The sequence below is a fragment of the Hermetia illucens genome, chromosome 4 (genome assembly GCF_905115235.1).
Source record: "Hermetia illucens chromosome 4, iHerIll2.2.curated.20191125, whole genome shotgun sequence".
In the NCBI taxonomy this organism is placed as follows: domain Eukaryota; kingdom Metazoa; phylum Arthropoda; class Insecta; order Diptera; family Stratiomyidae; genus Hermetia; species Hermetia illucens.
Window position 1 is genome coordinate 172,494,465 of NC_051852.1, and position 286,807 is coordinate 172,781,271.

The window sequence follows — 286,807 nt, forward strand, 5'->3', positions numbered from 1 at the left end:
TGGGAACCGCTAGGTTTTTCCTTGACACAATTTAGTGAGACGTAGGCCCAGATCAATACTTACGATCGCGAGTTGCAAGCAATTTAGAGCAGCTTGAAATATTTTCGAGACTTGGTAGAAGGTAAAAAGCTGATAATAAAGACAGACCATAAACCACTAACTTATGAACTTGGGCGGAAATCGAAGAAAACTTCACCTAGACAGTTGCGTCAATTGAACTCCATAGGTCAATTTACAACGGAAAATCGTTGCGTTGCTAGTGACGATAATGTCGTGGCAGATCCCTTGTCTCATATTGCTAGCATCAACATGCCAGTCTCAATCACCATTGAAGAAACTGCCGCTGCCCAGCGAGTAGATGAAGAATTACCAAAGATTCTAGAATCTAGAGAGCATCAGCTGCATAAATTCCAGTTAGACAGCGGAATCTCTGTGTACTGTGATACACAAACCGAAATTCGCGCATATATTCTAGCTGGTTTAAGAATTCACATTTTTCATATGACCCACAGTATCGCGAAACCAAGTGGTCGTTCTACAAGTAAACACATCTAGAAAAAATACACCTGACCATCTATGCAGAAGGACATAAACCAATGGGCTCGCTGCTGCAACCCGAACAGACCAGGCTTCCGGATACTAAGCTCCATATTGACATAGTCGATCTCATAATGAATTCGCAAGGTTACACCTATGCCCTGATGATGATAGAGGTATACCCGTTGGACGGAGGCAGTGCCAATTAATGGCAAGACATCTGAAGCAGTCGCAGACACGTTTTTCTCTACTTGGGTCGCGCTCTGTTGAATTTCCAGCGATAATCATCAGTAATCAAGGATCACAATTTGAAGCGTCGCCTCTCAAAGCTCTTACACGATTAATTGGTTGTGAAAAGAATAGAACGACACCGTACCATCCTCCTTCAAATGGGATCCTTCAGCGATGGCATCGATCGCTCAAAGCAGCAATAATATGTCATAATAGAAGCCACGACTTGGTCAGCATCCTTCCAACTATACTCTCAGGCCTCTATAACACTCTCCGCTTCGATTACGCGGAGAATTTTTCGTAACATAGCATCATCCTGGAAAAATTTAGGAAGCAGATGAGATGTTTATGTCCGACAGCAACAGCGTACCACTACCGCGAAAAGATCTTCATCCACAAAGAACTAGCAACGTGCTCACATGTGCTCATCAGGATTGACCGTGTAGAGAATCTAGCGAATCCCTATAAGGGACCATTCAGAATTAATTCAAGGTTGCTGAATCGAGTTTTCTATGTGGACGTGAATGGACGAAAAGCAAATGTCAGTATCGAACAGTTAAAGCCCGCATTTTTCGAAGCACCCTTCCATCTGGAGCCTGGACAGCAGAGTTGACCGCTACATGAAACAACAATCAAAGCATATCCTGGCCGCAAGCCGAAAAGAGTTACGTTCACAACAGAACCGCCAAAGTAGCGAATCGTCATCACCAGCAATACTGGATTTTCGAGCTTCCTCACTCGGAGAGAGAAATCAACATTACATAACAAACTTTATTTTGAGCTGATGATTTTAGAGGCGTGGAAACAATCTTTGTAAGCCACATTGTATACCTTTAATATATCAAAAATTAGTAAATTGCACACGTGGAAAATAAAAATGAACTGCTAGTTGAAAGCACAAGGCCTCACTGTCAGCTCGTCAAAACCAAGTGATGAAAGTGATGAAAGCCGGTTCAAAATATGGATTTCCGACTGAAATTCAGTTAATGAGATAAGTGACCGCTGGACGGAAACATCATGATATAAAACTCCACGGGAAGGACCCTACCTAAATAGCTTGCACAACTTCAATTTAGCATCACGAGATAGGGTTCCAAATGAAATTAGGGAAATGTTAATACACCCGGTCCTCACCAGAACACTGGATTACCGCTGGGCAATACCATCTGGTTGGTGGTCAAAGGGTAGTATAGGTCCCGGGGCGAAACGTGGACTGGTACCCACGATGGAGCATAAAACCTGGGAAATGCCTGCTGAACCAACACCAACAGCTCTACTACCAAACCCTATCTCCACCTCCACGTGGTGACCGCTGGGAGCTCTTTCTTGACGAAAAGCTGCAGACGGAGAAGGATGAAGGCGAGTCTCCCGCGCCTAAAAACGGGACAAATTGTACCAACTGGTCCTCCAGGTTGGGGGTTGGGTAGGGCTGACAACCCTACACGGAAAAAAAACCTGTTACGAAGCCACAACAGGAGCCTCGGATAGGACGGATTTTAAAACGACGGACCCGGCAACGACAAAGGAACAACGATTTGCGCATTTTCTCATGGAACGTGCGCTCCCTGTACAGAGATGAAGCTGATAAGCAGCTAGCCGATACCCTGTCCCAATATAGGGCTGATGTAACAGCGTTGCAAGAGATGCGATGGACAGGGACCGGTTTCCTGGAGAAGAGCCACTACACCATATATTATAGCGATCATCCAGTAAACCATGTGCTCGGAGTAGGTTTCTTAGTCAGCCAAAAAATGAAACCTGCTGTTATCGGCTTTGAAAACATAAGCGAACGGCTATGCACTCTGCGCTTGCGAGGCAAGTTTAGAAATATAAGCCTCATAAACGTTCACGCCCCTACAGAGGAGACTGCAGAGTCGGAGAAGGATACCTTCTACGAGGCAGTAGAAAGAGCCCTCGAAGCCTGTCCCAGATATGATATCAAAATCATACTTGGGGATTTTAACAGCCAAGTAGGGAAGGAGCCCGTATTTAGGCGATACGTTGGCTCCCATAGCTTACACGAAAAAACAAATGATAACGGACTGCGGAGTATTCAATTAGCAGGGTCACACGAAATGGTTGTTAGAAGTACCTGGTTTGCGCGGAAAGCGGTCCACAAACATACGTGGGCCTCTCCAGACGGGACCACTTTCAACCAAATTGACCACGTGTTGATCGAACGCCACCACCTCTCAGCCTTGATGAATGTCAGAACATATAGGGGGGCCAATATAGACTCGGATCACTATCTCGTTGGCATGGTGCTCCGAGCTCGAATAACAATACCACCTAGAATCCCCTCTGACAATCAGGTGAGAGTGAACACTGAAGCCATCCACAACACAACCCTCCGCGACATCTATAAGAGGGAAATGGATGCCGCAATAACCGCAGTCAACAGAGGACCTGGAGATGAAGCATCAACTAATGATCTTCACAACCACCTGAAGAACGTTATCATGGATACGGCCACAAATATACTTGGCCCCAGCCACAAAAGGAGTCGAAACGGCTGGTTTGACGATGAATGTAAGCTAGCAACGGAACGGAAGAATGCCGCATACCGAGTAATGTTGCATTCTCAAAGAACGCGGGCACGCGCAGAGACTTATCATGAACTCCGTCCTGCGGAGAGGCGACTTCACAGACGGAAAAAGGAAGCCTGGGAGAACCAACAAGTCTGTGAACTAGAAAAGTACAGGGAGCAACCGCACCAGGCGCGCAAGTTTTACCAGCAAGTCAGCAGGATGAAGCCTTATACACCTCGATGCTCATCCTGCCGAGACAAAGAGGGAAATCTGATTTCCGACAGAATGGGAATATTAGAGCGATGGGTTGAGTACTTTGATGAGCTGCTGAACAACCAGAACATCGGCGAGTTGGAGGTCCTGCCAACTGAAGACAACGGGCAAATACTGCCACCACCAAATTTAGGAGAAACAGTCCGTGCAATTCATCGGCTAAAAAATCATAAGACGCCAGCAGCCGATGGAATTACTGCCGAATTGGTTAAATATGGAGGCGACCAGTTACACCAAGTGGTTCATCAACTTGTGCTCAAGGTATGGGACAGCGAATCAATGCCTGACGATCGACAACGAGGCATAATCTGTCTCATACATAAAAAGGGAGATATCACACAGTGCAGCAATTATAGATGTATCACGTTGCTGAGTACCATCTATAAGATATTCTCCACTATCTTGCTAGGCCGGATAGCCCCATATGCCCAGAACATCATTGGCCCATACCAAAGAGGCTTCACTCCAGGCAAATCAGCAATAGATCAGATTTTCTCTCTGCGGCAAGCGATGGAAAAACTGTTGGAATATGGACAATAGTTGCACCATCTGTTCATCGACTTTAAAGCCGCCTATGATAGCATAGCCAGGGTAAAACTGTACACGGCCATGAGAGAATTCGGTATCCCGACGAAATTAATAAGACTGACTAGGCTGACCCTGACCAATGTGCGAGGTCAGATAAAAGCAGCAGGATCACTCTCAAGACCATTCGATATCAACAACGATCTACGACAAGGGGATGCGCTATCATGTGTCCTCTTTAACCTGGCCCTCGAGAAAGTGATCCGTGATGCCGAGGTGAATGCAGGAGGTACGATCCTCTTCAAGTCCACCCAACTACTGGCCTATGCTGACGATATCGACATCATGGGAAGAACCACCCGAGACGTACAAACTGCCTTCATCCAGATCGAACAGGCGGCGATTGGCGCGAGATCTTGGGCTGCACATCAATGAAGGCAAGACAAAATATATGGTAACAACGTCAGCACCGAGGACGAATCAACCAACAACATCAAACCGCACTAGTCAAACACAAACACGAACGAGAATAAGGATAGGAGAATACAACTTTGAGACCGTTGACAATTTCTCCTATCTAGGGTCGAAAATCACAACCGATAACAACTACGATGATGAAATCCGCGCACGGTTGTTGTCAGCCAACATAGCCTATTTCAGCTTACAAAAACTGTTCCGCTCGAAACGTCTCACCATAAGGTCAAAGCTCTTACTGTACAAGACTATGATCTTGCCAGTCCTCATGTATTCCTCGGGAACTGGGGTTCTTAGCAAGAAAAATTGCGAACTCTTGGCCGCGTTCGAGAGAAGAATCCTCCGAAGAATTTTTGGTCCCCTACATGAGGATGGACAATTCCGTAGCCTACACAATGACGAAATCTATGAGCGATACCGTGACCGTCTGGTTGTGGATAAAATCCGGCTGAATAGGTTACGGTGGGCGGGTCACTTAATCCGTATGGATGAGGATGATCCCACCCGGAAAGTCTATAAGGGCAATATCTATGGTGAAAAAGGAAAACGAAGCAGACCCTGCCTGAGATGGAGTGATGGCGTAGGCCAGGACGCCAGACAGCTTTTAGGGATATCGAATTGGTGGACCTCGGCGCAAAACCGGGATGTCTGGAGTTCCTTATTAAGGCAAGCCTAGACCGGATACCGGTTGTTGCGCCGTTGATGATGATGATGATACCATCTGGGTAAAAAATTATATCACGCTGCTATTGTACCCGGCAAATAAGAGGAATGGAAACGAATCAACATCGATATGTAAAAATTAAACTGAAATAATGCGGATGAATACATGAAGACTTGTAAGATGATTGCCTTATACAGTAAAACCTTTGAATCTATGGTGAAAAGTTTTTATGGACTCCGCTAGCTGCCTACTGTACGCCAATTTCGTCATTAAAGTCGTTATCGCTTATGATTTTCAACCCCAAATAAGAAAAATTTTGAAGTTATAATCTCCTGTCTTATTGTTTGTTTAAATGGCAGTGCTTTCGCTTTGATTCTGACCATGTCATCATCAACTTGCCTTTCTTCATATGCAATCGGAGATCTTGACCCACCTGCCATATCTGGATAGAAGCATTTCGTACATATTATGTTATTCTTCCCATTATGCCGATATCGTCAGCATAAGCTGATACTCAGTGTCACTTTGCTGATTACTGCACGACGAGGCAATCTGTAATGCTAAGGCAAGTAATTACACAAGTGGACTATTTCTAGGCCCAGCTTAATAAAAATACATGACACAACTTTCCTGGCTGAAATAAATACTTTTACAATCAAGGTATGACCGCATCTATGCTACGCGACACCACACTACATTCAGCACAACTGCCGCGACATTTCGACTTTTTAACAAGCGGATACAAACCAAAATTGACAAAATCACAATAGTCCACTAAATCCACTATATAAAAATTACATGCAACCCTACAAAATATAAGATCTACAAATAAGTTCTGTCGGTTTTCACAATAGATGGCGTAGCTTGTTTTTTATTCCATTGATCCACGTTTCCAAACATTCATCGGAAAGCTACTGTCAATAGGCACAAACGTCAGTATAAATTATTTAATTGAAGTGTAAACAACAATACTTTTTTCATCATCGAAAATGGCCAATTTTGTGTCAAATAATGTGTTTTTGCGGGGAGACATTGCTCCTTCTGATTACTGTTTGTTCCGGTCGATGCAGGATGGCCTGGCTAACCAGCACTTCTCAAATTACGACGAACTCAAAAAATGGCTCGATCAGTGGATAGCGGTCAAGCCGGCCAATTTTTGGCGCGATGGTATCTATGAATGAATGGAAGAAAGTTGTGGCTAGCGATGGGCAATATTTTGAGCAATGAATGTACAACCAATTTTTCACAATAAAGCTTCAAATTTAAAAAAAAAACCGACAGAACTTATTTGTAGGCCTTATATATAGCCAAACAACTCGGCGGCGCCGCGACACTCGCCTCAAAGTCGCGTCACTTAAGTGTGTATTGCTACCTAAGTATAGGTTTTGGAAGTCTAATTCAGAATTCTTCAAATCAAATTCTGAAATTTCCAAATCAAATTCTGAATTTTCCAAAGAATTTCAGATTATTCTAAACTTCAAAGTTTTCCAAATCAGTTTCAGAATTCTTCATTTCAAATTCAGACTTTTCCATTTCAAAATCAGAATCCTCCATTTAAAATTCGGTATATTTTCAATATTCTACTATAAGGTTTTATACCATCATTTGATATAGAAATGCTTCTGTTAGCGTGGTGCCAAAATCAATCGTAGAAGGTGGCGATTTGCTTGATTACATAGATTCTGCTACAATGCGCACTAGGATTTTGACTCGAGCTCATCCTAGAATCATCAAATGTGGTAGTAATATTGGCTATAACCCAACACATTGAATGTCAATGTCAAATTAAGTGAGTAGTCTAGCATGCTAAATGCATATAGCTACCTGCAAATGGAAGAGTTCTGCATTCAACTATTCAACCTCCTTCTACTTTTGAGTTCCACCTACTGTGTATAGGATTCTTGCATAAAAGTCGATGTTCCTTTTGCACCACCGTAGTACTAATTTAACCCAAATTCGATTACTTGTCTGCAGGAGGCACAGAATTAAAGGTCTTAAACTTATTTTCGCAAGCTTACCTCAATATGAAAGCCAAATGATTTTATTGGTATTTCTTAAAGTTCCATCGGAAATGTTCCAAATTTTAAAGGCGATATACTCTCTGATCCAGCTTCCCAGAAACACACAAAATATCTTATTGGGTAACCACCGATTTTTATGTGAAAAATTAATATTAGAATAATCACAACCACCGATTTCCAACGAAGACAATTAATAACCAAGAATCCTATCGTCTATAAATCAGCAAACTGATAAAAGGTACATTAAAAAACTCCATTTTAATCAGATCGCGGGAACTAGCAAAGCCCACACTGAACATCAAAGGGATCATTCCGCTCTCACCCGAAACCACGATAGACGATGCGAACAAATCAAAGACCCTACAGACAATTTTATAGAATTTAGCGTCTCCTCTTCAAACCCCTTAAGACCTCATGTTCCCACCTCCGTCCTAAATTTGATTTAGATCTGACGACTCCCCAACTTGTTGACCCACGAATACACTCACCGTCCACGACTATGCTTTCTGAACCAGCAACTAATCTTAGCTAATCGAAATTGAAAAGAAGTCTTCCATATCCCAGAAGAAATATCTATTGAGATCGAGCTGACCTCTAATAAAGCAACCTTACTTACTCTTATAGGCATATTGCTGTGATGCTGGGTCTTTTTAGCTATGCAGATTCTAGACAAAGCCCCAGAATTGAATGAAGTTCTAATCTAATAGTTAAACGTTGTCAAATTCAAACAAATTGTTATTTTTAATATAGTGTATTGGATGATTAATTATCTGTGGATGGTATGTGTGTGGATTAAACTGAAATTGAGATAAAATACGGAACAAGTGCAGTTTCAGAAATAATAATGCCCCAATGTGTAGATTGCCGTGGCTTCTGGTGGATTTGAACGAACAAGAAGATTCTCCTTAAACTCTCCAATATCCAATAATAAGATAAGCCCTGCAATGAATATGATTGGCACAACAATTTGTTTCCAGCACAGAATCCACCTAAATCTAATCAATACTCATGCTTCTCACGAAAGCCTCAAAAGCAGTCGCAGTATCGACAAAAAACGTTATTGCCCAACATAAACTTTTTCTCGGCTGCCAACTTTCCAAACGTTCTATTATCGGAGAAAACGAATCCCATTAAAATCGTTCTCATCAACCCTCCTCTCCTCTCATCAACCCCAAGTTACAGCTCCCAGACGACGGACACAGCCACCTTCGACAATAAAACTTTATTTACCTGTATCGGGGTCGGGACTAAGAAGCCATGTGTACATTTCTTAAGACGTAGGTAAGGAAATTGCCAATGTCCTGTCCTGCTTGGAAGCGAGATGGACTCAAGCGAAAACCACGCAACAGAAATTTGTTTATGGTATATCGAAAATAGCGAAATTGATGCTGGCTTCATGTCGAAAATTTTCGCCTTAATTGAACGGACACCACTGAAGTAGAACGCAATGGCTAGTTTTCTACTCTTAACATATTTGAAGAAACTCAAGAACATTTATTCATAATGTTAGCCAGATTATTCACAAATCCAGCACATTAATGCTGGTTCTTTCATTAAAGTAGGATTGATACACTTATCATCATCATCATCATCAACGACGCAACAACCGGTATCCGGTCTAGGCCTGCCTTAATAAGGAACTCCAGACATCCCGGTTTTGCGCTGAGGTCCACCAATTCGATAACCCTAAGAGCTGTCTGGCATCCTGACCTAAGCCATCGCTCCATCTTAGGCAGGGTCTGCCTCGTCTTCTTTTTCTACCATACATATTGCCCTTATAGACTTTCCGGGTGGGGTCATCCTCATCCATACGGATTAAGTGACCCGCCCACCGTAACCTATTCAGCCGGATTTTATCCACAACCGGACGGTCACGGTATCGCTCATAGATTTCGTCATTGTGTAGGCTACGGAATCGTCCATCCTCATGTAGGGGGCCAAAAATTCTTTGGAGGATTCTTCTCTCGAATGCGGCCAAGAGTTCGCAATTCTTCTTGCTAAGAACCCAAGTTTCCGAGGAATACATGAGGACTGGCAAGACAATTGTACAGTAAGAGCCTTGACCCTATGGGTTTCGAGCGCAACAGTTTTCGTAAGCTGAAATGGGCTCTGTTGGCTGACAACAACCGTGCGCGGATTTTACCATCGTAGCTCGGTTGTGATTTTCGACCCTAGATAGGAGAAATTGTCAACGGTCTCAAAGTTGTATTCTCCTATTCTTATTCTTCCTGTTTGACCAGTGCGGTTTGATGTTGTTGGTTGGTTCGTCTTCGGTACTGACGTTGCCACCATATATTTTGTCTTGCCTTCATTGATGTGCAGCCCAAGATCTCGCCCCGAATGCCGCCTGCTCGATCTGGATGAAGGCAGTTTGTACGTCTCGGGTGGTTCTCCCATGATGTCGATATCGTCAGCATAGGCCCGTAGTTGGGTGGACTTGAAGAGGATCGTACCTCTTGCATTTACCCCAGCATCACGGATCACTTTCTCGAGGGCCAGGTTAAAGAGGACGCATGATAGGGCATCCCCTTGTCGTAGACCGTAGTTGATCTCGAATGGTGTTGAGAGTGATCCTGCTGCTTTTATCTGGCCTGGCACATTGGTCAGGGTCAGCCTAGCCAGTCTTATTAGTTTCGTCAGGATACCGAATTCTCCCATGGCCGTGTACAGTTTTACCCTGGCTATGCTATCATAGGCGGCTTGATACGCTTATGGATAGTTAAAAAAACTATCCACAGAAACGGTGATAGTTTCGTATTTCAAAAAGAAAGTAAATGCCATCCCCATAAAACCAATTATTTAGTTTGCGAAACATAGGTCTACTTACTAACACATCCACTACTGCTTGAAAAGCGAGGTGTCCTTTATTGCTACTCCACATACCTGATAAAAACTATCTCAAGGAACGATGCAATCCAGAACTGATATTAAAGTTAGCATGAAAAGTGTACACCTGCAAAGAACACGCCTCTTTTGCCGAGCAATACCAAAAATAATTTTCAGGAAAAACACAGAATACAGAAAAAAGATACATAGTAGTGCCACCTTTCCGTGATGCTGTGAATACTGTAGCCCTAGGCAGCTGATATGTAGGGAAGCCGCCTCGATCCATTAAATGCATGACGCTTGCCATCTCCATAAATTGCACTGGTAAATATTGTTTTTGTCACAAAAACTTAGCAAGATATGGTTGCCATGAACACCTTGGTGGGGTATATCGCGTCAACTATATCTACGCGCCATCGTTTATGTTCAGTAACAAGGGGTCAATTCCTATGAGCTACCACCATTTAGCAATAGATGAGGAACACTGGCATAATCTCAACTTGTTCTTGGTATTGAGATAACTGCCTTTCCAGTTTTTAGACAAGGCAGTGAAAGCGGACCTAGCGCTGTTAATGTGTCGGGTGTTGATGCGACCTCCGGATTGAACCGAAAACCAATCTGCAATCTATCGACCAAGTTTTCGAGATATTGTTTGATGTGCTCCAGGATTATTTTAATTATTAATTTCGCGACGGCAGGGAGCACGCAGATACGCTCCAATTTTCACACTCAAAGCGGATGCCCTTCCTAGACCTCATAACGTTTATTTCCTTCTTTCAATCTAGAGGAAAGGTCTAAGATTCCGAAGATTAACTTAACTTCTTTCACAGGACCATCAAAAGATTTGCGACCACCACAAGTTCTTTCGTGGTAGGATATACACTTCTGAAATCATCCCGTTCTACGGTATCTTCCGCTTCCCTGACCAACGCAATGGCAAATTCTATTTGTTGTCGTTGATCTTCCCGGAATTTCGCCCGGTATCGGAGTTCGAACGCCTCCCGTTCACATCACTCACAGCAGTCAATAGAGCCTTCCATTCATAAGTCCGCTTCTACGATTCCGCAGTCCCCGAGAAATGAGCGAGAAAAGGGGAGAGAAAGAGGGTTATTCAGTATATATGCCGCTCGATCAGCAATAGAGTTCTCCCACTGTTGAGCGGCAGCTGGGTCATACAAGTGGTCGATAGTGAACTTGGAGGATCGTAGTTCCTCAACGCTGGTAGAAATGGCAGACAAAACACGCAAACGGCGGTGGGGAACCCACAAATTTCTAGTCCTTGTAGTCGCATTTTACGACAGGCAAGGAAGACTTTGAGTGTATTGTCGTAAACACGCTAAACACGCGAAGGAGAAAGAACAAGCACTGAACTGACAAATCGAATTGACACTGACAAGTTTGACAAGTTCCAAATTCCAAGATGGCTGAGGCTGGACGACGTAAACACAGCGAAGGTTCCACCGACTGCGAGAAAATCCGGCGAATATTCGAGACCACAGTATACACGGTGATGTAAGTGTTCTCGCAAAGCGGAGGACATTCTCGCACACATTCGGCGAAGTACAACAAGCCGGACGCGAGCCTGCGGAAAAAGAAAATAAAAAACGAAATCGTGAGCGAGAGTATGAAATGTGCGAAAAGCGTTGCCGAGAGTGCGAAATTAGTATAACCGCGACTAAATTGAATTAGTAAAATAAAGTGTGTGTGTAAATAAAACGGAAAATAGTGTTTTTAATCAAAATGAACCCAGAACGCATATAACAGTATTCTTAAGGCCCAACTCACAATTTATTTTTCATATCACTTGCGTTATTATTCGACTAATTCAAATTTAAATTGTGTCCGAATAGCTGACTGGTTAGTACATAAACCTGTCATACAGAAGGCCGCGGTGCAAATCTCACTGGTAACAGCAGGATTTGTATCGTAATTTGATGTCGGATACCAGTTGACTAAAAAACCCCGCTAACTTATTCACACAATGATCTAAACAGTTTAGTATGTGACTTACATTTGTCACAAAACCAAGCTGAGTTTGAGGGGTCTGGATTAAAAGGTTGAAATTTATTTCACCCCGAAGCGTTAACTCCTTATTTTCGACAGTGTCACGGGTAATTGGAACCTCACTCTTCTGAAACAGATGATTGAGTGCATTGCAATAATATTTCTGCCGTAATGAATCTATAAAAAAGTGAATGATCCAAGGCAGTAGTTGTTCTTCACAAACTAATTTGAAAGAAGATTTCATGGATGACGTAAACGAAATTCCTTTAGAGTATGGAACGCGCTGGCCCGCCGCGAATTAGGCCCATCTAATTGAAAAATAAATTATCTCACTTACATGATTGCTAACCATTACAAATGCCGAAGAATCGAAGAATCAAGTTAAAAACACGATCCTCCAAGCAGCCTGTACAATTATCGAGGTCACCAAGTCTGGTAATCGGTTCTTGGTTTTGAAATGGCGATGTCTCACCAATGCCGGAAGCACCATAAGAAGAAACGCCTCTCAACGATAAAGCATTGCCAATCATCAAATTTACAAGAATGTCAACCGGGCAGCAAAGCAAACCATCGTTGTCTTCCGGCGGGTTCTTTACAAAGACCCTTACGATAAACTTTATACAAAGGATGGCGAGAATTTTCTCTATCGACCTGTCACAAGCCGACATCAATATACACAAGATAACGAACCTTTCTGCTGCGGTTATGACAAGAACGCTTACTGGACGACGAGACGCGATGGACAGATGGCGTGAATTCTTTGAGCAAATTTCAACAGAAGAATTTAATTGTCCTCCACTTCCAAAATTGCTGCCGACATTTAGAGCAATCCAACCTGTCAGCGTCACTGAATAGCGGGGAAACAACAAAACCTGACGACATCGCAGCTGAATTCTTGATAGGGGAGACCCAACACTGCAGCTCAGTGAGTTCTTCAATCGCGTGTCAAGAAAACACCATCTTTCCAATATGGAAAAAGAAAGGTAGTCCAACGGAATATTCAAATTACCGTCCGATTCAGCTGCTGTCCCATACCATGAAGATTTTTGAATGCATTCTTTGCAAACACATTCATCATTGAAATAATAGTGAACCAGGCCGGGTTTACCAAGGACTGCGGAACAACTGACACAATGCACTCTGCACGGTTACTTATGGACAAATCCCATTGGAACCGTCGACTTCTTTGGATTCCATTTTTGTATCTAAAGACGACTTTTAATCGTGTGCCACCCCCTAGTATGTTTTACAGCAACACCTAATACCAGAGGAGGTCATTCGCTGAGCTAAATTTATCTACCGCGCTCCGAAAAGTAAAATTCGAAATGTGTCGGGTATCAAAACCGCTTCGTGAACCTGTCGATATTCGAAAACATCCTTTCACCACTCCTTTTTAAGGTTCTGTTTGTAAAACAAAACCTTATTAAAATCGGTTTACTGTCTGTCTGTCTGTCCGTCTGTCTGTCTGTCTGTCTGTCCGTCACACGCATTTTTCTCGGAGACTGTTATAGCGATTGACACCAAATTTGGTAGAAAGGTGGGAACTGTGAACGCTCACGCATATAGTGAGTTACATCCTCTTACGACGAATTTAAGGGGGGGGTCCCCATACATGCAAAAGGGGGGTGTAAATTTTTTTTTCATCAAATATAGTCATGTGGGGTATCAAATTAAAGGTAAAGGTACTTTTCGAAACCGGTATTAGTTTTGACTTTTGCTGAAAAGGTGGGGAGTGCGGGGGGTTAAAAGTGGTCATTTTTTTAACGAACCCATTCTCAGGAACTACCCAACCGACAAATCTGGAAAAAATCACGGGGCTACCACTATATGGTGCCTAGGCTCCGAAATACCCTCCATATCGATACCTGTTCAAATAAAGTTAATAATAGTATATTACTATAATTTTTAGTAATTGACAGGAAAACCCCCCTTAGGTTCACCCTAGAATCACAACATTTTGCAGCAATGTAGGCTACAGTATAGATCATGACCCTGCCAAATTTGGTGAAAATCGCACTATTACTAACAAAGTTATACTAGGTCAAATCTGCGCTCCTCTGCAAATTCAAGACTATGAATGTCAATATCACTTGAAAGTGGCTTTTTTCACATAATATATGCATATTTTACGTGCTACATGCTAATGGGACAAATGCACGCCCAAATCTCCTTATAAACGAAATACACAAAACCTTTCATACCTGAAGCGTCTAGCTTCCGGTTTCCCGACTTGTTTTCCTTGCAGAGCATGCATTCAGGCTCAGCCTTGCATTCCCTGAACATATGGCCTTCTCCCCCACACTTTCTGCAACATTTTGACCTGTCACAGTCACCGATGCATTTCGCCGCTATGTGGCCGAATTCCAGGCATCTAAAGCAGCGCTTAAGGGATACCTGCTCCCTGAGTCGGCAAACGACCCAACCTATTTTTACTTTCCCAGCCACCAGCAGTTTGAACGCTGCTTCAGTTGGTAAGCTTATAGTTGCCGTTTGCGTGCCTCCGTATGCCTTCCTCAGTCCCCTGATTGCGGAATCTTGCAAGCCAAGTGGTCCGAACTGCTTTTCTAGGGCGTCACGGATATCCTCCTTGGTCGTGATTTCGTCGATGTCCTTACATTCTATGACAAGCTCCTGCTTTCTGGCCCGCACTTGAGCTTCTTCTCCTAAGGACTTCTCCACCTTGCCGAAGAAATTTTCCACCGTTTTGCCCGGAGACTTCTCCAGCTCCAGCATCAAGTCTCCTTTCTGGGAGCGTCTGATTCGGCTGACGTTTTCTCCAAGGTCCATCAGCTCAGGATCGGATTTGACCTTCCTAAGGATATCGGCGTAAGTCATATCCCCTTTTTTGGAGATGATGATTCATTCGGGCCGTAATCTTCTTTTCTGCGTCGTATTTTTCCTTCCGCCAACCTTGGTCCATGCTTCCTTGGTCCCTTTTGAAGGCTTTGCCTCCCTTGGGTCAATTGGAGCCGGCGCCGCAGTTTCCACGATGTTGGTAACTTTGTTTCCCTTGCCTTTTGCCGGTGAGAGGCCTTTTTGCCTTTTCGCGTCCTGTGAGGATCAGAAAGAATCGCTCGCGCACTCTCTACTCCTCTTTTCAAGTTTATCCCCTTTTAGATTTTGAGGGGGTGTCACTTGTGTTGCCTGGGTGACGCTTGATTTCTTCGAGGCGTTATTTTCTTCCTTGGCACCATTGTATAGTACCCGAATGGTACGGACCATGTTTTTGATGGCCTGGTGCACGTTGTGTTTGTCCTTAATAAATTCAGACAACTCTACTATTTTACCCCCGAGTAGGGCAAACGATGATTCTTCCGGACTCTGACATAGCTCCTCCGCTTGGTTTTCACATTGGGCGCTTACGTACTTATTAGCCTTCCGAATGCTTCCCTGATTTCCTTCCTTCATCAAGGTTGATTTCGGAGGAGATCGCGCTATCATCGAGCTTCTCTTAAATGGATCAACCACTAAATCCTGCGACATATTTCGACCCCGCTATGGGCTAATAACTGACCAGTTTGTGCCCCATCTTTCCTTGGGTTTTGAACAGGCGTTCTCGGGAGTGATGTACTCCTTTTAAATGCCTCTCTCTCCAGGCTACTTGTAGTATTTGATGCAACGGTGGCCAAGTAATCCACCACCGAGGCACTGCAGTCGAGGGATATCGACGGCCGGGAGCCTGCTTGCCCACTCCCAAAAGCCGCCGGTACTGGGTTTCCGAAGCCCTGCACCGTGACTTTATTCTCCTTCTGTTCCTCCATGTTTGGTTTTATTTCTGGGTACCCTTCCCATAGCCAATTTTTATCCACGGGCGGGCGTTTACTTCCCACCTACCCGGCCTGCGCATAAGCATGCCCATACACGCACACCTCCAAATGCGTATATGTGCATATTCCTACGCATCCGCCGAGCATTTCCTTATCCGCACGAAGGGACGCGCCTGATGGGAGATTTGGCAACTCCGCACAGGTCTGTCTGTCTGTCTGTCTGTCTATCTAAAAACCACCTCCTTCCTCTTCCACTCTCCCCACGGGACTGCTATAAGCATTGCATCGTGGGGCTGGATCAGTTCTTAACTGCGGCGCATTATTGTTCGCTCCCTTTCTTGCTTTCTTCGCAGTTCTTCATGCCTTAGCTGTTCATGAATCATTTTCAGCTCAATTACCACTTGATTCCAAGCCTCCGTTGATTCCAACATAAACTCCACTATATTTCCAGGTGTTAAGCGCCTGTCTGCGATCGCCTCCAGCCTAGTTCGCTGTGCTGTGAACCTTGGGCACTCAAACACAACATGCTCCGCATTCTCAGCGACGTTACCACATCTTGGGCACCATGGTGACTCGTCGTGTCCAAATCGATAAAGATAAGCCCGATAACCTCCATGTCCACTTAAAAACTGTGTCAGTTCGTAGCTTAGTTCCCCGTGATTCCTTTCCATCCATCTTCGAATGTGTGGAATGATACGGTAGATCCAACGGCCAGTTTGTGCCTCGTTCCACCTCTTTTGCCATTTTGCGATGGATTCTCGCCGTGCTAGTTGCCGTCGAAGTACAATAGACTCACCGATTGCATACATATTGTCGTAGAGACGCCGACCTTCATCCGCCAAGATGTCTATGGGGATTGTCCCTGCCAGTACATATGCTGCTTCTCCTGATGTCGTTCGATAAGCACTGCATACCCGGAGTGCACTTAGTCGATACGCCATTCCTAGTTTTCCGCAGTTTGATTTGTTTTCCAGAACGGTTGCCCAAACTGGAGCTGCGTAGAGTAGCACGGAACTAACTACCCTTGAAATAAGACGACGTCGACTTTGTCTTGGTCCACCAATGTTCGGTAGTATCCTCGAGATCGTTACAGCGATGGAAGATGCTTTAGTTGCAGCGCACTCAATGTGTTTTTTAAAGTTGAGTCTTTTGTCAATCATTACTCCCAAATATTTAAGCGACTTTTGGGAGTAAAGGCTGTCTGTCTGTCTGTCTGTCTGTCCGTCTGTCTGTCTGTCTGTCTGTCCGTCACACGCATTTTTCTCGGAGACGGTTATAGCGATTGACACCAAATTTGGTAGAAAGGTGGGAACTGTGAACGCTCACGCATACAGTGAATTACATCCTTTTACGTCGAATTTAAGGGGGGGTCCCCATACATGCAAAAGGGGGGTGTAAAATTTTTTTTCACCAAATATAGTCATGTGGGGTATCAAATTAAAGGTCTCGATTAGTACTTTTCAAAGCCAATGTTAGTTTTGACATTCGTTGGAAGGGTGGGGAGCGCGGGGAGTTGAAAGTGATCACTTCTTTAAAGGGGCCATTCTCAGAAACTACCCAACCCAAAAATCTGAAAAAAATCAAGAGGCTGCCACTATATGGTGCCTTGGCTCCGAAATACCTTCCATGCCGATATCTGTTTAAATAAAGTTAATAATAGTATATTACTACAATTTTTTGTAATTGGTTAGAAACCCCCCTCAAGTTCATCCTAATACCATGAAATTTTGTAGTGATATAGGCTATAATATAGATCATGATCTTACCAAATCTTACCAATACGGAAATCGCACTATTACTAACAAAGTTATAATACCTCAAATTTGTTGCTTCTTTGAAAATTGAAGACTTCATAGTCAATATCACCCGAAAGTGGATACTCTCACATAATATATGGATATATTACGTGCTACGTACTAAGAAATACACAAAACCTTTCGTACCTGAAGCGTCCAGCTTCCGGTTTCCCGGCTTGTTGTTCTTATTATGGACACTGTCACACGAGACATCCAACATACACTACTCTATACAAAGCTAATCTCAAAAAACTTACTCAAAAATATAGTGATCGCCTCATGCAACTTGGTCTGTATTTAAATCTGAATAAAAGGGAATTTTTGATTGATAACCGATTCCAATCAAACAAGTATTATCACTTTCATTGACAGTGACACAATTTGGATGAAGTTGCACAACTAGCGTCCTTTATGATCGACGCATCAACGAACGTCTCAAAACGAAAATTTGCCGCAATGTCGGCTACCCTGTCGCTCTCTGTGGTTCTGAGTGTTGGCCGACTATAAAAGGCAACATAATCACGTCCGAAATGAGGACATCCGCCATCGATAGAGGTAAAGTCAATCATTGAAAAATTGCGAGAGGGACGTCTTCGATGGTATGATCATGTAATTCGCGCTGACGAGAATTCACTTGCCAAGATGGGTTTGAACATTGAAATTGATGAATGTGATCATCAGATTCAATGGTAACCGATCGAAAGGCTGGTCAAGACAACTCCATCCAGATCAGAACTTTGACCGAGCAAAACTGTGCAATCGATAAAGACGAGCTGACCCCGCTTTTGAAAGGGGCAAAACCTGAAGAAGAAGAACTAATGGTTCTGTTATGGACGAGGCCAATGTAAATATCCGTTCTAGGACAATAAAGTACGGTAAACAGCCTTGGAAAATTTCTGCAGCGATTGCTCTTCTACTTGATTAAACTTGGTTATACAAAATATTGATTTTTCTTGTAAATAGAACCGTAATATTCATCCTGAATACATAAATTAAAATCCAAAACGACCATTAACCTTGAATTTCTAACGGCTAACGGCTCGATCTGAAACATTAGGAAAATATTGCCTATGTACGACCGTAAGTTGATTTGAATTTGGTGCAATAAAACGAAGATTACTCCAAGGATAATGGGGCTAGATTTGAGCCAGTCTCACCTCCTGTATATAGTCTTCTTGTCTGAACCATACAATTGACTGACATTAACATTCTTCTCTTCTATTTTCTTTCGGCGTGATAATTGATAAAAATCGTTTGTTTTAGAAGCAAGCGGAAATGTCCATTGCTTTGATATTCCACGGCATTGCAATACCAAATGGTTTATTTTGTAAACAACAACGTCGGCAGTTTCGTCCATTATGTCATATTTTATGTTTTTCGCTGACATGCTGATATTCAAACAATCGAATAGAAATTATCCCTTGGAAAGGATCAAAACATTTTTTCCTTAAGTTAGTCTTCCTAGTGACAGTTTTGCCTCCTATCGTTCAGCACAACTGCAATATGCGTGACAGTAAAATCATAAGCATATAATTTAATAAATTAATCTCAAATATATTTTGCCATTACGTTTATCCCATTATTAACTAAAAGGAAATTGAAATTTAATAGAACTTAGCACAAAATTTCCAGGAGTTTCTCCTTGATGATCTCCATGTTTTAGCTTCATGTTCTTTTGGTTGTTTTCCGCGCTGGATACGGAAGGTTGGGAGGAAAACCTGGCGGAATTAGTTTTCTGTTCCCATGGTTGGAAGTGGTGATGCCTCCAATCAGTGGCAACTCAATTTTCATCTTCATTGGCCCCATTTTTTTCCGTGGAGAGACCTTAACAGGTAACTTGATTACTCTTTGCCTGTACATCTTGCCACGGACGTTCACGAATCCTGCGGGAGGACTATGATGTAAATATTCCACAAAGTGGTGACCCCCGAGCGTTACTATCCCTCCTACTAGAGAACGGGTTCGCAGTAAGAGGCGTGTATTGCTGATAATGGTATGCTGGATCATCACTACTTCGAAATTCAATTTGGAATGCCAAGTTCTTTAGTACTTTTCATCCAACATCGGTTTTAAAACAGCCAATTTGTGAGAAACCTTTTGACAACTGCCTTTGTTGCACGGGTTACGTTGTCATTTTTCCCATTCTCAGCACCCGGGCAAAGTAGTATCATGCAATATTTTTTTTAACCTTTCTGAATATATTCTTCCTGCCTTGTATGTATGGCTGTTATATATAATATAGGCTATGCAGTACAGAATTTTTAAGCAAGTTTTATCTGAATTTCATACCAAAGCGTTCCCATAAGCGCCGATTTAGGTTTTTCCTTTATTGAAATGTTCGTATCAACCCTGAAAGCATAAGAGCATCCACTTGATACTTCATTTTGTCTATTTATTTAAGTAAATTCCAGTGATATTTGCTCACTTCAGCTAACATATATGATGAATACGTCTGAACTGCTTAGCTACCGAGTGCTGAGATGCTGGTTGAATAGGATGAAATTTTGTTAAGGCTGATGACAGTCCTCTCCACGTTATTCGAAGTTGATGAATACCATACCTCTAAGCACCATTTTTTTCAGGTATGTCTCTGCTCAGTATGTTTTCACAAAACTTGTCAACATGTTATTCAAGTGTTTGCTACCAAGTAAAGTTAGCATTCGACAAACACTTGATTGCAAAAGTTCATCCGTAGGAGCCGCGAGAATAGTGACGCATACGGTAATTACTAGCGCTTCCCTACATACGAAGACTCACAAAACTAATTTCGGAGCACAGGTTATGCATGCACCTAAGTGGGCATGAGTTTCAGGTTCGAGTGTTTATTCTCATGTAATAGATAGGCCCTCATGGATTACTCGTCAAAATGTTATCCGATCGCTACTCTTCACTGGGTAATAAGTCTCATCAAAGATCACGAGTTCCGCGTTTCTTGTAATATGATACCAAGTGCAGGTGAACAGAAAATACAACAAAATACAATCATGGACACATATATATGTATGCAGAGCATGCAAACTAATCGTTTCAGATTTTCGTCGCTTCAGTTTACCTATTGATCGATGCGAATCGCTGGACATGCTTTTATGTGTACATATGTTGTTTGTGGCACAATATTGAAAGGTTTCTCCGTGCAAATTGCTGGCGCACTCTCTAGAATATTCAAAAAAAAATTATTTCAATAAAGTTATAAATAAGAGCTATCAGTTTATGATAAATGTAGAACTCCTTAGAAATAATTACGGATTAATACACGAATTCACTCCGCAAATATTCATCAACTACCAACCCATCTCATTCATGATCGGAAGCTCGTTTCCTTCATCATCATCATCATCAACGGCGCAACAACCGGTATCCGGTCTAGGCCTGCCTCAATAAGGAACTCCAGATATCCCGGTTTTGCGCCGAGGTCCACCAATTCGATATCCCTAAAAGCTGTCTGGCGTCCTGACTCACGCCATCGCTCCATCTTAGGCAGGGTCTGCCTCGTCTTATTTTTCTACCATAGATATTGCCCTTATAGACTTTCCGGGTCGGATCATCCTCATCCATACTGATTAAGTGACCCGCCCACCGTAACCTATTGAGCCGGATTTTATCCACAACCGGACGGTCATGGTATCGCTCCTAGATTTCGTCATTGTGTAGGCTACGGAATCGTCCATCCTCATGTAGGGGGTCAAAAATTCTTCGGAGGATTCTTCTCTCGAACGCGGCCAAGAGTTCGCAATTTTTCTTGCTAAGAACCCAAGTTTCCGAGGAATACATGAGGACTGACAAGATCATAGTCTTGTACAGTAAGAGCTTTGACCCTATGGTGAGACGTTTCGAGCGGAACAGTCTTTGTAAGCTGAAATAGGCTCTGTTGGCTGACAAAAACCGTGCGCGGATTTCATCATCGTAGTTGTTATCGGTTGTGATTTTCGACCCTAGATAGGAGAAATTGTCAACGGTCTCAAAGTTGTATTCTCCTATCCTTATTCTTCTTCGTGTTTGTATTTGACCAGTGCGGTTTGATGTTGTTGGTTGGTTCGTCTTCGGTGCTGACGTTGCCACCATATATTTTGTCTTGCCTTCATTGATGTGCTCGCGCCGATAGCCGCCTGCTCGATCTGGATGAAGGCAGATGATGTCGATATCGTCGGCATAGGCCAGTAGTTGGGTGGACTTAAAGAGGATCGTACCTCTTGCATTTACCTCGGCATCACGGATCACTTTCTCGAGAGCCAGGTTAAACAGGACGCATGATAGAGCATCCCCTTCTCGTAGACCGTTGTTGATGTCGAATGGTCTTAAGAGTCATCCTGCTGCTTTTATCTGGCCTCGCACATTGGTCAGGGTCAGCCTAGTCAGTCTTATTAATTTCATCGGGATACCGGATTCTCTCACGGTCGTGTACCCTGGCTATGCTATCATAGGCGACTTTAAAGTCGATGAATAGATGGTGCAACTGTTGTCCAAATTCCAACAGTTTTTCCATCGCTTTCCGCAGAGAGAAAATCTGATATATTGCTGATTTGCCTGGAGTGAAGCCTCTTTGCTATGGGCCAATGATGTTCTGGGCGTATGGGGCTATCCGGCCTAGTAAGATAGTGGAGAATATCTTATAGATGGTACTCAGCAACGTGATACCTCTATAATTGCTGCACTGTGTGATATCTCCCTTTTTATGTATGAGACAGATAATGCCTCGTTGCCAATCGTCAGGCATTGATTCGCTGTCCCATACCTTGCGCACAAGTTGATGAACCACTTGGTGTAACTGGCCGCCTCCATATTTAACCAATTCGGCTGTAATTCCATCGGCTCCTGGCGACTTATGATTTTTTAGCCGATGAATTGCACGGACTGTTTCTCCTAAACTTGGTGGTGGCAGTATTTGTCCGTCGTCTTCAGTTGGCGGGACCTCCAACTCGCCGATGTTCTGGTTGTTCAGTAGCTCATCAAAGTACTCAACCCATCGCTCTAATATGCCCATTCTGTCGGAAATCAGATTTCCCTCTTTGTCTCGGCAGGATGAGCATCGAGGTGTATAAGGCTTCATCCTCCTGACTTGTTGGTAAAACTTGCGCGCCTGGTGTGGTTGCTCCCTGTACTTTTCTAGTTCACCGACTCGTTGGTTCTCCTAGGCTTCCTTTTTCCGTCTGTGAAGTCGCTTCTTCGCTCAACGGAGAGATAAGTCTCTGCGCGTGCCCGCGTTCTTTGGGAATGCAACATTACTCGGTATGCGGCATTCTTCCGTTCCGTTGCTAGCTTACATTCATCGTCAAACCAGCCGTTCCGACTCCTTTTGCGACTGGGCCCAAGTATGTTTGTGGCCGTATCCATGATAACGTTCTTCAGGTGATTGTGAAGATCATTTGTTGATGCTTCATCTCTAGGTCCTCTGTTCGTTTCCTTACAGACTTAAAACAGAATGTCATATGCAAAGGTCCATTTTCGAACTCAACCTACTCATATATAAATTGCAACGTAGATACTGGAAGGACAAGGTTTTGAGCAAATTATAGCAGAACGATAAGGGATGTATGGAAGAAGATTAGACTGGCAAAGACATAATTATAACCTTAAATTAAAATGTTTCCATTCGAGCAGGTACCTTGCGTCGCTTTCTTTACAACAGTCCCCTTTTCCACTCATTGGAAAAGATCTCAAATTCCTAAGATTTACGATTGAATGGAAGTAACAAGTCGACTGAAGCCGCAGAAGCTACAAGGTACAATTCCTTGGGGAGTTAGTCAAGCCCGCTAGCTTTACTCTGCTGGGCAGCCTTCATAACGAAAATTATATGCTTTCCGTTTGGACGAACAGTCAGTGACCGCTTGTTATGGTTGTCTGTAATATCATCGACAAGATGTGCAACTTACCCGGATGTGATTCTAAAACGCAGTGAAATGCTCCTGTTATCTCTTCAACTATTCAATATGGTAGATGAGAAGCCCACCATCAACGCCCAATGCGGATCGGTGACTCATGTAAACCAAGGAAATATACAAGTTCTCTGCCCTCGCCTGCTCCAATTTGACCATGACTAAGTCGTTGGAACTCAGGTCCGGACACAGAAAAGTGTGCAGACCCTTCCTAGAGAGGATATATGATCTAGGTCCGTCCTAACCAACGTCTCCTGTTTTGTGGAATAAATTATAATAGTTGCTTTGGAGCCCTTTGGTGGTTCGGTCGGCTCCGAACCTGGGATCCTGTGCTAGCGCGATGTCGATGCAAAGGTCCACGGATTAGTCGAGGCGCACTTTGAGTGCTGCAGATTTATTTGCGTTACCCTCAGCACAATCTGCTTGTCTGAAGGATTCGTCTATCCCCGTCGGATTGTCGGTCCTCATCTCCGGGTCGTCGTCCGGTTTTGCTGAGCAGAACATTTTCACCTTTGCATTCCTGAGTCCGAATCGCATTTTATACATTTTCCAGCCCATCCAGGCGCTCCATTTATACGGAGCAGGAAAGGTTGGCTGTTCATTTCGGGTTCCTCCTCCTTGATAAGCACCCAATCGCCCATCCGAATCCTAGAGTTATTAAGGCACAAAAATTGGACGAGCTTGTCATTATCAATGCGGATCTTCGGGAAACGGATACGAGCTTCCGGTTTCCAAGTAATCTCGCCGTAGGGGATAACTTTGAGCTTTATGCCCTCCTAGGCGACGTTGATCTTAGCGACGCACGAACCGAGAAAGTCCCTGGAGAGTTGGTCCCCGCAAGCTATAACGTGGAACCTATGGACCACCTGAGATGAATCAAAGTAAGGGATGGAATTCAATATATAGTATTTCATTTTTAAGTGTTTATTTAATTATCTATTTTTGTAGAGAATTTTATCTGGATTAATTTAACAAATGGATATTTTTCTAATAGAGACAGCATTTTTGAATTTTTCAGGAAAAACTGGAAACAGCGACCCTAGAAACCCCTACCCATCAGTATTTTTAGTGCATTTTTCTCCTTAAGTGTGCTGAAATTGGTTAGTGCATGAATTACTTCAGTTACAATATTTTTCATTTGTTGTCTAAACGAATGTTAGTCATTTTTAGTATATGTGCATATGTATGTGCAGTTGTTTTGCGTAGAACGTTTCTGTCATTGATTCGGTTTGATTACAGGTATTAGATCTTCTATTCTTAGGCCACCGAAACTATCTAATTTGAAAATTAAGGTAAACAAGGAAACAAGGAAAATGGAAGCCATACATGAGACTGCAAATTCGTTGGGAGAAACTCCTGGCCATAGATGAAAACTATCTAGTCTTCTGGAAACTGCATAATCTAATTGCTGTCATCATCTTTATTCCGGAACCCCACAATAACCGCAGCCAAAATCACCTCTTTACTTGGAGGATAACATTTCTGTTTGATTGTTAAATTAAAAGTGTAAATTGGCAGTCGTTGAAGTCATCAAACCAACGTATATAGAAGCTATGAATCTCTTGATGACTTATCAAATCACCTGACTACCCGCCAGAAACAGTGACTAAATAATTGGCACACAACTAAAAGAACATAAATCTTTTAAAATTTTTAAATCTTTAAAAAATATGATCCGAAATTGGTAATCAAATTAAATATGAAAAATGCATCCAACGTAACAACTTAAAACTTAAAAATTGCGGAATAAAAACAGGAATATTTATCCCTACCAATACTTGCACATATGTAGAATGAAAGGACTTTTGAGAAATTTTTGATTTTTACGCTCCTCCAATAAAAAAAAAACAAAAGCAAGTACACTTCCCTTCCTTCATTATGAAAACGTGAATGCTCAACACCGAAAAGGTTCCGCCATCTCAACCTAATTGTTGCATCAACATCGCATAGGCACTGCTATCGATTCTAATGTTGCTCTTGAAAACGGGGAATTCCCCTCAAGGCTTACCGGCAGCATTTGAAGGGACAATTCAATTCTAACATTCAACTTCCGTCGCTTACTACCAAGCAATGACTAGAGCGAACGTAAAACTCCTACATGGAGAAAATATCTAATTGTCTTCTACGAAAACCGGTACAGATTCGAAAACCGGTGTCGCGCCTGTGCGCAAGACAATCTTTTGGAAATGCTGCAAACAAGCGTACGCAAGATACAAATGACTACTCAATCCAGTACTCGCGGAACATTCAGAGAAATTGGTTGTTCGTTTTCCCGTGTAGGGTTTTCCGCGTTCGCGAGCGATTCAGTTTTGAACATTCCCTAGCAAGGAACTATAGATACGTGCGTCCTTGCCATTCACACTGGGCAGCGATTTTCGGTAGCTCGTTAGTGACGAAGCCAAGATACAAGATAGTGTATCAAAAAGGAGAACAATGTATTATTAAAATTAAATGGAAGTGTTATTCGTGGGTTCCATGCATCAGAAAGGATTGCATATAGGAATACGGAAAAGAGTATATGCTTTATCTTTAAAAAAAATATTCATCGAGCCACCAAAGGCAAAAAGTTGAATTAGGCAAAAACGGATTAACGACGACGGCCCCTGACTCTCCCCAAGGAAACTGGATTACCTTGCTTTCGCTGAATTTCCGTTCGGTTTTTAGTTTTAGCTTGTAGTCAATACCCTTTCTAGTTAATCCGCAAGCATTCACTACCGTTACTTTTACAAAATAACTACTATCGAAAAAATTGTCGCGTCTAAAATATGTTGTTCAAATAATAAGGGAGGCAGAGTCTCTTCCATGATGTGAATTTCCTAGGCCGTCAATTTTCAAACAGGAAGCCTCTCCAGAGGATAACGGGCGACTTGATGCAAATTTAATCTTCCTGTGAAGTTTCATCACCGATATCAGTTCGTTATCGTGCGTACATTCTTTGTGTTGTCCCATCAAACAGATCCGCGACAGAAGGCTAAAATGATTTCGAGTTGATCCTAGCTAGTCAAAACTGTTGCATCTACACAGTTCCAATCCCAGTTCCAGTGAAAACCAATTAGTAGTGATGACTGTTTCAGTGAACAATTGTATTTGTGATGAATTTCGTGGATGGTGTGTGTGATATTATAGTAAAAAGTTTATAGAAATTCAGTCGGCCAAAGCCCGAGTGCGGCATTAGATTAAGCTTGTATATCCACCGAAAGTTTTTTTTGCGACAAGAAGTTCTCTACGTGGTGAAAATGTCACGCAGAAGAACAAGCGGATTGTCATTGTTCTTTGCGTGCAATGATTCAAAATATCAGAGGTCCTGGCACTGGTACTATCGCTGGATACAGACAATCTTCCTTTACGGAATATTAACACAAAGTTGGATAGCAGGATTGATTGTACCGGATGAGAATGGTAGGCGATAATAGATTATACTGTTTAGTTGTAAAAATTGGTTTAATCATTGCATAGATATCATTTCATTACACAGCTTTTCCTAATTTATATAAGGTTGTACCACCTGAAATGCTTTCAACTGAAATACATATATCACTTTCGATAAGCCATTGAATGCTAATAACGACCGAATATTTTCTGATATGTATGTTCCATTCAGAGATAAATGCATCCAAGTGTAATTAGTCAGGTGCATGGTGCAAGTTGCAGAAATTCAAAGCAGCTCTTTGACTACACAGGAAAATCGTGTATCTGTTGCTGCATCGTCCGTGATGGAGATTCCCTTCCCTATACCGATCAATCGATAGAACGGGAGACGATCTCCCAATCACATCACCTTGCATATTTAAATAGACTAAATCGAACTCTGTCCAATTTAGCTCGAATAAGGAATTTTTGTTGATTATTAAAAAAATCAGAGTGAAATTATGCGGTGTTTCCAACGATTAATTAATTGAAATAATAAAAACTTGTTGTTTCTTTTTCGTTGGTGTGGGTATTTATTCTTGCAAATACCGATATTTCGGGAACCACTTGTTCCCTTCATCAGTGCAAACAAGTTTGCTAAATATATAGTATACTGCCATTTTTTGGGGGAAATTGAGTGAAAACACCAACTTGTTTGCACTGATGAAGGGAACAAGTGGTTCCCGGAATATCGGTATTTGCAAGAATAAATACCCACACCAACGAAAAAGAAACAACAAGTTTTTATTATTTCAATTTATTAAAAAAATGTTTGAAGCTTCACTTTAGATTTTAAGAGAATCGCACTTTTCGAATAAAGGATAGTAAAGGGTATGCAGGTAACGTTAACACACCAAATCGGAACAAAGATTGTGATGCCCCAGAAGTAAAAGGGACTGCTTTGGTATGGCAAATATTAAGAGCAAATGCCTACAACTTTTAGTGTTTATTTCTGTGATAGTGAATATGTAAACGATGGAACAATAGTTTTAACAAATATATTCCCCCTCTTCCGACAATGCAGAAAGTCATTTGGGTAAACATTTCGATTTGTGTGTTCCTGAACAGAAAATCACTGCGAAAAGTCCGAGCAGACTTTCATATGTCAATAAGGCTATCAAAATACATCATCAACGACGCAACAACCGATATCCGGTCTAGGCCTGCCTTAATAAGGAACTCCAAACATATCGGTTTTGCGCCGAGCTCCACCAATTCGATATCCCTAAAAGCTGCCTGGCGTCCTGGTCTACGCCACCGCTCCATCTCAGGCAGGGTCTGCCTCGTCTTTTTTTCTATCATAGATATTACCCTTATAGACTTTTCGGATGGGATCATGCACATCCATACGGATTAAGTGGCCCGCCCATCGTAACCTATTGAGCCGGACTTTATTCACAACCTGACGGTCATGGTATCGCCCATAGATTTCGTCATAATATAGGCTACGGAATCAAGATACATAATATTTTTTTTTCTTCGGTTCGGCTTTATTCATGATCTTAACCTTCTATACAATAGCAGAACTTATGGCTGTAGATACCAGACTCATCTTTACTCTACAAAATTAAAATTTGCATCGCAACTAAATAAATTCGTTCTATGGTATGAATTACCCAAGGAAAAGTGCAAAAAACCTTGTTCAAAATTACTAGATCTACTTAACCTACTTAACTTAACTTGAACTACCTTAACCTAGAATTTATGACGAGCATAGGATATGATAGGATAGGGTTGCCAACAGTTCTACAGTTGTTCATAAATCTGACGGAGTTCGATAAGCATAAATCTTCAACATATTTGACTTTTGCCTCATTGTGCAGTTTTTCAGTTGAAAAGTCAAACGATTTGTTTAAAATTACTTTGAGGATTTTATTTTGCGCACGCTGAACTTTAAGTTTATGTGTTCTTGCACATTGAGACCAAACCGGAGCACAGTATGAAATAATTGGTTGAATAACCATTCTAAACATAATCAATTTATTGTCTACCGATAGTTTAGAATTTCTGTGTAGCAGCGAGTAAAGCGAGCAAAATGATTTAGATATCTTCGAACAAATTGAATCAGTATGATCTTTAAATGTAAGTTTTTTATCCAAAACGACTCCTAAATATGTTAAGCTATTACACCACTTAATACTCTCCCCAAGAAAATTTATGTCTCTGCTTGGCAGCTTAGCTTTACATCTCTTTTTCGTAAAGAACAGAGCTTGTGTTTTAGAAGGGTTCACTTTAATCTTCCACCTAAAATAAAATTGATACAGAGAATCCAGCTGGTTCTCAAGAGATGACATAATTGTTGAAGGATCGTTAGAGGAAGAAATAATGCCAACATCATCGGCAAATGCAGCTAGTTTGAACCCTGGGGCAGTTGGAATGTCCGAGGTGTAGATATTAAACAGTGTAGGGCTTAGTGGAGAACCTTGAGGAACCCCCGCTGGGATCGATCGATCTGAGGATTGTTTGCTACCTACTTTTACTGTAAACCTTCTTCCAGTTAAAAATGATAGTAAAAGCTTGACCAGATATATTGGAAACCTGAACAGTAATAGCTTGTATACCAACCCATAGTGCCAAAAAGAGTCGAACGCTTTGTAAATATCTAAAGTAAGAAATCCTAAGGACTCTTTATCTTTGAAAATTTTTTGGATTTCGCTGGTCACCCGAAACACCTGATGTGAAGTTGAATGTTTAGGTCTGAAGCCAAACTGAAAATCAGGTAATAAATTCGTTTGATTTAGAATCTTATTAACACGAGCTAGAATAACTCTCTCAAAAATTTTGCTGAAACTAGAAATTAAACTAACAGGCCTGTAACTGTCAGCCAGTTTTGGGTCTTTACCTGGTTTAACAATGGGTACTACCGTAGCCTCCTTCCAAACTTTTGGAAAATAAGAGAGCTTTAAGCAGCTGTTCACGATGAAATTATAGTATACAATCGCCTTTCTAGGAAAGTTCTTAACCATTGAGTTCGTTACCCGATCTGAACCTGGAGCCTTTTTTACCTTTAAGTGCTTTGATTTCTCTAGGGGAACAAAGTTCACGAGCATCGAAATCACAGAGTGAAGTACGCAGTTTTTTCACCCTCTCCTGAACGGTTTTGTTGAACAAAACCGATCCTAAGTGGTCTGACGCTAAACGGGCTTTTTGGAACTGATTTGCTAGAAGTTCCGCTTTAGACTCATCATCGTAAATAATATCACCGGCGTTCCGCATGGGCGGAATAATTTTCTTCTTCTTTAATAATTTATTTAATTTCCATAATTTATCACCGTTTTTAGGAATTTCTTGAAGCATTCTACCCCATCGCTTGTTTTTAGCACCGAAGATTCGACTTTGAATGGCTTTAGTAAGCTTATTAACCACGGTTTTTGTGCTTCTGCTTCGAGTTTTCTGCCATTGACGCCGTACGTAGTTTCTTGAAGAAATTAGGAATTTGGTTCCCTCATCAATGACTTGGTTTGGAAATAAATCGGCTTGCTCAGGATAGGATGCGAATTTTATGGCACTATTAATATGGCAATAAAAGGTACTAATTAGGGAGTCAATTTGGTCGGTAGAGCTGATCTTTGCTAAATTTAAATTTTTAAGCTGTATAATATCATTCAAGTATTTCTTAAATTTCAACCAGTTTATTCTAATTCTATCCACTGATTCGTCTGAATTTGATAGTGAAGTCTCAGAAGTTAGTTGAAAGGCTACTGGTAAATGAGGCGAAGATAGTTTGTCCCCTGTTACAGGTTGGTCGATGTTGATTCGGCCGTTTGAAATTACAAGATCTAATGTAGAGTCGTATCCCCTAGGGTTCAAAAAGGTGGGTCTTGTGGGAGTGTGAATAAAAAGGTTTCTTTCACAAACAAGATCAAAAAGTATTTTGCCAGCCTTGTTCGCTTTTACACAGTTCCAATGACGGTGTCGTGCATTTAAATCACCACAAAGGAGTAATTTTTCATTTTTACTAATCAGTAATTTAAGGTCGTTTTCAAACGCTTTTAGTTTCTGCACATTAAGCTTCGTGCCTGGAAAGTAAGCAACGACAATATTCAAATCCAACTCCTCTAGTCTTAAAGCAATAGTCTCAAGAATTTCAGTTTTGAACGCGGGTAGTATTTTATGCTTGATGTTATTTCTTAAACTTATGGCAACCCCCCCCCCGCCTACTACATCTTGCCTATCATTCCTATAAGTCTTAAAACTAGGATGAAAGAACTTATCTTTACTCTTAAGCCAAGTTTCTGTTAATAACAAAATATCAATATGATCACTTATTGCAAAGTCAAAAAGCTCATCGGACTTATTTTTAACGCTTTGTGCGTTCCATAGAACTACTTTAAGTTTATGGACCGTAAAGGAACTTAACAGCTAAGTTTACAATGACATTAAATTGGTCTGTTCTAGACTTGCAGTCTGAAAGATTTGTGATAAGCTCGGCTGACAGTTCTATCATTTGCTCTGGAGAAAACAGGTTACTCGCATTATTAATTGTATTTCTACTATTGGTCGTAGGCAGTCCGTTCCTGACTGCATGACTAAACGATATTCGTGAGGGTTAAAAGTTCGACTTCGAAGCACTCTGCTGCAAATTCGAATTACCATGTAACTTTAAAGGAGGAAAGCTTTCATTGTTGAAATGATTGACGGCTGCGGTTTTGGTCGGCTGACGGTAACTTGAATGATTTCGTCTAGATGCGGCTCCCCTGACAGCATTTAAATACTCTTGACGCTTTGGGCAAGTAGGATCACTTGCTAAATGCTGAAGATTACAGTTAGCACACTTTAGAAATGATCTAATTAGATCAGGTTGGAGTTTTGCATACTGGCAATCAGTTGTTTTGTGCGAAATGCTGCAAATTTGACATTTAGTAGACAGATTACAGTTAGAGCTGCCGTGGCCGTACAGCTGGCAGTTGTGACATTGAGTGGGGCCACTTCGTGCATTACTATAATAACTCCAAGTGATAATTGTACGCTGAATTGGTTTTATTCGACGGAGCTCCGCTAGCTTGATCGTACCTTTTTCAAAATATAAAATGTAAAACGTTTGCTCGGTGTAGCGGGATTTCGATGGTTCAAACTTTTTTACATCTAGACAGGTAATGCCATGTTCGATTTTAAGCAGCTCAGCCAGTTTGTTATTATCCATGCTGTGCAGGCCCGATAACAAAATTTTGATCTGCCTTTTGTCTGGTCGACAATAAGTAAAGAATTCAGTCTTATTTACTTTGAAGTGTTTAATAACTCGGTCAAAGTCTTCGATAGTGTCAGTGAAAAGTTTCCGTCCGATGCCTGAATACTTGACATAGTATACAGTAACATTGAGTTTATCCATCGCCTCGTCAATTTCAGTTTTCTGTAGTTTCGGAAAGACAATAGGTGGAATTTTTACCTTCTTTTGAGTGGCGGTGACCACATTAACTGTATCGCTATCCACTGCCATTTCATTTTCATCTACTTCTAAAATGCTAAACCGGTTGGATGCGCCCGCCATTTCAGATGGTAATGATGGTGGTCTTCGCAGAACTCTCAGTTTACTTCGAAGATTATCATCTGGGGATTCATTCCCCCTTGTTCGCTTTCTGCCACTTTCAGACAACTTTAATATTTGAGCACAAAACTAATTAGGTATATTAGCAAAACCAATACTAGTTATAAAATTTATAAAGTTAAAAAAGAAATTCGTCTAAAACCTTGAAAACTTTAAACACTTCAGAGTACGTCTGTACTGCTTGCACCCAAAGTAAAAACTCAAGATACATAATAATGCAAAAAGAGAAATAAGAAATAACTCACATTAAAATCCTTATCGTGCATATTTTAGAATTTGACATGGTTTCGTGATTTACTGAATTTGAGTATTCTCTATTTTTTAAAAATTCTACTAGTTCTCGAGCTAGTCTCCACACCTGGAGTGGTATAGCGGTATACCCAAGGTGGTAATCCCCTGTGGTAAAATATCACATTCAAGGCTTGTCTTGGTCTTTGGTCAATCACCACTAAAGGTATGTGAGCGTACCACGTCAGATAACTCCTCTACGTTATACAGAGCGCCTGGCTATTGAAGTACTATTCATGGGGATTACGGTTGGTGTCCAAGTAGATGCGTGCTGTTGTGTATTCGAACATTGTTGAAGATTAGATAGACTTCGTTTCCAGCAGTAATAATAATAGCAAATTCTGTGGAGGCACTTACCTTTGCCCATAATATAGTGACCTTTTTGAGGGTCTTCCGGCTTAGGACTCTACACTAGTTATTAGATGTAAAACCAATATTCAAAAAACAAAATTTACTAAGTTGTCGCAACTAGAGTGGAATATTATGTACCTTTTACAAAATACTGAAAAAAATACTTAAAAGAAAACTAAAGGTTGATAATATCACTAGGGAATGCCAAAGGGGTTTCATTGCAAAAAACTGAGTGTGGAACAGATAGCAGCTTTTCGTGAATTTTCTCCTAGCTTACGATATTGTCGATAATATCGCTCCCTACAAGTCTCTAATTCAGTTACAAGTCTAACTGAGCTGATAAGGTTGATGAGAGCCACAAGCACTGAATATCATTTTTAAATAATTAAACCTTGCTTTTTTCTATTCACTAGTGTTATTTATTGGTCTTCCAAATACCGATATTTCGGGAACCACTTGTTCCCTACATCAGTGCTAACAAGTCGAGTAGTCCAAGTAGAGACTTGTTAGCACTGATGAAGGAAACAGGTGGTTCCCGAAATATCGGTATTTGCAAGACGTTTAAATAACACGTGAATACAAAAAAGCAAATTTTAATTATTTCAAATAATTTAATCCCTAGAAATACTGCGTAATTACACTCAGACTGAATATCAAATCCAGTCAGTGGTTGCTAAAAATTTCAATTTGAAGGTAGGACTGAAACGAAGACGTGGGATTGGCTTTGAAATATGTTAGTTTGACCATCAAGTCTTTTCGCCGAATTTTAGTGCGGACAATGTTAAATTATTTATTCCAGAAAATTTGAAATGAAGACCAATGAAAGCTAGATCAAATTTTTCCACTGGATACCCAGAAATATCCTAGTTCGGAAGAACGTCATCTTAGGTAAATTCAACTTCGAACAAGTGCACCGTTCTGTGTTCCTCTAGTTCCAACTTCCTAATGACGCAAATGAAAAACTTAAAATTCTAAGGCGAATAACAGCAGCAAACAAAACTATTAATTCAGTCTAGCATACATTACGTATTAACCAAGAAACTTAAACGGTGACAAAACTAACTCAAATTGATTTGATTTGTTCGAGCGATACGTACAACGGAAAACATTTGGATGCAAGGAAGTGAAAAATGCCAACCATATTAAGTTCAGTGTCAAAGTGCATCAGCTTTTGAAGAGGCTACCTAAATGGTCTCCAAAAAGCAAATTAATAGCAATCGTCCATTAGAGAAACTATGATAAGGATGGACTTTTTCTCAAGCTGGACGAAGCAAATAGGCAAAGCATCAAAGAAAGATGTTTCGATAGCCTCCAAGAAGATACTCCTTCGGTCACTTGCCCTTTAAAGCGCTATCAATGATTCTACCCTGAAAGCTGTCCAGTGGTTCTTTGCAATCTTAAGTACTGGACAGTAATATATCCCCTCCTTCCCGGATAGTCCTCTAAAAGTCACTCGGTGATTTAAATTTTACAGATGATTCGTTGCATCCGAATATAGGAAAGTGCTCCAGCTGACATTAGAAGTTTCGATGGGATTCTTTCGAGAATATACGGTTTATGTGGATTCATAATAAACAGTGCTGCTTCCACCTTTATAAGGATTTGTAAAACACAAAATTAGATATTCTTTTCTTTAATAATTTTTTTTTACCTTTTATGTCTTTGTACCATGCCACGATTACAATCTTTTCATTGTCCGATTTACATCATTTTCATCTGCAGACTATTTTGCACCGCGACATACCTGCTTGCCTGAGGGTACTTTCCTTGCTCGTTGGAAGGTGGCGAGGCTTGCGCTGATCCACAAAAGGAAAAGTGACCTCAAGTTGCCGTCTTCATACTACCCCCCTTCATGTGTGCTTGACACTCCTGGAAAAGTGCTCGAAAAGCTCATCAGAAGTAGACTCGCTGAAGCGATACGCGCTGCCGGAGATTTATCTCCCCGACAGTTTGGTTTTAGAGCAAGATGATCCACAGTTGATGCTGTCATGCATGTCGTGGATGCCGTTGGACGAATAGAGGCGCACCGCCGCCGAACTTGATGGGGGGCGGTCCTCGTAACGCTTGACGTCAGAAACACCTTTAATTCCGCAAGATAGAAAGATATTCTAGGCTCACTAGACAATACTTTCGACGGGCTGAACTATCTCTTACGGATATTGAAGGACTATCTGAGGAATCGCTCCCAGCTCTATGAAACCCTAGAGGGTCGGAAGAGGATGGATGTCACGTCGGGGGTAGCACATCCATCCTAGGGCCGGACCTCTGGAACGCTACTTAAAACTTAAAACTTAAACTTAAACTTAAACTCGACATGTCAGAAGAGTCGCGCTTGGTCGGCTATGTAGATGATGTCGCGACGCTAGTTGCCGGACGCACTGTCAAATAGGACAAAGCAGACTCGGCATATTGATGCGACGGGTAAGCGGATGGGTGACTACTAATGATAACCTTGCACTGGAAAAAACCAAAGCAATCATCCTGACTAAAAAGAGAATTCCGACCCGGTGTCCCATATCGTTCGGCGAGTCGATAACCAAGTTAAAACCAGCAGTAAAGTACCTCGGGCTGACTCAAAGATGAGATTTTTTGAGCAACTCAAAGCAGCAGCAAATAAGGCTGCAGCTGGAGTTTCGGCATTAAGTAGGCTAATGGCAAATATTGGCGGTCGTACGTTTAGAAGGCGATGTCTTCTGATGAGTTCAACGCAGTCTGTCCTGCTTTACGGCGCAGAGGTATGGGCTCACGCTCTTGTCAGAAACGGGGAGTTTTGCGGGTGGCGTCCGCGTACCCAACTGTCTCTAAACCGCCCGTAATGGTGATCGCTGGAGTGATCCCCGCTGCCCTTCGGGCTAAGGAGCGTCAAGCCATATACAAGTGCAAGGGCGAAGAGCCAAGGGAAGTGGAAAAATTAAACTAAAGACCGATTTTCAGAGGTTTTCAGTCTTACCTGCCCAAGATTGGAAAGGCACGATCTCCGGATCGTGCGTTTTGCAACGGAGTTGTGGACGACGCTCATCACACCTTTTTTTCTAGTGGAAGGTGTAATGGGATTTGTCAGCAACTCTATTTAGACACAGGGTATCTCTCACCCAGACAATATTGTCGAGGAGATGGTGAGGAGCGCTGCCAAGTAGAGCCTTATTGCACATTATGTTTGTGTTATTCTCGTTGCAAAGAAGAAATTGAATTGACAGTTTCCTTCCCTTCTCTGCCCTCCCGCTGGAGAAAGGAATTCCCAAATTTTAAAGCTCCGCAAAACGGAAGAATTCAGGGGCTAGCCCGAAAGTGTTTAATTGGTAGTCCGACGAAGTACCGTTACAGGAGTTCAGCACTCTGCGCGTAAATGCATTCACCTACCCTACCATAAAAAACTATCTCAGAACCGACTTTGATGGCGCCCGCAGGAGAGATCCCTTTTGTCCTCCTCGCTAAGGGACGTAAAGCCATCTACAGTCGCAAGGACAGAGACGTTGGAGAGGTAGTGCTCGTGAAGAACTAAACCGCTCACTAACTTAGTGGCATCTATTTTGATAGATAGAGATAGTCAAGAGGCAGATGAATTGCGCAGCTCAATGGCAATTTGAATCTATGGCTGAATCGAAAGCATGATTGACTATTTCCTTACCCAACTTCTAAGTGGGAATGGAGGTTTTCAATCTTACCTGCACGAAATTGGGAAAGCACGATCTCCTGACTGTGTGCTCTGCAATGGAACGGCGGACCACGGCGATCGCATCTTTTTCTCTTATAAAAGGGGATGCTGAGGAGCGCTGGCAGATGGAGTCGTGTTGAGTATAACGTTCGGGCGACTAAGATTAGGATACTATATTTATTATTCTTCAGGTATGTTATGCCTTTCGAGAAAAAGGTTGCAAACTTTAACGTCAAACCCAGCATATATGTATTCATCAATTTCTTGATCTTATTTAATTTTCCTGTGCCATGTTATCTATAACTTCCCTAGGGATCGCCTCAATGTGCTTTACGGGCTTCATTTGGTATTTTGTGCGAATCGAGCCTTCGTTTTAACTTTTCCTCGTTGAATTGTAGAGTTCTTATCCGATACGACTGAAAATGCGACATCTGCATTTTGGAAAATCTTCACCTTTCCAATTTTGGCATTAAAAGTTTGAATCAACATTTTAACATCATTGGGTGTAAATCGTCTAAAGCTACATCCTGAATAACATTCTCTTCAACTGATGCATGATAATTAATAAGCGAAACATTGTCAAATTTCATTCAATCTTTCGTTTTCGGTGATGGAGTGCTTGGTATGTTAGTAAGCTGACTTCTGCCATAAATATACTCGTCGTCCAAATATCTATTTAACTACAATCTGTAAAAAACTCCAAACCAATCTAAGCAGTCTACATTACTAATTGTAAAACCTCAAATCTTTTTAACATGAAACAATTCGAAAACCGGAAACTAGCCGCATAAGATATAAAAAGTTCAGTCGATTTTTTTTGTAAGAATATTTGGCTTATTTGGTTCCACTTATATATGTATAATTCGTAGTGAAAATACGTCGAATATACCCGATATTCAATTCGATGTGGTACTGACATTTCATCTCGAAGGGAGTAGAATTTTGATGCGAGGAGGACCTATTATAACTTTGTTAATAATAGTAGAATGTCTACCAAACTTTCCACTATAATGCCTCCTATTAAAATCTATCTTACTGCAAACGCACGTACCTATTATGATGGGTTCAGAGCAAATTTACAAAATATAACAATAAACTATTATTTATTTTATTTAAGCGATATCGTAATGTACTTTATTTAAGCAAATGTCGTAACGTTGAGGTCTAGATACCATGTACACGGACCACACCTTTTTCAAATTTATAGGTTGAGTAGTTCTAAGAATGGGCTCTTGAAATAATTTTTCAGACCTTCGCGCTCATCTTTTCAACCAATGTCGGAACTCATATCTGCTTCGAAAGTTACTAATCGAGACCTTTCATTTCATACCCCACAAGACCATATTCGGTAAAAAATGAGTAATGAATTCATATATGAGGACACCTCTCCCCGCTCCTTAAACTGAACGTGGATCGATGTTACTCGCTGCATGCGAGAGGATTCACAGGAATGACGTTTTCTGGGGAAATGGGCGTAACAGGAAGACAAACAGACAGGCGGACAAATAGACAGTAGACTGATTTTAATAAGGTTTATTTCTTAGGAAAACCTCATAAAACAGAAAATAAACAAATTTTTCCTTTTAAGAAGTGATAATTTCTAAGGCTTTGTGCGAACCAAAACCTTATTAAAGTCGATTCAATGTCTGTCTGTCTGACGAAAGGAGGGTGAAAATGTTGTTTTCTACAAAATTTGGCCGCATGCGGTATCAAATAAAAGGGTCAATTAGTGCTTTTTGGAACTGGTCCTATTTTTGATATTGGTTGAAACACAGGGGAGTGAGGACTCAAAATATGAGCTGAATGAAATTTGCGGGTAGTGCCCACCAGCGGTATTCAATTTACCTACATATAAGTATTATATTATATATGCATTGAGTAAAGTATAATATATATGCGTTGAGTAAAGTAGAACTCTTGGCCGCGTTCGAGAGAAGAATCCTCCGAAGAATTTTTGGCCTCCTACACGAGGATGGACGATTCCGTAGCCTACATAATGACGAAATCTATGAATGATACGATGACCGTCAGGTTGTGGATAAAATCCGGCTCAATAGGTTACGGTGGGCGGGCCACTTAATCCGTATGGATGAGGATGGTCCAGCCCGGAAAGTCTATAAGGGCAATATCTATGGTAGAAAAAGAAGACGAGGCAGACCCTGCCTAAGATGAAGCGATGGGGTAGGTCAGGACGCCAGACAGCTTTTAGGGATATCGAATTGGTGGACCTCGGCGCAAAACCGGGATGTCTGAAGTTCCTTATTAAGGCAGGCCTAGACCAGATACCGGTTGTTCCGCCGTTGATGATGATGATGAAAGTATAATATAAATATTCTGAACAATATATAAGTATGTACTGCACATACTAGCAAGGGGTAATGGGCTATGTCTATTTGTTTAGGATGAGCAGAGTAATTATAATATGTTGGTATGTCTCGGAGTTTGGAAATGAATGAAGAAATATTTTGAATTTTTAGCTATATAAGTGTCGAAAAAAGTGGATTGAAAGTTTGTCACATAAGATGAACACAAGACTCCTACACCCGAACCCTCTCGCTTTCAGTATTCCGACTCGTTATTAAATCGAATTGGCAAGAATATGGTCACAAGTGAATTATCAAAAGAGAAACTAACTTGAAAGAAAAGAAGAGGCGTTTTAAGGCTCAGTTAACGATTTACTAGACTATGGACCCACATAAATATGTTAAATAGATCAGGCTACCAATCCAAAGTGCAGTTCCATAGGTAGGTAGGTGGAGACCGAAAGGAAAATACCATCTGCTGCCATTATTGTTGAAAGGTTAAGCTCACATCCTAGAACTTCAACAATAAAAACATAATTCTCTTTTCTCGAACTTTTCAACTTCTTTCATGGTTTAATGAAAACACTCCGCAATGTATCCATGATGGTATACTGTTTCTTCTCCTTTGATTATCTACTCGCCAGCAAGGAGATAAATCTGTGCTTGGTGGTTGGTAAGGAGAAACTTTTTGTAATATTTATAGCATAATGATGTCTTGTAAGAGTTACAGATTCATGATTATGGAAAAGGGTCATCTTAAAGGTGTTAAATGTTAGCAGGGAGGGTTATGAAAATTACGTTTGCACTTACAGGGAAGAGGTCGTAAGAAAAATTAGCTTCTTTATATTGTAAGTATAAGCAATTTGACGATATCGCGCAAATAAAGGTTTTAGGAGATGATTAGAGGCTACTGACAGAATACATTCAAAGGTTTCAATCTGACAAATAAATAAGAGAATTTTAGAAATTTAGTCCATATATAGACAAGGAAGTATCCTACGAAGAGAATACCAAAATCAGTTTGCTAAGAACAAATTTCACTTGAAGGTACAGCCATAAAGGCCAATTGATATTTTGTTATTCATGACACTTTTTAGAATACCTCGGGAAGGTAGGTAAAGTGATTTTCCCCATTTCCTTTTGAATGAAATTAATTCGACAGACAAAAGTAGTCACTTCTGGCGTTTTCCTTTAAAAATGTTATATTCTTGCTACCTTCTCGATCCTCAAGTCTTGAAAATTAATACCAGCCGGCCACCAATAAATTATAATACATACCAAAAGAATTATATTCTTTTACTTATTCTCAGAATCAATTTAAGATTCTTCGGTCGACTTCCATCTTATCTTGGCAAATTATTTCTTTTTACTTTTATTGATAATAATGCTCACTATATTTGCTTCCCTATTTAAACAGTATTCTACGCTAACTTCTTTGAGCTCTTCCATCGAAGAAAAAATGGTAAAACAACCATTATGATTACATCAATACATTTTAAATTCCGATCAGCGTAGGTGCGTATATCCGTTAGAATATTTTACTCCTGCCATAAAGCCACCCAAATTACGTAATAACTAAAACGATTAGCCAGTTTTTGTTCAGTTTCTATTCATCCCAACGTTATTCATCGCCATTGTTGTTTATTCCTAGAAGCATGGATCCTTGTGCTACCCCCAGTGGGACTTCCATCCTCGTCTGATCCTCTAGCGTTTCATAGAGCAGAGAGCATTTCCTCAAGTATCCTGACGAGATAATTCGTGGAAAGTACTGCCTAGTGTGCGTAGAATATCTTTCCATCTTACAGAATTAAAAACGTTTCTAACATCAAGCGTGTAGAGGAGCACCAGAGCAAGCACCGAGCAGTGCCCCGATTTATTGCCCTTCGGAGTCTCCTTTGGGCTGATCTATACTCTATCATTATGGTACTTGCCTCCTCTCGGTCGTTCAAATGTTGTGTCAAGCGGCGGAGTTTGTGACACTTCTTCCGGAGCTCTGCAATATCCGCCGTCAACCAATACATAGAAGGTTTGCCACGTTTCGAAACCCTCCTGGGAATGGAAACTCCGCAGGCCGTCGTTATCCGATTCATAACTGGATTTATGACAGTGTCAGCTCCAGCCCCATCACCCGCCGGTGTACTATCCATCGCGACCTCACCTTTTTCAAAAGTTTCGACAAACGCCGGGGAGGCACAGATAGAGAGTTTGTGTCATCCACTACGAAGACAATGTGTTGTTAGTCGCCTGCCGAGAAGTCTTCCCAAACTCGTCATTCACCCACAAGCTCCAACTCGAAAATTATGTCCGGAGTGCTTCCCTCGCAGCCTGCGCGTTATTTCAGCACTGTTGATTGATGAGCACTAGATCAACTTTAGTCTCGCAGCGAAGTGCGCCAACAAGTGCAGCGTGCGCAACATTCTGATCAGACACGCCACATTCCCTGCATAGGACGCAATTACCCTTTTCATTGCAGGTGCAGGATGCAGACCCATAATCCAAACATCAGCAACATTTGTTGGGGCAGCCCGGATTTGTATCCTACACACTACCTAACCAATTCTGATTTCCTCGCTATTTAGAAGTATCCTCGCGTATTGCTCCGCAACTTACACCACAGCGAGTTTTTGACCGCGCCAGTTCACAGAGGTGATCCCAATCCAGACATTGGTTACCTCCGGATATTCGCGTTTGATGGCCTCCTGTACCTCGTTCTTTTCTGTGAGGCAGTCGAGGTCTCAGATTTCCAGAGAGCACATGGGTTCCAGGCTAGAAATCAAAGTTTCCTCTCCCAGAAGCCCCTTGTTGGCCTCGCGTTGAATTTGACTAAGACCCCCCAATCGACATCATTCGCTTTCCGAATGAAAGACACTTCCGCTCTGCTATCTTCGGGCTTCATCTTATAACGGATTTCGCCGAGAACTTCAATAAAGGTCTCGCTTTCCGTCACCTTAATAAGCAGAGCTGGCGGTCTAGTCCCCCTTCGTTTCCCCACCTTTTATGTTGCTAAGCTGAGGTTTTTCTGATAACGCGTTGTTAACTCCTGTCCCTCTGCGCCTTCTTCTTTTGAGCCATGGAGAGTCCTTGAGTGAAGTGTCCTCCAGATGTCCCGTCCTCCTTTCGTTTTTTCCCAAGTTCGCCCTGCAACAGGTTGTCTGCAATTCGTTTAGCCCTCGCGGTGTTCTCAGCGGGAGGCTTTTTACGCATTTTCTGTTTCTCTACTCGTCCGCCTGTAGTACGAAATTCAGTTCAGAAGCTCCTACAGCTCCATCAGCCTATTTTTCAAGCCTTGCTGACGTTTTTCTGGGGGAACATCGCGCATGCACTCACAACTGCCTCGCATTTCTTGATAAGCCTTTCCTCTTCAGCTTTCGCAAGAGCAGTCGACAGCGCTTCCACGCGACTAATATTCGAAACCATCTGGTCACTTTCAGCAGCTTCCACTGTGCCTCTTTCCGCAACAGCAGTACCGCTTGGTGGGTTGCCGTCTCCATCTCAGATGCCGCATCACTTTGCAAGTCTTCTTCTCTGTTTGCGCATCCCAATGTTCCATCAGATATTTCAGCCCTTGGTGCGTGCCTCGCTAGGCGATGATGCGAACGATGCATTTTCGTGCTGCATACAAACTCATTCTCCATTCCCACTATCTCCTCCTTTGTACTGTCTGTATTCGCCATTTAAACTGTTCCCAGTACATCGTGTGCAAGGAAGTGGGCCGCAATAATCAGGAACGGATATGCAAGGGTGGTCTGAACGTCTCAACGCGAAGATGGTAGCACTCGTCAATAAAAGCTAGGGAATATATATATATATTTTGACAGATACTCACCAAAATTTCAGTCATTTTGAACGCGCAGTTGTTGTTTGTGTCCGGATAGCTGAGTGGTTAGAGCGCAAGGCTGTCGTACGGAAGGTCGCGGTTCAAATCTGACTGATGGCAATGGAATTTGTATCGTGATTTAACGTCGGATACCAGTCGACTCAGCTGTGAATGAGTACCTGAGTCAAATCAGGGTAATAATCTCGATCGAGCGCAATGCTGACCACATTGCCCCCTAGTGCACGGTTACGGTCGTGAATGAAGTGCTCTAACACACTTCAAGGCCCTGATCCAACATGGATTGTTGCGCCAACGATTATTATTATTAGTTGTTGTTTGACAATCGTGTGAGTGAGTCGCTGTTAGTGTTTTCGTGAAAATGGAAAAAAAATCGAGTATGGAGCTGTTATTAAATATTCGTTTTTGAAAGACAACACGCCTAAGCAATTAAAAGCTGATTTGGACGCTGTGGGGAGACTCTGCACCATCATTTATCACCGTGAAATTTTGAGCAGCTGAATTCAAACGTGGCCGTACAAGCATGGGAGACGGTGAACGTTCGGGACGACCAAAAGTTGCAACAACTGACGATAACATCGCTAAAGTTCACCAAATCGTGCTAAACGGCCATTAAATTAAAGTTAGAGAGATTGCAGAGGCAATGAATGTTGATAGGTTATCATTATCGTTTTTCGGTACTTCAGCGATGATAAAATAAAGGATGCTAACCTTCACAAATGCTTCCCAATATAGCATCCATGCACGTTAATTATAGACTGAATATAGAAGTAAGAAGATTAAGATTAGGACTCAGCGCAAATGTGGTAAAAACGTATCGTATAACAGTTTCAAATATTTTCCAAATTACTACTGCTAATGAACATTTTTTTCTTACTTTTCATCAAATAACATGATGGCCTAAATCAATAGCGACACTCTCCTATTCCTTTTCACACTTCTGCGTAGGAATTTTTTGAGTACATAAGATTTCAGTAAAGAAAACAATTCGTAAACCGGAAGTTCGGCGCCTACGCTATGAAAGATTTTGTGTATGTTTCATTACAAGACGTAATTTTACTTGCATGTAGCTCGTAGATAACAAAAATCTAATACATCAAGCTTCTTCCTGGTAGCACTATAACTTGTTTCGGATCTTGGTTTTTCGAATGCATGAGTTTCAGTCCTCTCAATTCAATGACGTCTACCAGTTCCTTATACTTAATAATGATAATGTCGGTGTCGAATGAGTCCTCATATCGTTTTCTCAGCTTCCCAACCAATCTGGGAACATCGTCATTCTCTTTGAATGCTCTTTTACGTATTCTCGAATCATCCATTCGTTGAATGTAACCAGCCCATTGGTGCTTTCGCAAATCCATCACTTCACCTGATTCGCCGTCTGTCAACCTGCTTCAAAGAGCTTTTCAACATGTTCCTATCAAAGGCGTTTAGTAATTTTTCGAAGGTCTGAGTCAAAATTCAAATTTTGCATCAGTGGCATAACCCAGGTCTGATATTTGTTTTATAAACGCGGAGCGTCATTTTCTATTTGGTGCATTTCGACTTCATGATGGAAAGGACCGAATAATGCAGGGTGCGGCAGCATAACTTCCTTTTTTCAAAACTCAATAAAAACTATTGTATGCATCAGAAAATATTTATTTATTTTTTATAATGTAGGTACATGCCTAAAGTTTTTATTTACATTGTTTTGAAGATCAAATCTGTCAGGTGACGTCCCCCATTCTCCATACATTGCGTAAACCGATTTCTGGCGTTTGTCATGACTCTTGTTAGCATAGCAGGTGTTATGTTGGCAATTTCTTCTTGGATGTTGGTCTTCAAATCTTGTAGGGTTCTTGGACGGTTCACATAAACACAGGATTTCAAAAAACCCCATAGAAAAAAATCACAAGGGGACAGATCGAGAGAGCGTGCCGGCCTGGAATTGCCTCTAATTGAGATGAGGCGCTCTGGAAAGTGTTCCCTCAAAACAGCCATTGATGCTCTTGAAGTGTGTGCTGTTGCACCGTCTTGTTGGAACCCAGTCTCCCCCAAATCCAAATTTTCTAGCCGTGGGAAAAAAAAATTCTGTAGCATGTTTACATACCGGTCCGAATTCACTGTCACTGTAACCTCATTTTCCTCAAAAAACCAGGGACCAATAATTCCAGCTGAGGAAATTGCACACCACACTGTGACTTTGGGTGAATGCAAAGGCTTTTGATGCAATTCTCGAGGGTTGGTGTCAGCCCAGTAGCGCATGTTTTGTTTGTTAACCGACCCACACAAATGAAAATGGGCTTCATCGCTAAAAGAAACAATAGCACCCTCGGGAACGACATCAAGAAGAAGCTCACACGCGTTCATCCGAGAATTGAAGTCACGTTCTGAAAGTTCCTGCACTATCGCCATCTTATAGGGATGAAAATGAAGATCATCACGAAGAATTCTTCTCACAGAACGATCGGATAGTCCAAGGGCAGATGCGTGTTTGCGCGCAGAACGCCGTGGCGATCGCAACATTGACGCTCTCACTGCTTCAATGTTCTCAGGTGATCTAACGGGCCGAAGGACTCCAGTTCTTCCTTTTGTCGCACTTGCAGTTTGTCTGAATGTAGTGACCCATGTAACAATTGATTTGCGGTCTGGGACGGGAGCCAACGGAGCTAAATTAAAGCGATTCCGAAATGCACGGTGTGTTGCAATAACCGAACATCCGCTTGAAAAGTAAACCTCAACGGCAAAAGCACGCTCCTCACTATTCCAACGCATGATGGCGACTGAACCATGTCAGGACAAAACTTTACAGTATCCCCTCTTGAACGAGACCACTAGCGCTCCGCTATGACATCAACCAACTGAGTGGCGCGCATTTTAAAAAAGGAAGTTATGCTGCGGCACCCTGTATTATTGGCTTCCTGTTGTTCCTCGATGCACGCCATCATTCCAAATTTGGGTATTAATATCATCAAGGAATTTTGCGGTTCGATATGAAACACACAATTTTATGGTTTGAGATACATTTTATTATTCAGTATAATCTCCGTGAACATTAAAACACTTGTTCGAACGAGATTCCAATTAATGAACTCCATCCCTGAGGTGAGAATCTGGAAGGGCTGCAAAATACGATTCCACAGTTGTTATGACCTCTTCATGAAAAACACTTTCCACGCTTGATTTTTTTAGGCCTGCAAATAGGTGGGAGTCGTTAGGGGCCAAATCTGATGAATACGGTGGATACTCCAACAACTCGAACTTTAATTCATGCATTTTAGCCATTATCAAAATGCTCTTGTGCCACGGTGCATTGTCCTGATGAAAAAGAATTTTTTTCTTCTCCAAACCGGATCTTTTTTCACAATTTTTTTCCTTCAGCTGGTCTAAAAGGTTTCAATAATATTCATAATTTATTGTTTAACCAGTTTGCAAGTAACCTATTATACAAACAAAATTCCTTTCCCATCCCAAAATACGATTCTAACACTTTCTTGGCAGATTTCTGGACACGAACTCCTTTCGGAGCCTCCTGTTTTGACTCAGGACCATTGTGATACACCCAAGTCTCCTCCATAGTGACGAATCGACGCACAAAATCCACTTTATCCTTTGAAAATACTGAGAAAATCGCATTCGAATGTGTTCTATTGTTAGCGAATACGGCATCCATTGTCTTCACAGCTTTCTGAAACCCAATACTTCAGTAAAAATATTGCTTACACTGCCCAATGAGATGCCTAGGGCTTCTAGTAAATCTTTTTCAGTCACTCGACGTTTTTTCAATACGTTATCCTGCATTTTTTCTACGATTGCTGGTGTTGTTACTGTATTTGGACGTCCTTGACGTGACTCGCCTTGAAGGCTTGTACAATCACATTTAAATTCAACAACAGATCTTTCGACTGTACTAATTGAAGGCGCAGAGTCCTTATATACTTTCAACGTTCGTTCATAAATTTTCTTTGCTTTTAAACTTTTCAAAAATAAAAATTCCATCACTCCAGGATATTTGATTTTCTTCATTGTAAAAAATACTCTGACGTCGATACTAAATGCTTCGTAAACAGAGAATGAATTGACAGATTGAAATGAAACTTCACATACGTTCATATGACGAGCGTACCAACATAACAAAAAACAAGTCGGGAAACCGGAAGCTTGACGCTTCAGGTATAAAAGGTTTTGTGTTTCCCTATGTGAGGAGCATAACGTAGTTCCCCATTGGCTTATAGCATTGACCCGAGATATTGAAATCGTTCAGTTCTGGGCAGGTTACTGCCATTGCCAGAACTCAGCGATTTAAATACCGCGAGGGGCCAGTTACTGCCATTGCCAGAACTCAGCGATGTAAATATCTCGCGTCAACGCTGTCAACCAATGGAGAACTGCGTAATGAAATTGTTTCACGCATTAATGCAACCTGGATGAAGTGGCATTCCCCAACTGGTGTTCTTTGTGATCGACGTATCAGCGCACGTCCCAATTCTAAAATTTACTGCAATGTCGTCCGTCTGCCACTCTCTATAGTTCTGAGTGTTGGCCGACTATAAAGGACAATGAACGGCGTTTTGCGGTAATGGGGACGAAGATGTTGCATTGCACTGGTGGCGTGACACGTTTTGATTACATCTAAAAAGAGAATATCCGCGATCGATATGGGTTTGCATCGATCGTGGAAAAACTGGGAGAGAGGCGTTTTCGATGGTGTGGTCACGTAATTCACGCTAACGAGAATTCAACAACCAGTATTGATCAGAACATCGAAAGCAATGGTAAGCAACCAAAAAGCCGGCCAAAACAATGGTGGCTTGATACGCTGGATGGGGATTTAAAGGTCTCGCGATTACATCCTGATCAGGCATTTGATAAAATAAAATGACGAAACCGATCATCACGAGCCGACCCCGCTTGTGAACTGAAGGCTGAAGAAAAAGAAAAAGATGTGAAGAGCGACGAGTGCACGACAGCTCCGTGTAATATAGCTAAAAATTCCATTGCCCTCTATTTTCTAGAAAGTGATTCAAATAAATCATTTGATGGAAAGCCCTATGTTGATAATGGTCAACCTCACACGCTTCACGTTCTCAGTTTAATATTTTTAGTGAATGAAAACTATTTAACCAACATCAAATATAAAAAAGGGCTAGGGAGAATTAGATTCTTCTTGAATGGAATTTTAATATTTCACTCGAATTTCAATTATTCTCGTTAATTATGACGTCAGCATCTTATTTGTATGGCTTAGGCTGCTGTTAATTAGCACGAAATTGATAAGTTTGAACTGCTATAACTTTCCCACTAATAGTTGGATTTTCATAAAACCTGGCATGTGTATGCACAAGGGTGTCCTCTATGTCGGTGCAAAATTTAATACACTTAGGATGAACTTAAGGGGAGTTTTTTAGTCTATTTCTAAAAGTTGATAATATACTATTAGTAAATTTTTTTTTTTTTTATTTTAGATTTCACATAAGTATTTTACACAAAATCTTAAAAAGGGCTGCAGATAAATAGATTCTTCATAAATGTGACTTTAATATTCCACGCGAATGTCAATTATTCCGGGTAATTATGACGTCAGCATCTGATTTGCATGGCTTTGGAAGCAGTAAACTCGCGCGAAATTGAACTGCTGCTGCTGCTGCTGTTTGAACTGCTATAACTTTGGCGTTAATTGGCTGATTTCCATGAAATTTAGCACATATATACGAAATATTGTCCCCTATGCTGGTACAAAATTCGAAGGTCCTAGGATGAATCTAAGGGGGTTTTTCAGTAAATTTCTAAAAAGTAGTAATATACTATTAGTAAGTTTATTTGAGCAGATATCGAAATGGGACATATTTTGAGGCCTAGATTTCATCTAGGCGCACCACCCTGATTTTTTTCGGATTTTTGGGTTGGGTATCCGTATATTTCCGAAAATGAGTCCTGTCTCACTTCAAATGCGTACATTTTGTCTCCTTACTCACGCATTTTGCAATTTTGCAACTAATGTCAGTTTCGGAAAGTACAAATCGAGACCTTTCATTTGATACCCTACACAACTATATCCGGTGAAAAAAATTTTTGAATCCCCCTTTTGCATGTATGAGGAGCCCCCCTTTAATAATAATCGTTGGCACAACAATCCATATTGGATCAGGGCCTTGAAGTGTGTTAAAGCACTTCATTCAAGACCGTAACGGTACACTAGGAGGCAATGTGGTCAGCATTGCGCTCGCCCGAGATTATTACCCTGATTCGACTCAGGTACTCATTCACAGCTGAGTCGACTGGTATCCGAGATCAAATCACGATACAAATCCCACTGCCGCCAGCGAGATTTGAACCGCGACCTTCCGTACGACAGCCTTGTGCTCTAACCACTCAGCTATCCGGACACTACCCCCTTTAAACTCCACCTAAATTTATGCCACTCGCTGTATGCGTAGGATTTCATAGTTCCCATCTGTCCACCAAATTTCGTTCGGATCGGTTTAGCCGTTTTGGAGAAAAATGCGTGTGACAGACAGACAGACATTGAATCGATTTTAATAAGGTTTTGTTTTACACAAAACCTTAAAAATGTAGTCTAGTAGCAACGCCTTCTCTTATCGAACCACAAAACTTATTGAACAACCTGGTGTTTTAACGTTGTTGTGAAGTAGTGAATTGTATAAACATTTAAGGCAACTGTATAAAGCATCTGTAATTACCTCATCCTTCTTTTCATGAGGAGTATGCACATTCCAGGATCCAACAAAGTAGTTCAGTATCGGTTGGCACTTTCGTTTCCGTTCATTCAATTCGCCCATAAGAATGGGTTTCGTGGTTATAGGGTAATGCCAGGAAAGGTTGCCTACGCTTCACTGATAGGCGAGAATATACCATCTTGCCCCTGCTCTATCATCTTTAGCATTATCCAACCGGCCCCTGCCTGTCAACATATCTGCATAGAAAATTATTGCGTGTGGATGATCTTAGTAAAGTCGGAAATCTGAACCGGAATCTCGCCGCTGCTAGAATACTTCGTTACACAACGACTCTATTTGTTTCTCGCTATTAGGCCATATGTTAATGTATACTTATTATATAGACTATTCACTTTAGCGTGATACTAGTATTCTATGCTGCTTTTAAGGTACAATAAATTTACAGGAAAAATCAATTTCGACCTACTGAAACTTTGTTTATGCTGGTACAATAGTCTTTAAATTTCCATGCCTGGTATTTTCCAGAAAAAAATCGATCTGTTAAGGTCTCTTCATTCTTATAGTAACTGCGGGAAATGTTGAAATGTTACCAATGAGGACTCTGTTTTCAAATTTTAAGAGAAGTACACAATTTAGATAAAAATCCTACAATTCATTGTTGATATATATTGCAAATACTCTAATTATGAAAAAAAGGCAGCATCATGCAACTATCCGTCACGACGATCGTTTTATCAAAATCATTCATCCATCCATTTCAGTTTTTAAAGGTTTTGAGTGAAACAAAATCTTTTTAAAATCAATTCAATTTCTGTCTGTCTGTCACACCTAACTTCCACGAAAACATCTGAAATTCGGTGCAAACGCGTGATCTGTGAATCCTTTTACATGCAACTGGAGGAACTCTAATTCGCGGAATAAATTTACAATTTGCAGTTTCAAATGGACAACCCCCCACCAAAAAATTGATTATGAAACCTTCAAACTAAACTAGAATAAGAAATGGTAAAGCTCTATAAAGAGACGAATTGAGGATAACATTGGGGATCATCTAGATTTTTGAACACATTTTTAACAAGCGCGTTCGCGGCATCGTTCACATTAGGACGAATCATAATCAAGAACTATGGAACTACTACCGCAATACACACTGGAAAAATATCATGAAAAAAATCGCCCTCCAAAATCTATCACAGTTTCATCTCCCCTGATTCCCCTGCCCTCTATGATTCTTCAACCGTCCAGACAATGAACGGCGCTTCACAGTAATGGAAACGAAATTGTTGGTCTGGATCTGTTGCATCCATCGTGGAAATATTGCAACAGGGACATCTTGGATGTTATTGTCATGTAATTGCGCTGACGAGAACTGAATAGTTAAATGGGATGGGAAACGGAGAAAAGGGTAACCGAAATCGGAACCGATATATAGATACACTTCCTAGCAGGGCAAAAATTAAAAAAGTCAAAAATCTCAATCGGGACAATGCTAAAATAATGAAATAAATGATGGTATAAATTATTAGAAGAAATTATAAACTCTTATGTCTGACCGTTTCTGGTTAAGATGAGGATAATTTGGGGTCCCCTTGAAACATGGGGGTTGTTCTATTACTAGCTTTTAATATCATAAAATAGTTAAAGAATAGATTATTTTTTATAACTATCTGTGCAAATATAATATAAGCCCATTGGAAAACATGTCTAAACCAATGGTGCTATTTTCTGCTTGATGATATAATCGCATCATATTTCATCAAAAAGAAACCGAAAAGACGGCGCTTCATTTTCTTTGTGGTCTAAACTAAATCATCAATTAGTTACTTTTTAATTCACTAATTTTTCTTGGAATAAATTCTAATTTTCCTCAATAATCCAGTCAATATCTATTGGCGCAACAGTCTAACTCATTCATGATTCAGGTGTTCATTCACAGCAGAATCGATTCATAACCGACATCAATGTTTCGATACAAACCACCCTGCCACCAAGAGATTTGAACCGCGACCGTCTATTACGACAACCTAATAACTAAGCAAACCGGAAACCAAAACCAACCCAATTTTCCATACATTTATCTTGTATCTACATACTTATGTTGATTAAGGTGATGGGCAGAATTCATTCAACTCAAAACAGCACAACTAACTTTTTATCGTTACTATAAGACAGTTATATTCCCTCTCATCATACCCTTCGTAACCAAAAGTACGTGATAAACATTTTCCGATGACAGCTACCAGTTAGTTTTTAGTTCTATTTTACACCAAAGTTATTAGATGCAATTATCTAATTGAATTTTAGGACTTTGAATACATACCTATAGGTACGCTCATGTAGTAAAAACTTATCTGAAATCAAATTGACTAACAGGATAAATATCTAAATACATTCACTTTAATTCGATGAGTTGTTAGAAATTGTAGTAATTCAAGTTGCTGAAACCTGTATATGCTCTTCACTCTAAATGCTCCTATGATGAGCATGAAATCATGTGAGACCACATATGTAGGAGAACAAAAGTCCACATATGTGTACATGCGGAGCCGAATGGTTTTAAATATTTATTCATATCGATTCCAAATAATTTCACCAGAAGGACGGGGAAACACTAGCAGATACTTCTGAGAGAAAGGGGTATGACCTATATTCTATGTAGTAGCAATTTTACTTCATTTATGATATATAGCTAGAAAGCGTCTGGTAAGTTGACTCCTCCTTTATATCATATTCTTTATAGTGGGAACTTATGCAATATGCAGGGTTTGCTTGAAAGAAACTCATTATTTATACTCCAACTGCTCCTTGTTTATTGATTGTGAGGTCAATCGAAAATTTATTGGGTCAAAGAGTCATTATATGTTATAAGTGTGTATTTATATGACGTTGACTTCATAAAGTACATGTTTATAAACAGAGCAAAGCAACAGGGATAATGGACTAAGTCAATTAGGATACTACGTATTCCTCTCAACTCATGAAGATTTAATTCTTCAAACTAAAAATTTGCAGCCATCCTCAGCGTCGTAATTTGATGTTACTTATTATTATTCTGTTAAGGAAAAGTCGCACCGCGTCCTTGAAGAACTATTGTGCCCCTTTTACTGGTTATAGTGTACCTGTTGATCATAGTATCTCAAGCAGGCCTGTAACCGTTAGGAACTTTAGTATGTTCCCCACTTCCAGAATTTTCAGCTTTGCATCTGGTATTAAGTGTTCTCCCAGATGTATCGACCTACTTTGCACAAGTCCCGGACACTGTCCCAGGACGTGTATAGAGGTTTCGTCCTCCTCCTCACAGAACCTGCAGGCAGTATCCGTAGATATCCCTAGCTTCCCTAGGTGATAGTTCAGCCGACAATGACCAGTGAGAATTCCCACTATGATTCGGGGGTTCTTTTTGGTGAGGTTTAAGCAATCCTTTGTGCGCATGGGTTCGTATCCCCCAATAAGCACCCTGGACTGCTCCATCCCTGGTAGGCCCGCCCAATATAGTTCCCTCAACCTTACTTATGGAAGTTTTGAAACGGAAGCAGAGTCAATGAATGATTCGGCAATTAGGAGGTAGGCACCTTTAATATGAAAATTTTCTAATATGAAAAGCGAGAATTTGAATTGGAAACCATTTATTATATATTTATTTATTTCAATTAGATACTGTCATTGTACCATGCTTTAAAATTGAATTAAGTGACACAAAAATATGGGTCATGTGTCTCAAGTACGGATTTCAACACCGGGCATAGATACTTGGGTCTTGAGTGGATAGTGCAATATGCCTGCTGAAGGAGTAAGTGCTAGACCTACGGGTGTTGGATTTTTGCTCGACCGCACGTCGAGAACTGATACGCTGAGCAGTCTCAGGTACTCCCCGTATACAAGTTCCCCCGGGTTTGCAGCAAACTCCTTGCGACTGACTGTAGGCCAAGTCTAACAAGTGGCAGGACTTGCGACCAAGAAGGATCGTATTGCACCATTACAGCGACCTTTAGCGTCCTGTACAATTGTTCGGGCATCCCCTTGGACAGAAGGTGCTGGCCAGTTGCCCGGTGGCGTTTGAAGCCTAGAAGTTTCCCTAACTCCGAGAAAAAAAGGATACATGCCCTGGCCAATCATCATTCGCGCCGACATACCAAAGCGTGAAATCCACACTGGACAGAGGGCCTCGGCACATGATAGTGCCATAATGTCTTTTAGGAGCATTGCTTTAGGGCACCGCGTGAAGCTACAGATGATTGTCAGGCTTTACCTGGAACCGTGCGTGTCTCACAATAGGCCAATGTTGTCGAGGTGAATAGTGTGGAAGCGCTTGATGGACCTGGGGAATGTATTTACTTGTTTTCTCACATGCTTCGAAGTTTTACTTTGTGACATGTGTTGTACTATCAGCATACTTGCTCATGGAGGGCCTGAAATATTTTGCAGTGACCAGCAGGTTCGTTGTCCGGATACCTGGGCGTGTCATATCGTGAGCGGCCTTAAATACTCGCTTGCGGATAGCGGCCGGAGTGTATGACCTTTTCTAAGATCGCGCAATACAATGTAAAGGCCGAACCGAAAATGAGGATCTCCCAAAAAGCGGATACCTGGGCGTGTCATATCGTGAGCGGCCTTAAATACTCGCTTGCGGAAAGCGGCCGGAGTGTATGGCCATTTCTAAGGTCGCGCAATATAATGTAAGGACGAACCGAAAATGAGGATCTCCCAAAAAGCGTACTTGGAGTTATTTCCCAAGCCCTGAAGGAATGCGTCGTCCTTCTGCGCCTCTGAAATTGCCGGAAAATCGCTACTCCCGAAGGGGGTCTTCACCTCATCAATGCGTCACAAAGCGTTAGCAACTACATTGTCTTTTCCAAACACTAGTCGGATGTCAGAGGTGAACTGGCTTATGGAGCTCAGATGCCTGAGTTGACGAGGCGACGTTTTGTCGGTTTTCTATTTTAAGGCAAATGCAAGAGCTTTGTGGTCCGTGAATGCTGTGATCGGTCTGCCTTTTGGGGAATAGGGAAAGTATTTTATTGCGAGGGACGTAGCTTACAATTCAGTAGCGTTGGTACTGTGGTTCCTTTGGGCGAGGATCAACTGTTTCGAAAAGAAGCTCAAGCTTTTATTCATCTTTTGGTGAAGAGCAACACCTATGGCGAAATCCGAGGAATCGACGAAACGGCGGTAAAAGCTTAGAATGCCCAAGGACTTTCTTATATCCTTAACACTTTTGGAAAGCGGGAAACTCGCGATTGCTTGCCCCTTGTCCGAGTCCGGCTGGATGTCATCAGGGGTTATATTGTTGCCGAAAAATCTCACCTACGGTTCGAGGAATTTGCACTTTTCAACGTTGAGGACACGACCGAAGGGAGGGAGGGTTAAAAAAACACTCGTGGTATGCTATATGCTCAACTCTGATCATCCACGTAAACAAAGCAAAAGTTTAGATTTCGTAAAACAGTGTAGATGAATCTCTGAAATGTTTGCTCCGCATTGCACAGTAATCCTGATGAACTCGAAGAGTCTGAAAGATATGCATAATGCCGTTTCGGAATGTTTTCAGGAGCTGCAGGGATTTGGTGGTAGGACTTGGTTAGATCTAAAGGAGAAAAAATACGGCTACCACCGAGAGAAAGATATGAGATATCGCTCCAGAGTAGTCTGAGCATTTACGCGTCTTTAGTTGCCACAAGGTCTCCGCAGTTTGGTTTAGGGACCTTGTGGAGGGGAGAAGACCAACAGCTGTCTGAAGGTCTGTATATACACCCTGCTTGAGAAACTTTTCAAACTCTTTCCGCACAATAGCGAGCTTCTGTCGTGGCAGTTGACTCGCCTTAGAGAAGATAGGAGAGCCGGTGGTGTTGATGTACGTTCCACTTACAAACCATAATGACGCAGCGCCCAAAATGAGAGTGCTAACGGTACGAATACGTGCGCGAAGTCCCACACTCAAACCTACTTGCCTGCGGCTATAAGTGCGAATCGACGATGAATATGCTGCCAATTTCAAAGTCTGAGGCTTTAATCGATGGTACTTGCATACAAGGAGAACCGAAGCCTCAGCACCTCAAATAGTTGTGGGAAACAGCAACGGTGCCAGCTAGTTTTGCTACAGTAGTTGCCAATGCGGACATTGATTGTTGTAGTTCTGCGAGTTTATCCGGCATGGCGACACCTCATCAAACATGGGCCACGAGTGCACTTCATGGATTTTGTCGGCGGTTACCGCCAACATGTCCAGCGAACCAGAGTGCGCGCACGCCAAAATGACACAAGTTCAAGATTGTAGCAGAGCCGGTCCCACCGCGTCCCCAGCCAGCTGCTTCATTTCCTTGGGTGTCCGTTCGCCCAGCTTAAATTCTGCCAGTAAGTGATTCAGCTTCGTTGTCTCACTCATTGACAGACACCGTATTAGGTGCTCCTTTAATATTTCGGGTTGTGCGGGTTCTGTTGCGCCCTTTTGTTCAGTGGCCATCGCTGTCCAAATACTTTTAAAGAATTAAATCTTTTCTATGAAAATATAATATAAAAGTGGTCGGATCGGATTAGGAAGCAAAAGGACCCATTAAAGGAGGAAGAAAAAATTGGAATATACAAAATCAACTGCAATGATTGCGAGATGTTCAAACAAAACAAAACGGCTCATGACGATGAGGTTCCAAGACCACATAAAGGAACTAGACAAGGGGAAAAGACGAGGAACCAACACTGTAGCTATGCACGTTATCGAGGGAAGTCATTCTGTGACGAGGCCAAATCTGGAGCTTGTACGACAAGTGAATAAGTCGCACACCATGGGAGAGCTTTAAAATATTGCGAAAGGATGCGACAAAATTGATGAACACAGATGAGGGGAACTGTGCATCGAGACTAATTAAAGAACTTGCCGACAAATATAGGGACCGCGCCACCCACTAATCACTAATAACAAAAATCATAAGATCATCATCTTCAGCTGTATGTGGACCTTCAATCAAGGTCAAGGAATCAAGGTCACACTTAATAAAAATACGTAAATGATAATAAGTTAAATTAATATATAATATGAATAAGATTTTTGAAACGATTATTACATGTCATTGTAGGAGGGATTTACATGATGTGAATTTGTCTAAACAGCGCCCTCCAAACCTATGCACATCTACACCAAAGTTGAGTAAATAATTACAATGTCCTATGTTGGGTGTATAAGTACCTCGTTTTTGTTATTTACGAGGCCAGGAAACGCGTGAATTGACGGGTAGGCGTAGACAGGTAACTTGATAATTACATTTTCCGTACAAATAAAAACATGTGCCCGCCCTCATGTAGAACCTTTGAGTCATTGTTAAATTGTATGGAAACGAAAACCAATTTATTAGGAAAATCCTGGCAGCTTTTCTTGTTATTTCTCCTTTTTCGACGCAAATAGAATAGGACAGGATCAGATGATAAAAGAACAACGTACGGATGATGGAGATATGTTAAAATTGCTTCCCTATTCTCTCATTTCAGGTACACATTCGAGAAAAGTAAAAATTTACAATTCCACCAATTTTATTAGAATCCTACATTCAGTGAATCGCAGTGGCGGAAAAACAAAATAATGTGAAAATGTTCCATAATTCTATTCTTTTCAAAATATTTCCGTGTTTAGGAAAGGTCACAATAATTGATCCCGTGCGATAAAACAACAAATTGGCCTGCAGTGTTTCAACTCCTTTTTTATTTATTTATATTAAAGATGGCCTGTGCGTCAGGTCTGGCATTCGTACGCACTGTGATCGTAGGGCGGAAGTGGCGGTGGATAGGTAACATATTCAGGAAGGGTGACAATTGCATTGCGGGCTACGGTATGCAGTCGAATCCACTTTCCTAAGATGACCGACTAGTGAGGGAGGGAGGGAGGTCGTATGGGGAGCTGAAACGCATTTCGGAGAACTGCGAAGGGTAGCGTGTAAGCGTGATTGATACGTTATGGCCCAGTGAAGGGTAAATGGCAACCATATATAATACAAAGCGTCTGGAATTTTTGGCCAACTAGACAAAGAATAACATCCAATATATGAAATTCACCTGAGTTGGTGTTCTCCCTCTATTAAATCGAGTCAAAAAAAAACCATTAGAGTGACCGCGTTTGAGCAATCGAGAGAAGATAATGGAAATATTGAAGATAGCCCTGATATTTAGAGGCTAGAATAAAGTACAATCGAGGGGAATTACTCTGAACTTTTCAGTATCGATTTTGATGAATGATTTTATAATTTAATTATTTATGGATGAATCCCGTGGAACTTTTTGATAGTTTTGAGTATGTTGAGAATTGAATGTAATAATCGTTTTAATGCTTACCGATCTAATAGAAGACGAGGCAGACCCTGCCTGAGCGATGGCGTAGGTCAGGATGCCAGACAGCTTTTAGGGATATCGAATTAGTGGACCTCGGCGCAAAACCAGGTTATCTGGAGTTCCTTATTAAGGGAGACCTAGACCGGATACCGATTGTTGCGCCGTTGATGATGATGATGATCTAATAGAATATGCTACTGTTTTCACAATTTGAATTATAATGACCGCCCTAGTAACTCTTAAATAACCATGAAATGAAATGAAAGCCGTCAGACACGTTGACTTCAGTTTTCTCATGATGTATGAGCTATATTTCACTCAAATCTTTGACTGACGGTTTCGTCCAGGGCAGAGGCAACTCATCAGACGCTGCCTCACCTCTGCCCTGGGAGTAGTGTGACCGAAAGTGCCAACAGGTGGAAAGACGCTCCCTTTTATCATCGCAAAAACACGACAAGGTTGCGAGTTATATTGGACTTAAAACACCAGTCGTTGTAGTCTAAGCTAGACTAAAGCTAAACAACAACCTATATTTCACTATTTAATGTCTTAATCCTATAATTCTTTTGAACTCCTCGTAAGTGAATGATCAGTCATCTAACTTTGTTCTTTTCCATGAAAATCAGAAAACCACTCGGCTATTCTCTGAAGGAGGTGACACTAGTAGAAGAGTTCTTCCAAATCTTTAAACTCCAACAATTACAAACTGCGTATTTCGGCAGTTAGAAATTGAATGTAACTGTAGGTGGCCAAAATAAACATCCAGACTGATTGGGGTCAACCACAAAGTGGCAAACAGAGGAAAACACTGAAGTGTCACATCGACATGCACTTGCACGCCTCTATGCTAACCAGGTACGCGAATTTTACATGTCTTGCACATGGTATATTGGGATCACACTAGAAACAATTCAATAGAAAACAAAAAGTAATTAAAGTATTTGAGGAGGTTGCCAACTTTCTTGTCAGACGCAAGGCTCTGTAATTAATTGACTGCCAGACATTCAGTGCAAAAAAATTATGATCGTTCAGCTGGGCGTATCATGACACTAGCTGTGATTTTGCGGTGTTATTATTTTTAAATTTCCGGTGAAAATCTAATTTGTCTGGGGGGTTTCCAATTGTACCAATTCCATTTGCTGAACAGAAGCTTGATCAATTTTTGAGATTACACTTCCGAGGAGGATCTTTGTCACGAAGGTTTCCTTGTGTCAGTCCGAGATCGAGTACCTTTCGACATCGTCGACCATCGCGGATTGAATACTAATAGGCGCTCTGGTCGTTGCCACGGGAGTACTATTTAAAAAATCCAAGCCAGGAGCATTCTTTGGAAGATTCTTTCATGCGTGTGTTAGTGAATTACTTACTGAAAGGTTGAGGTGACTACTTGCACCTGTTGGTCACTTAATTGGTCCGGAGTTGGCAACTGCTGCTGTTATTGATTGTGTGTGGCTGATTAGAAAACCTCTCGGAACTGTGTTTTCGTATTTTTGTCGGACATCAACAACCGTCGTTTTCCTCCTTCAAAGTTCAGTTACATGATTTCGTGCAGTAAAAGTTCAGAATGAAACCTGTATGGGTACCAACATATTCCCTAAGAACAAAAACTTTTGGACCTGAGCTTTGTAATCAACCGGTAACGAGAACGCTGACATTACTGCCCAAATGAATTTACCGAGTGATTCTGCTGTTTCATTGCGCGTATCTCCGCTAGAAGCTCTACGAATTGGGTTGAAAATTGTTGAACTTGATCTTCTAAGCGTACTCTGCTGTTAAAAGTGAGGATGTTCATATGGCTGACGTCAGGTTCTCGCTACTTCTTATCGAAGGAAGTAAGTCGTAGAACCTACCGATTAAGTCAACTATAATTTATAGTGGCTAGTCATCTAGTGTCGCCATTATCGACTGAAGAGCACGAGTTGTCTTACCTACAGATTTCGTATCAGAACTGCGGTAAGAAGAACTGAGAAGACTTTTCGTGACCCATTAAAGTAGTCTTCATAAGTTGTTTTCTTTTCTGTTCTTAGCTGGTGCCCAATCGCCTAATCAGTTGTTCGCGTAATCTGTCTGTCACTAACTCAGTAATTATGTCGCAGTTGTTACTTACATATATTGCTATTGTGGATCTAAAATATTATACCTCACGAAGCCTACTGCCACATTTTGAACCAAATTTGTGGGTCATGGTGATTGAAGTCCCGAGGGGACCGGGAAATCCCGGTGCGCAGTTCATCGCGGTATCAATCCTACTCATGTCTGAAGGCGTTTCACCTGTTCTCGACAGCCTCATTGCCGTTACTATTATATTCTGCTTGAACTCGCCAATTCTCTTGATGAACACCGGGTCACCACTTTGGTGATTATCAGATGAAGTGAATGAGCCCGAAGAAAAGGCTTCTTTTGATAAAGTTAATGTGTTTATTATGTACATGTAAAGCAATGAACGGCGCCTCGCAGTTATGAAGGCGAAGATGTTGCGTTGAACTTGTGGCATTACTTGCCATAATCACATCCGAAATGACATCCACAATTTATATGGGGTTTCGAGAGAAACGTCTTCGATGGTATGGACATGTGATCCACGCTGACGAGAACTCGCTTACTAGTTGCAGAAACCACTGTAATCGCAATTGGGAATCGTCCCATCGTTATCAACTACACTACAGTATTTCGGAAAAGTAGTCGCTATGAAGGACCACAAACAACTCAAAGTAGAATTAGTTGCACCTAGTTCTCGAAAACCAAAACCATATTCTTGACCTTCTAGTCTAATAGCTTTCATTCGATTAAGATGCCGGTTTTCCTAGATATAAAAAATATGTATATATTTCCCAAGTTCCAATTAAATGTTTCATTAATTAATATGATTCAGTAGTATTGATTAAATCTACTATTTAATCAATTGTTGCATGTTGCATTCCCCCGTCTACTGTTCTGATCTTCAACAATTTGATTAACGCATTCAAATTGCTCGCAACTGACACTATAATGTTGTCCTCCTTTAATCCTCCTAACTCTTATTTTACGTGATTTAATGGAGATTTTTAGTATGCCCAACCATCAATTACATCCAATGGCTATTGTCATATACGAGCGATTTTCCGAACCTCATCATGAATTATGAGTTGATAAGGCGCCAATAAAGTTGTGATGTTATATACCAATTGGATCTGGATGGCCATATTGCTCATTGATTTTTTATTGAGGAACACTAAAAGAGTGGAACTATCGTAAAGTGTACAGAATTTCTGTCGAATGCACCCCAGTCAATCTGAAAATAGAGTAATTTCACATATTGCTCTCAACTTGTAAATTTTATATTGAGTTTAATAAATTGTGGTATTCCCCAGACCAGCAGCAATGCCACTTGCAGGCATATCAACTCCGAATGGAAATTGAGTCAAGTGCATTACTATGATGACATGCTATACTCAGACATGATCCCACATATACTATGTACATGTTCAAATGTGTGCATATAAACCGAAAGTATGTACACTTGTGGATAAATTTGTGGTCATGTTAAAGTACTTTCTGTTCGCAGGCGCCCAAAAGGGAAGCAAATGTAGGCTGTAGGCTGATAGTAGAATAATTTTTCTTTCACTGCACCATAATCGTACAGTTGTCATAACTCTCTCATCCACAAGCCCCGGCGGCATCCAACACTTTGTCAACTGGGAATTTCAGCCAGGCATGGTAAAGTTTAGTTGATTTCCCATGGGTAAATTATGTTAAGAGGAATATCGCCCAAACTGGATACCATAACTTTTCGGCATGAAGTTCATTGCGGATTGGGTTATTTTAGAGGGAAAGTCTTTTTATAAATGACGGAAAATAAAAAAGCATGGGACGCACGCAATATCCATATAATACCATACCTCACTTTTAAGATTCTATGAACATACATACTATATTTATTGCAATCGCTACTTACTGCACTGAGAAGTTGAACCTCTCCTCAGCCCACACCTCATTTAATGAAAGGAACTTGTCGGTCATATTCAAAGATTAACTATATCGAAAGTAAAAAATGTTTCCCCTTTTTAGCTAAAATGTTATTTTATTTGGTATTTTCAATGTTTAATGTTTTTCAGTAGCAAATCGTGTGCCCAATCATCTACAGCCCTTTCCGAGAATGATACAAATTGGTTTGTTAGTAGAGGACGCTATCGTAAATGTTCTCATCCCGCCCTAAAGCTGAGCACAATTCTGAGAATTACAATGATCTTCAAGAGATTGAGATGATCAAACGATCATCCTGAGTGGCCGAAGACGACATGAGCTATCCCAAAAACCTAAAAATTTGACGAAATTGACCGTGAAGGTCCGCCCGCAAATACTGAAGCTTCATCGATGCGCGTACGCCACGCCATTTGTAATTAACTGAGCGGAATACGTCTGACAATCATTTTCCGCCTAGTTCATTACAAATGGCGCCCAACGTGGGATCCAAAGTTTCCTAGATTTTTTTTAGTTTCAGGTTCCTTGAATCCGTGGAAGATAAGCTATTCGGACTCACAACTTCGTTTTGTTGTGTCGGATAGAGAGTCAACAGATTCTCAACTTGATTCCCGAATAGGACCCACGTTGGGCGCCATTTGTAATGAACTAAGCGAAAAAACGATGGTCAAACGACCATCCTGAGTGGCCGAAGATGACCTAGAGAGAAGATCTATTCCAAAAACGTAAAAGGTGTCGAAATTGACCGTGAAGGTTTTTCTGCCTCAGATGTTTATTCAGGTGCAGAATCTGGGGTTCACTCCTTACCTCGGGACATTCTCCAGAATAATGGTCAAGGAAGGTAGGGAACCTGATAGGCTGCGCCTTAATAAACATCTGAGGCAGAAGAAACAGGGATCAAGACTGACATTGAATATTCCACGCTCACACTCTCACACTCCCATGTCATATAATAAATTCATCTTTAAATCATGCCACCCGGCATTAAAGTTGGCGCCTTTCCATAATGTGTGACCTATCCACAAATTTCTGATCAACACGGCCACGGGCAGCTAGTCTATACACCGACAAATTTCTCTGTTTGAAAGGTCAGAGTACCCTGCTAACATTTTAACGTAATAGTCACATTCTATGATGCCTTAGGGTACACTAAATTTACAAGAAAATGACAATGTTATGTAATGAACTATAGAGAATTCCGAGATTGCCAAACGACTATCCTGAGTAGCCGGAGACGACCTAGAGGGAAGGACTATCCCAAAAACCTAAAATTGGCGAAATTGACGGTGAAGCCCGCTCGCAAATATTAAAGCTCCATCGGAGCGATCGGTCGACACGTGCTTACACGCCTCTGTGCTAGCCAGACTCGAGAGTTTTGGAGAGGATCCTTTGAGCGCTACGATCCCTCACGTGTCATTATACAAAATTCACGTGTCTATACCAGTGCGTTTGTCCGCACCGGATCTGGAAAATACCCAGGCAAACATAAGGATTCGAGTATGCCTAACGAATTAAACCAAAACGCGAGATAAAACCTGAACAATTAAAATTAAAAAAATTTCCGGACCCAAGTGCCGCGATCGAGGGAGGAAGATCCACGACGGATCACAGTCTCGATCCTTGCTTCTGCTGCCTCCGATGGTTATTGAGGCGCGACCCCTGAGGTTTCATTCCTTCCCTGACATCCTCAGGTCATTATTCTGGAGGATGTCCCTAATTGTGAGAGCTTTGCAGGCACTAGGAAGGAGGAAAGAGGAATGGAATCCTGAAATTAAAGAAGGAAAGAATCAATTCAAAAGAAAACAAGAAAGCGAAAATCTAAAATCATTCTTAAGGAAAGAACTAAAATAAACATACTAGAATAACTAGAAAAATAATAAATAATAAAACCAATCTAATAAAGTTAATAAAATAGGAAATAAACTCAAAAAGAATAAAAGAATTCAAGTATGTAGTAAATATAAATAAATAAATAAAAAAAATTATTATAAAGAAATAGAAAAACTCACAATGGCACACCCAGAACTCTGCGTGACTATCGGGTACATTTTTACAAATAAAAATGAAAAAATTAGTTAACATAAGAATCTTTCAGTAATTTGCAACCTGCGGTCCGTGGATTTCTGGCGGTATCGGGAAACCTCTAGAGTATTCCAATAGATGTAGAAGCTCCCCGGAATTGTTCAGAAAGCATACACAACACTTTTATCCCAAACGGAAATTGGAAGGATGAACGACTCAAACACTGGGTCAATATTGGCGCAGATTCGAGGCCAAAATAACAAACACTGCGGAGAAACGCGACGGCTGCCCTGATGAACGGCGAGAACTGACGTTCATTGAACGCTACAGTCACAATGCCAAAAGAAAATTCCTTAATTTTCTCGAAATTCTGTTTACGCACGCGCTACTCGCGGGCAACTTGATTACCAAAAAAATTAACAAAAACACTTGGAGTCGAAAACTAGTATAGCGTCCCCTCTACGCCGAACGCAAAACTCTTCCCAAACTATGAGTAATTTCTCAAGTGCCCGAAAGAGGAAAATCATGGAAAAGCAATCCTTCCATTTGATGTGACTCCGTTAGGAAAAACTCACGTTTCCCCTCTGTTCCTTTGTTCCCCCTGCCCACCAGCTGTCTCTCGATCAGCCGGTCCCGCTAAACCTGGTCTTGAACTTCGAGAGTTCATGTGGCCAGCAACATACGCAGTAGTGTTGATGGATGCGGCAGATCGTTCTTCTCTGGCACGATCAATTCGCCCGAATGCATTCAATGATGTGCAATACGCGGCGAAATTGCACTTTATAAAATGCATTATTTGATCTAATTAATCCCGTCGCGAAGCCGCGGCCACTACACCTTCATTTTTTATAAATTCGTTAAGAATAATAAGATATATGTATACATATACTTCTACATCAATGGAAGTCCCACCTCATTTCAAGTTTGTACTTTTTGACTCCTCAGCCTCCATTTCACAACTCAAACTCACAACCCGCATTGTTTCGTAATCGCATTGAGGCCCTTCATTTGACATGCCGCAAAATATTTTAAGTATTTACACCACCTAAAACATGGCATTCACTGGATACGCGGGATTTCACATCGAATTTTGTCTCAATCAAACTAATTTTAATAAGTTTTTGTTTTGACACAAAAATCTTAAAAACTAAAGCGAGTCGACAGTTTTGAAATATTCACGGAAGTAATGAATCACCTCAATTAACGCCCTTCTAGCTTTAAGGATATTCTCTTTCAAAGTACTCTCTTCATCGTATGCATAACCTTAATCAATATTTCAATAGACGACACCGTGAAGAAACACATGTAAGGCCTTGGCTTCAATTGTTGTGATTTTAGTGAAGTCATTCGAAAGTCATTCGGACCGATAAATACGACCTTTATTACGGCGATCGACATAAATCTGGTATGTGACTTATCATGTGTTTAACACTATAATTTCCGAACAACTCCGAATATCAAACAAGTCGGGAAACCGGAAGCTAGACGCTTCAGGTACGAAAGGTTTTGTGTATTTCTTAGTACGTAGCACGTAATACATATATGCATATATTATGTGAGAATATCCACTTTCGGAAGATATTGACATTCTTAGTCTTGAATATGCGAAGAAGCTACAACTTTGACATATTATAACTTTGTTATTAATAGTGCGATTTCCACCAAACTTGGTGAGATTATGCTCTATGTTATACCCTATATTGTTGTTGTGTTTCGTCGTGCTAGCATAAACTTAAGGGGGGTTTTGCAGTCAATTACTGAAAATTATAGTAATATACTATTATTAACTTTATTTGTACAGATATCAGTATGGAAGGTATTTCGGAGCCCAGGCACCGTACAGTAGCAGCCTCCTGATTTTTTTCAGATTTTTCGGTTGGATAGTTTCTGAGAATAGCCTCCTTAAAGAAATGGTCACTTTCAACCCCCCACACTCCCCACCCTTCTAACAAATGTCAAAACTAAGATCGGCTTCGAATAGTACTAACCAAGACCTTTATTCTGCTACCCCACATGACTATATTTGATGAAAAAAAAATTTACACCCCCCTTTTGCATGTATGGGGACCCCCTCTTAAATTCGTTCCCGTTAAAAGGATGTAATTCACTGTATGCGTGAGCGTTCACAGTTCCCACCTTTCTATCAAATTTGGAGTCAATCGCTACAGCCGTCTCCGAGAAAAATGCGTGTGACGGACAGACAGACAGACAGACAGACGGACAGACAGCGCAGTAAAGCGCAGTCCACCCCGCGAAGTAATGCTTTGCGGCGGTCCCGCGGGAAGGAAAAAGGAGAAAGTGGGGGTGGTTTTAGTGGGTGAGAATCCCACACGCTGCTGCAACCTGGCGCGGCAGTGTCTTTCTAAGATTTCCACCTCCATCCATAAAAAAAAAGACAGACAGACAGACAGACAGACGGACAGACAGACAGACAGACAGTAAACCGATTTTAATAAGGTTTTGTTTTACACAAAGCCTTAAAAATCACTTTGCCCATATATTCTACACTATATCTAGATATAATTGATGTACAAAAAAATCGATTCGGCGGATCTAACACACGGGATGACCCTCTTAAACAAAGCACAGAATTATAGAGACAGTTACAATCGAGAGCAGCACCATTATAACCGGGTAACAATTTTATACACGCATCTCTGACTTATACGAGTATGCACGTATGTACAGTATTTCGAGAAATCGGAAATCCGTATCAATAAAAACACAAAATACGCCAATCCCATTGATGTGAAATTCGATGACCTTTTCCACTTGAATAATATCTGTACCGGCATTTCATTAAAATATTCCCCTGCCGCATCGCAATTCAATAAAAAAGTCAATCTTCGATTCCGATAACTATCAATCAATCACTTGACTAAGTTAGGAAATCATGTTGATGTCCAAACGTGCCACACGATAGAATGGCTGAATTGAACTTGGAAGATAGCTAAACGAATTCTTTTCTCTTTCGGACCGTTCGTCGCATAAGCACCAAGAGGGAATAATCGAAACCCTAAACCATTTTAAATAATCCACCAATTTGATTCAGAATCCAATTTCCAAATCGATAATCTCTTGAGCTGTACCTTCAATCAAGCCCTCCAAACCGGAATAGTCGTCACTTTCAATTGCTGAGCGACGGCAGGACATGCAGGGCATATGCCCCGTGTTTGTCTCGAATTCGGTGGGTGCACCAGAAATATTTTGATTTATGCGTGAACAATAACCATTGAAAGCGTCACGTCACGTCACAATTTCGGCATATCAGAAAAAAGTCAATAACAAAAAGAATTTGTAGATAAGAAGAGCCGCCAAATACGAATACATAGTCTACAGACAGCCTGACTCTGGCCTATTTCAATGCCCTTTTTCTGTTTTCGGCTATAAAACTTATCTGGGAGATAGATTGTCGCCGCTTATGCCCTTTGCTTGTATACTATATTATACGTGCGCGCCTTTGGTGTCCAAAATGACATGGTCATGCGTGCCCATTTATGGCCCCAACAGACGTTTCGTCCGAATGGTTTCTATTGTGTTTATGATTGATCCACACGATCTCTTCGAATCTTTTTTGGTGGACATTCCCGAAAAAGGAGCCATTAAAAGGAGAAACGATATTTCGGCCGTGATGCTGCACAGTCACCATAAAGCAATCTCCAGACATACAGAGAACAGAGATACTCATTCGGAATTGCGAGTGAACCCTCAACTCATACCATATACTTCCCATTTTGTGAACTATGCATGAGCGTTGATTGTTAATAATTCTGAAATCTGATATTGACTAAGACGTTGAGGAATCTTGTCAGCATAACGACAAGCTGTTAATATGCATTCCATCATGAAGCTGTTCGGAATGTTCGCGTCTTCATAAGTACACTCTTGATGGAACAAATAAGTGAAGACGAAGGTCTCTTAGATACGTTGACATCAGAACAAAGGACTTCTGTCAAGGATTATTATGGAATTTCTAAGGATATCTGAACACTGACTGGGTCAGTGAACTTTACACTATGCTTACCATTTCCCAGGATTAAATCGAAGAAAGACAGTGTTGTCGATGGACATTTTTCAAAGAAGATACTTTCACTACAAGCTAAATTTTTTTCCAATCTTCGTAAATTCTACATTGCATTGTTGCAGATGTGTTACTTTATAAACCTTCCCCGTTCTTTCCTGCTATAGTGTACAATTTTTGTTTAATTTGAATTTGTAGTGTTCGCTTATTGTTTATGACCGTAAAAAATGTCACTCAATGCAACTGGTGCAGTTAGCGCAGGGGCTTTAGCTGTCGAAGGATTCCAGCCAACGTCGCATCTCTCGTTCACTCGGAGTACCTTGTACTGCGGTACGGGATACTGTAAGACGATTTCGGGATACCTGTGTGCTCAAGGCCGACATCAATGCACTTCAACTCAAGATGAGTGCTTCATTGTCAGTAATGTGTTGAGAAATCGCATTTGCATCGCTTTTGAAGTGAGAAATGTCTGTGTAAATGAACGGACCATTAGAAGACGTCTGGCAAAAAAATGTAAGAGGTTTTCGCCCAGGCCGCATCCCATAACTGCTCCTACAATACTGTAGAACTAGACTTTTTCGCGAGAATATGCTGACTGCACTGCGGAGGAATGGAAGGACGTCTTATTCTCAGATGAGAGCAACATATTCTTAAGACGTCCAGATCGTAGCGTATCTATAGGCACCAAAATGAAAGAGTTGCTTCCTGATCTACATCCGAGACAGCAGGTTATCAAGGAGGTTCCATAATAATTTGGAGAAATATCTCTTACGATTCTGGTATGGATCTTGTCTTGTTCGATAGAGGCAATGTGACCCCTCAAAGTACGTATGTTCTTCAAGACTATGTCATACATTTCGCACCATTCATTGATGACAACTTTAGATTCATGCATGTCAACGCACGTTGCCATGCCGCAAGGTCCATCACTGAGAACGTTAATCAGTTCGGAGTGCAAGTTTTACTACCTTAAAAGACATTAACCAAACCCTATGACTCCAGGAGAGCTCAACACTGCTTTGGTAGACCTATGGTATAATTTCCCCCAATGGGATATCCAACATATCAGGAAAAGATTGTCAAACCGGCTCCAAAAAGTCATAAGGGCGAGAGGTAACAACTTTTTTCAAAATTCGTTTTTCTTTAGTTTTCTACGTAGATATCCACCAAATCGATTTTTGATAAGCATCCTTTAATAAGCACTGCTTTTTTGCAAGACTTGTTTTTTAAGGTTTTATGTAAAACAAAACCTTATTAAAATCGATTTACTGTCTGTCTGTATATCTGTCACACGCACTTTCCTCTAAAACGGCTAAAGTGAAAACGAAGTTTGGTGGACATATGAATATATGAATCTGATATTAGTTTTCACGAAAATTGTAAAGTGTGCGAGTTAAAAGGCAAAATGTACTCACTTAAAGTGAGACAAGACTCATTTTCGGTAACTACCCTACCCAAAAATCCGAAAAAAATCGGAAAGATGCGGTTATATTAAATCTAGACCTCAAAATATGTCCCATTCCAATATCTTCTGAAATAAACTTACTTTTAGTATATTATCAACTTTTAAAAATTGACAGAAAAAAAAACCCTTAAGTTCCTATTAGCAGTACTGATACGGGTATAGAGGACATTATCGCAAAAACGCGTGACAAGTTTCATGGAAATCCGGCTATTAGGATCAAAATTATAGCAGTTTAAAGTTTTCAATTTTGTGCGAATTAACTGCATCGTAAACCATGCAAATAAAATGCTGACGTCATAATTCGAGTGAAATATTAAAATTCCATTTACGAAGAATCTACTTCTCTCTAGCTCTTTTTGTATCTTTTGTAGGTTAACTTTGTCACATTTGTGAATAATATTCAAAACCTAGTGTGAAGCCTATAAGGCTGTTATCAATACATTTTTTTTTTGCCTTCGTCTTGCCACTCTAAGGTTCTATTGTAGCCTTCCGCGAAATTTTTCTTTTGGTTCAGATACTTTAAGTCCCAGCCTGCAAAATCCATCTCTCACTTCTTTTGTATGCATCATTATCAGGATTAATTCGTTAATTTTCAGAATTTCATCACTGGATGAACTGGCCTAGTCTCCTTGATAGATCACCCTATCCTTTCTAATTTTGGTTGTAACTCATCCAGGTCTATAGCGCGAAATTGTCTCTTGTTGTTCCGACATCTCCCGATGACCCAAGTAGGTAGAGCGCTGAGCTGTCGTAGCCGAAGGTCGCGGTTCAAATCTCACTGGCGTCAGAGGAATTTATTATCGTGGCTAAATGTCAGATACCAGTTGACTCAGCTGTGAATGAATACCTGAGTCAAACCAGAGTAATAATCCCGGGCAAACGCAATGCTGACCACATTGCCTGCTACAGTGTTCTGTAGTGTACCGTCACGGGCTTGAATAAAGCTCTCCAACACACTTCTAAACCCTGATCCAATATAGATTGTTGCGCAAACGATTATTACTATTGAAGCGCTGATCATAGCTAGAGGCAAAATCTAAAGAATAAAGTTAATACTGATGTCAAGGTCGATCGGCGGGTGACAGTCATTGTAAATTCAGCTTCTCTCGTGAAGGAGAATCCGAGCTCATTTTTCACCTTGCCTTTTCTTCGTAGTAAGGCCTGGTTATAAGGGCTTCTATGCATTAACTTTTCCCGGAGAGTTTGAAACCTACGTTCTATAGGTACCGGTGTTATGGTCACTTTCAACTCATCAACTAGTTCTTCAAGTCTTATCCATGGTAACAAACCAAGAGCAAAATAGGTCCTAGTCAGCCTAGAAAATTTTCCTTTGAAATACTAAATTACTTCTCCTTTTGTTCATTGAACAGCATTTCTGGATTTTACCAGATAAAATGGCTAGGACCTCAGCTACAGAAGCGTGTGTCACAAAAGCGATGCTATCCGACTTGCAAAATAAGTCCCTTATAGACCCCACGACCAACCTTAATTCGTCGGGCCAAATGGTATCTCACGCTGACAATAACCTTTCCATTCCTTTGGAAGACATCGCCGACTCTCGTGTTCCTCCTCCTCCAAAAGTTCAGCCAGATTACTACCGAGTGTAGGCTCTCGAAACCAGTGAAGCACAATGTGCAGCACCACATAAATACTACTGGTTCCCCGATTTTCTCGAAGGTGCGTCCTCTACCATCCCAGAAACTGGCTATTGCGCGGAAAGAATTTGAACAACTTGTTCAACAGGGTATCTGCAGGCCCTCAAACAGCTGTTGGTCTTCCCCATTGCATATGGTCCCCAAGCCAAATGGCGAATGGCGCCCCTGTGGGGATTACAGAAGGCTAAACGCACAGACTGTTCCTGACCGATATCCGATTCCACTCATCCACGACTTTGCGCATCACCTCGCGAATTGCCGCATCTTTTCGACCTTGGACTTAACCAAGGCATACCACCAAATCCCAGTAGCTCCTGAAGACATTCCAAAGACGGCAATATGCACACCCTTTGGACTCTTCGAGTTCACCCGAATGACTTTCGGATTGTGGAATGCGGCGCAAACCTTTCAAAGGTTCATTCACTCAGTCCTGCGAAACCTCGATTTCTGTTTCGTATATTTGGATGATGTTTTGGTCGCTTCTTCCACTGAGTCTGAGCACTTAGCCCATCTCGAGTGCATTTTTCAACGTCTCCTTGAGGCCGGTTTAGTCCTAAACGTTGAGAAATGCAAATTCCTTCAACAACAGGTGCAAGCAATCACAAGCTTCCCGCGTCCAAAAATAGTGAGGGAGTTGAGGAGGTTCTTGGGCTTGCTAAACTTTTACCGTCGTTTCCTGCCTAAGGCCGCCCATCACCAGTCCGTTTTGAACGCGTACTTGTCTGGCCCCAAAACAAAAAACACACGAGAGATTGTGTGGTCTGAAGAGGCTGTCCGCGCGTTCAATAAATCCCGACAGCAACTGGCTGATGCTACACTTTTGGCATTTCCTCAGCAAGATGCACTCCTAGCAGTTTTTGTTGATGCCTCTGACATCGCAGTAGGTGCTGCTCTTCACCAAAAGGTGGATCAAGTTTGGCAGCCGTTAAGCTTCTTCTCGAAACAGTTGAATCCCGCTCAATGGAACTACAGTACCTACGATCGCGAACTGCTCGCCGCGTACTTGTCCATCAAATACTTCCGTTTCTCCCTAGAAGGCAGGCCGTTCACAGTGTTCACGGACCATAAGCCTCGCACGTAGCTTTGAAACAAAAGCCCGACAAAGCGTCCCCTCGTCAGCTTCGCCACCTGAGCTTCATAAGCCAATTTACGTCAGACATCCAGCACGTGTCCGGCAAGGACAACATAGTTGCTGACGCTTTGTCTCGTGTCTCCGAGGTTAACATCCCCGCCTCACTTGATTTCTCGGCTATTGCCAAGGCGCAGGAGGATGACGCAGCACTTCAGAGCCTAAAATCCAACCTCAAGTACAAATTTCGGGAGTTGCCCATCTTCGGCTCAAACCTCTCGCTCTGCTGCGAAGACTCGGAAAAGGGACCTCGGCCATACATTCCGGCCACATTTCGCAAGGAAGTGTTCCACGCAGTTCACGACTTGGCGCATGCCGGCATCAGGACAACAAACCGGTTAGTCACCCGAAAATACTTCTGGCCCTCCATGAACAAGGATATCAATTCCTGGGCCAGAGAGTGCATCGCATGCCAAAAGTGTAAAGTCTCCAGGCATGTAAGGAAAGAAGTGGGCTCATTCCCCCGCATTACCAAGCGTTTCCACACGATACACCTCGACATAATAAGGCCTTTGCGAGACTCGCACGGTTACAAGTATTGCCTCACAATCATCGACAGGTTCACGCGGTGGCTTGAGGCAATACCTCTGAAAGACATTACAGCGCAATCTTGTGCCGAAGCCCTCTGCCGAGAGTGGATACCACGCTTTGGCGTCCCTGCAGTGGTCATCACTGACCAGGGAATGCAATTTGAATCCACCCTTTTCTCGGAGTTAGGTAAACTCCTGGGTTTTAAATGCCAGCGGACTACTGCATACCACCCGCAATCCAATGGGATGCTGGAACGTTGGCACCGGACGCTGAAAGCCGCCATTATGGCACGCGACGAACCGTCCTGGACTCAAGTCTTGCCTCTCGTCCTACTCGGCCTACGTACAACCCGCCGAGAGGAATTTGCTGCCAGCCCCGCGGAGCTGGTTTACGGGGAGAACCCAAGACTCCCAAGCGATCCGGTCTTCGACAAGAGATCGGCTCTTACGGAGTCGGGGTTGGTGCGTCTGCTGAGGGACAATCTCCGACGCATCAAAGCGCCACCACCTACTCGACACTCGCCCACACCTGCCTGTTCACCCAAGGAACTGGACACATGCACGCACGTTCTGGTCAGGACGGGTGCCGTCCGGAAGCCGCTGCAGCCTCCATATGAGGGCCCGTACCGCGTTCTTGAGAGGGGAGAACATTTCTTCCAGCTCGAGATCGGTGGACACAAAAAGGCGGTCTCTTTGTCCAGACTGAAACCCGTGTGCGCCCCGAAGCGGCGTCGTGTCCGTTTTGTGGATTAACGGGGAACGGAGTTCCGGGATCCGTCGCCGAAACCCCATAGGTTTCGTCTGGGGGCGGAGTGATGTGGCGCGGCAGGATCTGCAGCATTCGAAATTTATTTCGAATGTTGCGGATGCGGACGGATAGATGGCGCGGAACTCTCCACTCACTCATTTTAGAACTCACCAAGGGAGTGGAGAATTAGCGGTGGGAAAATGCCGTTGGTTGGGACAGTAAGGACCGCATGGAAATAAGCCGGTCTCTTCTGTCTCCAACCGCGGCGGTGAATACACCTAGTCAAAGTTAAAGTCTTATTCTCGGGAATTTCGAGCCAATCAAATAAAACGTTTTGAACAACTGTTAAAGTGTCTTCAAAAGACTACATTATTATTATATTCCATGAAGATCATGAGTAAAGCACCCAATTGTTAATAATAGATACACTCCATCATATCGGCAATTTTTTGGATACAATTCTAGATTTTTCAAGATTGCAACACTTCTACATTTTATATCACCAACACAAGTGTTAAACATATTGAAACTTGTCAAAGTGGATTTTGCAGGAAATTCTTTGCTTCATTCAATTCCACGACGAAACTTATAAAAATTCCTTTAACAGATGTTACTTTCGACCCAGAACATAGAAAGTCTAACAAATAGTCCTTTCCTTGTTTCGGAACAAAAGGGCTGCAATTTCAGTCGTTAAGGGTTCCGAGTCTCTCTTCACACGGATGATGTGTAGCGCTCTTTCAAGTGACATATGTAGCTACGAACATATTATGTGTTTGCCTTACTCGGCGTTGCTGAACAATATCTTCAAGTATCCTACCATTCATACCCTAGAGGTTATTTATTCTCAACAAACTCTTGCGCTGTTCTTGAAGGACTATTGCAAAATTTGGCTAAATGGTAAATATACCGCGTATTTGGGTAGTCAATATATTTCCTGGGTCACATACAATATAAAACACAACATATGACATACATACCTAGTGGAACTAAACGCCGCAACTACATTTTATGGAACAGGGAAATTAGGATATGGGAAACACAGAAAGGCATAATAACATCAATATGTTTGTAGTTACTCAGAAAGTTTTGCCTGAGAAAATTTCTGTTGGTGAAAAATCAGCGATACGAATTATGAATAGCACATTTTTGAGCATTACAATAAAGGCTTTATCACTTCCATGCATCTAGAATCCATTTCTAAGGACCCCTTGGATATATCTTGTAAGTATTGGAACTTACAGGACTTTTGCAATTAAAACAATATGCATTTCGTACACATATGCAGATACACACAAAATATTTTATTAGCGTGGTATTTTTTTTTTGGAATGGAGCAGATAGAACCCCTCATTAAATTTGAAAAAGTTAGACAGAAAACAAGTGCCCAATTGAGTGACTATGATTAAAATATAGCCTATGTGAATGTATACACACATAGCTAATTTATTCCTTTCAGGTGCAGAAGAACGAGCTTTTATCCTCTTTCTCGTACTATAGGCCTCCCTAGTCTAAAAGCGATGGCTAATTCTAGCCGCAATAGCATACTTTTAGTGCCACTTCAATTCCTCAACAAGTTGAAAAAATCTTCAAAACATTAATCAGTTTATTTCCCCGCATTTCAGAAAATTGCCATTGGCAATGGGTTATCTGTTCATCCTCCGCTAAACTTAAAATGGTCGGGAAATAAAAAACATCTTCTCTATTGTCTGATTTTGAAAGAACCCAGCTCTCCGAGAAATATATGGATTCACAAAATCATTGCCTTGTACAGTAAGACCCTATGTGGATTCCGTCGCCTAGCTCTTACCGGTTGTGAGCGCATATCTTGTAACATTGTGACATCAGCCATTGAGATAAAGCTAGTTCCTCAGCAGGTTTTGATTTGCGCAAGAAGCACATTCCATGAGCAAATGCACAAATCGTTCGTCCGTTTTCGTTGCCGGTCCGTTGCTGTGTAATCTATCCATTCCGAAGCTCATTTTCTGGCTTCATATCAATTGTTTTCTATGTATAATTATCAGCCTTATCCAACCCCCAAACTTACAGACCAGTTGCTACACTTTTGTTTTCAACCGCGGAAATCTTGACCCCCCCCCCTTAAATTCGACGTAAAAGGATGCAACTCACTATATGCGTGAGCGTTCACAGTTCCCACCTTTCTACCAAATTTTGTGTCAATCGCTACAACCGTCTCTGAGAAAAATGCGTGGGACGGACAGACAGACATACAGATGGACTGACAGACAGACAGTCAACCGATTTTAATAAATAATTAAAAAGAACTCCCACCGATCACTACGTGGAAGTGGAGATGGGGTTTAGTAGTAGAACTATTCCCAGGTTTCCCAGGTCTTATGCTCTATCGTGAGCACCAAATCATGTTTTCGCCCCCGGACTTATACTGCCCTTTGACCGCCTTTGACCGAAAGCAGAAAATATAATATTTAAGTGGATTTTAGGGTCCTGAGGGAAGTTAATAGGTGAATGGGTTTTGCGGATAAACTGAGGGAGAAAAATTTAAATGATAATTTGTAAATTAATATTTTAAAATAAATGAGTGTCGGGCTAATATGTGGAAAATTGAAAGGATAGTAGTGGAGGTGTTGAAGGGCACTAAGAAGGGAAAATCCTGCATACCAGCAAGTAGATCTTCGTCAGCAGGACGAAACCGATAAAGTGATGCATATGCTACGAAGCCTCGGAGACTAGGAATTCCTTGAAAACAGACTAGGAACTATTGACTGAATTGGTCTAGGTCCTTTTTGCACGACAGTTGTACGAATACTTTTGCAAGAATACTTTTTCCTATGATATGTCTGCTCTGCTAAGATTTAGATTGTTATTTTAATGTAGAAGGCTTTATAAATATTAGCACTGTCGCTTGAGGGGTAAAATTTTTATTTTCTCACGCAAAATTTACTTGTAACAAATTTTTTATTTCTCGTTTCACTCTTCATTGGGATCTACTTTGTTTAAACCCCTTTTCAATTGAGCTGAGGCTTTTTCTCTTCTTTGAAATCGCCATTCGATTTCCTAGTTCAATTGGGTCTGAAGAATCATTTCGTTACATGCCTTCCTCATGCTCACGCTTTTCTATAAACTCATCAATTGTCAACTCTTGATTGGATTTCGGTAGTGAAAAAATGAAGACAAGTTTTTCCGGTTACCATTATTAAATATTGAATTGTTCCCAAAAGTAATTGACAAAAGGTTTTTATCATCAACCTGTGCATCAGTTGAAGCATTCGCGCTAATGGGAGAAGGGCCGAAGGGTAAAGGTGGCACCCCTGTTAACCTCCTTACAAATCGAAGCGATATTTCGATACTATCATTATTGATATGAAAATAACCCATGTTTGGAGTTCCGTAATTTGACTACTATGAGTATTCAGCAGAGTTAGAAATGGAAAACTTCCTCTTCCCCACGATTCCTTGCCCTTTCTCCTCCCAGAGTGGGATTGGCAAATTAAAGTTTAGCGACCATTATCACCGGTGCCACTACACCCAGTGGATCGAAAATCTGTGCTATTTCCGAGGCGATTGTCCTTTTAGTTGCTCGGCGCTGTTCTATTGGATTCACCTTAATCTGAAATATGTCGGACCTTGGCAGCCAGATCAGTCCTAGTGTCTTTATTGAAGGTTCATTGTCATCATTAAGACGTACCTCCAAATCTTCAGATGGGATCTCTTGCAGAAGATTGTTATGGTTGGAACTCCATTTTCGAAGTTTAAAACCTCCTTTTTTCAGGACGGTCACTAATTGCCTTTGAATTTCCTTTGCAGTTGTAAGATTGTTGGCACCGCTCATTAAGTCATCCATATAAAAATCTCTTCTGAGGACTTCACAACCCAATGGATATTTTGTAGCGTTTTCTGATGCGAGCTTCTGAAGAAACCTTGTCACTTAATATGGTGCAAAAGGAGTTCCATAGGTTACCGTACAAAGCTCGTAGCATCTTAAAGGTAGGCTTGAATCTTCTCTCCACCAAATTAGATGGAAGCGCCTTTCTCCTTCTTGTAATCGAATCTGGCGGTACATCATCTGTATGTCTGCCTTGAATGCAAACTTCGGCAGTCGAAATCGCAATAAAATTGTGAAAAGTTCGTCTTGTACGATTGGTCCCACATGCAATATGTCATTCAAGGAGACGTTCGTAGAGGTCTTTGCTGATGCGTCGAATACGACCCTTAATTTTGTGCTGGTACTATCTGGTTTAAGTACGCAGTGATGCGGTAAGAAATAATGCGGGTGAGGTATGTGATCCGGGTTGACTTCCTTCATGTGACCAAGGTCGAGATACTCCTTCATGAATTTGGTGTATTGCTTTCTCAAGTCCCCATTCTTTGCAAGCTTGCGTTCTAGTGCATAGAATCTGCTCTTGGCGATGTCCGCTGAAGATCCAAGTTTCTCAGCACTGTCTGAGAATGGCAAGCTTACCGTGAACTGGTTATTGCTTAAGATGGTGTTCTGATTGAACATTTCTTGGCATTGTTGCTCCGCGGGCGTCTGTGCCGCGGAGACCTCTGGTAGCTGCTCGATCTGCCAAAATCGCTCAATACTGCGCTCTAGAGGTTCGTCCATCGTGCAGATGCCACATGTAGCAACAGATGCATCTCCTTCCTTCAGCTTTCCTGCAACTATCCATCCAAGTAACGTGTTCTGCTGCAGCGGCAAGTTCTTCCCTAGTTTGATTTGTCCAACGCACAAAAGTTCATGGTAGTATTCTGCTCCTACTAGCATATCGACTCGTCTCGATTCGTTGAACCTTGGGTCCGATAGCTTAATGTTTTTAGGAACATTCCATGAAGAGATGTCAAACGTTCGCGAAGGCTGCGGCGCCACGATCTGAGGCAGAACAATTGTTTAACTCTCATTGAATACCTGGTCACTCCTGATTGAATCTCAACGCTCACTCTTCGATGCGTCTCCAGCTTCGAATGTCCCACTCCTTGTAGGCGCATTGGCTTAGCATTAGTTGCTAGCGGCATATTTAATTTCCGCAATAGTCTCTCTGATACGATGTTGACTTGTGAGCCAGAATCTAAGATCACTCGACAGTTGACTGTAGTTCCATCGGGTCCCTTTACATTAACTAATGCTGTACTAAGGAACACGTAACAGTCAAGTCCATCGCTGTCGTTGCTAATGTAGCCTTCTCGCTTACCGCCTTAGAAGGCTTTCGACTCTAGGCAATTTTCTCAAGATTCTGCGTTTGGTCTTCCGATGATGTTTCTTCCCGGGGCTTAAAGTGAACCAGGCTGTTGTATTTCTTGGAGCACTTCGTACACCCTCTCGAAGAGCAAGATGATGCAAAATGACCACCTTTCAAACAATTGATGCAGAGCTTGTGTTTCCGGAGATGATGAAAACGATCCGTGGGTGACAAACGCAAAAGTCGTTGCATGCAAAGAGTTGGTACGCCTCTTTACACATTGTACAACCTACGCTGACGGTAGTGACTGACATCGTTGTTCTTGGTAGCTTCTTTTTGCTGTCCGCCGCTTTAATATTCTTGGCACCCAGCGTTTCCAGCGACTGAAAACGAGTTTCTAGGAATTGCAGAAACTCGGCCAGCGATTGCAACTGTTTAGGATTTGCCAACGACTGCTCGTACAATGTGAGGGTCTTTTTATCCAATTTCCTGAGTACTATGTGTAGGAGTATTGGATCCCAGGTGTCCACCGCAACTCCCAAATTTTTCAACCCATGAAGACACTCTTGTGTGGTGTCATGCAATGACTTTAGAGTTGCGGCTGATGTTGTATCTGATGATTGCGATGGTTGGCCCAGAATTTTGTTGAGGAAGGCTGCCACTAGAAGCCGAGGATTGTTGTATCGGTCTTGCAGTAATTTCCAAGCCGCGGCATAGTTTAAATCCGACAAAGCTAAATGTCGTATTAAACGTTCCGCTTCGCCTCCAAGATTCATTTTCAGGTGCCACATCTTTTTACATGGGGCAATTGGCTGATTGTCCACCATCTGGGTGAACAGGTCGAAGAACTGCTGCCATTGTAAATAATCTCCCTCGAATTTGGGCACCGACACTACTTATGGTTCTATGGGCCATTATTCTTACATGGGCGAGGAAGCATTGTGGCCTTCGTGTTTCAAGCCGAACACAAACAGGGACGAAGCAAAGGGGAAGAAGGAAGAAATCAGCTTGCCCAGTGAACCAGGTCCAGAACAGGACAGTTTGGGAAGTAAAGAACAGGAGAAGGTGGATAACATCGTTTGCCCGGTAATTTCGCAGAAGGCAGTTTTGTGAACAAAATTGAACATTCGAATTCGTTTCAAAAGCTTCAAAGGGTGACAGCATATTGCCTCCGTTTCATAAAGCTTTTAAGAAATAAGGATGGCAAAACTGAACCTTCAAAAAGCACTCGTAAACTCGTAAACAATAAACCATTGACTCCACAAGTATTGGATGCAGCTTTATGGGTTATAGTGAAAGCAATCCAAGAGCAAGACTTCGAGGATGATATAACTCATTTAAGACAGCACAAGGAAGTTGACAAGAAAAGTGCTCTTCTGGGACTGTCAGTATTCCTGGACGAGGAAGGTTTATTACGAGTAGGAGGAAGGCAATAAATGTTGCGACTCTTTTGCCGCAATTTTCTTCCCTAAAACCGAACAATTACTAAATGAAACACCAATGAGGAAAGGGTTCTTGATTTGGTGATACACCAACTCAGGTACCGAGCTCGATCGTCTCTAGCAGCTTCACTAGAGAAGAAGAAAAAGGTGGCTTCTTTCCGATCGAACTGAACTTTTTATTATCCACGCTTAGTTTAAATACAAATTTTGTGCTTACGTAAGACATACGCGAAAATAGTAAGAAATGCTGATGATCACAAAGTGCATACAATGCACCTTGCTACCTTGTGGGAAAAAATGTTCGACATTGATCTGCTTAGGTTGCAGTTTACATGCACGTGGAATAATGTTTGCAGATTTCAATGCGGCAGCATAGAATTCAACAAATATCCTCACTATCTCGGGGATGAAACTGGTTTCATTTAAATTAAATACATTGATTTTTTTGTCTTAAATTTTCCTGGATAGAGAGAGACGTAGTTTCTTCATCAGTGCTTAGCGCCTCTCCACTTTCTGCGGTGTGTCCAATACGTCCAAACTTGTTGAAAACTGATTACTGACTGGGCGGGGCAGCAAGGTCGAAGCGCTGGGTACTCAAAAAACGAATCGTTTAACTCCGAATTTGCACAAAACGGATTAACATAGGTCCGGATATTACTGTATTTAAGGCTTGAAGGCTTGAAGGCTTTTTTTATTCGCTTGTTTTAGGAATTTTTTCTGAAAGACTGGATTCAAACGTAATTTTGTCATCATATATTTATTAATTCCAAGTATATGTGACAATTTTTTCAACTCGGTATCGTAGCTTCTTTTCGGAGTACGCGGTAATAAAAATGTGTTTTTCTGCTGAAAAGCTGGAGGGCGCTGTTATCATCTGAGAAAAAAAAATAAACGGCATTTTAATGTTCGGAGTATGCTACGATTAATGGGTTGCAAAGAACTGTTTGTCTTGGTATCACTGGTGCCATGAGCACGACATCCAGCGCAGCTCCGAATGCACTACTCAATTTGCAGCCCCTTGATATATTTATTCAAAGCACTGCAATGAGAGCAGCTCATAGGCTAATTCGATTAGATCTATGGGAAAACAACGGATGTGGGGGGCACAGAGCATTGGAAGAGTTACTGGGAGGACTGAATCCAGTTCTTACAATGCCTTCCGATTCTCGTGTCCCCATACATCTGTTTGGTAGAAGATATGTAGTTACCCTGAAGCATAGAGAGGACTGGGAAGACCAAGAGGAATGCGTGGCGGGATATACGGAAGTCTTCTACACCGATGGCTCAAAAACAGAAGAGGGTTCTGGAGCCGGAGTCTACCCCTCGAATAAAAACGAGAAGTGGGCCTTTCCTTTAGGACAATATGCAACGGGTTTTCAAGCTGAAGTTTATGCGATCCTAAGGGTGGCAAACTGGGTGATTGACGAGCGGTTGAAGGGCATGCGCATCGCAATCTGCAGTGACAGTCAAGCTGCACTGAGGGCATTGAGCAGTCCTTTGATCACCTCGAAAATCGTTCAGGAATGCAGAAACCGTTTGAAATCTATGTCTAAATTCAATACAGTGGAACTACTCTGGGTACCTGGTCACTGTGGCATAGAGGGAAATGAAGTCTCGGACGCTTTAGCGAAAGAGGGGTTAATCTCCCCTATGCCGGGACCGGAGCCAGCAATTGGGGTATCAGTAGCATTGGCTAAATCTGTTTTCAAAAACTGGGAACAAGTTTCCCATAATGAAAGGTGGCAGAGCCTAAATGCTGCTCGACACACCAAACTTTTCCTGCCAGAACCCAACATACGTACCGCAAAGTTTATCTTGTCGAAAAGCAGGAGGACCTGCAGGTGTATTGTGGGCATTCTGACAGGCCATAATTCACTAGCTGGGCATATGTTCAGAATAGGAATTACCGAAGATGATACGTGTCCCTCCTGTAATGAGGAAGCGGAATCCACGGAGCATTTCCTATGTGAATGCCCCGCCTATGGACGCATCAGGCATCAGATCTTTGGTGCCGATGTTCTCCAATTGCAACGGGTAGCATCACATCCACTAACGGAAATCCTGCGATACGTTAACGAATCCGGAATATTCCGTTAGACGGGGGTGGCGAGTACAATGGGCCAACACGGCCTGAGTGCTCAGAAGCTGTAGTTTCTCCCCCACCATACACACACACACACACACATGCTACGATCCGCAAACTGGGATTATTAGAAAATATTAAGAGGTACATTTTTGGTAGGTTTTTAAATTATTTGTTTAATGTTGCTAACTTTTCACGGCTTTTTTTTATGAATAAAAAAAACCCGCCCAATCGCAATTATCCTCGTTTGCGACCCGTAAAAGTCATGAAAATTTCAAAGAATTTTATTGGATAGATTTTGAGCTTTGGTGGCAGCCAATTTTCAAGATGCAGTTTAGAGAAAAACGCATTTGAAAATTAAAATGTGATTATTAACAATAAAGTTTTAACTCACTATTAATTTGCTATTCCTTGTCCATATGGCGTCGTTCGGACCGCCAAATTCGAGCTTCATTACGGCGATCGACATAAACCGGGCATACGTTACAAACTTGACATCTCAATCCTAGTTTTCAGAAAGTCATTGAATACTTCGTTGAAAATAATTACAGCTAGAAAAGTGGCCATTTCAACGACCTTGGCCCCAGAATGAAGGTGTTTAGGAGCGTAAGTCCAGATGAATTTAACGAGTCATTGTTATTCTACGTCTCTGCTCCTAAACATCTGTTCAACAGGTCACCTGGCGATTATCTCGCGCAATTGGCAGATTCATGTTCATGCTTACTAAAAGTTTTTTTGCTGATGTTGATGTGAAGTCTTTTTTCTTCCTCAATAAGTATCGATTTCCAGGAAATTCTCGTTTTTTAGTGCGAGCATGACTTTTAACGCTAAAGCAATTCCCTTTCGTACGATTCATTTAAAAAATCACTAAACACACAAACAACACAATTCGTACAACAAAATATAACTAATTTCAGCTTGAAAGGCTTTTATTGCTCACTCTAGTCAGGATTATCCTTTTTATTCCAAATAGAAAACAAGTTTAAACAATTGATTTGTTTCTATCTTTTTATATTTATAATTTTGTTAGAATTTATAAGGCTCAAGTAAAAATTCCATAGGTAAAAGAGGATTCGATATTCTGTCCCATGCCCCAAACAGGTAAGGAGACCTGTTTAACACATTAATTTCCGAACAACTCGGAATATCGGGAAATCCCTTTGCCCACATATTCTACACTATATATACAGTCTGTCAAGTAAGAGCGTGGTCGACTTCACCGACAGATAATGGAAGATTTCGCTCTAATTCCTTCGCGAGCCGATAGAGGGAAGCTTTGTCCTTGATGCATTGTCAACAAAGCTTCAGTTATCATTGATCTTTTGAAAGAGAATCACATTAAACGCCATGAGTGCTAAGTACGCGTCGCGCTACGAGGCTGTGTTCCTTTGCATCCACCCGAGAGGTCCCAAAATGTCGCAATCAGCGGCTGCTAAATATAAGTCGAAGGCATTTGTACAGAAGTGGATACAGCGATATAAAGTGACTAAAAATGTCGATGATTTACCAGAACATGTCTCGATAGGAAAAGTGAACAAAAAAGATGAAAAAAGAATAGTGAATCTGTTTTCGCGGAATCCTGCTTTAACACTGCGGCAGGGACAAGCAAAATTAATGGCAAAAGGTTTAGATATATCCTACGAAACTATCCGAACCCATCTTTGTACTCATGATCTGAAATGACGCAACACAATAACGAAGCCTCTGTTGACTGAAAAACATATGACAAAGCAACTCGCTTGGGCGCATGAGAATATTGATAGAGATTTTGAAAATGTCATTTTTACTGATGAATGTTCTATATGGGCACGTTCTGTCTTCACGCGAGCCTGGTCAACTTCCACCAATAGGCTTGTTCAGCGGACCGTAAAACATGAAATAAAGATGCATCTTTGGGGCTGCTTCTCAAAGCAGGGATTCGGCACTTTGCACCTCTTTACTGGCAACCTAAATGACGAGAAAATGATAAAAATCTACAAAAAGGCTTTACTGCCATCTGCCAAAAGATGGTTCATCACAAGAAATGAAGATTGGATTCTGCAGGAGGACAGCGATCCTAAACACCGCAGCAAGGTCTGTACTCAGTGGAATAGAGGACCCTATTTGACTGACTGCATTAACAGTTATAATGATCGTGAGCGAACTCGTTTATAATAGGTTTTTACCTTCTGTAATCATTGATTCACTCGATAGATATTTTACCATCCGTCTGTGGTGAAATCCCATTTTCCAAATAGGATACATAGACCCCTTTTGCACCCAACATTAGAGTCACAAATCACACAATATAGTGGACGTAATGTGCTCGGTACCCAGTGAATAAAAATGAACAATTTTGTTTATTTTCATTTCCATTTTGCGGTGTTCTTTTTCAATTTCACATTTCCATGCACACATTTTCTCTTAGGGACCGTTACCTGCTTTCTATAAATCACACCAACTGCTTTCTTACTTTGTCTCTGCCTAAATATAAATCCCTATCCCGACCAACCAATGTTTAACACCTGATCCATACTATGCTACTCTTTCATGCTTGAACCGCTTCCCTTATATTGAAAATATTGAAAAATCTTTGTCGTTGCTATCGTCAAATCGAAATTGTCTTAATAAAATTGAGCCATTAAAAAAATCACGACTTGAATTTAAAATTCTAATAATGGCGCCATAAATTTCGGGAATGGTGGGTTTCCGAGTAATTTCCATAGAGAATTTCAATTACAACTTCGACATATTGTATTGTGTTTAAAGACTTTTTAAATTTACGTTACAAGCAAACGTGTTATGAATAAAATGAATTGTAATTTGTGTCAAGAGACGTCCGTCAGTGGGGCCAAACTGGACTGCACAGTTCACCACACAATATCATAATACACCTGCAACTTATGTGCACCTTCGTGCATGTTCCTGAAAGAAATACAATCATTTGCAGACCACAATTAAACAGAAAAGATGATTTGCAATCAAAACGCCTGCAATCAATAGAACCTCACTCGATTTATCTCATCATCTTCACAGTCATCACTCTGGCCAATTAAAAGCCCATTCGACACTAACTTCGAGGACAAGTACAGAATCTGAAATGAGGAACAGGTAGCCGCGCACGTAAGCAGGTGCACCTTTGATTGAGAGATTACCATCGAAATCATACGATGACACTTCTCGCTGGAGTCCAGGAATTCCAAATGTTTCTCACAAAATCTACCTGTTACGCGAGTGTCATCTGCAGAATGCCTAATTGAGTGATTCATGTGATGCAGGGGCTCTTCGGCTGCATTCAATGCATCGCATTCCAGAACCACTCAAAGCAAATCGTTATAATCGAGATCAATTGAAAGATCATTCTTTCCTTAGGAATAAGATGTGCGGTTTCGTGAGAAAGCGGTCTTACTTTTACTAATTACTATCATACACTGCATATCTGCAAATATATATCTTACATACATTAATGACCTTATGCGCCTGCGGATGATTTGCATTAAATCGTACTCTCTCGTATATTTGCACCCACCAACCAGTCTTTGTGGATTAAAATAATTTCGAGATAGTGCCCCGTTTGCATTCACCCTTATCACAAAAGTAGACAAATTATGGTTAACAAAGATGCTATGCTAACTACTCAGCGATGTGCTACGGTAGTTGCTACTACTCCACAACCTCACAGTATGCCTTCTATCTTTCCGCATACGTATGTGTATCTTTTCTTTTGCTTCTTGTCGCGCTAATTATTATATTGAAATGTAACCTGATCTTATTGTAAAGGTATCAATATTCGCTCTTTAGGTTATCTCATCGCTCTCACACAATTTTCAAGTAAAGACATTGAATTCAATAGTATATGAGGTAAAATTGGATTTCAAAAGATGACACTGTAGCGAGCAGTCGTTCTAAATGAGGTTGGGACTGTGGGAGAATCTGTGCAATTAGCAGAGATTAAATACAAAGTTCCATTTCGCAATCTGAATTGTCAGTAAACTGGAAATAGAATTGAACTGCCACGAGCATACTAAATTATCAAATGGACTCGCTCAAAGTCAATAGCATACTTTCATTCCGACAATGAAGAAGCAATTCTCCCAAACATTACTGGAATACTAAACAATAACCTTGGAAACAGGTCACGTAACGAAACCATTTCTGTTAACACAAATTTCATGGTGGCCGTTGTAGGGAATCTATACGACTACCCTTAGCAAACAATCAATCCACCAGAAGAACTCCAATTGATACCACGGGAAATGCAAGAAAACGATGAATATCGTGTCCATTTTATTTAACAGCTTTAAATTTAAGAAAATGCCCGTTATGATTCATTATATCTTTGTTTTTGACGGCAGGAACTGACAACTCAGAACAAGACTTTGCCGCACTAATTTAAATTTTTTTTTTTTTGCCTTTCTTTGAAAAATTATTTTGGAGGACTGGATAAAGATAGAAACGTGGTTTTTTCACCATATATTTGTTGATATCTCTAGTACAGGGTGCGGCAGTATAACTTCCTTTTTTTAAAATGCGCGCCACTCAGTTAGTTGATGTCATAGCGGAGCGCTAGCGGTCTCGTTCAAGAGGGGATATTGTAAAGTTTTGTCCCGACACGGTTCAGTCGCCATCATGCGTTGGAATAGTGAGGAGCGTGCCTTTGCCGTTGAAGTTTACTTTTCAAGCGGATGTTCGCTTTAATTTACCCCATTGGCTCCCGTCCCAGACCGCAAATCAATTATTACATGGGTCACTACATTCAGACAAACTGCAAGTGCGACAAAAGGAAGAACTGGAGTCCCTCGGCCCGTTAGATCACCTGACAACATTGAAGCAGTGAGAGCATCAATATTGCGATCGCCACGGCGTTCTGCGCACAAACACGCATCTGCCCTTGGACTATCCGATCGTTCTGTGAGAAGAATTCTTCGTGATGATCTTCATTTTCATCCCTATAAGATGGCGATAGTGCAGGAACTTTCAGAACGTGACTTCAATTCTCGGATGAACGCGTGTGAGCTTCTTCTTGATGTCGTTCCCGAGGGTGCTATTGTTTTTTTTAGCGATGAAGCCCATTTTCATTTGTGTGGGTCGGTTAACAAACAAAACATGCACTACTGGGCTGACACCAACCCTCGAGAATTGCATTAAAAGCCTTTGCATTCACCCAAAATCACAGTGTGGTGTGCAATTTCCTCAGCTGGAATTATTGGTCCCTGGTTTTTTGAGGAAAATGAGGTTACAGTGACAGTGAATTCGGACCGGTATGTAAACATGCTACAGAATTTTTTTTTCCCACGGCTAGAAAATTTGGATTTGGGGGACACTTGGTTCCAACAAGACGGTGCAACAGCACACACTTCAAGAGCATCGATGGCTGTTTTGAGGGAACACTTTCCAGAGCGCCTTATCTCAATTAGAGGCGATTTGGAATGGCCGGCACGCTCTCCCGATCTGTCCCCTTGTGATTTTTTTCTATGGGGTTTTTTGAAATCCCGTGTTTATGTGAACCGTCCAAGAACCCTACAAGATTTGAAGGCCAACATCCAAGAAGAAATTGCCAACATAACACCTGCTATGCTAACAAAAGTCATGACAAACGCCAGAAATGGGTTTACGCAATGTATGGAGAATGGAGGACGTCACCTAACAGATTTGATCTTCAAAACAATGTAAATAAAAACTTTAGACATGTACCTACATTATAAAAAATAAATAAATATTTTCCGATGCATACAATAGTTTTTATTGAGTTTTGAAAAAAGGAAGTTATGCTGCCGCACCCTGTATATGTGATAAATTTTTCAGCTTGATATCCTAGCTAGTTTTCGGAATACGTGTCAATTTATGCACCCATCTCCAAAAAAAAATGTGTTTTTCTGCTGCCACGCTGGAGGGCGCTGTGTTCATCTGAGGAAAAAAACCTAAACGGCATGTTAATGCGGACATTATTCCACGGTCCGCAAACTAGGATAATTAGAAAATATTAGAAGGTAAATTTTTGGTGGGCTTTTAAACTTAATTTTTTGGATTTTGGTGTTTTTTACGGCTTTTTTTATGAATAAAAAAAACGACCAGTTCGATTGCAATTATCCTAGTTTGCGGACCGTAGAAATATGTATTAAAGAAGCCGTGAAAATTTCAAAGAATTTGGTTGGATAGATTTTGAGCTATGGTGGCAGCCGATTTTCGAGATGCAGTTTCGAGAAAAACGCATTTGAAAATTTAAATGTCATTATCAACAGTAAAATTTTAATTCAGCATTAATCTGCTATACCTGGTTCATAGAGAGTACCCTCCGTTTCTTCAAAAAAGTCTTGTAAGGCCGATTGTTGCCCTCTGGTTTCAATTCTGGCTCTTTTAGAGAGGTCAGTCCATCGTCGTTCGGACCGCCAAATTGGCGCTTCATTTAGGCGGTCGGCATAAACCTGACATATGTGACCAACTTGACATCCCATTGTCACTAGGATTTTGAGAATGCCATTGAGTCCTTCATTGAAAATAATTACAGCCAGAAAAGTGACTATTTCTACATCCTTGGCCCCAGAATGAGGGTGTTTAGGAGCGAAAGTCCAGATCAATGCGTTTAACGACTCATTGTTATTCTGGGTCTCTGCTCGTAAACATCTGTTCAAGAGATCATCTCGTGACAAATCTTCGTACATTGGTTTGATGACTGTTTGAACTTCTTCAATCAAAGGTGCCTTCTAGTGGTGGAAACTATCCGGTTCTCCTTTAGCTTTGCGCCGTTTGCACCAACTGTCCTCGCCTGCTGGACAATTTTGATGCTGAGAATTTTCGTCTGTAGAACATTTATGGAAGAAAGTTGCCCAAATTTCTTGCTTCATTCCTTCTATCGAATTTGCGTGTCGACGAATAGCTAGCCCAAAAAATGTAGTGAGGTTGTTAATAACGTTAATAAGATTTCCAGCCCCTTTTCCATCAACGCCTTTGTGATTCTTCTTTGCATTTCTAAGCCGCGTTCCCATTCTTTTCTCGACATGTCCTACGCATTCCTTTTTTTACTACTACGTATATTTTATTATTTGCAGAAATTTGCAGAATAACCGGGGAAAACTCCAGCAAAATCCAATATACAATATACAAAACTTGTCGCAATTGCAACATCCATGTTCATGCTTGCTAAAAGTTTCTTTGCTTATGTTGATGCGAAGTCCTTTTTCTTCTCTGATAAGTATCGATTCCCATGAAATACTCGTTTTTTAGTGCGAGCATGACGTTGAACGGTAAAGCAATCTCCCTTCGTACGATCCATTTAAAAAAATCACTGAACACACAAACAGCACAATACTTACAACAAAATATAACTGAGTATAACCTGGACGTCTTTCAGTGCTCACTTTAGATTGGATTATCCTTTTTATTTCAAATAGCAAATAAGTTTAGATAATTGATTGGTTTTCCATCTTTTTATATTTATACCTGTGTTCGAATTTATAAGGCTCAGGTAGAAAACTACCAGATAAAAAAAGATTCGATGCTCTTTCTCATCGACTACTCTAGCCGCGGCTACAAACTCCTTACCTGTTTAACACTGTAATTTCTGAACGATTCGGAATACCGGAAAATCCCTTTGCCCACATATTCTCCACTATATATAGATACAATTCATGCAAAAAAAAAATCGATTTCTCCAACCCGACACACGGGATGACCCCCTTAAGGACAATGGGATGACCAAAGTGGTTGGGGCGCGAACCTCGTTATCTCGGCCTTATGTACCGGGTTCGAATGTCGGGCACTCTCGTGGACATGTATAATTGCCTAAGAAGGGTAAAATCATTTAGGCGTCTATTGTTGTAACCACGGTTCCCCTTCAAAACAAAAATGATAAATAGTTAGAATCCAACTAGTCGATTCAAAACAAACTGTGTGACATGAATTTGTGTAAATATTTTTATAATTAATTTAGCGTTAGTTCCGTTTTAATATCAACCACTATAAAGATTCGATCCACAGGGACTGCCTCCGGATTTAATTGAAAATATGGATCCGGATTATTAGAATATTTTTACTTCACTTTCGTGATAAGGCATCCAGACTAATACAAGTTACTTCATTTGCTTCTCCACGAAAAATTGTTGGATACCGAAGACCAGAAAAACAAATCGGAAACCGGAAGCTGGGCGCTTCAGGTATGAAAGGTTTTATTGATGGGTAGGGAAAGTATCAGTACCCGCTCCAAGGAGCCCAATTAGCGTTGTGGTGCGCCGTTTTCATATCGCAAACTCCTAAGACCGTGACTGCTGTTATGAGAGCAGGGAGGCAGAGTACAGCCGGCTCAGATCTCCAGAGTTAGTCCATAGCATTCACGAAGGAAACCAGTTCTCTTATCCTGCAGCTAGAAATCTCTCTGAGGTATCCAAAGTATGGTTTACTCGAATCCTCCTTGACTTGGTACAGCTGGTAAGCCTTCGCCATCTATCTGGTTAATCCGTCAGTCCACTCACTCCTCTCTATGTTCCTATAGTCGGGAACCCGAAGGAAAGTAACCTTGAGTGTGCCGCCCAGACTGTCCAGCACTGGCCTGGTTAATCCGTCAGCCCGCTCACTCCTCTCTATGTTCCTGTAGTCAGGAACCCAAAAGAAAGTGACCTTCAGTGTGCCGCCCAAACTGTCCAGCACTGCCCCACCAGCCTGGAGAATGTCGCTTAGAGCTCGAATCATGCTCCAGCCTTCGATAGACTTCCAGTATCGCCAGTACTTCCACTTGGAATACACTGACGAATGCTGGGAGACCATACGACTCAGATACAGTGTGTGTATTCAAGAAAACCCCCGCACCAACTGCTGTTGATATTTTGTCTGAGAATATTTACACTTCCACTTACAATTCGATGTGGTACTGATGTTTTATCTCGTGGAGAGGAGTAATTTAACATGAAAGAGGCAACTTCGATCTACTATAACTTTATTAATAATAGTAGGATCTGCACCGAATTTTCCAATAAGATACTCTCTACTAAAGTCTATCATACATAAATGGCATATATGTACATGGTACATTTTATTTGTAATACGGTATGTAGTCAAATGTTGTGATAAAAAAATGATGTGATATCATTCTGTTTAGTTTTTGATTTCTAGAAATTTTCTTGAATCTCTTATTTCAATTTACAAGTTATCTCGGCAAATCACTTACTTGTCGTTCTGGCGCAAATCTAGAAAGTGTTCGAGCAACCGCCAATGCAACCTTGAGCACAGGTTGAAGGGACACTCCTTCTTCATCGTCAGAGCCCTAAACATCGCTAAAATCCCTGTTAGTTATCCTGTCAACGATTTGGTCGTCGCTTAACTCTTCACTAGTAATAATTTTGTCATCAAAGGTCGCATAATTATCAAGCCCTTCCGATTCATAGATGTTAGGTACGTCAAACTTTTTTATGCATTCACTGATAAACAGGCCGCCAGTCAGTAGTCTATTGATGGGTTGATGGTTCCTGAATGAATAATTTTAGCATATTTCAATTTGTGTTTAATGACTGATTCGGTGATTTTGTTCACGAAACATTTAAAAAAAAAATATTGCACCAAGTTAGGAAATTTTTCAGTCCATAAGATCGTTTTCAATGATATGAAGCAGCAATCGTTTTCGATAGTTATTTTTTAGACATTTAATTACACTTTGATCCATAGGCCGAATTACAAAGGTTCCGTTGGGTGGGAGTTGAAGCATGCTAATTTTATATTTTTCAGACTGCTTACTTTGGGGTGCGCCGGACAGTTGTTTACAAAGAGCAGAATTCTCCTGTGTTTATTTTTCATCTGCTTGCCCCAAGTTGTCATCCTTGCTGCCTTATTTGCATGATAAGTTACAGGTAACCTTCTTCGAATAGCGAGGACTTTGTGATTTACCGACCATAAGTCGTTTCCGCTTTTCAATTCCACTTGCGTTAGCACCAGCAAATATTGTGATCCTGTCTTTCATCATTTTTCCTTTAACTTCGTCAACTCCCTTCAAAATATTATCCTAGTTTTTCAAAATTGTGCACACATTCGTACTTTTTACAGACTTCCACATTTTTTACACCTTTAACTGGCACGATTCGGTAATGTTCGCAGAAAAATGAAATATTGAAGGCAAATGAAAGATAGTTCAAGGGGTAGAGAGCCGAAAATTTATTTTTTTCTTCTCTTCCTTCACTTTTCGCTATTGAGAGAGGCTTGCTCGTCATATTGAGAGTTATAAACATATGTTTTCTATGAAATGTACTGCGATCTAGACTTTCCCTCGATATAGGGATAAAATCCGGCTCAATAAGTTACGGTGGGCGGGTCACTTAATCCGTATGGATGAGGATCTCACCCGGAAAGTCTATAAGGGCAATATCTATGGTAGAAAAAGAAGACGATGCAGACCCTGCCTAAGATGGCGCGATGGCGTACCTCAGGACGCCAGACAGAATTGGTGGACCTCGGCGCAAAACCGGGATGTCTGGAGTTCCTTATTAAGGCAGGCCTAGACCGGATACCGGTTGTTGCGCCGTTGATGATGATGATGATGATGATAGGGAGAGACTCGTTACAGGGAGAGTTGTTATAAAGAGAGTTGACTATATTATTATTATCGTTTGAGCAGATACCGTAACGGAGAGTATTTTGAAGTCTAGACACCAGATTTTTTGTGTGGGCAGTTTTTGAGAATGGGTCCTTCAAATAATTAACACCTGGGGGGCTCTCGCGTCCCTCACCTTTGTAACTAATGCTAAAACTAATATTTGCTTCAAAAGTACTAATCGAGAACTTTTGATGAAAAAGAATTTCGCACACATCATTTAGGTATATGGGTTTTCAACCAAATCTTAATAACGAACATCATGACTAAAAAATTGTAAACACAAAACCTTATTAAAATCGGTTTACTGTCTGTCTGTCTGTCCGTCACACGCATTTTTCTCGGAGACGGTTATAGCAATTGACACCAGATTTGGCAGAAAGGTGGGAACTGTGAACGCTCACGCATATAGTGAGTTACATTCTTTTACGATGAATTTAAGGGGGTGTCCCCATACATGGAAAAGGGGGGTGTAATTTTTTTTTTCATCAGATATAGTCATGTGGGGTATCAAATTAAAGGTCTCGGTTAGCACTTTTCGAAGCCGGTCTTAATTTTGACTTTTGTTGAAAAGGTAGGGAGTGCGGGGGGTTGAAAGTGGTCATTTTTTTAACAAACCCATTCTCAGGAACTACCAAACCGAAAAATCTGGAAAAAATCAGGGGGCTGCCACTATATGGTGCCTAGGCTCCGAAATACCCTCCATATCGATACGTGTTCAAATAAAGTTAATAATAGTATATTACTCTAATTTTTAGTAATTGACAGAAAAACCCCCCTCAAGTTCACCCTAGAATCACAAAATGTAGGCTACGGTATAGAGCATGATCCTACCAAATTTGGTGAAAATCGCACTATTACTAACAAAGTTATACTAAGTCAAATCTGTCGCTCCTCTGTAAATTCAAGACTATGAATGTCAATATCACTTGAAAGTATCTATTTTCACATAATATATGCATATTTTACGTGCTACATGCTAATGGGACAAATGCACACCCAAATCTCTTTATAAAAGAAATACACAAAACCTTTCATACCTGAAGCGTCTAGCTTCCGGTTTCCCGACTTGTTAACAATTAGATCCAATTCCATTGTTTTATCGGAAATTCATGCAATCGTACCCCCTTTTGATCCTTCTCTTCTCCGTTTCTCTTGAAAATCATATGGAATCAGACAACAAATCATTTGGATGTAATTGTAGCCTTTGGTCTATGCCTGGCTTTGAGCGTTTTCACTGTTAACTACGAATTTGTGCCTGGATGTAACAGCTAAAGAACTATGGTGTCGAATTTGCCTGTATTCATGCTCCAGTGATTTTCAGATAAATTTTACTCCTTTTCGATGAGTAGAGAGCATTTGGATGTGCGGAAGTATTCTTTCTTCTTATGCTTTAGTTCACCACTACGAATTTATCGGTCGCTCTTCCTGGTTGATCATTTACAGCCCCGCTGTCCACAGCCGTACCTAAAACATCTATAACATATCCATATATTATTGCTACTTTTGTTTTGGCTTTTGGTACTTGGCTTTTAGTCCTGGTTCTATTTTCGGCCTTACTTTAGGGCCTCGCCTCTTTGGATGACTCATAAGGAGGCGTTTTTCTTCTTGTTTTAAGTGGTTTTCTTTAGAATTGTTTATGCTTTCTCATGGGGAGCCGCCTACCACTTGTCTGTATACTTTTCTCTGGGGTTCTTCTTGATTCTGAACTGGGCTTTGCACAGTTTTTTTTATTCCTTGTTGTGAAGGAACTTCACTGGTGTTCCAATACATCGTTTTTAATTAAAATCAATTCAATGTCTGTATATCTGCGCATCTGTCTTGCTCGATTTATTCGGAAACGACAGGAGTTGTCATCACGAAATTCGATTAGTTATCAGTCACGACTATGCAAGGGGTGGGAAATAGCCAGGAGAAGACCACTCTCAACGAACGATTTCAATTTATTTTAGCCAACTTTATAATAAAAATTATAGGACAAACGGTTTCGTCCAGGGCAGAGGCAACTCTTCAGACGCTGCCTCACCTCTCCCCTGGGAGCAGCGTGACCGTGAGTGGCATCAGATGGAAAACGCTCCTTTATATTTTCAGGAAAACACGCCAAGGGTGCGAATTATATCCAATCGACACCAATAGTTTGAGCCTGAGCTGGCTAAAGCTAAATAAATTGTTTAGAATAAGTGAGGGATCCTAAGTCCACAACCACTTGTTGTTGGACCGGACCAAATGGAGAGCAACTTACTCCCACGTCTCTTTGGTCCGCGGATCCCTCGTTTGGGGCATGGCACCCAAGCATTACAAAAATTATAGGACAAACGGTTTCGTCCAGGGCAAAGGCAACTCTTCAGACGCTGCCTCACCTCTGCCCTGGGAGCAGCGTGACCGTGAGTGGCATCAGATGGAAAACGTTCCTTTATATTTTCAGGAAAACACGCCAAGGGTATAATTTTTGTAATGCTTGAGTGCCATGCCCCAAACGAGGGATCCGCGGACCAAAGAGACGTGGGAGTAAGTTGCTCTCCATTTGGTCCGGTCCAACAACAAGTGGTTGTGGACTTAGCATCCCTCACTTATCCTAAACAATTCAACTTTATAATACTTAAATTCGACTCCTAAGATCAGAAAGAAATACAAACCTTAATATCAATGCGTAAATAATGATATGGATGGTATGTACCCCATTAGCGTTTATTCCCTGGTATTAGGGAAACTAAGTGGCTGTGTAATATCCACAAAACCTACAATTTATTTCTGAATCGGCATATTCAACCTAATGAAATTACATCTACCAAATGAGCTTACGAACCTAACCCATTGGTCGTTGTTTTAAATTCTTCAAGGTGTCCGAATGGGGGCCTGCCTACGTGTGCCACTTTACCAATATCGATTCGTCGTTATTGCTGCAGTAAACGTAAAAACAGAAATATACGGAAAACTATCAGCAAAACAAACAAATATAACATCAAATTGAAGTGAGTTGTGACTGCATCAAACATCGTGCCCAATATCAATATCGTCACTGAAGCGCGTTGCTGTAAAATTACACCCAACCACCTATCGCCGGAATCGATAAGGAACCCATTTCAAAGCCAATTTCGAATAGAATGAAATGGCAGGTTTTTGCGACCATCACGTATAGAACTATTGTATTGTATATTTATCCGGACCGTAAAATGTTTCATACCATCAGGCGTTTCACCACCGCCAGCTACAAGATCCTGCCATCATCATCGTCATCGTAATCATCATCGCCATCATTATTAGTTTATCGATATCGGGTAGCATAGGCAATACCGATATTATAGGGAGGCCGTTTTGAAAACGTAGATTCGGCAGGAAAAAAGACCGAATCGATAGCTACATTTGTCAACGTTTCCGCTTGGCTACCCGCCTCCTTTTTTTGCAACTCACATGACCTTGCATGAGCACAACAAGCTCGTAAACTTGCGTTTTATGAAGCACCATCATTCCGGGCGTGAGCTCCAGGGAGGCAAATCATTTGTTCACGAGGTTTGCAAGGGCTTTTATGAAAATTGTCGATACGATACCTTGGATTTCACCCACCGGATGAACCTTCTTGGCAGGTGGAGAAGCAATAAACATATTTTTACAAATGCGATTATGCAGATTATTCGCGTGCGCAATTCTTAATGAAGGACATTGAACGCGGTTACCAGAGGTCCTTATAAGCCCGTTCATTAAATCACGCAGTTCACTATGTAATCTATACACCTGTAAGCAGTGTAGTGGGATATGCGTACATATTTACATGTTAATAACAAATGCTACGACATATGGATGGTTAATGGAGAGATAAATTGTAATTAAATAAATTGTAATTGAGTGAAGCAGAGCTCCAATTTATTTTACTTTTATTATGACACTGGGCTAATAAAAAATCGGAAATTTTGTATTTTTCTCGAAAGGTGATTCGCGAAAGACTCTATGAAGCATAAGCGAAATACCTTCAGAAAAATATTTAAATATTTCGATAGAGAAATCAAACCAACCAACTTGAAAGTTTTAGATTCCCGTTTATCAATTTTATTGAGTTTAGCGTAGCTTCAAAAGTTTCAATGATAACTTTTATTTTCCTGCACTTTAAATAATGATTTCATTCAAAAATAATAATAATATTCGGTGTACAACTTTACTTCCGCCGTTTTTCGATAGATGGCTTTGGAGATACATAGTGAATGGAACTGTCAAGTCTAAAGTGTCATTTGGCAACTTTATATATCGAATGCTCTCGAATACGTATGGCAAGGCAGCTATTAGTGAAAGAACGTGTCGTGAATGCTTTCAACGCTTCAGGAACGGTAACTTCAACGTCGAAGACCGGCATGGCGGTGGAAGGGAAAAGGTGTTTGAACATAACGAACTAACGACTCGTGCCAAACCCAAGAAGAGTTGGCGAAATCGTTACAAGCAGATAAAACCAAGTGAAACCATTACAGGCGAACGGTATCAGACTCAACGGTGAAAATGTACCCTACGCAACTGGCGAAAACGTACTTGAAAAAACTGAAATTGGAAGTTTTACCCCACCCACCGTACTCTCTTGATATTGCTCCATTTGATTACCACCTTTTCCGATCAATGGCGCCCGACATGGCCAATCAGCATTTCGATTCTTAGGATGAATTGAAAAATTGGATTGATTCGTGGATCGCCTCAAAGGATAACTAGTCCTCTCGATGTGGAATTCGTTTGCTGGCGGATAGATGAAAAAAAAAACAGGCCAGCGATGGACAATACTTTCAATCATAAATGTGCTAACAATTTTTGAAAATAAAACCTTAAATTTTGAAAAAAAAAACGGCGGAAGCAAAGTTATACACCTAATAATAGCTACGAATCCCCCCCCCCCCCAAGCGAAATTAAATCGACGAATTTGAATGCATATTACCCACGCAAATGCAAAAGGCATACTCATCGATCAGGTTATCAAAGAGCAAGTAATGAAAACACCTAAGCGAAGGAAAGCAATGATCAAGTTAGGATTTCTTTTGAAGGTATTGCAATACCTCCCTTCATCAAGACAATGCACGCAACAATGTCACAAATCAATGAAAACCACACCAAAATTGCATGAATTGGGCTTCGTATTGCTGCCGCATCCACCGTATTCTCCAGATCTGGCCCCCAGCGACCTTTTCCTGTTCTGAAACTTCAAGAGAATACTCGCTGGAAAGAAATTTCGCACCGATGGAGAGGTAATCGCCGAAACTGAGGCCTATGTTGAGGCTAAAGGCAAATCGTACTATAAAAATGGTATCAAACAATTCTATGACCGCTACTATAATCGTTGTATCACCCTCAAAGGCAATCATTTTAAATAATAAAATCAAATTTTATCAGAAAAATATTTTTTTTATGCTATATACCCAATATTCAATTCGCCATCCAGCTCCTCCGCCGGTCGAGCTCTATCTTCTTTGCAACGAGAAGGGCCCGAACGTTATGGGCAACGCGGCTCCATCTGTCAGTGCTTCTCAGCATCTCCTCGACAATGTTACCTCGAGAGAGATCCCCTGTGCTTAAATAGAGCTGCTGACCGTTCCTTCACCACCGTCGTCCACAACTCCATTGCAAAACACACAATCCGGATATCGTGCCTTTTCAATCTTGTGTAGGTAAGGCTAGAAACCTCCATGCCCACTTAAGAAATGAGTAAGAAAATAGTTAGTCTCACTATGCTTCCGGTTAAGCCACGCACCTAAGTTGTCAATGAGGCGCGCAACCCATCTGCCTCTAGTTTCATTTTGCCAGGACCATTGCCATTCATCTAGGGTGCTTTGCCGTTCTTCACGTGCAACCACCTCCCTTGGCTCTTCTTCTTTGCGCTTGTATATGACTTGACGCTCCTTAGCAAGAATAGCAACGGGGATCACTCCCGCGATCACTACCACGGCCGATTCAGAGACAGTGCGGTACGCAGACGCCACCCACAAAGTTCCCCGAATCTGTAATTGCGCGAGAAGATTACGATATACCTGCTTGTCAAGAGCATCAGCCCATACATCTGCACCGTAGAGTAGGACAGACTGCATTGAAATCATCAAGAGACGTCGTCTACTAGACGTAGGATACCCAATATTTGCCATTAGCCTACTTAACGCTGCTTTGGTTTGTTCAAAAAAGTTCATCATTGAGTCAAGAGTCAGCCTAAAGTACTTTACGGCTAGTTTTGACTCGATTATTGACTCGCCGAACGATATGAGACGCAGGGTCGGAATTCTCTTTTTAATCAGGATCACTACTTCGGTTCTTTTTCCAGTACAAAGTTGATACCATGAGCAACCATCCACTTGCTTACCGGTTGCATAAATATGCCAAGTCTGCTTTGCGCCTGTTCAACAATGTGTCCAACAACAAGCGCTGCGATATCATCTGCATAACCGACCAGGCGCGACTCATCTGGCATGTCGAGCTTAAACAGACTACCATAGGTAGCGTTTCAGGGGTCCGTTTTATCCTTCAACGAGTAGTTATTTGACAGCAAAGAGGCAACTTGAACTTCCTACAACTTTGTTACTCATAGTTGGATTTCCACTTTTAAATAGAACGCTTCGTATTGAAACCTATATTACTGCAATTTTAAGGATCAAGGAAGAACTTAAGAGGGTTACTCAGTAATTTTTCAATATACAAAAATATACTATAATTAGCTTTTTTGAAGAAATATCGTAACGGAGGATATTTTAAGACATAGAGACCATATTCGCGAAACACCATGATATCTTTCAGAGATGTTTCGGTCGCTCAGTCTGAGAACGGGTCCTTGGAATAATTGCCCCTTTTCGGACCAACGCAATACTCCCCTTTGCAACTAATATCAAAATTAATATCTACTTCGGAATGCACTAATCGAGGCCTTTCATCTACCTCACATAACTACATTCGATGATAAAAAATGTTGTACTCCTCCGTTAGGTATATGGGGACCTCCCCTTAAGTTCAACTCACTGCATGTGTGGGGTTCACAGTGTTCATCAGTACAGTCCCTTCTGAGAAAAGTGCGTGTGACAGACAGATAGGAAGACGAGCATACGGGTAGACTGTGAACTGAATGCAATAAGATTATACGTCCTCAATGCGACAATTGGCGAAATATATATCTCCCTGTCCTCGTAAAGATGATAGTTTAAATAATCCTAGCACAACGCATCAAAGAACACCTCGAAAGCTTGGTTGCCAAATAGTAGTTCGTTTCTGCTCTGACAACTCCTGCAATGATCACATCAACTCTTTGCAATTCATTGTAAGCCTCGCAGGCTTAGAGCACTACTTCACCTATTTTTCATCTATTTCGAGGAAGCTTTTGACATCGTTGATCTTACCTGGCACGCTATACTCAGAAGGGGTATTCCCGAGAAGCTATTAAACGTTATCACAGCGAAATCTTGCACTGAAAATGACATGCGCTGCATCCAAGCAAAGTCTTGAAGAAATTTTTAAAGACAGTGTTGGACAGAATTGCATTCTATCGTTGATACTATTTGATTTCGGTATCTGAACGCCCCATACTTTGGTTAATACCTGCCTTCGCTGTGTAGGTATGGTTGATGCACTATGCTCCATTTAGGGAACAGTAGCAACAATAATTGGAAGGCGAAACAAACGCTGTTGATTACTTTGACACCACCTATAGCTGTTTTGTCCATAGTTTTCCCAGTATAAGATTTACGTTTCATACAAAGGAATTCTTCATCTTTATATTAGAGCTGCGCGAAATGTCACTTTAACAGGTAATATCGCATTACCTGTTTTACTTTTTGAAAATATTACAAAGTAATATCACAAACTTCATCTTTCATTAACCTAATCGTATATATGATGACGATCATCGAAATCATCATTCCATGACAAAACCAACCAAGAGAACAGGGAATCATAACATCAATATGTATCAACAACCGCCGCCGCTACTTGTACTGCGAAGAACGGTGATGTTTTGATGATATGACATTGTATTACAAAACATCACCTATAACAAGAATAATATCATCATCACTTTGATGATCCGGTGATGTTTGAATGTTTGGTGCTGTTTAAATAGAGGTAATGTACCTCTAATACTTTCTATACTTTAAAGTGATATCCCATTTGCGATATTATATTATATATACCACTTACCCATCTCTACCTTACACATATGTGCAATGAATGAATTAACCATGATGTAATGAGTGTGAATCTACAAATAGAGCATCATCATATGGTACGTACAGGTGCAAATCGCAACATAATACAGGGTGTATCTTCAATATATTCCATGAATGAGTCAGAACACAAATTATTGGCATAATTTTAAGTTTGGGTAACAATTTGGCAAATTAACAATTGCCGTCAGTTCAAACTAGTAAAGGGTAGTTAAAGTCGAACTAGAGTTGAAACCATGTAGCCTGCTCTGTTGTAAGACTAAAACTGACTGACCGTCACAAAATTTCAAACCGATATCAGTAATGATAGTCTCCTTTTATCTTAAATTTAATTTTTAAGATATAATTTTATTAAATATATTTGCTGTAGGTTCACCTTCGTAAAAAATTCATAAATTTAACACAAACTGGAAAAGTTGCCTGGATCTCTACAAGATCTCTCTCTTTAACTTTGAAAACGCATCACAGGCAAGACCTGATGCACTACATCCGTATACAACCGAATCAAGGCAACGTGGATGACATTAATGTTTAGTATCTTCCGAAATGGAAGTGAAAAGTAACTAGAAAGTAGAATTGCTATAATGAGTGCACATGTCCTCCGTTGAAAGTAAAAATGTTCTGCTTCTCTCATTATTCATTTTTAATGAACTTTTCCAAACCCTTTCTCCGTTGCTATTTCTCCTATTTACAGCATCTAAAAAGTTTGTACCTATAAATTCTTCATTTGTGCCGGATTACTCTATTTCCATGTTCTATGTTAAGAGTCTCACACAGGCCCTTGGCCATCGCTTTGACGTAAAAACTCTCTTGGATATATGCGAACCAGGGCACAAACAATCCAGCATAAATTGGTGTATGTTTTTCCAGTTAGTTCTGTTATTGTCGTTGTTATATTTTTGCCATGAAGAGACTCTACTTGGCTTTCCGCTTCCACTCATCCTTTTTTATGTTTCACATTATTTCAGGTCCTTTAACAGAAGTACAAACTGCCGTCGGCCTTGAGGCGGCACTCCCGTGTGAATTCACAGACGACACCTCGCGAGCGGACCATGACATGGATAAGGTTCAGCTTATCATTTGGTACAAAGAAGGTCACGAAAAGCCCATATATAGGTGAGCATGAACTAAATCTAAACTTGAATATTTTAAGTAAGAACCATTCCTTCATTTGTATATTGTAATTTCCTTTTGTTTGGAAGTACGTCCTCCTTTCAGGTAGTAGAATTCCATTGTTTTATAATAATTAAATAAATATTTTGAGGGTGACCACTTTTCTGAAGTTTAATAATGGAGTTTTCGGCATTATTTGCATTATTGTCTGAATACAAACATATGTTGCTTTACTTACTAATTAGTTTTCAACTTTAGCTTTCAAAATCTCAGTAATACTAATACACCGAGTAAATTGATAATCGATGACAATATTGATCCCCTCACAGCTTAAATTGATAATTCCCCTACATAGTTCCCTTTACAAATAATAAGCCGCGTCCTTTCGTGCGGATAAAGGTATGGACATGTACATGCATCAAAGGATGTGCATGTATGGGCACGCTTATGCGCAGCCTGGATAAATGGGGAGCAAACGCCTACACGTGGATAAAAATTTGCTATAGGAAGGATACCCAGAAATCAAACCAAATATGGAGAACGAGGAAGGTAGCTTATTTACGGTGCCGGGCTTCGGAAACCCAATACCGGCGGTTCTTGGGAGTGAGCAAGTAGGCTCCCGGCTGTTGATATCCAGTGAACACAGTGCCTCAATAATGGGAAACTACTTTGGCATCTAATGCTACAAGAGATCTTAGTGGAGTAGAAATGAGAGTTACAACGGATTCTTTTCGCAAGAGCTCAGAACTTGGAAGGTCACCACCGAGTGCATCATTACCCAGCAGGCAGCGAACTACAACAAAGTTTCTTTCACTGGGAGAACGCATCAAGGAAATCTGTGAGTTCATCAAAAAGAGGCGGAATATCCACCAAAACATTAGGGCTCTGATACGGGGCATTAAATTGTCGTAAATAAGGGCTCCGGAGAAGAAAACTCCCAAACGTCATATGGCAAAGTGACGCTCCTTCAAAATAAACTAGGTGAGAACGCGGGCAAATGGAATAGAGATAGAATAAGTGAACCCCTTGGTGCTCAGCAAGCGGCCAAGAAGAAAAAAGCGTCTTCATCGAAGAAAGCTGAGCCGGCGAAAGTTTCGGGTAGCTCTTCGATTGCAGTTCCAACTTCGAAACAAGTCGGGAAACCGGAAGCTAGACGCTTCAGGTATAAAAGGTTTTGTGTTCCTCTATGTGAGGAATGATGAGTACCTGACAGTTCCCTGTGTCCATAGTTAAAAATTCAATTACCTTCTACTTTTTAAAATGCCATTTACACAAATAATTTGATTTGTAAAGCACTATACTGATAGCAGTCAACCTCATACGCTTCACACAAGAAGCCCAGTATTATTAACAAATGTGAAGAAGACAACCTATAACAGATACAAAAAGGACTGGGGAGACGTGGATTATTCATGAATAGAATTTCAATATTTCACTCGAATGTAATTATTCTCGTTAATTATGACGTCAGTATCTTATTTGTATGGCTTAGGATGCGGTAAATTCGCACAAAATTGGTAAGTTTGCTATAACATTGACGGACATCCATCGATTTTAATAAGGTTTTGTTTTACACAAAATCTTAAAAAGGGGAAGGCCTACAGCTCGTAAGCCCGAAGAATGGACAAAGGTGGGCAGCGGAAAGCGGCAGAAGGAGAAAAAGAAGATTTGTCCGGAAATAATCACTACTCCCAGGAAATGGGATATGTCCTACACCGATATCCTTCGGAAAGCATAGCCGATCCGGAACTGATTGATCTGAGCAGAAGTGCCAATCATATCAGGCGTACGCAAAAGGGGTGTCTGACACTGGAACTAAACAGATCTAACGAGAAGACAGTGGATAGTTTTCGCGGTCGAGTGGAAAAGGTACTAGATGAGCAAGCAGACGTGAAAGCTCGAAAGCAATAGATAGTAATCGAGTGCAAGGACCTAGACGAGGGCACATCATGAGAGGAGTATGTGGTGCGCTAAGGGGGCATGTGGACGGCAAGTCACTCAAGAAACAATGGCATTCCCGAGAGCCGGCTTTGTACGGGCGAAAGTCAACGGCGTTTACATCTACAACTGTTATGCTCCTCCTTGCACATTATTAGCGCAATATGAGATGTTAGACGGCTTGGTGTTGGGCGCTAAAGACCACAGCCCCAAAATCATTCCCGACAATTTCAACGCGTGGGCCTTACACTGGGGAAGTCAAGTGACGAACACCAGGGACCAAATCCTGCTTGAAACCTTCGCGAAGCTGGACATCGTACTAGCCATGGTTGGATTCGTGCCCACCTTCCGAGGCAAAGGGCTAGACTCGATGTCGATTTGACTTACCTTGTTGGCAAGAAGGATGGTCTGGCGGGTGAGTGAACACTACACCCACAGTGACCATCAGGCGATTTTTCTCAACATCAGAAACGAGGGAGGCGACATTCGAGTGAGCAGTAGAACCGGAAAACCCAGGAGAAGAAGGAGGTCACGACCGAACCGAACGGCGCTGGAAAAAATGAGCCAGTTATGTCAACGGGTAACTAATGCATGCCACTCTACAATGCCGCGACGCAAGTTCTATCACAGTAGGAAACCAAACTACTGGAGGAACCAAGAAATCTCGTTGTTGAGAGCATGGAGTCTATGAGCGAGGAGGCTTTTTTAAAGGACCAGAGGGATGCCGGAACATCGGTAGTCGAAGAAGAAATACCGCGATTTTCGAAGTAGCCTTAAGAAGGCTATTCAGAAAAGTAAGCGGAATTGCTGGACGCAGTTGTGCCTTGAGGCCAAAACGAGCCCGTGGAGCCCAATCGGCTCAAGTGGCGTGCCCGCGACTCTTATTCCAAATAATCATAATCCATTTCCCACAACAGGAAGAAAATGGACTTCATCCAATGGTTCAGCAAGACGTCTTCTCAATCCCCAGGGTGACCGAAGAGTAACTGTGGGAGACCTGTGGACGAATTGGGGGCAATACCGCGCCGGGATTGGACGGGACTCCGAACAAAACCCTGAAATTGGCTGCTAAAATTAGGCCCATACGGTTCATACGTATATTTGAATCAAGGATGGTCGAAGGAGTGTTGCCCGCTCAGTGGAAAAAGCAGAGGTGGGTTCTGCTACCGAAGCCCCAAAAAAACACCTGGTGCACGCTCTTCAAATCGCCCTATCTGTGTTTTAGACTCTATGGGGAAGAGTCATTTACAACAGGCTGCTTCCATTCGTTGAACTAGCGGAGGGTGCATCAGAGCGGCAGTATGGGTTTCGCAGAGCACGGTCTTGGGTCGATGCCATTGCAAAGGTCGCAAACCTGGCCCGGGATCCATCGGCAAGTGCTGCGCGGTGATGATGGATATCAGGAATACCTTTAACTTCAGCGGTGACGCTGGATACCAGCTTTAACACGGCCAACGGGGGTTGGATTAAGGCCACCCTGACTAAACGGGGTTTCCCTGTTTACTTAGCTCGATTAATCATGAGTTACCACTCGGAGAGACTTCTATGGTACGAGACGGACGACGGACCGAAGGAATATTTTGTAACAGCAGGTGTTCCGTATTGGGGCCCCCTGCTGTCGAACGTGTGTATGACAAAATGTCCGGCCTTCGGGTGCCAAAGCAGGCAACGTTGATTGGTTTTGCAGATGACTTGGCAGTGGTGGTAGTATGCAAGTGAAACCATTCCTGCCATAAAAGCATGGCTCCAAATGGCGAAACTGGACCTGGCGTAAGATAAGACATAGGCGGTTCTTATTACTAGTCGCGGGAAAAACATCAAAATGTCAAAATCCGGGTTGGTAATCACGAGATCGTTTCAAAGTTGACCATTAGATACCTGCGGGTAATGAACGATGCTAAGTTGAGCTTCAAGAGGCACCTGGACTATGCGCACGAAAAGGCAGAAAAGGCCCAACTCTAGCAAGGATAATGCGGCCCCTGTCTGGACGTGCGCAATGGATAATAGAGTTAACCAGGTAAGGGTAAGTTCGGTACACCGACCAATCGCGCTTAAGGTGTGCAGTGCATATAGAACGGTATCTGGTGAGACAGCATGTGTCATCGCGGGGATGATTCATTTGGATCTTCTAGCGAATAGAGCACACTATTTCCCACACACTGCTGGAACCTGGCGCAGCAGCATCTTTTTAAGATTTCCACCTCCATCCATAAAAACCAAAAAAAAATATATATGGTGTATGTACGAGAAAAAACTGCAATACGTTAAATTAGTAACTGACTTTATAACTCTTTCCAGTCGTAATCCGTATAAGTCGCTACGAGCTTTTCCGTCTCTCCTTAAGCACTCGTGCTATAATGCGGCATAAATCCACTTGTACTGGGATGTAGATATCTTTCGTGGTAACATACATATACGTAGGTGTGAATACATTAACTTAATTTTCAATTCCAAGTACAGAATCCCTTTACAAGCACGAGAAGCACAACATACATATGTACGCTCGCAACAAAAGATCAAAGAGCAACTTACAGGATTGGAAACATGTATCAAATTTTCTTATCCCCTTCTACAGTAAAGCACGGTTAGGCATAAACAAGTGTAGCAAACATTTAGAGGGACAAATCAATATAGACGAAGGAGTGAAAATGAAGGAAACGGAAGTTCCATGACAGTGAGTTTGCATAAGTCATGTTTGCTAAGAAATATGAATTGCTTTCCACAAAAAGAAGAAGTTCGAAATATACATACAGAACTCGAGAAGGTAAAGCACAAGTGAAACACTGAGTTCTTGTAAGCCCACGCATGGGTTTTCTTCTTCGAAATTTGTTTGTTTATTCTATCGAGCTAGTGGTTAAATGGTTTCGGTGGGATGATGAATTGGGTGCTCCTGTTTTCGTTTCTTTAGGGAGTTGAATTGTTGCCCTTTTCAATAACCCCTGAGCAGTTTCCTCTACACCCATGTGTGAGTGTGTCAAGTATTTAAAGAAGTTACTCGAACGACGCTCAACTCGAATAATTCCAACTTACCTTTGGATCGTTTTTCTTTTCATTTTTTGACTGAAGATAAAGTGTGTACTTCTATCCTATTCGTAGGCAGCCAACCCCGGTCCCGAGAAAGGGGTCGATGGTTCGATTTGATGTTTTTGAAGATATTCTTGATCGATCACTAAAATAGATAAATATGTACATACAAGCCACACGGAGAAAAACAATTTTGAGACTTGTCGTGTTTGCTTTCCATTACTACAAATACCCGGCTTCCATGGGTACTCCACATATGAAATCGCCTTATCACCAAACTGAAAAATGTTTATCATCTAAAAAAATATTACTTAACGACTGTTGACTGTCTGCTACATTCTTAGGTATACACAGAATGATACTGATTTTAACTCTAACTTGGAGCCACTAGTGAACAAGATGATAAAAATCACCACCAGCTTAAGCATAGCAAAGAAGGAATCCTTGCTTAAAGAGGTCATCCCGTGTGTCGGATTCGCGGATTCCAATTTTTTTGGCATCAATTATATCTAGATATAGTGTAGAATATACAGGTAAAGTGATTTTTTGATATTCGGAGTCGTTCGGAAATTATAGTCTTAAACACATGATAAGTCACATGCCAGATTTATGTCGATCGCCGTAATAAAGCTCGTATTTATCGGTCCGGATTACGTTCGAATGACTTCGCTAAAAGGACAAGAATTGAAGCCAAGGCCGTACATGTGTTTCTTCAAGAAACCTAAGGTTTATGGATTAGGTATAGCAGATTAATGGTCAGTTACGGCTTTATGGCTAAAAATCGCATTCTACTTTTTAAATGCATTTTGCGTTTTTAACCGCATGTTGAAAATCGGCTGCCACCATAGCCCAAAATCTATCAAACGAAATTCTTTGAAATTTTCACGACCTATTCAGAACATATTTCTACGGTCCGCAAACTAGGATAATTGCGATTCTTCTTCCTTTTCTTCAGCCTTTGTCCCGTTCACAAGCGGGGTCGGCTCGTCGTGATCGGCTTCGCCATTTGGCTCTATCGAATGCCTGATCTGGGTGCAATCTCGAGGCTTCCAAATCCCCATCTAGCGTATCAAGCCACCGTTGTTTAGATCTGCCTTTTGGTCGTTTACCATCGACTTCGATGCTCAGACCAATCTTGGCAAGTGAATTCTCGTTTGCACGAATTGCGTGACCATACCATCGAAGACGCCTCTCTCGCAACTTTTCCACGATCGGTGCAACCCCATAACGATCGCGGTTATCCTCATTTTGGATGTGATCTAAACGTGTGACGCCATTAGTCCAACGTAGCATCTTCGTCTCCATTACCGCAAGACGCCGTTCAGTGTCTTTTATAGTCGGCCAACACTCAGAACCATAGAGAGCGACTAGACGGACGACATTGCGGTAAATTTTAGATTTGAGACGTTCGTTGATACGTCGATCACAAAGAACTCCAGTTGTGGAACGCCACTTCATCCAGGTTGCGTTAATGCGTGAAGCAATTTCATAACGCAGTTCTCCATTGGCTGATAGCGTTGACCCGAGGTATTTAAATCGCTCAGTTCTGGGCAGATCACTGCCGCTGACAGTGATTGTGTCTGTTTCATGGGGATCGGTCGTCAAAAATTAAGTTTTGTTTAAATTCAATCTGAGACCGTGTTGCATGAGGCGATCATTCCATTTTTAGACAAGTTGCTCGAGATGATTTTTGCTATCAGATGCTAGGAAAACATCATCTGCATAAAGCAGTGTGTAGGGCGCTGGACGTTGGATATCCCGTGTGACGGTGTCCATAACAAGAACAAAGAGGAGCGGTGAAAGGGCACTTCCTTGATGAAAACCATCAGAGACACGGAGCGGTTTTGATACACCCGCCATACTTCGAACTTTACTTTTCGGATCGTGGTAGAGCAATTGAACCCAGCGCACGAGTTCCTCTGGCACGAAATGTTGTCGTAAAGCATACCAGATAAGTTCGTGTGGTACACGGTCAAACGCTTTCTCTAGATCCAGAAATGCAATGTAAAGAGAGCGATGCTTCTCACGGTGTTTCTCCATGAGTAACCGCGCGGCGTGTATTGCGTCAGTAGTTCCGCAGTTCTTGGCAAATCGGGCTTGATTCACGGTTATTTCAACGATTTCGCGAATACGGTTGTCAAGAATGCGTTCAAAAATCTTCATGGTATGGGAAAGTAATCGGATCGGACGGTAATTTGAACATTCTGCTGGGCTACCTTTCTTTTTCCATATTGGAACAGTGGTACTTTCTTGCCAGTCAGATGGTGTTCTTCCTTCCTGAATAACCCGGTTAACCCGGTTAAAGAATTCACTGAGCCACAGTGTTGGGTCCCAGCTCTTCGCTTTCCAGAGCTCAGATGCGATGCCGTCAGGTCCTGTTGCTTTCCCCGATTTCATTTGTTTTATTGCCTCCTCGACTTCAGTTGCGCTGACTGGTGGAACTGCTCCAAATGTCGGCAATGATTGTGGAAGTGGAGGATGAGCAAATTCTTCAGTTGAAATCTGCTCGAAGTATTCTCGCCATCTATCCGTTGTGGTTCGACGGTTGGTAAGCAAAGTACCGTTCTTGTCATTAACGCCACAGAAGTGACAATATCCTGTGTGCGTTCATTACATTACAAGTCGATACAGATCTCTCTCGCCATCCCGAGTGTCCAGTTTATCGTAAAGATTTTTGAAATGGTTTGCTCGAGTGACAGCGACCGCTTTCTTTGCTGGCATTGCTTGGCATTCTTGTAAATTTGCCAATTAGCAGGAGTTTTATCGTCGAGAAATTTGTGGTAGAGGCGTTTCTTTTCACGGACCTTCATTCAACATCATCATTCCAAAGCCAAGTATCTCGGTTGATGTACCGCTTACCCGGCTTGGTGACCCCGAGGGTTGCAGAAGCCGCTTTGTGGATCGTGTCTTTCATTTGGTTCCATGATTCCTCCACATTCGTAATGGTCGGCAATCGTTTCTTCCTTCTTCTCACCAAATCGCCACCATTTAATGCGTCGCGGGCCAGTGCGTTCCTCACGCTGTTTTATCGGTGGCTTAATTCACAGGACGGCAATCAACGGCCAATGTTGAGGTGCAATGGTCTCATAGGGAACGACTTTGCAATCAGTGACAGTGGTAAAATGTTGGCGTCTTATGAGAATATAGTCGATTTGCGTTTTACTGTTCCCACTATAAAATGTAGGAAGATGAGACAATCGTTTGATGAACCATGTATTCATAAGTACAAGGTCATGGGTGTCCGCAAAATCGATTATACGCTCGCCACCTTCGTTGCGCGCTCGGAACCCCTTTCCCCCATGGCACCTGTTACCGTCTGCCTTTTCACCCACATGACCATTAAGGTCGCCGGCAATGATTATGTAATCGTCAGCAGGCACGTGACAAGTCTTTTCATCGAGAAGTTGCCAGAAGGCATCTTTCTCGGCATCAGGTCGACCTGTCTGTGGTGCATACGCGGTGAAGAAGTGAATAGTGCGATCAGCTGATATAATGGTGAGATTCATCAGCCGATCATCAAATCGTTCGACTTCTTTAATGGCATCACGGAAACTCTCTGAGATGGCAATGCCGCCAACACCATATTGAGTGTGTGGCTTACCAAAATAGAGAAGTTTGTAGCCATTTTTACCGCGTTCGCGTTCAATGTCGCAGCTTTTGGCACCAGACCATCGGGTTTCTTGCAGAGCGCAGATATCAATGCGCCTTTTCCGAAGGGCTCTTGCCAGTTCCTCGGTCTTTCCAGTTAGGGTACCAACATTTAGCGTGCAGACACGTATTTGTTTTGTTCATTGTGCTCGGACTAACTTGCTTGCGTCCTGACGCCGTCCACACGTCGAGAACCCTTGCCCATTTCTCGACAGGACCGGGGCCCGTCCTGCCGCGTCAACTGAGGTGGACGCCCTAGCATTTCTCCGAGGCTTGTGATTCAATCCGATCATCATGTTTGTAACGACATTGTATGCATTTTCTTGGTCGACCTGTCGCGGTGCCTGTCGCCAAGAGAGATCAGGTAGAATTTAGGATAGTGGAATAACTCCAACTATAACTCTATTTATCTCTTTCCCTGATCTCAGCATTTTATTTTTGTTTTACTGAGGATAGTACAGAGTACGTTGCCTCAAACCCTCCTCCTTTACCTGGGCTTGGGACCAGCATACTATGTTAATAGCATGGCGGAGTTAGGATAATTGCGATTCATTCAGTAGTTTTTTTTTATTCATTGAAGAAGCCGTAAAAAACCAAAATTCAAAAAAAAAAACGTTTAATACGGCACCAAAAATTTAATTTTTAATATTTTTTAATGATCCTAGTTTGCGGACTGTAGTTAAGTCTGTACTTTAAAATGCCGTTTACTTTTTTTTTCTCTAAGATGATCGCAGCGCCCTCTAGCATAAAAACACCTTTTTTTTGGAGATAGGTGTATAAATTGCTCTGTATTTCAATAACGAACTTTGCGATCGGGCGAGAAAAATTCCTATGTACGCTCAAGATATTAATAAATCTATGGTGAATTCGTAGTTCCATCTTTATTTAGTTCGTCACAAAAAATTTCTAAAAAAAGCCAAATAAAAGGCCTTCACACGGGATGCCTCCCTTAAGGTTGGTATCAATAAGTACCCTGTTCGAATCAGCACATGAATTCCAGTAATACGTATATTCAATAGAAATGGTCGCATATCAAGACCATGAATTAGCATGTACATAGGTACCATGAAACTCGTAACTTCACATAAATCCAAATAGCATACTAACTCAATTAAAGTCTTCCCCGATAAACTTAACAAATGATGATTTAATTTGATGACTCTATCAAGTGCGATGAAACTATTCCTATAACTCCCCCTAACATTTATTCGCTTTTAGCTTATAAATAGAAATTCAAATAATCCCAACGTTTTAGTTGTTATCTCCGTCCTCCCAAAATTCCAGTTCCGAAGTAATAAACAAGTCCACGAACTCTAGTTAATCCATAAGTCACTCCCAGCCTCTGTTATTCCTTCTCAAACAATTAGTTTAAATCTGGATATCAATAGGTAGCAGATGTCCCAGGGAAGGAACATCTCATTGGTTTGACTTTTTAGCATTTTAGTAACAAGAAAGACAATATTTTAAGGTGATAAATGCGGGTGGGCAGCTAAGGTGACCGCAGTAGTCTTTTGAAAATAGCATACATTTTCCTCGTCGAATCCCTTAATTTTGTACAATGCTTAACATTCGAGGTAACTGCTTCAATATTTTCAAAATTACAGAAATATGCATTTCTTATCGCAAATATTATTAAACTTGACAGTCTCAAAAAAAATATTCTGCCATTCAAATTTCATCGTCGCCCTCCTACCCCTTAAGTTATATGTCGTACCTCCAACAATGAGTGCCACAAATTAGGACAGCGACCGCTTAATGTCATTTCCACTCCGAGTATTTCAATGTACTAATCCTTAAGATGAATTTAGAATGTTTCCACATGTTCAGCATTTAGGGTAAACCTAAGTGGCTGTTTTTACATTATTTCTTTGAAGATTTCGGAATTTTACGGATATAAGCGGCAAGATCAATGCCAAACTGCATAATCGGGCACATAGTATCTGTTGCCCGACCTTCTTGTCTATGTATATTCTTCGAGCAGAACTAAACAACAGTGGAAAATCCATGCAGGAAATTCATCTACGGGCATAAAAACTATAGTTCAGAAAAGACACGTTCCTTAATTTAAGGCAGTTGCGGAATCCTAAAATTCTACCGTTTGAATATAAATTATAAAATTATGGTCACATAAAAAAGCATCTGACGTTTCTTCACTGTATGCAAAGTACATGGGAATATTAAACGTAGTGCAAGATAGATTCGATTGATAGAGATTTTTAATGGCCTTTTGATTTCTAGAATTAGGATGAAATTAAACTTTGTCATATATTTTCCAAGAATGCGTATAAATGTGACAATATATTCCTTCATCTTTTTCAAAAGCCAACTTTAATTTGTGCCTCAATTCGTCAATCCATCGCGTAAAGAATTGAAATTCACTAGCATCTTTCAGGTGCAAAATAAAACTAAGGTGATAAATAGAAATGCAAATGCACATGTGCTCTTATTCTTATATTGAGTTTTTTTTTTTTTTGGGAGTAGGGTAGGTGAATGCATTTACGCACAGAGTGTTGGACTCCCGCAACAGCACGCTGGCGGACTACCAACTAAACACCTCCCTGTCATCAGAGAACAAGCCTGGAACCGTTTGACACATTACTTCGGGCTAGCCCTCCCGCTCTCCCGGCTTTGGGAGCCTTCAAGTCAGGGAATTCCTTTCACCAACGGGAGGGGAGGGGAGGAAGGGAGTTGTTAGTTCAGGGAACCCCTTACCGTCCGATCCCTCTGCCGGTCGAGTTCAATCTTCTTCGTAGTAAGAAGAGCCCGAACATAATGCGCAATACGATTCCAGCTACCAGCGCCCTTCAGCATCTCTCGCACAATGTTGTCTGGAGAGAGCTCCCCTGTGTCTGCATAAAGCTGCTAGCGGAGGCCGTCCCACCTCTCAGGTGTGTTCAGCGTCATCCGCCACTCTATTGCAGAACACACAGTCAGGAGATCGCCCCTTCCCACCCCTGTGCAGGTAAGACTGAAAACCTCCATGCCCACTTAGAAGTTGGGTAAGGAAGTAATCAATCTCACCGTGCTTTCTGTTCAACCACGGGTCTAATTTGTCGATGAGCCGCGCAGTCCACTTGCCCCTTGGCTCATTTTGCCAAGAAAGTTGCCACTCGTTAAGGGTGCGTTGACGTTCTTCACGGGCGACCACTTCTCTTAAGTTTTCGTCCTTACGGCGATAGATAGCTTTGCGCTCCTTGTCAAGGAGGGCAACGGGGATCACTCCCGCAATCACCAAGGTGAAGGTATTTAACCGTTGGTTTTGACTCTATAGTCAACTCGCCGATCGATATGGGACCCAAGGTCGGGATTCTTCTTCTGGTCAGGATGACTACTTCGGTTTTTTCCAGCGCAAGGTTGAAACCGTGAGCAGTCATCCATCCGCTTACCCGTCGCATCAATATGCCAAGTCTGCTTTGCGCCTGTTCAACAGTGACGACCAGGCGCGACTCTTCAGGCATATCGAGTCTCAGCAGACTATTGTAGGAAGCGTTCCAGAGGTCCAGCCCTAGGATGGATCCCTGCGCTACTCCCGACGTGATTTCCATCCTCCTCTGGCCCTCTAGCGTCTCATAGAACAGGGAGCGGTCTTTCAGATAATCCCTCAATATCCCCAAGAGATAGCTTGGCACGTGAAAGGAGTTCTCTAGTGTGCCCAGCATATCTGTCCATCTTACGGAATTGAAGGCATTTCTGACATCAAGCGTTATGAGGAGCACTATCCGTCGAGATCGGCGGCTGTGTGCCCCGGCTCGATTAAACGCATCTACGACCTCCATAACAGCATCCACTGTAGATTTCCCTGTTCTAAACCCGAACTGCCTTGCGGATAAGTCCCCGGCAGCACGGATCGCTTCAGCGAGTCTACCCCTGATGAGCTTCTCGAGCACTTTTCCGGCCGTGTCAAGCATACACAGCGGTCGGTATGCAGACGGGAGCTCCGGATCTCCTTTACCCTTACGGATCAACGCGAGTCTGGCCACTTTCCAGCGAGAAGGAAAAATGCCCTCCTTCAAGCACGCGTTGAACGCTTCGAGCAGCAATTCTGGCCGTTGGCGGAACACCAGTTTGTAAACTTCCGCCGGGATGCCATCAGGACCTGGCGCCTTCCTGTTTTTCATAGTGAGAACCGCTTCTTCGAGTTCTCCCATTGTGAAAAGGGGGCAATCCACGACGCTTTCTGCGCTGTTTACATCAAGCCGTACAGGGTGTCTGGGGAACAATGCCCGCACAATGCGGTCCATCTGGTCGGTGCTCAGTATGCAGGGCTTCCGCAGAGCCCCGATTTTCCGAGTGACAAGCTTATAGCCAAGTCCCCACGGGTCATCATTCACCTCATTAACAAGATTTTGCCAGCCGCGAGCTTTGCTTTTATTTATAGCGCTGCGGAGTCTCCTTTTTGCTGATCTATATTGTGCCTTTATGGCACATGCCTCCTCGTTGGCGTACAAACGTTGTGCCAAACGGCGGAGCTTATGACACTCCTTCCGTAGGTCGGCAATTTCCGCCGTCCACCAGTACATAGAAGGCTTGTCGCGCCTGGGGCCTCTCCGGGGCATGGAAGCCTCACACGCCGTCGTTATCAGATTCATCACTGAATTTACGACGGTGTCAGCTGCGACACCACCACCCCCCGGAGTGCCCCCCAGCGCGGCCCTACCTGCTCCAAGAGCTTCGACGAACCTTCCGATGTTCATCTTCGCGACATTCCACACGCAGGGGGAACGTCGTGTTGGTGCTCGCCGGCAAGTAGCGTCAAACACTTCGAACGCAATGTACTGATGATCACTTGCCGAGAAGTCTTCTAGGACTCGCCACCCGTCCACCGATGATGCCAGAGATTCCGACGCAAAAGTTATGTCGGGAATGCTTCCTTCACAACCTGAGCGCCGAAACGTTGGCGTGGAACCGGTGTTTAAAATTACGAGCCCGGTTCTCGCCGCCATTTCCAAAATCCGTTTCCCTCTGAAGTCTGATTGAGGCATGCCCCATTCAAGAGCCCTGGCATTAAAATCACCGCCAACCAGGATTCGTCCCTCCGTGCTCGAAACGGCGTCCTCCAGAGCATCAAGCCGGCGTTGAAAGTCCGGAATCGACTCATTCGGCGTCAGGTAAACGCTAAAAAACGTTATCCCTAAACACCGGATCCAGACAAATCCGTCCCCCCGGCCTTCGGCAAGAACACGAAGTCGAACGTCGTCCCGAACCCAGATGGCAGCGGTGCCCGATAAGTCGAGATAACTTGAGGACGGGTCCTTGTTTCGGTATTGCTCGCTAATCAGCACTAGATCAGCATTTACTTCCGCAGCGAACTGCGCTAGCAACTGGTGAGCAGTTGCACTCCGGTGCATGTTAATTTGCAAAATGCGGATCATGGCGTTCGCACCCTAGCCCTCTCCAATTCCGCCCTGAAGATCGGACACCGTCCCGAGCCCGCAGTGTGTGCGACGCTTTCGCCAGATGCGCCACGATCCCTGCAGAGAACACAACTCTCGCTTTCCTTGCAAGTCTTCGCTTGATGACCCGCTTGGCCGCATCTCCGGCATGCTGTCCTCCTGTCCGGACCCTTGCAAGCTGCTGATGTGTGTCCATAGTCCAGACACCTGTAGCACTTGGTGGGGACTATCCGCATTCGTACCCTGCATACTACCCATCCGATTTTGATTCTCCCGCTGTTAAGGAGTTTCCTCGCATATTGCTCGGGGACATCCACCACGGCAAGTTTTTGGCCTCGAGCATTTACAGAGGTAATACCTACCCGGGCATTGGTTACCTCTGGACATTCACGCTTTAGCGCCTCCTCTAGGCAGTCAAGATCCCGTATTTCCAGAGAGCACATGGGTTCTAGGCTGGAAACAAGGGCCTTCTCCCCCAATAGCCTCTTGACCGCTTCGCAGAACGTGCTCTTGTTGGTCGTCTTTGGACCCAGTTCGACGAGAACTCCACCACTCCTCGTTTTCCGTATCGAAGACACCTCTGCTCCGTTCTCCTCGGGTTTCATCCTGTAGCGGATTTCACTAAGGACTTCCGCAAATGTCTTGCCTTCCGTCGGCTTAATGAGCAGAGCCGACGATCTAGTCCTTCTTCGTTTCCTCGTTTTTTCCGCTACTGGCTTTGGGTTGGCAGCCTCCTTGTTTTTGGACAGACGTGTCTCTGGCGCCAGAGTCCGTTGTTTCTTTTTATCCTTTTTCGCCTTCTTTTTTTGGGCCTTGGAGACTACTTCGATAAAGTCTCCTTCAGGCACGTCGTCCTCTTTCCGCTTTTTCCCCTGTTCACTTTGCAGAGGGCTATCTGCGGTCCGTTTGACGCAAGCAGCATTCTCAGCGGGGAGTGCGACTGTTTCTGCTCTACAATCGTCTTCCGCTGCTCTCCACGTGCGTCTATAAAAGGAAATGCGGTCCAGTAGTTCCTCCAGTTCCATCAGCCCGTTTTTGACGCCTTTGCTGACGTTTCTCTGAAGGAACGTTGCCGACCGCATACGTTTCACCACTGCTGCGCACTTTCGGATGAGCCTTTCCTCTTCGGCTCTAGCGAGGACGGTCGAATGCATTTCCACTCGATTTGTGTCCAAATCCATCTGCTCAGGACTAGCGTTTCTCACTGAGTTAATGCATACGTTCGTGCACTTTTTTAACACAATTTTTAGTATCAAAAATTTTCTTTCTCACGTACGTGCTACATACCATTTGATTGCCCATATTTTTATCTATTTTTTTTTAATTGTTCAAATATGGAGTTTCAACTTGATAAAACGCTCATTTCTGACATATTTTTCTGTTCAATTTTAATTACGGTGCTAAAGCAGTAGAAGTCTTTTGAATCATCCGAATTGTTAACGGCAAAAATGGAATACATGATGGAGCTGTGCAAAATAATCAAAAATGGAAATTTCAATTTGAATGACCCGCACAGGCCGAATATCAAATTTTTATGGGGAATATTTAAACGTTTAAATCCTCGTCAGACTATAGGCGAATCAAATAGGATATGATGTGATCATATAACGCATCAGTTCCAGACGCACTAATGAAAACTATAATAATTCTTTTGTAGTCATTAGCACCTCACTTTTAGCCCGTTGTCGTCTAACTTGTCACCACCAAAATTTTGCAGTTACAGAATACGAAAAATTAAGCCTTTACATCAATTTTAAATTAAAAAGAATGTCTTAGTTCAAGTAAAAAACAACACCACGATAGAAACAAGATCTTCATCCGCAAAAGACTGCTTTACATTTGGTAGAATAAAGTTCATCGCCACCAACAGCATAACAGCCTGTTCTAGACATACTTTTTTTGTTGGGGTGAGGTAGGTCAACGCCTTTACGCACAAAGTATTGGACTCCCGCAACGGTACGTCGTCGGACTACCAACTAAACACCTACCCATCGTCAGAGAGCCAGCTTGGAACCATTTGTCACACTACTTCCGGCTAGCCCCCCAAACTCTCCCGCCCTCCGGAAGAACCCCGAATTCTCCCGCCCTGCGGAGCCTTCAAATCAGGGAATTGCTTTCACCAACGGGAGGTGAGCGGAGAAAGGAAACTGTCAATTCAAGGAAGCTTGAGTTCTGATGAGCTTTTCGAGCAATAGTGCCCGTATAATGTGGTCCATCTGCTCGACCTTGACTGAACAGGATTTCCGCAGAGCCCCGATTTTTCTGTAATCAGTTTGTAATCGAGTCCCTATAGGTCCCCATTCACCTCGTCAACCAGATCCTGCCAGTAGCCAACTTTCTTCCTGTTTGTTGTGCTGCGAAGTCTCCTTTTGGCTGATCTGTATTCTGTCATTATGGTCCATACCTCCTCCCGGTCGTTTAAACGTTGTGTTAAGCAGCGGAGCCTGTGGCACTCCTTCCAGAGCTCTGTAATGTCCACCGTCCACTAATACATAGAAGGTTTGCCACGTCTCGATGCCCTCCTGGACATGGAAGCTCCGCAGGCCGTCGTTATGAGGATCATAACTAAATTTACGACAATGTCAGCTGCAGTGCCACCACCCCCAGGAGTGCCCTCCACCACGGTCCCTGTTCCAAGAGTTCCGACAAACCTCCCGGTATTCACCTTCGCAACGTTCCATGCACAGAAAGGTCGCCGGTTTGGCGCACACCGAGAGTTTGTGTCAACCACTTTTAAGGCAATGTATTGATGGTCGCTTGCTGAGAAGAGCTCGCCACCCGTCCACCAGCGACACCAGTGATTCCCGCGCGAAGGTTACGTCTGTTCTCGCTGCCATTTCGGGAATTCGTTTCCCTCCGGAGTCTGAATGAGACATGCCCCATTCAAGTGCCCTGTAATTGAAATCATCCCCGAACAGGTTCCGCCCCTCTATGCCGCAGATAGCGTCCTTCAGAGCATCAAGCCTGCGTCGAAAGTACGGTATCGTCTCATTCGGCGTTAGATAGACGATGAAAAACGTTATCCCTAAACACCGGCGTTGGAGAAAAACCTAAGGAGGGTGCCGTCCCGCATTCCCGGTGCATATTGATTTATAGGATGCGAATCATGTTGATCGCATCCTAGCTTTTTCCAGCAATATTCTCATCAGACGCGCCACGGTCTCTGCATAGGACGCAGCACCCCTTTTGGTTTCAAGTGTTGGCTTTATGGGCTGCATGACTGCATTTGCGGCATGTTGCCCTTTTGTCAGTTCCCCGACAGGTTGCAGACGTGTGCCCGTAATACAAACAGCTGTATCATTTGGTTGAAGCGGCTCGGATTCGTATCCTACACACTACCCAACGAATTCTAATTTTCCCGTTATTTAGAAGCGTATTGCTCCGCACCACAGCGAGTTTTTGGCCTCGTGAGTTCACAAAGGGGATACCAATCCGAACATTCGCTACCTCCGGACATTTGCGTTTAATGGCCTCTTCTACCTCGTTCTTTTCTGTGAGGATTTGCAGAGAGCAGGTCGATTCCAGGCTGGAAACTGAAAATATACCAAATATCCCCGTTTTGCGCCGATCGATATCGATAATTCGGTATCCCCAGTTATTTGACGACCTAGTCTACACCATTGTCTCAGCTGAGGAAGGATCTAACACATATTCTAGATATTCCTCACTCATACGGATTAAGCGACTCGTCCACCACAGCTTATTGATTCGGATTCTATCCACAATCAAGTGGACGTGATACTGTTTATAGATTTTTTCGTTATATTGTTATGTTATGTGATATATAAGGTAATAAAAAATTGATAGATTTGACTGAACTTACTCCCGCCCACTGGTGAAAAGTTTTGACCAGAAGAGTTCATATAACGTGAAATGAGCTCTGCTGACTGCCAACTACCGTGCAGGGATCTCGTGATTATAGTTATTGCATATGAGTTCTCATCAGATGCTGCCTCACCTCTGCCCTGCAAGCAGCGTGACCAAAAATGGCGACAGGTGGTAATCCCTCCATTTATATATAATCAGCAACATGAGTGCGAACTATATTCAAATGAAAATCACCTGGTGTGATGTTCAGAAGTAAACTAGCTCAAGTGAAGTTTGACTTGAGGACGGACCGGAGGGAGTCCCTCAATCGTCAAACAACAATCCTCCGGCAGGTGGATTTGCGATCAGTCTCCTTAAAATAGCTGCATATCCATCGTTAAGAAAGATCTCCCAGCGGTCTCCAGAGAGCTGGAGATAACAGCCGGTGTTTTTGTTCGTTCAGCAGATTTTAAGCGTCTCATCATGGATGCTAATCCCGCGCTTTCATGCTTGAACCCTTAATACTCTTTGATTACCCTGTTGTAAGTCCATATATTTTCCGCAATATGTGTTGTTCAATCAAACCATCATCATCTTTCACATTTCACGCCAAACAGCGGCGCAAGCGGAATTAAAAATTCATCAGTACGTGGTTTCTTTTTTTCGCTATAATATTTTGGAACACAGCAAAGAATATATCGAAAGCTTAACCGAGCGAAAATTGGATACTTTCTGCTCCAGATCTTTCTGTGCTTATCACATTAACATCCTGCACTTCATTTCATCGCTTTTCATCTACTTCGACCAAGCCAAAAATACCAGACTAGTGACATCGGGAAGTGTATTTTCAGTGATCTAAGCAGGAGGAGCATTGCAAAGCAACTGATGTCTAAACGGCATATGACTGCATAAAATATCACATCTTGTATCAACAGGATCGTCTTCTGCCATCCATACTATTTTTCCTCGTTATCATTGATGATCGGAATACTCTGAACTGAAACTATCGCAAACAAAGAATTGCGTTGGCATATGATGGATTGAAAGGCAAAAATGACAGTGAATAGGCTTTTTATTAAGGAAATTTGACAACTTTATTGCTAGTTATGCCAGGCAGGGGAAACCACCCCGTGGTGGTTAGTCGTAGATAACATGCAAAGTTGTCAAAAAGATGCCAGTGTACGTTCCCTTTAGGTTAAGAAAGTACATAGCACTTGACGTTCCAGCGGAATGAAAAGAGATCAGCAAAAATTTTGATTATATTCGGTATCAGGACGTCCCGATCCCTTTCAAGATTTCGTGAAAAGCAAAACCTTATCCAAATCGGTTTAATGTCTGTCTGCCTGACTGTAAAACCTGCCCCCTTAATCAATCATGAAACTGTCGTAATACAGAGTATGAGCATGATCCTACCAAGTTTGACGGAAATCGTACTATTACTAGCAAAGTTATAATAGTTCAGTGCAAAAACTTCAAATGTCAGTATCACGCAATAGCGTATATTCTGACTGATGACGGACCGGCATATATGCAATTAATTACGTGCTAGGTACCAATGGGCCGAATGTCCACTCAAATGTTTTTATATAGGAAATACACAAAACCTTTCATTCCTGAAGCGTCCAGCCTCCGGTTTCTCGACTTGTTTGTCTTTATTATGAATGCATCAAATTATATACTTTGAAAGCACTCATGTTTGATTAACGCAACCAACGAATCTCGAGTGGAATTTGACCTGTTGCATTCTACATTTTGTCAGAAAAGGGCACGTTGCTTTCGAAGTTAGCTCATGATATTCTCATCCTATTGATCGCCATAGTGGAAAAATCGAATGCCATTCGTTTTCCAGGTTATCGTTTACCAAATTTACTTGTTACGAATTGACTGGCAGTTGTGAATAAATTTATATCTGACATCATGCTATCCCACCCCCAATATAATCCCCGCCCAATACATATTTTTTTTGAAATCATAAATTGGCTCTTATTACTAATATTTTCTCCTCTCTTTTTTTTTCGTGTCAATCAACAGTTTCGATTCGAGGGGGAAGCCACCTACCCAAGCCATACACTGGTCTTCGCAGGATGTACTTAAGAAAAAAGCACATTTTCACTACGAGAGTAAGCCGCCTGGGCTAAGGATTAAAGGGGTTGAAGAGGATGATGCCGGGCTCTATCGGTGCCGCGTTGACTTCCATAAATCTCCGACAAGGAATTGGAGGATTAATTTGACAGTTTTGGGTAAGTAGATCAAGACGAGAAGATGATGATGATGTTGATGGCGGTGTAGATTCGAAGACGAGAATAATACAGATAATAAGAGGTGGGGAAAATTGGAACGCATAGTGAATATGAATGAATCCCACTTTTGTTGAAGACAATGCTTCTTTGCTTTATCAACTTTGAAAACGGAATGAAAATATAATCCTGGCAGTAATCTTATCCAAGGCCTTTATAAAAATAATCCTAGAATCTTGATATATCATATGCAAGATGTAATAAGATCGCAAGCCTTCCTAAATCTAGGAATTTCAGTAATAATCACTCCTTTCTAAATGCACAGCGGTGGTTACTCAAGCTTGCTTTAAATTCACATGAATTCACGCTAATAAATTGTTCCGAAAACAAGGAAACAATGCGAGATAATTTAAATTTTCAACCCCAACATCTGCATTATTCAGCCGACTGCTAATATTTAGGCAAAATATCCTATTTCTGCCTTTTTCCTTTCAGTTCCTCCATCACAGCTAACAATTGTGGACACTTTCGGTGCTACTGTGATGGATAGCATCGTTGGACCGTATAACGAGGGATCAAATATTAATATGACATGTTTATCAAGTGGTGGTGTTCCCCCTCCAAGAGTTTCATGGTGGAAGGAGCATGCTTTGCTGGACGATGTTTTTCAAGTTCTACCAGATGGAACTGTGCGGAATATTCTACATTTGCCCAAGTTGACAAGAGGAGATTTGTTTTCGGTCAGTATAATTCAAGATTTTAATTATGCGCACAATTAGAATATTTGAAAATTGTATTTTTGAACCATATTAAAATACCCGATAAGGATTAGAAGTCCTTTATTTGACTGAAAATAGTAGTAACAAGTCCCGTGGTAAGAATCAATACTGCATTACCTAGGAATTCCGATTATGAAAATCTCGGGATTAGTAATACATCAGGATTTTATGTAACTACAACAAAACCCAAAAGGGAAAATTTATTGTGTTATTGAAAAACAATTGCCCGAGGAACCGAAATTCTTTATAGTTAAAATCGTAGAAAAAGGCTCTAAAAAGAGAGTAGTTGCTAAGGAACTCAGCATCTCGCAGTCGATTCTGTAACACAAACCTCGTTGCAAAAAAGAAGAGTTGCGGACATTCGAGGAATTCAACTGAGACCCAGCGACCCCACTTGCTATATTTAAAGGGATTCACAGACTACACCTTCTCACCAACTTTCGTGACAATAAATTTAGCCGTTTCTAAGTAAATCAAGTGTGACAGGCAGACAGACATTGAATCAATTTCAATAAGGTTTTGTTCTACACACTGGAACTCAGAATAGAAAGAATAGAAATCGTTAAAATAAAATTTAAAACCATTCTCATAGTTTGGCTGCTATCTAGGCATTCTTGTAATAAAAATATCGAATGAGCATTTTTGTAATACAAATATCGAAACGGTATTGAATATTTAGCAATACTACTCATGGCTTAACAAAAAGATAAAAAAAAATGAATCGAAGGCGAATGTGTCACTTAGGCAAGAAGACCACACATTAAGTGAAGCTGCCTAGGCAAGCTTTGAATTTTTATGGGAAACAAAAAATTAAGGTTCCGTGGTCGGAATTTTTCAAGAACCCAGATCCGTTGTACACATTTTGATGTACAAGTATTAGTTTCCATTTGTGCCATGGTATTAGCGCATGTGATTCCATTTGTTATAAAATTAGTACAGCTTAGTGCCAAATCACAAGTAGAGTGCAGCGATTCAAACTACATCACAATGTCATTTTATCCATCTTCACTCAGTTTTTGCAGTTTGTTACCTGGCTACAAACACACCTACCATCACACACCTACTACCTACCATCGAAGGACAAATTAGAATACTTAAAGAGATGCACAGAATGCACTGCGCCCTTGACTGGGCTTCAATCCGGTGGGTTCATTTTTTGACTAGCTTTTACTTTTAAGTTTTATCTCCTATATATAGTCTTCTTGTTCTTGGCATACCTCAATAAGAACTCTAGAATTCAGTTTTTCTTTGCTGCACTCGGGAAGAAAAGGCAGAGCCAGTCCTCTTCTCCGGCAAAGGCAGAGGCCTATTCAGAAGCGTTGTCGACTTGTCGTAATCGGTTACGCCTTTTTTCGCTTTTAAATCACCATCCAGCGTATCAAGCTATCCTTGTTTTGGCCAGCTTTTTGACCGTTTCCCGCGGACTCCGCTGTTCAGATCGATCTTGGCAAATGAATTTTCGTCAGGGCGAATAACATGACCGTGTAACGCGACTAGGTCAACACGACATCTTCGTCTCCATTACCGCAAGGCGTCGTTGACTGTCTTTTATGGTCGGCCAAGGCTTGGAATCATATAAAGCGACGGGGCTGACAACTCTGGGGTAAATTTTGGATTTGAGACGGTCATGGTACGTGGATCACGAAAAACGCCAATTCTTTCACCAGTTTCATAACGCAGTTCACCATTGACTGACAGCATTGAAAATAAAAATATCCAAAAATATATGTATGTATAGATTACTTTTCGATGAATATGTCCTAGGCCCATACCAAAGAGGCTTCACTCCAGGCAAATCAGCAACAGATCAGATTTTCTCTCTGCGGCAGGCGATGGAAAAACTGTTGGAATATGGACAACAGTTGTACCATCTGTTCATCGACTTTAAAGCCGCCTATGATAGCATAGCCGGGTAAAACTGTACACGGCCATGGGACAATTCGGTATCCCGACGAAATTAATAAGACTGACTAGGCTGACCCTGACCAATGTGCGAGGCCAGATAAAAGCAGCAGGATCACTCTCAAGACCATTCGACATCAACAACGGTCTACGACAAGGGGATGCCCCATCATGCGTCCTCTTTAACCTGGCCCTCGAGAAAGTGATCCGTGATGCTGAGGTGAATGCAAGAGGTACGATCCTCTTCAAGTCCACCCAACTACTGGCCTATGCTGACGATATCGACATCATGGGAAGAACCACCCGAGACGTACAAACTGCCTTCATCCAGATCGAGCAGGCGGCGATCGGGGCGAGATCTTGGGCTGCATATCAATGAAGGCAAGACAAAATATATGGTGGCAACGTCAGCACCGAAGACGAATCAACCAACAACATCAAACCGCACTGGTCAAACACAAACACGAAGAAGAATAAGGATAGGAGAATACAACTTTGAGACCGTTGACAATTTCTCCTATCTAGAGTCGAAAATCACAACCGATAACAACTACGATGATGAAATCCGCGCACGGTTGTTGTCAGCCAACAGAGCCTATTTCAGCTTACAAAGACTGTTCCGCTCGAAACGTCTCACCATAGGGTCAAAGCTCTTACTGTACAAGACTATGATCTTGCCAGTCCTCATGCATTCCTCGGAAACTTGGGTTCTTAGCAAGAAAAATTGCGAACTCTTGGGCGCGTTCGAGAGAAGAATCCTCCGAAGAATTTTTGGCCCCCTACATGAGGATGGACGATTCCGTAGCCTACACAATGACGAAAACTATGAGCGACACCATGACCGCCCGGTTGTGGATAAAATCCGGCTCATTAGGTTACGGTGGGGGGGTCACTTAATCCGTATGGATGAGGATGATCCCGCCCGGAAAGTCTATAAAGGCAATATCTATGGTAGAAAAAGAAGACGAGGCAGACCCTGCCTAAGATGGAGCGATGGCGTAAGTCAGGACACCAGACAGCTTTAAGGGATATCGAATTGGTGGACCTCGGCGCAAAACCGGGATGTCTGGAGTTCCTTATTAAGGCAGGCCTAGACCGGATACCGGTTGTTACGTCGTTGATGATGAAGAAAAGCCAATGCTATATCCACAGGCATGAAGCACGAATCAATTATTATGTTCTGGAACGCTGCTATATCTAAGCTGGGGTCATTGATCCAAGATATTCAAATAGTTCAGTACGATATCACTGTTTCATTTGAGTGAAGTATGAAAAACTCTATTTTATTAAAATTTAGTCGCACATCGCGCAACAGAGGCGATCGCTTCACTTTTGGATAAACTGTTCGAGACCAGCTTTATTATAAGATATCAGAGAAACATAATCTGCTTAGAGCAGTGTGTATGGCGCTGGATATTCGATGTTTCGTGTGATAATATCCGTAGCAGGAACAAAGAGGAATTATGAAAGGGCGCTTCGTTAATGAACACCAACAGTGACATTAAGCGATTTTGGCGTGCCTAGCATTCTCCGAGCTTTACTATTCGGATCGGGATAGAGCAACTCAACTGAGGACACGAGTTTATTTATTTAATTAACGGGCAACAAACAGAAAATTCCAATTATTTATTGTCCTCAGGAGGAGGAGAAAGCTTGCCAATCCTACGTTTAAAACTACTTAAAGTAGGGAAGTTAAAAGGACCAAGCTCTTTTCCATTATAATTTCGGCAAAGCCTGGGAATCGGGGAATGAAAATAGACTTCGAGCTCCGCGAAGGGCACGTTGAAAGTGTCTGCCTTACGTGTGTTATTATTATTATTCTGTTAAGGGAAAGTCGCACCGCGTCCTTGAAGAACTATTGTGCCCCTTTTACTGGTTATAGTGTACCTGTTGATCATAGTATCTCAAGCAGGCCAGTAACCGTTAGGAACTTTAGTATGTTCCTCACTTCCAGAAGTTTCAGCTTTGCATCTGGTATTAAGTGTTCTCCCAGATGTATCGACCAACTTTGCACAAGTGCTGGACACTGTCCCAGGACGTGCATAGAGGTTTCGTCCTCCTCCTCACAGAACCTGCAGGCAGTGTCCGTAGATATCCCTAGCTTCTCTAGGTGGTAGTTCAGCCGACAATGACCAGTGAGAATTCCCACTGTGATTCGGAGGTTCTTTTTGGTGAGGTTTAAGCAATCCTTTGTGCGCATGGGTTCGTATCCCCCAATAAGCACCCTGGACTGCTCCATCCCTGGTAGGCCCGCCCAATATAGTTCCCTCAACCGTTTTTCTTCGTTTCTTAGATTCATAGCCATGAAACCGTTTCCGATTCCACAGAAGGGTTCTGGCCCGTATAAAGGCATCCCTGCTCCCTTCTTGGCTAGTTCATCCGCTGCCTCATTGCCTTCCAGCCCAGCATGGCCTGGAACCCAAAGTATCCAGACCTTGTTGGACGAGCCGAGTGTATTCAGTCTCTCAAGGCATTCCCATACCAGTTTAGAGTTCACTTGGTTGGACCTAAGTGCCTTGATCGCTGCTTGGCTATCGGTGAGAATAGCTATGTTCTGCCCCCTGTAGTTACGTGTGTTATAAGACGCACGATTTCCTCTGGCACTCAATTTTGCCGCAATGCATACCAAATAATATCATAACCCAAGTACATAATCGATATCCTGTGTATATTGGTTTCCGCTTTTTGACATGTCAATATAAATCTCTTTCACCGTCCCGAATATCCAGTTTATCATAAAGGCCTTTGTAATGAGTCGCTCGGGTCAAATGCCCGTGAGTGTGTTGATTAGATGGCGAAAGCGGCAGTGGATAGGACATGCATTAAGAAAGAGCGACAACTGCATTGCGGATTACGCCATGCAATGAGACTTATCCTCTCAGAATAGCCGGCGGAGTGGGTCACTCTACAACGACGTGGTGTAAAATAGTAAAAGATAAGTGCAAGCTCCTCGACAAATTGTGGGGGGGGGGGGAATTGAAGCACATTACTAGTAAGCTCTGCATAGGATTTACGGCAATTGTATAAACGTATTCCTATTTTGCTTAGACTTTTGTTTTTTTTGTCTCCACTATGAAGGTGCTATCGCTCGGTAAAAAAATCATTTCCTTAACTGACTGACTTAAATGAAGTATAAAGGAGCCGGTTGGCTATAGTACCAGAATCAAGAATTTTGGGTTATTTTCTTGAAGGGTTAAAATTTAAAAAATAAAAACAATACCAGCGTGGCAACAACTGCTTCGTTGGAAATAAATTTATTAGATCGTCAAAAATATTTTTGGAATCAAGTGTTTTATCAACTAACAAAAATCGCACACAAACAATTCGCTCTCGTTCTGTCGAAAAGGAACCTATATTCGCATAAAACTTCTAGGTATTCCCTAATGTGGACTTTATAATGTAAACCCATCGTCTTTTCAAGCGTTTTCTTTCCAGACTTCTATAAAAGTTATATATATAAATGTATATGTAAATATAAAATGTAAAGACAACGAGGGAAATTAATTACATCTTTATCTTTCGCAGACCCCAAACAGAAAACAACTAAAACGAGGGCAAAAACAATAAGTAACCAAAAAAAAAAACGGTTCCAATGTATTATATTTTCGATAAGAAGTGAAAGTTACAACGGTGCTTGTTCCTATCCTTTCATTTTGTTGGTCTACCATCGCCGCTACCCGCTCTTGAAATAAACGAATCAAAAAGAGAAATTTCCCATTAAGTATTATTGGTATTTTTCGGTAAGAGGTGAAAATGTCCTAACAATATCAAACTTTTGTTAGGTTTTCGGGTTCGCTTAGCAGCACAAGCTATAAACATTCTTGTTAAGCTATAGAATGTTTGGTAGTGGTTGGAAAGTAAATTGTCCGATGGTTTTCCTATTCCCCCTTCTACTGAATCCTTCCAGAAATGTATTAATTTTTATCAGACCAGAGAAACAACCAAAGAGGTCGGGTTTTTTCTTCTTATTCTATTCCTTCAGCTTCTATCCCATATAAAAGTAACCCAGCATTTGAGAACGAATGGCTGAACAATAAGAATAAATGACCCTGATACACCTACCTCTAAAACTAACTTGAGATTTATGGGGTGGAACAGGTATTTTCAACATTGGATAGACGCGAATGACTTGGGAAAAGTAGCCGAAGTGGAAGACGTTAATGATTTCCTCTCTGTAAAAATTTATCAAGTGAGGCGAAACTCTCTATATGCATAATAATTTCTGTTATGGTAGACGGCGGGGACGGAAACTCTCCTGGACCAACAATTTTCAAATTATGATCCTAACTTAGAGCTGACAGGTAATATACCAGAAAAAAGAAAATAAGGCTGGATAATATTTTTTCTGGTCTCAACGCTCATCATAAGACTACTCCATTTAATTCAGTGTTTATAACGCTTTTATTTTTTCCATTTCAGGTGTACACTTGCCAAGCCAGCAATGGACATGTAGTGCCGCCGCTATCAAAAACTGTAAAATTGGACATGAATTGTGAGTCAAATTTCACTTTTAATTATGCCGGAAATCTGCTTGCACTTTCTAGATAACTTTTTCGTTAATAATTTCTTCATCCTGAACTTGTTTCCATGGCACCCAGTAGGAATTTCGAAGATAATCGTCTTGCATCGGATCACATAAAACTAATATTTTAAGTTAGAATGCAACTCCATTATCCCCCTCTTATAAAGCCCCCCCCCCGCTACTTATTTGCAAAAAACTCAGACAGCCAGTATTCGCAAGCCCTGGCGGGTCATCAAAGATGTGTTAGGCCGAGCGTTGTCCTGGTGGAACAGAACACCATTCCTATTGACCAATCCTGGTCGCTTCTGGTCAATCGCCTGCTTCAAACGGTCGAGTTGCTCTCAGTAGAGGACCGAATTGAGGGTGTGGCCATAGTTGAGTAGCTCATAGTGGATGATTCCCTTCCAATCCCAACAAACACACAGCAAGACCTTCCTTGCCGTCAATCCGGGCTTGGCGATGGTTTGGGCCGGCTCGCCGCGCTTCGACCACGATCTTTTTCGCTTGAGATTTTCCACTTTTCATCACCAGTCACCATCCGCTTCAAAAATGGGTCGAATTCGTTCCGTTTCAGCAGCGCATCGCAGGCGTTGATTCGGTCCAAGAGATTTTTTTCCGTCAACTCGTGTGGCACCCAACCATCCAGCTTTTTCTGGAGTCCAATCTTCTACAAATGGTTCCAAACGGTTTTATGGACCTTACCCAGTACCTGGCCAATCGATCGAATACTCACATGCCGGTCTACTTGGATTATTTCGACGATTTTATCGGTTTCTACGACGATTACGCCTACCAGTACGGGGTGTATCTTCGACATCCACTACACCAGAACAAAATCAATCGAACCAACGCTGTGCTGTGCGAATCGTTACAGTATCGGACCCATAAACTTCACAAATTTTTTTGGCCGTCTTCGTTGCATTTTTACCTCTCAGGAAGTAAAAATGTAAAATATGATGAATTTCTTGCTTGGTGGACTCCATCTTTGACGCGCTATAACTTGAGACTGAAACGTACGATCACAGTTAGATACTAGACAGCTACCTCACTCCTCCTTGCTCCACAAAGGGGAAATCAGTGCGAGTACGCACGATTTCAAATTGTTTCCCCCTTGAGCATGAGCGAGATGTAACGAAAATCCGATCAGCTGTGTTTGACATACCGCCCGGACTTGCCAATATATTGGTGAGATCGGCAAGTTTTTGCTTATGTATAAGTGAATACGTGAAAAAACTTTTTGCTATATGGGTAAGTACGCCGTAGTACCAGAATAGCAAAAGCTCACCGATCTCTCTCTTACCAATACGATTTGACGAAGATTATGCCTTTTCCTTGTTTAGCGTCTCTGATGTGTACATATGAGCTTCTGCAGCAAATTCGCAAGCCGGGTCATTTTAGTGTGGGTACTGCCTATAGTAGATCTGCTGTGCGTACAATCATAAAACTGTCAAAAAGGCACCTGTAGCCCAGATTGTCGTCTTCAAATCGCCGTATAGTATGACCCGATGCAATAAATACAACACAAGATATGTTTAAGTGTCGCCATCTATTGACAAAATACGACATTACTTTTTCCCCAACCTAATATTACATCAAGTAGGATCCATTTGTGCTTGCGAAAATAAAAATGCGAATATCGACCATTCTGCTTCCGTTTGCCCTCGCAAAAGATACTAACATTGCGCAACTGAGCGAATAATCATCATCATCATCAACGGCGCAACAACCGGTATCCGGTCTAGGCCTGCCTTAATAAGGAACTCCAGACATCCTGGTTTTGCGCCGAGGTCCACCAATTCGATATTCCTAAAAGCTGTCTGGCGTCCTGGCCTACGCCATCGCTCCATCTTAGGCAGGGTCTGCCTCGTCTTCTTTTTCTTTTTCTACCATAGATATTGCCCTTATAGACTTTCCGGGTGGGATCATCCTCATCCATACGGATTAAGTGACCCGCCCACCGTAACCTATTGAGCCAGATTTTATCCACAACCGGTCGCCGGTCATGATATCGCTCATAGATTTCGTCATTGTGTAGGCTACGGAATCGTCCATCCTCATGTAGGGGGTCAAAAATTCTTCGGAGGATTCTTCTCTCGAACGCGGCCAAAAGTTCGCAAGTTTTCTTGCTAAGAACCCAAGTTTCCGAGGAATGCATGACGACTGGCAAGATCATAGTCTTGTACAGTAAGAGCTTTAACCCTATGGTGAGACGTTTCGAGCGGAACAGTTTTTGTAAGCTGAAATAGGCTCTGTTGGCTGACAACAACCGTGCGCGGATTTTGACAGATTAAAGCGATCAATTAATTGGCTGGGCTCAGCATGGAAATGGCTTGCAGGGAGCCCGGATGCTACTGACTGGGACAAAATTGTCAAAAGCCAAAATAGTATTGTAAATAATAGTAATCAGCAATATGTAATTAATCAACATTTAACGGAAGTCTCGGCAGAACTAATAGATAGCTATAATGGAATCGTCGCGAATATCGATATTCTTAACAACGATAAATTTGAGCAAATGTTTTGTTCAATGAAATGCTAATTGTTAAAGATGAAATTGAGGAGATAATCCTAGCTTGGCAGCTAGCAAAAAAGGGTATAGTCAACTCCACTTTGTTGAACGAGGTGGACATTCAGGAAATTCTTCTTGAAACCAAGTCACTCCCCTATAAAAATGAGATTCAGGCTATCGAGTATGCGGAGCCCATGGTTTTGGTAAAAAAAATCACTCCTTTTATATGTTATCCGCCTACCCAAAACATAGGACGCAAATTTTAATCACGTTCTCATCCGCCCCACAATAAAAGATAATAAGATGGTTTATCTGAAGTACTCCGCTTTGTTCCTAACGTCAAACATTAAGTACGGTATAAGTGGGACTTGCTCTGAAATCCAAAGTGTAATCATTTGTCGCAGGAAACAACTGCCGGAGCTTCTCCCAACTGATTGCCTCGTGCAAATTCTGGAAGGTAGAAATGCGATTATGCGATCATTAATGTGAACACGGTATATTTGACAAACTTCAACGGTACACTTCAATATGAAAATACCTCTAGAACCTTAAACGGCACCTGTCTGGTCAACTTCCAAAATGACACGATCCTAGTCAACGGAGTTAAGTATACCAACTTTGAAATTAGAATATTCGATTTTTTACCCTCAGTGTTAAATGAAAATTTAACCGAGAAGAAGATGAAGATAAACCTTGAATATTTACATAAACTTCATCTGGATAACGTAAAAAAATTGAAGAATATCCCATTCAATAATGTCGTATCTGTTGCCTCTGATTCAACAATTATTATTTTAATAGCATTATTAGCTATTGTCCTTTTTCTGTAACAGCAATCAAGGGAATACAGAAATATTATCAGATTCTCATCCTCGTGCCATTATAGACTTGTTTCAATCCCATCCTCAACCCATTACCTTGCCTTTCTAATCTATGGGATATAGATTTTTTAAGGAGGGAGTAGTTATCACCCTCTGTTCATTCCTCTTTCACCTATAATCTGCCTGGGAGAGCGTGGCTGCGACATACGGCTTAAACCAGCAACTGATTACTTGGTACACTGACGGATCCCTTACAGCAGAGGGAGCGGGTGCCGTGTCATTGGTCCAAGGAAAATGTACTTTGAGCCAATGGGCAGGTACACTAGCATATTCCAGGCGGAAATTTACGCCATAGACAAATGTACCTCCTTTAATCTGCAAAGGAACTACAGGGGGCAGAACATAGCTATTCTCACCGATAGCCAAGCAGCGATCAAGGCACTTAGGTCCAACCAGGTGAACTTTAAACTAGTATGGAAATGCCTTGAGATACTGAACACACTCGGCTCGTCCAACAAGGTCTGGATACTTTGGGTTCCAGGCCATGCTGGGTTGGAAGGCAATGAGGCAGCGGACGAACTAGCCAAGAAAGGAGCAGGGACGCCTTTACACGGGCCAGAACCCTTCTGTGGAATCGGAAACGGTTTCATGAATCTACAAAAGGAAGAGAAACGGTTGAGGGAACTATACTGGGCGGGCCTACCAGGGATGGAGCAGTCCAGGGTGCTTATTGGGGGATACGAACCCATGCGTACAAAGGATTGCTTAAACCTCACCAAAAAGAACCTCCGAATCATAGTGGGAATTCTCACTGGTCATTGTCGGCTGAACTATCACCTAGGGAAGCTAGAGATATCTACGGACACTGCCTGCAGGTTTTGTGAGGAGGAGGACGAAACATATATACACGTCCTGGGACAGTGTCCGACACTTGTGAAAAGTAGGTGGAGACATCTGGGAGAACACTTAATACGAGATGCAAAGCTGAAAGATCTGGAAGTAGGGAACATACTAAAGTTCCTAACGGTTACAGGCCTGCTTGAGATACTATGATCAATAGGTACACCATAACCAGTAAAGCGGGCACAATAGCTCTTCAAGGACGCGACGCGACTTTCCCCTAACAGATTAATATAATCTGCCAGTCACATCTATTTGCATTATCCACTTATTTGCCTAGGTTCTAGCCTCATTCAATTTCCAGTCTTACAGATAACTGAGATGCAACACAACATCTAGAACTTGCAGATAATATGCTATTACCATCATTACCACCTTACCACCTTACCACCTTACCACCTTTGATTGAGCCCAGTTCGGACGATATTATTTTACACCTATACATCCATTGTTATTAGGCATGAATTTTACTAAATTATTCTTTCATGAATCCCCGTTTTCAAGGTCCTGCACCGAATTATCCGGGTTCAGTGATAGGAACTTGTTTCTTCTTTCGATGCTCTTTGCCTCAATGTCATTTGATTACCTTGAAGGTAGTCACCTACCTGGTTTCCCGTCACGCATAAAAATACACATTTTTTAAATGATGCCGTGTTGCCAGTTGGATCAAGCAAGCGAAAGGCCAGCAATTCCAGCCAGTTGCCATAAAACTCAGAATCCATATAGCTCACTCAAACTCCCTAGTTGCTCTTCATAGCCATTGCTCCTATTCACAACTCAATCATTTCCAAATCAGTTCACATATCGACTATACTTAGCACTACATATAACTTTATCTAGATCTGAACATGTTGAATACATGAAAGGTCAACACTGATCCAGAGGACCAAAGCCCAAGCAAATAAGATGACGCCAGGAAACTGCTTCTATCGATCCGAAAGGTAATCTTCGTTAAATGCCTTCGTGAATGTGTGGAATTTACCAATTTGGTTACAGAGAAAAATATCTCTTTGGCTCCCTAAAAGTTCACCACCGGTATCGTCTCCGGGTTTCCTTTTCCCATTTTCCTATGTACATTCGTTTTCTCTATTCAGGCTTGTGATAAGCCGATTGAGTTATGATAAGATTACTTGGATTACGGTCAAATTTTAAGAACAAGATAATGATCAGACGAGGCACACAGTACGATGCATGATAGTGTGGTTGGTTTCGTGGATGAGTTTGATGAAGGTTCGGAAAGTAGAGAAGAAATACTTAAGCCATCATAAAGTGCGAGATTCCTAATGAAATCTCGTTAGTTATGAAATGTTGAACGATGATATTATGTTGTCCATAACTAAAAGCACACACTGTAAATACACAGCACCGGAACAATGTGTTCAAAGTTTTTTTAATTTTTTTTCTTATTAATCTTTATTTTATATTTTATTTATGACTTAGTATCACTTTTTATGAAGATTTTAAGTGAAATAAAACTTTATTAGAATCGAGTCGGTGTCTGTCTGTCCGTTTGTCTGTCTGTCCGTTTGTCTGTCTGTCGTTTTGAGGAGGTAGAAATCTTCAAAAGACACTTTAGTGTGTGGGATTTTTACCCACTAAAACCCTCTCAGCCTTCTTCGTCTGGGATGAGGGAAGATTACCTTCGCATTGTATATATTCGCCGTCTCATTTGCCAAGATGGCATCATTCCAGAGATGACGAATGCTGCATCATCTGAGACAGTTCTGAAGGCAGAGCATACCCTCAGGGCCGTCTTCCTGAAGATTGGACTCAGTTTGTTAGTGTTAACTGACATCCGCAACGCCAACCTCCTCTTATAAAGAACCTAGAAATATGCCGTGGCCCTCCCACGTTCGGCCCCATCCTAACCTGGCCCATACTAGCAGTGGATGATTTATCACAAACATACTGCACGCATTGCTGAGCTTCCTGTCTATCACCACCCCCAAGTATTCGATGGTCGAATACTGGTGATGATACGATTCCCAATTCTAATACAGGCGTAATTTCTCTTCCGACACTTGGTGATTAGGATCGTTTCTGTTTTTTCCTCCGCAAGTGTCAGATCAGAGCTCTCTAGCTAACTTCTAACAGCACTGATTGCCCTGGTTAAGTATAACTCAGCATATTCGAGATGCTTTGCGCTATGTCGTCTGTGGTTTTCCCCGGAAGGAGAAGATTAAGTACATCGTTGTGCATGATGTTCCACAGTAGTGGGCCCAATAAGGAGCCCTGCGGGACACCTACAGAAACAACGGGGTCTGCCCTCGGTGTCATACCAGAGCCTCCTTTCAGTTAAGTAACTATCGATGATAGCAGCGAGATAGGCGGGAATACCACCTTCACTAGGGATTTGCGTATTAGATTCCAATTGGCCGAATTGAATGCATTTTTCACATCCATACTACCGCGCAATATTTGCTGGTACTACTGCTTCGGCCAAGCCAGTAACCAATTTGATGGCATCAATGGTTGATCTGGCTTTACGGCATCCATACTGCCGATCTGAAAGACCGCCTTGGCTCTCAACAACCGGGAGTAATCTATTATAAATTACCCGCTCTAACATTTTCCCAGAGTGTCCAAAAAACATGTGGGTCTGTATAAGGTTGGTTTACCAGGCTTAGGCAAAAGTACCAACTTCTGCCGCTTCCATGTCACTGGAAATATCCCCCCCCCCCGGACATGTACGCCTCAAACAACACATCGAACATATCCGGTCTGCGATCTGCGATCTGCGAAAATGAACGGCCTGTGAATCGTCCCATCACGATTCTGTAGGCACTCCCCCTCGTCCGCTTCTGAGCAGAGCTCCTTAAAGCATCTCCTTTTGCTTCGCTGGATAGCGAGCTTGAGGGTTTTGCGGGCTGCCTTATAGGCGCACTCTTTTTGCCCCTGATCGACTCTACCTATCACCCTCTGAGCCGCCCTTCAGGCTGATCGAAGGCCGGTTTTCTACTGGAAAACGAGCACCTCCTAGGCATGGACACGTCACATGCTTTCGCGATGCATTGGGCTACATGGACGGCTCTTTCCCTAGAGGCACCCTCTTTATCAAGTTGATCTAACCACACCTCTATGAAGGTCAGCTCATCCAAAGCTTTTGCAAACCAGGCTGAAATCTTTGTCGGTTTCGGGCATGATGAGTTTTTATCCTGTGGCTGGACACATCTCTCAAAGAAGATTGCTTGGTGATCGCTGTGTTGCAGACCAGGCTGAAATCTTTGTCGGTTTCGGGCATGATGAGTTTTTGCCCTGTGGCTGGACACATGTCTCAAAGAAGATTGCTTGGTGATCGCTATAGGTGTAACGTTTGCTGACGCAACAGGGCATACCACGCGCCAGGGCTGACAAAGGTCAGGTCTACAACCAAACCTCACCCTCCTTTCTGAAAAGTGTTCACAGCACCTTCGTTAGCCTATAGTACGCTTCCTTGCATTTGATTCTCTGCTATCCCACTCAAAAGCCTAAGCATTGGAATCACCAGCAATCAAAAAAATTCCCTAGCATTGAGGACAAGATTATCAAGAATTTCCTCGAATTCAGGCATTGTCAAACTTGGTGGGGCGTAGCAACTGTATACATATACACAACTTATTTTCGCCCACTCAAAGCCACTGGCTGCCTGACTTGCAGTATATTGTACGACCTGTTGACTGCAAGTCCATATCGCTACTCCACCAGTCGAATCTGTGACCCATATGATGCCAGTTTCTATCTCAGATTCGCACGTGACCTGCTCGAGGTATCCTGTGACCCTAAAATCCGGACATTTACCACTTCCGGCAATATGCCGGTTATCTTGTCCCACTTTCATCTCGCACGATAGACATTTGGGGCTCCTATTGCACTCCCTGGCAATATGGTCCTTCTCCCCAAACCTCCTGCATCGATCAAATCGATCAATGTTGCTGGTGCATACCTTCGCGGAGAGATAACAATCGCATCTGGACGAGTTCGCACTTTTACTTTTCCTTTCGCTTTTTTGCTGGTAATTTTAATCCATCCATCGTGTTCGTTCGTCTTGGACTTCGAAACGCTGGTCAACTTTCCACCATTCGCTGTATGCTTACCTCCTTCTGAACTATTGGTGCTGGTTTTCAGAATATCCTGATCGCCTTTATTTCCCTTAGGCGCCTGCTGATTATTTAGAGGATTCCCCTCTTTTGCATTGCTTCAAAAAAAAATAATTAATACTGATTACACATATGAGAGTATAAAAATGTTAATTCACGTCTTATACCTTTATAAAGGCCGCTACAGTGGCCCCGTTGAATTCTTTTTGATACTTGCCTATTGTAATATTTTCTCTTTTCTTTACACATACAACTTGAAGTCTATGTAATTGTAATCAAAATTTTTGCTTGCATTTTTCTATAAGTTAGTCTGAGCTAAACTCCCGAACCGCATATATCGATAACCCATAATATTTCATTTTCGCTTATATTCTGTTCTTAGTTTTAAATAAAATAATTGAATTCAACCAATTGTTTTAAAATCCCGAAACCCGGGAACGTAAGTCGGAATACCTTTATCGGAAGAAACGAAGTGAAAAAAAAAAATAAACATGGACATAACGGAACGAGCGGTTTATCGTGGGCAGTTAACGAAATTAACAAATAGTGCGTCCGAATATTTAAACAGCTCAGATTCCAAAAGTGATAAAACGGAAGACATTGATCTTATTGAAGACGAACTTGTGAGCTTTATCGAACGCATAAATTCAGTTTTGGGTACGTTACGAAAATGCAATGATGAAATTCGACCTTCTATAAAGCTAGAAAATGGCCAGAAAGAATTTGAAACGATTTACGAGTATGAGGATAAAGCCGCGAACATTTTATCGCACCTAAACCAGAGACTTAAACGGTTACGAAAATGCCGCGATAATCTTGACACTTCATCTTCATCTAGCCTAAGTATTGAACGAAAAAAGGAGCACACATTTAGCTCTGCTAAATTGCCAAAACTTTCGTTAAAAGTTTTCAGTGGTCATTTTCATGAGTGGCTCCCTTTCTGGGAACGCTTTCGTGTAGCGGTTCATGACCGAACGGATTTAACCGGTGCTGATAAATTTAATTATTTATCAAATCATTTGGTTGGCAAGGCGGCAGATACAATTGCTGGTTTTACACCAACAAACGCCAACTATGATTCGGCTGTTTCGTTGTTGCTGGAACGGTATGGAAACGTCGATAAGCTCGTCGATCATACGATGCAGCAGCTGATGAACCTTTCTCGAATAAACTCTCGTCATGACGTGACAAAATTGAGGAAATTATACACAGACATAAGAGCCCATACAAGGTCACTTACCGCACTTAATGTTCCATCGTCACAGTACTCTATAATGCTGAGAAGTTTAATTTTGCATTGTTTGCCTCATGATTTAGTGATCGATTTTCATAGGCTACATCCGAGTAAGCAAGATAAAGCTGCACGTTCAATCGAAGACGAAAATGCATCACTATCGGTGGGTACTAGCGAGCACAGTAGTTGTGGTGGTGATCAGCTAAATGATATTCTGTCATTTATTAAAGAAGAGATCTCCTCTCTCGAAATGGCCGAGCTGACAAATGACCGGAGAACGAGAACATCAAAAGTCGCAAATACATGTAAAACGGCTGCTGGGTTACTCACCACTACGAACATAGCTGAGTTTTGCTGCTTTTGCAAATGAAACAGTCATTTAACGGAAAATTGTAAAACGACGTTATCGCTTGCAGAGAAGAAGACAATTTTGAAAAGCATGGGGTATTGCTTCAAATGCACCAAAAAGGGACACAATGCTAAGCGATGTTTCAATAAACGTGTAAAGTGTTCTCTTTGTGGAAGTAATCATGCTACGTCTATGCACGACCCAACATACCGACCTAAAGCTAAAAATTCAACAACAGTAGCACCTTCAACAACAACGGTAGCACCTGCAACAAACTCTTGTGGCTCAACAACAACATTGTATGCATCAGCTTTACTGCAAACAGAAGAGGTACTTCTTCAAACGGCTACTATTATAGCTTCGAGTAATTCAAGTTCTGTGCCAGTACGAATAATTCTAGATGGTGGCTCGCAGCGTACGTTTGTCAAAGAAAACATTGTAACAAAACTACAACTCGACACACATGATACCGTTAAGCTACGTATTCTACCATTTGGAGATTCGAATAACTCTGAGCCAAAGCTCTTTAAACGCGTTCGAATTAAACTACGTAGTTTACATTCAGGCGAGGTGATCGAAATCCTGGCTATAGTCGTGCCAGAAATTTGCTTTACTGCATTCCAGTATGTTCATAGCATAGAATTGGATATCCTTGGCCTTAAGTTAGCGGATACTTCATATTTAAATGAAACGGAATTCGAAATCGGAATGTTAATAGGGGCCGATATTTACTGGTCCATAGTAAAAGACGACTTCAAAAGAATAACCGACAACCTTGTCGCCATTGACACCATTTTCGGATGGACACTACAAGGACCTATATCGACCCAAGGCACGTCAGTAACATCTACGAATCTCAATGTTGGTGTAATTGAGGACAACTCACTTGAATCTTTAGTTGATCGGATTGAACGATTATGGGTTGTTGACGATATTACATCAAATCATCATAAGCTTCAAGTGGATGATATTATCGAAAAACAAATTCGGAAAAATGGCACGCGATATGAAGCATCATTGCTATGGAGAAACGACGAATGCACTATTGATAACAACCGCGGTGGCGCTCTCAAAGGATTTCGACGTTCATTGGTGAAGCTTAGTGAGGATCCGGAAAAGCTAAGGCAATACGATGAAATCATACGGGAGATGATTTCAAGTGGTGTTGCAGAAATTTGCGATGAAGCAGAAAAAACCAACGAACGGACTTATTTTATGCCACATCGACCGGTGTATCGGGAGGAAAGAGAGACCACAAAAACGCGTATTGTGTTTAACGCATCAGCACGATCTGGTGGTAACCCCTCATTAAACGACTTATTGTGGTCAGGACCAAACCTTTTACCAGACATATTAAAAATGATTTTGAACTTCAGGCTTGGCAAACATGGAATTACGGCCGATATCGAACGAGCTTTCTTGCAGATAGAGCTGGCACAAAAGGATCGAAAAGTACATCGTTTTTTCTGGATTTTATCCTTGGATGATTTGCTTTCAATAATCATTCTTCAAATGAATAGGGTAACCTTCGGAGTCACCTGCAGCCCGTTTCATCTGATTGGAGCATTGTTGAAACATTTGGAGGATGAATCAATCAATTTTCCTGAAACCTGTGAACTACTAAAAGAATCGTTTTATGTGGATGACCTAATCGTAAGTGTTGACGATTTTGAAGACGCTGTAAAATTGTTCAACGAAACACGTGAAATATTGTCCAGAGCATCGATGAACATACGTAAATGGAAGTCGAACAACGAGAAACTAAGGCAAATTTTCGATACAAATGAAAGCAACAATATTTCAAAACACAAGGTGTTAGGACTCATATGGTTTATGGAAATTGATACCCTTGCAGTGGATCTGGAAAAGCTTTGTCAACAGATATCTTACGATGTAGTAACGAAACGAACCATTCTTCAAACGTTAGCATCTGTTTATGACCCTTTGGGAATGTTATCACCATTTGTCATAAAAATGAAGCTCATTTTCCAAGAGGCTTGGAAACAAAGTTTGGCATGGGATGAAATTTTACCGGCATCAATGCTACACGAATGGAAGAAAAGCGTATCCGAAATACATTTACTACGAGCCCTTACGATTTCTCGCTATGTATTCGATTCACCACATCAAGTTGAGAAGCAGCTACATACATCGCGGACGCGAGTCCAAAAGCTTACGGATCTGTTGCATACATCAGAAGTAGGAATTTGGATGAAACCATTCGCATTTCGGTTTTATATGCAAAAAGTCGACTTGCGCCTATTCGTGACAAACGCATAACACTACCCAAAATGGAACTATGTGCTGATCTGGAAGCCGCTAGGATGCGCTGCTATCTTGTTGAGAAATTAAGAGTGAAATTCGATTCAATATATTTATGGACCGATTCAAAAATTACTTTATACTGGATTCATAGCAGTAAATTCCAGAAAGATGTATTCGTTTACAACTGAGTTCAAGAAATTCAGCAACTAACCGCTAACGACAACTGGAATCATTGCCCAGGATCAATCAATCCTGCAGATCTATTAACTCGGGGTGTTTCTGCACAAACTCTACTGAGTTGCGAGACCTGGCTTAACGGACCGTCTTGGTTATACAACGACATTAGTGAGTGGCCCATATCTGACCAAGATTTCGAAACTCCGATGACCGCAGTTGATTTTTGCCTTTTAACTATTCCTCAGTCGACCACTCAATCTGACTATGCAGTACCTGATAATCCAATACAAATTGAACGATTCAGCAAATACCGGAGGCTTCTTCGTGTTACAGCTTATGTGCTTAGATACGTTGACCTGTTTCGAAAGAGAGTAGGTTTCAAAGAGCACCTGACTGCGGATGAACTACGTAGAGCAGAACTGTTCTGGATAAAAAGGGTTCAATTTGAAGTTTTCAAAGAAGAAGTAAATGCTCTTAGCAACCGGCAATTGGTTCCTAAGTGTTCGAAGATTTTGTCATTAAATAAGTCAATGAGAGCAACCGGAAGGCTTACGTATTGCTTATCACTTGTGCGGTTGTACGAGCCGTGCATTTAGAATTGACGCCAGATCTGACCACAGAGTCTTGTGTGCTAGCGTTACGGCGATTCTTTGCCAGACGAGGTGTACCAAACGTTATATATTCGGACAATGCAAAAACTTTTAAAAGAACGACATTGGAGTTTCAACAGTTGAGGACGACGATACAATCTGAAACTTTCCACAACTATTTAGCAGAAAACAACGTTAAATGGCGTTTCATTGTGGAAAGAGCTGCCTGGTGGGGCGGTTTTTGGGAGAGATTGGTACGAAGCGTTAAAGACGTTTTAAAAGTAGCGATTCAGCGATCTACGTTAACTTTTGACTAGCTATATACTTACTTAACTGAAGCGGAATTCGTGATTAACGCTCGACCACTTACCTATGTTAGTGACAACGAACGCGACCTCTCTCCTTTAACGCCTGCTCATTTTTTGCTCGGCACTTTTCCTTCAAGCTTAACAACAGCTTCGTTTCATGAAGCCGACAAAAACATTCGAGCTAAGTGGAAGGCACGATTTCGCTTCGCAGATTCATTTTTTAAACGATTTCGGACGGAATATGTTCAATTACTTCGGTCAGCGCATCATGGGCCTACAAAATTTACACGTGAATTGAAAGTCGGCGATGTTGTGATAGTACACGACTCTTCTATTCCACGGCTTTTTTGGAAGCTGGCGACTATTGAAAGGGTATTTGTCGGCCGAGACAACCGAATCCGTTCATGCGAGCTGCGTCTTCATAATGGAGTTCTCTTGAAGAGATCAATTCAGCATTTATTTCCATTAGAAGTGAATTAATTAATTAACTTGGCGGCGGGAGGATGTTGAATTCTTTTTGATACTTGCCTATTGTAATATTTTCTCTTTTCTTTACACATACAACTTGAAGTCTATGTGATTGTAATCAAAATTTTTGCTTGCTTTTTTCTATAAGTTAGTCTGAGCTAAACTCCCGAACCGCATATATCGATAACCCATAATATTTCATTTTCGCTTATATTCTGTTCTTAGTTTTAAATAAAATAATTGAATTCAACCAATTGTTTTAAAAGGCCCAAACCCTTAATAAATTTGTTTCGATTTTTCTCTCCCTAAATTTTGTGACTAATTTCACGGAAGAAACGAGAATTTGCCTTTTGATTATCATGAGTTGATAACTTTGTAAAATTTCAATCAGAAACATTATTAGTTCCAAAATACAAAAAATTAAATCAGCAAATATTTGCTTATTCTCTCTTTATAACCATTCAATTTAATAATAAGTAGTTCCATTTATTTGAACACTAGTGTATGTACCAAATTTCATACCGATTGGTTGAACGGTTTCGGAATCTATAAACCTCAAGCGGATATATATATATACCAACTCCACTTTTATATTATTAGGCAATTGATTAAAAGTACGAGTAATATGCATACATATATTAATATATACAAATAATATTTGTATTACGAGTCCACTGGATAATACCACAGTTTGATATCAATAGAAGTACGTTACTACCTCTACCAAATGTCTCAAAAAACTCGACAGTTTTCACATTCAATCAATCGAAACCAGTTACGACAGCTGCACTTCGCCTTCGAATTCATTCTTACCCATCAAATTCACTTTGTTCAACGACAAAAACTTGATAAAACAAATGAGCATGGAGAAAGCATTGTATAAATCTGTCACTTCTACCACGTTGTCGAGTCACTCAGGAAGCAACCAGCGTCAGAAGCCCTGCGCTCATACTACAAAAGGAAAAACGTGTAAAACAACAGAAAACCCGCAGAATGAACGGGGGAGTAAATGAATTGCAAACAAGGTTGTATTTGTGGAATATCTACGCCACTGTTATCATATGGAAAATGTCGAATGGCGTTCGTTCATTGAGTGGAAACGGGTGATTGCCGTATCGGAAAAATGCGTCAATGAAAGAAGGAAACCACAAATCATCACAATGGAAAACAAACCAGCATATTCAACCCCGCCAGTTGTGTAGCGCTGTACCTTCACTCCGAGATCCTTGTCTTTCAACTGCTATTTGTGTGTAGTTTTTATATGCATAGCGGACAGGACAATACATAATGATGAAAAGCCTTCTCGCGGCTATTTGAGGATACTTGTTCTGCTCTCTGATTTGAGAAGGCGACCGCTTCCCTTTCAGTTTGGAGTATCTTGATGCCTGTCATTCCAATCTTTTCTGTTTTTGTCTTCATCTCCCCTAGAATATTCTCCGTAAGCTACTCTCGAGAATCAATGCCAAATATGAGCAAGGGCAATCTGACTGAAATATAGGGAATAAAGGACATCTATTGGATTGCAAGAAAAAGCAAAGTTCACCACAATAAAATGCATACCCAACATTCTCTGGCTTCAAGCTTTTCGCCATAGAACATTTTTCTTGGTAGGAGAGAGGACAGAAAAACACTATGTTGAAAATTCCTTGCACGTCGCGTCATCACCATAACACAATATAGTTAGTTGGCTTCCTGTGTTCCATTCTTGACTCATTCCCAACTCTATTGTTCGTTTTCCTTTTACTTTTTTGAATTCATTCTAACATTCACCTGGGAATACTTGAAAACTTCAGCATATAGAAACATTGAGAAGACCTTTGATAAAAAGTCAGCTGAAATTGAGGTTTCAGGCAGAATATTGTCGTGGTAACGGCGACGAACGAGTCTTGAACTATTGTCACGGCTGAAACAACGTAGCACAATAATAGTCATTCAGCAGATCCTTTGCTCATTCAGAAGGGTTTGACTTTGAATGTTGATTTGAAAGAAAATTAACCTTATATTCCCTTAATCGACTTATTGCGGAATTTTAAAGTGACTAAGTGTGGTATACGCAGCACCAACCCACGTAAAATGAAGGGCTTGCTAGGAAGCAGCATTTTTTGCCTCAATTTATTGTCTTATACTCATAGTAAAAGGGGATAAATTATGTTCCCAACATCCATTAACCTAGGGTTAAGAAAAATGTAATCATCGGAGATTGAAGGAGATAACGTGCTTTACAGAAACACTCAACGACGCTCACAAAAAGGTCCTACTTACAAAATATATAAAGGCTATAGCCGCCAATGATTTTGGTCAAACACACCCCGAAGACGACAACGGCAGTGGCTCTATGCATTGCGGATGGGGGCGATAATGAAGGGTTGCACAATCATCCTCCCATCACATCATTGTACTATTCATTCACTTACCACTGCTGTTTCGAGCGTGCCATTAATTAATTACAAAGCACCACCAACTAAACTGACTATTGTGCAATGCAGTGACTTGATGACGAAAAAGGACTTTTCTACCCTCTCCATTCATTTCTGCTTGCCCATTTATTGAAGACCACCGGGCTGCTAAATTGTATGGGTGGAACCATAGTGCGTGCAATTTTATAATTAATGGGAAAATGTGATATTCGGCTTGGGAAGAGCTCGTGCCATGAATAGCAAAGTGGTAGGGGGTACTTTATTGTTCATTACTTTTCGTATGTGTTCGTTAAGATCATCTGATTAAAATAAAGCCACAAAATGCCGCTTAGCACTTGAACATGAAGTACATACGCGGGACGCGAATATTAATTTCATTGCCAGTCCAATGTCATTAAGCAAGTCAGAAATGCAATATGCAACCAGAGGAAAACGAACATGGAATTCTCAGTACTTTGTATAAGAGGCCGATGAATTTTAATAATCTAAAGAGATCTAAAGATCTTCCGCTTGCATTCTTTCGTCACATTACATTTTCAGTAACTACTATTCGATGAAAATGCTGAGTTTGCATACAATAATTATTTAAAGTTGAATTATGATTCTAGCTAGCTAAATTGGAATTCGCTGTCAGAATTCCGCGATCTCAAGACCAGAAACAGAACGATCTAAAAGAGAATCATTGCGAGAAGATGTAACCTCTTGACAAAATTCAAGTAGAGAGCACATTGCTAACACATCGTTCAATAAGTCCCGGGACTAACTATGAAAACAACATTTTATCGGCAAAATTCTTTATTATTCATCAACATTATCTCCTTCAAGTGTAATACAATCATTCCAACGCTTCTCTAACTTTTCAATGCCATGTTTGTAGAACGATTTGTCTTTTCACTCAAAATGAGCCTCAGTAGCAGCGATCACCTCCTCATTTAAGCCAAATCTTTTACCCTGGAGCATCTTTTTGAGATCCGCAAAGAGCCAGCAGTCGCTGGGGGCCAGATCCAGCGAGTACGGAGGATGAGGAAGCAGTTGGAAGCCTAATTCGTTGAATTTGGTCATCGTTTTGATTGACTTGTAGCACGGTGCGTTGTCTTGATGAAAGATGACTTTCTTCTTCTTCATGTGTGGGCGTTTTTTCGCTATTTCGGCCTTCAAACGATCCAATAACACCATGTATTAGTCGCTATTGATGGTTTTTCCTTTCTCGAGGAAGTCAATGAAAATTATACCATTCGCATCCCAAAATACGGACGCCATCACTTTGCCGGCCGACTGTTGTGTTTTTGGACGCTTCAGGCAGCTTTTACCGGTCGTACGGAGTGAAATGGTGAATCCATGTTTCGTCCACTGTCACATATCGACGCAAAAAATCCTGTTTATTGCGAGTAAATAGTGCCAAACAGCTCTCCGAATCATTGATACGTTGTTGCTTTTATTCCCTTGTGAGCAAACGCGGCAGCCATTTGGAAAAAACCTTTTTCATAGCCAATTTTTGATGCAAAATAGTAAACGCACTACCAGTTGAGATGTTCACCATCTTAGCTATCTCGCGCACTTGCATTTTGCGGTCACCCATCACGATTTTCAATACTTGCTTGCTGTTTTCGGCAGTTACTCCCTCATTTGGCCGACCCGAACGTTCCGCATCATTTGTATCAGCACGACCGCGTTTCACGTCGAAAACCACCGACAAATGGTTGTTTTCGACGGAGTAGAGTCCCAATAACGTTTTTCAAGCCATTGCTGAGCTTGAACAGTGTTTTTTCCCCATTAGAAAACAATGTTTTATCAACACACAAAACTCGTTTTGTTCCATTTTTTCACGATTGCAAAGGTAGCGTCAGTTTAACCACTATAGCTTTCTTGGCACATTTTGACACATCTTATCTGAAGGTTGGTACTTCTGAACCTTGGTATATAAATGGCATTATTAACGCCATTTCTACGCTAGTCCCGGGACATATTGAACGATGTGTTATTAATGAGCGCGGAACGGCGATAATGCCAGTATTTATTTTTTAGACTTACCGCATTTTCTTCTAGACATTTAAGTTCAACACTAAAATTGAAACAAATCCGGAAACCGGAACCGGACCTACGCTTCAGGCATAAAAGGTTTGGTATACTTCTTTTATAAAAACACTAGCTGACCCTGCGAACTTTGCTCCGTTTTAGAGGCAAAAATTAAGCAGATTTATGATTTTATTAAGTTAATTTTTTTATTTATCAAGTTTTTCAATGATTTTTTAATAAGTTGCACTCTTCAGTTAACCGATCCATGAACATGCCGCATATAACTGACCATGTGAAAAACATTGATTTTCCAAATTCAGACCACAAACTTTCAAGGATTTACCTTGTGATTTGTTAATGGTCATGGCGAATGCAACACGGATCAGAAATTGAAGTCTTTTAAACTCAAACGGTATATCGGTTGGGATCATCGGGATCCTCGGAATAAGAACTTCCTCACCTTCGAATTTTCCTTGAAGTATCGTCGTGTAAATCACATTGTTCATCAATTTACTTACCACCAAACGCGTACCATTGCAAAGTTTTGGTGGGTTTATGTTTCGAAGCATGATTACTACGGAGCCAACCTTTAGGCGTAAATTGTGCTGTGGCAAGCCAGGCACATCCAAGGAGTTTAAAAATTCAATTGGAGTTGGTGGCTTCATTTTTATTTGGTACACAGTCAATGGATTTGAATGAATGCTTTGTTCCAATGATATCATTCTGAAATATGTAGTTAAGGTCATCTTTATCTTTATTCTTAGTCACTAAAATTGCTCGCTAACTCAACGATTCATTATTTTTGTAGTTAGTAATGATGTTTGGGAGTACTTTGTTAATAAGTTCGTCTTTCGATGAGACAAAGTTACAGAAATTCTGAGGAAATAAAGTTAATCCGCTCGATTCGTCGACAGGTACTCGACCATTACCGATAATCAGCAACTGCTCAGAGAAGTCTTCAGCAGATGTATCATTAAGCAATGCAACTCTCATGTTTGTTGTCAGCTGGAGTTTCTTCACATAGCGCCATAGATTCGATGATTTGAAGCAAGTGTTTATTTCGTCGGCAGCCGTTGATCCTGGAATTGCTGGGAGTGTTTGGCGAAAATCGCAGACACTGAAATCATTGCGCCTCCAAAACATCTCGAGTCCTTGCGTAGATCTTTCAATGATCGGCTAAGTGGCTTCTAATGCACGTTTATGCGCCATTGTGCATTCGTCCCAGATGATGATTTTTGATGCTGATAAAACTTTGGCCATTGCGGAGTTTTTTGAAATATTACATTTTGGTTCTTCAATAGTTTGAAGATTTATCAGCAATTTTAATGCTGAATGACGGTACGGCATCCTTCAAAAAATGTGGCTGCTATTTCAGAAGAACCAACCACAAGCGCAATGTTGGATCTCGCACGAACAGTCGATAACACTACTGACATGAGGAATGTCTTGCCAGTTCCACCAGGGAGATCCAGGAAATATAAACCACCATTTCCATCACCAAATGCCTTCATTAATGTATCATAAACTTCCTTTTGTTGGGGATTCAACAGTGGTACATTCGTTTTAACTACTAATTCCTGGTGATTATATTCACGTTACCGTTCCAATTCTCGATTAAATGCGTCATTCATTTCGCGATTTGGCGCTGGCATTCCTAACCTGACTAATAAACTACCGCACATAAGGTAACACATGTCTTCGATCAAGAGTAAGGCCCGATTATGTATCTCCTTATTCATCTCAAGATCGGGATTTCTGGAACGCACAGGTATTTGTCAAATATCTTCTGACATATTATCCTTGTATTTATGCCACAGGTTAGATGGGTTCGATGGAAAGCATGTCGAAATGATGATTGCAAATAATGTGCGTATCTGATTTGAAGATGCAGAAATAATGGCTTCAACGATTGTCGTATCCCATCGTTTTCTAGTAAATTGAATTCTTCACTTGCAGCACGATATATTGAGAACATTCTACCATTAACAGTCCGTAGTCACTCAAATGACATTGGCCCACGCACATTTACCAGCAACAACTGTATACATACGACCAAGAGCGTCAGTAGAACGCACATTCTTATAACCAGGAACCGTATAGGCTTGCTTCCGTCGTTGAAAATTCCAAGTGTAATAACGTCGCACCTCCCAGTAAAGCAAAGTTCGTGCAAACGGATCGCTTTGGCAGATCGCAAAGAAACTGGTCAATGTTGTCGCTGGAGGTGTTTCAGCACGTTGAGCAACATTCGAAGCCGTGAAATATACTTGTTGACCATTCTCCAGATGCACTGCCAAATGCGCAACAATAGGATGACGTTCGTGAATAGGGAATGCGAATATACGCCAAATCGCTTTATTGCAGTTCACATAACGACCAACTTGATAGCGCGGAATTTCATCGTTGGTATTGGAAGATTGGATACCAAAAACCGCCATATCTCTATCTTTCGTGACATATTTGCAAATGTATTTTTAGGACTTTACTGAATTGCAATACTCAACGTTGCAATGTGTCTTGATCGTTTTGGAAATAAGTGGCGAATATGGAACAATCCAACTGTTATCGACAACGAAATCCATTCTTTTCACTTTTGTTGTGACAGTTCGACCGTTATCATCGGGTGATCGACGGCGATACAGTGGATAACCATCGTTGCCAGTCATGGTCTCCGCCGTTAATTTCCGTGGTTATCGTTTGGAATACTTCCCGTCGATCATATCGAAACGCTGCTCGATTCAAATCAGCACTTGATAAATCTCTTCTTGTGCGTCGAAAATTATCTACTTGTTGATTTCTGTTATTCACTCGACGATTTCCCATTGCCAACCGAGCCGTTTCACGGGCTGCCTCGCTTTCCTCTTATGATTGAGAAGCACGAAGTCGAGCTTGTGTGCTTGTTCAGTCACTTCATTCGCAATGCTTCGTATCCTTCTTGCATTACGGCTTTGCCGGGAAAGATTCGATCGTCTTGGTCGCGACATTGTTAATAATGATTCAAAGAGAATACAAATTACTGATGATTATATATTTCTGACAAAATTTATATTATCAAATTTTCTACTTAACCATAGACAAAATCACGTTTAGCTGTCAATTGCGTTTTGTTATTCCATGTCAGGTGTGTCTTTGTTATACCACGTTTTACAGGGACTTCACGGGAACGTGGTCGAGCGGGATAAAAAGTACCCTATGTCCGTCTCCTGGTTCTAAACTACCTCTCTACCAATTTTCAGCCAAATCGGTTCAGCCATTCTTTAGTTATAAATAGTGTAACTAACACCACTTTCTTTTATATATATAGATTTCAGTGGCCATTTGTCTCATTAGTACCTAGCACGTAATATATGCATATATTATATGAAAATGTCCAATTTCAAGTATCACGTTAAAGTGAATATTCTCACATAATTCACATTCAAAGTCTTGAATTTACACAGAAGCGACAATTTTGACCAATTATAACTTTGTTAATAGTAGTGCGATTTCTACCAAATGTCGCAGAATGATGTAACTCACTGCGTACGTGGGCATTCACAGTTCCCGCCGTTTCACCAAATTTGGTCTCAATCGATATAACCATTTCTGAAAAAAATGCGTGTGACTGACATACAAAAATACACAGAACCATAAAAAGCCATCAATCCTTCATGAAATTCTCTTGAATATTGTTGTGTAAATTTTCCAACATTATTGAGTAAGAAAGGCTTTATCGAACTTTCCAAAAAAAAAACTCACACTCTGAGGTTTAAAAGAACAACAAGGACTCAACGAATTCCTTCTACATAGTTCCATGAAGGCACATCCAGGATCTGCCTTAAAATTGAGCTAATAATCGAAAACATCTCCGAACACGTTGTGATTATTTTACAAAGAATTCTTCTCCAGTTGAAGGTGATACTCAAAAGTGATTTTATGCGTACATACGTGGAAATGACATAAAGGAGGTACAATTTCTGTTGGCCAGTTGGTCCCCATTCGAATATTCCGCCAACCAAGGACAACTCGCAATCAATACAATCGAGTAGAGACCCTATTCCAAAGGTGATACAGTGCACACATTGTGCTGACCCTTAATTGCAATAGTTCCGGTAATTACTCCTGCAGCACTTCTCCAATAATTACACACCTTCAGCACAAAAAGCCATAAAGCAGTTCCATAAAATTTCAAGTGAACCTTTTTCCAAGTTGCCTAAGGGTGGAAATACGATGAAAGGTGGCAGTATGTGGACGAGTTGGTTATTCTGCTAAAATTGCCTACCGCACTTTCCCGTTAAACACCGACAGGATATCCGTTCCGAATAGGTCTGAATCCCTCAACTTCAAGAGTTAGTAATTGCATGGTATGCATATTAAAAGGAAATTTCACGTGGCAGTCAGCGGTTGCACTCATACTGAGTTTTTTTTTGTTTGATACTGTTTTGTGTGACGTCCTTTATGTGGTTTTGAAACGCATTAGGGGTGTATGCAAGTTCATACGTATTGAGTGATCTCCAAAAGTTTCCTTCTACACGGGTAATTCCTTAGAAAAATGTTGCTATGAACTTAAGAACGTTTTTGCATTTTCAGCGGTTACAATGTGGTCACTCAGAATTAACATATGATGGGTCGAAGTTATAAAGACTGAAATATATAATCTGGCAAAAATGTTCCTTTTAGCTGAAATGAAATTGATTAATAATTAACACGTTGAATTCGGTTTCTCTTAAAGTTCTTTTCATAATTTTTTTAAACGAACAAGCTTTTTGGTTAAAGCTTGCGAATAAAAGAGAAGCGAAATCATTCGTTCGAAAACTGTTAATATTCCGGTCTCCTGCTTTTGGGTTCTATGGTTGAATTAAAAGAAATTTCGAGTTCATGGTTCACGGTTCATTGCCACCAATGCATTAATCTGAAATTACTCAACATAGAAATACTAAGTTCAGGCAAAATATGGTAATTAAAGCTCACGCAGGCTCGTGGAGAGGAGGAAGAAATTTGTTTGATTCCCTCAAGTATAGAGTTTTGTCATAAGATCCAGCATATGACTTTCACAGAATTAAATAGGTTTAATTTCAAGGAAATGCAGCCACTGTACATGGTGAAATCAAGCAAAGTCATAAGTTGGCAGCAACTTTGTATGTAGATGTAGATCAAGCGGTCGAAATGTAGGTTTTAAAATGCACCACCACCAGAAACGGCTGAAACGTCATTCCGCTTGCTCATGTCAAAACTTAGTACTCTTTCTCGGAACAGATAAAAACAAATCGGAATACCGGAAGCTTCGGGTATAAAGGTTTTGTGTTCATCTTATCTAAGAAATTTCAACGCACATTTTTCTCCCCGTATACAGCTACAAAACTACGAGACATACGTACATATTACAGCCGTAGATGTTAGGCTCACCCTAAACAAACAAACTGCCTATTTTCAAATACTGTACACATATAGGCACGTATATAAATTGATCGTACCTATATTTCCGATTTACTTCTTATATCTATGTGAATTAGGCTCTACCCGCAAAGTTCATTAGCACGCATATACTATATACCTACATACACACATGTCTCGTTGGAATAATTGATATTCATATCCAAATGATTAAAGAACTAAAACAAAATAATTCTTTTCCACCCAATTCATACGAACTTACTTCGCTGTGGTATTGACGAATTGATATGTGATGATGACGTCATCAGGTTGTAGAGTGCACGAAATTCACAAAAAAATATAAACTTTTACCCCCTATAACTTTGTTAATAATAGCTGGATTTTCTTCAAACTTGACCAAATTGTGCATTATATTCTTCATTATACGAGTGCCAAATTTTGTACTTCTGGGATGAACATAAAGGGGGTGCCAGGTAAATTTCTAAAATATGGAAATATACTATTATTAACTTTATTTGTGCGGATATCGGAACCGGATATATTTCGAGGCCTAGATTTCGTAGAGATGCACTATTGACATTTTTTTTCAGATTTTTCGGTTAGATAGGTTCTGAGAACGAGACCTGTTACACTTTTTAATGATCATATTTTGAGCCCTCACTCCCCTATGTTTCACCTAGTATCAAATATTGAACCAATTTCGAAAAGTACTAATTGAGACCTTTCATTTGATACCCCACATGGCCACATTTTATGAAAAAAAATTTTGCACCCTCCTTTCACATGTATGGGGAGCCCCCCTTAAACATAAAATGGCGTCAGTTGCTGCATGTAGAGGGAACGGCAGATCACATACTCCTACCAATTTTCATGACAATCGGTTCAGCGGTTTCCGAATAAATCGGCTGTGACAGACAGACAGACAGACAGACAGTCCCAAGTGCGTATTCTGTGTGGAAGCAAAAAGTAATGGCAGCGCCCACATTGCAGGAAGCAGTAAATGCCCAGTGTTCAGAAAGGCGTTCATAAATAAAGCCAAATGAAGTTTATGCAACTCAATCTGAATCACTGTCGAGCGGCCCAAGACCTACTTTCCCAAAGCGTATTCGAGAACAACGTCGACGTTGCGATTGTATCTGAACAATACGAAAATCTGCATAGCGGAGTATGGATAGCAGACAAAACCAGTAAGGCGGCAATATGGAGCTGCGGAAGCCAAGCTATAGTAGATGCGAAAAGACATCCAGAAGACGGGTTCACCCGTGCCAAGATTGGAGGGATATATATCTATAGCTGTTACGCAGCACCGAGCCTCACATTAGAGGAATTCACGTCATTGCTGGAGAAACTATCCTTCAATGCAAGTCGCTACAACCCCAAAGTAATAGCCGGCGACTCCAACGCATGGGCAGAAGAATGGGGTAGCAGAGAAACCAACGCAAGAGGACGAATATTGCTGGAGACATTCTCACGCTTGAACGTGGTACTTGCCAACTCTGGGGGAGCCAACGCATTCCGGAGGGGAGAATTGCAATCGGTGGTAGACCTCACCTTCGTCAGTGATACCTTAATCAGAGACTTGGAGTGGCGTGTCAGCGAGGAGTACACACACAGCGATCATCAGGCTATCATTTTTCAAACCTCGCAAAGGAATAATTTGAAGCCATTAACACGAATAACGATGAGCTGGGTAGCTAAGAAATTCGACGCAGAAATGTTCAAGGAGGTACTTCTGGAAGATACATTGCTATCGGGAAGCGCGCAAAACAAAGTTTCACAGGTCGTGGAAAAATTGCAGCGGGCATGCGATGCCGCTATGCCTCGACGTAGCACTTTCCGAAGACGAAATCCTAATTTTTGGCGGAATTCCGAAATTGAGGAATGCCGGAAAAAGTGTCTCAAAGCTAGGAGACGCTCCCAGCGCAGAAGAAACCGACCTGAGTTCGAGGAGCTACACGTGCAATATAAAAATGCGAGGAAAAAATTGCAAGTAGCTATCGCAAGGAGCAAATCCGAACATTTCAAGCAGATGTGTACTGAAGCTGATTCCGACCCATGGGGTGGCGCATATAGGTCGGTGATGTCATCACTAAAAGGCGAGCGCTCCCCACCGATTACTTGCCCAGAGTTGTTGCAGAATATAGTGAACACTCTATTCCCAGTGGATCTGAATGGTACAAGTCTGCCTGCAGTACAGTTAAATCCCGACGAAGTTCCGATAGTGGAAAATGAGGAGGTTCTAGACGCAGCAAAAAGATTGATTGAAAAAAAGACTCCAGGACCGAATGGAATCCCTAACATTGCCCTGAAGGTAGCCGCCAGGACAGCACCAGGTATGTTTGCCCAAGTTTTCATGGCATGCCTTAGGGAAGGAGAATTCCCCGAGCAATGGAAGGTACAAAAGCTAATACTCATTCCGAAGGCAGGTAAACCATTGGGTGACCCCTCCTCATATAGGCCGATATGTCTGGTCAATACCATTGGCAAACTATTTGAACGAGTAATGTATAACAGACTGCTCGCTGTTGCGGAAAAGGAAGGAGGCCTTTCCGACAAACAATTCGGATTTCGTAAGGCAAAATCAACTGTCGACGCAATCAGCATGCTGACTGGCTTGGCTCAGGCTGCAATAGAAGAAGGAAAATGCTGTGCAGTAATAACCCTCGACGTAAAAAATGCGTTCAATAGTGCAAAATGGAAAAAAATCATCGAGGCACTGGAAAAGATACAAGCCCCGAAGTACATTGTACGCATTGTGGTCGCGTTTCTCCTTGGGAGAAGACTTTACTGCGACTCGGACGATGGGCTAAAAATATTCCCGACAACTTGCGGAGTGCCACAGGATTCTGTCCTGGGTCCCTTGCTGTGGCTAGTTATGTACGATGGAGTGTTGACGCTACGCCTACCGGACAACGTGACAACTATTGGCTTCGCCGATGATATCGGAATAACGGTGGTCGCAAAGCACCAAGACGAGATCGAGATCTATGCAAATGAAGCGATATGGGAGATCAATTCCTGGTTGAGAAATTCTGGCCTTTCACTTGCCGAGCATAAAACAGAAGTAGTTCTCATTAGCAAGAGAAGAAAGAACACAACTGTGAAAATCAAAGTTGGCGGTAAAACAATTTACTCCCAACCATCGCTCAAATACTTGGGAGTAATTATTGACAGAAGACTCAACTTCAAAAGACACATTGAGTACGCCGCAACTAAAGCGTCTTCCATCGCTACAACGATCTCGAGGACACTACCGAACATCGGTGGGCCAAGACAAAGTCGACGTCTTCTGCTCTCCAGAGTAGTCAGCTCCGTGCTACTCTACGCAGCTCCAGTTTGGGCAACTGCTCTGAATAACAAAGTGAACTGCCGAAAATTGGGAATGGCGTATCGGTTAAGTGCACTCCGGGTATGCAGTGCATATCGGACAACATCAGGAGAAGCGGCATATGTACTAGCAGGGATGCTCCCCATAGACATTTTGGCGAAGGAAAGTCGGCGACTCTACGACAAAACGTATGCAGCTGGAGAGTCTAGCGCATTTCGACGGCAGCTGGCACAGTGGGAATCTATCGAACGGTGGCAACAGCGATGGGACGAGTCCCAAACTGGTCGTTGGACATACCGCATCATTCCGGATATTCGGAGATGGTTTGAACGAAACCATGGGGAATTAAGCTACGAGTTAACGCAATTCTTGAGTGGACATGGAGGTTATCGTGCTTATTTACATCGATTTGGTCACGACGAATCACCATGCTGCCCAAGATGTGGTAACGTGGCTGAGAATGCGGAGCATGTCATATTTGATTGCCCCAGGTTCACCGCGCACCGAACAAGAATGGAAGCGGTCGCAGACAGGCGTTTAACACCCGAAAACATTGTGGAGTTTATGCTGGAGTCAACGGATGCCTGGAACCAGGTTGTAAGGGAACTGCAAGCTATTCACCAACAGCTTAGGCAGGAAGAACTACGACGAAAACAAGGAAGGGAGAGAACCATAATGAGCCGCAGTTAAAAGCTGATCCAGCCCCGCGATGCAATACTTGATAGGAGTTCCGTGGGGAGAGTGGAATGAGAAAGAGGTGGTTTTAGTGAGTAGAAGTCTCACATAACTGCGTGGCAGGAGCCAGCAGTAGGTTTTGAACCTTTCCACCTTCCAACGCCGAAAAAAAAAAAAAAAAGACAGACAGACGGACAGACTGACATCGAATCGATTCTAATAAGGTTTTGTTTCACACAAAACCTTAAAAAGGCGCATAAGGCAAGCATGATGAAAATCGAGCCGCTCTAACACACAGAGGTTTCCAACCGTTTTGGTACCATACTCACCATTTCTAGAAACCTACTCAATCTTTCTTTTTATGCATCGATTTTGTGAGCTCCATTGCCCGTTCCTCCCAACTATCGTGGGCCTCCCTATTTTAGGTTGACTATTCTAAATCGTCACTGCCTGACCGTTACTTAGTAAAGGCCACTTATTTTATTACTAAAATCCTCTCCTATATCCTGTTTAGTTTTTTTTTTGGTGGAAAACATCGATCATATCTGAGATCACTTCAAAACCTGGATGTAAGTTTCGACTAGAAAGTCCGTTTTCACTCCCACTTCGCGAACATCGTCAATGGTGCTTACCTGTCTTGTATGGTTTTATTTTGCGCTCAACTTACTAGTTATGGATATCCCTAAAAATCAAGCTGTGCTTTGGTCTCCATTCAGTACTACATTACCGAGCCTTGCCCTTGAAGCGATTCTAAACTCCAAATCTTTCGACACAAGAAAAGAGCTAGAAATACCTTTACTGTCCTTTGAAACTCAGGAACGTCAATTTTTCCACCCTATCATCAGGTTGTTGCTCTCCCTCTTCCTGTCTTCATCATCATCAACGGCGCAGCAACCAATATCCGGTCTAGGCCTGCCTTAGTAAGGAACCACCGACACGCCCGTTTTGCGCCGAAGTCCACCAATTTGGTATCCCTAAAAGCCGTCCGGCGTCCTGACCTGCGTCATCATTTCATCTCAGGCTTCGTCTTGTTTGTTTGTTTCTATAATAGATTTTGCCCTTATAGATTTTTCGGGCTGGACCATCCTCATCCATACGGATTAGGTAAACTGACCACCGCAACCTCTTAAGCAGGATTTTATCCACAACCAGAGGGTCATGGAATGGCTCATAGATTTCGTCGTTATGTAAACTACGGTTTCGTCCATCCTCATGTAGTGGCTAAAAATTCTTCGGAGTCTTCCCAGCGATCACCACGTGCAGATGGGGATAGGATTTGGTAGTAGAGATAGTTCTAAGTTAGTGTTAAGGAGGTGGAGATAGGGTTTGGTATTAGAGATGTTGGTGTTAAGCAGGCGTTTCCCAGGTTTTATGCTCTATCGTGGATAGCAATCCACATTTCGCCCTGGGACCTATACTACCCTTTGACCGTCTTGCAACAATGAAAGTCTTGCTACAATAAATAAATTATTGTTACCACTTTCGCTAGTCAGCCGAGATGATAAGCCAGATAATCGAGATGGCGAGGAGATCCGCAGTCTTGTTAGAATATCGAATACTACAGCAGTGCTAGCAAGTAGAAAACCAGAAACTCGGCTATAGAAGGTTTTGCATATCCTTTATATGAAAATATTTAAGTGGAAATTTGTCTCCTTTGTACCTAGTTCGTAATGTTGATGAATATTCACTTTAGTATGTTAATGACGTTCAAAGTCTTAGATTGTAGTGAGCTTGCATATAAGCGAAAAATTTGATTTATTACACTTTGTTAGGTATAGTGCGATAGTTTACAGCCAATTTCTAAAAATAGCAGCTGATATCGATATGGAGGGCATTTCGGAGTCTAGATACCATATAGTGGCAGCTTCGTGATATTTTTCAGATTTTTCGGCTAATTAGCTTCTGAGAATGGGAAAAAACAATCAATTTCTAGCCCGACACTCCCCCTTTTTGCATCAAATGTCAGAAGTGTTTGTTTTACACAAAACCTTAATAAAAACGGTACGCAGTTTACCAACCGACGAGCCGCAACGGACAGATGGTGGCAAGAAAAAGAAAGAAGTTTTTGTCATGACTACTGTTGCGCAGGACATCTAGAGTACAGCGCTCTATGCAGAGATTTCTGAGATTTCCCTAAACTTCGACCAAAAAGCTGATATCAAGCACCTCCTCTAAACATGGGGCGTTCGCCTTATGCAGTACAGTGTAAAGATCAGCTCAAATGAAACCGGGCATCTGCACCACAAAGTGGTTATATTATATTGGATGTATGAAACGACCTTGATAATTTAGTCCGTTTGTGTTCGATCAACAAGGTAAGACTGAATGTCAGCAAATGCCACCACTCTTTCTATTCTCTTAGTGGACAACCCGTTTCATTACTGACCTCCTTCCAAGACCTGGGCGTAATATTCGGCGACAAACTTCGTTTCAATTTCCACTTCGTTGACATCATCAATGGAGCTTCCAAAATGTCTGGTTTTATTCTACGTTCCTCCTCCAACTTTTCATCAATTCAGCCCTCCTTAACACTCTTCAATTCCCTTGTCGGAATTATCCTTGAATATTGCTGTCTAGTCTGGTCCCCCTTCCGCATCCGTGACTGTCGCGCTCTTGAAGTTATACAACGCAAATTCACCCGGACCCTTTTTTATAAAAAAAAACCTTCCATGGATTGACTATCCGTCATGACTCCGCACCTTCAATCTCCCCTCACTGCAGCAACACTGTGTCTTCCTTGATATGTGGACTCTTTTCAAACTCTGCAATTGCCTGATGGACTACTCTGCCAATTCGGATATTACTTTCCGCACAACGTAGAGCGAACATTTTTGAAGTGTTCTTCGCGGAGCTCGATATTTACTTCCAACCCCGATCCCGAAGCCATGCCGATCCTACAACACCCTACAGCTTGGGTCCTTTGACTCTGTTTCCTGTTTTAAGCGTAAGGTAAGAATGACATTTACTTGTTCGTCCCTCTGAGGACAATATGTAATAAGGAATTTGTTTTCTGTGTATTGCCTTCATAAATAAATAAGCAAAGTGGAACCATAGAGTGCAGGTTTCTAAACAATTTGGAGGCAGAAAATGAGCCATACTAACATTCTAACAGCATATGAATTTCATACGAGTGTCGAAAATTAAGTGGTCTTCTGATTATGAAAGTCTCGGTGTTTCGAGTTAACGGGGCTTTGGAAGCCTTCAGGTTTTTATTTTATCAGTGTGCCCTTACTTGTAGCCGAAAACGAAAGTTTTTCAAATTTTTCCATATACTATTTATATGATTTTTGGGTATGTGACTCTAAAGCAGTGGGATAGGTAGGTAGGTTTTAATTGTCTGTCTATCATTACTTTTGGAAAAAGGACTTCTGTAGGTAGGTAGGTAGGTATCAGTGGCCGCTCCAAGGAGCCCAATTAGCGCTTTGGTGCGCCGTTTTGATGCCACAAACTCCTAAGACCGTGACTGTTGTTATAGGAACAGGGAAGCGGAGTCCAGCTGGCTCGGATCTTCAGAGCCAGCCCGTAACATTCACGAAGGAAAGCAGCTCTCCGACCCTGCAACCAGAAATCTCACTGAGGTCCCCAAAGAATGGTTTACCCAGTGTCCGCAGCCTGACTCGAGCCAGAGCCGGGCAATCGCAGAGAAAGTGCATGAGGGTTTCCCTTCCTTCTCCGCAGCTTCAGCAATGCGAGTTGTAGGGTAAGCCGAGCCTAGCGGCATGGTCCCCTATGGGCCAGTGCCCCGTGCAGACCGCCGTAATCTTGAATGCATCCGCACGCGTCTGGCACAGGAGCTCTCGTGATCGGGCTATGTTATAAGCGGGCCAAATTCTCCTTGATTTGGCACAGCTTGTAAACCTTCGCCATCTCAGGCCCGCGGCTGCTAGGTAGTGCGAGTAGACTCGGCCCCCGACAGCCGCCAGTGGAACACCGACTGTGTTCCCCGAGCGACTGCCAAGAGCAGAGCCTTGCCTGGCCAATCCGTCAGCCCGCTCATTCCCTTCTATGTTCCTATGCCCGGGAACCCAGAGGAGAGTTATCTTGAGCGTGCCGCCCAGATGGTTGAACGTGTCTGTGCACTGCCCCACCAACCGGGAAGATGTCGTCGTTGAGTACAAGGCCTTGATGGCCGCTTGGCTGTCGGTCAGAATGGCTATGTTACGCTTGGGGCTCGAATCACGCTCCAGCCATCGACAGACTTCCAATATCGCCAGTACTTCCGCCTGGAATACACTGGTGAAACCTGGGAGACCATACGACTTGGACACACCGTGTGTATTCGAGAAAACCCCCGCGCCGACTCCATAGGCCATCTTTGATCCGTCCGTAAAGAATACCGTGTCATAGTCTTGCAACACGCCGCCGGTCTTCCACTTTGCCCTGGTTGGAAGGTCCACAGCAAAGTTTCTCGTGAAGTTCAGCTTGCGTGTGACATAGTCCGTGGGGGATGCCCAGATTTCTCGAGGTATTTCATCTAGAATGTTGCTGTGGCCATAGGACTTCGCTGCCCAGCATCCGGACTCACGCAGTCTTACGGCACTGCACGCTGCAACATATTTGATGTGGAGGTCAAGGGGGAGGAGATGCAGGAGTACATTGAGAGCATCTGCCGGGCAAGACTGCAGAGCCCCCGTAGCACCTGCACACACGGTTCTTTGAATCCTATTAAGCTTCGTTCTATTGTATTTCTTCTTCAAAGCCTGCCACCATACAATAGATCCGTACGTCAGGATCGGACGCACTACAGCGGTGTACATCCAGAGAACCATCCTCGGCCGGAGACCCGATTTCTTGGCAAAGGTTCTCTTACAGGCATAGAAGGCTATACTGGCCTTCTTAACCCTCAGTTCTATGTTCAACCTCCAATTTAGCTTAGCATCCAGGATTACACCCAGATACTTCACATTAGAGGAAAAACCAATCTTTGTTCATTCAGCCGTGGTAGATGGAATTCAGGTATCCTTGTCTTGGTGGTGAATAGCATCAGTTGCGTTTTGGTTGGGTTTATGCTGAGTCCGCATCTTGCGGCCCACAGGCACACCTTTCGCAACGCTCCTTCCATGATGTCGCTCATAATGGACGGAAACATCCCAGATACTAGTATCACCAAGTCGTCGGCATACGCCACCACCTTCACCCCGCTGCTGTCTAATGTACGTAAAATTTTGTCCATTACTATTAACCAGAGCACCGGTGAGATAGCACCACCCTGGGGCGTGCCTCTGTTCACAGCTCTGGTCAAGTGGTTGCCTCCCAGATCGGATTGGATTATCCTGGTACTCAGCATGGATATAATCCAATGCGTGAAATACCCCTCCAATCCAACACCGGTCAAGGCTTCCTTGATGGCGTTGGTACTGACGTTGTTGAACGCTCCTTCTATATCCAAGAAGGCAGCAAGGGTATACTGCTTGTACTGCAGCGACCGCTCAACCGTGCCAATTACCTCGTGGAGGGCGGTTTCTGTGGATTTTCCTTTGAGGTAGGCATGCTGGAACTTAGAGAAAGGCGTTCTCTCCAGAATCGTCCTTAAGTGAATGTCCAGGACGCGTTCTAGGGTCTTCAGCACGAATGAGGTCAGGCTGATTGGCCGAAAGTCCTTCGCGGACTCATGACCGCGCCTGCCCGCTTTCGGTATGAAAACCACCCGTGCGCGCCTCCAGGACTGCGGTACGTATCCTAAAGTGATGCAGCTCCGGTAAATCTCAACAAGCCACGGCACAACCCTTTCCTGCTGCTTCTGTAGCATGACTGGCATTATGCCATCTGGGCCCGGAGATTTGTATGCGGAGAAGCTGTTTATAGCCCAGCCAATCCTATCCCCGGTAATTACCGATTTAATAGTCTCGCACAGCTGGGGTTGCCGCAAACCCTCCAAGCGAGGTTCTGACTCACAGTCCTTCTCGCTGGAGGGAAAGTGCGTTTGCACCAGCAGCTCCAAGGTTTCACTAGAAGATTCCGTCCAGGAGCCTTCCGACTTTTTAAGGAAGGATGGACTCTTATGTTCCTTGGACAGAATCTTATTGAGCCTCGCGGATTCACTAGTGCTTTCAATGTTCTGACAATAGTCTAGCCAAGACCGCCTCTTGGCGGTCCTGATGGCCGACTTGTACTTCTTTAGGCAGTCCTTGTATGGCTGCCAGTATTTTTGCCTGTAGCATATGTTGAAGATTTCTCTGGTCAACTTCCTGAGACCAGAGAGATCTTCGTTCCACCACGGTGGCAGGGTCTTTTTGCTGTACTTAGCAGGGCACGAGACTTTGAAGGCGGTATCAAAAGCCTTCTCCAGAGCCCCGACCTTTGACTCCAGTTCGTCTGTCGTGCCAATCCTACCAATTTGCGCACCGGAGAGTTTGTTCTTAATTACCTGACCAAACTTTCTCCAGTCGATCCTCCTGGGGTCTCTAAAGGGCTTGGAGACCTCTGCGGCGAGGTCTAGACTGAAGAGTATCCAACTGTGGTTAGAGAAGGATCTCTGGTCAGACACTCTCCAGTCCTCCACCCTAAGAATCCCGTTGTCGGTTATTAGGGTGATATCAAGGACCTCCTCCCAACCGTCACAGTTCTCCGAGCAGGTGTACTGCCCCTGTTACACACCGATAGATTTGAAGTAATAATAAAATCAAAGAATGACTCACCTTTTTCGTTGATTTCAGAGCTGCCCCAAAGCGTATGCCTTGCATTTGCGTCGCAGCCTATCTGTAGGTTGGCTTTCTTTGGTGTTATGGTGTTCGTCAGATGTTGTAGTTCTTGTGGCGGAGCTGATCGGTCGTGAGCCATGTACGCCGAGGAAATATACACGTTCTCTGCCCCCACCTGCTCCAGCTTGACCACAACTAGGTCACTGGAACTCAGGTCCGGGCACAGAAAAGCGTGCAGACTCTTCCTCGCAAGAATACATGCTCTACGTTTAGCCTGATCAGCGTCTCCTGTGCTGTGGAATAAATTAAAATATTTGCTTCTGTATTTGTACTAATTGTCCTCTAGCTTAGAATATAATTTCAGTAATTCCCACGCCGCATCCCATATTTTGCTGCAAGCTATATATAACATTCCAATGAATTCAAACCAAAATATAAAGCATCCTAAATATGGCCATAATTAGATAAAATTGTAAAATGGTACTTGCGCCTAAAATTAAATAGAATAGTTCTTATCAATTAGAGTTTTGTTTATAAAATTCGGATCCAGCAACTATTTTCAAACATCAATATGTACATGCATACTATATATACAGATTTTTTTTGAATTTAAAAATAGCAATTTCACGATTTCATTAATGTATTATATCTTTCAATAATCTGTAATAAATCCGGTTAAACCTCACTTGGTTTCTAACCGAACAATTATACAAAAGAATCCATTTCAGCTCTACTCCCTGCTTCTATTTCTCCCTAATTTACAATGGTTTTGGGAAAGGGCTGTTATCTCCTATTTGTTTTAGTATGGCTCCCGTTTATACCTCAATTTTTACAATTGTTCTATTTATAAAAAATCCCCTAGGATCAAACCCTTCGGTAACTTTGAACGTTTTGACTCAGCTCATATCAGTGTGACAATAAATTATGGATAAAATCTTCTGATATCCCTGTGTGACGCTTTACTAACATTCCTTTTGTAACCTTTCCCCTCATCTCTCTATTTTGCAGTGGCTCCATTGTATGTTCGATTGCAAGGATTAAATCATCCTCTGGTTGCAGGAGTACGTACTCAAATTACATGCAGTTCAGCTGGTGCACGACCCATACCACATATCATTTGGAATAAGGGCGGACAAATGATGAGGGGTGCAACGCAGACGGTAAGTGTGCCAGGAAATTTAATGATGTACTTTCGCCTATAACATTTAACGCTTAAGATACATGAATATGGTGTGCGGAACGCGTTTGAAATTGAAATCATTTTACATTCGTTGTGAATTCATTGAATTTTTCTGTAAATTTCCAAGTACGAAATATGATAGAAAAGATTCGCGAGGTATCCATATTGTGACTTGTGCTGCAAAATATATTGTGTTGGTATGATACATGACTTGGCGGCTTCCAACAAATATCAACTCCGCAAATCTATCTATAGCATTATAATCCTAGTTGCCTGCCTCATTGTATGATAAATGCGGCACATCAATGTTGTTATAAACGATTAACCCCTCATCATTTCTTTCAGACATCAACGGATGGGAATATCACCATTTCCGAGATGATATTTACTCCTGTTCCGGAGGATAATGGTAAACAAGTGATTTGTTCAGTGACAGCCGATTCATTGGCAGCTGGGACAACAGGAGTTTTCCTCAAGGATGGGCGAACACTTGATGTGAAACGTGAGTACAACAGTTCTGGTTAGCTTCCCGCTGTTTCTGAGTTTAATTCATTCGTAAACACATATGGCATGATAAAACCGCCTATGAATGACAAAAGAAAAGTCTTTTCAATTTACCTTTATCTTTATTTTCGGTCTCAATATGTATGTTTGCTTATTCTTCTCTTTGGAAACTTTAGATGCGCCGATTGTCACTCTAAACTTGGGATCGCAGTTGGACCCCAGCAATTTAATGAAAGGATCTGATGTGTATTTGGAGTGTCAAATAACAGCGAATCCACCTCAAAAGCGAGTGGAATGGTTTCATAATGTACGTTGAATCTGTTTAATTTCTTTTTTCCTACATTCCCTTTCATAATAACTCATTTTTTACACTCTGCTATTTTGATTTTTAGATTCATAAGTTTCGCCTCAAAACTCTGTAAATCCTCCTCTTTCCACATTGGCTTAGAACAAATGTAATCTTATATATTTTAGATTGCAGAAACTATTTGTTCAAGTGTTCTTACCCTCATTATCATGTATGTAGGTTTTCAATTTATTCATATCCAGACAGGAATGAGGAACAACCCAACCTCATAATTATAGGCACATAAATTGAATAATGTTCAGAAAGCATATGGTGTAACTTGCGGATATTCTCCTGATTTCCATTTCGCTCTACCAATCGCTTCCATTTGGATTAACTTTTCATTAGAAAATGCTGGCAGAATCCTGTTTCCCGATGTTTCCACTACATTTAGGGTATTTAAATGATGCTCTCCCTCTTGAGAACCATAAAATGAAATAGATGCCCCAAGATTAAGGGTTTTGGAAAAGCTAATGTATGAAAGATGATGCAAACACTTTTACTTTGCCCAAAAGACCCACATCAGCAAGAAATTATTCAGCAACCAGCCCGACGCTCTGGAAATGGAAAGAAGATCCTCCTTCTCAGAGGAATACAATGCATTGTTCGCTTTATATCTAATCAGCAAAAATTAAATTTCCTTTGAGACGTACACTCAGAACTTGAAAAATCGTAATTGACAGCAACAGTAGGGGTTGAATCTAGATTCTACAACGCAGTGAAGTTGTTTGGCAACAACGAGCACTCACCATCTATTCAAAGGATGTGGATTACGTTCTGTCGTTATGAAGCTTTGTGCAAATCACTTTTGACACGATATGCGTACATACATAGTTCGCACTCTTGCCTTTCACCATTCGATTCCTATACATTCAATATAGAGGACTATGAGGGCTTTTAAGCGTCGTTCTCGCTTGAACCTTTTGAACCTTTTCGACGCTTATTGGAGATATTTGCTGGCGTGATGTAAAATAAACAAACATGAATGTGCTTGCAGCAAAAATCTAGTCTAAGGGTGGATGGTATTGATGGCCAAAGTAATTCAAACTCACCACGAACGGTAATGAAAGAGCAAGGGCTGGGTTTTACTGTGGAGGGTCACGTACCTCACCGGAATGCAATACCATCCGTGGAAGAAAGTAATATTTATTTCAGGTGGCTGGACATCTACTGTATGATGACCTGTCTTTAAAATAATAAAAAATCCCTAAAGTTAATAAGCTGCGATATTTAACTCTTAATTTAAATTATCATCCAGGTAAAAATTAATGGTCAGAGCGCTAGGCTGTCGTTGAGGAAATACGCGGTTCGAATCTCACTGGTGGCAACTCACCTCTGAAAGAGCACCTGAATCAAATCAGAGTAATAATCTCGGGCGACTTCAATCATGACCACATTCATTGCCTTCAACAGTGTACCATTACAGTCTTGAATGAAGTGCTCTAACATACTTCAAGATCCTGACCCAATTGGAGTTGTTTCTTCATTGTTGGGCGGATTCATTCATTCATACGTAGCATTTTTAGTCATATCAATTTTTTGCATCCCATATCGACTCCATAACATTAACAAGTCGGGAAACCGGATGCTGGGCGCTTCAGGTATGAAAGGTTTTGTTTGCTTCTTCTGTGAGTACATTTGAGTGCAGAACTTTCCCATTTGTACGTAGTCCGTTATGTATATGCATTTAGCATGTCAGATGTAGTACTTCGGATTGTAAATTTACACGGTAAACACAAGTTTGAGCTACTGGAACTTTGTTGCTAATAGTATGATTTTGATCAAACTTGGGGATAATATGCTTCATATTATATTTTATACTACTACCAACTTTTATAACTCTGGGATAAACTTAAGGGGGGTTTTACTCAATTTTCCCAAAAATATGGTAATATACTATTATTAACTTAATTTCAACGGATATCGATATGAAGAATATTTTGAGGCCTGGGCATCATATAGAGGCTTCATGATTTTTTTAAAATTTTTCGGTTGGGTAGTTCCTGAGAATGTCTCCGTTAAAAAATCATCACTTTCCACCCCTCCCACTCCCCGCCTTTTTAACAAATCTCAAAATTAAGACCGGCGTCGAGAGGCACTAATCGAGACCTTTCATTTGATATCCCACATGACTATATCCGGTGAAAAAAAATGTTACACCCCCTTTTACATGTATGGGAACCCCCCTAAATCTCAACGTAGAAGGATATCACTCACTGCATGTCTGGGCGTTCACAGTTCCCACCTTCTCACCAAATTTTGTGTCAATCGGTATAGCCGTTTGTGAGAAAAGTGCGTATGACAGACAGGCTGACAGACAGACAGACATTGAACCGATTTTAATAAGGTTTTGTTTTGCAAACAAAACATTAAAAACTAACCTGGACAAATGATCAATTTAACTTTGCTACTAAATTTTCACCCAAAAGCCTTTAAATTTAAAATCTTCAGAACCCTCAATAATAATAATAATCGTTGGCGCAACAATCCATATTGGATCAGGGCCTTGAAGTGTGTTAGAGCACTTCATTCAAGACCGTAACGGTACAACCCTCAATCACATTTAATAATTTTACTCTTATACCTTTTTCAAAACTGAAATGATTATTGCCTTTGTTTGGGTTTTGTGTAAAACGAAAACTTATAAAACTCGATTTACTGTCCGTCTGTCTATCTGCCACACGATTGCAACTGTGAACCCACACGCATGCGGTAAATGGCATCATGTATCATTGAGTTGAAGGGAGGGTCACCATACGTACTAGTATAGTTAAGTGCATCTTAGAATCATCAAATAACATTCAATAATGTAAACCGTAATATGAAGCATGTTACAGGAAAGGTTTGTGGAAGTCCTACTATTATTGGCGAAGTTAGATTAGGTCCAAATTGCCTATTTCGTTCGAACTTACTGTAACACAAGATATCAGTTAATTAGTTTAGTATAGCGAACAGAGCCGCAACTTCAAGCGCTCAGGAATTTTCTTAAACCGCCTATCTAATGGCGCCCCAAACACCGTATGTTTTTCCGAATCTGAGACCATCCCCCGGAGGCAGAGAGTACGCAGATTTTTTGTTGAAGAAAATCTTACCAAGACACCCTGTTAAGGTTTTCTTCAATCCAGAAGACTGCGTATGAAGTGCAGAGCGCTCTCGACCTCTTCCTTACTTTGGCTACATATGGCCCAGACCATCACCCCAATTTTGTCCATGCGGTAGTTTAAGGAGCAATGTCCCGTTAAAAACCCTACCAGGGTTTTCGTGTCCCATTTCTTACGTGACAATAAAAATGTCGCTCTAGGGTCTTAAGATTCTTACAAGTGAATTGTATGACATGCTCAATGCATAAACGAGATCTGCCCAAAAGTATCGTATCTGCCTTCCTATCTCCGCGCTAGTCTTATTTTGTCACTTGGCTGGAGAAATCCTTCAAAGTGGTTTTAGCCGCACACGCGCATGTTATTTCAAAAATAAGAGTTAACGTTTCCTAAATTGTAGGTTTAGGTATTCCAAGGACATCTTCTAATTCGCGTTCAGCCACACATCGATTTTTTCAATCGCTAGTCGCACAGGCTCGATATTATCCGATGTTGTCCTCATCGAAGGGCAACGAGAAAAATGATTACTATCACTAGATGTGTGCCACTTATGAAACGATTATACCATGCAAGCTTAGGACACTATTGCTGAGTTTGAAAGTATGATCGCTGCTAAGTTGGTCCCACTCACTTTGTACTCGTTCAATTAAAGAATGATGATTGACTGGTATAGGTTGCTAAAACACTAACTCCTTCAATATTACCCAAACATTTTCCATGGGATTAAAATCGAATGGATTGTCTGACCAATCCGTTCAAACCGTCGAAAAGTAAGTCCCGTCTTCAATAATTGGGTATCGCGACGAAAGCCAATTCTACCTCGGATAAAAATGGAAGATGTTGTAATGAGCTTGAAGGAAATAGCAGGATCTGACGATCATCCTAATTCCTTTAAGCTATTTACAAATGGCGCCCAACGTGGGGCCCAACATTCCTAGATTCAGGCCAAATTTCTTACTTGCAGGTTTTCTGAATCAGTGGAAGAGAACCTATTCCAGCTCACAACTTCCTTTGGTGATATCGAATAGAGAATCAATAGATTCTCGATATTGTTCCTGGCTAGTCTCCACGTACACATACCTTCACCTTTCTAGTTTTATGTTTCACACCTTTTTCTCCGGAAGCAAATATTCCTAAGCCTCAATTTCCTTTCCCACCTTATAACGTAGAGTTTCCTGCCCTATCTTTGGTAGAATACCATAAGACCTAGCCGGTTGTTGTATTTGTCTTTGAGACTTAACGTCTCGTAGCTCTCTGGATCTCCGGGCCTTTGCGGCTATATGGTGAAAGGTATTGCTGTCCGAGCTTCTGAGTAGTGTCTTTCCCTACCTTTATGTGGAACGGCTATCTCTTCGTTTCAGAATTTGAAATCCGGTGCGGACCCACGCATCGGTATAGACACGTTAATTTTGTACTAATGACACGTGAGGATTCAAAACGCTTACATTACTGAAAAATGAGCACAACGCTGAACCCTCAATGTATGTTATGCAGGGCGGTCGTTGGTGTATATGCGGCCCATTGTTCAAGGAGAGAAAGGACTACTTTGTTACTTCGAACGACTAAGTGATCATCAGAGCGATGCAGAGGAAACCAGCAATGGTAAAGTGAAATCGGATTCTTTTTCAGCAAGGCATTTGCAACCTTGTCTTCTTTTCTGATGACCAAGGGTGCAAAAATTTTGGTGCAAACGTTACCCCCTCTGGAGACAACAAAATAAAACCCAATAGTTTTTTTCAAAACAGCCACACTTTTATGTTCTATAACCTATTAAGGTGGTGACGGTGACGTTTCTTCAACAGACTTCAAGAAAAGAGATGTTCCTCTTCCTCAGACACTCTCTTCTCATCCCCTCTCCCTAGAGGGGTGAAGTTGAAAATTCATAATATATAATGCTTATATAAAAAACCCAAAAATTTTCCATTCTCTCTTCCATTCCTCTTTTTCATTAGAGAAGCCTTTATCTAATTTAAAAGCTGTAACTTTTAGATGTTAATCACACCAACATACTTCGTTGTGAATGATATTCAGTAGGTGTTCTCCGATCAATTATTACGTAGAATGTCGTTCTAATGAGTTTCATGCATTATACAGGGGGCACCATTTAAATTGAAGGGATGTTTTTTTAAAAAAAATATAAATAAAAGACCAAATATTTTCAATTTTTTTACGTAGTCATTTATTTTGCTTCAGGGAGATTTGTTTTAACTACTTTTTGAAGATGATATCGCGTAAATGTTGGCCTTTGGACTTGATGGACAAATTGGTCCTTTTTTCGGCGTTTTGCATCACTTTGGCCAACGTTTCAGGCGTAATGGCGGCGATTTCGTTTCGAATGTTGTCCTTCAGTTGAGCCAGAGTCTCAAGCTTTCCAGCGTATACTTTGGATTTTAAATAGCCCCACAAATAAAAGTCCGGTGGCGTTAAATCTGGAGAGCGCGGTGGCTAGTCAAAATCACCATTTTTCGATATTATGCGACCAGGAAACAATGGGCGCAATAAATCCATTGTAGCACGAGATGTATGGCGTGTGGCGCCATCTTGTTGGAACCAGAAGTCCTCCAGATCATTTTCACGAACAATCGGCATCATAAAATCGGTTATCATAGCTCGATAACGGTCGCCATTGACGGTTTCGGTAGCACCAGCACCATTTTCAAAAAAGTACGGCCCAATTGTTGCACAAATGCCGCACCAAACTGCGACTTTTTGTTCGTAAAGAGGCTTTTCATGAATTATTTGTGGGTTTTCAGTGGCATAGAATCGACACTTCTGTTTATTTACACCTCCAGATAATGAGAAATGTGCCTCATCCGACATAATGATTTTTTGCCAGAAATCACTTTGATTTCGAGCCATTTCCACAGCCCATTTGCCATAATTGACACGACGCACATAGTCGGCTGGGTTTAATTTGTGTGCCATTTGAATTTTGTACGGAAATAACTTCAAATCTATACGAATAATGCGTCTCAAAGTGGTTTCCGGGATGTTCAATTCCTTAGAACGGCGTTTGGTCGAAGTTGTTGGAGTGGCATCAACACTGGCTTGAACGAGCGCGATGTTTTCATCGGAGCGTGATGTGCGCATTCTGGATACGTGGCTGGCATCATTAAGATTGCCGTGATCAATAAACTTCGCGTAAAAACGTCGTATGGTAACGTCAGTCGGTGCAGTTTTCACTTTCTTTATTTTTCGATATTCACGTTGTGTTTGCACAATTGAGAAGTTATTTTGAATGTATAGCTGCACAATTTCAGCACGTTCTTTTGGAGTGTATCTGTCCATGGCGAAAAATCTCCTAAGACTGACGTTTGTAACGCGGTATTTGATTAGTCGATTTGACAGTTCTGTCAAAAGTTATAGTGTTGCCAGATGCCTTCAATTTAAATGGCGCCCCCCATATTAATTCTAAGCTACTGTCCCTGTTATATCCCAAAAATACTGCAACCTCAACTATATACACATACTAATTCTCGTACGTTAATTAGTGCAAAAATACTTGACTGTTAAAAGTATACTTTTTACAGGATAAACAGCTACATTCCTCACGTGGAATAATTATAGCCAACCAAACACTGGTCCTGCAGGGCATCACCAAGGCAACACATGGTCAATACTTATGCCGTGCAACAAACATACAAGGAACAGTAACGAGTAATGAAGTGTATTTGGACGTAAAATGTAAGTTACTTGAAGTAATTTAAAACATTATTTAGGCTTCATTGTTTCTAAAAATCGAATTTGAAAAGCTACATTCATGTAACAATATTTTCAATTTTTTCTTACATTGAAGTGTTATAAGTTTATATTAGATTTGATAGAGATAGAGGCCTATTGTACAATCTCCCCTTCAGACAATCACTAATATCCATGGTTGTAGGCAAGATTCGAACCTGGGGTCCACCTCAGCCACCCCAGTCATAGCATCATACAAATGTTTGTGTGACTCCTGTTCACTCTTTTGTGGAATATTCGGTATCATCACAGTCTAAGTTTTCAATGAGATTGTGTTTCGGTTTCCTTTTAAACGCACTTAATGATGTACATGTGATAAACATACGGCACCGGGAGAGCACAAACAAATCCGAGATTCGAGCCCGGGGTAGCAAAATCGAGAGTTTGGCGCACAAACATCGCACCCCGTAAAAAATTTGCCTACTTCATATACTAATATCTCCTCATATCTATTTTGTAAAAGAAAAGTCTACCAATAAAAAGTTATGTAGTAAGAAATATATTTACATATAGGAGAAATACAGCGCCCGACAAAAAAAGTTTGCAGTGCGACTGTGAAAGAAAATCGAAGTTATTTGAGTTTGTCACGAAACTAGAGAATAAAATTGTGCTTCATGTAATTGCATGTCAAGTTGATACCATTATATTTACACCGGCAGAAGTTCTATTCAAAGAATATGATGGAAAGAAAAATTCTTTATGGGGTTCAAATATGGACGGTTTCCAGGCCATGACGGTGACTTTATGCTAAGCTCCTCCTTCCAAGATAAACAATTTCAAACGGAAAAAATTTCGCTTGCTTATATTACGAGCTTCATTATATTACTTCATCAAAGTGCTCATCACTGTGCGAACGACGCAATCTTCGATAACTATTTTGTACTTTTCCGTGTTGACCGCAACCCTTGGAAACGAAAAACGACCAATTCCTTTGAATGTTATGCATCCCCACATCATTACTGAAAGAGAATGGCGTGCAGTTTGTACAACACACTAGGAGTCAAATTTCCCTCTTTTTCTTCCTTGCATTGGGGACGAAGTGTCAGAAACCAGCAAATTGAATTCCGACTCATCAAAGCTTGCCTCCAATCGTTCACAGTCCAATCATGTTGTTCAAATGCCCAATTCAGCCTTTTTTTCGAACATAGTTTTCCTTAAACTCCTTTTATTGCTGGTCTTCGAGATCTAAGTCCTTCATTCAATCGTCGCACAACCGTTCTCACACTAACTGACATATTTCCCCTTTCAAGCAATTTAGTGCATAATAGAAGAACAATTGCAAATTTATTTCGCAAGGATGCTTGCTATAATGACCGTCTGGACCGGGGACTAATCACCTGTTTACTCCCGTTTCCCATTCTCCCCCCCCCCCCCCCCCCCCACATCTTCTTTTTGTTCCAGCCTGTTATCTCTGGCTTAATTTTTCTTTAAAAGAATCGAATACTTGTCTCAGAGCAATTGACGTTCTTCCTATTCCTCTATTACCATCACCCTATTCAAGCAAAACAAATACGGGCATTTGCCTCAACCCTTAACCTTTTCTTTCCTGAAATTTTTTCCCACAAAATTAGAGGTTTCACTGTCTGCCCTTCCAAATCTCCAACAAACTGATGCTGAACTAAATCTGAATATGGGAATCAATTTATAACCCCACAAGACTAAATGTTCTCTAAACATAATTAAACAAGTAGAATCATAAAAGCATTGGGTGCGAATATTTGTTTGTCGGACATTGTGCATAATCGCTTTATCCAGCTTGTTTTTTTAGCATGAAAAAAAAAACAAAAACAAAAAGGAAAAACTAAATTGTTCTTTGAATGCCGAATAAGAATTTTTATTTTCCGGTCAAAGGGTAGTATAGGTCCCGGGGCGAAACGTGGATTGGTACCCACGATGGAGCATAAAACCTGGGAAATGCCTGCTGAACCAACACCAACAGCTCTACTACCAAACCCTATCTCCACCTCCACGTGGTGACCGCCGGGAGCTATTTCTTAACGAAAAGCTGCAGACGGAGAAGGATGAAGGCGAGTCTCCCGCGCCTAAAAACGGGACAAATTGTACCAACTGGTCCTCCAGGTTGGGGGTTGGGTAGGGCTGACAACCCTACACGGAAAACCAATGTTACGAAGCCACGAAAGGAGCCTCGGACAGAATGGATCTTACAACGACGAACCCGGCAACGACAACGGATTAACAATTTGCGCATTTTCTCATGGAACGTGCGCTCCTTGTACAGAGATAAAGCTGATGAGCAGCTAACCGATACACTGTCCCAATATAGGGCTGATGATTCCTCGAGAAGAGCCGCTACACCATATATTATGCCGGTCATCCAGTAAACCATGTGCTCGGAGTAGGTTTCTTAGTCAGCCAAAAAATGAAACCTGCTGTTATCGGCTTTTAAAACATAAGCGAACGGCTATCCACTCTACGCTTGCGAGGCAAGTTTAGAAATATAAGCCTCATAAACGTTCACGCCCCTACAGAGGAGACTGCAGAGTCGGAGAAGGATACCTTCTACGAGGCAGTAGAACGAACCCTCGAAGCCTGTCCCAGATATGATATCAAAATCATACTTGGGGATTTTGACAGCCAAGTAGGGAAGGAGCCAGTATTCAGGCGATACGTTGGCTCCCATAGCTTACATGAAGAAACAAATGATAACCGACTGCGGACGATTCAATTAGCAGGATCACACGAAATGGTTGTTGGAAGTACCTGGTTTCCGCGGAAAGCGATCCACAAACATACGTGGGCCTCTCCAGACGGTGCCACTTTCAACCAAATTGACCACGTGTTGATCGAACGCCGCCACCTCTCGACCTTGATGAATGTCAGAACATATAGGGGGGCCAATATAGGCTCTGATCACTGTCTCGTTGGCATGGTGCTCCGAGCTCGAATAACAATACCACCTAGAATCCCCTCTGACAATCAGGTGAGAGTGAACACTGAAGCCAGCCACAACACATTCCTCCGCGACACATATAAGAGGGAAATGGATGCCGCAATACCCGCAGTCAACAGAGGACCCGGAGATGAAGCATCAACAAATGATCTTCACAACCACCTGAAGAACGTTATCATGGATACGGCCACAAACATACTTGGCCCCTGCCGCCAAAAAAATCGGAACGGCTGGTTTAACGATGAATATAAGCTAGCAACGGAACGGAAGAATGCCGCATACCCAGTAATGTTGCATTCTCAAAGAACGCGGGCACGCGCAGAGACTTATCACGAACTCCGTCGAGGGGAGAAGCGACTTCACAGACGGAAAAAGGAAGCCTGGGAGAACCAACAAGTCGGTGAACTAGAAAAGTAGAGGGAGCAACCGCACCAGGCGCGGAAGTTTCACCAACAAGAAGCCTTATACACCTCGATGCTTATCCTGCCGAGACAAAGAGGGAAATCTGATTTCCGACAGAATGGGCATATTGGAGCGATAGGTTGAGTACTTTGATGAGTTACTGAACAACCAGAACATCGGCGAGTTGGAGGTCCCGCCAACTGAAGACGACGGACAAATACTGTCACCACCAAGTTTAAGAGAAACAGTCCGTGCAATTCATCGGCTAAAAAATCATAAGTCGCCAGGAGCCGATGGAATTACAGCCGAATTGGTTAAATATGGAGGCGACCAGTTACACCAAGTGGTTCATCAACTTGTGCTCAAGGTATGGGACAGCAAATCAATGCCTGACGATTGGCAACGAGGCATTATCTGTCTCATATATAAAAAGGGAGATATCATACAGTGCAGCAATTATAGAGGTATCACGTTGCTGAGTACCATCTATAAGATATTCTCCACTATCTTGCTAGGCCGGATAGCCCCATGCGCTCAGGACATCAGTGGCCCATACCAAAGAGGCTTCACTCCAGGCAAATCAGCAACAGATCAGAGTTGCTCTTTGCGGCAAGCGATGGAAAAACTGTTGGAATATGGACTACAGTTGCACCATCTATTCATCGACTTTAAAGCGGCCTATGATAGCATAGCCAGGGTAAAACTGTACACGGCCATGAGAGAATTCGGTATCCCGACGAAATTAATAAGACTGACTAGGCTGACCCTGACCAATGTGCGAGGCTAGATAAAAGCAGCAGGATCACTCTCAAGAACATTCGACATCAACAACGGTCTACGACAAGGAGATGCCCTATCATATGCCCTCTTTAACCTGGCCCTCGAGAAAGTGATTCGTGATGCTGATGTAAATGCAAGAGGTACGATCCTCTTTAAGTCTACTGGCCTATGCTGACGATATCGACATGATGGGAAGAACCATCCGAGATGTACAAACTGCCTTCATCCCGATCAAGCAGGCGGCAATCAGGGCGAGATCTTGGGCTGCACATCAATGAAGGCAAGACAAAATATATGGTGGCAACGTCAGCACCGAAGACGAATCAGCCAACAACATCAAACCGCACTGGTCAAACAGGAAGAATAAGGATAGGAGAATACAACTTTGAGACCGTTGATAATTTCTCCTATCATAACCGATAACACTTACGATGAGGAAATCCGCGCACGGTTGTTGTCAGCCAACAGAGCCTATTTTAGCTTACAAAAACTGTTCCGCTCGAAATGTCTCACCATAGGGTCAAAGCTCTTACTGTACAAGACTATGATCTTGCCAGTCCTCATGTATTCCTTGCAAACTTGGGTTTTTAGCAAGAAAAATTACGAACTCTTGGCCGCGTTCGAGAGAAGAATCCTCCGAAGAATTTTTGGCCCCCTACATGAGAATGGACGACTCCGTAGCCTACACAATGACGAAATCTATGAGCGATACCATGACCGTCAGGTTGTGGATAAAATCCGGGTCAATAGATTACGGTGGGCGGGTCACTTAATCCGTATGGATGAGGATGAGCCCACCCGGAAAGTCTATAAGGGCAATTATGGTAGAAAAAGAAAACGAGGCGTAGGTCAGGACGCCAGACAGCTTTTAGGGATATCGAATTGGTGAACCTCGGCGCAAAACCGGGATGTCTGGAGTTCCTTATAAAGGCAGGCCTAGACCGGATACCGGTTGTTGCGCCGTTGATGATGATGATTCGGCATTCAAAGAACAATTTAGTCTTATTTTGTTTTTTTTTCTTACTAAACAAACTAATTCTGTAAGCTTATATATCGATATCTTACGATAGCTCCATTATAAGCATTCGTATGCGTCTAGTTATAAAGATAGTTCAAGAGCTTCTCATATACTCTTCTATAATATTATTCACATCCCATGGTCAACCATATACATACATAGGTAGAATATATGAGCTGGCGATTTAAGCAGAGAAAAGCACACATGTCATAACTAACGGTGTAAGCTAATACAACTTGAAAGGAAGTATCTTCGCTACCTCCAAAATGAAAGTACTCCAGAGGATGAAAATGATATTTATAAGGACGACAATCGCTTCTTAGGAAAACTAAAAGTTTTGCGACCTCTCTTTATTTATTGTATCCTTCATAATACATATGTATATTGTAGCCTTTGTTTGTTCCCTGTCCACAGATCCACCAGTTTGTATGCCGGATTCTGTTATTATTCGAGCAGCACTGAAACAAACTGTAAACATAACATGTGAAGTTGATTCGAATCCTATGGCCAATTTAACATACAAATGGCACTTCAACAATTCCTTGGAGAAAATTGAAGAACTCCCATCTCCTGCATCAATTGTATTGCCAACTTCTGGACATCGCAGCAATTTCAAAATGTCCGAAGGGAAATGGACATATATGGATAGCACTGGAGATGATACCACAACTGAATTCAATCAAATTGAAAGTTTTCCACATTCTAGGATGGTCTATTCTAATGTCGTCTCACAGCAACATTTAGATAAGAATCGGAAACATCAGCAACGCCACAAAGATGGCGAAAGGCGAAGGGCTACCGCAGTTCCTAATAATGTTTATAGATACAAGGTCACAACATTTCAAGATTTTGGAACGGTATCATGCATTGCATCGAGTCCAATTGGGCATAGCCTTCCATGTCAATATCATATAGTGGCTGCAGGTAAATTTCGCATGTTATTTATTGTAATGGAGAGGAAACAAGATTAAAAATGAATGAAAATTGTTCCTTACTCATTTTTTTATTGACAATTTATGAACTTCAATAACTATTTATTTATTCCCGCAAAATAAAACAGAATTACCGGATCCAATTCGAAACTGTACGGCCTATAACGCAACCGCAAACTCCATACAAATATTTTGCATTCCGGGAAATGATGGCGGCATTCCACAGCATTTCCACGTAGAAGTTTATGATGAATTGAATCAGCAAGTCCTGTATAACACATCATACAAATATTCGGAATTCACGATAAAACGCTTGCCAAGTGATTCTGTGTTTGTTATTCGCGTGACTTCGTACAATTTACAAGGATTTAATACACGGGCGTTTCGTCTACGAGCGAAAACCCTGTCAGCGCCTCTTCTAAGAACAGGTTTGTATATGCATACTAAACGCATAAGTAAAATCTCAACAATCAAAACTTTATACCGAATTCGCATTTTGCTTATCAGTCTTTATTCAAATACCTACCAAAAGGCTGGCTCTTTGTCCTACCTTCTATCCTTAGGTATCCAGGTCGGGTCTTATCCACTAGATTCATCAAATAATACAATACCTTCGCGATTTTCCAATTTCTACGTAAACTTTAGAGAATACCCACTTTGAGGACCTTAAGCACGGTTCCTTCGTGATAGAAAGTACTATCACAGTACGCGGAATATGTGTAAATCTTTTGAAAAAAATTGTCTCTGCTTTGTTTTTGCCCAATCTACGTATACTTTTTCTGCTTCTTGAAGTTTCTCAGTAGAACGCAAATCATTGCTAATTATTCCAGCCCCTTTAATTTCCTATTTGGACTATTTTCGTCAATGGTTACCTGTTGTTAGATGTCGTTCATAAAATTACTTCCAGTCGAACTCACCCTTTACATTGTTGTTCAAACATTTATTCCAATTCCACCTTTGCGGTTAATGGCATATTACATTTTGGAGAAACGACAAATACCTAAACTGTTGCAGAAATAAACAATTTTCTACACACTGTATTCGTACTTAATTTAAGATGTTGGCATCGACGCCACTTTAATTTTGCAGCTTCATCGACAGCAGTTCTCGTTCAATTAACACCGCTTCTGGGAGCTCTTGTTGGAGTTGTGGTAACCTTACTCCTGGTGGCTGTTTGCATTGTAATTTTCATTAAATTCCGTACTAAACGTCGTTCTGGCAGCAGTGAGCCCGTTACAACCGAGACCGATAAAGGAAGTGCTGAACCCTTGAGTCGTAATATGGGAAGCCATTCAAGTTTGGAGGATAAAAACCCCGATGTTGTACCACAAGAGAATAGCGAAGACGAATACAATTTAGAAGAGAAGGCGTTCGATAGATTAAATATGGAATCACAAAGGATACTGTATACACCGCCTAGGCTCAACTCAACATCACCACCCCCACTGTCACCAGCATTTGCAAAGCAGGTAGGTGAAACGACCATATTTTCAAATAATATATTTTCAATGAAATTACCAAGAAAGCGCACATAATTCGCCCCAAGTTAAAGCCCGAATCCCCGTGAATGATTTAGTTTTAGAATTGGACTCTGAATTATTCCATGCCTCTTACCAATCACGATAGATCCATTTACTTTTGAAGTGTATTCCATTAAGAATAAATTTCATATATCTTTATACTGACATGTTGCTGTAAAAAAAAACATTTATGTAATTATGTAGGTCGGTGCTCCATAGACATAATGGGCCATAATATTTAGGAATAACTTGGCGTTTAAAAAAAGGTGTCCTTAAAGCAAAAAAAGCTGATCGAAGGGAAGGAAGTTACTTTCGGAATTTCATTATTAATTATCACCTGGATATCCATCATTTGAGATACAGAAAGAATGCATATACATATCTTAAGGGGTATTTACATAATCTTTTAAATTGTAGCGTCTGAAATATTCATATATAGTTGCCGGTTGACCCTGTAAGGGGCGTAGCCAGTTAACCATGCCTAGGCGCTATCCTAGCCGGTTCAGCGAAATGTGGTTCTAGGATCTAGAATATATCTTCCACTATTCTGTTTAGTATCATTTTAAAGATAATCAACTGGTGAAAATATGGTGTTCACAAAAATTATAATTTTTTAAAAGAAATGTGGTTTGAAAAATTTTAAAATACACTTAAATTAAATAATAATAATAATCGTTGGCACAACAATCCATATTGGATCAGGGCCTTGAAGTGTGTTAGAGCACTTCATTCGAGACCGTAACGGTACACTACAGAACACTGTAGGAGTCAATGTGGTCAGCATTACGCTCGCCCGAGATTATTACCCTGATTTGACTCAGGTACTCATTCACAGCTGAGTCGACTGGTATCCGACGTCAAATCACGATACAAATCCCACTAAATTAAATACTTGAATATAAGTGTAGGTGCAAGTATATTTTATCAAGGATCACGTCAGTGCGCCGTTTGAATTGGATACATTAGAAAAATGAGACATACCCGGAATTTTCAGTCATAGCACACAAAACTTAGAAATAAATAAATTTCCACACGTCGGCAATCTTGGGATAGTGGATTCATTTGCATATCACAGCTCACAATAACATTGTCACGCTCTCTCAAGATGTGACGTGCTCCGCCCTGCTACCTTGTAATAGACGGATATCCAACGTCTGCGCTCGAATGACATGGCGTAACGTCGCCAAACGATGCCTGAGGCAGATATAGATAGATTGATCTGACACCGATCAAAACGTCTATCTGCACAGGCTTTACCTAAAGCAGATATGTTACATATGCACCAGCCTGCTGTCTGCTGTAATCATCAAACAAAAGAGCTCGACTAGATTTTCAAACCAGGCATAACTTTTAGTATCGAGTGGAAGCTAGAGGACCTAGACCTTACACATGTACAATGTATATGTCACAAAGCGCAAAGAAAAATAAATATGATGCTGCACCTATACGAAATCTCAAAATACATCGCATCTCGATATCTGCTCAAATATAGTTAATAATGGTATATTACTATATTTTTGAAATTTACCAGAAAATCAATCTTAAGTTCATATTTCAAGCTGCAAGAAATAAATGTAATAATATAAGACATAATACTGGAAGCAAGAGGAGGAGGATTGATTTTGATGAGCTGATTGATAATATATTAATTGCATCTTGAATATTAGTATCTTGAAATTTGGAAATATACGCAGAAATAAATTTTTAGCTACTTGTGAATGGAATTATCTAAACTACACGTTCCCGGATACATCACATTCCACAAAAACGCGGGCAGAGGCACAACCATCCTAGTCAAATCGAGACTAAAAGCAAATATCATCCCATCTGATTTACTTGCATCAAACGGCCTGTTAGCAGTGATCAGACCTGTCAGGGGCAGCGGCGTCCTTCGCGTCCTTACCGGCTCCCATGAGGGTTGTCCTTCCTAGACGGCTTTATAATCTTGCCAAATTTCTTAGTCTGTGTCACTAGCTCCTCCTAAATGGCAGCTTATTCTAACCACCATACCCTCAGTCTGCACAAATGCAGATCCTTCAATCTGATAAACTGGGATGACTTTCAACGCGACCTGTCCAGGGCGTTGGGTCCGGCTTTACAGTTTCTTACCAGGGCAGAGGCAAAGCGTCAGACGCTGCCTCACCTCTACCCTGGGAGCAGCGTGACCGAAGCGGCTCGCTTATGTTAAGTGCTCTTTTATGTAATTCGCAGAACACAACATGACTACGAATTATATTTTTTTAAGCATTGCTACCAGGACAGAGGTGAGGCAGCGTCTGGCGACTTGCCTTTGCCCTGGTAAGAAACCGTAAAGCCGTCATCGCCTAACATTTTGAAGTTGGTGTGCTAAGTCCTAAACGAGGGGTCCGTGGAGCAAAAAAGAGGGAGTAAGTTGCTCCCCATTTGGTTCGGTCACACATCAAGTGGATTCGGACTTAGGACCCTACAATGCTATTCAGCAAATTTAATGGAGCTATTAAATCCCAACTGAATGCATCCTACAACAAACTTTTCAAGTCTCACAAACCTGCCCCCCAAATTTTCTGAATAATTAATCGACGGGCTGGAAGGAAAAAATCTTCTCTCAACGTCAATTACTTTCCGAAAAAAATAGAAAATCTCCAGTTCCACTCCCTTGAAGGAAAAATGTCCGGCTGCATAAATTATTTCTGCCACTTATTCAGAGCCAAATCGCCCGCGGACCATATCTGGAACTTGATATTCGCCACTACTGAGTTTGAGTTTGGAAGAGTCTTATCTTTGCCGATCGCCTGAAGGAAATGGGCTCATTCTCCTCGTCCTTTACCTTCAAAGAAAAAGTTGAACTTGTAATCATCCAGTATAACAATAAACAATCATTGGGTCCTGACGGTATCTCTAACTTCATCCTTCGGAAATGTGCTCCCAACATCAGTAAACGTCTCGTTAACCCTTTCAACAACTACCTGCGGGTGCTTCCCTGTATCCTGGAAATCAGCTCTCCTAATACCTATTGCTTAGAACGATAGCTCTGGTGATCTCAAAGATATGAGGCCTATCTCTCTTCTACCCAATATTGGAAAAATTTTCGAACGCATCGTACTATTCACCTCAACAGGCACTACTTTTCTATCATTCCAGTGAATCAATTCGACTTCGAAAACTTCAGATCCACCGAACAGAAAATCCTTTACCTGCAAGACCACATCCTCTCTGGAAAATAGAGAATGCACCGTAGCCTGCCCCTCTCCTTATTTAAGATACTTGTATGGTTCCTCTCCAACATAACACGTGCGCTTCAACAGAGTTCGCTCCATCCGCTTCCTCGTGGACTCAAGAGTCCCTCAAGGCTCCATCCTAACCCCCAAAGTTTTTAACATCTTCCTTCACAATATTCCCCTACCCCACCCCCACCCACCTCCCCGTAAACTTCTTCCCTATGCCAAGGGCGGCCCAGGCTGCACCACGCCCGGCCTCTCTCCCCAACGACGATGGTTCTCCTATGGTTTCCTAGCATGAGCTACCATGTCAACTAACGTAGCCGAAGCCTTTCCAAGCGTCGAAACTACAATCCTCAGGAAATGCATGGCCACATACAGAAGACCGAAAATAAAATTCCACAAAAATGTTACCCTATACGCCCTCTCTCCACCGTACCTCCACAGAGGCGAACCGCATCGGGCCAATGCTCTGGTAATCAATTCTCACGCCTAGTCTAGATTAAGCCAGTCGACTTCAATTGGCTTGTACAATAACCATTAACTTCTCTCCTGAATTAAGTTCATTCGTTATACCAATTAGACTTTTCAATCAAAGTTTTCTCAAGCCCCCAATCTCCTACATCTCCCCCCCCCGCCTTTAGTCATTGTCCTTGTACACGCTCAAATCGAGTTAAAGTTAGCCCTTTCTCGGATTGCAATTACCAACGACAAAGGACTGCGCTTTACTCTAATCCCCTTGCTGAATCCCGTCCACCGGTGCTTAAAAAGCCTCATATCCTCGTTTACCAGTACGAAGTACTCTTTATTTTGTTTTATGTTATACAATTATTTAGTAAAAAAATTTTTTAAATATTAGCTATGCGGTTTCGATCACAGGGTAGAGGCGATCTCATCAGACGCTGCGTCAGCGCCTCGAACCTGCGGAGCAGCGTGACCGAAAGTGGCAACAGGTGGCAATTCGCTCGCTTATATTTAATTCAAAACCCGCCAAGGGTATGAATTACAACGACCGAAATCGCATTTGTTAGAACCTACAACTGGTTTGAGCTAATAAAAATTAAACTTTTTGTTTTGGGATGGGTTTAGTGGCAAATTCTAAATTATTCGTAGATTTAAGCGTATGCTATATCAAACGAACAATGATATTCACCACTTTTTGCATTGCATCGGTTGTGCCGGATATTTCCGTAAGTTAGCATTAGATACTTTCTTAGTCACGCTTCCGCTTTCAAGTGAATATTTATATATACAACTTGAACCCCACATGAATTTCTTTTTCTTTGCTCAATAAATAAATCTGAATCTTAACAAAACTCTTAGTAACATGTACCTGATCCTCTTAGAGGGGAATTTCGTAGTTTCTAACTTGAAGTTTTTCTTTCTAGCTTGCAGATAATTAATTGCTGTAATTCCCTTGAGTATTTTTTCTTGATTTGCTCTGATCAATGCCCCTTCTCGACCTTATTGCTCAGTAAGATTTGTTTTTCGAAGAAATCTAGAGAGAAACATCCTGTCACAAGGTTTCACATGGACCGTTTTCGTAAATAAACATAACATGACACTTTTTGGAGATTTAAGTGAATTGAGGAGAATACGTACAGCATCTGCAGTAAATGTGCTGAAAGATAGATTGGTATTGTGTGAGAAACAACACCTCAGATACCGAGAAAACAACTTTCATTCAGAACAAAAAAAAACAATCTCTAATCTCCAAAATCACAACTTGTCAATATGAGAAAGCAATTAATCGCTTTATTTATTTATCTAGATTATACTGTAATAATGGAATTATTTCTCTGGAGATTTTTTTGTTTGTTTTGGAGAAAAACATCTTTTTAATTGTCTATTTAAATATTCTGGACCCATTTGCAACTCATTATTTCAGGCTATCATCAATTATTATTTTCCCCTTCTTAAGTTAAAATTGATTTCGATGATTCTGTTCCAGGTAGAAAATATTCTTATGTTATTCCTATGCAATCAGAAATAAAATATGAAAAACTGACGCCATCAAACAATAACAGAAAATAGTAACAGAAAGCAATGTTCCTTTCGTTAATGAAGAAATGCAGGAAATGAATTATTTGGAAATGTAACTCCATAAACAGCTTCATTATTTTCCTGGGTAACCCAAGCATTTGTTGGCACTCATCTTTCAATTCCTCCGGCAACTTGTTAACCGCATACAGAAACCACACACATACGTATTTACCATAGACACTCCGTTTCAAATTACTAGAATATCTGTTGTATAAACTGAAATCAAAAGAACGGGCAATTCCCATTAGGAAGTTCTGCTGCATTGCCGTCAATTAATAGAGTCTAGTCTAGACCTAAAGCAGCCACTCGTCTCTATTTATGGATTTTATTGGGATGTTTAGGAAAATGAAATTAGTGCTGCTTAGTGAATTGCTTCTTTGTCGTTCTAACCACAACCCCTTGCCTGATCATTAATACTCAGATAAGTCTATCGGAAGAAAACAAGAAAATATAATAGCTCTAATAAACTTGATGATAACGTGATGTTTGTTGCAATGCAAATGGAGGAGGATTAACTTCTTTTGTGTAATACATTTGACTATGTATTTGACACCCACCGCTATGTGTATCGGCCAGATTTTGGATCAAACACCTACAAAACCCCTTAAGGGGGTCATCCCGGGTGAAGGCCGTTTTTGGCTTTATTTAAAAATTTTTTGTGATGAACTGGAGAAAGATAAAAATACGGATTTTTCACCAGAGATTTATTAATATCTTGAGCGTGCATAGTAATTTTTCCATCCCGATCACATAGTTTGTTATTGAAATACGGAGCAATTTATACACCCACACCCACCCACATCTCCACAAAAAGGGGTTTTTCTGCTGCCACGCTAGAGGGCGCTCCGAACATCTTAAAGAAAAAAAGTAAACGGCATTTTAATGTACAGACTTAACTACAATCCGCAAACTAGGATTATTAAAAAATATTAAAAACTATAATAGATTTTTGGTGCCTTGTTAAACTTTTTTTTTCGAATTTTGGTGTTTTTTTACGGCTTTTTCAATGAATAAAAAAAAACTACTGAATGAATTGCAATTATCCTAGTTTGCGGACCGTAGAAATATGTTCTAAATAAGTCATGAAAATTTCAAAGAATTTCGTTTGATAGATTTTCGGCTATGGTGGCAGCCGATTTTCAACATGCGGATTCGAGAAAAACGTATTTAAAAAGTAGAATGCGATTTTTAGCCATAAAACCTTAACTGACCATTAATCTGCTATACCTAATCCATAAACCTTAGGTTTCTTGAAGAAACACATGTAAGACCTTGACTTCAATTCTTGTCCTTTTAGTCAAGTCATTCGAACGCCATTCGGACCGATAAATACGAACTTTATTACGGCGATCGACATAAATCTGGCATGTGACTTATCACGTGTTTAACACTATAATTTCCGAACGACTCCGAGTATCAAAAAATCACTTTGCCCATATATTCTATACTATATCTAGATACAATTGATGCCAAAAAAAATTCGATTCCGCGAATCCGACACACGGGATGACCCCCTTAAATTCATCCTTAGTAACATGCGTGTGCGTACCTTACTGTTTTGCATAAAAAACGCTCGACACTTAATGATTCAGTTAATTTTCGCTTATTTACCAAAATAAAATTTTAATTAAATTATTTCAAATTGATCAAGGTACTAGTACCGTGAAAAGTAATAAAAATAACACAAAATTCAAATTTGTATTTCTCAGTGATTTTATTACTGATGACAATGAAACTTTTTTTATAACCATCATTTTAGCCTTCAAGTGTCGTAAAAAAAAATTTTTGTTTTTTTACCATTTTTCAAAAACTTATAGAGGGTGCTGGAAGTTAGGCCCTCCAAAAATGGATCGTCCCATTGCGGACAGTTACTCTTGGAAATGACACATCCAAAGCAAAAAAAACAAAGAGTATGTTAAAAAGGAAGGTTTCTTACATAGCAATTTACCACCTTTTCTAAAAAATCAATGAAATATAAACAAGCCTTCAGGTATAAAGGATTTTGTGTTTCGCTATGTGAGGAACGAAAAGCGTATGACAATTCCCTGTGCATAGAGTTAAAAATTCAATTGCACTCTATTTATTAACGAGCCATTTATGCAAATAATAAGTGTCCTGCCTCACCTTAAGTCTGCACATTTTGGCTCCTTGTTCGTGCATCTTGCAATTTACCTTAAAACTAATATTAGTTTCATTCCGGTTTCAACTGCGAAAGCGACAAGTAGTTCATTTTGCAAGTGTTCAATTGTACGTACTTAAATTCTTATTTTAGTGTACCGTTACAAAGTGAATTCTTTTCATTTTTAATCAAAGATTTCACATTCTTCCGGAAAATAAGTTTATCTACAACTAATAAAAAAAGTGAGGTTGAATACAACCTCCCAGAAAACATGTTCCCAAGGGATAAGCTTAAAAGACGTAAACTGAACCCAAAAGCGGAAAAATTCAGCACGCCATCGATGCTCAAAGAACCTAGTACTAGTGAAAATTACTACAATGAATTAGCCGAACAAGACGAAAACATGGATGAAGGTGAACAAAGTGCAACCAGTGAAGCTCCTAACCCAGCTAGCTCGACTAAACAGATACTGAAGGTAAAAGTCCCACCTATAACGTTTCCTTCGCTTCCGCGTGAAAACATCATTAAAATAATGGGAAACCTTAAAATTGAGGATTTTAACATTAAATTGATGTCTATCGGGCAAAGACTTTTGCTTAACAATATGGCTGATTATTCTAAAACCTACGATTATTTAAAAGCAATTAACGCTCACTTCTTCACTCATTGCCGAGCCGACGAAAGACCAGTTAAAATCATTTTATCGGGACTGCATAAAATGCCGCCCAATGAATTGAAATATCTGCTTATAAACGAATATCAGTTGGCAGTACTTGACGTGAAGCAGTTCGACACTGATAAAGCAGGTCGGTTTAACTCATACTATCTTATTTTCTTCGAACGAGGCACAAAGCTCAGTAAATTACGAATGATCAAGTCTATATATCATACTATGGTATATTGGAACTATCACTCACGCAGAAAATCTGGCCCAACTCAATGTCGTAACTGCCAGCTTTACGGTCACGGATCATCTCATTGCCATTTACCACCTAAATGTCTTATCTGCAGTGGCGATCACTTAGTCTCAGAGTGCGAGGTTAAGGAAACTGAATCGAATCGAGTACAGTGTGCGAATTGTAAGCAACAACATTTGGCAGACGAATATGACTGTCCTAAGCGAAAAGAATACATTGCGTTAAAAAATCGAATTTCTAACCGATCGCAACCGAATAAACGACAACCAGGTGCTGATTATAATCTCTCGCAAGCTAATTTTCCACAGTTAGTATCTACAGCTGTAGCTCCTCATAATCGATCAAATCAAATTTCTAGACCCTTGCCTTCATATAGTAGTGTAGTTAGAAATAATCTGAACTCAAATCGTAACAATGCTAGCATCAATGTACAAACAGACTTATTTTCTCCTCAAGAAATAATGGAGCTTACTAACGAATTAATTGTAAAACTTGCACAGTGTAATTCCACAGCTGATCAATTTAATGTTATTGTCGACTTATCAGTAAAATTCCTGTACGGTTAATGTCTTCACTAAAATTGGTATACTGGAATGCACAAAGCATCAAAAACAAATTATTTGAAACTATGGATTTCATAGATTCTATTAAAACTGATATTTTTGTAGTTACAGAGTCTTGGCTAAAAGCAAAAGATAAGTTCTTTCATTTAAATTACTTAGTATACAGAAAAGATAGAGAAGGTGCAACTGGTGGTGGCGTCGCGATTTGTCTTAGGAAAAATATTAAGCATTCCGTTGTACCAGATATTAAGACTCAAATAATCGAGACAATATCAATCAAAATCGAGGGCTGCGGAGTGATAGTTACTGCTGTCTACTTTCCAGGAACAAGATTAAATGCTGATAAATTTAAAATGTTTGAAAATGATATTAAACTATTAACATCCAAGAACAATTATATCATTTGTGGTGATTTAAATGCTAGACATGCGTACTGGAATTGTGCGAGATCTAATAAGACTGGAAAAATACTTTTTGATATGATGTCAAGAAGGAATTTTCTTATTTACTCTCCGGATGAACCTACATTTTATCCATCTAAAGGCAGAAATTCTGTGTTAGATATACTCTTAACTGATGGGAAAGTTAGTATCTCAGAACCGCATATTCTTCATGCTTTGTCATCTCCACATTTACCCGTTTCAGTGTCCATTAATGAGGTGCAAATAGAACAATCACCAAAAATTGAAATTGTTTTAAGAAGACGAACTGGGTAACTTTCAGGCAAGTACAGACAGAAGCTTTGGAAAAAGTCAATGTTCCAAACCTTGAAGATATTGAAGGTAAAAACCAAATTGACGATTTAATATTTGATCTAAATAATGCAATCTAGGTATAGAAATAAGTACTCCTAAGCTTACAAAGCAAGATGCGTGCTCACCCTTACTAGATGAAAAAACATTAGGGATAATTCGGAGAAAGAATGACGTCAGACGACAATGGCAAAGGTCCAAGGACCCTTCATTGAAGACCCAGGTAAATCGTTTAGATAAACAAATTAAAGAAAGAATTTTTAAACTGAGAAACATAAAATGGAATCGAACTCTTTCAAGTTTAAAACAAAGTTCTGAAGTCTGGAAATTTCACAAATTGTTTAAAAAGGGTAACAAAAATAAAATTCCTCCGTTAGCAGCTGAAAATGGCCAACATTTCGAAGGCTGAATTAATTGCTAAAAATTTTCAATTGGCGCATGCTATCTCCAAAGATATGGGAAATCCTTTAAATGACGCGATCGTTGCTAACACTACTAAAAACATTCCAAGCACGTTTGAAGTTCCAAAAGACGCTTACTGTAAAATAAAAGAGATTAAGAAGTTAGTTAAAAAGCTTAAGAATAGAAAAGCTCCTGGAGTCGACCAGTTACCGGCAGTTGCATTCAAAAATCTTCCTAAGAAAGCATTTCCCATAATTCAATTAATTTTTAACGCATGTTTAAAAGTGGCTTTCTTTCCAGTAGCGTGGAAGTATGCTATTGTTATACCCATTTTGAAAAGAGGTAAAAATCCGAACTGTGTTAAAAGCTATCGGCCCATTAGTTTGTTACCGGTTCTACCAAAACTGTTCGAAAAAATCATTAAAGTCCGAATTGATCGCTTTTTGCAAAGCACAAATTTAATACCCAAGGAACAATTTGGGTTTAGAAATGGCCATTCAACCGTCCACCAGCTTTACAGAGTTTCGAGGGACATAACACAAGCTTTAAGTTCAAAGAACTCCGTCGGTATGATCACATTGGACATCGAAAAATCTTTTGATGCCGTGTGGCATGACGGTTTGATATTCAAACTTTTCACTTTCGGTTTTCCATTATACCTCGTCAAATTGATTCGGTCCTTTCTTACAAATCGCTATTTTTCCGTTAAAGTTAATCTTACAATATCTTCACGCAGAATTATTCCAGCAGGTGTTGCTCAGGGTTCGCCATTAAGCCCGACTCTTTTTAATATTTACACATCTGATATCCCAGTGGACAACACATGTCAGCTTGCCATTTTTGCGGACGATACCGGCTTATATGTCGCCAGTGTCGACCCTTCCATTATAATTATGACTTTAGAGCGAAAGTTAGAAACTCTATATCAATACTACCATAGATGGCGAATTAAAGTCAATATGAACAAAACGAATGCAATTTTCTTTACCCGTAAAAGAAAACGCTCCAGCCTACCTTCTCGCGATATAAACTTCCTTGGATCAAGCATCTCGTGGGGGGATAGTATTAAATATTTAGGAATGACCCTAGATAGAAAAATGACATTTAAACCCCATACTGAAGATGTTTGTATGAAAGTCTCCAAGTGTATCCACGCATTATACCCATTAATTAATAGGAAATCGCAATTATCGCAATTCAATAAGCTGCTTATTTTTAAAGTAGCTATGCAACCGATTCTACTGTACGCGGCTCCAGTCTGGAATCATTGCGCTAAATGCCACAAGTCCAAACTTCAGATCTCCCAAAATAAAGCTTTGAAATTAGTTCTGGATAAACCTTGGTACTCTTCAACTCAGCGGCTACATCAAATCGCGAATATTAACAGAATATCACAGCTTGCAGAGAAAAGAACGAGAGCTTTTCTACGCAGATGTAAGTCGGTAAAGAACCCGCTAATTGCATCTTTCTCTAATTATTGCTAAGGTATACTTTATTAGAGTTAGTTTAGGCTAGTAATAGGTATAAGTTTAGGTCGTAAGTTGCAAGCTAGGTTTTTTTAAATTTTCCTAGGGAATTTTGAGAATTGAAGCGATTGCACTTATTAAGATTGTTTATACTGCACAACTTACCATAGCTGAAAAGACTTAGTCTGTATCACTTAAATATTGATTGTATCTGTACATGAATTTACACTAATAAAGCTATCTATCTATCTATCTATCTAATATTAGTTTCGAAAAATGCTAACCAAGACCTTTCATTTTATACCCCAATTGACTATATTCGGTGAAAAAAATGTACATCCCCTCTTTGCATGTATGGGGAATCCCTCTTTAAATTGCAAGTAGATTTATGTCAGTCACTGTATGCGTTCAATTTAGTAGTTCCCTTATGTCACAAAAATTTCGTTCGATTTTATGTAGCCGCTTTGGAGAAAAATGCGTGACAAACATTGAATCAATTTTAATAAGGTTTTGTTCTCACAACACCTTAAAAATGGCGGATGCTTGAAAAATCGGCATTTTTTTCCTTGTTAATTTTTTATTTTATGATGATATTCTGGTAGATTATCACGTCGGACACCCTAATACAGAAAACAACAACGGTTTGCATTCTTGTTGATTTATCAGTTGACGATTTATCAATTGGCTAGTGTATTATCCACGAGGAACATATGATGAAGCCATTTCTTTTCAAGCACTTTCATTTGGACATCGTCACTCCAAAACTAAGTATCTCAGTTATTCATCAGATTTACTAATCCCAAGGGTTACATAGGCTGACCAAAAATTACTCTGGAAGACACATGTCGGAAACACTTGTCGGAAAGCCACGAGGGCTCTGATGACTTGCAGATCCATAGCAGGAAAAAAATGGGGTTGCAGCCCGAAGATACTACTTTGGATATATACTGCAATAGTAAGGCCAATGATTACCTATGGAGCGGTAATCTGGGCAGAAAGAACCGAACTCAACACACAAGCCAGGGAATTACATAAGCCCCAAAGGCTGGCTTGCGTGTGTATCAGTGGGGCAATGAGGACATGCCCAACGGCATCCCTGGAGGTCCTTCTGGGATTAACCCCTCTCCATCTGCACATACAGATGCAGGCAACGAGATCAATGTCCAGGATGGCCGGTAGTATGAGTGAGGCGGGGAGCTGCCTAAATCGAAGGAAGATTGATATCCTTTCTTGGCGGTATCCCGAATTACTGATACCGAGGGACAACATGACAACGAGGTTTCACTTCGATAAGAAGTTTGAAACACGTTGGAGTAACAAGGCAAACTGGGAGAGCGTGGCTGCGACATACGGCTTAAACCAGCAACTGATTACTTGGTACACTGACGGATCCCCCACAGCAGAGGGAGCGGGTGCCGGTGTCATTGGTCCAAGGAAAATGTACTTTGAGCCAATGGGCAGGTACACTAGCATATTCCAGGCGGAAATTTACGCCATAGACAAATGTGCCTCCTTTAATCTGAAAAGGAACTACAGGGGGCAGAACATAGCTATTCTCACCGATAGCCAAACAGCGATCAAGGCACTTAGGTCCAAACAGGTGAACTCTAAACTGGTATGAGAATGCCTTGAGAGACTGAATACATTCGGCTCGTCCAACAAGGTCTGGATACTTTGGGTTCCAGGCCATGCTGGGTTGGAAGGCAATGAGGCAGCGGATGAACTAGCCAAGAAGGGAGCAGGGATGCCTTTACACGGGCCAGAACCTTTCTGTGGAATCGGAAACGGTTTCATGGCTATGAATCTAAGAAACGAAGAGAAACGGTTGAGGGAACTATATTGGACGGGCCTACCAGGGATGGAGCAGTCCAGGGTGCTTATTGGGGGATACGAACCCATGCGTACAAAGGATTGCTTAAACCTCACCAAAAAGAACCTCCGAATCATAGTGGGAATTCTCACTGGTCATTGTCGGCTGAACTATCACCTAGGGAAGCTAGGGATATCTACGGACACTGCCTGCAGGTTCTGTGAGGAGGAGGATGAAACCTCTATGCACGTCCTGGGACAGTGTCCGGCACTTGTGCAAAGTAGGTCGATACATCTGGGAGAACACTTAATACCAGATGCAAAGCTGAAACTTCTGGAAGTAGGGAACATAATAAAGTTCCTAACGGTTACAGGCCTGCTTGAGATACTATGATCAACAGGTGCACTATTCCCAGTAAAAGGGGCACAATAGTTCTTCAAGGACGCGGTGCGAATTTCCCTTAACAGAATAATAATAATACATAGGCTGATTTGCAGATCATCTTATTAGCTTGATTCTACATGTTGATGTTTGTTATCCTCGCCAATCGCGTAAATGATATAACTTTTTCTCTTTTTTCACGAAATTGCAGTGATTTGATATGTGGTAGACCAGCGCGATTTTCACGTTGTTTTATCGTTGCCCTGAGTCAACGACTGATGTTGAGATGAGATGATCTTATAGGAACGGCTTTGCAATCAGTCACGGTGATAAAATTACGGAGTCTTATAAGGATATAGTCGATTTGTATTTTACTGTGCCTACCATAAAAACGGACGATGGTTGAGGAGGTAGAACGTCAGTCACTCAATCAAGCTGGGTTCAAATCCCAGTCGTAATAGGTGTCTGTGTTTGTCTTGTGTTTATCTTACTTGCGTAGAGTTAAGTGTAATGATAGTGAAACTGATACAGATGAGACTCATTTTCAGAAGCCATTCATCTGAAAAATGTGAAAAAAAACCATGACAATACCCCTATATAAAATATAGGCCTCAAAATGTAAATCCTAATAACATAATTTTACAAATTTTGCAGAAACTAGCATGCAATATGTTATGTTACGAGTGGTTATAGAAGATCAGGTCGATCATCCTGAGTGGCCGATAACGACCCTTATCATTACAAATGGCGCCCAACGTAGGGCCTAACATTTCCTGGATTCAAGCCTAATTTCTTATTTGCAGGTTTTCTGAATCAAGTGGAAGATAGCCTATTCCGGCTCACAACTTCGTTTGGCGGTGTCGGATAGAGAATCAATAGATTCTCAACATTGTTCCTGGCTAGGCTCCACGTACACTTGCCTTTAGATATCCAGTTTTAGGTTTCACGCCTTGTTCCCCGGAAGCAAGTGTTCCTAAGCCTCAATTTCCTTTCCCACCTTGTAACGTAGAGTTTCCTGTCCTATCCTTGGTAGTATACCATAAGAGCTAGTCATTCGTTGTGTTTGTCTTGAGATTTAACGTCTCGTAGGTGATTGCCTCCCAGAAGCCTCTGGATCTACGGGCCTTTGCGGCTATAAGCTGAAAGGTATTGCCGTCCGAGCTTCTGAGGAGTGTCCTTCCCTACCTTTATATGAAACGGCTATCTCTTCGTTCCAGAATTTGAAGAAAATTAAATATTCTTTCTTCTTCGTAGGGATGAAGTGACGGGTGAGATGAATCCTTGGTGGATTACGGAAGTAGTCGGCTATATGCTGTGCTGTTCCGTCCTCAATGATTCATCTTCACTTTGTTCTCTGACTCCAGACGAGGAAGATTGAATTCTCGCGATACCTTTTTGCTTGTTTCTTTTTTTTAAATATTCTGCGACGGGAAGCAACTCGATTGTTGTCTCTTCATGAAAAAAACACTGTGTGTGGAAGTTTTCTGCACACAGATGAAAACAAGTCGGAATACCGGAAGCTCGCGCTTCGGGTATAAAGGTTTTGTGTTCATCTTATGTAAGAGACGCACATTTCTCTGTCCGTATATAGCTACAAATCCAACATAATCCTTCATATTTTTCCAAACTACGAGACATACGTACATATTAGAGCCATAGATATCACGCTCACCCTAAACAAACAAACTGCCTATTACCTGCTGTACACATATATGCACGTATCTAAATTTATCGTACCCATATTTCCGATTTACGTCTTATATCTATCTGAATTAGGCACTAGCCGCAAAGTTCATTAGCACGCATATATTTTATACCTACATATACACATGTCTGGTTGACAAATAACTAAAAAACTAAAACAAAATAATTGTCTGCGACCCAATTCATAAAAATTCATTTCGTTGTGGTATTGACGAATTGATATGTGATGATGACGTCATGCGGGTTGTAGAGTGCACGAAATTCACAAAAAATTGTAAAGTTTCACCCCCAATAACTTTGTTAATAATAGTTGGATTTTCTTCAAACTTGACCAAACTGTGCATTATATTCTTGGTTACACTCATGCCAAATTTTGTATTTCTGGGATGAACATAAGGGGGGGTGCCGGGTAAATTTCTAAAATGTGGAAATATACTATTATTAACTTTATTTGTGCAGATATCGGAACCGGATATATTTTGAGGCCTAGATTTCGTAGAGATGCACCACTGTGATTTTTTCCAGATTTTTCGGTTGGATAGGTTCTGAGAACGAGACCTGTTACACTTTTTGTGGGTCATATTTTCAACCCTTACTCCCCTATGTTTCATCTAATATCAAATATTGAACCAGATTCGAAAAGTACTAATTGAGACCTTTCATTTGATACCCTACTTGGCTACATTCTGTGAAAAAAAAATTTCCACCCTCCATTCATATGTACGGAGAGCCCCCCCTTAAACTTAACACAAGATGGCGCCACTTACTGCATGTAAAGGGATCACCAGATTACATACTCTCACCAATTTTCGTGACAATCGGTCTAGCCGTTTCCGAATAAATCGGGTGTGACAGACAGACAGACAGACAGACAGACAGACAGACAGACAGACAGACAGACAGACAGACAGACGGACAGACGGACAGACAGACACCGTCACCATTCTAATAAGGTTTTGTTTCACACAAAACCTTAAAAAAAATTTATGAGGTTGGGATGGCTTTTTGGTCATCCGAAAGTTTTGCGGGAGTTGAATATGGAGTTGAACATTTAAGGAGGGAGGAGTCCTCGGAATTCGTGGGAACCTCAGAGGCCGCGCCTCATATAAGATCTGAGCCGGAAGAGACAATAATTGAGACGGTGATCCGTCGTGGATCTTCCCCTCCTTGATCGCGGCATTCGGGTCTGGAGACTTACGGCTCCACGCACGCGGTCGAGCCGTTTTTTCTTCTTTTCCTTTCTATTTTCCAATTTAGTTCGCGTTCTGTTTATCATTCGATAGGCCGTCGCGAAATCCTAATTAACGTCTATTTTAGAATCCGGTGCGGACCCACGCATTGGAATAGACACGTTGTTTTGAGTAATGAAGCGTGAGGGATCAAAGCGCTCAAAGGACCCCCCCACATTTGCGAGCCTGGCTAGCACAGACGCGTGCAAGAACGTGTCGACCGAGCACTTTGATGGAGCTTCAATCTTTGCGGGCGGACCTTCACGGTCAATTTAGCCAATTTGTTTATATTTTTGGGATAGCTCTGCCCTCTAGGTCGTTATCGACCACTCAGGATGATCGACCTGATCTCCTATAACCACTCGTAACATAACAAATAGCTAAATAAAAATAAAACTAGGTAGCTTGCTCCTACTACAATATATTTTAATAGTTAGTAAATACGTATTTCGAAAGCTACTTACTCTCTTCCTCATTACTTAAGCTACCTAACCTACCTATTATAACAAATAGCGCCCAACGTGGGGCCTCCGGACCCGAATGCCGCGATCAAGGAGGGGAGGGGTCTCAATTATTGTCTCTTCCGCCTCAGATCTTGTATGAGGCACGGCCTCTGAGGTTCCCACCCTTTAACCACTCTTAATATTACAAATATTTGATGTATTGAATACCAAAGTTGTCTTTTTCGTATGAATTTAACCCATGTAACCCATGGTAACATAAAATGGCAATAAAGTGAATAGTCTGACTATAAAATTCATCTACACTGTTACCGTAAATATTATCAAATATAAAATAGACAAAACGTTAGATACTCAAGTGCCAAATTTCCAGTTTTTGACTGTTTTTATAGTTGCTAGACCTATTCTTGACAACCTTTTTATCAATTGCAGTAGAAAAGCTGCAACAGCTGAACCATGAAAAACCTTCGCAGTAAATATATAAATTTTGTGCTGTATATTTTATGCAGTTCGAATTCTATTTTTTGCCACTAAAGGAAATTGCCACGGAAGGACATTCACCAAAAAATTGAATGTTCTACAGCCATTCCCTGGGATATGTAAGATCACAGCTCACTCAGCCCATTCTATAAGTAACCTCCCAAACTATTCTCTTTAAATAACGGCTCCAGTTCGTACGTTTACATAAAAAATCCAAAAAAAGTAGATAATTAACCTCGTCGATAATTTAAACTCCTATGTACTCATATGTTATCATGGGGTATTTTAAATGAACGAATCCTTACAAAGCATCCATTCGTACATTTCTTCTGCTGGTTTCGAAAAATTAACTGAACGAACATTTCTAGATCTGTTTCTCAATTAGTAGCCGTGAAAGAAGATGACTCTTATTACTCAACAAATGAATTCCGTAGAGATTATTCCGGGCTGACTCGTCGTCCGCAATCAACAAGAACACACTCTATCATATCTACCATCTCAAAACATTAACGACGTGAGGTGAAGGCACAGTGTGGTAGCAAGACTTCCGCGAGAATCTATATAACACATTTAGACTCAAGACCAAGATTTCCTAATTAAAACATAAAACTTCCATCTAACGACCGATCTTTTTGCTTTTATAGTGGCCCGAAATCCAATTAAGGTTATTTGTAAACATTAACGCTATGCTTAAGGCCATCATCGTCATGAAAATACTAAGAGAAAATTATTAAATTCTATTCGTTTCGAAGGGATGCTCCGTACTCCGCTTTCGTTCCCATTGGCAATATATCAAGGAGACCACCACCTTTTGCCTTCAAATCACCAACCGTACGATAGTTAGTGTTGCTACTATAGCAGCAATTTTTCCAAATCTCGTATCTCTGAATTTTTTTTTAATAGTTTCTTTATTTTATGTATATCTATTAAGGGGAATCATAGCTAGGAAATTTGCAAAACATTGATTTTTTTATTTTACTTCCTCAAAGTCCTTTTAGAACTTCTCCTGTTTCTCAGGAAGTAACCACATGTCTAATTACAGTTTTTGGGAAAAATAGCTCGAAAAAGAGGGGATCATATTTATGAAAATTTTATTAATCTCTCCACTTAAGGGTATGTCATTATGTAATCTTGTAGCGTGACGTAAATAGCCTAATTATAGATAGTTGATGTTACCCCTGTACAAGTGCATTTACGAGATGCCGCGTAACTTTTTTCTAGCTTAAATTATTAACAAGTCGGGAAACCGGAAGCTTGACGCTTCAGGTATAAAAGGTTTTGTGTCTCCCTATGTTTATAACGTAATTCTTCATTGGCTTATAGCATTGACCCGAGATATTGAAATCGCTCAGTTCTGGGCAGGTTACTGCCATTGCCAGAACTGAGCGATTTAAATATCTCGAAGGGCAGGTTACTGACATTGCCAGAACTCAGCGATTTAAATATCTCGAGTCAATGCTATCAGCCAATGGAGAACTGCGTAATGAAATTGTCTCACGCATTAATGCAACCTGGATGAAGTGGCATTCCCCAACTGGTGTTCTTTGTGATCGCCGTATCAGCGCACGTCGCAAATCTAAAATTTACTGCAATGTCGTCTGTCTGCCGCTCTCTATAGTTCTGAGTGTCGGCCGACTATAAGGGACAATGAACGGCGTCTTGCGGTAATGGGGACGAAGATGTTGCATTGCACTGGTGGTGTGACACAGTTTGATTACGTCTGAAATGAGAATATCCGCGATCGATATGGGTTTGCATCGATCGTGGAAAAACTGCAAGAGAGGCGTTTTCGATGGTGTGGTCACGTAATCCACGCTAACGAGAATTCAACAACCAGTATTGGTCGGAACATCGAAAGCAATGGTAAGCAACCAAAAAGCCGGCCAAACCAATAGTGGCTTGATACGCTGGATGGGGATTTAAAGGTCTCGCGATTACATCCTAATCAGGCATTTGATAAAATAAAATGACGAAACCGATCACCACGAACCGACCCCGCTTGTGAACTGAAGGCTGAAGAAAAAGAAGATGTGAGGAGCGATGAGCCTGACAGTTCCGTGTCACTTAGTTAAATATTCTATTGGCATCTATTTTTTAGAAAGCAATTTAAATAAATCATTTGATGGAAATAGTCAACCTCATACGCTTCACACTCTGAGTTCAATATTATTAGCAAATGCCAACAATTTAACCAACATCAAATATAAAAAAGGGCTAGGGAGAATTAGATTCTTCTTGAATGGAATTTTAATATTTCACTCGAATTTCAATTATTCTCCTTAATTATGACGTCAGCATCTTATTTGTATGGCTTAGGATGCTGTTAATTAGCACTTGAACTACTATAACTTTCCCAATAATAGTTGGATTTTCATGAAACTTGGCATGTGTATGCACGAGGCTGTCCTCTATGTCGGTGCAAAATTTAGTACACCTAGGATGAACTTAAGGGGAGTTTTTTAGTCAATTTCCAAAAGTTTATAATATACTATTAGTAAATTTATTTGAGCAGATACCGGAATGGGACATCTCTCGAAGATTAGATTTCACATAAGTGTTTTACACAAAATCTTAAAAAGGGCTACAGATAAGTAGATTCTTCATAAATGCGACTTTAATATTCCACTCGAATGTCAATTATTCCGGGTAATTATGACGTCAGTATCTGATTTGTATGGCTATGGAAGCAGTAAATTCGCGCGAAATTGCTAAGTTTGAACTGCTATAACTTTGGCGTTAATTGCCAGATTTCCACGAAATTTGGCACGTATATACGAAATATTATCCTCTACGCTGGTAGAAAATTCGGACATCCTAGAATGAATTTAAGGGGGGGGGGGGGGGGTTTTCCAGTAAATTTCTAAAAAGTAGTTATAAACTATTAGTTTATTTGAGCAGATATCGGAATGGGACATATTTTGAGGCCTAGATTTCATCTAGGTACACCACCCTGATCTTTTTCAGATTTTTCGGTTGGGTAGTTTCCGAAAATGAGTCCTGTCTCACTTCAAGTGCGTACATTTTGACTCATTGCTCACATACTTTGCAGTTCACACCAAAACTAATGTCACACAACTATATCCGGGGAAAAAAAATTTTGAATCCACCCTTTAAATTCCACCTAAATTTATGTCGCTCGCTGTATGCGTGGGATTTCATAGCTCCCATCTGTCCACCAAATTTCGTTCAGATCGGTTTAGCCGTTTTGGAGAAAAATGCGTGTGACAGACAGACAGACAGACATTGAATCGATTTTAATAAGGTTTTGTTTTACACAAAACCTTAAAAACATTCTCAAAGGTAGTCCCAAATATGACTAATTTAGTGTCCAAATTCGATTCAATTCTAATTAATTCTTCGCACTAAAAATAACAAAAAGTTTGAAAAAAGGACGTGAAACTATGCCCTCTAATGTGGTTCCCTCCTTAACCAATTTTGATAAAAAAAAATAACATTTAGAAGCTGTAACCCCTTCTGAGCATTATGAAAACTGCTTGCCGATTCGTTAGAAAATCTTTCGATTTTGCAACTGACGGCATGTTTAAATGAAATTGAACACGTCCGTGTCCGCGTAAACTAAGGTGAAGTGAGTATAAAAACCAGGAAAAAAAATAACATCAAATTAACAACTCGAGAAACCGGAAGCTTTTTTGTATTTCTTTTATAAACACATTTGAGAATGCATTTATCCCAATAGTACATAGCACGTAATATAAGCATTTATTATGTGAGAATATCCACTTTCGGGTGATATTGACATTCAAAGTCTTGAATTTGCAAAGAAACGGCAATTTTGACCTATTATAACTTTGTTAGTAATAAGGCGATTTCCATCAAACTTGGTAGTCATATTACTGCCGCTTAAGGAGGTTTCGCAGCCAATTACAGATATCGGTATGGCTGTATTTCGAAGCCTAAGCGCCATATAGTCGCAACCTCTTTTTTTCAGATTTATAAGGTGGGTAGTTTCTGAGAATCATCATCATCATCACCGACGCAACAACCGGTATCCGGTCTAGGCCTGCCTTAATAAGGAACACCAGACATCCCAGTTTTGCGCCGAGGTCCACCAATTCGATATCCTAAAAGTTGTCTGGCGTCCTAACCTATGTCATCGCTCCATCTTAGGCAGGGTCTGCCTAGTTTTTTTTCTACCATAGATATTGCCCTTATAGACTTTCTGGGTGGGATCATCCTCATCCATACGGATTAAGTGACCCGCCCACCGTAACCTGTTGAGCCGGATTTTATCCACAACCGGACGATCATGGTATCGCTCATAGATTTCGTCGTTATGTAGGCTACGGAATCGTCCATCCTCATGTAGGGGGCCAAAAATTCTTCGGAGGATTCTTCTCTCGAACGCGGCCAAGAGTTCGCAATTCTTCTTGCTAAGAACCCAAGTCTCCGAGGAATACATAAGGACTGGCGAGATCATTGTCTTGTACAGTAAGAGCTTTGACCCTATGGTGAGACGTTTCGAGCGAAACAGTTTTTGTAAGCTGAAATAGGCTCTGTTGCCTGACAACAACCGTCCTCATCGTAGCTGTTATCGGTTGTGATTTTCGACCCTAGATAGGAGAAATTATCAACGGTCTCAAAGTTGTATTCTCCTATCCTTATTCTTCCTGTTTGACCAGTGCGGTTTGATGTTTCTGAGAATAGGTCCATTAAATAATTGAGCACTTTTGATCCCCCGCACTCTCCACCTTTCCAACAAATGTCAAAACTAAGACCGGGTTTGGAAAGTACTAACCGACACCTTTCATTTGATACCCCACATGAACTTCAACTCTGCTGTATATCTTTCTATCGAAGCTTGTGATTGTAGTTTGCACTGCTGTAGGAAAAATGAATTTCAGCATGAATTCAAGGAGTTGCTATGTTACCCTCAACAAGAATAGAATCCAATCAATCGTCCATCCGTAAGGTTAACTCCTCAATTCTCTATCTATAATATCTATCTTAGCATGCACTATTCTAATTGAGATCTTATTCTCAGCTGGTAACACATTTTCACATTACACCCTATCACGACATCCACCTGTGCCTCCTTACTCAGAGTCCATTAGCAAGCAAGTGCCAACTCCAGCATTTCTTTGCTGCACAGTAAGTCACGCTTTATATAGCCTGCGGATTTGGTTCTGGGATTTGTTTGAGCACGGGTGTCTTTACACCAAGTAGATTGCTTTTATGAATAAATAAATTTGTTATTACGTTCCAAAGAGTTTTACTAGCGAATAGACCTTTACAATCGGGAATCGGAGGTAAAGAAAGATAAGCAAAACTGCAAGGAACCGAAGTAAAACGTGAAGAGACAAACGCGTAACTCCTCCAACTCCAGCTGCCTGTCTATTCACACTTATCCATTTCTGCTAGTGGCTACTGGAAACAGTATACGTTTCCACTAATTTACTTTAAAAAATTTATTGAGTGAATAGATACATTCCACAAAATTGCCTCATCAATCGTTATCTAAGATTCTTAATTAATGGTATTTGTTATTTCCCGTGCATTGTTTAGACAAACATAATTTGAAATTAAATGACCACATCAGCTACCCTAAAACGGCAAAAGGAAGAGCTCATGAGCGCATTTTGTTAGTCGTATCTACGGGGTGTAATCTACCTTGCCTTACATAATCGCGGATGCATTTGGACCATTTGCTCGATATAAATCGATTTTGTAGTCGCGCTGGTATTGACAATCATGATAATGATATTTCGTTAAATCCTACTAAGGAAAATATCTGTAATATCTCCTGTGGTCTTAAAAAAATCAAATCCCCATTATGTCAGCTTAGAGTTCTTGAATCTGTTTGTACAATAAGAAATTTATGGCGACATTAGTTCTATGCTTAATAACAGTGTCCGCTTGTTTGCCCATATTTCTCCAGGTGGGGGATATTTGAAAGCACTAACCCTTTACGGACAGTGGTACAGTAGGTACAGTAGTACCTTCAATATTTGATCTTGCTCGCTAACTTTTCTAAGTATTTTACTCGTAGATAAGATAGCCACCCATTTAACCGGCAGTTATAAATGATCTCACGAATTATCTTTTATTTGGGTGCCCTTGTGCTCTAGTTTTCTAATTCTATCTTCATAAGTCGATTGCATTTGTATACATAAGTCTTCGGGAAGTGGCTGCATTAATTTATTCAAAGGATTTTTAAGATTCCTGTTCATACATACAATAAAATATTTTAAAATTGACTGACCTCGTATGATCTGGTAGGATTCCCTCTCAATGAACTCGGCCGCTGGATGTAACATCTACGAAAATATTTCCAGCTTCCCAATTACCCCAAGATAATTATCCTAAGAACGTATGATCCCTTTTCTATTCTTTCATAACTGTCGAATTAATCCATGTTAAAATATTTCATATAATTAAGATTTAAGAATATTTACCCTCTTCATAAACATATGTTTGTTTATAGTCACCAATATAATACATATTATAAAATGAAAGAGAGATCACATTATATGTAAGAGCTTGGAGAATACGTGTATTAAATAACAACTCGAATGCAGAACCTGCCAGCGTACTCTTCAATTTTTCGTCGATTTAACGATAAACCGTACTGTGATTTCCTATCGTTTTTATATGTGAACTGGTACCTTTGTGTCTCATCATTTAGCAATACCACTCTTGTGTGTTTAGTGCGGTATGCTTGCCGAGAAGAGGGATGATAACACTACTGGAATGTTGAACCATGGCAACTTGCCTTTATCAAAATTTGCTCTAGCTTTTCCTCACTACAGTAGTCAGCGGAAGCGTCTCTATCGAAGATTCTCTCCAGATTCACAAGCACTAGAGATTAATTCTTTAAAGGATCCACAACCTTAGTAGTACCAGTTGCCTTCGTATGGTGTAGCCATACATGGCTACCGAAGGTTTGGAGTGGCCTCCCCTGAGCCCACATCTCGTCGTTTTCGCCGGTGTTAATAGATCTCTCTTCAGTTCGGTTCCCTCATCTGGACTGTTGTCATTGAAAAAATATATATCCCTTTCCAAAATCAATGATGCTTTTAACTCTATCATCTTGTGTGAGGGAGATGCAAAGCGTCCAAGCACTCAGACCTTAGTGGTCCATTGTACGCAATTCCCCCGTCTAACAGATTATCCCGGATTCGTTTAAGTATCGCAGGATTTCCGTTAGTGAATGTGCTGCTACCCGCTGCAGTACGACCACATCAGCACCAAAAATCTGATGTCTGATGCGTCCGTAGGCGGGGCGCTGACATGGCAAATGTTCCGTGGATTCCGCTTCCTCATTACAGGATAGACACGTATCATCTTGGATAATTTCTATTCTGAACATATTTCCAGCTAGTGAATTATGGCCAGTGTGAATACCCTCAATACTTCTGCAAGTCTTCCTATTTTTCGACAGGATAAACTTTGCAGTATGTTTGTTTGATTCTGACAGGAAAAGTTTAATATGTCTAGCAGCATTAAGGCTTCGACACCTGTCATTATGGGAAGCTTGTTCCCAATTTTTGATAGCAACATTAGCTAATGCTACTGACAACCCAATTGCTGGTTCAGCTCCTGGCATAGGAGCAGTTTTAGCCTCTTTTGTTAAGGCATCTGATATTTCATTTCTCTCTACCCAGAAAAATTCCAACGTATTGAATCTAGAAACAGAGTTCAATCAGTTTCTATATTGCAGAACATTTTTTGAAGCGATAATAGTACTTCTCAACGCCCTCAATGCAGCTTGACTATCGCTACAGATTGCAATGCGGCTGCCCTTCAACCGCTCGTCAATCATCCACGTTGCCGCCCTTACGATCGCATACACTTCAGCCTGAAAGAGCGTTGTGTATTGTCCCAAGGAAAAAGCCCACTTCTTGTTTTTATTCGTGAGATAGATTCCTGCTCCAGAAACATTGTCTGTTTTTGAGCCATCGGTATAGAAGACGTCAGTATATCCTGACACATATTCTTCTGGTTCGTCCCAGTTTTGTCATCATTTCAAGATAACATCATCTTCTACCAAACAAATGTATGGTGAAGGCATTTCGAAAACTAGATTCAATTCTCCCAATGACTATGCCCCCCACGTTCATTTTTTCCTCATAAATCAAATCGAATTAGTCTATGAGCTGCTCTCATTGCAATTCTCCGAATAAACAAATCCGAGGGTTGCAAATTGAGTTACGCATTCAGACCTGCATCGGACGTGGTGCTAATGGCACTGGTGATACCCAGACACATAGTTCTTTACAGTATGGCTAGTTTACAGCAAAAATCCTTTTGTTTCTCCTTAACCCACCACACTACGAATGCCTAAGCGAACATCGGCCTAATGATAGCAACATATATCTGCATTACTACCTGAGGCCTAAGCCCCCATGTCGAGGCTTACAGAGTCCATAAGCTGTGGGAGGTCGTTTCATCTTTACCTCTACATGTTTGTCCCAAAGAAGTTTCTTGCGTAGAATAACTCCCAAATATCTCAATTCTTCGAAGAGTTGAAGGGTTCTACCCCTCATATCTGGTAGGCAAAGGCTATTCAGTTTCCTCCTATTTGTAAATAATACCATTGTGGTTTTCTTTGAATTTACTGAAAGTCCATACCTGAGACACCAACTGCCAATCAAATCAACGGCGCGGTGTGTATTACTACACGCCATTCCGAGATCTAGACTAAAAGCAGCACAGCCACGTCATCCGCATAAGCTTGAACATGTATTGGTAGATTTGCAGTTCTTGGATAATAGTAGTGAGTAAATCAGCATATTCCACAGAAGTGACGATAGCACACGTCCTTGAGGGCAGCCTTTCTTCGCTTCCGTTGTTAGGTAGTGATCAACACCCACTTCAGCACACAGCAATCTCTGCATTAGCATAGTGTAGATCCACTTTATTAGAGTTTCGTCAACACCATGCTCTCTGGCGGCGTCACAGAGATTTTGGAAGGGCGCACACTCAAAAGTGCATTCAATGTCCACCGCGTACTCGCCTTTCAGAATTGCGTCCTCTATCTTTGAAATTAAAGAATGAAGAGCAGTCTCACAGGGCTTTCCACGTTGGTAAGCATGTTGGTTTTTATTTAGTGGGTGCGCCTTCTCGGGAATGTGATGATCAACCAGTCTCTCCAGACTTTTCAGCAAAAATGATGTTAAGCTGATTTGCCTGAAGTTCTTTGGATTTAAATACCCAGGCTTTGGTGTGAAGAATACTTTCACCTTCTTCCAAGAGGAAGGCACGTAGCCCAGAGCAAGACATTCTCGAAAAATATTTCTTAGAAGTTGGTCTAAATGCTCTATACCCTCCTTTAGCTACGCTGGGTAGATGCCATCCATTTCAGGTGCTTTGAAGTGTTCAAATGAGAGTATAGCAGCTCTCGCCTTTTCATTGGTAACAATTCCCCTTACAACACCGTCGTGTTGAAAGCTTTGTAGAAACCAGGAATTCTCTTCTTCCCGCTTCTGAGACCTTTTCTCTCGGGTGGGGTACTTCCAAGAGAGTCGGTATATACTCAATTCTGGAGTTCGTGAAAGTATCATCCGGTTTTTTAAAAGAGTCCGACTTGGGCGACTCATCCTTATTAAAAACTCTGCACAGCCTCCCTTTCTCCCTTTCATTTTCCAGTTTCTCACAGTATGCTCTAAAAGAGTCTCGTTTTGAACGTTTTACGAGCCCCTTATATATATATATCTAAGAGCAATTCGTGCTCTCATTTTCTGTTGCTCATATATTTTCACATTTATTGCTGTATGCAAAGACTCATACCCTTCCGAAAATCTCTCCAGGCCTCTCATTCAGGATACACTCGCACCTAAAACCAGCCTGAATGTGTATTATAAAATAATTTTGTCTATACTGTAGCCGACTTAACAAACCCATTCTACCAACTACTTTAAATTTTATGGTATGCTTTTATGGAACGCATTAAACCTATACCCTACTAGCTTTCTCTGGAAGTTTCCCCGGAACCATGTTTCCAAATAATTTTACTCTAAGCTATATATAGTATTCGATATATATATTATATGTACGATATTTTTGTATTAATAGATCTTAGATATTTTGTACACACTGTATGAAAGGAAGGAGTCAACCGATTAGCGCTCATAGTTGAATGAAACTTCCCAATTTTCTGTTACAGAAACTAAGCAATAAATCATATTTACCCTATAAAACGGATCCATTCACTTGTGCAATGAAGTTGAATCGATTCAACTTTGCTGAAACGAGCGAGGCATAAAACGATGAATCGATCGACTGAATGTGTCGCTTAGGAAAATTTCATGTCACCCCATTTCATCCATTGAAGTCCTTTTCAATTAGCTTCGAACACAGAGTAGTTCCAACAATTTATCCAATCATCCATCTATACGTGTGCTCCAACTTTTATCTAACCCATATTTCCAAGGGCTTCGCATCCTACCCTCGAACTCCAAATTGTGGAGATGGAAGAACTTGACTATCATTCTGAGCCCTGTGAATATGTAGCCTACATAAGACCATAGAATAAAATACGGTTAAATTGAAGGGATGGTGAAGATAAATGGGAAAGATTTCCATCCACTCAATTCAGCACTAGCTATTTAAGAGATGGTGCATTCTCCCCAAATTCCTTGCGTATCACACTGTTATTGAATTTCAGTTATTAATTTCCATAGATATTGAAGCTGGAGATAGATAGGTAGGTGCCATTCGCTCGTAACTTCTTCTTCATAAAAATATAATGTGGACCACCCAACTTTGCCTGAGTATCTTATCGTTGATGGAGCACATTATGTCACATAAACAAGTTTTCACTTTTTGCCTCCTCTCAAAATTAACAAGTGTATCTACCGTCAATCCCACAACAAAGGTCCGTTTAAATGGCAAACCTTGATCAAAAGTCTGAGATTCAGTGTTACGACTTTTGCAACACTGACTGTATTCAAAAACATCCTTGTTGAGACATGTTGTTTTGCAATTCCACTAACATGATAGATGTGTCCATGGCAAAGTATTAAGAGTACGGAACGATCCACATAATGGTTTTCATCCAAATTCAAAGACAATAACGTAATTGAAATTGGTTGAGCACAACGATATGTACGTAACGCATAACGACGCTCCTTCTTGCTCAATGCAGAGTCTATTACTCGGAAGTGTTTTACGGTTTGCTCCGTGAGAAAGGGAATTGAATGGTAATAAGGAGTAGAGTTCATCGTTGATACAGGAATATCTACCTCTAGTTCGCCCAATTCATGTCTTGTATGCGGTGTGGAGGGTATGCGAATAAATTCACGAATCATATTTGAATGGAATGGAAAGGAAATTCAATTTTGAACCGCAATTTGTTGACTATCGAAATCAAATTAATAAAGAAGTTTTAAAGCTAGTTTTTGTATGTTTTAAAATGGTTGTTCTGAAACTATTTCTTTATTTTCTATTAAATTAATACATCGTTCAATAAGTCCCGGGACTAGCGTAGAGATGGCGCTAATAATGCCATTTATCATATATACCAAGGTTCAGAAGTACCAACCTTCAGATAAGATGTGTCAAAATTTGATGTAATTCGAAACATAACCAAGAAAGCTAAAACGAGTTTCGTGTGTTGATAAAACATTGTTTTCTAATGGGAAAAAACACTGTTCAAGCTCAGCAATGGCTTGAAAAACGTTACCCGGACTTTACTCCGTCGAAAACAACCATTTGTTGGTGGTATGCTGACACAAATGATACGACGCGGTCGTGCTGATACAAACGATGCGGAACGTTCGGGTCGGCCAAATGAGGCAGTAACTCCCGAAAACACCAAGCAAGTATTGAAAATCGTGATGGGTGACCGCAAAATGAAAGTGCGCGAGATAGCTAAGATGGTGAACATCTCAACTGGTAGTGCATTTACTATTTTGCACCAAAAATTGGCTTTGAAAAAGGTTTTTCCAAATGGGTGCCGCGTTTGCTCACAATGGAACAAAAGCAACAACGTATCAATGATTCGGAGAGCTGTTTGGCACTGTTTACTCGCAATAAACAAGGTTTTTTGCATCGATATGTGACAGTGGACGAAACATGGATTCACCATTTCACTCCGGAGTCAAGTCGGTAGTCAGCTGAATGGCGTACGACCGGTGAAAGCCGCCCGAAGCGTCCAAAAATACAACAGTCGGCCGGCAAAGTGATGGCGTCCGTATTCTGGGATGCGAATGGTATAATTTTCATTGACTACCTCGAAAAAGGAAAAACCATCAATAGTGACTACTACATGGTGTTATTGGATCGTTTGAAGGCCGAAATAGCAAAAAAACACCCACACATGAAGAAGAAGAAAAGTCATCTTTCATCAAGACAACGCACCGTGCCACAAGTCAATCAAAACGATGACCAAATTCAACGAATTAGGCTTCCAACTGCTTCCTCATCCTTCGTACTCGCCGGATCTGCCCCCCCAGCGACTACTGGCTCTTTGCGGATCTCAAAAAGATGCTCCAGGAAAAAGATTGACTCAAATGAGGAGGTGATCGCTGCTACTGAGGCGCATTTTGAGTCAAAAGACAAATCGTTCTACAAACATGGCATTGAAAAGTTAGAGAAGCGTTGGAACGATTGTATTACACTTGAAGGAGATTAGGTTGATGAATAATAAAGAATTTTGCCGATAAAATGTTGTTTTCATAGTTAGTCCCGGGACTTATTGAACGATGTGTTAGTTGAGTTCATTTCCTTGATCCTGCATGGTGGATCCGCTATACCTTACTTTGCATTTTACAGTAATATACATGTATCAATGTCAGTTACAACATACTATTTAGCTTGTTGCCCACTGAGCCTACTGTAACCTAGACCCTTTATAACACTTATCTTTTAGGAATAGAACTGAATATTTCTACCAAAAACTTGGTGGTATGAAAGGTTTTGTGTGTTTCTGGTGTAAAAATGTTTAAGTGATAACTACTCCATTTGCACGCAGCTTGTAATAAATATGCATAGATTGTCAGACTATTCACTTTAGAGTAATATGAACATTCAGTGTTTTGGATTTCAGTATATTCCCAAAAAATAGACGACTATGAGCTACTATCACTATGTCAGTAATAGTAGGGTTTGCACCAAATATTAAGTGATTACTTTCTTGCCACCTTGCTTTTCGCACCTTGGCCCGTTCATTTGATTGTAGCATTGATGTATTATATATCACCATACATGTGTATACATATATATGATGTCTTCCTGTAACTGTGAAGGAGCTGCGGGAAATATGTGGTAGGTTCGGTGACAACAAGGCCCCAGGTTTGGATGGCATCCCCAACCGAGCTTTGAAACTGGCAGTGAAAACTAGGCCCGAACTTTTCGCCAACACCTTCGAGGCGTGCCTAAAAGAAGGAATATTCCCTGCCCAGTGGAAAAAGCAAAAGTTGGTGTTGCTTCCGAAGCCTGGCAAGCCACCTGGAAACCCAGCGTCTTATCGTCCTATCTGCCTGTTGGATACAAGGGGGAAGATGATGGAGAGAGTCATCTACAACAGACTCCTGCCCATCGTCGAAGCCAGCAATGGTTTGTCGGAACGCCAGTTTGGTTTCCGACGCGCCCATTCTACGATGGACGCAATTAACATGGTGGTAAACCTGGCAAAAGGTGCACTGATTTCTGGCGACTGCTGTGCCGTGGTGGCGTTGGATGTCAAAAACGCATTCAACTCGGCCAACTGGAATAGAATTAAAGGGGCGTTGGCTAACATAGGTGTCCCCGGATACTTAGCGAATTTGGTGGAAAACTACCTCTCAGAGAGGCCCCAAAGAGTACATTGTCACAGCCGGGGTACCACAGGGATCGGTACTTGCTCCCCTGTTGTGGAATATCATGTATAATGGCTGCTTGCTCTTCCCGTCCCAGATGGGACTACGATTGTCGGCTTTGCTGATGACCTAGCTGTGGTTGTTGCAGCAAAACACCCAGAAGATGTGGAGGTTTACGCAACAGAAACAGTGAGAGCGGTAAAGTCCTGGCTAGAAAAGGCCGGGCTGACCTTGGCGAACGCGAAAACGGAAGCGGTCTTAATAACGAAACGCAGGAAAAATAATACTGTAAAAGTGGAGGTCGGTGGACATACGGTTGTATCAAAGCCGGCTATCAAATACCTCGGGGTAATAATTGACACCAAATTGAGTTTTAGGGAGCACCTAGAGTATGCATGCCAAAAGGCAGCCAGTGCCACCACGGCACTTGTAAAAATGTTGCCAAATATTGGTGGGCCGAAACATTGCCGGAGGTTGGTGCTAGCCGGAGTGGTGCGCTCCATCCTGTTCTACTCGTCGCCTCTGTGGGCAGAGGCGCTTGCAAACCCTCAGAGACGGAAGCAGGTGAACTCGGTTTACCGGCGGATGGCTTTGAGGGTTTGCAGTGCTTTTAGAACCACATCCGATGAGGCAGTATTGGTGGTGGCAGGCATGATCCCGGTTGACATTCTGACCAAAGAAATGAGTGTCCTGTACAATGCAAGACATATGGAGGGGCATGCACAGCGTAGAAATGCGGCAAGGTCAGAGTCGCTTGATCTCTGGCAAGGCAGATGGGACGAGTCTGCGAAAGGTCGGTGGACGCACAGGCTCATTCCCAACATTAGGATGTGACTTGAGCGAAAACATGGGGAGACCAACTACCACATTACCCAGCTCCTCACGGAGCACGGTGATTGCTACAGGCAGTATCTGCACCGCTTTGGGTTGGATGATTCTCCGAACTGTCCCAGATGCGATGGCATACCGGAGGATCCAGAGCATGTGATGTTTCACTGCCCACGATTTGCGATGGAGAGAAGGAGCTTAAACCAGGTGCTGGGCAGGAGCGGGACCCCGGAGAGCTTGGTTACTGAGATGCTGAAGTCCGAGGAGAAGTAGCTTGCGGTTGGCTCCGCAATCATCCAAATGCAGGAGGAGTTGCTGAAGGAACAAAGAAGGAGGAATGCTGCAAATAGGAGAAGGATGAGTGCCTAAGAGCAAACCTACCCCGCGAAGTAATACCTCAATGGTGGTCCCGCGGGGCTGGGGCTGGAGAGACCGGGGGTGGTTTTTAGTGGGTGTGAATCCCACACGCGCCCGCTGTAGTTCCGCCGTTCAGGCGGCGGAGCTGCGGCGGACGTGTCTTTCTAAGATTTTCCACCTGCGTGTACGCACAAAAAAAAAAAAACATATATGATGTCTTCAGAGCAGTAAATTCACGCAAAATTGAAAATGTTTACCTATTATAACTTTGTTAATACATATAGGATTTCCTTGAAACTTTCCACAATTATGCCCTGTATCTTTAGTACTCATGACATATTTTATATTACTAGAATAGATTTAAAGGAGTCTTTTTGAAAAATTTCTAAAATATGGTTATACATATATCATTATTTACTTTGTTTGGACAGATGGCATGGCATGCATTTTGAGGCCTGAATTTCATATAGACGCAACGTTGTGATTTTTTTTTTTCAGATTTTTCAATTGAACAGGTTGCCGTTTGGGAATAAATTGGGTAGGACAGTGAAACAGGCAAACAGATAGACGGAAATTGAATCGAAACTAATACGATTTGGTTTTACTCAAATCCCTAAAAATGGGGAAAATATGTCATTTCACCTTTTCCTACTCAGTCCTTTAAGTACGAATTCCTGATATTACTGTTAAGACCATTTTTAAGGTTTTGTGTAAAACAAAACCTTATTAAAATCGATTCTATGTCTGTCTGTCTTTTTTTTTTTTTTATGGATGGAGGTGGAAATCTTAGAAAGACTGCCGCGCCAGGTTGCAGCAGCGTGTGGGACTCTCACCCACTAAAACCACCCCCACTTTCTCCTTTTTCCTTCCCCGCGGGACCACCGCAAAGCATTACTTCCCGGGGTGGACTGCGCTTTACGCGACCACACCTTCCGTACTTCGCGTCCTCCTTGCGGGCTCCGCTCTTCCAAGTTCCTCTTGTATTCGTTTGATTGCGGTGTTCACCGCACACCAGTTTCCCTCCGATTTCAACATTTCCCCGACGATATTTTGCGGGCTTAGGGTGGTTTTCAGGGAGTCTTCCAGACTCCTCCTTTCCGAGAGAAATCATGGACAGTGGAACATAACATGCTCCGGGTCCTCAGGTGTGCAACCACATTCAGGACACAAGGGAGAATCATCCAGCCTGAATTGGTGCAGGTACTTCCTGTAACCGCCATGTCCTGGCAGGAATTGCGTCAGATAATAGTTAATCTCACCGTGTCGTCGCTCGATCCACTCTTCAATACGGGGAATCAAAGTGTGGGTCCAGCGACCCCTCTGCGAGTCGTCCCACCGTTTCTGCCACTTCTCCAGCGACTCTCGCCTTGCCGCCTTTCGGTATTCTGCATCCTTTTCAAGAGGATTAATTTTCCTTGCCTCGTACAGGCAGCGTGCCTCACTTGCCAGAATGTCTATCGAGATCATTCCCGCAATAACACACGCTGCCTCGGCTGATATTGTTCTGAAAGCGCTGCACACCCTTAGCGCCACTAAGCGGTAAGTCATATTCACTCTCCTGCGATTACTCTCCCACGCTAATGCTTCCTGCCACACTGGTGCCGCGTATAATAGTGTGGAGCGAACCACTCCGGCCACAAGTAATCTGCGACTGTACCTTGTACCTCCAATGTTAGGCATCATCCGCGCTAATGATACGCTGGTATTTGCCGCTTTCTCACAGGGATAGTCCACATGTCCCCTGAAATTGATTTTAACGTCAATCATCACCCCTAGGTATTTGATAACCGGTTTCGAAGTGATGACGTGACCACCAACGCGAATATTAACCGTATTCCTCTTCCTACGATTGGTAATCAAGACCGCCTCCGTCTTTTGTTCCGCAAGGTCAAGCTGAACCATCTCCAGCCACGCTTTTATGGCGCTAATGGTTTCATTAGCGTACATTTCAACATCATCAGGTTCTTTCGCGACGACAACCACAGCTAGATCATCCGCGAAACCGATTATCGTGGCCTCCTTTGGCACGGGAAGGACAAGGACCCCATTGTACATGACGTTCCACAGGAGAGGACCCAACACTGAGCCCTGTGGTACTCCTGCGGTGACGGTGTACTGCTTGGATCCCTCATCCGTGTCGTACCACAGCGTCCTCTCCGAAAGGTAACTGTTGAGGAGCTTAGTCAAGTAACTAGGGACACCCGTTTTCGTCAGTGAACTTTTTATCCACTCCCAGCTTGCGGAATTGAACGCATTTTTGATGTCCAACGTCACTACGGCACAGCATTTTTTAGACGACATCGCGTCTCGAGCCAGCTTCAAAACAGCGTCTACGGCGTAGATCGTTGAGTGAGCTTGACGAAATCCAAATTGTCGCTCCGATAGTCCATCCTTATATTCGATGATAGGGAACAGTCTGTTGTAGATGACTCTTTCGAGCATCTTTCCTGCCGTGTCGATAAGGCAAATCGGTCGGTATGATGATGGGTGTCCTGGGTGTTTATTCGGCTTCGGGAGCAAAACTAGCTTTTGCCTCTTCCACCGGTCGGGGAAAACTCCTTCTATCATGCATGTTTCAAACCAGTCGGGTCTGGTTTTAACAGCGAGTTTAAGGGCTCTATTGGGAACAGCCTCCAGACCGGGTGCTTTGTTATCACCAATTCTCCGGCAAATTTGCGCAAGTTCCTCCTCAGTTACCGCAGGTATTTTTTTTTTTTTTTTTTTTGGGAGTAGGGTAGGTGAATGCGTTTACGCACAGAATGTTGGACTCCCGCAGGTATGGTGTACACGTCCAGTGCTCGCTTGTGTTGTTTGCGTTCCCCTTTATCCGGGGGGAAGAGCGCCGTCACGATATCGAGCAGAAGATGCGGGCAGGTCAATTGTGGTGTTCGCCCTGTCAACTTCTTCATAACTATCCTGTACGCTGTTCCCCAGGGGCTTTGGTCTGCCTCTGTGCAAAGTTCCTTGAAGCATTCTCGCTTGCTGGTCCGTATAGCCTGCTTAAGCCTACCTCGAAGGTTCACATATGCTAGCCGTTTCTCGTCGAAGTCTGGTCTTGCTCTAGATCGTTGGCAGATCCTTCTAGCACGAAAGCATGCATCCCGTAACACCGCAATCTCTTCATTCCACCAATAGTTGGAGCGCCTTTTTGCGAGAACTCGTCGCCTCGGCATAGCAGCGTCGCATGCTCTTGTTATGCGTCCCATCATTTGCTCTACCTTTTCCGTAGCCGCACCACCAGGACTTTGGCCTCCCAATAGCATCTCTATGAATGCATTCTCCTCAAGCCCTCTCACGGACCAGCCCCGGTTGCCAGCCTCACGGGAACACGCATCGACGCATGGCCCATATTCGATCTGGAGGAAAATCGCCTGGTGGTCGCTGTGAGTATAATGCTCACTGACAAACCATGTCATTCTCATCGCCAATGTGGTACTCACATATGTCAGATCGACTATTGAGCCCGACTCTGTCCCACGAAAAGTGGAAACGTTTCCCGTGTTGGCAAGCACCAAATCTAGCTCCGCGAAAGCCTCGAGCAGGATACGGCCCCTGGTGTTCGTAGTGCGACTGCTCCAATCCACGGCCACGCGTTGAAATCACCAGCTATGATCTTGGGGTTTCGACTTCTTGCATCCGAGACTAGCATACTTAGCATTCCTTCGAATTCTGTTATCGTCGCGCTTGGTGGAGCATAGCAACTATATATATAGATACCAGCTATTTTTGCCCTGACGAATCCAACTTCTGGAAACTCCATCACTTCTTGAATGGCCTGATTTCCACACGCCCATATTGCCGCTTTGCCAGTTTCATCTGCAGTCCAGGCACCGCTCTTATTGTTGCGATAAGGCTCGCTGATTATGGCAGCTTCGATTCCCTTCTCATAGATGGTCTGCGAGAGAAGGTCTTGCGCTGCCTCGCAGTGGTTGAGGTTGATTTGTATCAACCTCATTTTTTTACTGCATTCAAGGCTTGCCTAAACACTGGGCATCTGCTGCTGCCTGCAACGTGCCGACAGTCGACGACCTTTTTTTCCTTGCAGAGCATGCATTCAGGCTCAGCCTTGCACTCCCTGAACATATGGCCTTCTCCTCCACATTTTCTGAAACATTTTGACCTGTCACAGTCACCGGTGCATTTCGCCGCTATGTGGCCGAATTCCAGGCATCTAAAGCAGCGCTTAAGGGACACCTGCTCCCTGAGTCGGCAAACGACCCAACCTATTTTTACTTTCCCAGCCGCCAGCAGTTTGAACGCTGCTTCAGTTGGTAAGCTTATGGTTGCAGTTTGCATGCCTCCGTATGCCTTCCTCAGTCCCCTGATTGCGGAATCTTGCAAGCCAATATCTCGGGTCAATGCTATAAGCCAATGGAGAACTACGTTATGCTCCTCACATAGGGAAACACAAAACCTTTTATACCTGAAGCGTCAAGCTTCCGGTTTCCCGACTTGTTATTATTATATATGCAAACCCATCAGTCATCTAGTATTATATTTCAAACTATAAGTTAACATAAATTTAGCCTTAAGAGCCCAACTTAATTTGTGAAACTTCCTCTTCCGCGCAAAGTTGAAACTACCACTTCGAAACATTGCTTAACTCATTTATCAATATGCATATTTAAGGCCTTCACGAACATAACCTCTTAGCAATATATTCCAAAAAATAAAGCTTTTGTTGTTGAATAAATATCTTCTTTATATGTATTATAACGAATGTACATTAGGGAACTGCTCCTGGTAATACATCTTTTTCATTTTCCCTGTAATGTAACCTTTCCCAGTATATTGGACGGGAGTAAAGTTTCATGTTTTGCCTCATCCTTCAGGCATGAATCTTTATATCGGTTCAAGTGCCAAATCCTCCTCTTTTCAACTTACGTCACCCACGTCTAAGTCGTATATTTCAATGTGTCAGAGTGTCGACATTTGGATAGATTTTCAATAACATATCCGAATAATGTCAATTCGGGGAGATACGCGAACGACAGGAAACGGGTTACAGATGTATATTTCGTTAGTGGTTTTTAAAATGTAATTCAACTCCAACAGGATTTTTCATTCTTATAATAAAGCCGGCTTTACGACAGGTACTGGAAATTCTAGGTTCCTGACACCTACGTGTGTACTCACGTAACTACATCAAGTATGTACATACTGACAGTCATCCTCACAAGTACCTGCAGTTCGTTCGCTTCGTAACCTATTTCAATCGCTTCATGACTGACATACATTTCTCGTGCAAATATCCAATTTTTGCTACCGAGAAAACTAGTTTCCCTACGTTACCACCAACAAAAAGAATCAGACTGCACTCTACTGCTTGCTTCGGTCCCTTCGCGATATGTTAGTGTAACTTTATCACTTGCTTTTGCTACTAATCTAAGGACCACATTCTACTTTAAATCTATAATTCAGCAATTCCTTGAAAATGCTCGTATATCCATCTATTCCGGGTGGCAATATAAAAATAGGTTGGCAGCAACTTTTTAATTTATGGGGAAAATGAAATTTTGATAAACCTACATTTGACAATAAGACATAGTACCTTATGTTTTTAATGAAACTTAAAAGCTTGTGGAATAACAATAGAACTCACCGAACTTTCGAATTTATTCAAAGCCTCCTTTTGAAAAGAAAGAATAAAATATTTCCTCTTTAAACATGTCAAGAGTAGTCCAAAGTTTGTATATTTGTACATAAAAAAGAAACAAAGATACTGGCTAAAGTGTAGGCGTGACACTTCAATGACTGAAGTGTCACGCTTACACTTTAGCCAGCATTTATAGTAAAATATATTGAATTTCCTCAAAACATTCGCAAAGATTGAACTTTCATTCCGTTCCCGCAACTTCTAATTTCGTAGTCTGCACTGCAGAGTGAATAAAATAAGTATTCTGTCGTCATCCTGCTTTACATATTTTATTGGATTACATAAAATTCCTTGTATGGAAATATATAACGGCCTTAAAATGATTTGACTTCCAAAGATAAAATATAAGACATCAATAAAATGAAAGCCTCTTGCAGCCCCCGAACTAGACTTTCTTTTCATACGGAGTTTTTTTTCTAGTTAGGATATTTTTACTTTTCGGAGGAGAATCGCGATATATTACATAATCCGTATATATTTCAACCCTTTTCTAGAATATTTTTTTTGGCAATAAAAAGCAATGTGAGCTTTTCAATCTTTTTATATGTTATTATTGGGGCTTTACATTTTTAATTAACGAGTTTGATAATCGTTTGCATTTGTTTTTTTTTTTTTTGAGGTCAAAGTGGGCTCTTCTAAAAAACGTGAGTGGCTGAGCACATCTCCATTTGTAGTAATTTGAAACCGAAAATTTAGATATTTGCTTATTCTGCACACTTGGCCAGTCCAACAAAATTTCTAAAATATGCGAATATACTCTTATTAACTTTATTTGTGCATATTTTGAAACGTGATGTATTTGAAGGGCCTAGATTTCAATTAGATACACGACTGTGTTTTTTTTTCAGATTTTTCATTTGAATAGGTTCTGAGAACGAGACCTGTTACAGTTTTTGAGGATCATATTTTGAACCCTCACTACCCTAACTTTCAAATATTGAACCAGTTTTCAAAAGTATTAATTGAGCCCTTTTATTTGCGAAAATAAAATTTGCACCCTCTCTTAACACAACTTATCACAAAATGCGCCACTATATGGAAAGGGGCTCACAAACGACACGTTCTCACCAAATTTCGTGACAATCGGTTTAGCCGTTTCCGAATAAATCGGGTGTGGCAGACATCGACTCGATTCTAATAAGGTTTTGTTTCATACAAAATCTTAAAAATGTGATTTCGAGAAAAACGCATTTAAAATTTTCCTTTTGTAGGCACGTCAACATGACCCGTGATCTAAAATTTTTGCAGCATACTCCCAATATATTCTGCTTTCAACATATATCATATATAAAAGAAAAATTGATTTCTGGAAATGATCACATAAGAAAACCCCAAGGCTAGTGACGGCTTCATCGATTTGAATACTTCCTAAAATTTGGTTATCCAATCCTTGTCGTTAAGAGCCTTTAAATAGGCGTAGTAATAACAGCTATATAGTTATTTGGTATGTTGAATACTTGAAATCTGAATGTCTGAATTACGCATTTTATATTAATGAAACTACATATTCGTATAATATCCGAGGGGTTAGTGAACAACAATTCCATAAAAAATATTATCCTTTTATGTTGCATTATTTACACTATTGCACAATGTTGGAATAATTACCTTTTGAATGCAGGTTTGTTAGGAAGACTGTTCAAATATACATATGTATGTATTTAAAATTGTTACACAACATTATGGACGAAAAGTGGTTGACCCCGTTTCCCAATGAGGAACAACCAATGCCAACTATGTCAGTTTAATGTTATATTGAAGGAAATCATTTTATAACTCAATAATAACACAACTACACTAACAGAACTGCGAAAATCACAAACACAGAATATGTTACACTTTAAGCCCAACTTAAAAAACTCCTTTTTTCATTGGAAATTGGCGTTGAAGAAAAATTTATTCCCGAATCAAGATAACATTCAATTCGATTCAAAACTCATCAACTTTTTCTTTAAAAATAAAAATGTACACATTAGAAATGTCAAGCAACTGGGAAGCGGTAATCTTTACACAAGATACCAAGCGGTAACCGCAAAAGAGAAAGAAGGAAATGAGTCCCGTAGAATAAAGGAGAAAAGAGGATGTGATAACTCTAGATTTAATTCAGAAAATTTACCACCATAACATCTAGGAACAAAACCCCTAGGCGGCCCCTAGGCAAAGCTGGTATTCTAGAGATATTTACTTAAATTATATTTCAAACCCATACAATAGGAAATTCCTAGCAACGATCACCAAGGCTGCCAACCAACCAAACCCCCCTAACAGGTTTGTCAGTCGTGAACACCGGTACGTGGAACCGGACAGCACGTGCTAGCTAACCTAGCAGTTCAGCGAAATGAGGGCCGGGGGTCTTGGTTCACAAATATTACCTCCCTGTCGAGACACCGAGATTTTACTTACGTGCCTAGACTTAATACAAACAAGTCGGGAAACCGGAAGCTTGACGCTTCAGGTATAAAAGGTTTTGTGTTTCCCTATGTGAGGAGCATAACGTAGTTCTCCATTGGCTTATAGCATTGACCCGAGGTATTTAAATCGCTCAGTTCTGGGCAGGTTGCCACCATTGCCAGAACTCAGCAATTTAAATATCTGGAGGAGCAGATTACTGCCATTGATAGAACTGAGCGATTTAAATATCTCGAGTCAATGCTACCAGCCAAAAAATAAGTGCGTAATGAAATGTTTCAAGCATGAACGCCACCTGGATGAAGTGACATTCCGCAACTAGTGTCCTTTGTGATCGACGTATCAGCGCACGTCCCAAATCTAAAATTTACTGCAATGTCGTCCGTCTGTCACTCTCTATAGTTTGAGTGTTGACTATAAAGGACAATGAACGGCGTCTTGCGGTAATGGGGACGAAAATGTTGCATTGCGCTGGTGGCGTGACACGTTTTGATCACGTCTGAAATGAGAATATCCGCGTTCGATATGGGTTTGCACCGATCGTGAGAAATCTGCAAGAGAGGCGTTTTCGATGGTATGGTCACGTAATTCACGCTAACGAGAATTCAACTGGTTGTTGAATTCTCGTATTGGTCAGAACATCGAAGTCAATGGTAAGCAACCAAAAAACCGGCCAAAACAATGGTCGCATGATACACTGGATGGGGATTTGGAGGTCTCGCGATTACATCCTGATCAGGCATTTGATAAAATAAAATGACGAAACCGATCACGACGAGCCGACCCCGCCTGTGAACTGAAGGCTGAAGAAAAAGAAGAAGATGTGAAGAGCGATGAGCCTGACAGTTCCGTGTCGCATAGTTAAAAATTCTATTGGCATCTATTTTTTAGAAAGTAATTTAAATGATTCATTTGATGGAAAGCCCTGTATTGAAATAGTCAACCTCATACGCTTCACACTCTGAGTTTAATATTATTAGCAAATGCCAATAATTTAACCAACATCAAATATAAAAAAGGGCTAGGGAGAATTAGATTCCTCTTGAATGGAATTTTAATATTTTGTTCGAATTTCAATTATTCTCGTTAATTATGACGTCGCCTCTTATTTGTATGGCTTAGGATGCTGTTAATTAGCACGAAATTGATAAGTTTGAACTGCTATAACTTTCCCAATAATAGTTGGATTTTCATGAAACTTGGCATGTGTATGCACGAGGCTGTCCTCTATCCCTTTCATCTAGGCGCACCACCCTGATTTTTAGGTTGGGTAGTTTCCGAAAATGAGTCCTGTCTCACTTCAAGTGAGTACATTTTGACTCATTACTCATGCACTTTGCAATTTATGCCAAAACTAATATTAGTGTCGGAAAGTACAAATCGAGACCTTTCATTTGATACCCTACACAACTATATCCGGTGAAAAAAAATGTTGAATCCCCCCTTTGCATGTATGGGGAGCCCCCCTTTAAACTCCACCTAAATTTATGTCACTCACTGTATGCGTGGGATTTCATAGTTCCCATCTGTCCACCAAATTTCGTTCAGATCGGTTTAGCCGTTTTAGAGAAAAATGCGTGTGACAGATAGACAGACAGACAGACATTGAATCGATTTTAATAAGGTTTTGTTTTACACAAAACCTTAAAAACTACACCCACCCGGGTGAGACTATTCTAAAAGAGACTTGAAGTCTCGAGCCGGGGTGGTACCACCGAAATTTCTTCACAAAATCACCAAAAAAACTAACGTTTGACGATTTTGTCAAACAACCAGGCGTTATCAGCTGTTAATGATTGTTAATTATTTAAGACCATAGCTTCTTTGAATCAAAGTGAAGACGCACTACACAATTATGTTGAAAAATTAGTAATTGCCAATGCATCAAAAACTTTCTGTCACCTTTCAAATCCCGCATATTACGCTTCATCGCTGAAAACGCGTTTTTTGTTAGGTGCCTGTAAAATCGTCTTAAACGGGTTTGACTGTATATGTGGACTATTCCTGCACATGATGATCGCACTCACGAATTTGTGGGATCGGACTGACCCATCCAAAATTGGTAACGACCACTAGGATCACGCGCGAGCATAGCAAATTTGAGTATTACCTAAATCTTCTGCTTATTAGACAGCGTTGTTGTTTGCTTGCTACCAACTTGTTTCTTTTCTGTACGGTGGCTCGGTGTTCAGAGGTGGCGGTGAGGAAGACGGAGCGGCAACCCTGTCGACCAAACCGAAACCAAGTGGCCGAGGAGAACCTCCATAGTGGTGGCACCGGGAGACGTTATACTCACTTTGGTTTGCCAGCCGTGATACAGTAGGCGAATGCTCCAAAGGCCTAATTAGGGCGATTAGACCCGAGTCTGCACGGGGGCTCATCTGAAGTGGTAATTGGCCACGAAACCTTACCAGGGGTATACTCGTACCTTGGGAACCGGGATAGCCCCTGGGCTCTCATACTTCGGATGAACTCCCGTTGTATGTGAGTACAGCTCGGTTGTTTGCGGTTGGCCCCCCTAGTGGGAGTTTCATGGTGGTTGTGGTTGTGCTCAAGCGAGAAGAGACCTTCGGGCCTCGGCGTGGTGTTGCGTTTCAACACGGGTGCCATACTCCTTAGTTCGGTAGAGATTTAGGTATGTCTTGCATCCACCAGTATGAATGCTAAGCCATGCACTTGGTATATACTGGTACCGTTGCTGCTTGTCACAGCGGGGCTCTCATTGTGGTCACAAAATCAATCCGTATCTGAAGAGGACCGTAGGATTAAGTCTCCACGACAGGTACCTACGTTAAACATCAAAGGGCTTAACTGTACGGCCGGCGACTCCAACCTAGCTTCCAGCTCCAAGCTTCTATATTGTCCAAAACTCCTTCCGCCTTGATTGCTCAAACGGTTTGCTAATGGGCTGGTTTCTGGTTGCGCGAACTGCCCTTTCTGCCTTCAAAAATGTTTAACTCTGCGATTTTCTAACTACCCGCCCATGTGACTGTATTTAAACATTTCAGGGCACTACTTTGCAAAGCGGAGCAGTGCACCCATAACGATAAATTTCCCTTCCGTGGCCGAAACTTGACGACTCAAATTTGAATCCTCACACCTCGAAAGCGGGCAAAAAATTACGTTAATGAAACACATCCTCAAATGTTATCTAATTGTTGTAGTTTTGCAACTTCTACATATTTCTCCAAGTAGACACCAAAAGATTTTATTCCATTTTTGCTTCTGAAAATTAACAAAAACCATAATTTTTTTCAATTTATCTTCTTTACAGTACGGTGAACTTTCCCTTACAACAAATCCATCGTTTGCACTGTACAATACACCACAACGTGTACCAGCTCCACAACGGCCTGTCTACACGTCGCCACCACAGCTTCTTTCAACAAGATCCCCATCAAATATTTACACTCGTATACCATCCCGAACATATTTGCCGGTATTCGATAAACGAACTTCACCAACGTCGCCATATTCATCAGCAGCACCTTGCTCAGTTCCGTTGCTTAGTGGCCATCATCAACAACAACAAATCCCACAACAGCACATTTCACCAACTTCACCAGTATCCCAGCATCAACAATCGTCCTTACTCATCACCAGTGTTGGAGGCATTTTAGGAAATTATGACAATAAATCCTGAGATTCGGCCGATGATGACATGAAGTGTCAATTAGTGTGTATAGGTGGCGCAAGTAGTTGTAACAGTTCGGCCGAAAGAACTACAGTTGTTTAGTATTCGAATATGGTAGTGAAAGAAGGCTAGGCATCATTTACGAATTATTAATAAATAACTGAAAAAAACTAAGACTATAGACCATTTCTAGCACGCGGAAAAGAAGCGCGCAACAGCTTCTCTTCTTCTGCTCAAGGTCTAACGCTATCACTAGGTCTGTCTGCATAGTTACTAAGTTATGCCACTAGTTAGATTATAACACGATTACTACAATTGCTAGGGTAAAATAATCTGTCTAGAATAAGGATATATAAAAAGAGACTTAATTTCGCTCTATGAGCCGGCATAAATAAGTGTAAGTATATGTGTAGATAACAAATTAAAACAAACATTTAAAAAACGAATTTAACAGAACTGAATAAAAAGCGATCGAGGACAATTCATTTATTGTTTACTTCATATTTCAAATCCCAGTTCATTTACTAAATCGTTGAGGACACTACGCCCGCTGGCAATTTAAGTTTATAGGAGCGCTCAAAGTCGAAACCCTCATTTCTTGCAATGCAGATCATTGGAACAACATTTCTTTTTCAGTTGAAGTTTGTATTTATTTCAAGAACGGGCGAATCCAATTTCGAATTAACAAACTGATAGCTCACAATTCTTATAAGTATTCAAATAGGTTCCGCTTTTTGCTTGCACACTTCCAATGGCCAACTGAACACACAACTGAAACTTCTGCTTCTATCCAGTTTATGAGTTTCAAGAATACCACTGGCTGAGTGTTTTAATCTCATAAATATTTATTGTTTTTAATTGAGAATTTTGTAAATTTTGTTGTAATTTCCTCTTGCTCGAATAAATAGCAAACTGCAAATTGTATATATTCCAACTAACGAATTTAAGTATTTCACCCAAAATATGGAACAAATAACAACCCAACAAACAAGAAAATATAAACAGCATTTGTGTGCCATGAAAGACAATTTTTTTTTTTTGTTATATAATTCTCTTTTCTTGCTGTAATTTATTGCAAAATGGTGACTGATGTCCATTGTAAAAATGAATATCCTTTTTTTCTCAAAACTCAAGATGGCAGTATTTAATTTAATGGGAAATGTTCATTTTCATTTATGATAAGTTAAGGTAAAATAAATAAATAATCTATTTTTTAATGAAATAACGTGTTTCAATAAGACGTTCAGTAACTGACGAAAAGCACAATTCTTCAATTATCCTTTACGAATTACTTTCCCCTTAACTTACCTATCTATTGTCGCGAAATTTCATGAGAATATTTGGACTATGAATCCCCGTGTATGTAGGCCTGCGTTAATAAGGAACTCCAGACATCCCGGTTTTGCGCCGAGGTCCACCAATTCGATATCCCTAAAAGCTGTTTGGCGTCCTGGCCTACACCATCGCTCCATCTTAGGCTGGGTCTGCCTCGTCTTATTTTTCTACCATAGATATTGCCCTTATAGACTTTCCTTGTGGGATCATCCTCATCCATCCGGATTAAGTGGCCCCCCCACCGTAACCTATTCGTCATTGTGTAGGCTACGGAATCGTCCATCCTCATGTAGGGGACCAAAAATTCTTCGGAGGATTCTTCTCTCGAACGCGGTCAAGAGTTCGCAATTTTTCTTGCTAAGAACCCAAGTTTCCGAGGAATACATGAGAACTGGCAAGATCATAGTCTTGTACAGTAAGAGCTTTGACCCTATGGTGAGACGTTTCGAGCGGAACAGTCTTTGTAAGCTGAAATAGGCTCTGTTGGCTGACAACAACCGTGCGCGGATTTCATCATCGCAACTGTTATCGGTTGTGATTTTCGACCCTAGATAGGAGAATTTGTCAACGGTCTCAAAGTTGTATTCTCCTATCTTGTTCACTTCGATAGCCGCCACAAACGAGTCATACTATGCAGTCGAAAAAATGCAATATTTGAAGACTCATTGTGTTGGAAAAGTAGCACATGTCACCCGACGACAACTACAAGACAGCTCCGTAGAAAATTCTACAGCATAATCCATTGCAGAAGTTTCAGACATACTCAAAATGGACAATCTAATGGAATTCTTGACACGCCGCTTCAGGACATTGGAAGCCTTGAACATGCAAAAACCGCAGATAGTAGACACACCCTCTGTTCAGGGCACTACGGTATGCATCTTCTGTGAAAAGCCACATTACGTAAACCTATGCGGCACATTTGAAGCGTAAATTCTGCATCAATTGCCTCAAAAGGGGATACGTGATACTTGCAGAAAACCGCACCACACGTTCCTCTACAATAACAAGGCTACTACCCACAACTACAAGCTATCGACCAATGCATTAGACTCGTTTCACACGTATACGATTCCATTCGGTCGTTGCCAACAAGTATAAAACAGGGTATATTTGGTACCTAATTGAAGCCGTATAAGACAGAATGCTCCCAGATCCCAAATATACTTTACTTTCATTTGTCGGTAGCGACCTAAATAGAAACGAAAACGAACCGAATGAAACCACATACGAGCCTAACCCCTCAAGGTTTTACCAACCGCCCCATGTGCACCTAAAGAATTTTTAAGAGCACAAGTGATCACCTTAGTCGTCAGTTCCTCCCGAATTCAAAGCTTTTTAACCTGTTGTATACCAATCCATTGCGTACCTGCAGATCAGTGAGTTTGTTGGAATTTTCCCTAATATACTCGTTCAGTTGCAAATAGTCCACAGATCGAAAATGTGATGAATCAAAATATACGTCTGCGTGAATACATACGAGTTAGAGAATCCGGCACCAGATGTTATGAGCCTTTCCTGTGCTTGATTATGAACAAGAATCCTTGAAATTTCAATGTCCATCTGGTCTATTGTGAAGGTCTGACTGATTCATCTGCCATTTGAGCGAAGCATGGTCAATTACCACTTCGAATGTTGTGCCCAAAATGTGCGCTTTAATTTTGCGCACTGCTTCCACCACTGCCAAATATTCCTGTTCAGTAACATCCGAGATTGGTTCCTCAGTCCAAAAAAATTGACGCTAGCAGTAGCAAGTGTTAGTCGAAGGTCTCTGTGATGAGCAGCAAGTCATGTAAATATACGAAGACTTGATGACGCAAGTGGGTACGGATGACTTTGCCCATCAGTCGCTGCACGGTTTGAAGTCAGAGTTCAAACGACACGGTCACGAACTGATAGAGTGGTCGCCCTGGAACTGTGAAGGCAATCTTATCTTTGGACGCGTTACCCAGTGGAATTTGCCAGAACACATCCTTCAGGTCTAGACTCGTAATAAATCTAACCTTCGGGAGACTACTGAAAATCCCCCGATGAGAGGTAAATCATAAACGTCCTTTACGCTGACACTGTTCACCTTACCCACATCAAGGCAAAGCCGCACTTTACCAGGTTACACCATAAGGGTGACTAGCAAAGACCGGACACTTTGCGATTTCTCAAAGACTCTTAAAACCTGCATCCGGTAGAGGAGCTTTTCGATGTCTCTGTTTGATAGGTTTATTATTCCCGACATCGATGACGTGTGTTGTGAGACGTTCTAAGCCCTCCGAATCGAACAACTGGTATTGGTTGACGTTCTCGACACTTTCTATTGAACATACGAAAGGTCCGATTCTGTCCTGTGTGAGTTAAATTTTGGGTTAACGACGGGATAAGGAAGAACGACATCGATTCCGTTCGATCACGAAACATGATGTCAACCGATACTCTGCCTACTGTCGAGTGGCTAGTCCCGTCGTCTATTTAATTTAATGGGAAATCTTCTTCTTCTTCTTTTTCTTCAGCCTTTGCCCCGTTCACAAGCGGGGTCGGCTCGTCGTGATCGGCTTCGCCATTTGGCTCTATCGGATGCCTGATCTGGGTGCAATCTCGAGGCTTTCAAATCCCCCATCCAGCGTATCAAGCCACCGTTGCTTAGGTCTGCCTTTTGGTCGTTTACCATCGACTTCGATGTTCAGACCAATCTTTGCAAGTGAATTCTCGTTTGCACGAATTGCGTGACCATACCATCGAAGACGCCTCTCTCGCAACTTTTCGACGATTGGTGCAACCCTATAACGATCGCGGATATCCTCATTTCAGATGTGATCTAAACGTGTGACGCCACTAGTCCAACGTAGCATCTTCGTTTCCATTACCGCAAGACGCCGTTCATTGTCTTTTATGGTCGGCCAACACTCAGAACCATAGAGAGCGACTGGACAGACGACATTCCGGTAAATTTTAGATTTGAGACGTTCGTTGATACGTCGATCACAAAGGACACCAGTTGTGGAACGCCACTTCATCCAGGTTGCGTTAATGCGTGAAGCAATTTCATAACGCAGCTCTCCATTGGCTGATAGCGTTGACCAGAGGTATTTAAATCGCTCAGTTCTGGGCAGATCACTGCCGCTGACAGTGATTGTGCCTGTTTCATGGGGATCGGTCGTCAAAAATTCAGTTTTGTTTAAATTCAATCTGAGACCGTGTTGCATGAGGCGATCATTCCATTTTTGAACAAGTTGCTCGAGATCATTTTTGCTATGAGATGCTAGGAAAACATCATCTGCATAAAGCAGTGTACAGGGCGCTGGACGTTGGATATCCCGTGTGACGGTGTCCATAACAAGGACAAAGAGGAGTGGTGAGAGGGCACTTCCTTGATGAACTCCAACAGAGACACGAAGCGGTTTTGATACACCCGCCATACTTCGAACTTTATTTTTCGGATCGTGGTAGAGCAATTGAACCCAGCGCACGAGTTCTTCTGGCACGAAGTGTTGTCGTAAAGCATACCAGATGAGTTCGTGTGGTACACGGTCAAACGCTTTCTCTAGATCCAGAAAGGCAATGTAAAGAGGGCGATACTTCTCACGGTGTTTCTCCATGAGTAACCGCGCAGCGTGTATTGCGTCAGTAGTTCCGCAGTTCTTGACAAATCCGGCTTGATTCACGGTTATTTCAACGATTTCGCGAATACGGTTGTCAAGAATGCGTTCAAAAATCTTCATGGTATGGAAAAGTAACCGGATCGGACGGTAATTTGAACATTCTGCTGGGCTACCTTTCTTTTTCCATATTGGAACAGTGGTACTTTCTTGCCAGTCAGATGGTGTTCTTCCTTCCTGAATAACCCGGTTAAAGAATTCAGTGAGCCACAGTGTTGGGTCCCAGCTCTTCGCTTTCCAGAGCTCAGATGCGATGTCGTCAGGTCCTGTTGCTTTCCCCGATTTCATTTATTTTATTGCCTCCTCGACTTCTGTTGCGCTGACTGGTGGAACTGCTCCAAATGTCGGCAATGATTGTGGAAGTGGAGGATGAGCAAATTCTTCAGTTGAAATCTGCTCGAAGTATTCTCGCCATCTATCCGAGGCTAAGAATTATCCCAAAACACATGACCGAAAAAGGCTTATTATTTGGCTGAAGAATTTCACAGTCCCCAATAGACAATGTTGAAAAACAGAAATAAATTCACTTAATATTATTTACTGTACCAATATAACACCATTTGATTACTTAGTTCATCTTGAACATTCAATACCCCCCAGAAGAAGGGAGGAATATTTTTATGGACTCTTAGACTTTCCTGTCTATTGACCATGTTTTCCTACATCCCAAAAATCAAATATATTCCATTTGTGACAATTTTCCTCCGTAGCATTCTATTTCTCTGTCAAAAGCCATTTAACCCCATTTACATTTTAATGTTGCCCTTCTGAGAATACCCATCCTATTCCTTTCATTCTCAATTTCTATACTACATTCAACCCAAACTCTATAGTTCAATATACCGAAGCATCAGTGTGGCGACAACGAATAATACATCCTTTTGACAAATACGGAAAGCCCAATAGCGACAATAAGCAAATCTTTCCAGTGATTTTAAATGTGTATGCCCGGCTTGGAAAGAAAGGAAAACGCATTTCATTTGGTAAACGTAGAAATAATAGCTGAAAAGGGGGGAAACCATACAATGCTAGCATCTCAGCCCACATGATAGTAACTTCCGGAGTGCCCCTTTGTGTAGGATATCGAAAATTTTCCACAGGCTTATTTCACCGGTCATTTTCAACAACATCCTTTGTAGCCGAGTTTATCGCTTGTAACAGGCAATGGTGTACATAATCGTTCAATTGACTGTTACCAACTACAGCACTAGGATTAGGGTGCACCAATAAAGGACAACACCACGATCGAATTATGTAAAACACCACATGGTTGCTGTTTTAAATTCGCATCAATGTTTTCCGGATTTCGGGGAAAAAGGTAAATTTACCGGATTAGAAAAATAACGTGCCCGGGTGGAATAATCAATGTTCAGATTATTTGGTTGACTCGCATCGACAACTGGCACTGGAATGCAAAGTCTGCAGATTTTAATATTTTGAGTCCTTCAAGTGTGTTTACTGAAACACTTGCAACCCAGCGGAAATCTGTTTGTTTAGTTCATTGGTTATATTATACGAGCGCATACATCTTAAGTTTTCCGCCAAGAAGATGGCGAAAATACATTCCTCTGACTTGTTAGCTTTGCTGTGCCGTTGCATTTTCTAAATTTAAATTTTAAGTGATACCCTATGCGGTAGGCTTTCATCTTGCTACCATAGGGAACCTTGAATTTGATAGAACAGTATTCTACCGCCGTTACTATTCCTTCTTATTATTGATGACGTTCTCCATGCTGCCTTGTCCGGAAGACGTATTTTTTGTTTATTTTTTAAATAAATGCATAAAATCTAAAGAATATTGTATCAAAATTTCAAGACGATTGGGATAAAATTAACGAAGTTATGTTTACTTGAACATATGGTGCCATAGGCCGGTGCAAAACTTTAAATCCCTTTTTTCAAACTTCCTATTTTTGAAGTGCATGTACGTCATAACTCAAAATCTTCTGTAGCAATATGTTGAATTTTTGCTCAATGCTTCTTCACGTAATTCTAGGGGTACCTTCACATTTACTAATTTTAAATTTATTTGTTTTTTAGCAAAAATCCGCTTCCAAGTGCCACGAAAAAAAGCCCTCCCAAGTTACCTCGAGAAACATTTCCTCTAACGAATGCATTTTGATTTTTGTGTTTCAGACGATTTTATCGCGAGATATCCTGTATACCAAACGACTATTTCCCAAAGTACCTCCGGAGATTCACTGTCACTGTTCGGTTGTTCCGTTGAAAATGGGAATTTACTAAATAAGTTGGCACTAACTGCACCCACAAAAAAAATCTTAAGTACATCGCATTTTTTATCGAATCAACCCTACAACCCCACCCAATAGAAATAGCACACTGAAATCCAAGCGACTTAAATCATCCAAAAAGTAAATCCAATCTATTCCTGAAACCGCACCATCTACAATCGCTTTAATGCAAAATAAATACAACAACAGTGTTCTAATATCCTAAAGCCCTACATGAAGGTCCTAAGGGTTTAACGTGACTACCTGCTGTGTAACCATAATCCCACGGTCCTCTTCGAACACGGATTGATTTTGAGACCACAATCAGAACCCCGCCATGGTACTGGCTTATACTGAGTGCAGGCTCAGCATTCATACCAGTGGATGCAAGGCCTATCTAATACCTCTGCCGCAACTATGGGGTACGGCACCCGAGTTGTACAGCGCAACTCCACCCTTGAGCTCCAAGGCGCTCTACTCGTGGTGTAAACATAACCACATCACAGGGGAATAACATTAGACAGATCACAGTAAGTAAATTCAAAAGTGTTAAACACAGATTTGCACAATGCTTTGAAAATACGCAAAGACAAAAACAGTTAGACTTATAGAAGTGGCGAAGCACCTTATGATTAGAAGGTTTTAGTCGATACAAACCCGGCACACTAGAATATCAGGATATTTGTAGCATCCCTAAAAATTTCCACCTTCCAACGTCGAAAAAAAATAATTCACGAGTGCTCTTAAACCACTTTAGCCATATTTGTCACACCTCACGAAATGCGCTTACGTGTGCATGTTTAAATACAAAATTTTTTTTACCGAACCTAGTCATGTGGGGCATTATATAAAAATCTTTGTCGAAACAGATATTAGTTCTGACATTGGTTGGGTGGTGGAGGGAGTGTGGGGGCCCGAAAAGGGTCCCGTTCTCAGAAACTACTCAACCCAAAAATCATGGTGGTCCGTGCATATAGTATAAATGCTTCAATATTCGATATCTGCTCAAATTAAGTTAATAATAGTATATTATTATATTTTGAAAAAGTTGCAACGAACATCCCTTAAGTTCACCTTAAATTAGTAAAATTGCAGTGAGATAGACTTTAATAGGAAGCATCACACCGGAAAGTTTGTTGCAAATCTTATTATTATTTTAATAACAAAGTTACAATAGGTCAAAATTGCCTCTTTGGCGTCAAATTATTATACCACTCCCCACAAAATGAAAGGTCAGTATCACATCGAATTAAATATCAGGCATATATAATATACATTGTATATTCACTACGAGCTATATATAAGTGAAACCATCACCATCATCATAGCTTAATATTCTCACATAAAAGTCAACAAAACCTATCTTATCTGAAAATCTGAACTTCAGGTTTTCTACTTGTTATTTTACTCTTCCCGTTAGTTAGTTTAGTTAAATGGGGGGAGCCGCAGCTCTGAGCACTCAGGCCATTATTAGGTCCATTGTACTATCCCCGTAAGTTGCCTATTCAATGGCTTCCCGCCTACGGTGTTCGCAGGCTTTAGCGAATCTGAGAACATTCTCAAGAGGCAGAGAGTGTGCAGATTCTTCATTGAAGAAAACCTTGCCAAGGTGCCAAGGATGCCGGGCAGCTGCATAAAAAGTGCAGGGCTGTCTCCTCCTCCTCTTCACATTGGCTGCACACAGCCAAAACCACTACCCCAATTTTTTGCATATGATAGGGACAGTGTCCCGTCAAAAGCCCTACTAGGGTTTTCATGTCCCACTTCTTAAGGAACAACAAAAATGCCGCTCTAGTGGCCCTAGGCTCTTTCACAAGGATTTTCGCTTGCCAGCAAGAGTCCAAATTTTTCCACTCGGTTGCGTGAATCCTTGCAATTTCACCCTTCAGAGTAGACTTGACAGTACATGGTCGGATTCCAAGAGCTGGTTCTGGCCCCACCATTGTGGATCCAGACCCTCGGCGAGCCAGTCTATCAGCCCCCTCATTACCGGCGATGTTAGAGTGTCCCGGCACCCACATCAGGAATGTTTCGTTCAGTCGGCCAAGTTTCAGCAGCACCTGATGACAGCTCCACACCAACTGGCTTGATATGTTATTGCCATTTAGTGCTGATAATGCCGCCCGACTGTCGAAACAGATTCCTGCGACCCCTCCATTTTTGTCGCAGACATTCTTCTGCTGCCAATGAAATGGCATATATCTCCGCCTGGAATATGGTCGTCATTTTTCCGAGGGGTGGGGCCAGTTCTATAATCGGATTCTCGGAGAACACACCTGCACCCGATCCATCCTCCGTGACTGACCCGTCGGTGAAGATTATTAGGTCTGTAATCTGAAAAGACTCATGGCCACTTGTCGACCATTCTTTTCTTTCGGTGATTACGACAGTGTATGTCTTTTCAAAAACGAATCTGGAAACCATATGATCGGTCAGCATCAGGGCTACCGGATGTTTTTCAAGGAATTTCCAGATAGACGCGTTGGATTGGCCGCCTTTCCACGCCCCAATGGTATCGAGCCTATATGCGCCGTTGGCTGCTTTCCGTTTCACCTCCAAGTGAATGGGGGGTAAATTTAGGATAGCTTCAAGTGCCGCAGTCGGCGTAATACTCATTGCTCCAGTAATACTTATGCAACCAAGTCTCTGAATCTGCGTTAGCAGCTTCCTGCTGTTAGCAAAGTTCAGTCTTGGCCAACAGACGATGCATGCATACACCAAAATGGGTTTTATTATGGATGTATACATCCAATATATCCGTTTAGGTGAAAGTCCCCAGGTCTTACCTATCGCATTCCTACAGCACCAGAGCAATCTGCAGGATTTCTGGTATTGTTCCTGGATATGATGCTTCCACGTTAACTTGGAGTCGAAATGTACTCCTAAGTACTTGACTGTTTGTGCCAGCTGGATTTCCGCCCCTGCTAAGGTGGGTAGCGTATAGCTGCCCCACTTGACGTTCCTAGTGAACATAACTAGTCCAGTCTTCCTAGCGTTCACCGTGAGTCCATTGCGGAGGCACCAGCTGTGGATTACATGCAGGGTTGCATTCAAGCGGTCACATACTGTGTCCGCAAACTTGCCGGTAGTGAGTTTCTTCAGTATTTCTCAGTATTTCTCCATTTAATGGGATTTGAAATCCATAGCCTGCACATTTCTTCTCATCTCATATTCAACTACTATGCTGAATTTCGCTTCTCTCTAGAACCAAGCTATTTGAAAATTCGCAATTAATCAGCAATTACTTTTCCGTGTGAACAACAAAATCAGAAATTGACTAATATCACAATTACGTCGACACGACTGAAAAGAGTTAAGGCAAATGACTTACTCCCATGAAGGACTAAAGCTTATGAATAACAGCCAGTTCTGCGGTGAAACCAGGCCGAGGTGCTGAGGTTGACCACATTAATTAATGCATCACACTAAAGGGAATATTCTGACAGAATAAATTTTTATAGACTACTAGCTGACCCGACAGACTTTGTATTGCCTCAACCGATAAATAAAAGACCTAAACTTTTGTATAAAATAATTTTAAAACAAACAAAACGAATATGTATTTAATGAAAAAGCATATTGTGAAGCATTCCGTCTGCGGATTCGATCAATTTCATTATGTCGTGATTGCTGTTGTGTTTGATGTGCACGAACTCGTTGAATTCTAAGCCTATCTACTTCATTATCACTCACTAAATAACGCAATTCTGACATAGGAATACGACTATTTTCTTGATCTGTCTCTCTCTGGTCATCAGTGCGGTTAGCACGTGAGGTAGCTCTTCGCACTTTTGATTGACTGCGACGACCTAAGTCAGGTCGTCTTCTCGTCGGCATCGTATTTGTAAATAATGAAAGTGAGGAAATTTTTCGCTCACTTAGCAGTAAAGTGTCACAATCACAAAATATCAAAAACAAGTCGGAATACCGGAAGCTCGCGCTTCGGGTATAAAGGTTTTGTGTTCATCTTATGTAAGAAATTTCAACGCACATTTCTCTATCCATATATAGCTACAAATCCAACATAATCCTGTATATTTTCCAAACTACGAGACATACGTACATATTATACTCACCCTAAACAAACAAACTGCCTATTTCTCAATACTGTACACATATATGCACGTATATAAATTGATCGTACCCATATTTCCGATTTACTTCGTCTATCTGAATTAGGCACTACCCGCAAAGTCCATTAGCACGCATATACTATACACCTATATATACACATGTCTCGTTGGAATAATTGATATTCATATACAAATGATTAAAAAACTAAAACAAAATAATTCCTTTCCACCCAATTCATACCAACTTACTTCGTTGTGGTATTGATGAATTGATATGTGATGATGACGTCATGCAGGTTGTAGAGTGCACGAAATTCAAAAAAAATTGTAAAGTTTCACCCCCTGTAACTTTGTCAATAATAGCTTGATTTTCTTCAGACTTGACCAAATTATGCACTATGTTCTTCATTATACGCATGTCAAATTTTGTACTTCTGCGATGAACACAAGGGGGGTGCCGGGTAAATTTCTAAAATGTGGAAATATACTATTATTAACTTTATTTGTGCAGATATCGGAACCGGATATATTTTAGGGCCTAGATTTCGTAGAGTTGCACTACTGTGATTTTTTTCAGATTTTTCGGTTGGATAGGTTCTGAGAACGAGACCTGTTACACTTTTTGATGGTCATATTTGGAGCCCTCACTCCCCTATGTCTCACCCAATATCAAATATTGAACCAGTTTCGAAAAGTACTAATTGAGACCTTTCATTTGATATCCCACATGGCTACATTCTGTGAAAAAAAATTTTGCAGCCTCCTTTCATATGTATGGGGAGCCCCCCCTTAAACTTAACACAAAATGGCGTCAGTTACTGCATGTAAAGGGAACGGCAGATCACATACTCCTACCAATTTTCGTGACAATCGGTCCAGCCGTTTCCGAATAAATCGGCTGTGACAGACAGACAGACAGACAGACAGACAGACAGACAGACAGACGGACAGACAGACAGACAGACAGACAGACAGACGGACAGACAGACATCGAATCGATTCTAATAAGGTTTTGTTTCACACAAAACCTTAAAAAAGAGCGCATTACCTGGAATGTTACTATCACAAAGGATCGCCAAAGTAAAGAAAGTTCTCGCGCACTCATAGATATCGTAATACTTCTTTCCGTGTTCTAAAGTGCAACAGGATGGATTGACATATTAGTTGGTTGTCAAATCTAATGTCAAATATTATCGGTGCGTTCAGAAATTTAATTTGTAACAAAACTGAATATCTAGTCTAGGTCTAGGTAGTCTAGTTTGGTCTTGAAATATTTATGGAAATTTAGAGAAGGTTTAAACGGTGAGAAACAAAAATACTAAAGACAGAAATTCTATTTTCCAATAAAACATGTTCTATGCTGTGAAACATTTGATGTCTTTTGTCTTTTCAGAAATAAAAGATTGTCACTTGGTTGTCAAATATTTCTAGTTGCGTTAAAATATTTGTCCGTTTCATAGCTGTAATATGAGGTCCGATGAACACAGTGAGTGATTAAACTTTATTGAATATCAATAAAGTTCAAATTAACTCTAAATTTTATTTAGAAAAAAACGTTTATATGGGAAGAAGAAAAGTGCTGTTTTTAGGGTTTTACCGGCAATTATTCGAATGTTTCTCACCTTTTAAACCTTCCCTAGACCTCCACGGACATTTCAAAACTAAGATAAGATAAATCCGTTCAGCCGTTCTCGAGTTTTAGCGAGACTAACGAACAGCAATTGATTTTTATATATAAGATGACCTACTAGTTACGTGTAAAGAAATATTCTCACACAAACATACAAATACATGAATTACACAAAACCTTTCATACCTGAAGAGCCGAACTTCCACTTTCCGACTTGTTTCCAATATTTTCAAAATGGTAATATATAGTATAAATAAGTATATGTAACGTATCACTAAATTGATATGAGTTCACGGTATTTTCATCGAAAAAGGGTAAAAAAAATCATTAAAGGAGGCCTTTTTCCCCACTAGTAAAGTTTTTATAAATTAATGCAAATATCGATATTGCCCTGCATTGACTTGCACTGAGGAATGCCTACCTTAAAATGCATTCACAACTTTTGTATAATAGTATTCACCAATCAATGGTCAATGAGTCAGTATTTTATGAACTATTCACCTATATACTTAAAATATTGACCAATTAAACGGGTTTATCACTTTTTGGAAAACGAAATTCTCCTCGAAATCCATTGGCCTTTCATATTATGACCTGAATAATAGTGGTTGAAGTTTCTCATTACAGGGCGGCTACATACCCGTGTGCTCTCAAATGAAAACCCATTTTCGACTTCAAAAGATTTTCAGAGCTCTCAGGTGTATTACTTCAAAAGGGATATTCCGGAGGTATTCAAGGGAATAAAGTGACAAACGAATTTCCTTACCGATATACTATGAAGTGGCAAATGATTTCATGGAAAACGTTATTTCGAGGCAACATTATCTACCTTTATTAACATATTTTTTCATAAAAAGCTCAAAAATTGATTCTCAATTTACTCAGTTTCGCTACATATATATTGCTTTTATATGAATATTCACAAACAGCCAAGTATGGTAATACACTTTCACCAAATGAAATACATATAATTTGATGAGCATGGTCCCCAGAGAACCTCTAAAATATTTTATTACACTTTCCTATAAAATTAGTGTCACAGTTATTGACATAGTTCCAACCCGACAGTTTCTCCTTGCCTGTGTATAAAAACTACAAACACCTATGCTTCTACGGTTAGGCCACTTTTATCGTTCGACACCCTTCGTGGTATCATGACCTGATTACTCATCAAAACGTCTTCAAAATATACTTTGCACGTCGTAGTACGATCCCCAGTAGAATTAAGACAGCCTTAGAAGCAAAGATGAAGGAAAGAGAGAAAGGTTGAAATAATAGTGAAGCTATTCTCCTGCTGTGATAATGTACATAGAAAAGTTTCTCCTTGCCGTCTGAATGACTAGCATGAATCTGTCCCTTTACTCCCGCCAAGTTTAAAAATGTGCGAAAAAAGCCACTGATAAGAGTAGAAGTAAGCCAATGTGAAAATTTGCTGAAATTTTCAAGTAAAACTTCTCAGACTTTCAGATTGGTACGTCTTTGAAAGAAAGCCTTAATTTTGTGATTATTAGAACAAAACTCCCATCAAGGTTCCCATTTACGAATATTATTGCTCTTCATTTATCAATATTTGCTATGTTGAAGGATTTTAACTTGAATATTCGAAATGAAAGGGAAGAATTTCAAATATGTATTCACATATGATATTCAAAGAATTCTATACGGGGAGACTTTGACTTTACTCAATTTTCTGTAAAGCATTTCCTTTTTTTACATGTGATGTGCAATATATCGACTTCTGTAGATAAAATATACAAAGAAGAATGTGGGCAAATGGTATACTGAATAGACAAAACCAGCATCAAAGTATACACTGGCAGCATTTCTTTTCTCTATCGGGGTCTAGTGAGATGGATATTTCTGCAATAACATTCTACAAATAGATAAAAAATATTTAACTGGCGACTTCGGCCAGCGCCACGAATGAATTTTTCTGTTGCTACCACCTCGTGGTCCTGTAAATAGCTTGGTCGCAACCATCAGACGACCCACATTCTACTTATATAATTCATAAAATATAACATATATGTTTATCATTGCTATTGTCTTCTGGAACGTTTGCACTCCTTCTCCACTGTTCCACCCCATGTACTTCTAGGAGACTCACTCGTCGGTCATCCTGGGATAGTGGCTTCCATTGCATGGCGTATCTCACAATGGAGTTGTTGTTCTTCCTTGATGTGTGACCTGCACCGAAGAGTTTCGCAGGAAGACCATCAAGACCAACGGCCTTAATTCGTTTAAGTCTATTGAAGGCAATGATAACTTCGTTTCTTCTTGCGGTCATCCACATAGGTTGAATTTCACCGGATGTTATACGATTCTGGATCGTTGTTAAGTGATCCACCCATCTCGTTAACTGTTCCGTACCATCGATAAGAAGCCTGCCTGAAAGGCTTGTGACCACTTGCAAAGTCATTCGTGATGCTTTATTGTAACTTCTGTTTCCCTCACCATACTAAACGAGGGCAAGCGACCATCAGATAATGGATCCATTCGAGATCGATGTCCACACCCCCTTTTTTTACGGACATTCAACAGGCAACTTTTAAATAACTCAGCGGGGAGATGGTCAAACCCATCAGTTTTACTCCGTTTAAGTGCACTGATGGCCGAGATAATTTGTTTTCTGCTTGGAGGAACAGTCCATATCCATATGTTATAGTGACTAGTCATTTCATCCACAAGAGGAGAAACTCCACCGGATGTGATACGGTTAACAACTGTGATAAAGTAGTAGTCGACCGATAAAGTCCTTCACAAAACCATTGAAGGATTAGCAACCACATGGAAGTTCTTTCAGGATGCGGTATACACTTTTAAAATCATTACGTCCTGCGACATTTTTCGCTAGCCTTCTCGGGATTTCACTCAGTGTCGGAGTTCGAATGCGTCACGCCCCCCATCACTCGCATCAATCAATAGAACCTTTAATCCCTTCCATTCATCGATCCACTTACACGATTCCACAGTCACCCCGTCGGGACATGTGCAGCACCCTAAAATTTTCATCAATATTCTCAAGCCGATTACTCAGTGTATTTGCCGTCCGATCAGCAAGATAGTTCTTCCAATGTCGAGCGACAACTGGATCATACAAGCAGTCTATGTTGAAGCTGGGGGGGTCGCAATAACAATGCGCTAAGTAGCAGACGCAACACGCAAGCATACATAAGTGACCATCAGTTGGTGACCGATGTCAGCACTTCTTTTGTTACGCACATTCAGGAGACAAATCGTAAATCTACTAAAAGTGGTCAATCTCATTACTCGTATAATGTCGATCAGTTGAAACTACTATAACATTATGGCAAGCTCTTTGCTAGAACAATGTGCAACCAATGACGAAGTCACACTTCCGAGCAAGCTGTTGTAGGAAAAATTTTGAATGTTGTAATGATATGAGTGGAAATAGAAGATCAGGTCGATCATCCTGAGTGGCCGATAACGACCTAGAGGGCAGAGCTATCCCAAAAATCTAAACAAATTGGCTAAATTGACCGTGAAGGTCCGCCCACAAAGATTGAAGCTCCATCAAAGTGCTCGGTCGACACGTTCTTGCACGCCTCTGTGCTAGCCAGGCTCGGGAATGTGGGGGGGGGGGGGGGGCGGTCCTTTGAGCGCTTTGATCCCTCACGCTTCATTACTCGAAACAACGTGTCTATTCCGATGCGTGGGTCCGCACCGGATTCTAAATTCGACATTACTACGGATTTCGCGACGGCCTATCGAAGGACAAACAGAACGCCAACTAAAGTTAGAAATTAAAAGAGAAAAAAAAACGGCTCGACCGCGCGCGTGGAGCTGTAAGTCTCCGGACCCGAGTGCCGCGATCAAGGAGGGGAAGATCCACGACGGTTCACTGTCTCAATGATCGTCTCTTCCGCCTCAGATCTGGTATGAGGCACGGCCTCTGAGGTTCCCACCCTACCTCGACATCCTCAGGCCGGTTATTCACTTTGAGGATGTCCCTTTTTAAAACAGTTCCGCGGGGGTAGTGGCGATGAAAGAGAAACAGTTGCCGAGGGGCGATCCACTCTCGGAGGATTTTTAAGCGTGGAAGAACGCTGTTCCTCGTCCAGCACCTCCTTCACAAACATACTTAACCGCGACATTAGTCTAGCTTCTAGATATGACACCGACGGTGATTCCGGTGTCACATCATATGGTCCTCTAACTTGAGTCGCCGTGCTAGAAGTTCCCTGTTGGGTGTTGTCTGTCGCTGGATAAGCGGAGTCTTCGCAGGTTGCCGAAATCCAACGCTGCTTTGTTCGTGCCCCTCGATTATGGGTCGACGCCCAGACCCCTGCCTCTCGTTCATCTCCATTCGGCATTGGGTCACCTTCGTTCTCGGACATTTTTGAACGAGAAGAAAAAAAATAAATAATAACGAAAAAACCAAATTTATCAGCTAGATAATACGACCAATCCTAGCAAAAGTAAGGAAAATACTAAGAAAGGAAAAGAAAAACGAGAGCAAAGGAGAAAAAGAAAAAAAAAATAATAGCTCAAACAAAACCAAAAATGCAGCAAAACCAAAAGTGCAGTAAAAATGTACTCTGAGGACTCCCCCCTCCCCAAATTTTCACTCCATACTCAACCCCCGCAAAACTTTCGGATGACCAAAAAGCCATCCCAACCTCATAAATTTTTTTTCATCTGTGTGCAGAAAACTTCCACACACAGTGTTTTTCCAAGAAGAGACAACAATCGAGCTGCTCCCCGTCGCAGAATATTAAATAAAAAAAAACAAGCAAAAAGGGATCGCGAGAATTCAATCTTCCTTGTCTGGAGTCAGAGAACAAAGTGAAGATGAATCATTGAGGACGGAACGGCACAGCATATAGCCGACTACCTCCGTATTCCATCAAGGATCCATCTCACCCGTCACTTCATCCCTACGAAGAAGAAAGAATATTTAATTTTCTTCAAATCCTTAAACGAAGAGATAGTCGTTTCACATAAAGGTAGGGAAGGACACTCCTCAGAAACTCGGACGGCAATACCTTCCAGCTTATAGCCGCAAAGGCCCGTAGATCCAGAGGCTTCTGGGAGGCAATCACCTACGAGACGTTAAATCTCAAGACAAACACAACAAACGACTAGCTCTTATGGTATTCTACCAAGGATAGGACAGGAAACTCTACGTTACAAGGTGGGAAAGGAAATTGAGGCTTAGGAGCACTTGCTTCCGGGAAAAAGGCGTGAAACCTAAAACTAGAAATCTGAAGGCAAGTGTACGTGGAGCCTAGCCGGGAACAATATTGAGAATCTATTGATTCTCTATCCGACACCGCCAAACGAAGTTGTGAGCCGGAATAGGCTATCTTCCACTTGATTCAGAAAACCTGCAAATAAGAAATTAGGCTTGAATCCAGGAAATGTTAGGCCCCACGTTGGGCGCCATTTGTAATGATACGAGTGGAAATCGGAGATCAGGTCGATCATCCTGAGTGGCCGATAACGACCTAGAGGGCAGAGCTATCCCAGAAATCTAAACAAATTGGCTAAATTGACCGTGAAGGTCCGCCCACAAAGATTGAAGCGTGAGGGATCAAAGCGCTCAAAGGACCCCCCACATTCCCGAGCCTGGCTAGCACAGGGGCGTGCAAGAACGTGTGGACCGAGCACTTTGATGGAGCTTCAATCTTTGTGGGCGGACCTTCACGGTCAATTTAGCCAATTTGTTTAGATTTCTGGGATAGCTCTGCCCTCTAGGTCGTTATCGGCCACGCAGGATGATCGACCTGCTCTCCTATTTCCACTCGTATCATTACAATGTATTGATAAGCCCCAACTCATAGGCAAGAATTTTTTTATTTTCTGTAATAATTTTTAGTTCGTTTAATAACGATTCTGGCCACGATTTGCCTTCAGAACGCGTTATAGTCAAGAAGACATGCTTTCATATAATTTTTAAATTTATATGAAAGCATAACCCGCTGAGCTCGGAACTGTATGCAGGCTATCAAAGAGATGTTTAGATCTTTATAATTCTTAGCCATTATTTTTTTAAGAATATGAGGGAGTCCTTAGTTCGCCATCCAGTTGATGATGGACAAAATCATATGGAAAGAAACTTTCTTGCACCTTTTTTGGTCCACGCATCCTCTTCTCTGGTTTAGACACCAAAAATTTAATAAATCCAAAAATAGACGACTTGTGGTTTCATCCAGGGCAAAGGCAACTCATCAGATGCTGCCCCTGTCTATGTTTGTTTGTTTGCCCTCCTATATATAATTCATAACACACCATGGGTATGAATTATATTCATGTTGAAAACCGACTAAAAGTTCAGGTAAACTCAGGACCCCCTCATATTCTTAAAAAATTAGAAAAACCTCTGCCGGCTTACGCCTGAACTTATAGGCTTTTAACATGACCATATTTGGTGAAAAAAATCACACCCTCCTTTCGCATATATAGGGAGCTACCCTCCAGCCCAATGCAAACTGATGCCACTCATTACATATATAGGAACACACAGACCACATGTTCTCACCAAATTTGATAACAATCGGTTTAACCATTTCCGAGTAAATCGTGTGTGACAAACAGGCGGTTTTAATAAGGTTTTGTTTCACACACCTTTGTTGAGCGTGAGTATATATACATATGTTTCAAGAAAATTAAATGTATTTTCCCACTAAATTAACTAAATCAAAAACGATAATAGAACAGTAATTTCTATATGCAAAAAGAAGAAAAATACGTGGTATATTTCCAAAATTGGGTTTCTGAAATTTACAAGCTATAAATCGTAGTGAAACCCACCAGCAGATCATTCCATGTAAACAATAATTCAGATGATCAGAGAAGAAGTTAATCAACAGAAAGAAATAGTTTCCCTCCAAACTCCAACTTTTATCAGATTCATAGCAGTTTAATCTCTCCATTCATCAGATAAGAGAAGTGAAATATCTATTAAGTCTCGAAAGAAAAATAAAGTTCTGAAGTTTTTCCGGAGTTTTATCCTAGCGCAACAGTATTTTCTTTGGCAGCAAAACAAATTTCTTCAGTGTGTGAGAAGTTTCTGATAAAAGCGAACTTTATTCTAACTAAATCGTTTTTTATAAGGAATCAATTCTTGGCAATTGGAGTTCTAAAAGTTGTTGTCATTCCTACTGTTGTTTAATATGTGTGTATGTATATCGGAAAATAACTTTTTTAGTTCCTTTCGAATTTGGAGAAATAAGAAAAACTTCGCTAAGGGTTTTATTGTCTTAGTTCGATCTCTAGCATTGGATGGAGACTTTTTCCCTCATTCAGCGCAACTTCGTTCTTTAAAAAAATAAACAAGTCGAAATACCGGAAGCTGGACGGTTTTGTGTTCATTTTGTGTAAGAAATAATCTATTCACGTTTTCCCATTTGCGTATATCTCCAATTCAAAATATTCCTCGATATGCATATGTATTTCCAAACTCCAACTCCGCCGTTCATATGAGTTCACGTTATATGATGATTACATCATACACGCGCACATGCGATAAATTCAAGTAAAAAAACACAACTTTGACCTTCTATAGCTCAAATTATAACTATAACTTATGAATTGGATTTTTGTCAAACTTTTCAAAATTGTGCATTATGTTATTAGTTATAACCGTACCCAATTCCGTACTTCTAGGGTGAACTTAAGGGGGGTTTTCGGGTAAATTTTTAAAATATAGTAGTATACTATTATTCATTTAAGCAGATTGGAATGGAATGTTTTTTGAGGCCCAGGTTTCGTATGGATACCCCATTTCGATATTTTTCAAGTTTTTCGTTTGGATAGTTCTGATCTGTTATACTTTTTGGGGCACATATTTTAAGCCCTCATTTCACTATTTTGCACCCAGTATCAAACATATCATCAGTTTGGAAAAATACTATTATAATTGAGTCTTTGACATCATTTCACTGGCTATCATACTATTTCTCTCTGTATTAATAGATGAGGCAAATGGGAGGGACATTATCTTCACCCCGAAGCCTGATTTTCTCCCTATGACCCTTGTCGACCGGTATTTCATTTGAATTGCACGCAGGTGTGATTGGATCGCCTTCAGGTGAGAAACTTCGAGTAAAATGGTCAATAATGACATGTAGGGATGGTCGACGCCCAACATCTCAGGAAAAATTACAAACAAGTTAAGCTTCTGACTACAGTCTGTGTTCATTCGAAGAAATTATGCAAACCTGACGATTTTTTGTAAAATCTGATTATATTTTGACATCGCAAAACAATATGATGTCAAAAGGAAAATTAAGAAAAGAAACAATAAAAGAACAAGTCGGGAAACCGGAAGCTTGACACTTCAGGTATAAAAGGTTTTGTGTTTCCCTATGTGAGGAGCATAACGTAGTTCTCCATTGGTTACTGCCATTGCCAGAACTCAGCGATTTAAAAATCTCGAGTCAACGCTATCAGCCAATGGAGAACTGCGTAATGAAATTGTTTCACGCATTAATGCAACCTGGATGAAGTGGCATTCTCCAACTGGTGTTCTTTGTGATCGACGTATCAGCGCACGTCCCAAATCTAAAATTTACTGCAATGTCGTCCGTCTGCCACTCTCTATAGTTCTGAGTGTTGGCCGACTATAAAGGACAATGAACGGCGTCTTGCGGTAATGGGGACGAAGATGTTGCATTGCACTGGTGGCGTGACACGTTTCGATTACGTCTGAAATGAGAATATCCGCGATCGATATGGGTTGGATATGGGTGTGGTCACGTAATTCACGCTAACGAGAATTCAACAACCAGTATTGATCAGAACATCGAAAGCAATGGTAAACAACCAAAAAGCCGGCCAAAACAATGGTGGCTTGATACGCTGGATGGGGATTTAAAGGTATGGCGATTACATCCTGATCAGGCATTTGATAAAATAAAATGACGAAACTGATCATCACGAGCCGACCCCGCTTGTGAACTGAAGGCTGAAGAAAAAGAAAAAGATGTGAGGAGCGACGAGTGCACGACAGCTCCGTGTAATATAGCTAAAAATTCCATTGCCCTCTATTTTCTAGAAAGCAATTTAAATAAATCATTTGATGGAAAGCCCTGTGTTGATAATGGTCAACCTCATACGCTTCACGCTCTCAGTTTAATATTATTAGCGAATGAAAACAATTTAACCAACGTCAAATATAAAAAAGGGCTAGGAAGAATTAGATTCTTCTTGACTGGAATTTTAATATTTCACTCGAATTTCAATTATTCTCGTTAATTATGACGTCAGAATCTTATTTGTATGGCTTAGAATGCTGTTAATTAGCACGAAATTGATAAGTTTGAACTGCTATAACTTTCCCACTAATAGTTGGATTTTCATGAAACCTGGCATGTGCATGCACGAGGCTGTCCTCTATGTGGGTGCTAAATTTAGTACACTTACGATGAACTTAAGGGGAGTTTTTTAGTCTATTTCTAAAAGTTGATAATATACTATTATTAAATTTTTTGAGCAGATACCGGAATGGGACATCTCTCGAAGATTAGATTTCACATAAGTGTTTTACACAAAACCTTAAAAAGGGCTGCAGATAAATAGATTCTTCATAAATGTGACTTTAATATTCCATGCGAATGTCAATTATTTCGGGTAATTATGACGTCAGCATCTGATTTGCATGGCTTTGGAAGCAGTAAACTCGCGCGAAATTGCTAAGTTTGAACTACTATAACTTTGGCGTTAATTGCCTGATTTCCATGAAATTTAGCACGTATATACGAAATATTGTTCCCTTTGCTGGTACAAAGTTCGGAAGTCCTAGGATGAATTTAAGGGGGGTTTTCAGTAAATTTCTAAAAAGTAGTAATATACTATTGGTAAGTTTATTTGAGCAGATATCGGAATGGGACATATTTTGAGGCCTAGATTTCATCTAGGCGCACCACCCTGATTTTTTTCGGATTTTTAGGTTGGGTAGTTTCCGAAAATGAGTCCTGTCTCACTTCAAGTGCGTACATTTGGACTCCTTACTCACGCACTTTGCAATTTATGCCAGAACTAATGTCAGCTTCAGAAAGTACAAATCGAGACCTTTCATTTGATACTCTACGCAAGTATATCCGGTGAAAAAAATTTTTGAATCCCCCTTTTGCATGTATGGGGAACCCCCCTTTAAACTCCACCTAAATTTATGCCACTCGCTGTATGCGTGGGATTTCATAGTTCCCATCTGTCCACCAAACTTCGTTCGGATCGGTTTAGCCATTTTGGAGAAAAATGTGTGCGACAGACAGACAGACAGACAGACAGGCAGGCAGACAGACATTGAATCGATTTTAATAAGGTTTTGTTTTACACAAAACCTTAAAAAGCTCAACCGTGGAGCTGGTACTTCTTTATGACTCTAATGAAACTGAGGCACGACCTTCACGGATACCGCACTTTTTATCATCATCTATTCTTATGATATAGAGGTAATAATAATATGTTCATTTTAGAGCACTTCATTCAAGACCGCAACGGCACACTACAGTACACTGTAGGAGGCAATGTGGCCGCCCGAGATTATTACCCTGATTTGACTCAGGCATTCATTCACAGCTGAGTCGACTGCTAACCGACGTCAAATCAGCATACAAATCTCACTGCCAGCAGTGAGATTCGTACCGCGACCTTCCGTACGGCAGCCTTGTGCTCTAAGCACGCAGCTATCTGTTGCCCGAACCAAAAGAGGTTGGCTTGGTTAACGCCCAGTAACCTACGCAGAAGCCCCCCCCCCTCCCTTACTTACCCTTCTTACTTTCACACGAGAGTATATTGGTTGTAGCTTACGTGATGTGTCGTTTTTTAAATCATAAAGACACTTTGTTCAAATTTTCCTATACTAATGAAAAGCCAAACTCAACTATTCATGAATGTTCGCATTTGTATGCACGAAAATTGCCTTTCTGTTTAATCAGGTAAAAAGCATGGTAATCTCATTATGGTGGTAAAAGTGTCCATCATATTTTAATATAATTCCCACAAAGCCATTGATTAATATCCACGTGTATATGAATTTGCGTGTCCACCGAGCAATTGATTGTGAATTTAAAAATAGTTGATGATGATGTTTAATTATGAAAATAAATATTCTGTGCTATCTGATTTATTAAACCGACAAAAATTGAACCACATTGTTGATATAATTGCAAAGCTTTTATTATGGGGATAAATCGATGAAGCAGGTCTTGAATGATAAAATCCAATGGGGATTATTTAAGATACATCATTTGACAGACATATAGACTATAAAACTTTTTGGGTGTTATCGACACTGCTTTTGTCTGCTGATTGAATATGTAAAACCTGTAGCCAGTAAAGAAAATCCTTGATATTTCTGCTATGAAAGTCCGCTCTCACTTTAAATACTGTAAGGGTTAAATTATATATAATTATATGTAAGACGAAACACATCTGACTAAGCAATTTTCATCATTTATGGTTTCAATATTTTTTCTAAATATACAGGATCGTGCCGAATAATATGCGAACAGAATCCACACGATACTGGGCAGCTGTAATGAAATAGAAATGTTTTATATCCGTTAGTATAGAGAAAGTTTTTATTATTTATTCGTTAGTTATTCTAGAGGAAAATCTCGTATTAAGTTGATATCTAATTGGATCCGATCCGCTATACATTGTTATATACACGTACAAATTGGAAGCGCCTGCAATAATGATTATCTTTTCTTGACGTGTCGTGCATATTCGGGGGCGAATTCAACTCGAGGCACATCTCCTGGGACGATAAGGCAGAAAATTCAAATAGAAAAACCCTGCATAACAGGACCCTTTCATGCCAGCCAACCTTAGGTGATCCCGTCGGATTTCCCGACAAGACTCGCTAATCAGTCCGTCATTGACTTTTTCCTGCTATCTGACGAAACCAAACAATGTTTTCATTTTGCAGTCGAACTCAAATTGTCTTAATCTTCACAACTGCAGAAGCGAATTAAGACAACCAACAAATTCAAGTTAGACCCAGCACCAATGCTGGACTTGAAGAAACTCGTTACTGATCGTAATCTGTCGAACAAAAAAATCAACGAAACTATCATTTTGGATACAGACGCCAATCATGCTACACGCAACAGGCAGGAACCTCAAGCGCAACTTCCATAAATATGGAAATAAAGTCAATGCTGGATATAAAGCATTACTTTCCCGGATTAATTGCTTGAGTACAATTATACGGCCACAGTTCCGCAATAAAGAATTGGCTCGTAAACTAGCTGATATCAAACCCGGGCCAGATATTTTTCAACATATAAATAGGCTAACGGGGAAACACAAGTCCCACAATTCTTACCAAGAACAAGGAACCAATCTTAAGTGCCGCCAGAAAGGCACAAGTCCTTGCAGAATCATTTGAGTTTCAGCTCAATACCCCTCTGCCTCAAAATAAACCGGCCATAACGTGTTTGAGAAAACTATCGTCGACTTCGTCCCCAGGCACTTTAGCAAACTAGTGGACTTCTCCCCAATGAGCTCCTCGAAAAGCCAACGGATTCGCAGCATTCCCTGAGTTTATCGCAACTCACTGCCTTGACCTCAAACCTAAACGGTAAAAAGTCAGTCAGACCTGACGAAATTCCAAACTACGTTATAAAACAACTCCATTAAAATTTCATTGGTAATATTTAAAACCTGCATAAATAATGGTTACTTTCCCACCACCAAGAAAGCAACTAAAATTATTGAAATTCGAACAAAAAGTGACTCTAGTGAGCCTAACAACTTTAGATCCATCTCATTATTGTCCAATCTAGCCAAAATTTTTGAGAGAACATGGACAATCGGACTCACCGAATATTGCAATCTCAAAGAGATTATACACAACCACAAGTTCGGGTTCCGTAGCAAACACGGAACGCAACATGCACTTAGCTACCTTCACGACACTGTCGTAGCAAAACATCAATAATAAACCGACCGTAGCATGTGCATTAGACTTGGAAAAGGCTTTTGACTCAGTAGGGGTAAACGGATTCATCTATAAGCTAATAGACCATGAGTTCCCAATTCCGATAATTAGAATTGTACTAAGTGTCTTGGAAATAGGTATTTCTATGTCAGCGCGGGAAATGAATTCTACGATCTCTTGTCGGTAACATCGGTAGTACAACAAGGATCCATTTCAGGACGTACCTTTTACAGGATCTTCACAGCTGACGTTCTAACTCCCGAGAGCGACACTGACCTTATTCTTCTGCAAGGAGGGGGCAAAATTTATGCGGCCAAAACGCAAATCTGCACCTTTCAGAGGAAATGTAGATACCTAGGTTCTGGAGGAATCCATAGGAAAGTTAAACGCTTAAAAATGAAGATCGGAAACACTATAGGCAGCAAATCTCAGTCCATAAAATACTTCACGAATTCCTTAAGTTCAAACCACACCTTGAGCTCGCTATCAGTGAGGCACGCGGTGCAATCAGTAGGCTCTGTTTTCTTCTTCGAAAGAAAGTAGGACTCAACACCAGGGCCAAACTGATTCTTGACAAGACCCTAATCAGATCTATTATGTGTTATGGAGCACCCACGTGGATCACCTGCTTCACCCAAACCATGTCCAAATGTGAGGCATTCGAACGCTGAATTTTAAAATACTACACTGGTCTCTCTGGAAAGCAACAGGACCTGACGACATCGCATCTGAGCTCTGGAAAGTGAAGAGCTGGGACCCAACACTGTGGCTCAGTGAATTCTTTAACCGGGTTATTCAGGAAGGAAGAACACCATCTGACTGGCAAGAAAGTACCACTGTTCCAATATGGAAAAAGAAAGGTAGCCCAGCAGAATGCTCAAATTACCGTCCGATCCGGTTACTTTCCCATACCATGAAGATTTTTGAACGCATTCTTGACAACCGTATTCGCGAAATCGTTCAAATAACCGTGAATCAAGCCGGATTTGTCAAGAACTGCGGAACTACTGACGCAATACACGCTGCGCGGTTACTCATGGAGAAACACCGTGAGAAGCATCGCCCTCTTTACATTGCCTTTCTGGATCTAGAGAAAGCGTTTCACCGTGTACCACACGAACTCATCTGATATGCTTTACGACAACACTTCGTGCCAGAAGAACTCGTGCGCTGGGTTCAATTGCTCTACCACGATCCGAAAAGTAAAGTTCGAAGTATGGCGGGTGTATCAAAACCGCTCCGTGTCTCTGTTGGAGTTCATCAAGGAAGTGCCCTCTCACCACTCCTCTTTGTCCTTGTTATGGACACCGTCACACGGGATATCCAACGTCCAGCGCCCTACACACTGCTTTATGCAGATGATGTTTACCTAGCATCTGATAGCAAAAATGATCTCGAGCAACTTGTTCAAAAATGGAATGATCGCCTCATGCAACACGGTCTCAGATTGAATTTAAACAAAACTGAATTTTTGACGACCGATCCCCATGAAACAGGCACAATCACTGTCAGCGGCAGTGATCTGCCCAGAACTGAGCGATTTAAATACCTTGGGTCGACGCTATCAGCCAATGGAGAGCTGCGTTATGAAATTGCTTCACGCATTAACGCAACCTGGATGAAGTGGCGTTCCACAACTGGTGTCCTTTGTGATCGACGTATCAACGAACGTCTCAAATCTAAAATTTACCGCAATGACGTCCATCCAGTCGCTCTCTATGGTTCTGAGTGTTGGCCGACCATAAAAGACAATGAACGGCGTCTTGCGGTAATGGAGACGAAGATGCTACGTTGGACTAGTGGTGTCACACATTTAGATCACATCCGAAATGAGGATATCCGCGATCGTTATAGGGTTCCACCAATCGTGGAAAAGTTGCGAGAAAGGCGTCTTCGATGGTATGGTCACGCAATTCGTGCAAACGAGAATTTACTTTCCAAGATTGGTCTGAACATCGAAGTCGATGGTAAACGACCAAAAGGCAGACCTAAGCAACGGTGGCTTGATACGCGGGATGGGGATTTGAAAGCCTCGAGATTGCACTCAGATCAGGCATTCGATAGAGCCAAATGGCGAAACCGATCACGACGAGCCGACCCCGCTTGTGAACGGGAAAAAGGCTGAAGAAAAAGAAGAAAACACTGGTTTCTCCTACAATAGAAAACCAAGAACGTTGGGAGAAACGTCAAAGTTTATCAGCGAGTCTCTTCGAGAATTCGTTCTCAAATTGGTGGAACAATTCTTCGAAAGCAAAGTAAATGACAAAGAAGGTCGAGTTGGCCAAACAACATAATAGCCACGCATTCTATTAAACTTAAGTATAATTAGCTACATTTAAGCTAGCTTCAAGCAACCATTGTTTAGTTGTAAGCCACTATTGAGAAATGAATAAATAAATACAAATTCCACCCCCTCTCTATGATCAAAAATTTGTTCAATTTACAGTCGTTCGCGTTTGACCAAGCTCAACTCATTCCGGAGCGTTTTTAGATATGTTTAAATTTAGGCACTTCGTAATGGATTTCCGCCGTTAGTGACTTTAAAATTCACAAAGAAAATAGTGCAATTACCAATTACTAATTCAATAAAAAAGTACAAGTTCCCAATTAATGCATGTAACGTTGGAAAGCCAACAGATTACAGTGTTTAGACAACATTGGAAGTGTTTACTCCGTCGGACTTGATTTTAAGGGGGTCATCCCGTGTGTCGGGTTGGAGAAATCGATTTTTTTTGCATGAATTGTATCTATATATAGTGGAGAATATGTGGGCAAAGGGATTTTCCGATATTCCGAGTCGTTCAGAAATTACAGTGTTAAACAGGTAAGGAGTTTGCAGCCCCGGCTATAGTACTCGATGAGAAAGAGAATCGAATCTTTTTTTACCTGGTAGTTTTTTACCTGAGCCTTATAAATTCGAACACAGGTATAAATATAAAAAGAGGGAGAACCAATCAATTGTCTAAACTTATTTGCTGTTTGGAATAAAAAGGGTAATCCAATCTAGAGTGAGCACTGAAAGGCTTTCAAGCTATACTCAGTTATATTTTGTTGTAAGTATTGTGCTGTTTGTGTGTTCAGTGATTTTTTTAAATGGATCGTACGGAGGGAGATCGCTTTAAAGTTCAACGTCATGCTCGCACTAAAAAACGACTATTTCATGGGAAGCGCTACTTATCAGAGAAAAAAAAGGACTTCGCATCAACATCAGCAAAGAAACTTTTAGCAAGCATGAACATGGATGTTCCAATTGCGACAAGTTTTGTATATTGTATATTGGATTTTGCTGCAGTTTTCTCCGGTATTTCTGCAAATTTCTGCAAACAATAAAATATTCGTAGTAGCAAAAAAGCAATGCGTAGGACATGTCGAGCAAAGAATGGAAACGCGGCTTAGAAATGCAAAGAAGAATCACAAAGGCATTGGTGGAAAAGAGGCTGGAAAACTTACTGATAAGGTTATTAACGACCTCACTACATTTTTTGGACTAGCTATTCGTCGACATGCAAATTCGATAGAAGGAATGGAGCAAGAAATTTAGGTAACTTTCTTCCATAAATGATCTACAGACGAAAATCTTCAGCATCAAAATTGTCCAGCAGGCGAGGACAGTTGGTGCAAATGGCGCAAAGCGGAAGCTACAGGAGAACTGGACAGTTTCCACCACGAGAAGGCACCTTTGACTGAAGAAGTTCAAACAGTCATCAAACCACTCTACGAAGATTTGTCACGAGATGATCTCTTGAACAGATGTTTAGGAGCAGAGACCCAAAACAACAATGAGTCGTTAAATGGACTTTCGCTCCTAAACACCTTCATTCTCGGGCCAAGGTCGTAGAAATGGCCACTTTTCTGGCTGTAATTATTTTCAATGAAGGATTCAATGGCATTCTCAAAATCCTAGTGACAATGGGATGTCAAGTTGGTCACATATGTCAGGTTTCTGCCGAGCGCCTAAATGAAGCGCGGATTTGGCGGTCCGAACGGCGATCGACTGACCTCGCTAAAAGAGCCAGAATTGAAAGCAGAGAGCAACAATCGGCCTTACAAGACTTTTTGAAGAAACGGAGGGTGCTCTCTATGGACCAGGTATAGCAGATTAATGGTGAGTTAAAATTTTACTGTTGATAATCACATTTAAATTTTCCAATGCGTTTTTCTCGAAACTGCATCTTGAAAATCGGCTGCCACCATAGCTCAAAATCTACCCAACCAAATTCTTTGAAATTTTCACGACTTCTTTAATACATATTTCTACGGTCCGCAAACTAGGATAATTGCAATCGGACGGGTAGTTTTTTTTAATTCATAAAAAAGCCGTAAAAAAACACCAAAATCCAAAAAATTAAATTTAAAAGCCCACCAAAAATTTACCTTTTAATATTTTCTAATTATCCTAGTTTGCGGACCGTAGAATATTGTCCACATTAAAATGCCGTTTAGTTTTTTTTTCTTCAGATGAACACAGCGCCCTCCAGCGTGGCAGCAGAAAAACACCTTTTTTGGAGATGGGTGCATACATTGACACGTGCTCCGAAAACTAGCTACGATATCAAGCTGAAAAATTTATCACATATACTAGAGACATCAATAAACATATGGTGAAAAAATCACGTTTCCATCTTTATCCAGTCCTCCAAAATAATTTTTCAAAGAAAGGCAAAAAAAAACGGCTTTCACACGGGATGACCCCCTTAAACTATTCTAGTGTCTGATATGAATTCTGAAGATTCAAAATATAACTTCCATCAAAGCAAGCACATTTCGACTTAAGGATTCTCGCGATTATTTTAGGCTATTGCCTCGATTTTCAATAGAATTCAATCCTCCAAATTTCATTCCTTTACAATTTTTCAAAATGATATTTATGGATACAAATACCAATCATCAATCTATCCCTTCTGAAGATGTTTTCAAATTTTTAAGGCAATTACATGCCTAAAACCATTCCAGCAGAGAAATCAAAATGCGAAAGATAGATAAAAACCGGCTTCATTGGCAGCTTCGAAAAACAACGTGAAAAAAACCCTAATTCCAAAATCCATCCGAAACTGAGTACAAATCATCAAAAATCTTTAACTTCGATAAATTGAATCAAGTGAAAATACGCTGTCTTAATCTATGAAACACTTTCAACCAATGTGGCATAGTAGGTGCTCCTGATTCTCAAAAGGCACACCATCGTCACCATAATTTTGTTCTACTGCAAGCACGTGCCCTCCTAACAAAAAAATGACGTCAACGTCCTGAACCGGTTGTTATAGGAAATATTTTCCCTAATGGTCATTGGTCTTGTCATTTTTTGCATGAAGTGAAATTCCAAAAGGATGTAATTCTGCCCATCACACTTATCCCTTTCTTAACTATCATAACTCCCAGTTCTCTGGAGAGGTTACTTTTTGGATTTCCATAATCATTCTTTATGAGGAAAACGACAAAGTCTATGGTCTTTGTCGGCGAGGTGATGGGGTCGGTCTCGATTTGTGTGGAAACTCAACATAGGACGTTTCTCCTTCTCTTTTCCATTTATTTATTACCCAAGACGGGGTTTGAATCTCAAAATTCGTTGGTGTCCTTGCGGCCAATAATATGCTTCACAAGAAAACTGCAAGCAAAAATTCAAGCATCTTTAAGTATAGTAGACACAATAGTTGATTTCACATAAGGGTGCATAAACAAGCTCCTAATGGAATAGGGAGGAAATAAAGTGCGGGTCCATAAAAATGGTAATGAAAATTGAAGCACACAATTATGATACGAAATGTTCTTCACAAATGTTAGTAAACTGAAAAGTACATGAAATGTCGTCTGATTAACCAGCAATTTCAAATCGCAAAAGCTGGAACTTAAGAGACAATTCAACAAGTGATTTGAAATCCTTTCGTGGAAACGAAGGGAAATTTCCTTTTACCACACACTATGCATATCTTAAGATTATTCTGACACAAAGGTCGACTTGTGATTCAATGAAAGTATTCACTTTTTGCGATAGGAAGGAAAACTCAACCGGCTGAATTAAGGATGAAGTGCACACTTTTCAACTTTCTGGGAAAAAAAAAAAACGAAAAGGGAAAAGAGAACCTTATTTGTCAAGTAGAAACCAACTGGAATGATGTTGTGAGGCCTAATTTTTTTCCACCTTGTCTTGGAATTCAAATTGAAATGAAAAGGACTTACCCAAATAAATTTTGACCTACATATACCAGCCTATATTAATTAATATTTAATGGTCAGCATAATGGATAATTGTGGTCAAAAGGTTTCAAACCAGATGTTTCGGTGAAAAGTTGGATTAGGCGAAAGTTCATTCATGGAGAGTATATTAAACTATATAGTAAAGAGTGGGTATATTATAAAATTGGGCTCTGTGTGCAATGAGGAAAATCTTTTCTGCAAAGCCAACGTGGCAGATTAAAAGAATTACATAATAAAATAAAATTGTTGTTTGGAGTAAACTACTGGTCTATCAATTTTAGACTTAACTACAAAGAGAAGACAATATCTAACGTTTTAGAAATGGCACCCAACCAGAAGCCTGAATTCAACAAATTGTTGAGGCTGAAGAAAATAATTGCGAGAAACAACGAGAATATCCGATTTTTAAAGAAATGCATCAAATCCCGCGTAATACCGAAGTCCCACCGCATTAAGTTGATATCGGGTCACGATAATAAGCAATTAGTCCTGAAGTTAGAGCTGCAATACGTTGCGGCAGCTGTTAATTCTCTGTACGCGAAACAGAATAGCATCGCATTACGGGCATACAGCACACACCTCAAAATGGCTAAAGAAGTCGCAGAATCGGGTCTGCCAATTGAGCAACTAACCGCGAAACTACACAGGGTTTTTGAGTGTGAAATTATAAAGAGACGCCGCGTTCTAAATAAAAAATTCGCCACCCTAAAAAACCAATCGAGTCCGCAGGTAAATACTAATAACGTCGCGCATATTGATAACTTTGTAATAAACAAAACGAATATTGAACTGACTGATAACGGCAAATCATTTGCTTGAAGTACACTTCCCAGGCAGCATCCAAAATCTAATCTCGGGGCCAACAGGTGCATACAGCCCTCAACCGAAAGATTGGAATCTGGCATGCAAAATACAATAGTATCACTGGAGCGAGTGAAATGGGCATTTACCTCGTTCCACAGATATAAGTCTGCAGGGCCGGATGGCATCATTCCTGCGCCAGTAATAGAAGGAATGGATGCCCTGGGTCGACACATTCGGAATATATATCGGGCATGCCTAGCACACGCTTATATTCCAATTAGATGGCGGGATGTGAAGGTGTTGTTCATTCCCAAACCAGGAAAACCCACCTACACAGACGCAAAAAGCTTTCGACCGATCAGCCTAACGTCCTTTCTGCTAAAAGGACTAGAAAGATTAGTAGATCGGTTCATAAGGGATACACACATTCCTAAATGGCCACTTCACCATAGGCAACATGCCTACCAGAAAGGCAAATCCACGGAGACAGCACTCCATGAACTTACGGCAAAAATTGAAAAGGCGATGTCCGATAAAGAATACGCTTTAGGCGCATTCATGGACATCGAAGGTGTCTTCAATTATGCCTCATTTGCGGCAATTTGTGATGCGGCAAGACAGCATGGAATCGAACCGCTGCTAATCAGTTGGATCCTTCACATGCTAGAGTGGAGAAAAATCCACATATCGGCCGACCGAAGTCTATTGAAGCAGGATGTCTCAGGGGCTGCCCACAGGGAGGGGTTCTCTCTCCACTGTTATGGCTCTTGGTGATGGATACCCTGCTGTGGCTCCTGGAGGACAAAAAAGTCTTCGCGCAATCATTTCCGGACGACCTAGCCGTAATAATTACCGGCAAGTTTGCGGACACAGTATGTGACCGCTTGAATGCAACTCTGCATGTAATCCACAGCTGGTGCCTCCGCAATGGACTCACGGTGAACGCTAGAAAGACTGGACTAGTTATGTTCACTAAGAACGTCAGGTGGGGCAGCTATACGCTACCCACCTTAGCAGGGGCGGAAATCCAGCTGGCACAAACAGTCAAGTACTTAGGAGTACATTGCGACTCCAAGTTAACATGGAAGCATCATATCCAGGAACAATACCAGAAATCCTGCAGATTGCTCTGATGCTGTAGGAATGTGATAGGTAAGACCTGGGGACTATCACCTAAACGGATATATTGGATGTATACATCCATAATAAAACCCATTTTGATATATATATGCATCGTCTGGTGGCCAAGACTGAACTTTGCTAACAGCAGGAAGCTACTAACGCAGATTCAGAGACTTGGTTGCCTAAGTATTACTGGAGCAATGAGTACTACGCCGACTGCGGCACTTGAAGCCATCCTAAATTTACCCCCCATCCACTTGGAGGTGAAATGGAAAGCAGCCAACGACGCATATAGGCTCGATACCATTGGGGCGTGGAAAGGCGGCCAATCCAACGGGCATGCGTCTATATGGAAATTCCTTGAAAAACATCCGGTAGCCCTGATGCCGACCGATCATATGGTTTGCAGATTCGTCTTTGAAAAGACATACACTGTCGTAATCACCGAAAGAGAAGAATGGTCGACAAGTGGCCATGAGTCTTTTCAGATTACAGACCTAATAATCTTCATCGACGGGTCAGTCACGGAGGATGGATCTGGTGCAGGCGTGTTCTCGGAGAATCCGATTATAGAACTGGCCCGACCCCTCGGAAAAATGACGACCATATTCCAGGCGGAGATATATGCCATTTCATTGGCAGCAGAAGAATGTCTGCGACAAAAATGGAGGGGTCGCACCATTCGAATCTGTTCCGACAGTCGGGCGGCATTATCAACACTAGATGGCAACAACATATCAAGCCAGTTGGTGTGGAGTTGTCATCAGGTGCTGCTGAAACTTGGCCGACTAAACGAAACATTCCTAATGTGGGTGCCGGGGCACTCTAACATCGCCGGTAATGAGGGGGCTGATAGACTAGCTCGCCGAGGGTCTGGATCCACAATGGTGGGCCCAGAACCAGCTCTTGGAATCCGACCATCTACTGTCAAGTCTACTCTGAAAGGTGAAATTGCAAGGATTCACGCAACCGAGTGGAGAAATTTGGACTCTTGCCGGCAAGCGAAAATCCTTGTGAAGGAGCCTAGGGCCACTAGAGCGGCATTTTTGTTGTCCCTTAAGAAGTGGGACATGAAAACCCTAGTAGGGCTTTGACGGGACACTGCCCCTTAAACTACCATATGGAAAAGATTGGGGTAGTGGTTTCGGCTGTGTGCAGCCAATGTGAGGAGGAGGAGGAAACTGCCCTGCACTTTTTATGCAGCTGCCCGGCATCCTCAGATCTCAGACGAAGACACCTTGGCAAGGTTTTCTTCAATGAAAAATCTGCACACTCTCTGCCTCTTGAGAATGTTCTCAGATTCGCTAAAGCCTGCGAACACCGTAGGCGGGAAGCCATTGAATAGGCAACTTACGGGGATAGTACAGTGGGCATAATAATGGCCTGAGTGCTCGGAGCTGCGGCTCCCCCCATTTAACTAAACTAACTAACTAACTGACTGATAACGAAATGAAATTGTTAAATAACGGTCTTGCGTTCGTGGTATCACCAACCAAGGTTATCGTCGAAACCGTGGTTAATATTGAGGCGGGTATAAAATTCTTGGATAACGAAACTAAGGATGAAATTCGTTCGGGTCTAAGTAAAATCATTCGGAATAACGCGCCGTTAAAAATTTGTAAACGCGATTTAAAAACAATACGTGAACTTCGTGATAAACCGCTATACTTTCTCAAGGCGGGAACAACGTCGTCATCATGGAAAAAGCCAAGTATGACCAGGCAGTTTTTCGAAAATTGGAGGATGGAAACTTCTTCGAATTGAGGAACAACTCACTGCCCGAATCCATCAAAAGGGTCGATCGAGCGTTGAAGGAAGCTATTGTGGTATTCCCGAATATTGGGTGACTCCGTATGCCTAATCCTGCGCTTCCAAGAATCAGATGTCAACCGAAGATCCACAAGGAAGGAGATGAGATGAGAGAAATCATTGCGGACTCGAACTCACCAACATACAACATAGCCAAGTGGTTGATTAATGAGTGCCAGAACCTTGGGACGTATGTACTCAGTTGCTAACTCCCATGAATTAATAGAGAAGCTGCAACGCATTGAGAGGATGGGTAATGACGAGGTGATGGTGTCGTTCGATGTAAAGGCATTGTTTCCCAAAACACCAGTGAAAGAGTCGATTTTCGAACTCGAGAGATGGCTGGACCAGTTTGGATCTGGCCCGGAATGGAGAAGAAAAGTTCGAATCAATGCAAATCTTGCCAGGCTCTGCATGAACGAAAACTATTTTACATTTCGGGACAGATTCTACAAAACTACTTCGGGAGTAGCGATGGGGAACCCCCTCTCGCCGTTACTCACTGAAAGGTTCATGTCATCAATCGAAGAAGAAATTGAATCGAGGGGAATAATGCCTAAAGTATGGTTTAGGTATGTAGATTCATAATAAAATCGAGTTTACACTAGAGGTAGAAAAGGATGGGGTTCTACCTTTCCTGGATCTAAATATCGTCAACTCTAACGGAAAGCTTAAGTTCGAGATTTACCGTAAGCCTACAACAATGCAGAGAACGATACCAGTAACTTCACATCACACATTTTCCCAAAAAATGGATGCCCATAATTGATTCACCGACTGATCACATACCCTCTTTCAGAATACGGTTTCAATAAGGAATGGCAGTATATTATTGACACCGCTATTAAGAATGGGTATAATTTTCAGGCCATTGAGAAATTGATTGGAAGGAAAGTCAAGCAACACAATAAGTATGCCTATACAACGCTATTTTCGCAGCAGAAGGAGGTAACCACTAGACGAATAAGTATCCCATATTCCTACCTATTTAACAACATCAGGAATTGGGTAAAAAAGTACCAACTGGAAGTCGTAGGTTCGAGTCAATCGTCCACCTTGCGGAATTTACTGGGAGACGTTAAGGATCGTTTGGCAACGGAAGAAAAAAGCGGGATTTACCGAATAACGTGCAGCGACTGCAATAAATTATATATAGGACAAATGAAACGCCTGATAACGACGAGATTTAACGAACATATCAAGGAAGCGGTAGGCAGTGTTAGGAAACAAAAGTCGTGTATAAGGTCATCAGTGGCAGCGCACATAGTAGAAGAAGCCCATATCATTCAACGCGAAAACCTTGAACTATTGTGGCATACTAACCGAACGGTAACCTTGGACCTTTGGGAAAGTCTAGAAATTCCGAGAGAAGACGCGACGCGGTTATTAAACACAGATTCCGGCAATTGCCCCTCAAAATTAATAAGGCTTGTCGCGGTAATTAATAGATAATTAGGTTAATAATTTAATTTTTTTTCGTTAAAAAGTAATTTAGGTAATTAGTGTTTTTAGTATAAATAGAACCGTAGAATCGCAATTGTTTTTAGTAGCTCTGTACTGAAGAAGGGAGTAAGTTGCTCCCGAAATATATATATACATAATAAAATAAAATTGTAGTTTGAAGTAAGCTACTGGTCTATCAATTTTAGATTAAAAGAAACTTTCTAGGGATTCAGAATTGAACACTGGAAACTTGCGTTCATGAAATCCTTAAATTTTAGTGGTCAAATCCTTGACGATAGATCCCCAGCTCGTTTTGTATGTTGTTATTTGGAGTAGAATTTATTAGCACATAGTAGTTCCTCCGTGAAAGATATGGCTAGTTGAATCTTTCATATGTATATGTACATTATTTGTTTTGTTATAACAAATACACGCAGATAAGGAGGGGTGAATTGAATGAATGAATGAATTCAAATATTCCCTGCTTATCGTAAAATGCGACTAAATGGGATAGACATTTGTGAACCAGCAACCTTGCTACTGAAATATCAGTAGCGCCTTCGAGAGGGACTAACCTTCGACCTTTGACTAGCGAAAATTGACTTTTATTGGTTTCTCTCCCTATCAACAGTATCGAGGGCTTCAGAATTCTCGCTTTCTCCATATTGATCGAAAAATCCGATATCGGCTGGACATTCTGAATGTGGGGCTTTGGGAGGTACTCCTCTCTTACGGCATTGTACTTTTGCACCTCGGGAGTGAATTAGTAACAGACGCGATACCGGTATCGAACTATTGCTGACGGTCACCACCCGCTTCTAGCAGAGCTTTGAATTCAAGATTACGACCCAGGTTAAGGGGCACCACAATTTTATAGTTCTACGTATCAATCGTGATTTCCGTTGTAAAGATGGATGAGGCTTCCTATGAGCAACGTAAAACAATTCATTAGGGGCTTTTTAAAGGTGAGATTTTGATCATGATGGGTGATCTGAATCCCAAGGTGGGCTTTGCTTCGGCATTTGATGGAGAGTCTCCGGATAGCTGAGTGATTGGAGCACAAGGCTGTTGTATGAAAGGTCGCGGTTAAAATCTCAATGGCGACAGTCACCCTCAACTATTATAGATAGAGCTTACAAATATAACTGCTTTGCATTAACTTTCATCGTTTCCGAATAGACATTCCTATATTTTTTAGTTTACTGGAAGAACTGGTTACATTCTCAACTAATTTATACGCATTTCTTCTGCCTTCTCCGTATATCTTGATTTTTATAGCATAAGTCAAGCATAATCAATATCAGTGTTCTTCCTTAACTATTCAGTCTCCTTCGTTTAGTTCTCTCACTTGAATTGTTACAGCTTATAGTAGATCGACTTGCACGTTATTTACCATCAACATTTGGCAAAGTGAATGATGCCTGAAACCAATCTTGATTTTTCTTAACAAATAAATCACTTTTCTTTTGTTCCACTAGCCATCTTCGTTTGAATTTTGACTTCAAATACGAACATTTTTGTTTTATTTGTTTCATCGCTTCCTAGCCTAGTCAGTCTTATTAATTTCGTCGGGATACCGAATTCTCTCATGGCCGTGTACAGTTTTACCCTGGCTATGCTATCATAGGCGGCTTTAAAGTCGATGAACAGATGGTGCAACTGTTGTCCATATTCCAACAGTTTTTCCATCGCTTGCCGCACAGAGAAAATCTGATCTGTTGCTGATTTGCCTGGAGTGAACCCTCTTTGGTATGGGCCAATGATGTTCTGGGCGTATGGGGCTATCCGGCCTAGCAAGATAGCGGAGAATATCTTATAGATGGTACTCAGCAACGTGATACCTCTATAATTGCTGCCCTGTGTGATATCTCCCTTTTTATGTATGAGACAGATAATGCCTCGTTGCCAATCGTCAGGCATTGATTCGCTGTCCCATACATTGAGCACAAGTTGATGAACCATTTGGTGTAACTGGTCGCCTTCATATTTAACCAATTCGGCAGTAATTCCATCGGCTCCTGGCGACTTATGATTTTTTAGCCGATGAATTGCACGGACTGTTTCCCCTAAGATTGGTGGTGGCAGTATTTGTCCGTCGTCTTCAGTTGGCGGGACCTCCAACTCGCCGATGTTCTGGTTGTTCAGTAGCTCATCAAAGTACTCAACCCATCGCTCTAATATGCCCATTCTGTCAGAAATCAGATTTCCCTCTTTGTCTCGGCAGGATGAGCATCGAGGTGTATAAGGTTTCATTCTGCTGACTTGTTGGTAAAACTTCCGCGTCTGGTGCGGTTGCTCCATGTACTTTTCTTGTTCACAGACTTGTTGGTTCTCCCAGGCTTCCTTTTTCCGTCTGTGAAGTCGCTTTTCCGCTCGACGGAGTTCGTGATAAGTCTCTGCGCGTGCCCGCGTTCTTTGAGAATGCAACATTACTCGGTATGCGGCATTCTTCCGTTCCGTTGCTGGCTTACATTCATCGTCAAACCAGCCGTTCCGACTCCTTTTGCGGCTGGGGCCAAGTATGCTTGTGGCCGTATCCATGATAACGTTCTTCAGGTGGTTGTGAAGATCAGTTGTTGATGCTTCATCTTCAGGTCCTCGGTTGACTGCGGTTAGTGCGGCATCCATTTCCCTCTTATAGGTGTCGCGGAGGGTTGTGTTGTGGATGGCTCCAGTATTAACTCTCACCTGATTGTCAAAGGGAATTCTAGGTGGTGTTGTTATTCAAGCTCGGAGCACCATGCCAACGAGATAGTGATCCGAGTCTATATTGGCCCCGCTATATGTTCTGACATTCATCAAGGCTGAGAGGTCAAGGCGTTCGATCAACACATGGTCAATTTGGTTGAAAGTGGCCCCGTCTGGAAAAGCCCACGTATGTTTGTGGACCGCTTTCCGCGCAAACCAGGTACTTCCAACAACCATTTCGTGTGACCCTGCTAATTGATTAATCCGCAGTCCGTTATCATTTGTTTTTTCATGTAAGCTATGGGAGCCAACGTATCGCCTGAATACGGGTTCCGTCCCTACTTGGCTGTTAAAATCCCCAAGTATAATTTTGATATCATATCTGGGCCAGGCTTCGAGGGTTCGTTCTACTGCCTCATAGAAGGTATCCTTCTCCGACTCTGCAGTCTCCTCTGTAGGGGCGTGAACGTTTATGAGGCTTATATTTCTAAACTTGCCTCGCAAGCGCAGAGTGCATAGCCGTTCGCTTATGTTTTCAAAGCCGATAATAGCAGGTTTCATTTTTTGGCTGACTAAGAAACCTACTCCGAGCACATGGTTTACTGGATGACCGCTATAATATATGGTGTAGTGGCTCTTCTCCAGGAAACCGGTCCCTGTCCATCGCATCTCTTGTAACGCTGTTATATCAGCCCTATATTGGGACAGGGTATCGGCTAGCTGCTCATCAGCTTTATCTCTCTGATCCGTTGTCGTTGCCGGGTCCGTCGTTTTAAAGTCCGTCCTGTCCGAGGCTCCTGTTGTGGCTTCGTAACAAGTTATTTTCCGTGTAGGGTTGTCAGCCCTACCCAACCCCCAACCTGGAGGACCAGTTGGTACAATTTGTCCCGTTTTTAGGCGCGGGAGACTCGCCTTCATCCTTTTCCGTCTGCAGCTTTTCGTTAAGAAAGAGCTCCCAGCGGTCACCACGTGGAGGTGGAGATAGGGTTTGGTAGTAGAGCTGTTGGTGTTGGTTCAGCAGGCATTTCCCAGGTTTTATGCTCCATCGTGGGTACCAATCCACGTTTCACCCTGGGACCTATACTACCCTTTGACCACCAAATACCTTCACTGCAGTTAAATCAAACAAAAATAAAATAAAATAACACTAAAAATGAAAAGCTTTTAACTTTTCAAACTCATGTAGAGTCTCACAAATGGTACCAAAACTGATGAAATCGTTGATATGCGTGGCTGCTTTTTATTGAATGGTCAAGTATGAATTCTAGTCTGTATATTGCAACCAAAATAATTACAGGAAAATAGTATAACAAAACTGAAGTAAAACAAAAACTTTCGCACCTTTTGACTTTCTTACCTGTTCTTAAGCAAACCATAATTCGTTTAGATGTATACTAAATATTTAAATAAATATTTAATAAATATTTAAATCAACTATCACTTATGGAGAATTAAATATCGCAAATCAGACTTATTTTGTCAACTACTTCAAATATGTGCCCTTCATTCCGAGGACGGCGAAAAGTCAATGCACATACTTTTTAAGAAACCAATAAGTTCTATAGAACTGCCTTTGGCCAGCTAAATTGATGAAACACCCCACTGTGCTTCGTGTATCCGTCTAAACCTTATATTATATATTATATTTTTAAATGTGGGATGATTGATGCCAGACTGATGTTGAATTGACTGATGCCAGATTGATGATGTAAAGGCGCCAATGCGATGGCAGAAGTGGTCAGCGAACAAGACTCCAAATTCCCTTGAAGTATTCTATAAATGGTAATGCAAAAGCTGAAGGTTGGAACTACGGTTTCCTGTTTTAAAAAAATGTATTACATAAATCTGATTTCAAAACTATATGGAAAATAAACTGCAGCTGCATCTATGTCGAAAACAACCCTCATATTCGTAAACATAACAACAATTCTCTGTCGCTACGCCCACTAATTAATCAGAAATATCTTCTTCCTACATGTTAGGTTTCATTTTCCCTTCCACCCGAATTGATTAACTCCTTTGAAGTAATTGGCAATAACGCCTTGATAGGTTTCGCTCATCAAAATTAATTGTATTATAAACGAGATTAACATTAATTGCAAACCCAGACTACCAATCCATTGAAGAAGGGGCAAATTGAGAGAAGCCAACGGGTAACTATACAAATTTAGTTCCTTGTTCCGGTAATCGCTATGAAAGATACTATCCTTAAACGCTAATTACTGTAATGGGTATATGTCCTTGTACATATGTATGTTGAGAAGCCTTTGATTCAACTTAACCATGATGAATAAGGAAGGGTGGCTCTCCATCAAATCGGAATTCATGATTTTATGCCTAGTTTTGATATAATTTCCCCAAGATGTTCGGATTCAATTTCTAGAGAACTTCTTGTCTTCGTTAAAACCGTCAATTTATGGAGAGCAAACACGTGGAAATTGTCAGTAATAAAATGGTGAATGATATGACCCTTATTATTGTTAGCAATATGGATCTATCAAAAAACGTTACTAACTTCCTCAATGGATTATTTGTGATTTTCATATAAAAGCAAAGCACTTATAAAACCCAAATAATGGTCCGACAACTTATTTCCCACTCAACCGCAACAGGCATGAATGTAAATTCTGTTTAAAACCACACGTTCCTAAGCCAGATGTCTTTTCCTTCAAATTTGCTTTAGAATCTGGTTGTAAATTGTAACATGTACATACAGTATGTCAAGAAAATCTTTGCAAAGAAAAAACAGTTATATAGATTTCACTTCGATATGAAATAAAATGAATAAATGGTAAAATTCTTAAAGTTTAAAAAAGGGAAATTGTTGGTTAGTTTGGCAATCACCTACTTACACAATAAACACATATACTTCATTTCAAAAGGCAATGTAAATACGCCAAAAGTAATCGTGATCACATTTTCCACTGTCAAAAAATTGTTTGCAAAACACACTGTAATACGTACACGCATGCATATAGCGACAGAATTCTCTAGAATTCTAGATGGTACTATTCGGTATCGTATTGATATGTTTATGTTGCTGCATTCAAAGTGAAATCCGTTTGCAATCGGTTGGATTTTGTTTGATTGTTCATTGAAAATTTTTTAAAGTCAAAATGCCTGGAAGCAGAACACTCGACAATATTATTCAGTTAGTGTATTTTCATTATTGTAAAGGAAAAACTGCAAAGGAGCTTGCGGAAATGTTTTCAGTTAAATTGAGAACCGTTTACAATATAATAAATCGCGCTGAAAAAGAAGATAGGATACATTTACGTTGCTAACAAGGAAGGCCGAATAAGCTTACTCCTAGAGAGGTAAGAAAAATCATAAGAAAAATCGATGAAAATCCTTACACTTCCACAAGATCGTTGGCTCTTGAACTAGAAAAGGATTGTGGAGTTCAAATCTCACATGAAACAGTGAGAAAAGTACTCTTAGAACATAAATATTCTTCGAGAGTAGCCAGGGAAAAACCGCTGTTATCAACATTTAATATAAATAAAAGATTTTCATTTGCAAAAGAGCATGTTTTATACCCCATCGAATACTGGGATGACGTTATTTTTTGCGATGAGACTAAAATTATGCTCTATTACAATGAGGGCCCAAATAGAGTCTGGAGGAAGCCTCTTGAAGCCTTATGTTATAAAAATATTATACCAACAGTAAAATTCGGGAAATTGTCGGTCACGGTTTGGGGATGCATTTCATCAAAAGGAGTAGGCATATTAAGATTTATTGACGAAACAATGGATAAAGAGTATTATTTAGATATTCTGAAAACAGAATTGGTTCAAAGTGCCACAAAATTTGGTTTTATCGATCCTAGTAATCGTAATAAATTAAATTTCAAACTATACCAAGACAACGACCCTAAACATAAGTCGTATTTGTGTAGATCTTGGGCGCTTTATAATTGTGCGAAAGTTATCGATACACCAGCATACAGCCCGGACTTGAGCCCAATCGAAAATTTTTGGGCTCATCTTAAAAAAAGAGTTGCAAGGAGAAGTCCAAAGTCAAAAGAGCAGTTAAAAGTCTTTATTCAGGAGGAATCGGAAAATATACCAAACGAATACGAAGTCAAAAAATTGATATCCTCTATGAAAAGGAGACTGCAGGCTGTGCTTGATGCTAAGGGTTTCCATACTAAATATTAAGAATGAAAAATATTAATTTAATCAGAGTGAAATTATGCGGTGTTTCCAACGATTAATTAATTGAAATAATAAAACTTGTTTGCACTGATGAAGGGAACAAGTGGTTCCCGAAATATCGGTATTTGCAAGAATAAATACCCACACCAACGAAAAAGAAACAACAAGTTTTATTATTTCAATTAATTTAATTACTTTTTTTATTCACTCTTTTATTCAATAATGTATTTTGCAAAAAATTATTTGACACTGAAAGAAATGTAGTTTTTTATTTGTAACGCTTTCAATCGTTACTCGAAATAAGTTTTATGTTCTTTTATTTGTAAAGTATTAGTTAATATTCCAATAAAACATTACACTTTAAGAAATTACCAAAAAATGTATTATTTTGCTTTTTACCATCTGTCAAACAGAAATATTTCTAGTTATTTTCCGTTTGCAAAGAATTACTTGACATACTGTACATATATAAATACAAAATACTTGTAAATGAAAAGAAAATGTTAGGCCAAAAAAGAAAGAAGAATTTGCTTATAATGGGTAACGCAAATTGTCACAAGTTGAACACATTCAGTATTTCTAGAATAGTTCTTTTTTGCGCTAAATACAACCAGATTGATTCAATTGATGGAACAAGTGACAACAAAATTTTTCAAAACACCACCGGCACTTTCTTGTGCGAAAAAAATCAGCATCACATTTCCTCGAAGTCTTTTCCATAGAAGACTGCAAGATAAATGGAATATTTCGGCAGCTATTACGCAGAAAGTTGTATCATCTATGTCATATCAGATGAAAGTAACCCGGGAAAATAAAGGAAACCCCACCAAATAGTGGCATTTAACCAACAAACAATTATCCTAGAATAACAATGGTCGTACAATAACTCTTGTCCTTGGAATTTTGAATTTTTTTTTCAATTCATTATTTTCTCGAACACTACAGAATTGTGAAAGAATATATGTTCTATTTGAGTTCTCTTTTTTTGCATTATTTTATTCATATTTATTCTGAGTTAATTTAAATAAAGAAGGTTTATAACGTTTTAAGATATCGTGCGATGACTTATGTGGCCTACTGTATGTTTACGATAGAATTTTTTAAGAGTTCAAAATCTTTTAACTAAATAGTTTGATTAGAAAACTTTCATATATACTGGAATCCTGGCTTCTCAAACCCTTGCCAAATGCGTTTACAACTTTCATTCGAGAACATATTGGAGCAATTGGAATTTAGGGAACACACTTTTTTAGAGATTTGACATTTTAGGGATTGCCCATTGCCCCACAGTCCTCAGAAAAAGCGCATATTGTCCCTCGTTCGGATCAGTGTAAAATTTGCCTTCAGAGGATGTCTTATTCATGTATGATTTTTTAAGTGTACTGGGCGTTTCACGAATTTATTTAGTTTATTGGTAAATTTTTATTATTCCGGATTTTACTTTTTGATTACGATTGTTAACCTTCGCAAAAAAAAAAGTATTTTGAGAGTTTCCAGTTTTTCTCCAACTGAATTTTGAGTTATTCTATTTTTAAAATCAACACTGCGATGAGGGGGGAATGGGGCTAAAATAACAATAAGGACTGTTTAGATGTTCATATAGGTTATATATCCGCTTGGGTCGCCAAGCTTATCTTCCATTCACAGTTAATTCCCATGAGAATTATTAAGCCAAACATTGTGAACATGAATCATTTTTCATAAACATTATTGAATTTAACAGCATAACAATATTGCAGGTGCATCTGCATAACAGATGCACAAAACAATAGATCATGGGAAAAGTAAACAATGGAGCGAGCATCGTAGGTGTTAAGATAGCATTAAGTATTAGAAATAATCAGTCTAGCTGGAACTGTACTAGTATTAGGAACATAAAGATCAATAAAATATATTTTTTTAATAACCTCCAGTGTTATTAATTTTAGTGGCGCAGTCGGTAGGATCCATGCATCAAGCAAGATCCAGTGATACGCGAAGTTACGTGCTTTAAGTTCGTTCAAGAACCGGCGCAATTTTTTAGAAACAAAGTTGTTTTAACTAAAAAAATCGAGCGTCGCGATTCGTTTAATCAATTGAAAAAAAAAATCAAATATAAAAGTGCAGGGAAATAGACTCACCTCAAAACTCAACGTAGGGACAGACTAGCTATTGACCATCGACGCATCCTTCAAGCCGAAATGGATAACGTATTAGCGCAACGATTGATAGCAGCTTTGGAGAATTTAGCTAATCTGCAACGGCCAAATCGAACAGAAACAATAATAAAACAAATTGCCTACATAAAAGAATTTTCGGGAGACAGGAAGCAGCTAACGCAGTTTTTAACAACCGTTGGTAGTCATCTTAGTGCCATCGATGAGGAATCACGGGAAAAAGCCTGGCAGGCAATTTATAACATAAAAATTACAGGAGCGGCAAAGGAACTTTTGTTAAATAATCGTCCGGAAAATTGGGAGTCGGCTAGAAATTTACTCAAACAACATTTTCGACCATCTACGAACTACAAGGACCTTTGGAGAAGAATAACGCAACTCAAAGTAAGTTCTATTTCCGATCTTAACTCTAAAATTGAATATATTATAGAAGAAATCAATACATTCGCCACTTATGAATCGAATACAGCGGAAACTCGCCAAACTTTCTACGCGTTATTAGTGAATAGAATTAAGCAAATAGTTAGTGGTAATTTGTCACGTGATATAAAAAATTTGTTTGATTTACATGAAGTAAAAGAAATCTTATACTCGTACGTGGGCTACGATCAAGATAATTTAGACCGAGAAACACTATATCAGGAAAGAAAGAATTATAACAGTCAGGACTATAGAAAACACCATAACAAACAGGACAATAGACAGAAACAATCCGGTAATCATGGACAATACAATTCAAATTTTGGTAGACCAAATAGGGTAGAATCAAATCAATACAGACGTAGCTCGGGACATTTTTGGCAAGATCGACAAAATCCTCGACTAAATAATTTCCGAGATTCTGGGTTTAGAAGTAATAACAATTCTACTCAACATAGACAACATTCCTGGAATCGTTCTGACCAGATTAGGCGACCACCACCTGAACCTATGGAGATAGGTACCGTGGCCCATAGAAGATCAAACCAAAATAGAAATGACCCATCACCCGGGTCTAATTCAGTAAACGAGGAGGTTCATAATATTGAACCAGAGTTTTTTCTGAATTAGGCCTCGGAAACAAAATCTTTGCTAATCTTACCATTGATAATAAATTCTACAAGTGCTTGATAGATACAGGTTCAACAATGAGCATTGTGAACTCTGCTAGAGTAGATTGCGATAGGGGCCGTGGTAACACAGAATAATCAACCTGTGTGCTATGCCTCTCGATCGCTAAATGATCATGAGAAAAATTACTCTGTTACCGATAAAGAATTTTTAGCAGTTGTCTGGGCTATAACATATTTCCGTCCCTACTTGTGGGGTAATCGATTCAAACTTATAACAGACCACTTACCAGTAAAGTATATGACAAAGAAGTATAAAGGGAAAGAATTTAGTCAACGTAATCAACGGTGGTTACTGAAACTACAAGAGTATCAGTTTGATATAGAGTATATCAAAGGTAAGGAAAACAAGGTTGCAGACTTCTTGAGTCGCATTCCAGAAGTCACTAATCAAAAAGAAAATTCCACTGATAACCAATCGATCAATGATTTGTCAGATAACGCTACAGTTCATTCACAAGATGAACAACAGTTGGATCACATCCCTATTAAAGAGACTAGCTGGAACTGTATTAAAGAGTCTAGCTGGAACTGTACTAGTATTAGGAACATAAAGATCAATAAAATATATTTTTTTAATAACCTCCAGTGTTATTAATTTTAGTTATACATGAAGTAGCCAATTGTCACCCTCAAACCTGGTGTGCTACTTTGGAATCTTAACGACCATCCATTTCTTTCACTCACTGGTCTCGAATTCCTAGGATTTCCGAAGCATAACTGCGAAAACTGGAGGTGCAGCGATAAATAGCTGCTGGAAGATTGTCAAGCTCAGCAACTTTACTCGGTTTGTGCGCACTGATGGCCGAGATAATTTCTCTTCTGCTTAACAGACCACATCTGCGCGTCACGGTGACCAGCCATTTCATCCACCCGAGGAGTAACTTCATCGGTATCTTCCACTACCCTGACCAACACAATAAAAATTTCCCTTTTATTAGGGCGCACACTAGTACTGTACACTGTAGTTCCCGGGATTTCGCACGTTATGGGGGTCGAGCACGTTACGCCCCCTATCACTCGCAGGGGTCAGTAGAGCCTTCAATCCCTTTCAATCATCAATCTGCTTCCAGAATTCCGCCGTCAATCAACGGCTTGTGTAGGACCCGAGAAAAGAGCATTTTTGATGACGGTGCCATGCAATCGGTATTCTTAGGCAGGTTACTCAGTGTATCTGCCATTCGATCAGCAAGATAGCTCTGATAAGTGACGGACGCAATACACAAGCGAACGTAAGCGACCATCAAGATTATGCTCCCTTTGGAGGCCGATACTAATATCTCTCTTGTGACGCACATCCAGGGGACAACTCTTAAATCTACTGCTGATCGCAAAGTGGTCATTCTGAATGTTCGTACGGTGTAGGTTGGTTGAACTTGAAACTTATGACAAACTCTGTGCTCAATGTGCCAACAATGAGACGAGATGGTGGAAGCTGCAAAAATCCACAAACTTGTCACTGTTATCGTTGCCATTGCCAATACCATACTTCCCCATCACGTGGCCAAACAAACGTTGACATTCAGATCACTCACCACGATCACAATGTCACCTTTAGGATGCTTCCGCTGATCTACTTTTTTCATAGAAAACATCCTTCTCCACTATTATCGGAAGTCTCCGTTGGTGCATAGCAGAGTAAAATTGTGATGCACCTGTACCGAAGTCTTGCAAGCAGAATCCTGTCAGAAACCTTTCTCCTAGGTGAGAAACAATCCGACACCAAATTTGCGCCTGCCACCATTTGAATTTCTAGTGCACTTTTCCGCAAGAGGGAGAGGAATGCTCTTCAGAGTCCCAACATTTTACTTCGCTTGAGGCCCAGAATATTCAGCTTATTTCGTTGGAATACTCATACCGGTTGTAGCCTACAAATTCCTATCCCTTTTAGTCACATTTTACGGCAAGCAAAGAAGATCGAGTGTATTCTTAAGCAACAACAAAAAAGGCAGCAATTCTTTTCCAATTTTATTTATTAAATCTAAGTATGTAGTAGTATCTTTCAAAACTATTGGTAGATATTATTTTACATTATCATTATGATTAGTGTAACTTTTGTCGATTTGAGAAAAAGGAAATCTCAAATCTCACTTCATAATTTCTTATGCTCAGCAAAATTGAAATTTCTAAGGTACCAGCTGTTTACTTGTTCACAAACTTCATATTGATGAAAAAAAGTCGGAAAACAGTGTTATTTCTAGCGGTGAAAAGGTATTCTAGTGAATCCTTAGATACAATTAGATTTTTTTTAATTTAAATTCAAACTGTAACCAAATATATTAATTATAAGAATAATAATAGAATCTTTGAATAAAATAGAACTAGATAAATTGGAACTAAAAAGTAAGACAAATCGTCCATTCATACAAATCATAAAACAACTGGGAATAGTAAAAATTTAAAACAACCAAAGTGTGAAACTAGCCAATTGTATGCTAATGTGTTCATTCAGCAGAATGAAATATGTGCAGTGACGCTAAACGCATTTTTGTCGCAGGCTTTATCCCGCCAACACGTTGGTTGCCCAACTCGAAATGTTCTTTGTGTATTTTCAAGGTTAAAATATCTCGAGGAACTTCAAGGTTAAAATATCTCGAGGTTATTAAACTAATAGGAGTTGAGAAGAAGTCAAAAAATAAACAACACGAGAACAATGGCGATCAATGAATCAACAGACTATTCTATCGGTGCACGTCTTCCTGTTTTCTGTCGCTAATATCTGCTGCTATTCGTTTCTTGCGAAGTAAAATAAGTATTTCGATTAAAATAAGCGTTTGTAATCAAAATGCCCGTTTGGCGCAATTTTTCAATTTTTTGAATCGCCCCTCGAATTTGACGATTGCGATTTTTGTGTCATTGACGCAGATGTATGAGCTCCCATTCCGCTGTTGTCCTGCGTATAAGCCTGTGCGTATTGCGACCAATATTGTTGTTGCTGCGGATTCATAGAAACATTGCCTTGTTGCTGAATATGAAAAGAAATATATTAGAGGATTGATAGCTATGATTGAGAAGCATTGTTAAATATTGTCTAGTGATTCACAGCAATGACAGCCACTTACCTGCCACCAACTCATCCACTGTTGTTGCTGACGTGGATCACTGCTCATCGACCATTGTTGCTGCTGCTGCTGATTGCCATATGTTGCTGGAAGGAATGATAAATGGATGTTAGTAGTGTCCCATAAGTGAAAGTTGACGAACCGTACAACACATATCACAAAAATACAAGACTGTCCATGGAATATCCTGTGATTCAAAACTTCAAATGAACCAAAAGGGAGTTATTACGAATCAAAACACAACAAGAGCAGAAAGTCACGAATCTACAATAACTTGTCATCGTCCATTCTTCTAATTGTATACTTCCCACCCAAGTTCACCTACTCCCCTATACAAATCATACTGCCCATAAATAACAGGAAACAAAGCCGACGGATTTCAATTTCATGTGGGAATATTCACATGGAAAGTAATATAAAAATCAATTTTCTTTCAATTTGAACCACCTGAAAGGCTAGGAACACAAACAGTACACGGGTAAAAAGAAAATACAATCACAATGTGGAAATAATAAAGCCCTAAACCTAAATCTCGCGTTAGGAGCAAAAACCATGCCATCAATGAAATCTTGTCTAAAATATACAATAAATCGAGCCCTGACACCTAAACACATCGTCGCAGAGTAGCAGATGTGAAGTTATCGTTCATTGCTGAGCCATTCGACGCGCCACCTTTAATTTACAATGGAACGGAATTTATCGAAAATCCGATGAAGAGCTTGATTCAGTTTCAATTTCCCTTGACATATTTAATTTTCTAATTTAACGTAAGTTTTCTAAACTCCTCCAGGGCAAACAAGTGAGAGTGTGGATAGTATGCTTTCCCAGTGTAGCGATACGCAAAACTACTCTGGATTCTCTGGTCGAATTAAACTATAGAAGGAATACTTTTTCTCTAAGCGAATGAACCAGAACACTGCAACCAGGACATTATATCTGAAAGAAATGATTTGTTTGCATTCACTCCTTGCTAAAGATCACATGGGAATGCATCTTATTTAATTGAAATATGAGAAACTGGAAAAACTTTTACTCTTGAGAATCGGATAGGTCACAGTGAAAAAGTTTAACAATAATTGTAGCATCGCGGAAGATGCCTCATAAATGAACATGATATGTTGAAGCACCGAGATGTATGGCAAGCAGCTCTTTTTAAAAATCATTCCCAAAATCATCCCCAAAAAAAGTAATGAATCACTGAATTGAATACTTAAGGACATTTGTTGGAACCAAAACAAACCTTAATCGATTTCAAGAGATATACCTTGTGACATATCGTAGTTCCAGTAACTAGACTGCTGTTGTGATTGTGGTTGCTGTTGATGAGATTGTTGCATCTGTCCCTGATGACTACCCGACGATGTTGCCCAATTGCTCTGCATGTGTTGTTGTTGCTGTTGTTGTGGCTGTTGGCTACTTCCCCAATTGTTCTGGCTGGTATTACTACTGTTTGTACTCTGAATATTGAGAAGAATTTAAAAATAAAACTAAAATTTTTAATTTCGAAGGCGAATCATAATAAAACCAATATCGGCAACCGATGCCAAACTTACTTTGCTGTTGGAATTGCCCGAACGACTGCCTTTATATTCATATCCTGCATCACTTGAATATTTTGATGAGGATCGGTCATAGCCACCGCGACTATCTTCGGAACGATGGTCGCGGTGGCCGCCCCGAAAATCCCGTTGATTTCCACCGCGATGGCTACTTTCACGTCGACTACTGCCGGCGCCGCCGCCGCCACCACCACCACCATTACGATCTCGATCATAGCCTCTGTCTCGGTAGTCGCGACCGCCGCCATAATCTCCACCACCATAACGTCCGCCTCCGCCTCCGCCGCCGCCGCCACCTCCACCATAATGTTGAGGCCGGCCTCCACCTCCATAACGATCTTCGCCATAGCGAGGCTGGCGATTGTTGTGCACCCAAGAACCACCTCCGGCGCCGCCTCCTCCTCCTCCTCCTCTCGAGTAACGATTGTCACGACGATCATATCGACCACCGCCGCCTCCTCCGCCACCATAACCGCGATCATCACGCCAATGACCACCTCGCTTGTCACCGCCACCTCCGCCATGAGATCCACCCCAGCGGTTGTTTCCTCCACGGCCCCGTCTATCCTCCCTCCAACGGGAGCGATAATCGTCGCGGCGACGATCGTCGCGACCGCCACGACGGTCATCTCGGCGATAGTTATCGTGTCGACGTCGCTTGTATTTAGCCTGCATTGCTTGAACCGCCTTCTTTCCTTTTTCAATGTATTTTTTTACTTCTTCCTTGGCTTCGTCTCCTTCGAGATCGGTATACCGAACCTCGTCAAACCAACCAAACTCCACAGAGGGCAAAGTGAAATTCGCTGAAATGAAATATTAAAAAAAGAACATTGCGATGTTAACAATGCTATTCATTCCATTTTCAGACGTACTCTTTCAGAGGATGATTAGTTTTAAATACGAAGTGAATAGAAACGAATCAACCTTTGATCGCATTAAAGATTAATAAACGAGCACTGAGTTCATTGAAGTTGTTCTTAGCGGCCAATTCCAAGCAAGGCTCGAAAAAGGCCGAAGCTAGCAGACGTAAGAGAAAATAGAGGACAATTTTAAACAAAACTCAACTCTTGCTGTATATCATGAACTTAATTTGAAGAAAAATTTGATAAAGAACAACTCCACCTCCCAAAAGCAGGCGACGATATTTTGGTCCCTTTCATTGACAACTGCAAAGGAAGGATCGTCAAGACAATTCTCTATTTCAATCAAAACTCTGTAAAAACAGCCATGAAGGACTCGCATGATTGCTGCAGACAATTCAAAGAGTAGAAACTCGTCAACAATACAGCTTTTGCCAGCAAATTTGTACATTGAAGCCTTATTCAACATTCCTAATGCTGTTGGCCCACACTCCTCTCAAAGAATGGTTGTGCTCTCAATTAAACTGTGATCTATGTACTTAAATGATCTGAAGTCAAGAGTCTTGAGGAAACGCCAACAACAATATTCGATAAGCGAAAATCGGTCCTGCCTCGTAAGAACTGACGTGATTCAATATGGAGAGATTTAACTTATATTACCAGAAAAATATGATTATAATTTGCAGAATTTAATGAGACATTTTCAGAAAAAGGAAAAGAGAAGGTTCAAATAATTACCTTTCATTTTATTTAGTGTTGACTCATTAACCAATTCAATTCCATCTTCGGCAATTTTCAAATCGTTGCGCCGTTTCAATTCATCTTCGCTGGGTACACATATAACCGCAATGCGCTTGAAGTCTCCGAAACCTTTCATTTTACGGCGTTGACATGATGCAAATACATTGTTCTAATAAAATTATACAACGGGATAACGAGATTTCATTCATCATTGCTGTATGATAGTTGGTTGTTGATGGTGATTTAGATTTAGCCGGCCATTTTCAAATTAGTTGATTTGCATGGTACCAATTGGCGAAGGTTGATTTTGTTGGTAAATATTATTTCTCTCTATTCGTTGTTATAAGACGTTGCCGCTGGTTTACACCACCAATTCGCGGATTCTTACAAACTAACCTTACGCTAAGTATACCAACCTTCGACTGTTGTTCCCTTCAATTCATTTGGAGCCAAGCTCCATGTTTTATTCAATGTTGTGCTAAATATTAAACTTTCATATTTCTGTTCTATCCCCAAATCTAACTTGAGGAGTTACTTACAACCGTCGTGCATGGGCTTGCCTGGACTTTTGCTTCAACTCTCTGTACATTTACCTTTTTGCCTTAAGCAATTTCATCAATCCTCATTTCGTGACCAAATTTATAAATAAACCTTAATTCTTACCTTGTGAGACTGTTGGGGATTTGCGTAGCGAGAAATGGAGGCTGCTTGTAAACCGCGTCCAATATAGACGCAGTATTGGCAGTCCCGCATTTCCCAACCACTAAGCCCTTTTCCAGTTACATACGAAAACAAGCATTCATCCTTTCACCCAACACAACTTCAACACACCCAAATATCTCTCATACTATATTTGTAAATACCCTGGTATATTTTCCCTTAAAACTCATACGCTTCAACACCTTCACCTACCTGATCAAGAATGAAATTTCGACGCCTCTTAGTGGCAATGTCTTCGAGAACTGATAAACTTTTTAAACATAAATCATAAACTTTTTCCCATTTACCAACATGACATGACTTTCGCGGTTTACCATCAACCTGAAAAAAAAAAGGAAACATACGTTAGTAACACTCTTTAGTCTTCGTTCGCCAAACAAATGAATGTGCTGACTAATATCAGTGTGAAACAAGTCGGGAAACCGGAAGCTGGACGCTTCAGGTACGAAAGGTTTTGTGTATTTCTTAATACGTAGCACGTAATATATGCATATATTATGTGAGAATATCCACTTTCGGATGATATTGACATTCATAGTCTTGAATTTGCAAAGAAGCGACAACTTTGACGTATTATAACTTTGTTAGTAATAGTGCGATTTCCACCAAACATGGTAAGATCATGCTCTATGTAATATCCTATATTGTTTCGTAGTCCTAGCATAAACTTAAGGGGGGTCTTGCAGCGAATTACTAAAAATTATAGTAATATACTATTATTAACTTTATTTGTGCAGATATCAGTGTGGAAGGTATTTCGGAGCCCAGGCACCATATAGTGGCAGCCTCTTGATTTTTTTCAGATTTTTCGATTTGGTAGTTTCTGAGAATGGCCCCCGTAAATGAATGGTCACTTTCAACCCCCCGCCCTCCCCACCTTTTCAACAAATGTCAAAACTAAGACCGTCTTCGAAAAGTACTAACCGAGACCTTTAATTTGATACCCCACATGACTATATTTGATGAAAAAAAAATTTACACCCCCCTTTTGCATGTATGGGGACCCCCCTTACATTCATCATTAAAGGATGTAACTCACTGTATGCGTGAGCGTTCACAGTTCCCAGCTTTCCACCAAATTTGGTGTCAATCGCTGCAACCGTCTCCGAGAAAAATGCGTGTGACGGACAGACAGTAAACCGATTTTAATAAGGTTTTGTGTTTACACAAAACCTTAAAAAGTAACTACGGAAACTTCTCCCTACAACAACACAACAAATAAACACAAGTAACAAATGGGCACTTACCCTCATTTTATCAATAAGTGCATCTGGTCCAATAACAGTGAATCGTTTCTCAGGATGTTCTTTAACATAGTTCGTTCGCCAGTGGGTTTTTCCCGAATTGGGCAAGCCGACTATCAGAATCACTTCACACTCTTTACGGCTTTCGGGTCGCTGCGGCCCCGATATCAAATGTTCCTCGGTGACAAGACCAATTAATTCGTACCCCTCGAGGAGACTCACTGGTTCTCGGGGTTGGATTTCCTCTTGCGATGATGGATCTGGATCACTGCCAACATCCTGCGATTCATCACGCTTTTCTCCCCCATCGGACTCTGATTGTTTCTCAGCTGAACTTTTATTATCAACGTCTTCAGTCTCTTTGATATTTTCCGCTGTCTGCTGATTTGAATCAGCTACTTCGTCCGAAATATCTGACTTCTCAGCGGGAATAGCGTTTGGTTTTTCACCATTCTCTTCTTTCTTTCCAGATGCGTCTTCATCCCAATTGTCCTCATTGTCTCCGGTACCCGGTTTGGACTTCTCAACACTTCGAGAACGACTACGTTTCGGTGGAGTCGTTTCTTGTCTTTTAGCTTCACGTTTCGGACGTTCAGCGTTTGCCAAAAGATTTTCACTGTCAGCGAAATTCACTTTGAACTCGTAGCCTTTAGTGAGGATGTGAGGATACAGTGCAATATCATCTCCAAGTGTGGATTTATCGAACTCAAATGCAGCTCCCAATCTCTCGCCATTAAGAGAGAACTCTACAATGCACGGAGTACTATCCAAATCCAGATAGCAACCGATTACATCGTCTAAACCAAAAGGTTTGCCAAACTCCTCAAACTGCCCGTTTAACGCTTTCTTCCCAGATTCGCAAATAGCGAAGGAGTTTTCTGATTCACCCAGCATCAAGTCTGAAGCTGTAGTTGAAAATCCGCAACGGAATCCCTGCATATGCTTCTCTCCGCGGAATGCTGTGCTAGTGATTTCCTCTGAGATCGACACTTCGTAGGCTACCTTGCCAGATTTCACGCCAAAATTCGCTCGAGCCCCGGCCCAGGCCAAGCCTAAAGCTTCGGCCGCTAGAGGCTTCGCCGAGGTGAAGCCCACTGGATCGATTCCCAAATGCAAATCAGAGTCGACTGAAAATAAACGCACGATTAGTGAGGTAGAGAAAAATAATGCCTTGAAATTTTTATACTTACACCAACTGAGGCCGACCACCTTGTCTTCAATAACCGGTTCGTCTTCCTCATTGCGAAATTCAATCGCTTGGGCTTCCGGTGTCCTGCGTCGTTTCGGCGACTTAGATTTAGAACGTGACCTGGAGCGTGAACGAGACTTCGATCGTGACCGAGACCGCGACCTCGAACGTGATCTTGAACGCGACCTTGATCTAGATCGAGATCGCGACCGAGACGACCGTGATTTTGATCGCGAACGAGATGCAGAACGTGAGTATGATCGCTTATGTCGACGTGAGCTTCGATCCTCATCCGCAGAAAGTTTCCGACTGCTCTTAGAATCCTCCGTATTCGACTTAGTGGACACATCATCCGCGGCTACTTTCTCCAACGTATTGCTGGTTTCCTCCTCTTTCTGCGACTCAAGCGTTCCCTCAGGTTCTGATCTGGCTTCTGCAGGCGCTGATGTAATCTCGGAGTCCTCCGATTTTTGCTCTAAAATTTCGAATTCACTTTGCACGGGCTTTGGTTTATCTTCATGACGAACCTCTTCCTTCTCTACTTCATCGGCAACTATAGTCGCATTTCGTGTATAACTCTTATCGCTGTCTTCCGTATCTTCCTCCATAGGCTCTGGCGCGCTATCCTTCATAGGCGTCTTCTGTGATTCTGTAGCAGTTCCCTTCACAGGTGTTTCCTGTCGTTCTGGCGCAATTTCTTTCGCAGATGTCTTCTCTGTTTCTGGCGCACTTTCCTTCACAGGCGTTTTCTGTGACTCCAACTGTTGTTGAACGGGCTCCAACGAAGGACGTTTCGCTGGTGGTTCACATTCATCTTCATCCTCCTTTATCGGGTCGTTGGATGCCGGTGCAGGCACAGTGTCCGCACCTTGTGCCGGCTCTTCGGGCAGCGGGTCCAGAGCATGTTCTAGCCGTCTCGGAGGAGACGGGGATCTCGTTACCGACCTCGTCCTGCGCGAACGTCGGCTTGGTGTTGCAGCTGCCCCTGGTGTACCTGGTGGCGGTACACTGGGTTCACGTTCAGCAGTGACATTCTCTTCTGGAAAACAAAACAAATCTCGTCAATGTTGGACAGCCCTGCATCGCCCAATCAATAAGGTTGGCAAGACCCCCCAAAATGGCGGCATCAGACTACCGGCCGCTCATGCCCCATTTCCTGCCCATTATTTCAAGAACTGCTAACAACATAATTCCGACAGAGAAGCGCTCCGATTTATTAAATTCACAACCAGTTTTGGCGCAATACTTCACGTTATGTCGTAAACATGTGGTCACGCTCCTAAAACATGGCGCGCCAAAGCACAAGCCATTCACCGCTTCGCGCCCATTTTCCACTACTTTCGTTCAAATTTCCGACGACTTACCAATTACTGGGACCCCATCTTCCAAAGCCTGCTTCAAGCGGTCTACCAACACCGCCTTCACACCTTTTGTATCCAAACCGCGGGCAGCTAGTTCGGCACGCAGCTCCACCACTTTCATTTTATCTAGTTTGGACGGATCCATTTCGACGGCCAATCACGCACACACGTTTATTCCCGGCTCACTATTCCAATGGATTTTTAGCAACACTTGAGGGCACTACTTACACGGATAAACCGAAAAATTCATTGACGGCGTTCTAAAGTCCTGTACGCCAATTTCACGAACCGCCGAGCTGCAACTCAAAACGCGAAATAATCAAAACAAATTCGCGAAGACGCGGATCGCGTGTACACTTCTCGGACGCACCATTTGCTTCATCTAGTACAACATCGGGTCACCGGAGCCAAAGTAATATGTAATAGAACTGTAGGCTGTCATGCGCGGCAAAATACTCAACAACTGACTTTCAGATGGCAGCTGGGTTGTTTTCGCGGGAAACTACTTCAACAGATAATTGCGCCAAAAATGCTGGTACTTTTCAAAAACCAGATCTACATTTTATGTATTCACATGCTGTTGCTGAAAATCGTTAATCGCGGAGGTGAAAGCGAATAATAGATTTCCTAAAAGGAGGAGGATATTATTTGCTGCCATTGCAGTTGAAAATAACTACCATACAAAATTATGCTATACTTTAATACGCCTATAATTGCATTAAAACTAGATAACATTTTTGTCACAATGGAATTCAAGTTCAGCATAAACGATGTGTACTTCACATTTGCCCAGATTAATTGGCTGGTTTTATAAGGGTAGCATACTTAAGCTCCTTTCGTAGACATCGGTAATGGAAGAAAGTGTTTATATTGTAAAGATATCGCCGATCTTATTCTCCTAAAAATGGTAGTTCTAGTGATCTGGAGCTGTGGCGGGCACACATGCAACCACGAGGCCGCTTAAAAGAAACCAAAGTAAGAAGAACTGCATGAGAAGCTGTACAAAGATTTCGACACAAACGCTTATGTCAAAGCTCACAATATGGTACGGAAAAAGGTGAAAGATTAGAAGTAATCTGCCCCAACCCTCGAAAAGAAATTCTCACCCAGCTCAAAGGATTCATGATACCTCCAATTCTGGAGGACGACTGGCGGTAAATATTTCGTAGAATCAGCAAAAGCAAGGCCCAATCTACCCAAAAGCAAGGAGCAATCTACCCTGCTCAGCAGAAAAAGCAAAAGTTGGAATTGCTTTCCAAACCAAATAAGCCACTTGAAAGTCCCGCCTTATATCGCCCGATCTTACTCACCGTCGAACGGAACAATGACCTTTCAGAGCCCCACTATGAGTTTCGACGCGTTAATTCTACAGTGGATGCATAATAAGCACTGCGGTGGATCTACCAAAAAACGCGCTGACGTGCGGTGTAGTTAAAAACGCATTCAACTTCGCCAACTGAAATTGGGCGAGTCTGGTCGAGATTTACTTCTCAGAAAAGACTCTTTGTTATAGACCCCAAAGATTACCTCGTGACAGTGGGAGTACCGCAGAGTACGATACTGTATAATGGAGTGCTTGTGCTTCCCGTCCCAGAGAATTGTCAGCTTTGCCGATGACCTAGTTGTAGTTCTTAAAGCTAAGGCCCCAGGAGGATGTGCGAGGGAGGTAAAATTCTGGCTGAGAAAAGCCAGGTTGACCCTGGTGATGGAAAAAACGGAAGCAGTCTTAATAACGTACTGTAGAAAGTAGAACACTACCCACAGGTATTTGTGTATCCACCGACTTCCCCTTTGGCAATCATTAACACCAAACTGAGCTATGAGAACTGGTAACTAGTGCAACCGCGACACTTGCAAAAATACAGGCGAATATTGACCGCCCGACACAGTGTCGCAGATGGCTTCTAACCGGAGCAGGCGAAGCCCCTTGCAAAGTCTTAAAGACGGAAGCAGGCGAATACAGGTGACCAGCTGATGGCTTTGGAGATGTAGTGCGCTTTTAAAACTATATCAGATGCAGCAGTCCGAGTCGAAAAAAATGAGGTTGCTTTGCCATGTAAAGCATATGAAGATGCACGCAAATGAAACGAGTCTTCGAAGGAACGGAACGGTTTCAGCGCAAATACGGGATTGATAAAATATCGATTTATAAGAAATTTTATGTAGTTTCTCAAAATAGTATCATATTTGGGATTAAATAATTGAGGGAGTGGGAATTTTAAATTTTTTGAGAAGGTCAAGCTCTTTGACACTATTCACGAAACGGTAAAAGATAAGAGTTCCCAATGCATCGACTAATTTTCCTCAAACAAGTGGTACTGTCTGCCATTTAAATTTGTACAATCTTAAACGGGTCACCCTGTATACCATAATATGTGTTTCTTCAAATGGTTGTCACTCCAAAGATTTCAATTAGTCTATCTTTTTGTTACCAAAGGTAATAAATTTACTATCCTTTGGAACTTATCAGAGCCTCATTATTTACTTTTACTTTTACTTTTTTTTAGTGGAGGCAGGATTAATTGGAATTCAATCAAATTTGGACATTATATTAGTCATATTTCGAATAACTTTTGAGAATCTCTTGAAATTATTTGAGCCAAAAATAAAAAAGTTACGGGTAATTAGTATGATGAAGGTCGCAACTAGAGTTATCCAACTGGCGGACGTATAGCGACTTTAATTTTTATCTGAAAGCAAAGAAGTTTTAATTTTGCTTTACTAACCTATTTTCTAAGAAAATGAACCTGAACGCATAATGGTCGTTTGAGTCTAAGCCTGTACCCGAAATTTTCTAAGAAAATGAACCTGAACGCATAATGGTCGTTTGAGTCTAAGCCTGTACCCAAAATCGTTCGGTTCTACGCTCATAAAATTTAAAGGAACACGAATTTCGCTTTGAAATTTGTACAGCGTATTCTGAGATAATTTGGTTGTGGATAAAACCCGGCTCAACAGGTTGCGGTGGGCGGGTCACTTAATCCATGTGGATGAGGATGATCCAGCCCGCAAAGTCTATAAGGGCAATATGTATGGTAGAAAAAGAAGATGAAGCAGACCCTGCCTGAGATGGAGTGATGGCGTAGGTAAGGACGCCAGATAGCTTTTAGGGATATCGAATTGGTGGACCCCGGCGCAAAACCCGAGTGTCTTCTTTATTAAGGCAGCCCTAAACCGGATACCGGTTATTGCGCCGTTGATGATAATTCTGAGATAATTAAGTTACCAATCTATCCAATAAAAAAATCAATTTTAAAAAACTCCCTAATTCAGTTTCCCCTTTTAAACTGGAGGAAAAATTGTACTATATATCTGGAGGTAACCAATATATAGTCAGAAAGTCACGACGTGCATCCAACCATCTAGCTTTGTGGTGGGAATTCGTTGGTTTGAAACTCCATGGCAGCCAGTGTTATGCTTTAATTAATAACAAAACGCTGCCACCTTAGAAAGTAATCGCTTACCTGTCTACATTATACCGACAACCAACACACCTCCTACTTAGAACGACGATGAGTATAGTTCAATATAACACGGTAAGTGAAGGAGAAGGAGGTGCTTTTAATGTCTCCCATAGCTCTATGGCAGGATCCAACAGTAGGTTTTGTACCTTTCCACCTTTCAACGACAAAAAAAAAATATAGACACACAGTGAAGCGATTTTAATAAAGTTTTACTTTCCACAAAACTTAAAAACCGAGGAAACTAAATGGTGCTGGTTTCGCAAAGATGGGGGAATAACGCTTCAACTCTCCAAAGAAATGAAATATCTAGGAGTTAGTCTAGATAATAAGCTTCTTCAGAACAGACATGTAGGCGGATCTTTGCTTAGACATGGGGACTAGGGCACAACGCATTGGAAGAGATGTTGCGACAATTGAATCCAATTTTTCTAATGATGGTATATGCGGTCCTATGAGCAGCAACCTGCGTAATTTACGGGTGGTTGAAGGATAGGTGCATTGCGTCTGCGACTGTAGTCGAAGTGAATTGAAGCCATTGAGCAGTATCTTGATTACATCAAAAATCATCCAAAAATGTAGAAATCATTTGAACTCCATTTCTATATTTAATACGGCTGATGCTGCATTTGAAAATTGGGAACAACCTCCCCATAAGAATAGGTCGCAGAGCCTCAGTGCTGTTCAAAACACCAAATTTTCCATCTGGACCAAATTAACATACTCCAAAATTTATCCTGTCGAAAAGCTGGAAGAGTTACGGAAATATTGTTGGCATCCAGGTGTCCGGATGGCTCAAGTGGTTAAAGCGCTGGGTTATCGTAGCGGAAGGTCGCGGTACAAATCTCACTGATGGCAGAGAGACTTGTTTTCGTGACTGTATGTCTGACAGCTGTGAATGAGAACCTGAGTCAAATCAGGGTAATAATCTCGGGCGGGCGCAATGCTGACCACATTGCCTCTTACAGTGTACTATAGTGTATCATTACGGTCTTAAATGAAGTCCTCTAACACACTTCAAGGCCCTGATTCAATATGGATTGTTGCGCCAACGATTATTATTATTATTCTGACTGGCCACAATTCACTAGTTGGGTATATGTTTAGAATAGGAATTCTACAAGATGATTCGTTCTAATTCTGCAATGAGGAAGGCGAATTTACGGAACATTTCTTTTGTGAGTGCCCCGGATATGGACGTATCAGACATCAGATTTTTTATGTTGATGTGCTCCAGTCGTAGCGGGTAGCATCACATCCAATTTCCAATGTATTTCATCAGTTCTGACTTTGGCTATAGAATTTAGTATGCGATAATGCTTGCCTGGGTACACCATCTATATTAGCTTATAATTGAGCACTTTACACA

The 286,807-nt window shown here is 41.2% G+C and overlaps 2 protein-coding genes across 4 annotated transcripts; one reads left to right on the forward strand and one right to left on the reverse strand.

Moving 5' to 3' along the window:
- The first annotated feature begins 25,765 nt into the window (after positions 1 to 25,765).
- On the forward strand, positions 25,766 to 225,140 carry LOC119655241 (hemicentin-1). The gene is made up of 13 exons (XM_038061026.1): positions 25,766 to 26,918; positions 101,791 to 101,938; positions 121,777 to 121,985; positions 122,478 to 122,722; positions 129,083 to 129,155; positions 164,338 to 164,489; positions 164,855 to 165,011; positions 165,190 to 165,320; positions 171,988 to 172,141; positions 177,721 to 178,230; positions 178,367 to 178,666; positions 179,328 to 179,707; positions 223,564 to 225,140. The coding sequence occupies exons 1-13, from the start codon at positions 26,756 to 26,758 to the stop codon at positions 223,930 to 223,932; spliced, it is 2,991 nt and encodes a 996-aa protein (XP_037916954.1). The 5' UTR covers positions 25,766 to 26,755; the 3' UTR covers positions 223,933 to 225,140.
- Positions 225,141 to 273,196: 48,056 nt separating this feature from the next.
- Positions 273,197 to 282,371, reverse strand: LOC119653677 (heterogeneous nuclear ribonucleoprotein U). Of its 3 annotated transcripts, none has more exons than XM_038058521.1 (9): positions 281,981 to 282,370; positions 280,618 to 281,655; positions 279,431 to 280,554; positions 278,376 to 278,504; positions 277,461 to 277,632; positions 275,857 to 276,665; positions 275,568 to 275,760; positions 274,304 to 274,389; positions 273,197 to 274,206 (listed from the first exon to the last, which is right to left on the reverse strand). In XM_038058521.1, exons 1-9 carry the CDS (start codon positions 282,120 to 282,122, stop codon positions 274,048 to 274,050), a joined length of 3,852 nt encoding a protein of 1,283 aa, XP_037914449.1. In that variant the 5' UTR covers positions 282,123 to 282,370; the 3' UTR covers positions 273,197 to 274,047. The 3 variants fall into 3 exon arrangements, 2 of the variants coding, with proteins under 2 accessions (XP_037914449.1, XP_037914450.1); XR_005249735.1 differs by having other exon boundaries at positions 274,156 to 274,206; positions 275,544 to 275,760; positions 281,981 to 282,371; XM_038058522.1 differs by lacking the exons at positions 273,197 to 274,206; positions 274,304 to 274,389 and having other exon boundaries at positions 275,650 to 275,790; positions 281,981 to 282,371.
- Between the last annotated feature and the right edge of the window lie 4,436 nt (positions 282,372 to 286,807).

Excerpts from the sequence above, each read along its gene's own strand:
- LOC119655241 (XM_038061026.1), top strand. The coding sequence starts at position 26,756 with ATGTCACGCAGAAGAACAAGCGGATTGTCATTGTTCTTTGCGTGCAAT. Across the intron at positions 26,919-101,790 it reads GATTGTACCGGATGAGAATG|GTCCTTTAACAGAAGTACAA; the intron begins GTAGGCGATAAT and ends ACATTATTTCAG. Across the intron at positions 178,667-179,327 it reads AGCGCCTCTTCTAAGAACAG|CTTCATCGACAGCAGTTCTC; the intron begins GTTTGTATATGC and ends TTAATTTTGCAG.
- LOC119653677 (XM_038058521.1), bottom strand. The coding sequence starts at position 282,122 with ATGGATCCGTCCAAACTAGATAAAATGAAAGTGGTGGAGCTGCGTGCC. Across the intron at positions 277,633-278,375 it reads GAAATTTCATTCTTGATCAG|AACAATGTATTTGCATCATG; the intron begins GTAGGTGAAGGT and ends TAATTTTATTAG. Across the intron at positions 275,761-275,856 it reads CGGGCAATTCCAACAGCAAA|AGTACAAACAGTAGTAATAC; the intron begins GTAAGTTTGGCA and ends CTCAATATTCAG.